A 288,358-nucleotide genomic window follows, 5' to 3' on the forward strand; every position below is an offset into this window, starting at 1 on the left:
TCCTTCACCATCAGCCTTATCTGTTTGTGATGTTGATTTCTTATCCCTCTTGCCTCACACTGTTTGTTTATACCATGCTGTTTCTCACCTTCATATTCATGTCCTTCCTTCCCATGTCCTTCCTTCTCCTTCCTTCCCTTACCTCTGCCACATAATTATTCTACACAAACAGAAGCAGGCGCACACATTTACATGTTCCTATTCTTTTATGATTTAGTTGGGGTGTCACTTCTTCCTTCAGAGTGTTGTTTCCTGAGGATACTTCTGTAGTATCCACAGTATCCACACACTCACCACAATAGTGTGTGTGTGTGTGTGTTTATGTATGTATGTATGTGTATATATATATATGTTTCTTTTAGCTGTATTCAAATTATTTGCCTATAGATTAGCCCCCTTTTCAATAGATTATGAACCCTACAGACTAGAAATGTTTTATATCTCTAGAACTTAACACAATGCCTGATGCATGCGAGGACTTTAAGAAACATTAGTTAGTTCAATTAATGCATATATGGATGAATGAATTAGTGAATACCTCTGAAATGCCCTTGCTTCTGCTCATTTTTAATGTGCTAGTGCCTTAGAAGAATATCTTTTTGTTTGTTTCCTAAGCGTGAGTGTCTGTTACTGGTAATGGCGGTAAGAGATGCGGGGACAGGTCTCTCAGCACTGTACGTCATGAACAATAGTTCTTCTTGATTCACAGGGTTAAAATGGATATACATTCATGTGGCTTGAGCAGTTATTCCAGGGTCTGGAATATGATAGCAGAACACAAATCTTTGTGTATTTCATGTTAATTGATGTTGTGTGCCATGGAGTAAATGCTTTTTTGTTATTCTCTTTTTTCTTCACTTTTCCCCCTACCCTTTCAAGATCTACATTTTGGGCCTATAAAAACTTCAGTATGTATGATTGAAATGACTTTACAATTGGTCAAAGAACTCTGAGAACCACTTGTCTTCAGTCTTACAAAATAAAAACAGATTACAATGATAAAGTACATAAGTGGTTACTTGGGGAGAAGGGCATTTGAGGCAGTAAAACTGTCCATGTATAAAAGTATTACCTAGGCTTTCTGCTTTTCTCTCCCCCTAATTTACTAGGACATACCCAAATTCAATTAAGTATACATTTTAATGATTCCAAATAATATGCAGTTTAAGGTAAACAGGCCATGAAATAAAATGTAGACAAATAGGTAAAACAGAATATGAAGCAGAAATACAAAATCTCACCTGATTACTCAGCTACATGTATTTTCTTTGGATCTTAACCCATTAATGTGGACTAAAAGTTATGTCAGAATTGTCATTGTTGCTTTCACCTTTTTTCTGGCATTGCTTTCCATTTTTCTCTATTAATAATCACCTTCTCACATCCTTCCAGAAGTACTATAATGGAAGTACAATAATGGGGCCAACATCCACCTTTTTCTTCTCCCATTTCCTGAAATATTTGTGCAGCTTCCATTGTGCATGGCCTGTAGGTGGTCCTGAGTATTTTAGGAGCTGACTCCAGCTCATGCTATCTTTGGACCTTGAGGTGGTTTAAGTTGAGACCTGCCAGCTGGTTTGGCCTATATTATTCATTCATTCAAAAAAATTATCAAGGTGCCTATTATGTGCCAGGTACAGTATAGGCATGGAGGATACATGGTGATAAGACTGTCTGCTTTTATGGAGCTCATGTGGGAAGCAGCCCAGTGATGAAGTGACCAAGTCGACAGACAATTGCATATCACACTGTAATGTAAAATGTACCAGGATAAGAGTGATTGAAAGGTTCTTTGAGGCCATCTGGAGTAAGCTTGGTGGATCAGGAATCATTTCTTGAAGGCAGCAAGAACGTAATTTGTTGATGTTACTGCATTATAATTCGGGGTATAAAAAAATCCTTCTGTGCTTTTGGATGTGGTTTTTAGCTCTTAACACTGGGTTTCCAAGTATGTCTTTCTTACTCTATACCTTACTACACTAACAATCTGTCCTTTCTCTTTCTGGCATGGCATCTTTAACACCATAGAGCATCCAAAGAACTCTTCTTGGAATATGTGGTGAAATCCTTAAGGCATATTTATTCAAGGTGGCTAACTATCCCCTCTTTCTGTGTCCTTAGGCCAAGTAGGAACAGTATTATTATCAACCTTTGCCAAGAGCAGTTGTGAGAAGGAGTATTGTAAGAGGCAGAGTGCTAAGGTGAGGTTCTGTGTGGTCCACCTAACTTTTTGGCTATTGACAAATTATAGTTTAAATTACTCATGGGCAAAAGAGAGAACTTTTGCCAGCAGTTTTGAATAGAGGACAAGGGTTGTCTCTAGAGAAATGATAATTTAGAGTGTGCTGTTTTACATTTTGGAGCTGGTCCTAGTAGCTGTGTATATTTTTTCTTCTTAGCTGAATGACACCGTGCAGCACTCCGGCAAATTGGGTGAATCGCTTGGATTCAGCCCTTTGGTTATAGCCGAGTCACTGCAAGTGCCCTGGTGGCTATACATTCTCCCCTTGAACCATACATGTACAATAGGAATTCACATCCAAAACAAACAAAAGAGTCTATTGGCCTTGTGCATCACTTCTAAAATAGATTCTTAATTGTAATATTAAGTGTAATATTTTGAGGGGATACATTTAAGCAATTATATTCTGTTCATTTTTGGTATAGTGAGTGGTAGTGTAGACTTTAGATCTAGATTGTTTGGGTTCAAATTCTGGCTCCGTGTATCCTTGCTAAGTCAGTTAACCTCTCTGCGTCAGTTCCCTCATGTGTAATATGGGAACAGTACTATTTCTTACAGGAAGTGATTAAGTTCATATACATAAGCTCCTTAAAACAGTACTTGACATGGAAAAGTACTCAAGTACTATTAGAAATCATTAAAAATTAAGAACATTAAATTATATGGCATCAGAGAATGATAGAAGTAGGAACGATTAGAGTTTTTTTGATAAAGATCTGCATAGCCATTGATGGTTGCTTTGTAGGGAGCATTGTATATGTAAATTGAAAAAAACCTGATTCTGATAGCAATTTCTTTATTCATTGCTACCATTCAGTTTTTTATCTATACCTTCCCTGTTCCATATCCAAGGGAGCATTTTTATCCTTCTGAAATACCTCAGTCCTTATCACAGTTAGTAATCATATAAGCTAATTTAAATCTCCCTTGAGGTTTTGAAGTCCAGTGGTAGCCTGCGGCAGCCTTTTTGGACATCTCAGTTTCTGCTTAGCAGAGTCTTGGTTTGTTTGCATTTTCCTTCATGTTATTTATTTACTTACTCTGCTATTTCTTTGGAGTGCCTTTTTTTTTTTTTTTCTCCTTGAACTTAACATGTTTAGTGAATTGAAGGGATTCCTTTGTTTATAACGTTGCTTTGTGATACTCTTTGTCCTTCTATTTTTTCCTGTTTCACTTTTACCACTTGGAGGAAAAATTTTCTTTCAGTAATAAAATGAAAGACTTGAAATGAATTTAATTCATGTTCAATATTGTCTTATTCTTGTGTTCGCCTACGAGCAGTGAGTGAATCTTAGGTTCAAGGACAAGTGTTGGCATTGTAGAGTGCAGCTTTAAAAGCAGTATAAAAAGTAATTTTCATTTGGTGAAATTTGAGTCTAGTTCTTATTTTTACAAAAGTTCTTTAGTCACTCGGTTTGGTTTTTTTTTGAGTGCTTCATTATACATGTGAGTTCTGAATCTATGATAAAGCTTTTAACATTAGCCTTTCTCTTTATATATGTTGCCCAAACTAAAAGAAACTTTTTTTGTTGTTGTTGTTATGTTTTATTTTAGTCTCCATTTAGGAAAGACCAGGAAATAGTCCTTTAGTTGGCTTAAACATACCTCATGTCAAAGTTATTAAGCCTTCCCTGAAATGCCCTTTTTACAACATATATAGAAAATCTTACTTAAAAGATAAAAGGATGCTCAGCAAGGGGAAACCATTACGTATCAGCTGTTATGAAATTTTTGGCAAGGGGTTATTGTGTCTCATTCTTTCTCCATGTATGAAACTCTTAATTTATTTATAAACACATTTTCCCAATGTTTTCAGATACTTTTCTCCTACATTTAAATATTCTTCTGTGGCATGGGTTCCTTTCGGTATGGTCTTTTCTATTGAGTCCCTTTAATTTTATACCTCTTTTATTAAACTGGCAGCTTTGAAAATACTCAGCTTGTTTTGAATGATACTTGGTTCCTCCAGTTTTTTCTTTCCTTCCTTCCTGAGATTCTGTAGAGTATAGATATTGTTGCTGAGTTGTGAGATATGGGTTGTTAAACTGGAAAGTGCTTTGTTTTGCTGTTCCATTTACCTCAGCAAACTGTTATTAGTGCATTTGATGTGCCATGCTGAAGATACCCAAATACATAAGAAGGGTCCCTATGTTTGAGGTTCAAAATGGTGGTGGAGATAGCAGCAAAGGTATCATTTCTGTATATCATGGTAAGTTAATGATAGAAGCATGCATGGAGAGTGTTGTAAGAGCTGAGAGACAGGGCACATAGGGAGGCAGGCTGGCCAGCCAAGAAAGGCTGTCTGGATGAGCTAAATCTTAAAGGAAAGTAGGATTTAACCAGAAGAAGAACAGTGAACATGAGCCTAAGACACAGGGTGGAACACTAGTTAAATGGGCATAATTTTACACGGTTGTGTATAGCATTAGAGTGTATGTGGTTACTGTAAGATTCAGTCATTAGTGCCATAATGTGACATAGACATTCCTAAAAGTCACTATTGCAAAACTGAACAATAAAAAACCACAAGGCTTGTGAGAAAAAAAGTGGGGAGATTAGGGATAAATCACTTAAAAACTTCATAAGCGACATGTAAGAAAAAAAGATAAGAACCTCATAAACACGGTAGCAAAATTTTATACATGTTAAAAGGTTACGAAATATATAAATACCACAAACAAATATGGCACATTACCCTGAAAAATAACTGAAGTTTTACCTGTGGAAGTTGGCATCAGAGGGGTTATAGCTTGTGAATTATTGTGAAGTGGTGGCAGGAGGGTCATACGAAATAGGAGTGACAGTTGTAACTGCAGATGTAAATGGCGATAGCTCGTAATGCAGTAGCTGAGGGAGCTGGTAGATGTTGAGTGTGAGTGTGTGTGTGTGTGTGTGTGTGTTTTGTATTCCTGTATGGCTTGGTACAGTTGGGTGCTATTCTCTTTGTTCACCTAGTCTTTTCCAAAGACAAAATTGCGCATAAGCAAATGCGAAATTCAGTTAGGTTTAAATTGTTTCCTAATATAATCAATCATGTTGGAACAAATTCGTGTTTTCAAAACAAGTGCTGTAGCGGAATTAACTGTTGTAACCAGGGACGTCGGGAGTGGCAGGAGACGTAGGATGGGTTCCAGCACATGGCTTCCAGTTCCATCTCCATCTTTTTAATATTTGCCCTTTAATAAGGTCATTTCTTTAAACCTCCAACAAGTCCATTTGCTCTTTCATGACTTTGCTGGTTTTCCTGCCAGTTCTGTTCTCTTCAGGGTTCCTCCTTGTACCCTGGTAGGAATTTTCACTGCGGTCATAGTGCCTGTTTCTGACACTTGCTCCTGAGAGCTGCCTGCTGTGTTTGTGGCCTGGGCTTTTCCTATGCCTTCCATAATCTCCAGGCAGGCCTTTTCTGCATTAATGTGGGGAGTGCTAGGAATTCAGGCTTGTGCTACAGCTGCTACCCAGACCCTCCTTTACCTTGAGTGCCTACCTTGCTGTGGTTTGCTTTCTATGCAGATTTGTCATTCTTAATCTAATATGTTGCTGCTAATATGATAGATGCTATGCTTTTAGAAAATTTACCCTCATATGCTCACTGTTTGAATCTGTTTGGCAATTCAAGTGGAACTGAGAATTAGTTCTTTTACATCAATTACTTATATAGAAAAAGTAAGACCTTACGTATCTCTCTGATGATGATCATTTAATTATAATAAGTAGCTGCAAACATTTCCTGGGTGTGTAGTGTAATGTCAGGCACACAGTTATATAGTTTTCCTGGATTATCTCATTTCATCCACAATAACCCTAGGAAGTAGGTAATATTATTATCTTTATTTTACACATAAAGCAACTAAGGATCAGAAAGTTTCTTATCCAGGGTTATATGATTCTTGCTCAGGGTCACATGATGGCACGTCCATAAGAACCTGTATAGTTCGATCCAGAGCCCACTATTTTAACCATCGCTACATAACTGAAATACTTTCTTTCAGACTCCGGCTTGGGTATCTTGAGTTTGTGCTGGGAAGAAGGCATTCCTCAGTGTGAAGGCCTGTGGTATTTGTATTGTTTTAAAATCAGATCTAATAGCAACCAAGTCTCTGCCCTTAGCTACATAAATGTATCATACATTGTATGTTGGGCTTTCATTCAGAATATTTCAATATCACTTAAATATACGTCGGCTAAATTTTCCACCCCCATTTTTGTTAGCTTTTGTTGTTATTAGCCAAACTGGTAAGTGGTAGCATAGATGGGGAGAAGAGAAAAACAACCCCTTGCCTGTTACTGGTTATAGAATCCTTCCATGTCTCAGTGTGTAAAGTCCTAGCCCAGGGGTCCCCAACCCCCGGGCTGTGGACTGGTACCAGTCCATGGCCTGTTAGGAACCGGGCCACACAGCAGGAGGTGAGTGGCAGGGGAACAAGCCAAGCTTCATCTGTGTTTGCAGCTGCTCCCTAGCACTAGCGTCACCACCTCAGCTCCACCTCAGATCATCAGCATTAGATTCTCATAGGAGCCACAATCCCTGGTGCCAAAAAGGTTGGGGACCGCTGTCCTAGTGTATATGCTAGAGTAGGGACATGTGTGCAATATATCTATGAGAAATGTACTCAAACATGAAACATGAGAGTTCATGACTATAGATAAGTCAATTATTTGATCCTGTTATAAGCAAAATAATAAAGATGGAAACTGAAAATGAGGCTCCAGTGCCATCTCATGGAGAGATCACTGCACTCAGGTTCTGCCCCTTCAGTGCATGCCCTGCTGGTGGCACTTGGTGATGGGGTATTACAAAATGGATGGGGTGTTTTGATGTGCTTGCTATTAAGCAGCTATGTTTCTAACCAGATGTTTGGACTGTACCACTTAGAGATGGATGAAATTGGACACCAAGCATAATGGATGTAACCTTGACCGTTTATAGTACTCTTCCATATGTATTATTTTATTTATTTCATGTCTGTAAGGTAGGCAGGGAAGCTATTATTTTCATTCAGTAGGTGAGGAAGTGGGTATTCTGAGAGGGTAATTGACTTGCCCAGGGTCACAACCAGTAAGTAATAAAGCTGTGACTTGAGATACAGTCTTTTGTGTACTAATCCAGGGGATTTTCCTGCTTTACTGTGTTTTTCATAATGTAAGAGACTGTTTTATGTGCAGGCAGCAGCTGTTTCTTCAGACAACTGCTTCTGCCACTTCTTTTCTTTATTATTTTGTAATATTTTCATGCCTTGTCGTTTTCTGTGCGACCAGAGGTCTGAGAGTGGAGGATTTCAGATTTTTGTTAAGAAGGTTCTGAACCTATTTTCTCTAGAGTTGGATGGATAGAAAGTGGCAAGTCCTTATATTGACTCTTGTTTGGAATTTGTCATCAAGTGTTCTGTGGAAGAGAAAGACAGTGTTTTCTATCTGAAGGGAGAGGAGGTTTCATTTTGGCTTTTACTAGAACAGAGGACTCAGCACATGGTTAAGCTATGCTTTGTAGTGGGCCTAGTTAAAGGCAGTCAAAATCTCTTGAACAAAGAAAGCTCTTGTTTCTGCTTGGACCTCGTGGACTTTAGGGATTGGTTGGAGTCTGGTGATGGATTCTCGGTCTGGGGATTTTTAATCCCCAATAGTGTGTTCCTTGTCTGAGAGCAAGGCACCTGTTTGTTCTCTTCATTATTGTATTCTCAGCTTTTAGGAGGCTCTCAAATAATTGAGGGGTAAATGAAGGAATGCTGATTTTCTTCTTTCTCTTGAGTCAATATTCGGATTCATCAGGCAGTTAGTATTCATTAGGCACATGAGTAAAGCTAGATGCTGGCATCAGAGAATGCTAGGTTTGATTCCTAAATTGTCTCTTTCTAATTATTACCGTAGTTCGCTGAGCCTCAGTTTCCTTAATTGTGAAATGGGTAGTTTACAATGACCACATGATACTGTGCATGTAAAGAGTTGAGAACCTATTTGACACATAGGAAGTTTTGAATCAATCTATTTGCTATTGTTGTCATCATCATCATCTGGATTCATTTACACTTCCATACTTTTCATAAGATGGGCTGTAAATCCCGAGGTTACAATATCTACTTTTGTTTCATCTCTAAATATGGATGTGGTTCTTAAGATTTTGGTACCTCTCCAACCCATAACTCTTCATCTTACCAAATCACTTTGCGTATTTGGGTGCCAGTGCACTGATTCATTCTTGTATTCTGTGGTCAGTTGGGGATGAAGCCTTGGATATCAATTAGACCCTTTCACATGAGTATCTACACTTGTCAGAAACATAGGTGTTATTCTGGGCCGTGCAGATCAGCACAAGCCAAGCAAAATCTTCTCTGGAGAACCTTTTTGTACCTGGTGAAAGACCTTTGTTTGATTGCTCCTGCATTCATATATTTTTCAGGAGTCTAGAACAGAATTTCTTAACCTCAGCACTATACGCATCCTAGGCTGGATAATTCTTTATTGTGGGTGGCTGTCCTATCTACTGTTAGGATGTTTAGCAGCGCCTACTAGATAACCAGAAGCATGCCTCCTCTCCAGGTTATGGCAACCCTGGATGTCTCCAAATTGCCCAAATGTCTCCTAGAAAACAAAATCATTTTTGGTTGACAAACCCTGATATAAACCTTACTAAGTTTGTTTTTTGCTGGATACTGCCTCCTTCCAACAAATAACTGACTTTTTTTTCCATGTATTTCTTCCTTTTTTATTATTCTCTTAACTCACTCCTTTTCCCTTCTGAGAACACTCATTTGCTTAGGTTGAAGGAATTACTAAAGTGCTCTGTGTGAGTGCAAAGGTTTAAAATCAAAGCTTATTTCGAAAGTGCTCAATGCTTATAAAAGTCTCAAGGGCCACAACAGTTCCCAGAAATTAAAAGTGGTAAGTGGTTTTGCTCCTATTTAGCAAAAGAAATCCATCCTTTCGAAGGAAGGATAGGGTTTTGTCAACATTGTAAGGTTTTCTCTTGTCTTCTAATGCTTCCTTTCTAAAACTTTACACTTCTCTCCTATTTACCTTTTGTAATGCAAAACATTTTACTGTCAGTCCTCACTTTATATATGTATTGGATCTCAGCTAATTTTTATGAGAGCAAGATGATCAATTAAATTTTTTTTCTATATTACTGTAAAGTTTTGAATTTTTCAGTTACATTTGGCATACAATATTAGTTTCAGGTGTACAACATGGTGATCAGACATTTATATAACTTTGGAAGTGCTCACCTAGATAAATGTGGTACCCATCTGATACTATATATAGTTATTATAATATTATTGATGGTATTCCCTATGCTGTTCTTTACATTCTCATTACTATTTTTTTATAACTGGAAATGTGTACATCTTAATCTCTTTCCCTTTCTCATCCATCCTTCAACTCCCAATGTGGTACATATATATAATGACTAATCGAATTTATTTGAAATTGGAAATAATTCATAGAAGTCACTGCACTGTTCCTCTTAGCATTCGTATTTTGTTAAAAGTAAAATTTTCTGACTTAAAGAAATAAATCTTATGGGTTATACTACTGTGAAATAAAGAATTTTCAACAGATGAGTGAGATAGTTTTAGACATAAGAGTCTCCCTTGTACCTTATAAGTCATGTCTCTCAGACAAGCACTTTTTGTGTATAGTGACAACAAAAGCCATTTCAAGAGTTTTTAATAGCGATTGTCCCACTTTCTTGCCATCCTTGTAGCTTCTTGTAGTCTTCCCCCTTTGGGTATTATCATTTCTTCTAATTATACTAATTTTGTTGTTATTGGTATTGATGTCGTTTCTCCACATTCCTGGTCTTTGAATGGACAAAGACATTGAGCAGAGGGACAAGTTGTGCCTTGATGCAAGCTACTGGAAGACAGAAACTAGGTTTAAAAATTGTAAATTTTTAATTTTTTAACTAATTTTTAATTTTAATGTGTAAATTCTGTGGGAGGCTTTGAAGAGAATGGTAATGTAGTTCTGGTTGTGAGAAAGATTTAATTTATTCTGAAGACTTAAATGACTTTAGAGGAGAAAAGGCTGGAAAATATTTATACATGGCAGAGATGAGGACATTGAAAAGAAGAAGATTGGGGGAAATTAGAGAGACTGTAGAAAAGCATTTGATGCCTTGCATGTAAGAAGAGAGCTATGAGGATTTATTTAATATCTGTAAAATGAGAATATTGGCTTGCTCCCTTCCAAGTCTAATACTCTGTTATTACTAAATGACATTCTTGAAAAGCTGGGAAAGTGGCAGTGTTTGCTATTTAATACAAAAAATGCAATAAGAACACTCTTTTCTCTTGCATTTACAGTGAACATCCTGTAACAGCGAGAAACAACTATAGAATATGAGAGTTGCGTTAGGCAAAGACTTGGGCATATTTCCTTCTTTCCTTTCATGCTTGTGTGTATATTCTGTATTCATAGATTTAAGACTCACAGATATCTGAGTTATAGTCAAAATGAATTTGTCATTTTAAATATTTCATAGTATTAATTGGAATTGCTTCTTAGGTCTTTCTTTCTGAATGTTATAAACTATCACAAAAAAAATATAGCCCAATTTAAGGTATCAAAATTCCCTTTTATTATTTCCAAAATTTGTATGAGATAATCTTTACGAATATGTCAACAGAGCCAGCACAGATGCAGTCAAAATATGGCTTACGATCACAAATAGAACAAATGTTAAAAAAATAATTCTTCAACAAGCCTTTATTAAGTGCCCACAATATGTGAGCCATTTTCCTATGTGCTGGGGCTATAAAAAAGGAAACAAACAATCCAACAAACACAACAGCAACCATTTCCAAATTATAGTTTGCCTTTCTCAGTTTGCAAAAGCATGGTGATTAGAATGGAGCTAGTACACAATACTAGCGACTCACAGGCTTGGAATACAAATGCAACATGAGGGTCCTTTGCTTCAGACATCTCTTCACATGGGGTCGGCTGCAGAAGTTACTGAAGGTGGGAGGAGAAACAGAAAATGGTATCTCCACGTGAGGGAGTGGCCTAGAATGCTTCTGAATTCATTTTATGTTGGTTTGGATAGATTCTTGAAACACCCTGCCCCATTTAAGTTTATCTGAAAGATTGATTCTGGGTTCAAGTTACTCCATCTAGAGGTAGTGCAGTTCTTAGACCTCTTCTGTAGTTTGAGATTCAACACAAAACAGATGGAAAGTTCAGAGCAGGCTCTACTTTCACAGAGAGTCCTCCCACCTTCGAGTGGGTCACCTGCATGTTTTTGCTTTTGTGGATTCTTCAGGCTGAACTCCACCCTCCTCAGTCATCTTCAGGGAAATTTTGGAGATCTTAAACGGCCCAAGGTTGAAAGGGAGCCTCAGGGTAGGAGGGTTAGAAGTAAGTTGTATATGATTGTTTAAGGCAGTTAATCTTTGTCTTGATGTAGTAGTCCCCTCTTATCTGTGAGGGACAGTACATTCCAAGACCCCAGTGGATGCCTGAAACTGCAGATAATACTGAACCCTTTATACGCTGTGTTTTTTTTTCCTATACATACCTGATAAAGTTTAATTTATAAATTAGGCACAGTAAGAGGTTAACAACAACCACAACAACATAGAACAACTATAACAACATATCATAATAAAAGTTATGTGAGTGTGGCATTATGAAATAAAATAAGGGTTACCTTAACACAAGCCCTGTGATACCGCTCCAATGGGTCTGATAAGTTAAGCTGCTACTAAGCGGCTAATAGTTGGGGAATGTACACAGCATGGATACGCTGGACAGAAGGGCGATTCGCATCCTGTGTGGGGCAGAGGGGGACAGCGAGAGATTTCATCACGCTTCTCAGAGTGGCACACAATTTAAAACTTAAGAATTGTTTATTTCTGGAATTTTCCATTTAATATTTTCAGACCGTTGTTCACTGTGGCTAACTGGAACCATGGAATGCGAGTAAGAGGGACATCGCTGTAATAAAATGTCTAACTGATAAAGAGACTGATTTTGGCCTCTGGCTTGCAGCTCCCTCTCTGATTTTGGGCAAGTCATGTTTCTTCCCTGGGACTCTGTTTTCACATCTATAAAATGAGGGAACTGGACTAGATAGTTTCTAAAGCTGATCAAAACAAATTATCTCTAATTATCTTCTTGCTATTTCACTTTAAGTTTCTTTTTTAAAAGAATAAGATTGGTTCTGAAGCCATCTCATAGGACCCTAGTTAACTGAATTTTAATTGTAAATTCTTATTTCTTTGCTTTAGAGAAGGTGGCCTTTTTAGAATGGGAGTGAGCAGCCCTCTTCTGAACATGATACTTCAATTAGTCCTACTTCAAAGGCTAAGATCGATTCCTCAGTTTACCTGTAGCATCATAGAAGAGTAGTGGCAATGAAATGGGAAAAAACGAATTGATTAATTATTACTGCTGCTTGAGCAGACACAGGAATAGGGCCTCAGAGTTTCTGGCTGCCATTTCTTACTATCTTGTTCTTGCCACAACTATAAAGATTGTGCAACCAAGCTGAGAGGTATACTCCCACGTTAGAGATGCAATAGGTATTTCTGTGTGAAAATAAAGGGTAAAAATAGGGGACGGCATCCTACTTCAGAAAATTTAAGACTGGTTTGCAATTAAAACATCACGATGTCCTGAAAAATGATTATGTATAAACGGCACGTCCTGACTGAATTTGTCATCAGCCACATTTGCTCCACGCCTACCTCTTTTACAAGAAAAATAAAAGATAAGTACACATTGCTGTTACCATTAAAGAAACAATCCAAATCTAAAGAAAGAGTTGGAATTTTTTTCTTGCATTATCTCTAAGCTGTCATTGATGTAAATTATGATTGCAGAACTTCTATTACTATGGCAGTATTATCACCAGGAGGAATATAGCAGTATTTTCAGATCCCAGGTGGATCATGTCTGACTGGCACCTACACCCCAGATTTTGATTTATAACGCAAGACCAAAATCATGAAGGGAGTGTAAGTGTTGCCCCACCTAATCTGTCATTTTGTTGAGTTACATCCAATTTTATAACTTCTTTCAGTAAAGTTTTCCCCCTTCCCTCTTATTTAGAAAAATAAATGCAATGCTATTATTTTTTAGAAATAAAATTCCAGAGTTTATTGTTTTTAGAGAGGATTGTGAATGATTTATTTACATTAAGTATGAGAGTTTCCAGAACAATGATTTAAAATGGTTTAAAATTCTAGATTAGAAATGTGGGGATTTTCTTTTAGGCAAAACACTCTTTAAAAAATTTTAATTATAGGAGCTAATTAAAATTAGGTTATTTGCATTTATTCTCTCTTCATAGCAGAATGAACTTTACATGTTGTGATTTTTAACTACTTTTATTCACAATCAGAATTAAAACATTGATTGGTATTTTAAAATGGTAGTTTTCCTTGGCTTATTGTAGTTGAAACCATTCCTGAGAGACACATCTCTTTTCCCCCGATTAAGCTGTTTTACTTCTATCTTATTCAGACTACCAAATTGGAAGTATATAGAATGCAACATATGGTGATCACAAGTAATTCTTCTCCAATATTCTTTGCTGGAAACATCTGGAACATGACTAATGGTTTGGGAAATAAGACCTATGAGTAAAAGTTAACAGGAATTGAAAATTATTACATATGTAGATAAATAAATGGTGATTTAAATACAGATTTTAAGTTCGTGAGGAACAGTTGGAAGGACAGTAAATGTCCTTCTAAAGCAGGAGAAGATTATAACAGCAGGAGAAATTCGTGTTAGGAATAAAAGATGAAAGACTTCTAGGCATGGCCTAGACAGGCTACGAATTCTGTAGTGCATTGGAAAAGGATACATAGTTAAGTGCCTACGAAGTACCAGGATTTGGGGCCTTGGACAAAATGATTTCCAAGGTCTACTTCAATTTTTTTTTCACTTATCAGTGAAGTGGTAAATATACTCCCATGTTTTAAATATTCGTATCACTCGTATCCATTATTCTGCAAAGGTATGATGAGGATCGGGTTTTCTTGGAAGCTAACTTGAGGTACATAGAATTTGTTTAAATACAAATTCCAGGAGTTAGAGATCTTGCTGGATCCTCTACTGAGTCTGTTGGAGGTATTCTGGTAAGAATCGAACCACAATAAGCTCTTTATTACTAGAAAGAGTCACTAATTTCATGAGAAATGAAAATATGTGACTAAGGAGTCATGATTTGACGTAGAGGAGTTATGGGCAAAGAGAACTCATTGGTTGAAAAAATATCATTTGAAAGGGTGCTTTTTTTTTTGTAATCAGACTTCAGTGCTGAAAATATGGCCCAAATTAAGGGTTCAAGTTAAAATGTAGCAAGAGCAATGTGTTAGACATAATTTTCATATATTTTTGAGAGAGTGTTAAACACATTCATGATATTTCTTGATTCAGTGGCATTTTCTTTGTTTCTTTAGTTCTTAGAATAATATTTTATGATGCATTCTTTTACTCAATAAGCACCTCTTTTCTTCCTCTATGCTTTTGTCTGCGATTGAAATAATAAAATAAAAAATTTAGAGCTACACAATGCTGTCAGGCCCATAATGAAATCTAACTTTATTTATGTGTGCTGAGAGGGTTTAGAGCAGTCTGAGCTGCAGACTGTGCTGTTAAACATTGTTTGACACTCCCCTCCCTTAAATCCTTTGAAAAGAGCTGATTTTTTATGTTCATGCAAAAGAGCATTTAGATGATAGTGAAGGAAAGCATGTGATTTGCCCACACATGAGATTGTCTTATTACTATATAACCTATGCAGTTGTTAGAGGAAGCAGCAGCTGTGGGGTAAAGTAATACTAAGATGTCTCCTATACATAGAGGGAAGTCCAAGTGCTCTACAGCTTAGGAAGTTTATGGGAAACCTTGATCCTGCTGATAGATTTCAGTGATATAAATGTGTGACCAATGTATTACGGCATAAATGAGATCATAGTATGAGAATGGACCTGGATTAAATCTCTTAGTTTGCTTATCTAACACAAATTATCTTGATTTAAATGACTGGCCAACTGTAGACGATGATTAGGATGATGATTTTTTTTAACGGGATTTCATGACAAAATGTCTGAACTGACTTTCTGCATGGAGGTGGGCTGTCTTGGTGTTATGTAATCGCAGTCTTATGTTTGTATCAAGATGTTAACTATGTGGGAAGAGACCAGAGTACCTAACATTTAGCAAGGGGAACGTCTATGCTGAAAGAGCAAGTGGGGCCTAACAATTAGGAACTTAAGTTAAGGTCCGGGAAACTAAGAGGGGATGTGTAGAAATGTGCTATTCAAATTAGTAAGACCTGCAGCCTAGGCATCACCTGGGAGCTTGTTAGAAAAGCAGAATCTTAGGTACCAGGGCAGACCTGCTGATTCAAAAATCACATTTTTAACAAGCCTGAAATTGTTGGCATGTTCTTTAGACTGAGTGGTGTGTCTCCTACAAAATTCATATGTTGAAAGATAACTCCCAATGTAATGTTATTTGGAGGTGGAACCTTTGAAAGGTAGTTAGGTCATAAGGATAGAACCATCATGATTGGTATTATGAAAGAGGCCTAGAGTGTTCCCTCGTCCTTTCTGCCATGCGAGGACATGGTGAGAAGACATCTATTCATCTAGGAACCAAGAAGCAGGACCTCACCAGACACTGAGTCTGTAGGTGCCTCGATGCTGGCCTTTTGAGACTCGAGAACTGTGAGAAATAAATGTTGTTTATAAGCCATCCAGTCTATGGTATTTGTTGTAGCAGCCTGAACTAAGCCATGGGATCTTGAACCTGGAAACCTCGAGTAAATCAAGGGATTCAGGATCAAAGGAGGGAGGGTTTACGAGTTTGGGTTGGTTTGTTTTAATGATGGGAGGGTGGGGTAAGGGAAAAGATGGTTGGTATTTTGAGTGATTGCCGGAGGAAAAACCACCAATGTTGCCTGGCATTTGGTTTTATGGAGTGTTCATAGGATGACCTTGTTTACGGCGAGGGGTGAAACACACAGTGGATGACTGTGGAATCTGGAAGCTACTAAATGTCAGAATAGATCAGAGACTTGGAAGTCTGATGAGTGGAAGACCCCAGTTGGGTCAAGTCTGGGGAAATAAATGATTTTGGTTGAAGATGAGTCATCCTTCTGGGAGCAGAACACCAATCAAATCTTGCTCCCTAGAGAAAGACGTTTTATTGGTGAGATGTTTCTGAGTCTGGTTTAGCTGTGTTCACCTCCCAGGTCAGATGAGTAACTGTTTCATGCACATGTTCTCTCCAGAAGCCAGTGTGACCTAGGACTTTGGGGGCAGGACCAAAGATGGAAACAGTAGTTAAAAAAAGCATGAGGTTTTGCTAAGCTGTGATATGAGAAGTGGTAAGATATACATTTTCTGCTGGAAATTAAATTAGCCATCTCACAGTTGGAGAAATAATTATTATTTTTGTTAATTAAAAATTTTTAAATTTAATTTTAATTAAAATTAAATTTTAAGTTTAATGTTGATTTTTGTTACTTTTACTTTTAAAAATGCACATGTGGTAATATAAAAAGTTAAGAGCATAGAGTAAAAATTTATATCAATCTGTACCTCTTTATATATACTCCTCTTAATTTCATTTTTCTTTTTGCCTTCATTGGTAACCATGCTTGTGTCTTGGTATGTAGCTTTCCATATCTTAGGAGGAGCAAAGAATCTTACTCATGATGGCATTTAAATTTTCAGAAGAGAATGAAGCATGTTTTAGTAACAAATCTGAATAAAAATTGTAGGAGGCTTTTTAAGACTGTAATAAAGGACCAAAAGACAAGATCTTTCTTTGAGCTATTAGCACTGTAGGCAGGAAATGATGAGATGGGTTGCAGTATATTTTGGCCTGTGCCAATTATGTCAGTGAGATCAGAGGTATATGTAAAATTTATTTTTAGTGGTTGCACAGCACTTAGGCTGCGGCAGTCCTCATCCTACACTCTGTGGTTTAGCTTGGCAGATCTGAGATGGGACAGAAGCCACAAAGTACTATGGTTCTTAAGATGTAATGAAGTCATGCATTACGGTAAAGGGTAAAAAGGGAAAATCATCATTTTCCAATAGCCAAGTTCTGACATTTCACTCTTTCTGCATTTATATCCTATTAAAACTCTGTAAAGATTATCTTCACTTCTCCATCTGTAAGTTCATGGAACTAAGCGACTTGCCTTTGTTCATGTTCATGGGGTCTTAGGTGCTCTATAGAGCCCTCCAAAGCAATGAGTGATCTGTGGCTCTTCCTGGTACACAGTGGGTGTTATGTGATCAGATCTTTTGTTCATTGGTATTTTGTTGGGTCCCCATGGTGGAACTTGTTGACATTATAAGTAGTGAGGAATTTACTCAAGTCATTTAATTGACTGGAGTGTTGAGTCTGAGTTGAGAGGTAAATATAGAGGAGAGGGGACAGTGTGGGTAGATTCTAGCCAGATGTGGGAGGATGACACTTAGACCATTCATGACCAGGTGGCTGATGGCCAACCTTGCTGGTCTTCACTACTTGTGATGCCACAAGTAGAACATGACAGCAGGAGATTCTGCATGACTAGGATGCCTTTGGTTTAAGTTAATATTTCAAATTGAAAATTATCACCAGATTATAACCATCCCTGGTAAAAGAATGCTTCGCTGAAATAAGTTAATTTTATTTGGGTTTTATTACCTGTAAGTGTTAGAATGAGAATGTGTACGATAATATAAAAACGAATGGGAATGTTCATCTTTTGATTGCTTCCATAGCGTTTTCCATTCAGAATTATAATTATGCCTTTGTTTCTGACATCCACCTTTATTAGAAAAGGTCTTAGTATGAATCTCTTGTAGAAAAATGGCTATTTTTAACCTTTTTTAAAATGTGAAAGCTTGTTGGTCTTTTTCAAGGAATAGTTTGATTGGTATAGAAATGCCCCTTCATTTGAGATACTTTCCTCTTTCATGTTTTTGTTGTTGTCATTGTTGTTATTTTGGCTTCATTTAATCCAGTAATCTGCGCTCTGTGAATTTATGTATTATTCCTTCTGATTTGGGGGATATACTCCTAGGCTTAAATCAATCTCAACTGTATACATTTATTGGGTTCAAGGAGAGCTTAAAATTATCCTCTGCATAATCCAGAGTTTTCTGATTTTTTTTGTTGTTGTTGTTGTCTTGTTTGTTTTTAAAAGCTACTAAAGCATTTCCTGAGTTATCTCCACTGAGATTGATTTTGTTTCTGCATGGTCATAGATAATTGAAAAGTAATACAACTATTATTTAAAGAATGGTTGTTAGGATTCACCTGGAGATATTTTTCTGGGAGAAAAAAATGTCAGCATTACAATTTGATGTTCAAGTAACTAACATAAGGTTATACTGAACATTAGGTACTAAATGTGTATGTTATGTGTTAAAATTTTTAGACTAAATTTGTGTAAATGTGTAGTAGATGTATAATTATTTTACATTAGTACTTCTGATTATTTTTGTGTTCATGTCGGGCCTCTGTTTTCTCATCAGTTAAATGTATATTTGCTTTCTAGAGGCAGAGGATTTTTCATGGGAGAAGCAAGTAACCTTTTGTCTTTTGTAAGTGAATTTATGGAATGCATTTTAGAAATGGATTTTCTGTGGCAAGACTTTATCCCACATATTGTTGAAACTTTTATTAGTCAGACCTTATCAAATTTCCATTTAGCACATTTCCACCTCCATTTAAACACTAGCACATGAAGAGAATTTAAATAGCCTAGAAAATTTACATGTAGCTATTTATGTAATCAAAATACTTTCTTTTAAATTTTTTATTTTGACTTTGTCATGAAAATTACATGGTAAAGAGTGATAATTGTTAGTAAGACAGTATGGAGTAATGGAAGTATAAGGCCCCAGTGCCCAGTAAAAAGAGTAACAATTTTAATGTGGATTTATTTTCGGAGGAATAGTTTTTAAGGTCTCATTTAAAAAAAAAAATTGCCTTAATGTTAGCTCTCAATTCAATTATATTTCTGCCCAAAAGCCCTCCTGCTCCTTCTCCCCCATGTAATAATCAATTAGCAAGCCAAGCTGGAATAAACTTCACTGTGTATAAATACAAAGAGCATTTGCCTGTTTGTGTGCTGGCTTGTAAGCAGAGCTGAGGAGCACGTGTACATGGATGTGCTTGCCTGCGTGTTTTGTGTGTGAGTGTGTGCTGGGGTAGAGGGTATGGTCTTTGCTCCTAAAGACGCTTTGTGAATGTCTTTTGTTTTCATGTATTTCTCTTTCCCTTTGTCTGCAGTCAGTTGGAATCTCCTCTGCACCAGTGCCCTAAGTGACAGCCACTGGCAGTAATGAGGCTGCACGCTCCACTATAATTGAACCCTGTCAGTGCTGCCCATTAAGGGTATGGTGTGTATGCCAGCTCATTAATCCAAAGCCCATTTCTTCTCCTCCGTCATTTCCCTTTTACATCATGGCACTGTGTCAAGTCCTGATCCCTCATTGTGCATGCGGAGGTTTAGGAATGGAGAATAATTGGAGTTGTTGCACCCATCTTGAGGAGTAATCCATTTAATAAAGACATGTTCACATCTGCAAACTAAGATTATTGTGTCATGATTGTGCATTGTTTGGGCTTCTTAGATAATCCGTTGGCAGTCAGAATTTTTTTTTTGTGGCTTCGGATCAAGCATCTCAAACTCTCACAGTCCAATGATGTAAAGATAGGTCTTTATGATTAAAAGCACACACATATGTTATTTTATATGTATATGTTACTATGTACAAAATTATGTGTATAATTTGCTCTTATAATAAAACTAATTATAGATTGTGAAATCCTAATGTAACATAAAACCGTAAGTAATTGTTAATTTTCTCCCATGCACCAGCATAAAAATAATGGCTCTCATTATTATACTTTTGGTTAGTCAAATTTTCAGAGAAAAACTTTCTTCAAAGATTTTTGTTAAGCGTTATGATATTAACATCAAAATAATAGATTAATAATAGTATGTGTTCATCTTTACTATTTTATACAACATATTCAAATCTTATAATTGTTTTCACTTTTGCACTTTGCATATATGATCTTTTTGCATGTTCAATTCTGTGATAGTACAAGCTGAGATGACTTAATTATCACTCACATGATAAAGCATTTCTAACATTATATGTAACTATATAGAGCCCCTCTTTCATCTCATCATGCTAAATACACCCTTTTATACACTCAAAAAATGTAATTGAAATCCCTTTTTAAGTAATTTTGAATCTGTAATCTAACTGAGGCTTATCTTTTAATGTGCTTTCTAAGTAGGAATTAAAGAAAAAAATACTTTGGGCCTTAGTGAGGAAGGTGACTCAACTCAAGGTATCACACGTTTGAAATGTAGAAATGTGAGAATGGTCCTGCCCAAAGAGTGGATGAAGGGAGGGGTGTGGGAAGGTAAATAGGAGGAAGTATTGACAACGATAGTTTAAAAATTCAGATGAGTCCCTGGAAATGAACAGCTCTAAACGAGTCAAGTTTATCAGCCTTGTCACTTTCTTCTAGATAACTTTGAAGTTTTCTTTAAAGTAATCAGGTTGGGAACATTTTTTAAAAAAACAAATGAATGGAAATTCTTTATATTTGGTACTTAAATATTATTACTAAGATATTTTGTTAGGCAGGAAAACAGATCTAAGTATCCAAGGATTTGTTTTCTATAAAAGTAAAAAACAAAAAACAACACAAATAAAATTAGCAGGAAAATAAGTAAATTGCAACTTTTTGAGGGTGAGATTGTGTTTTATTCATTGTTATATATTTGTTGTTTAGTTCAATATTTGAACACAGTAAGTTTTCAGTCAAAATTTAGTCCAAAGAATGAAAATTCTTTTGGCAGAGATGTTTGTCTCTTTTTGTCTCTATAGGACTTCTGGTTCCCAGAATGCTGCCTGGCACAGAGGAGGTGTTCAGTAAATGTTTATTGAATTCATTCGTTAATTTTATAATACGGAGAAAAAGATTACTGTTAAAATAAGAATTTTCAGTCTAGCTTCTTGGTGGTATTTAGGACAGTAGAAAACAAAGCAGAATCTGTAGCAGGAAAACCTAAGGAAACATCTTTTTATTATCAAGAAAAATATGTAGCCAACATGAATCTCCAAAGCAAGCCTTTAAACTTCCTTCAGCCAGCAGACTTTGTAATTGTTTCTTTCCTTATAATCAGATATCAAAATTGTTTTAACTACATTGCCATGATTAATTTTTGTATGTTTTATCAAATGTCGCTTAAGATTTTTAAAAAAGTCATAATGATATAAAAATCAAAATTTAGTCATTTAATCATTAGCAAAGGTAACTCAACATATATCTCGATTTATTTTTATTTTTAGAAAACAGTAGAAAAGGCTCTTTAAAGTTACACAATTTGTTTGAGCTGTATTAAATTATCATGGTTTTAGATCAGACCCACCAATTTATATCTTATTTCCAGATCATGAGATCAGAAGATACTTGAGTTTTTGATTTTTTCGTGTGTGTGTGTGTGTGTGTGTGTGTGTGTGTGTGTGCGTGTGTGCGTATAAGGGTGGTGGTAAAGGAAATTTGAACCTGAAATGTGGAATAGGGAGCACATATCATGTAGTTCTAAATAAATCAACCAAGAAACAAGAGTGCTTAATGCTTCATTTTTATCCTAAAAAGAAGGAGTTTAGGTGGGTATGGGATTCAAGTGGACCCTACCTTCTAATTTCAGGGTTCTCATAGATTTTGGTGCCATTAGCAATTTGACTCTTGATTATAACCATATGACTAGGAATTTTTACCAAGACAGAGAAGTGATCCAATGGTTTTTTATAAAATCTCAATTATAGTGAAAGGAAAATAAACATATGTTCTATATCTTGAAAAATACTTGAAGAGTTTGTCATCACGGGGGTTTTACACACTGTTTAAATGAAAACTCAGTATTTAATCTGTGGTGTTTTGAATATTTATGTGAAAGGACATCAGATTATTTTCCTGATGTTCTTTTTCCTGACATTCATTCTCCTCTACTTTTATTCCCCAATTTTGAAATCAGCCACTATTGTACCTCATGCAGATGTCACATTATGCAAGGTCCTCACATAAATGGGTGTTTCAGTTTTCAATAGTAGAGCCATTTTAAAAATTTTGTATATTCATGAAATGACTGCATATGAAGCCTCTGGGAACCGTAGACAGTGTTCTCAAGAGGTTGGGTGTATTCCCTCACGGGCAGGAGCCATGGCTCTTGCATAAAAGATAATTAGTCTCAAGAAACAACAAAAACAAACAAAAAACTTACCTACCTGCCCTCCTTTCCTCCCTTTTCATTTAATACCACCAAATTCTCAAAGAATCCCAGTTCTTAAACTTCTTATCCTTTTCCTCTTAGAGCCTCCCATAAGATCTTGGTAGCCTCCAAATCAGCTAATGGTTATATTTTTCAAAAAATTTGACCTACTATTGGTTCTATGGGAAAGATCTTTTAAATTAGAAAGTAATTGCTGGTCAGTAACTTAGTTGGGGTAGGTCAGTGGGTGAGTTGGGGGCAAGCTAATGTTAATTCTGGTAGAAGATGACTGACATCAGGTGCAATGGAGAACAGTAAACAAATATGAATAGATAAAAATTTGAGTATCTTACCCATCATGTCCATCAACATGAATCAACATCTATTAGATAAATTTATGCCTTAAAATTTTGATGATCTTCATACTGATCTTTCTAGATATGTGGATTTTTTTCTTTACTGTGCTAGCATTGATGTTGCCCGTTAAAAAAGTAATGATTGATTATTTCTTGATTTATCCATGTTCTAATTTACAATAATTTTGGAGGGGAAATATCCTCTAGTATGTCGCTAAGAGCATTACACAATATGCGTTCCTGAGTCTTCTGAGATAAATGAGTAACTCTTCACTGTATTATCTTAATACACACATTGGCACAAAATTAACAAAAGTCAAATTTTATCTGATAAAATTCATTCTATTCTGTGTTTCACACTGTGTTGTTTTTTCTGTATTGATCCTCTGTTTTTTTTTTTCCCCCTCTTTAAACCTTTGTATACTTAAGGATATTGTTGGTTTCCTGAAGGAAAGGTTAGATTTTTTAAATTAATTAATTAATTATTTTTATTATAGTAACATTGGTTAATGAAATCCAGTTTCAAGTGTACAATTTAACAATAAGGCATATATATATATATATATATATGTATATATATATAGCATTGTGTGTTCACCTCCCACAGTTAGATTTCTTTATGTCACCACATATTTGACCTTTTGTACCCCATCTACCTTCCCTCTCCCTCCTCCTCCCCTACCCTCTGGTGACCACTAGTCTATTGTCCATGTCCGTGAGTCTCTGTTTATTTGTCCTGTTTGTCGCTTTTAGGTTTATATCTCACATATAAGTGGTATCATGTGGTTTTCAACTTTTTTGTCTGGCTTATTTTGCTTAACATGATTATCTCAAGATCCATCCATGTCGTTGCAAATGGCAGTATTTCATCTCTTCTTATAGCTGATTAATATTCCATTGTATATATGTACCACATCTACTTTATCCAATCATCTATTGTAGGACACTTCGGTTGTTTCCATGTCCTGGCCACTGTGAATAATGCTGCTGTGAACATCAGTGTGCAAATATCTTTTCAGATATGTTTTCAAGTGGAAAGGTTAGAGTTTTAAAAATCTCTTATTGTGGCCATCATAGCCAGGTTGTTATTTAATGGATACTATTTGTTGTTGTTGTGGAAGAAGGTGGAAAAGTGGCATTCTTGAGTCATAGCTTCTAACTTTTAGTTAAAACTCTGAAGATTTAGTTAAAACTTTAGCTCTTTAAAGTTTTCTCTACTGCTTGGTGGGGTGTGAGAGGTTACAGCCTTTTTGAAGGATAGTTTTTAAATGTATAACAAATGCTTTAAAATATACATGTTTTTTCAGGAATATTTTCTAAGGAAACTGTTAGGGATATGCTCAAAGCTTTGAACATAAGAGTATTTTTTTTCAGACAGAGGGGAAATGAGAGGGGTGGAAGGATATTTTAAGCATTCAATAGTAGAGCCGTTTCTTAAATTTTATATATTCATAAAATGACTGGCTACATAGCCATATAATGAAGGTGTGTATTCTTATTTAGTACCAATAACATTAAATATAGCATAGAGTATGATTCTCATGTTTATTGAAATAAGTGTCTTTGATAAGGCAGGAGGACCTAAGTTACTAGTTTCAGGGTCATTATCTGGCTTTGAGGGAGAAGGCCTTTTTCCTAAAGAAATGAGGGAAGAAAAACTTAACTAGGTTTACTAATAATTAAGAACTCTGCAAGAGATGTTCTGTATCATTTCCAACTGGCAATGGACCTACAGGCGGGAGTGCATTGGATGCAGCAACAAGAGATAACTCCTACAAAGATAAAATAAGAAATGCTTCCTTAGCGCAGCGATACTGGGCAGCCAGGAAGTGAGGGGGAGAGATCAAGACCGAAAATTCCTGTATACAACTTCATGAATTTGTTTCACTTTTTTCTTCAGTGAGTTATCAGAGAGGTTAAAACTACATAGTCCTTTACCTTCTTCACATCCATGGTTATATCTGAGTAATAGGTTTTCTACAGCAGCCCTGTTTTCGAGGATAGCTTCTCTGACCTGTCCTAATTCATCTGCCATGGCATGGATGGTCTGAGAAGGCTTTTGCCATGGAGCAGGCTATTCTGTTGGTACCAAGGCAGCCTGTGGGATTTGGGGCTAGGCCCCAACTTTTAGAGCTTCCTTTGAATATTGGGCAAAGACCAAGTTTTGAAATGTATAGCCAGGAGTGTCTGGTCTTCAGATTTTGGGCCAATGTTAGTATATTCTCTAAAAGTCTCAGAAAACTAGTCAAGACAACATAAAACACAGAAATTATTTTGATGAACTATGGAGTCCTTGTTTTCTACGCAGAAAAGTTTTCCATAACATCAGTAGAAGACCAATAGTCTAAGAAACATTAAAACACAATTCTAATTTTGCAGTAGCTTACTTTTGGCATTTAAATTCCCAGTCTTGTTTAGCTTGATTGCATAAAATTTCTTCTCAGGATTTCTCTTCACAGACCTTCTACCACTTTCCTCATTCCTTCAGTTTGCCTCTTCCCACTCATTCAGAAATAACCAACTTCAAGCCAAACACCTTCCCTTCAATTCCCTTCAAAATATATCTCCATACTTTATACCTTCTGTTACCAAAAACATTTTCTTTTCCATCATAATTAGAATTCTTAACAGACAAATATAGATCAGAGGTCAGGCATATATTCATATTTCCCCATCAGTATTTGTAACTTCCCTGAGGGTACATATCTAGTTTCCTCAGGGAGTGATGAAATAGATGGGGTCCCAAGAGAACTCATTTCCCCCTCTGAGTCCAAGGGTGAAGGGGGAGAAAATTCCTGATTATCGAGATCTCTGAGAAGGTGCTCCTATCATTGGGCCAGTTAATAAGTCTGAGTCTTGGTGAAGGAGCATAGAAACTGAACTTTTACAGGTACAGCAGTCCTGGCTTGCCTGAGCTTGCCATTATACCAAGCTACTCGATTAATTTGTTGGTCAATGTTTTCTGGTATATTAGCTGATTCTTGACGCATTAAAAGTCTGGCAGGTGTACACCCAAGTTGTAATATTGCTCGTTCCTAAAAAAGGAGCTGGGCAGATTGGAACTATTAAAAATTCCTGCTGAGAGATGTGATCTTCAAATTGTCAGGTCAGTAGTGGAGTTAAGTGGTTGACCTTGCCTTCCCCTTCTACTCCCATGATCGTAGTTTGTGAGGAGGGTTTTTCTGCAAATGCAGAGAAAACAGAATAGATTGCCCTTGTATCTCCAATTGCGACAGCCATAATCTTGGCTTGTCATTTTTCATTATTCTGTTCTCTTTTTCCCTCTTCAAGATCTCAAATGTTATAGACCATGAAGGCCATATATAGTATTTGGTTAGTCTGTGGCCCCATTTGCAGCTTTTGAAGCTTGCATCTGATATTGGGCTGACTGGCTAATAAAATGCTGGCCTAACAAAGCTAACCCTGCAGGGGAAGTGGGGTCTACATTAGTAACTACCTCTGTTCCAGGGGCATGGCCCGGGGGGTTCCTAGCAAAGGCCTCATCTGCCTCCTGACGGGCCGCTGTTAGAACGCAGTCCTTTTCAGTGATTGTTACACTATGGAGCCTCAGATGAGCCCAGTTGGACTCCGTAGCCTTTAGGAGATTTTAAGGGTGCCCAGCCGTGAAGCCACAAATTCGTACCTGACTGAGTAAAACCAAACAGGCCGCCCATTCATTCACTCATTCACATACCAAGTTAAAACATTGTCTCCCCACTTTTGGAAGGTCCTGATATCTTCCCCCGCTTGGGAAGACCCTGACCTATGTCTTCTAACTGAAGACTAGGAGGTGATCAAGCTCCTCTTCTGTCTGGAGATGGGAACTGACTAGGGGGCTTACCTTATCCTGTGTCTGTTCCTGGTGAGTTGGTCCGTCCCTCCTATGAGTCCGGTTGGGGGCTCGGCCATCCTGGGAGTCGGGTCACTGGTCTGCAAGAGAACTGGAATACCATCAGGTGGCATGCCTCCTTGTTAGTCTTGGAGCCCCTTTGCCCTGGCTGGCTGAGCCACTGGTCCAGTGGCTCAAAGGGCTGGCATGGTTGGAATCTTGCTGGGGCCTCCAGAAATGTTGCAGAAACAACAACTAAGTGAGAAACTAAGCACCGCTTGGAGAGCTGAAGAACTCAGATTTTTTACGCTGGTGGTCCCAGAAGAGCTAGTGCTCTGAAGATGTGGGCCCCGAGCTCAGGGGTAACCTTACTTTTATAGGGCTTAACAAGCAAAGGCAATACATGTGTTCTTAACAAGCAAAGACAATTCATCTGTTATTTAGACAGAACAATCAAAAGGCAGGGTGAGTCTTTAGTTGATTTCGAGATCACGCTGCCCTTTGGCCTATGTAGCAAGCACGTCTACAGGAACAACAAAGAGCTGATTAAAAAGTTAGCCATTTGAGTAGAAAATTCCTCTTCAAAACCATGAAGATTATGGATTTTTTTCTTTACTGTGCTATTTTTTTGGTTTTGTCTTTAGATTCCGTTTTTCTTTCTACAACAAATGCATACTCTGTTGGTACTAAAATGTCGTTTTTTGTATAAGAGCCCTGCACATTTATTAAAACATATTTTCGAATGCTTACTATCTGGCAAACAGTTCTAGGTGCTAAGGAAGTATTTGTGAAATAATAGCTGATATTCCTGAAGACATCATGTAACAATAGTGAACTTGCTGTACTGATTAGCAGTTACTCCCAAATGGACAAACAGGGCTATTACTTTTACTGTCCTAACAAAATGAATATGGATATCTTACAGCCTTGTAGTTTTTATGGCCAAAGGTATTCCTACTGCCAGTGGTGGTTAAGAGAAAAGATGTTGAGGACCATCTTTGATTTTTAATGTTTTATTTGTACACTTCAGCCTCATTCCATTGGCTCTGAAATTCCCTTAAACCTGGAGGTGAAGTTTGTTAAGAAATTGAACATGTAATACCCTCTAACTTGGGAACAGTTGATACTTAAGTCTCTAATCGCTTACAAATGGAGTATGAATTTGTAAAAAGAGAACTCAGCCTAATTAGTAACTTTGTATACCAAGTGAAATGGTGATGTTTCATTATGGATTTTTTTTTTTTTTTTTTGCAGTTGTAGAGAGAGAGACTTTGCAATCGCAAATCTGTTATCTAAATTAAATTCCAAATAAGCCTTATAATAATGTTGTAAAAAATAATGTTGTGAGACCCTAAAATACTGTGGTATCATATTGGTGAGTTTTTTAAAATTTAAATTCTTTCATGGTGATGTATGTAAATGCCAGAATAACCATTCTGTTAATAGACCAAGTCTCATCTTAGAGAAACATAAATAACTTTTTGCAAATTAAAATTGCTTGAACTGTTCAGGATTATGGTAATGAATGTACCACAGGTTAATTTTTATTAGTTTTTAATCAATATTTTCCAAATGGCTGAAAAAGTAAATACCTTAATTAAATCTTTTAGGAGAGTGACTTCATACCAGAATATTCCATAAAGCAGTATTTCTTGAGATGTAGTTATGGTGGTGGAATAGGGTGCAGGGTTTCGATACCCAGAATTGTTAGGAAACGCTATATGCTGTGTTCTCTTGGAGCTACAAAGGCACACAAGCGTATTGAAGGCTCTGAGAAGTCCTGCAGTAAAGAGGCCAATTCAACTGTGTTTAATGTAGCATTTCTGAAATTTATTTAAACAGGTAATTTTAACATTTCCTAATATCCCACACCCTAGTGGCCTATGAACCCTCTTTGGCCAGGACTACGTAAGCCCTAGAGCAGTGCTTCTGAAACTTTTATGGTAAAGTACCACCTTTTAAAATTCTAATCTGTCATAATAAGCCATTAGTGATGATTAGTAAATGACTTGTACCATGTGAATCTGACATCATTCGAACTGGCCTGTTCGAATGGGTACTGTGATCATGCAGTTGGATATTGCAGCAATGTCAAATTACAATAATAGTTTAATAGTTTCTAAACTGCTCATTATTTTCCTCAATTTCTGTACCTCCTGCCTTTTAGACAGTAACAGACACTTGCAGACCAGCACTGGTCAGTGGAGCAGGCTTAGAGTAGCACATGTTTAGAGCCTCACTTTCTCAAGATGAGGTCTGCAGACCAGCCGCAGAGGGGTCACCCAGGAGTTTGTTAGAATGCAACACCTTAGGCCTCACCCCAGAGAAGCTGAATCATGACTCTGCATTTTTATTAAGATCCCAGGTGAGTTCTATGCACATTAAAATTTGGAAAACGTGAGTCTAGAATCACACTGTCCAATAAAATGGAACGTAAGCCACATATGTAATTTTAAATGTTTTAGACTCATTAACACAGTAAAAAAAAAAAAAAGGTGAAGTTAACTTTACTATATCTTATTTAACTTAGTATATTCCAAATAATTATCATTTCAACATATCTATATAAAATTATTCTAAGATATTCTGTATTTTTAAAAATATGTCTTTGAAATTTGCTGTGTATTTATTTACACTTACAGCACATCTCACTTCATACTGGTCACATTTCAAGTGATTCATGGCTACATGTGACCAGTGACTATCATATTGGACAGTTCAGAACCCAGCATGATATCTAGCACATAGTAAGTGTTTAACAGATATTTATAGAATCAAAGTAGTTGGGGGAAAACATTTATTGAAGGCCAGCCATGTACTAGCTACATGGCCTCCTCACAGTTTGTAGGGTAGGTAGTTTTGGTGGAACAGTACTTAAAACTAGGCCTCTGACTCCTTGGTCTAACGTGTCTTTTTTTACCTCTTCACTGCTTTTTAAAATTTTTCATTGTTTTAGAAATTTCTTTAAATGCTTTAACTAGAATTTTTTATTAACTCTTTAAAATCTCACTTTCTTAAATATTCATATGTGTTTTAAATTCCTTCTAGAAAAAGTTGAACTGTAAATAATCAGCAGTGAGTATCTACTATTCCTTTTCCCCTCTGATGTTTTCCTGACCATTTCTCTTTTTCACTTGCTGCGATTTGTAGCTTAAATCCACTTTAAGAAAACTGGTCAGATGTGTTGTTCATTCTAGAAAATCTTTTTCCAGATTTGGTGAGAGAAGGATGAGGAAATTGAAAGCAGTTGGTCAGATAAATGAACTACAAATCATAGCACTTTTTTATGTAATGTGGGACCAATTTGATTAAAAATACTGTTGATTCCTGGTATCTAGGAGATACAGAATCTTGCCCTTGGATAACAAAACAACCACAGGATACTGAGGTTACGCTGTACTTACAGATTTCATTATCATAGGTTGGGAGAAGGCAGTAACTGAGAAGGTCTCATAGCACAGGAGGGCAAAGGGCAAGTACTTAGAAGTTATTTTTTCCTAAGTTTGATTAGGTTTTTGAAATAATCAAAATAGAAAATAAAATTTTTTTGTACCATCTAACTTCTCCAGTTTTTTTTTTTTTTTTTTGAGGCTTATAAAATCAAAATACTGGGCATCTTGTGGGCATCTTGGTTATCTACTGCTTGCCTTGTTCAAGACAGCTGGTGGGACAAGTTTCAACATTTTAATTGGAACCCACAGTATGCTGACTCCTATGGGAATTTAGTAGACTGGGAAAAGCTTGAATCTGGAAACTGGGCTTCCCAAGTTTTCATCTTGGTTTTGCCTAAACCAAACTTTTCTAAATCTCAATTTCCTCATCTGTTAAAATGAGCATTATTTAAAATTATCATATTGTGTTGAGAGAAGTAAAGGAAACATGTTTTTACATACTTACATAGAGTTGGGTTAACAGAAATTAGGTATTCATACTTTTTCCTGAGTGAGGGCATAGGGAAATGGTAATTTTCATATATCATGATGGGTAGAGCATAAATTGGGAGAAGCTTTATGGAAGGCAATTTGGCAGTTTTTTGACATATCAGTACTTGTGCTGTCAAAGGATAAGTTCTTAGGAGATCTGAACAAGTCCTCATAATAGCATTGTTTCAGAGAGCAAATCTAAAACTGCAGATAATTGAAATACTAATTAATTAGCAACTGATTAAATCATGGCCAATACATATAGTGAGATGTACGGACATTACAAAGAATGACATAGATACTCTTGGGACAATAGCTAAGACATATTAAGTGAAAAAAATTATAAGGTGCTCTTCTTTGCACAGAGAATGTGTAAAAGAATATGTAATAAATTATTAAGTAGGTCACCCCTGAGAAGTAGAAATGGGGTCTGGAAAAGAGGAGGACTTTTGTTTTTCTCCCTTCTGTGCTATCTAAAATTTTTGTTAGGAGCAGGCATTACTTTTCCAAAGTATTTATATCAGTATTTATAATAGGGAATGTATTGCCTTCTAGCTAACTATTCTAATTTTGGGATGATAAAACCAATTTTGGAGGAGAGGTCTAGACACGCGTTATAAAATCAATTTGAAAGCCTACACACTCTGTTGAATTTGATTCAGTGTGGCAAGTTTGGTCTAGAAGTGATTGTCCTGGTGCTTTTATGTTAAACAATCTAGCATTCTACAGTGGGATTCAAGTGTTTTTATAACAACTTAATTTGATAGTTTGCAAGGATTCAAACACTTTAAGTAGATTAAAAAAATGCAGCCTTAAAAAAAAGTCACATCAATTCAGTTTCTTCCCACCCATTGTTTTAATAAAAACTAATTCGATCTGACTTAATCTTACTGGGGGAGATCAATTTTTAACTCATTTTATTTGCACTGCCTAAAGAAACACGAAAGACAAAATAAATTCAAATTGATTTATTATAGGAGGGACCAATTCTGAATGAGCTTAGCTAAGTAGATACTAAAACAAATGTGGTTTATAAAAAAATTCGATAATGTAAGGATTTTTTCTAATCCCGATTAGATTTTAAATTGTCCCTTCAGTAGTTTGCATAATTATAAGGCACTACCATAGAATGAGTAACAATGGAAAATAACTCATTAATGCCTGTTTCTCTTTGGCATTGTTTCAGGGCCTGCAGCTTGATGTTTGCAGAAGAGATAGTCTGTAGCATTTCCCTGTCTGATATAGAACATCAAAGATTGCTTGAATTTCTCTGTGCTCAGACATTCCTGATTTTGTCTGAAGTGGTAATATCCCGAACAGCCAACAGCAGCATGAAATTTAAACTATTTTGGCACTTTCTATTTCTTGTATTATTTTCAAATGTAGTGATATTAGAAAAGTAGATTGGGATTTCTTGGCTTTTAAACAAAGCGAATGAACGATTACAAACTGTAGTTTTTGAGTCCAAGGTCGTAATGTCATTACAATGCTGGTGACCGAATTGAATTGCTTTCCAGAGCTATGTTTTAAATATTCACCACTTATAAGTCATAGTTTTTGTTTCATTAGCATTAGGGCATTTTCACTGTGGTGTCAAAGCATCAGATGTGCATTCCTAATTAATAATTAATGGGATAGTGAATCTACAGTATTAGAATTTTACTCATTGTAATATTCCTAGTCATAGTATATGAAGAAATAGCTGTATATATAGCTGAAGACTTGCAAATACTTACGAAGTAAGCAGTTCCTATGTTAATATGGTTAAACCAGTGACAGCATCTATGGGTTTAGAGTGATCAGCCCCACTTAAAAGAGGGGGGAACCCTTCAATACATGTTCATGCATCCATATGCGGACTCTCTCTCTCTATATGTTCTTCTTGGGATAGACACTGTGGAACCACTCAAGATACTCTTTTAGGGGTTCAGTATGATGATATGGAGTAAATATTAAGACAGTGTTAACCTATTAGCTATTTAACATAGAATTCTTTACTGTTGCTTCTTTGTGATAAATACTTTATCAGTTTTAATCACTTAGAAATAATTATTTCTTAGACCTCTGTATTTTAAAAAATATTCTTTGGCTGGTTATAGCTACTTAAAAAATTATTTTTTTTAATATCACCCAAAGAAGTTTGGACATTCAACAAGAGTTACATAATTTGTTATTAAATTTTTATGAGTTAATATCATATGTCATAATGAGATAATATATATGTGTATCTATGTATTACACAATAAATACTAGTATTAAATTATTGTATTAGCAATTATGATTTAAAGGTGTTAAGGTATAGCTATTAGCTGAATATTTGTTTTATTGAATCACTGGAAGAGAAAAATTTATCCTCTCTCAAACATTTGACAGTAAATACTGCACTTAGATATTTGTATACTTTGTCCTTGAGAGTGTATGCGAAAAATGCCCTGTATGTTCCTTAACCAGATGTGCGCTTCCCCAGTAGCTTCTGCCTTTTTTTCTGGCTATTAGAGTTGTGGATCCTAAGTAAACATAACTAGCAGGGCCCTTGTTGTTAATGTCTTCGTTAAGATCGGAGGTCACCAGTTCTGAGATAAGATAGTAAGACTGATGCTGCCCTGTTGACCATACCTGAATACATGGAAAGTTAACCAAATTTGGGAAGTACTTTTTCTTTATGGGCCTCTTTACTTCTGAATTGTAGACTCAGCTTTTTGGCCTGAGTACATGGATCCATGAGTCCATCAGCTACAGTGTACCTTTGGAAGTTCCTCCGTAGTCCTACCTCTCAGGTTCTCCTGTGAGGAATGTCATTGTGTGCATTAAGAAAGCAGAAATAACTCAATCAACGTGAATATCTCTTTAGAATCATATTGACAATTTTAGTTTCAAATACATAATTATATTACTCTTGTGACCACTTCTATAGTTTATTACTGACTAGTTCACTGCATCAAACCACTATATAAAGTATAGTGGTATAAAGTATGTGTAGATAGGCCGTCTGCATTAGTTTCCTAGGGCTGTCATAACAAAGCACCAAGAACTGGGTGGCTTAAAACAAGAGCAATTTATCCTCTCGTGGTTCTGGAATCTAGAAGTCTGAAGTGAAGGTGTTATGGGAGAGGATCTTTCCTTGGCTCTTCTGGTGGGTTCCAGTGTTTGCCACAATCCTTGGCATTCCTTAACTTTTAGATACATGGCTATCTCTTCTGTATTTATATAATTTCCCCTCTGTGCATGTCTTTCTCTTTGTTCAAACTTCTGTTTTTATAAGCACACCAGTCGTATTGAGTTGTATATTCTCGTGACCTCATTTTAACCCAATTTCCAAATAAGGTCATTTTAACCCTATTTCTAAATGAGGTACTGGCAGTTAAGACTTCAGAATATCTTTATTGGAGTATATGATTTGACCTTGACGCTGGAAATGTGGAAGTTGTTCATTCATTTAGAAAATGTTTACTGAAGATATAGGATGCAGACGAATACGCCAGATAGTTGCAAACAACTCTCTGAATAATCTCTGTCATTATCCATTATTTATTCAATTGTTTGAGTGATATAGAGAGATCTCATGCATTAAAACATAAGAACAGTTAGCAGAAGAGTGAGCTTTAGAGATATTGGTGCAACAGATTGTAATCATATTAGAAAAGGTTTCTATCACTAATCAGTGCACAAAATTCTGGGTTAAGTAGTTAAAAAGGATTCTTTACTACAAGAATTTGCATAGCCTTTATGTTTTGCTTTGGGAATATCCAGCAGGAGATCACAGTGTTTTCCAAATTTACTTGACCATACAACTCTTCTTTATAGATCATCTCAAGGAATTATGTTCCTAGGGAAACATTGGAAACTAATTTATTGTCAAATCATATGAACTTATTTTAAATGTCACTGAAGAATTATGAAAGTTGCAAAGATAATTCATGGCCCTTCAGACTGGAACAAAGGTTTTCAGAAATTTATAAAACTCTCCTGTAGATATAGTCAGTCCTTCTCAAGAGAGTACAAACTTCTTTCATGACAGATGCAAGAATATACTGATTAGTGTACTGAATTCTATATTTTATCCAGCAAATTTGATTTGCTTTGAAATCTAGTTAAGAGCAATGCCTTTAAAAAAATTTTTTTAATTAATTATTTTTTTATGGTGAAGTTGGTTAATGAAATCCAATAAATTTCAGCCGTACCCTTTAACAGTAAGGCATACATATGTTTACACTGTGTTTATCACCCATAGTTAAATTTCTTTCTGTCACCACATATTTGACTCCCTTTACTCCATTGACTTCCAACCTCCCCCCACCCTCTGGGATCTACTAGTCTATAGTCTATGTCCATGAGTCTCTGTTTGTCCTGTTCATTTGTTGCTTTTAGGTTTATATCCCACATATAAGTGATAACATATAATTTTCAACTTTGTCTTTCTGGCTTATTTCGCATAACATGATTATCTCGAGGTCCATCCATGTTGTCGCAAATGGCAGTATTTCATCTCTTCTTATGGCTGAAGAATATTCCATTATTTATATGTACTAACAGCTTCTTTATCCAGTCATCTATCATAGGACACTTCGGTTGTTTTCATGGCCTGGCCACTGTGAATAATGCTGCTATGAACATTGGTGAAAAGCAATGCCTTATAACATACTATTTATTACCATATTTGAGACACAGAAAGCATTATAAATTACCAATGTTGAAGTCTGCCTGATATCCTCTGGAGAATTTTATACCCCATAAGGCCGTGTTCAGAAAAATGTGACACACAGATATTATTCTGGGCCTTGCAAACATGTACATCCTGTATATTTTTGAGGCAATACCACATTACTGATTATACATATCAACTTAAGGAAACATGAAGCCCTGTACCAAATTATATTAGGAAAATCTTACAGTGAATTCACTTGGATTAGCATTTTAGAGCTGAAACAGTATCCAAACCCATTTTCACTATGAGAATTCTGGGAAACGAGGTGAATGAGTGGTGGCCTTAGTAACATTAAGAACATTAAGAACCACAGAGAGGCTGAACAATGCTTGAATGAGTGACCTTGCCCCACCCAATTTGGGTGGGATATGGGCTTGGAAAGTTTCTAGCTCTTGCAGAGAGGACTAGTTTTATTATGATGATTTGTCTTGTCTTTAGGAAACCCGTTTGGAGTCATGAAGTTATGGCCAATCTGAAGAACTGACTCTTAGATCTAGTTACTCTCCCAAAATATGAAAATGGAAGTCAAAATTTCCTACAGCTTTCCAGTGACAGAATCCCTCAAGAATCACTAAATTGCCCTGCATGTGGATTTTTAAATCTTAATTATATGGCCCTCCTCCTATTCTTTGCCTTTATTATTCCATACCTACAAATAGAGCTTAGTGACCCCACTCTGCCTCAGTGGCCCCATGAGAGGAGATGACATGCCTTCTCTCTAGCCACAGGTCAAATGACTGTTTAGGGCTAAACCTGAATTATTTGAACTTCAAGTCCCAGAATAATGATTTTCCAAACTTCCAGATTTAAATATCTCTTTAAATATATTTTGAGTTTTGTAAATGTCGTTGGTATTAAATTTAAAAAAAAAAAAAAAAAAGAAGGATCGGCTCTCGATGATGTTTGTTTGCAGTTAACAGCATAATACCCAAAATATTGTACATGCCTGGCAGAGTGTTGGTTGAATTGAATGAAAACATTCCTGATGTATAGATTCATAGTTAAATTAAGTGGGTGCTCTGTGAGCTAGACAGCAGTTTGAAAGGTTATGGTGTTCTTCAGAAATGGAAAGCCATAGCATTAGACGATGGCTCTTAGTTGCCTTTTTGGGGCCTCTGTTGAGTCATCCGGCCTGTGGTAAACTTTGGTTGCAGAGTAAATCTGGAGGGCTTGCAGAGTTCCTCTGTTTTGCCTCAATAATGGCTCAATTTCAAAATGGATGTGGACTCCTGTATTTTTTAAGTGTTTTCAGTCTCTTCAGATTAACAGCAGCATAGAAATGTAAAAACACTGTATTACTATTATTGATTATCATTTTTCTTGAGGCTACTCCCTGTAAAGAGAGAAAGCCAAGAACTTTCTATTCATTTAAGCTTATTAGAAAAAAACAGCATGTCAGACAGCAGTGGAATCTCTGGGATGGATGCAAACTTCCCTCTGCAGTGGCCAACCAGTGCTTCCCTTCCACTGAGCTCAACCAGCAGATGTTCTTAATATCTGGCTGATAAAGAGAAATGCAGTTCATCATTTAAAAAATGGACATCATTGACCAGTGTTCAAGAAATTTTTTTTTTTTTTACAGATTATAGGCATTTCCTGACATTTTAAAAAAGAAGGGCTGATTTGAGGGTATATTAAAGAATACCATTGTGGTGTACGTTCAGCTTCTGGAAAGAGCGACCGTGATGCTTGATTCAGTGCAAGCATGGATCCACAGGACACAGTTGTTTTTATTGAAATCATATGCAAAAGTTTTTGTTTACTTAAATTATCCTCATTTAATTGGAGCAGCTGTAGCAATGTATTTGCTTCACTCATCTAAGCTTGGAACAAACTTTTCATTAGAAATCCCATTGAGAACAGAAATTGTTCCTTTCCTCTTGAATCAGAACTTTTAGTTTTAAATACAAATAATTAAACTGTGATTTTCAAAGCTTTAGGTCTTCCATTTTGTAGATATAACTTGTTACCCAAGGCAATTGTTGTCAGTTGTTTCTTTGGGCAGCCGGTTAAGATGCTTATTGTGGGCGACTTGATATGTCTTTTTCCCAATTCAGAATGTGTTAAAGCATTCCAGAATGACTTTTGTGGAGATGGCAGCAATCTAAGTCATAACAAATTGTGATGTGGCACTTTTATTTGGCATAACTGAAACCATTTATACATATAGAAATTTTTATCAGAAAAAAAATTTCTGATGTCATCTACAAATATATTAAGTGGATAGAGAAAAAGAGCTGACCATATGACATTGAAATGATTTGTTTTCACCTCTGGGCCATGAGCTCCTTGAGGACAGAGATGCCTCTTGTCAGCTGGTGTCTGATCCTACCCATTAACTGGTTCGTGTAGTTCCGCTTGAACAATATTCTCACTAATTTTGAGGGGTTTTCACAATAACCAGTGAAGTGAATTTTTACATCTGATTTATTACAACTTTAGAACCTTAGTTACGGATTTGCAGGATATGAATATAATTTGGCTGTGATACTTGTCACAACCCTGTGAAGGAGGAAAGACATATTTTCATCTTTATTTTTTATATGAGGAAAGTTACAGGAACAAAGCAGGTGCAGAATAGTCTCAAAAAAGCCTTTAATTCTTTGGAGTTAACTGTGAATTATGGGAAGCAATAAAATCTGTTTGACTTGTGAATTTTAAATGCACTAAAACTTGGAAAAGTAGAATACCAAATTTGAATTTTATTAAAATTAATGTTTTAATTTTGATAAATTGACTTAATTATACATGAATTTAATTAATTCTTTTTACATGTCTGCCTGCTTCTAATTATAAAATATTTGGATGATAACAGTTCTACTGTTTTTTACAGAATCGAAATAGATAAGATATAATGTATATGAAAACAGTTGGAAAAATATAAAGCACATCAACCTGTCTTATTTCTGGGTATTATTTCTGGGTGATTAGTACACTCATGTCTCTTTGTACTTCTCTGGATTTAAGCTGTTATTTTTTTTCTGATTGGAGAATACAAAGAAGTAGAGCCATGTAAGTCATTATTATTATTTTAAAACTTATTTGGGTATGCTGTACATGCCCTAAAATTTACCCATTGCAATATACAATTCAGTGACTTTTAATAAATTTATAGAATTTGACACTATCACTACAATTTCATTTTAGAAAATTTCCATCAACCTCCAAGTTCCTTGGAGGTCTTGCTGTCAGTGTCAGTTCAGGCAATTGCTGACAGACTTTGTCTTCCTCTATTTGCATTTTTCTGGATATTTCATAAAAACGTAATAGAATATGTAGTGTTTTGTGTCTGGATTCTTTCATTTACTATAATATTTATGACATTTATCCACATTGTAGCGTGTATCAGTTGTTCATGCCTATTTTATTGCTAACTAGTTTTCCATTGTATAGATGTCACATTTGACTTATATATGGACATTTGGATCGTTTCCATTTGTTTGGCTGTTGTGAATATGCTGCTGTGGACCTTCGTGCATAAAGCTTTTTGTGAACATATGTTTTTGTTCCTCTTAGTTAGATTCCTAGGAGTAGAATTGCTGGGTTGTATGGTATGGTTCTGTTTAATTTTTAAGAATTGCCGCTTTGTTTTCCAAAGTGTCTAGACCAATTCCCACCAGAAACGTATAAGTGATCCAGTTTCTCCATGTCCTCATCAACATTTGGTATTTTCTGTCTTCGATTTTAATCATTCTAGTTGATGTATAGTGGTATCTCATTGTGGGTGTAAATTTTATTTCCTAATGAATAATGATTTTGATCACCTTTTCATATGCTTATTAGCCATTCTTTGTCAGAATATCTATTGAATTGTTTTGCCAGTTTTTAAATTGGTTCATTTGTCTACTTATTCCTAAGTTGTAAGAGTTTTCATATGTTTTAGATATAGGACCTTTGTCAGATATATGATTTACAAATAGTTTTCTTACAGTCTCAAGTTTGGTCTCATTTTCTTATTGTCTTTGAAGTGGTAAAGTTCTTAGTTGTAAGTCCAGTTTATCAACTTTTAATTCTGTGTTTTGTGATTTTGCATTTAAGTATTATTAAGAGATACTATTACTATAGCTTTTTAGTTCAGCATCCTTGCTCACTTCTATTAGACAACTGATAAGTGAAACTTAGTAAAATAGGATATGAAAGATGTCTTTGGAGAAATGTTCTTTATAGAAAATATTAAGGGAAAGATTACTGAACCGATTGTTAAAGTACCTGATTATGAACTCTGCGTTGGCACCTGGGATAAGTGGGCGCCTGGGAATAGTGGTGGTGCCCAAGGATCATCTTGGATTCTTGTAGTGACTAAGCCATTGATTTGCTTGAGAAAAATGATAAAACCTTTATGGGAGAAAAATCCACTATGTTCAGTCATTCATAGCATTAACACTCTTATGTTCTAGCTCTATTACATGTAAGTTTACTTTTATAAAAAGCAATATATTGAGTTTAACATCTTGCATAGATTATTCTGGTAAGAATGTATTTCCAAGAAGTCTGTTTTTTTAAAAGTCTTTTAAGCTTTGTATTGTTTGCTTAGTTATTAAAAAAAAAAAGAAGTAAAAGATATTAATGATCCTTGAAGCTCTTTTTCAAAAGCAGGGTCTCATATAACGTAACCTCACTTCCTTGCATTTTTTACATGAAGCGACACTCTCCTGTAGATTTCTTTTCTCTTGCTGTTAACAAGCACCCTGTAACAGTCATGTTAGAGAGGTGTACTGTTACAGCATACTGTAGAGAAAGCTGCTGCTGAAGAGCTGTTAGCATCAGGAAAGTGGTAGTGCAGGGAAGAGAATATATCTGTCTTCTTGTCACATCTTCGACCTTGGACAAGACTCTTCAACTTCATTCAACCTGTGATTTATTGCCTGTAAAATAGGATGCCAATACCTACCTGTGCTGGATTGCTTTAAGGAGAGAAAATACTTATAAATCACCTAACATTGTGCTTAGCATAAGGTAGGTACTTTACTGGTGATTGTTACTGTTAATGTTGTTTTATTCTCTAGATTATGATTCAAAGAACTTTTACATATAGCAGTATGAAAAAGGAAAAATGATATTGAAGGTTGAAACAAATACACTGAGCGCTATAATGAAACTTCAAGTGTTCATTTTCCCCTAATGTTCCATATAGGAATTCATGCCTTTTCTTCCTTCTCTCCTCTCCCTCCCTCTCTCTAGATCATCATCTATCTGTATATCTATATCTATTTCTTCTTTTAGCTCAAAATAGAATCTCTGAAAAGTTTACCTGGAGACAGAAAGACCCTAGCATGAATGTAACCTATGCCTTTGAGAGATTTGAGCCTCCTGTAATAGTTGTGAGGAATTCCCATATTTGAGTCGTTTGCTGCCTGAGGACCCTCAAAATGTTCAGAGTCAGAAGAGCCAAGATTCCAATTTTTTCTTTCTTTGAAATGTCACTTCATTTCTGACACTGAGTATGCAGCATTTTAAGCCTAAATATGAAACTCTCTCAATTCATTATTAAAAGGTGCTAAGATCTTACAGCTTTAACATAAAATCAAGTTAAAATTCATTCTATTATTTTGTAATAGTCAAAACAGCATTAGATACCCTAGACATTAAGTGAATAATTTCTCTCTTGATATGTATCATTCTTTATTAAAGGAAATAATTTATTAAATTATTAACAACTGCTCAAAAGATTGGTTTTTCTGTCTTCTAGATTAATTTTACTAGAAGTGTAGAAAACCATAAGATAAAATGAGTCTGCTGTGTTCTCATTCTTAAAATTCTTAATTTTCTTCTAACATATATTTCCCTTTATAATTACACATCTGAATTTCTGAGCTCAAGTGCAGATGATCCATGCTAATAGAAATAAGTATCTCTCCTTTTTTTCTGAATTATTGTCTCATTCTAAATTATAAGGCATTTAATTAGTTCTCATATATATTAAAAATACTGCTAAGGTGTCTTGATGACTAAGCCATATTATGTGTTAAAAATATTCTCAACTTTTATGAATTTAATGTATGCACAAGTCTTAAGTACAAAAATTATTTATTGTAACATGTGATCCACATAATCAGGAACATACCTTGGACAGGTACCAGTCTATAAATAGGGTGAGAGCGTTACTTACTTCGTCTGCATCCTTGAGGTAGAGAATCTTAATTGTAATTTTCTTTTGGCTCCATCTGTCTCAGATAGCTTTCCTTAACAATATCTAAAAGAGTTACTTTAATACTAAAAAGGAAGGGCCCAACATTAATTAATAACCTACAGTGTACAATAGATGTGCTAAATGTTGTATTTTCTCTTATTTCATTCATAAACATGGGTAAAATAATTAAACCCGGATTTAGTAGGGTAAGGAAGTATGCTAAACAGCTCAAATGGGAAAACATATTTAGAAAATTAAAATGAAAATTTAGTGTGATTTTGACATAGATTTAACTCCTCTTTCTCCTTAGGAAACTAGTGACTTCCCATCTTCCAGCTTCATTTGGGTTCATCTGGTCTTGATGATTTCCTTCTTTTATTCACTTGCTTTATGTTTCTCATTCATTCTTCATACCATATTATCCTATGTTTCCATGATGAGGTTTCCTAGTCTTGCATGGTCTGACATAGTAGCCATTAGACCTATGTGGCTATTTGAATTAAATAAAATCTTAAAATTAAAAAAATTCAGGTCCTTATTTGCACTAGTCCCATTTCAAGTTCTCAGTAGCCACATGTGCTAGCGGCTATGTATTGAACAGAGCAGAATAGAACCTTTTTATAATCACAGAAAGTTCTTCTGGACAGCACTGCTTTAAACCAGTTGTGTCTTTGTTAGTTTGTCTTCCTGAAATTGATCAAAGTTGAGATACTGGTCTTTATTAACTGTTGTTTTATTTTTCTCACCTGTTGTTCTATGCATTCTTCTACTGCACTGCTTTGTGGAATGCTAATAAATTAGGGTTCTTCATTACTCTCTAGGCATAAAATACAGTTGCTGCTGTATAGCTTGCTGTGGCTTCTTCAACAGAACAAGTCTCCTCCACTGACTAGAAGGATCAAATTTTTGCTTATTTCCTTTGACCCAACCCAGACTATTCTTCCATGGAAAGACGCTTTTGATATTTCATTTTCTGTTTTTTTTTTCCAGTTAATTTTTCAACATTTGGTACCCCAGACAAAAGAACCAGGGTGTCATGTTATACATTTCTGCTTATAATTGAGATGAGGCAGACAGGAGAGATGTTTGCTATTGTAAGTGAGGTAATGGACAGTGTTCTTTCTTAGTGTCTCATCAGCAACAATTATGATAAATTACGTAATGTACTCATCAACATAATCAGAATATAAATAATATAACATGTCTCTTTAAATACCACCTGGTGGATAGCAATAGGCCACCCATGATCCATTGACCATATTTTGATAATCACTGCTATAGAACTTTAAATGACTTGGAAATGACACAATTTTATTTTGATTTTAATGAGCTATATAGCTGCCTGCTATATTTGCAAGTAGAATTACTTTCAGGGATGTTTACAGAAATAGGAAGCCATTCATGTTGCATTTTTAATGCTAAATTTTGCCTTTACCATATATTTATTTTTGGACTCTGGGTCCACAATTTTTCTAGTTTCTTCTGAATGATCCCATATGCTTAGTTTCAGCCATTTGATCAGTACTGTGTTGGTTAAATTCTCTTAAGTTGACTCCTGAGAAAATTCCAACGAGCTAAGCATTTCAATGTGAAAAGGAAACTGAGAAAACTATGCAATAAATAACACTTAAGACATAACAAAATGGCACCACAAATGGCTGTCAATGCTTTCTATCTATTTGTCCCTATGTAGCTGAGATTGAAATAGATCAAGCTCAAGCTGGAGTCACTGCTACTTTAGTCATTAAACTTAACATGCTGATGCTGCTATATTAAGTGTCTGTCCTTTCAGGAGGAGACATCCAAGCAATTTTTACACTATCAAGCATTTTTCGGACACATAGAAGAAAGAGATTACTTGAAAATATTGTAAGATTAAGGTATTTTATTAAAAATGGTCTTCATGGAGCAAACCATAACTTTACAAATTTCGATCCACAAAAAGATGGTACTGGCGAGTAAAATAAGGTCCTATGTTGAAAACTGTCTATGGCAAAGGCAATTCAAAACATAGTAGACAGGTAAGTAAAATCTTTGGGGTCCTGGAAAAAAAAGAGTATTAGGGAACTCATAGGATTGTATCTAAAATGAAGTTCATGGTTCAAGGAGCAGTTAATATTTCTGTCTTGCTTTTGGAAGCAGAATTTATCTACTTAGAATTTCTCTACTATGTTAAAATATATTTTCTAGAAATATTCCCTAAATTTCTTCAAGTCATTTTTTGAGGAAATATTTATGTTTTCCTGCAAAGGAAACACCATTTGCATAGGGATGGTACTTATTAAATATCAAGTTCTCAAAGTTAAATGGGTGACCTGACTGATAATTCTTCCAGTAAACATTGTTCTCTAGGCTGTGTACAGGAAGAGAAAACAAGCAAAAATCCTCTAGATGCTTAAAAGATATGCTTAAACTCAATGCACCCTTGTTTCTTTTTCCTACATGTGGGTTCCTATCGGTTTTAGATTTTTGCTACAAGCAGTTTCAGGAAACATAAAGCACATTGTACTTTTCCAAAGAAACAGTGCTTTCATAGGACTAGATAATTGTACCAACCAAAAAAGTATAATATCGAGGTTCAGTTAAAAATCACTATTGTCATGTAAAATCGGAAAATTATACTTTAAAGCCAGTATATTGAACTTAAAATACTGTATTTCTATTAAATATATGGGGAGTTTTAATGCATTATGTTAAATACTCTCATAAAATTTGACATACAAATATGACAGGTATACTTGTTATAGTAAACATTTGATTACTGGTAGTTTCCTTGCCTAAAAATTTCCTTGCCTAAAAATTTAGAAGACTGTTTACTTTAGGAACAATTTGACACCAAGTCAGGATGTCTTAATCCATTTCCTACAGCTCAGGAGAGTCAGGCTCACAAAGTAATTCACTTAAAGCACATATACTTTAATCAAGATATTTTTAATTGCAAGTTTTTTTTTAAGTCCTCGATCTAGCATAAGTAAAGAGATACTTGTTATAATGCAATCTCATAAATATTTAAGGCTTGGAAATGAAGTCCATTTGGACTGTAGGGTACCTGGCCTTGCAGACTGGGAGCTGGTTGTCTGAAGTCATTTTGGTATAAAGATAAACCATTCACTTGTCATAAATGTGGCTGCACTTTCACAGAGGTGATACGTCAGGGTCACTTCCAAATAAAGGAGTGTAGATAGAATTGGCATCTCAAAATGTAGCTGTTATATAGCGGGACCAAAATTCATACCCAGGTGTTTTAGTTCTAAGTCAAGGCTTCCTTCCACTGTACATGTGGTAAAAGTTAAGTGATTACTTATTCATTTTAAATACTTGGAGTAATTTAAGGAACTTAGAATTTTTAGCTTGGATCATCCTTTTAAATAAAATATAGGAACTAAATATTTGAAAGCTTTAAAGATTTTAGGTGTGAAAATTTGAATATGATTTATTTTTTCTTTGACTTTCCCTCTCCTCACAAATAACATTAATAAAACCTAGGAAGGTTAAATTTTTTGAAAATCTGAAAGAGAAAAAGAGTCAGGGAGTCATACTGCTTGCTGCAGAATTTTAGCTGTAGAGCATGTGTGTAAGTTGGGAAGAGGATGATAGAACTGTGGGGTGATCGTATTCTGATTGACCTACAAACTTTAAGTTCTGATGGAAACACCCCTCTATCAGGCAGCATAGGCTAGGCTATGCTGCAGTGACAACCCTAAAGTCATATAAGATTACACAAATAAAAGCTTTTCACTCACAGAACAGTTCTATTGTGATTCAGTTACAGCACTATTCCACATTTTTTACAATTGATTCCCAGGCTGAAAGGCAGCAGTCTACTATTGATCTGTGGCAGAGAGAAATGAATTCATGCACATTGCACTGATTCTTAAAGCCAGAGATGGTATACATCACTTCTGCCTACATTTCACTGGCCAAATAAAGTCATGTTGCAATGCCCGAGTTAAACTCGGTGGGATGTATAACCTTCCTCTGGGGGGTATCACAGAGTGCCATAGAATGAATATATGGGTGAACAGAAATACAGTCCACCACAACCTCGTTCTAACATCTTCAACTCTTTTCCAGAATCACCAGAGATAAGGGGACCTGCATTCATCAATTTATGTTAGGCAGAAATAATACATATGAATATATAATATGTATGCATATGTATATACACATGCATATACATGTATACATATGCATACACACATATACTCATGCATTCATGCGAACACATGTATACATGTATATTCATACATATATTTGCATATGTATATGTGTGTGTGTGTGTGTGTGTGTGTATATATATATATATATACACACATACACATTTGACAGCTACCTTTTTTGTTTTGAGATCTCAGTGTCTCACTCATCTTTAAGACCTACTGGCTCCCATCATCAATATTTATTGAGCATATATAGGGTACTAGACACAATAGAATACACAGAAAATATCCCTGCTTTCGAGGAGCTTATATTCTAAAAGGAAAAATAATACACCTCTCATTTTTTAAAAATAGATGTTTATTTCAGAGATGTTTTAGGTTCGCAGCAAAATTGAGGGGGAGGTACAGAGATTTCCCATTTACCTTCTTCCCCACACATGCATAGCCTCCTTCATTATCAGTATCACCCATCAGGGTGGTACATTTCTTATGATTGATGGACCTACATTGACAAATCATTTTCACCAAAAGTCCATAGTTCATATGAGGGTTTACACTTGGTATTGTACATTCTATGGGTTTGGACACATTTATAGTGACACGTCAACTGTTATGATATCAAACTGTAGTTTCACTGCCCTAAACATTCTTTGTGCTCCACTCATTCATCCTTCTCTCTACTTCTTGCAACCACTAGTCTTATTGTCTCCATAATTTTGCCTTTTCCATGATGTCATATAACTGGAATCATACAATATATTACTTTTTCAGATTAAATTCTTTCACTTAGTAATATGATTTTTATTTCCTCCATGTCTTTTCATGACTTGATAGCTCATTTCTCTTTAGCCTTGAATAATATTCTATTGTCTGGATTAAGTACAGTTTATTTACCCATTCACCTACCTACTGAAGGACACCCTGGTTGCTTCCAAATGTTGGCAGTTATACATAAAGCTGTTATAAATGTCTGCGTGCAGGTTTTTGTGTAGACATCAGTTTTTAGTACCTTTTGGTAAATACCAAGGAGCATGATTGTTGGATCATACTGTTAGGGCATGTTTAGCTTGTGAAACACCACTAGCATGCCTTCCAAGATGGCTGCACCATGTTGTATTCCCACCAGCAATGGGTGAGAGTTCCTGTTGCTCCACACCCTCACCAGAATTTGGTGTTGTCTCTTGTTCTGAATTTTGCCATTCTGTTAGGTGTATAGTGGTATTTCTGTTTTAGTTTGTATTACCCTGATGACATATGCTTATTTGCAATGTGTATATCTTCTTTGGTGAAGTGTCTATTAAGATTGTGGGCCCATTTGAAAATTTTTATTGTTGCATATATTTATTTACCAGATATGTCTTTTACAAATATTTTCTCCCTGTCCATGGCTTGTCTTTTTATTCTCTTGACAGTGTCTTTTCCAGAAAAAAAAATTTAAATTTAGTCAAGTTCAGCTTATCAATTATTTCTTTCATGGATCATGCCTGCTGTATTGTATCTAAAAAGTCATTTGCCAAACCCTAGATCATCTAGATTTTCTCTATGTTATCTTCTAGGAGTTTTATAGTTTTGTATTTTACATTTAGGTCCATGATACATTTTACGTTCATTTAAGTTAAATTTTGTTTTTTATTTATTCAATCATTTATTTTACCTATGTATGTCCAGCTTTTTTCAAGCACCATTTTTGAAGGGAAAAAAGAAACCTCTTCTAAAATGCCATTTTTGTTTTATGTTTTCTGCAAAGTACTGAGGAAATGTTCTCTAGAGAGAATTTGAAGTATAATTTAGCCCATAATTATTTAGGTAATAGAGGAAGAGGAAAGATTATTGAATGGCAACTGTATATTAGTCATTATAATAGATGATTCATATATATTATTTAGACTTTATAACAGACTAGGAGTTAGGTATACCCATACAAGGTAAGACATTTCAGACGTAGAACTTAAGTATTGCTTCTAACCAAAGTCACATAGTACGAGCAGGAAGTACCTGTACTATATATACTAGGGAAGACGATAGGCTCTGGAACAAGCTGCCTGTGTTTGAATTTGGGCCTTGCCATTCTCTAGCTGTGTGGCCTTTTTCAGGTTACATAACACTCTGTTGCAGTTTTCTCTGAGTATAATGTGGGTAATAATCAGGTCTTTCTTACAGGATTTTTGTAAGAATTAATGCATGTGAAATGTTTACTGCCAGGCCTGGTATATAGTAATTGTTTGATAAGCTAGATGTTAGCTATCAGTCAAACCCCAAACCTGTCGGTTCTTTCCATTGAAAAGATCATTCTGGTCTTAAGAAATGAACTAGCAGCAGTGATTTGGGCCTGGTTGTGTGGATAGAATAGGGAAATTTGAGAAGCTGCGCATGTTACATCACAGGAGATGATACTCAAGGATCCTCCACATGGAGGCATAAAGTTAGAAGAGTGGTATAAGATGTCGTATAACACTTTGAAAACATATGTTGCCATAATGGAATAATAAAGAAGAAATGGTAGAAACTGCAAATGGAGGATTAAAGCTCAATGTGAACATGAGACACATCTGTCAAGATTGAAGCAAAACTCTGATGAGCCTATTTATCATAAATGGAAATGAACCTTTTTCTGCAAGGAATTGCCAGTTGTTAATATACCATTCCACTGAAGCACTCTGTTTCATAATAAACTAATAGAAGGATGTCTTAATCTTATTTCTTATTTGGAAAATTTTTTTCCTTTTGAAAGAAGACATTAATGTAGTGATTTTGTCTGTGGTCAGTCTAGAGACCTTTAGGAATCCATTGTGTTCAAACAGTGATTTTGTTAGGACTTTGTGGAGGACTTACTAGGCGCTGGGTTTATCAAGTATTTACTCATTTAATATGCCCAACTGTCCTGTGAGGTACTCTCACTCCTATTTTACAGATTAAAAATAACTGAGATACATAGAGGTTGAGACATATCCGGAATCATATATCTAAATCATATGTGATTGTGGCTGAAATGAGATTCATATCAAGATTATTCTTGCCTCAAAGCCCATGTTTAATGGCTCTCTAAGAGATATTTTTCATCTTTCAAAAAGAGAAACAATGTGGTTTATCACTGTTATTGCTGCATGAGCTATTTTAAAAAGTCCTTTACTTTGGATTGAAATTACAGCAAATTCTTTTGAAATAAAGGACGTGAGGTAGGGAAGTAACAAATATGAGGGTCCGGAGTGGAGAACAATGAGATGAAGCTAATTCTTAAAGCAGGCGTTAGAAGATGCAAGCGGGGTGAACTCAGTCTGTAGAGATGTTGGTTTATACCAAACATGTTTTTTTAAAAAATTCAGGTTTGGGCACCTTTGGTCACTATATGCACCTACCAGCCCACCTAAGTACCTGTTCTTTCCCACTTCCTCTTTATTGAGTGTGTGGTTCCTGATCTGAAGAAGGGCTCCAAGTTAGTTTCCTGAAGTCTTTGTTGTTGTTAGTATTTCATTCTAAATCCAGCATTCTTTTATCCTATTTTTTATTTACCAAACTTTCTTGAGACAATAATATAGCTTTAAATACTATATGTAGTATTTGGTCCTTGAGGTTAGAAAGTTGTGTTCACTGTACCTCTATTGTGTATAACATGGTGATCCAATTATTATGACCAGTTAATCAATAATAGTTGATTTTGGTTCTATTAAAAAAAAAGATACCCTATATAAGATGCTTGAATTTTGATAATTGAAGTTGTATAATTCATTCTCACATTCTGTCAAAGGAATGTTCTTGCTGGACCTTGTTCATCACCAGATTAGTAGAATGTAAATACACATTAGAATTTATAAACACAAAAGAAATGTTTACCATTGCATTGTTCTTGACATGTGCTTTGATTTTTATGTAAAAGTCAAGAGACTGACAGCATTGATTTCTTTCATCACCAAGCATTTTGAATATCATTGTCCATTGAATATTATCACACACTGGAAGGAGATAAGTCTATAGTGTTGATATGAAATGTTCATTTTATTGGCACGAGTATGGTATATAAAGAAATCACTGAAGAAATCGTAATTTTAATTGTGCTATAAGATGGTAAGAAATAGTTTCATGTAGTACCTTATTTAAGCTTTGACTTTATCGTAGAAATGTTACTGACTAGCCTTATAGAAGATGTATTTTCAGGAACGATGTTGAGAAATATTGAACAATGCAGTTATAAAGAAATTTTAAAAATCGGTCCTGCAATATGTTCTCATGTGATCTTGCAGTTGAATGATCTTAGATGGCATAGGGATGGCATTTAGGGTGCAGTTGAGAGGCAGCATGGGATTAAGGGCACAGCCTCTGGACCTACATTGCCTGAGATTGAATCTTGGCTCTGCCACTTGCTTGCTGTTAGTTTCTGTGCCTCTGTTTCTTCAACTGTACAGTGAAGATAACAGCAGCTCTCCTTATACAGTTGTGGTGAAGTTAACCTGAGTTAATGTATGGGACCTTCTTAGAAAAATGCCAGGGACTCACGTATTAAAAAGGTATGAGTGTTAACCTTTATCATTAATATTATTCTCATTGAGAACATCCTTGATTCTTTAGTACCAGAAAAAATGTAAACAATAAGTATCCGTACAGTAGAAATTAATTGATTTTAAACACTTCATATTGAAGGGTCTTTAGAGAAATAATCTCTTCAGTCCTTGAGGACCTTGCATTCAGCAAGCCCCAGTTTTTCAAGTTTGACTATCTCCATGTCGAGTTCAAGGTTTTGGACTGTGAAAGCGTTACCATTCAGCACATTCAAGCAGTGCTCACCTATACAGGTACTCTGAATGCTATGGAAATCGATTGAGTTTTCTTTATTTTTTTCTACTATATTAGCTTTTCTGTAGTAGCATTTGAAGGCACAAAATACTCTACAGTTCTTTTCATAAATGAATGAAGACTGAATCTAAAGGTTTTCACACTGGAGCCCTGATACATTCCACACTGTCACAAAGAGTTGTCATCACCGAGAGCTGAGAGTAGTTCTAAAGAGTTAAACCATTATAAACTTTTGTAGGTGTTCACTTTTTACTGGTAGTCATTACCTAAAGTTTATAATAGGCCTGCTATTTTACTCAGTACATCTGGAGTTGGTGATTGCATTTTCTTACAAAATTTTGGATTTTGGATGTTAAGACACTGAAAAGAGTATACAGTATAATTAGCTTTACCTCCTGAGGATTGTCAGTAGTCATTACACATTTATGCAAAATCCCTAGCCTCCGGTATCACCATAATTGCTTTTGGGGCACAGCATTGCATGATAGTTTGCTCTGGTTAGTAACTCTAAATTTGATATTTACTTTGGGAAGAATCTATTTCTCTGGGACCAAGAGACAAGAGATAGGATGCTGTTAAATAAGATAGAATCAGGGAATAGGTGAGAGTTTTCCAGCTTGTGTATTCCATGGGAAGAAGTAAAACATTTCAGACAGAAGTTAATTTTTCTCTGGTTCTTCTCTATCAAAAATCTAAGCAGTCTGCATGATAGGAAAAAAATAGGAGTGCTATTTTTACCATCTCTTCTATGCTTTGTATACTCCCTGTAAAAACAAGGAGTTTGTTAAAATTACGCTTATTATTCTTTGCATTCCCCACATGAGTGGAGGAGGTGAGAAAAGCCAGGGAAACAGTGGAAATAGCCACTATTAAATTAGCCCAAATCTTGCATTAATACACATTTAAAATAAACTTAGAATGTTATTTTCCTATTTGTTCTTGTGGTTGGAATTCTCTGAGGGACTATGAACACTGGTTTCAAGTAGATTTTTTGCTCTTAGTGCAGCTTGTATGGGAGCTTGTTAATTGCAGATAGGTCAATGTAAACTTTGACAACTTTGCAATTCTCTCACTGAGGAGAAACTAGATTTTTCAGGGTAGTTACTGTTTGTGCTGCAATTATTTGCACTTCGTTACTTAGGAGCTTATTCCTTAATTGTTTCTGGCCTTGTTTCTTCTTGCATCTAGCAAGATATTTGGAACCTTGGGGCACATAACATGCCTTGACTTATTTTTCATTCCTTACAGCACCTAGTAGCGCTGGGTACTTCGTTGGTATTCAGTAAATGCTTGATTAACCCATTACACTTCTGACTTTTCCGTAGGGAATAGGGATAATTGTTACCTTAAATTTATTCTCCAGAGAACTGATTATTTCCTAAGGTCCCCATGGTAAATGGGATTCTCATCTGTTGTTTGGGTGAAACCATTTGCTTGCGATTATTAGTCTTTTGTAATTTAGAAATGATTGGATGTGAGTGGCTAAGAGTGTGGGCTAATCCTGCTTTTGCTGCTTATTAGCTGTGTGACTTTGGAGGTTGTAGTAGTACTTGTTATCGTGAGAGTTAAATAGATGTAAATAAGTTAGAACAGAGCCTGGTAACAACCATATCGTTAGCTTTTATTAGTAGCTTATTTTTTTACCCCTGATACTATTTTTTAATTAAATTTATTGGGGTAGCATTGGTTAATAACATTATAAAATTTTCATGTGTACAAGATTATAATTTGACATCTGTGTACTCTATTGCATGCTCCCCATCTGAAGTCTCGTTTCCTTCTGTTACCATATATTTGACGCCCTTTACCCAATTTGCCCTCCCCTCCACTCTCTTTCCCCTCTGGTAACCACCATTCTGGTGTCTTTAGGGGTGAGTTCATTTTCCTTTTGTTTGTTTGTTATTTTTGGTTTTATATTCTGCATATGAGTGAAATCAGACTGTTTTTGTCCTCATCTGACTTATTTCACTTAGCATAATACTCTCTAGATCCATCCGTATTGTGGTAAATGACAATATTTCATCTTTTTTTTATGGCCGAGTATATTACATCGTGTGTGTGTTTGTGTATCGCATTTTCTGTATGCAGTCATCCATCAATGAACACTTAGGTTGTTTCCATGTCTTGGCTATTATAAATAATGCTGCAATGAATATAAGAGTACATATATCTTTACGAATAAATCTTTTCATATTTTCAGTTAAATATCTAGGAGCATAATTGCTGCATCATATGGTAGATCTATTCTTAACTTTTTTGGAAACCCCCATACTGTTTCCGTAGGCTGCACTAATTTACATTCCCACCAACAGTGTAGGAGCGTTCCCTTTCTCCACATTCTTTCCAACACTTATTTCTTTTTGATAATAGCCATTCTAATGGGTGTGAGGTGGTATCTCACTATGGTTTTGATTTGCATTTTCCTAACTAGTGATGTTGAAGATCTTTTCATATGTCTATTGGCCATCTCTATATATGTAACTTGGAAAAATGTCTATTCAAGTCCTTGGACCATTTTTTAATTGGATTGTTTGTTTTTTTGTTGTTGAGTTGCATGACTTCTTTATGTATTTTGAATATTAGCCCTTTTTGGAGGTATCATTTGCAAAAATTTTCTCTCATTTGGTTAGTTGCCTTTTTGTTTTGTTGATAATTTCGTTTGCTTTGCAGAAGTTTTTTAATTTGATGTAGTCCCATTTATTTATTTTTGCTTTTGCTTTCCTTGCCTTGGGGTCAAGTTCACAAAAACCCTTCTGAGATCAAGGTCCATAAGTTTAGTGCCTGTGTTTTCTTCTAAGTATTTTATTGTTTCGGATCTCATGCAAATCCTTAATCCATTTCGAGTTAATTTTTGTGTATGGTATAACATAATAGTCTAGTTTCATTCTTTTGAATGTGGCTGTCCAATTTTCCCAAGACCAGTTATTGAAGAGACTTTCCTTTCTCTATTGTATATTCCTTTTTCCTTTTCGAGATTTGTTTCACATATGTGTGGGTTAATTTGTGGCCTGTTAGTTCTGGCCCATTGGCCTGTGTGTTTGATTTTCTGCCAATAACATACTGTTTTGATTACTGTTGCTGTGTAGTGTCTTATGGAGTCAGGGAGTATGATACCACTGGCTTTGTTCTTTTTTCTCAGGACTGCTTTGGCTATTGGGGTCTTTTGTGGTTCAGTACAAATTTATGGACTTTTTGGTTCTATTTCAGTGAAAAGTACCATTGAGATTTTGCTAGGGGTTGCATTAAATCTGTAGATCGCTTTAGTTAATATAGACATTCTAACAATGTTAATTCTTCCAATCCATGAACATGGAATATCTTTTCATTTCTTTCTATCTTCAATTTCTTTTAACAGCATCTTGTAATTTTCAGTGTTCAGGTCCTATATCTCCTTTGTTAAGTTTATTCCCAGGTATTTTATTTATTGCATTGTAAATTGGATTGTTTTCTTCATTTCTTTTTCTGATATTTTGTTGTTAATATACAGAAAAGCAACAGATTTTTTTTATCTACTGATTTTATATACTGAAACTTTACTGTATTTGTTTATTATTTCTGAGTTTTAGTGTAGGCTTTAAGGTTTTCTATGTATAGAATCCTGTCATTTATAAATAGTGACAATTTTACATCTTCCTTCCCAATTTGGATGCCTTTTGTTTCTTTTTCTTGTCTAATTGCTCAGGTTAGGACTTCCACTATATGTTGGATTAACAGTGATGAGAGTGGACATCCTTGTCTTATTCCTGATCTTAGAGGGAAAGCTTTCAGTTTTTAACCATTGACAATGATGTTAGCTAGAGATTTGTCATATAAGGCCTTTATTATATTGAGGTTCTTTTTTTCTATACACATTTCATTGAGGTTTTTTTTTTTTTTTTAATCATAAATGTATGTCATATCTTGTAAAAAGCTTAGTTTTTAAAAACTGAATTTGGACAGTTTTTTTTTTTTTACTTTCATGACCTATGAAAATATTTGGAATTTGACAAGCTGTCTGTATGCGCAACTGCTTATTTTATTTAGACTATTAGTTCCTTGTGCATTAGGTTTATTTCCCTTAACCTTGGGGTTCATTCTTTATCATAAGCTGTTTTCTTAAAGATTTTACTCTCATAAAAGACAGTAATTATGTCTGGAGGAGAAGGCTGAATTACAGAATTTTGCTGATTTTCATCAGGTTTTCTCACGGCTGCATTGAATATAGGTAGTCTTTCATGAGTTGATATGACCCTTGATAATATGTAGCCAATTTAGACTTTAAGGTTTTTTTTTGTGTGTGTGGGGTTTTTTTTTTTTTTTGATAATAAGAGAGTATGGGTTTTATTTTTATCTAGAACAATTTATTTCATAAAAAGAACATTGCAAATTATTCTCTTTGTTAAACACTTTCATACTATTAGATCTTTCTTATTTTTCATACCAAAGTATTATAAAAGTATTCTCTTGGCTTTAGCAAATTTGGTAACATTGAACCAAGCACTATAGAAAGCCATTACACATTAACTTCTAAGAGTCTATAGACCATTAGTTGAATATTCTAAAAATTGATCTCATAGGTTGAAAAAGTAACTCCTCCCCCGACCCTCGCATTATATCTGTACAGATTTAAAAGACCTCTCATATTATGTTAAGATTGAAATGTATTTATTCAGATCCATTATGAGGACTAGGGTTTGTAAGGCCTCTCTTTTTAACTCCAGGGAAAGCGGCCTAACATTACCAGTCATCTATAATTCCAAGTTATCAATTAACTGTCAAGTTTGCTGCTTTAGAAATCAAGTAGGCTCTAAAATCCAACTCTAAATCTGTATAAATTTATCTCTAACCACATCCGAATCATGGTTCACTACCATAAAGTGCTGAATTAAATCAGCTATATACTATTTCTCACTCTACTCCTCACTGTCAAAATGAAACTTCTAGTAGATCAATTAGGAAACACTGATTTTTTAAAGGCTTTTATCCCAGATAGAACTTTTAAATGACAAAAGTATCTCTGTATATTTTCATACAGACTTGATCAGTAACTCACATGGTCCCCTAATCTTAGCCAATGTGATGATGGAGTACAATTCGCAGTGAACTATGGTACATTTTATAAATGGGCCACTCTTGAGTATTCATTGCTTAATGCAAGCAGCAAATATAGGCACCACATTTAGAGTACGTGTTTTGTTTTTCAAGGATGCATTTTAACATTAGAGATGGTAAAGGTTTTGAAATCAAGCCACTTTGCTTACTTAAAATATTTTGTATTAGTTATTGTCTATTTTGAGTAAATTAACTCAGTGGGAATTTTAGGTTACTCATACTCCAAATTAGAAAAAAAATCCTGTGTTCTGTGGTAGTATTTACTAAAAACTCTTTCAAAAGCATTAATGATCTGATTTACAAGTATTTAAATTAAACTGTTTATTCAGGAACATGCACATAAAATGCAGAACACAACTTGATTGGTTCTATTAATTTTATTTTTATTTCAGAGATTGTGCTTATAACTAGTTGCTTTTCCCATGTGAGCTCTGGCTTTATGTAATACAACTATTTTTATAATGAACTATCGGTAATAAAATATGCAAGTGAATATTGCTTTAAAATCATCATCATATGGGAATTTATACACTTATTCAGTAAATATTGCCTCTATCCCAAACATTTTTGTTGCTTCTGTTTTGGAATTGCGTAGGCAGATATGGAACCCAAAGAAATTTTCCGGTAATGGCTGTGTCTTGTGATTAAACAAATAATTATACAAGTAAAAGATATTTATTAAATGCCAGATTGCCCTAGGTACTGTTGAAAGCTAGAGATCCTCTTTGTCTTAATATAATGAAAATTTGATGGAGATGCGAACATGTAAATTACCATATAAGAGCTAAATAACAACTATGAGAGGAGAACTAATAGAAAGCATTTTATGATTTATTGATAATACTTTACATTTGTTTCGTATTTACAGCTGTCAAAGTACTTCCATGTACATCATCTTATCTCCTTTTCACAATAACCAGGAACACAGGCTAGATATTATTATCTTCATTAAATATTGATAAAAAGGCTAGATATTAGGAGAGTCACCTGAAGTCATAATTACTAAACGTAGTGCCAGGGATAAAATTAAGATCTTTAAAAAATAAACTCTGGGATTCAAACTGATAAATACAGGAAAATTTTTTAGGAATTGGAATATAAGGTGGATCTTGAAGAAGATACAGGATCTTGAAGATTCACGAAAAATAAAGCAATATTGTAAGGCTATAATTGAGAACTGAGTTTTTCCAGATCAGAAGCTCTATGTGGAGGCCTGTTGGTAGAGAGTTCCTGGAAAGGTGGTTTGTGGCTGGATTTGATTTTAAACTATGGGTGATATTTCGCAATGCTTGGGGATAGTTTTTGGTTGTCATAACCAGAGGGTTAAGGTGGTACTACTGGCATCTTGTTGGTAGGGACAAGATGTTCCTAAATATTATGCAATCCACAGGACAGTTCCACACAACAGAATTTTCTGGCCCCAAATATCAATTAGTGTTGAGTCTGAGAAACCCTGGACTAGATTATAGAGCCAAAAATGAGAACTTAACCCTTTATGTATTAGGGAGCCATTGAGTTTTTTCTTTTATTTTAAGGAAGGAGTAGTTGTACTCAGTGGAAGGACAAGGTCAGAGATGGTAATCTATGAAGTCAATTTGATTTTCCATGTTCTTTGACAAATAAAACTCCAAACTGCTACCTATTCGTATAGGGAACTGCAGTATTACTTTGTGATAAGTTTTTCAGGCGTTCCTTGAAATGAAGAGGTGGGTCTTGAAACCTAATAGGCAAATCCTTGCTGGTTGTGTGAGATAATGAGAATTCAGCTTGCAAAAAGATGGAATTGAATAGCCAGTGCAAGTTTCTCTTACTTAAATGACGTGGGAGGCTCCTGTTTCACCCAGCAGAGCTGAAAGGGCACAATCAAGGCTGCCAATGCCTATAAATCACAGAGAAGGTTTATAGCAAGGGCTGACAGTGCTGATGTGATCCATGCTCTCCAAAGCATCAATAGGACATTCCTCATTGTGATGAGATGTGAATGCTGCCAGCGGTCATGAGAATCTTGGATTTATCCGACCATCCTCGATTCTGAATAGCTCACCAAGTGAGCGTTTTCATAGCCCCAACCCTCATTTTTAACCTTCAGCTGCATGTGCTTTCAAATCTATGAGCTACGCATTATGAAATTTAGAGGCGCTCGAGCATCTGCTACTTCTGTAATCATCTTCCAATTGCTTTTCTACCATTTTACTTTTCACTTACATAATGCTAGTTTTCATTATCACTGAGCTTCATGCTTGATAAAAGGTGTGTGGTTCCCTCTTCTTTGCTGTTACACAAATTTCTTGTAAGACATTCTCATTTGAGAAATTATGCACTAATATAAGTGTGTTGCTTTAGTGGGGTAGTGAGAAATGAAATATAAATACCAGATTATCATTTGACAGTGTGCTTGATACCAGAGTTGATGAATGTGTTGCTGTTGCCTAAGCAAGTCCCGTTTGGGCCTGCTGTCTGGGAAGACTAGGAGTGATGTGATACAAACAATGCCCAATCTAAAACCTGTAGATTTGCAGTTATCTGGGATAAGCTACTATTTGCTTTGAGCAAAATTGCACGTTTGCTACAGCTGTAAACTACACTGACAGCCAAGAAAATATCAAACCTTATAGATTGCTTCTAACTAATTCAGTCCTAGAAAAAGGTCAGCCTGCAAAAATTTTATTTATTTTTCAAAATTGTATGGCAGAAAACGTCTATGTCCTAAGGCATATGCATTAGCACCAGGACTAGGGCAGTCTTCATCTTTTATTAATATTCTCAATTTTCTGTGGCTCTCTTTCAGGTCTGGCAAGATTTATCCTCTGGACCAATACTCATTTGTAGGGTATTGCAAACATATTTTTACTTTCGTTTACCTAGTCTTTAAGGGAAAATAATGTGACTGTTACTCAGGAAGATATTTTAAACCTTTTAGATTGGAGCTTTACTCAAGGAAACCACAAATGCAGTTGGAAAATGACTTAGGAAAGCACGGAGTGTGGTGGTGGGTGACCCATTTTGTTGGTGTGCTGCATCATCAACTCAGAAGAAATATATTGTAAATGCCAAATATTAACTATGACATAATACAGGGTTAAACTTAAGTTTAGCTGTTAGAATGAGGCTGATTCCTGAATTTTATCAATTACTCTCCTTTCTTATTGACTGTATATCCATAATTATTAAATACCCTTTGAATGCCAATATATATGGCTGGTTGAATGATTTTCTTAATGGTACGGCCATGACATTTTCCTCGTATTCTGAATATATTCTAATACATTTTAATGCGCACACCCAGCGCTTAAATATTGTTTTGTTTGCTATTTTTCTTTTCTAATTTTCTAGTTCAGTAAATTTAAGTTAATAGGTCAAAAGCAAAAGTAACTAGTGAAAAATTTACAGGCACATACTACTTGGCAGCTTAAGGGAGTTGTACATTGCATAGCCAGTTTTGAGAACACAATTCCTACTTTGAATTATGCTCGAAAAAGACTACAACTTGATTGGAAAATTGTAGGTTTACTAAAAGGGATTTTATAACCAAAAGAAAGTAAAACATGCTTAGGAAAAGTCTTAAAAATTCTCAAGAGACTTGGAGTCATTTTGATGATATTTGTCAAAGGATTGCTGAAGAGTCCCTTATGAATTTTATGGTACTAGATTTGATGAGAAAACAATAGAACTCAGTTTATATAGCCCTCAGTTCACATTATGTAATACATAATGTGATTGGTCACTAAATTTCTTCTGTGAAGTTTGGAAATTTTTATGCTTTCTAGAACTGAAAATGATTAAATAGTATTTATGATTGTTTTTATAAAAAAGTTAGGCATTTGAACCTTGAGCATAAGTGCAGTCTCTAATTACAAAATAATATTCATCTTGCCTAATTTATGCTAACAGGCCTTTCTTTAGAGAAGCAATTAGCCAAAGGAGTATATACAATGATTTTTTCTTTTGACTTTGGTTTTGGGTTCTAGGATTTGGAATTATAGGAGAGATCAATTTGCTTAAGCTGTGTTGGCTTGTATGGTTTAAACTGTAGTAAGTGATGCAGGGCTTTTAGATAATAAATAATTGTCTATAGGGTCCTCTATGTGTCTTGTAAGATTCATTAAATGAAAACTAAATTTTAGGCAATTCATGCCTGTTGAGATATGACAACTTGGTTATTTATTCATTAAAGTCCAAATAATTGTCAGCATCTCATTTAAAGAACATTCCATCTTCTATAAATAATAGACTCATATTTAATCATTTGCTAAATGGTATTTGAATGTTTGCTAAAATGGAAGTCAGTTCAAATGATAGCCCAGGAGATAGCTTGGTTTGTCTTTGAAAGTCAGCTTTTCAATGAGAGATTATTTTCTCCTCATGTATTCTATTTTATAAAGCAGTTTGTGTAAAAGAATCATGATGTTATAATCCCTGTTGTTGGTAGTACCATAGATATTAGAAAAGCGGAGCTTCAGTCATGGATAATAAAAATAATGGTTTATATAAATTTCAGTGCACTCTGTCAGTGAGTAGTAGATACTCAAGAAAAATAGTTTGGAATATTTAAATTCCACTTTTTAATAGCCTGTTGCCTTTTTCTGTTTAACTTCACTCCGAGTCCATACTTGTAATGCCTCTCTCCATACAACCAAACACCAGTTGGAATTGGACAACATCAGTTTTCACGGAGATGGCTATATTAGTTTTCTATTGCTGCCATAACTAACTACCATAGATTTTGTGGCTTAAAACAACATCCACTTATTGTCTCACAGTTTTGTGTGTCAGAAATCCAGGTACACTGTGGGTCAGCTGAGTTCTTTGCTTAGAATCTCACAAAGTTGATATCACAATTTTAGATGGTCTATGTTCCTTTCTAGGGATAGATCCAGTCTTGCTTTAGCTGAATTCGCCTTCTCGCAGTTGTAGGCGAGAGGTCATGATTCCCTTGCTGGCTGTCAACCAGGGGCTAGTCTTTGCTCCTGGAGTCTATCTGCATTCTTTCACATGCTGTCTGCTTTACCTGTGTCTCCCCCTCTCTGCCCTCAGCAACAATGGGTCTTTCTCACTTTTCAAATCTCTCTAACTCTAGCCAGAGAAAGTTCTTTGCTTTTAAGAGTGTGTATGATTAGATTTGGCTCACCTGGATAATCCAGGGTAAAATCCCTATTTTAAAGCTTGTAACCTTACCACATCTGCAAAATCCCCTTTGTCATGTGACATATTACAAATTCTAAGGGTTAGGGTATGGGCATCTTTCGAGTGACATTCTGCTTATGAGAATGGCAGTAAAACTAAAGAGCTAGCCCAGTTCTTCTTTAGTCTCCCCGACTAGCCAGTGGCATAATCTTGATCTTTTTGTTTACTCATTTGATATGTTGGACCAGGAAATCTTAAAAATCTCTCTGGATCTTAATATCCAAAAAGCTTTGACCTATTTCTCTACTTCGTTCTCTCGGTTCTTTTCTTCCTCATATCATTTAAGTTTTACTCAAACCTCTTTATTTTCTCTCTCTTTTCACTTTGCTCTTTTTTTTCTTCTGCCAGTATTTGCATGCAACTCAAGGGATGTTGACTGGTAACAGATATTTTTTTATACCTCATTTAATTATAATACCTAACCTGAATTGATGTGAGGCTATTTATAATCTTCATTTCAGTTAATGTATGCTATATGCTTCACTACAGGATATTAATATGTTCGATTATAGCATGATACTCTAACACCCCCCGCCCCCCAGACAGAGTTATGTAACATACGGAATAACACACTATTACCTTCCTAAAACCTGAAAAATTCTGAGGTCTGCAACAATCTGACCTCAATCATTTTGATAATGACAGCTTCCTGAGTGCTGTAGTCCTACATTCCTATGATACACCATTTGGTTTTATGGCCTTATTTCCTTCTTTATGGTGCTAGGTGTCAAATAGTATTTTTTTAAAAATTAAAATGAATCATATTTGGCTGTGTTTTGTTTAAAGTACTTTTGAAAATTGCCCACCCATTGTGCTAATAACACACATCACTTTTGAGAATTGATGTTACAGAGCCAGGCCAGAGAAATACAGACTCCAAGAATGTGTTGCCAGAACTATTGAGAAGCAAAATGTGCATTAGCTATGGAGGGAGGAGACCTCTTTCAGGGATATGCTTGATTTTCAGTTAACAAAAAATTCTGGGCATTGTTCCAGAATTTAAATTTACAGCATTGATAGCAACAACACATGAATTTGAAAGTTGGAAGATTATGCTAATCGTGGTGGATTCCCATAAGATACACTGGACCTCTCCAATGCTAGATACAAATTATGATGAGAAAATTTACTGGGTATATCTAGCAGCCTTGCTAATTTGCTAATTTGTTAATTTATAATGCTAAAAATAATGCTTTTTCTTAGCTTATTCTTTTATCTTGAATTTAGCTACTGCTAACACTTCATCTAGTTAATTTCTTTGCTTGATTTTTAAAAGGCTAAAGAAAGCTTATTCAAAAATAAACCTATGGCTGACTTTTAAATTGTTAATTTGCAGAAAAGTAATTGCATTTATTTTCTGGCAGTGTAACACAATGAATATTTAAAGCAAGAATCTCATATGTTGGAGCTGTGAGTGTGTTGACATAGAGTTAAATGTCTCTCAGGAAAAGGGGTGACCAATATGTGAATATTCTCTGCTTCCTTTCCTATCCCTTCTGGAGTTTTATCAGATAAGTTTCGGGTTACTTATTTTAGCAATAAGCCTTGGGCTCCTATATTTCTATCAGGAGTTATTAGGATCTGGCCCAGAGAATGTTGCTTGGGTACCCTGAAGTATATGATAAGAGGGTGAAAATGGGCTATGAACGGTAGCTGTTCTTTATTTATGGTTAAAATATATCTACTCTGGCAATTGAGTATTGCCTAAAATATGACTAATTCTGTTTTATCATAAACTTCTATAACAACTTTGCAAATAATCATAGCATTGCAAATAATTTGGTATTCTGACTTTCCTTTTCTTGGCAGATTTTTCTCTTCTTTAGGAAGTAAAGAGTAGGTAAAATGAGGAAATAAATATTTCTTTCTACTTATGCAGCATATCTTCACTTCTTTTGGGTGCAGAGCACTTATGAGAATGGAAATTTTACTCTATTTTTTTAGCCATCATGAGTTTATTACTTACTAGTATTTCAAAGTCCTTTGAGTCAAAATTATCCATTTCCTTTAAAAGTATATATGACTTTCCCTTTCTACTCTTTGTTCAGTATTAATTTTATCACCTAATGATAAAAGTGGCACTCCCTTGTTCTTGTCCAAATAATTTTATCTTTTAAACTTCAAGATGAGTGTGTAGGTTTGGGTGGAAATTATAGTTCTGATGTTCTACAATTTGATTAGTATTCTTATTACCAGATAACTTTTAACCTGTTTTTATGTACCCTTTGACAATATTCTTCTTCAGCTTTTGAGAATAAGGAATTCTTGCTTTACCATTGGTTCTCAAAGCTTGCTCTAAGGACACTTGGAGGTCCTCCATATTTTTCAGGGGTCTGCAAAATCCTCCCTTTCCCAACTGTTTATCTATGTGAGGTCAGATTATCTGAATAAATTTTGACCCAGATGATATATCTCAATAGAATCCAGCTAGCTTTTATTAAGCCAGACAGTAAAGAGATTAACAAAATTGTAGAACCATGCCACTCTCCTCACTAATTACTTTTAATTAGAAAATAGTTTTCACAAAATATATGTATTTGTGTTTTAACATGCAATGGGTTTAATATTCATAGCGCATTAACAAATATTTAAACACTTCTCAGTTTTAATTCTTAATAGGTAAATGTTGATAATACAGCCCATTTAAATAAAAGATCACTGTGGTCCTCAATAATTTTTAAGGGTTTACAGGGGTCCTGAGACCAAAAGCTTGAAAAAACCTGCCTTAAACACATTTCATAAGGCCTTCTAAGCTTGCGTTTCCTTGAACTCTTTTCTTTGAGTTCTGACATCTGGGTACAGGGGCTTTATAAATATTTTACATTTAGTTTCTGATACTTCTATTTAGTTTTCTGATCTAAAAAAGATCAGAAAAGACTTCTCTGTTTTCTGATATCTCTCCAGAGACATTTGACTGGTTTGGGAACCAGCAGTCTACAATGGGGTGGTTACAGCAGAATGTTGCATCTGATACTCCTGAAGTCATCAATGAGTAAAGGAAAGAGAATGACGAACAGCAGTATACTTACCACTCAGCTTTACCAAATCGCAATATTTTGCTATATTTGCTCACCTTGACTCTGACCTTCCTACCTCCCTTCCTACCTCCTCCTCCTTCTAAGAACCTTTGTGATTACATTGAGCCCACCTTGATAATCTTTCCATCTCAAGTCCACAAAATCCCTTTGGCCATGTTATGCAACATATTCACAAATTTCAGGAATTAAGAGGTAGATATCTTTGGGGAGGCCATTATTCTGCCTACCATGGGTTTATATCCCTAACTTTATTATTAGCTGTTAACACATTGCTCTGCAAAGTTGTTTTACCAAGTTTTTCTTCCACTAGCAGTGCAAGAATTGGTCAACTTCCTTATCAACATCTGGTGTTATCAGACTTATTATTTTTACTACTTTTAAGTATAAAAGATTCTGTATTTTCCTTATTAATGTGGATCATTTTTTTCATTTTTATACTATACATTCACATAATCAGTCTCTTCTTATGTTGTAAATCACCACCATACAAGTACAGTGTGGATTATTTTGGCTAGAATATTTGCTCACTTTTCTTCCCACTTGCATAGTCTAGTGCAATCTTCTTGCAGTTAATTTCTGTGATTGACAGTTTACTAGCCAGAAATGCTTAGCATCATCTGCAAAATGAAGGATATTTATCAAGGTGTAAAATAAAACCAGTCTCAGACTTAATGGTAATTGAAATTAATCCAGACTTACTAGAAAACTACTCTTGTTTATAATGCTTTTCTTTGTAAGTGTATCCTTGGTGATTTAAAATACATACATATTCATAGACACATTGTGGTTATACATGATAATAGCAAGGACATCATTGTCTATTGGTTTTACTCAGCAGGAACTCTTTTCCTGAGCTGCCTGATATGATTTAAATGCTGTCTCAGCTTTCTAGCTTGGGCACTTGCTATAGTCTTTTACCTAATTTGTCTTCCTTCAGTATCCTGTACTGTCTGTCCAATCTGTATACAGCCCTGGAGCCAGACTCGTCTCCAAAGTATACCTTGAGAAAAATTCCGCGCCCCGTTCCACACAGCTGCTCCCAATAGATTTAACAGCATTTCTTCATTCATGGACCCATTTTAGAATTTAAATACAGTTATAGATCCATTTCCAATGTGTATATGTACACACACACACACACACACACTCACAGTAATCATAGTCCCAGAGTGTTCATTGACCACATCTATTATCTGTGTCTCCCATATTAAAATATCTGACTTACAGGAGAAAGCTGAAACTGGTTAGCCCACATGTCCAATTATGATTCAATTTATGATCTGATCCCTTAGGTAACTGCTTCTCCAGATTAATTTCCTATTACTATATCCTGCATAAACATTCTACTACTTGAAACTTTCTTCAAACATTCTATGTTCTTAACTGAAATTCTGGCCATAGGATCTTTATATCTATTTCTAGATGTCTGCTAACCATACTAATAAATAGATCGCTCATGCCTTTGCCAAATGCTTTCGATGGCTTTTGCTGATTTTATTTTCTCCTTTGCTCTTAGTAGTTGTTTATTAATGTTTCAACTTTGAGTTGCTTTCATGTCAGCAGCAAGAACAAGGGAGGACTCAATTTTTTCTGTAACATGTAAAAAACTTTGGGTTAGTTATTTTCTCTCTTCCTCCCTCCTCCTCCCACTCCCTGCCTCCTTCCTCCTCCTCCCTCCCTCCCTCTCTGTGTATTATATCTCTTTTCTTTCTTTCTTTCTTTTCTTTCTTTCAACAACAACAACTCTTTCTTTCTTTTCTTTCTTTCTTTCTTTCTTGTCTGTCTTGAATGTCTGTCTTTCATTATTTTCTCTGATATTTTCTGTCTTCCTGATATTCCTGTCTTCACGTGTTTCACCAAATCTTTCCAAACAATATTTCCTGTCTTCCCTGTCTTTCAGCGCTTTCCTTCCTTCTATTCCTTCCTTCCTTCCTTCCTTCCTTCCTTCTTCCTTCCTTCTTCATTCCTTCCTTCCTTCCTTCCTCCCTTCCTTCCCTTCCTTCCCTTCCTTCCTTCCTTCCTTCCTTCCCTTCCTTCCTTCCTTCCCTTCCTTCCTTCCTTCCTTCCTTCCTTCCTTCCCTTCCTTCCCTTCCTTCCCTTCCTTTCTTTCTTTTCTTTCTTTTCTTTCTTTTCTTCATCTCATTTATTGATTCCTAGGAATCTTCCACAAACTGTAGCTTTTTGGGCATTTGATAAATAGGAAAAGTGAGAGCCAGTATAGTTAAGTGGTTATGAAGCTGGGTTCTAAAGTAGATGGACTCTTTCAGTCAGCAACCTAATAGTTCCAAGTTTTAGAAAATGCATTGTATTTTTTTTTGACTCCTGTAACTGAAAGTCCAGCAATATATTCTCTTCAGGTATGGTGTGGCCTCAGCTCCAGCACCATTTATCTGTGATTATCTTGTCCATGTGCTTCTTTTTGAGTTGTCTTTTTTTTAGAATACTTTTTCTCATAGGAAAATGGCTACTCTAGTTTTAGGCCTATATTGCACCATCCAAAAGTGTGGAAAATACTCTTTCTCTACCCTAGAATAAGAGTCTTAGGATTTATTTTACCTGCAACAACTTAAGCCACATGCCAACCCCTGTGGTTAAGGAAATCTTATGTACCAGTTGGCTTATAAAGAGGTTAGTGTTCATCAATAAAACAATTGTCTTTGAATAAATAAATAAATTTAACATATTTTAAAATGAATGTCTGGACAAGAATATTTGAGATTAAGCCTAGGGGCATAGATTCCCCATATATCATACCTGGATGCATAACATTGAGACCTACAGCTTTGATCAAAAATTGATCAAATAATTAAATGAGTAGTTTAAGACACCATACTTGATAGAACCTCATCTGAAAAATGCCTATCCCAGAGGGTTATGAATGTCTGGAAATCTGAAGAGTCTGAGATTTTACCCTATTTGGAAAGCTAATAAGTTAGCCTGCCACAATTCATGTTTGCTGGACAAAGACACAAGACTCCTGATTCATGTACAAAGGACTTTACTACTCATGACAGCAATAGAAGAGTATTAGCAATCACTCTAGTTCCCTTAGCCTCTGTTCCTACAGGGCAATGGAAAGAGGGCCAGATGATGCCTGCACATGCAGCAGGTTGTATTATAGAAAAGGCACGCCCTGACCAAGATTAGGGAAACTGAACCTTTTATAATATCCTCCAAGCAAACCACCTTGACCTCTGCTTTAGATAGTCATTATTTTTTATTGTTCTGAACAATAAACAAACCTGCGCTTTGTTCCAGAGAGAAAGATATGGTTTCTCTTTTCCAAGGCTATTTTCTATAGAAACATTCTTGTAAAGGTAGGTAGTGCAGAACAAAGGCTGCTATTTCCTCTGCTTGTAAGACTTGGGTAAATGTGAAAGAACCGTTGAAAATTGTCTCCCAATAATATCTATCCCTCATTTCTACTCCATCATGGCTTCTGGAGAGTTTTCCCGTGAGTATGTCCATGCCATTGGCTGTTCTAATTAATCTGGATGACAGAAGCTGCATCAAATCTGTTTAATTTGTCTCATACAGTATTTAATTAAGACTACTACCTGCAGGATTTTAAGCCTCATGATGAGGCCAGCATCATTCTCCAAGGGTCCAACCATCCCTACAGGATTCCCAACCTAGCTAACTGAACAAGTCCCATAAAACATCAGGGTCACTCTTAGAAAACCTGGTGGCTTTCTTCTTAAGTTTCTGTATTGACCTTTTCATTTGGCTTATTTAAGACATTAATCCAGGCATAGTACTATATATTAGTGATTGTATGTACTCTGCCTTGGCCCAAAATGAGTAAGTTAAGATACCTCTCTCTGTCATCCGTAACAGTTAAGGCCAGTGAGCTGAGGCAGATTTGAATGCCTTCCAGGGCATAAGTGGTGTCATTGATCACTGCAGCTAAAAGTCAGGAATAAATTTCACACCACCTTTTCTAATTAGATGGCTCTTGTTGTAGGGAAAACTGCCCGCAGGGTGTGCATAAATAATAAGTCAGTTATGCCTCTGGGAAGCCCCAGATAATAAGGGTAACTTCATTTGGTAAGGATTCCTAAAGTTTTCTGAGAGCTACGTGATCTAATGGTAATATTTCTAGAGGCAGATGTAGGTAGGGATGCTTAAAACCTGTGTTAAAACCCATATTTAACAGAACCTATGAGTACCAATTTGATCTGGCCTTTGCCTACCTTGCCAGCTTTATTTTGTCCTAGTGTACCCTTACCCTTTGTGTTCTTTAATCCTCTATGGTAACTATGCTCTCTCTTGCCACATAACCCTTGCATAACCTGGGATCTCAATATAAAATGCTTTTCCCATCGATCTCAGCCAATTAATTTCTATTTACTCTTTGTCGTTTCTATCTTCTCCTACCCTCATTATCCTGTTGTACTATATCTTGTGTTTTTGAGATGTTATGTATTACTTCGTAGCACTTAATCACAATTTTAGTTTGCATCTAGTAGAGTTGTTTCATTAGTATTTATTCATTGCTAAACAGTATGCTCTATGATGGCTGGGAAGGCATTTGTTTTTGCTTATCTTTTTATTCCAGCACCTTCCTAGCACAATGTTTGGGAAGCAGCCAGTATTCAGTAAATATTTATTAAATGAATTAATTTTTTGGTGTAAATTAAGTGTTTGGAAAGGATATTAGCGTCAAGCCCTTGGGCAGCCATCCTTCAATAATCAGACGTGGCTCACAACAGTTGGCTGTAGCCTCATGGACCAGGAAAGGAGATCTAGATGAAACACACCAAGTAAAATATAGGATGGTGTGATTCACAATGGTAGCAGCAAGTCAGGTGGGCTAAAGAGACTTTTGAAGCACTTGGGAAAACATACCTTGAGGCTGAAGAGGGTAGCATTTGCTTCCTTGAAATCAGCAGCAGTCCAAGTGGGCAGGCAACAATTAATCAAGAGGTGACTCAATTTGTAACTGAACTCGAGGCTGCTTAGAAGTCATAATGGAGCAGTCCTTCAAAGGGCCAAGGTATAGGAGATGGATGTCAGATAGTCTGATTCCTTATCTGGTCCCTCAAAAGGTGCAGAGTGGGGAAGACTGCAGGAGATGCCTCTGATTGGATTCATTTGGTTGAGTGAAGACTAGGGACAGTGTTCACGTGAAATTGCCATTCCAAATTTACCCGGAAGTTCTTTTTATTTCACTTGCTCTTTTATTTATTTTTTTATTTTTTTATTTTTATTAAGTTCCCTCATTATTCGGGTATTTATTAGGGTAGTGAAAACACCCCAAGTGTTTACTTCCAGTCCTTTCCTCATTTGGCTGTAAGCTGCTCATAGTCAGGTAGTCAGCTTATTCTCTGTGTCCCAGTTACCCAGCACAGTGCCTGGGATGTACTGAAAAGTAACTCCATGCAGTTTTGTTCTGTGGGCTCTGGAGAGAGACTGCTGAGTTTCAACCCAGCTCTGACTCTTCTGGCTGCATAATCTGGGAATTTCACTCCATTTTCTCTAGCTTCATCTTTCTCATGGGGATAATAAGGCTCAGAGGATTCTTGTGAGAACTGTATGGCATAATGTATAGGAAGCACTTAGGAAGTGTCTGGCACATATTCAGCACTTAATGAATATCAGCTTTCATTTTTAGGAATATAACATCATACCGTCCCTACATTTTGACAGAATTTGGGAATCTTAAAATCAGTTGGAACATTAATAGCTCTGTTAGTACAGATAGTTTGTGGCTCACCTGGGCCATTCTTCTTCAAGTGGTGACTCAGGGATTCAGAATCCTTCCCTCCTGTGGTTCTGTCCGTGCCCTAGAGCCTCCCTGGAATTCCCAGCTGCATTCCCTCACCCAGCTGGCCAGTGAGAGAAGGGAGAGTATGTAGGATCAATCAGGCAGTTTTCGGAGCCAAGTCTAGTGGTATAATTCCCTCCTATTGGCCAGAATTCAGTCACATAGCCCCATAAAGATGAAAGGAGGCTGGAAAATGTAGGCTTCTTGTGTGCCAGGAAATGGTATGAGGAACTCATTGTATTTCTATTGTGATAGATTTCATTAATAATTACCAAATAACCATGATCAGCTTGCAATAATATTTTCACTGCATTTAATTTAGTATTATTAATGTTGTTGTTATTTTCATCACATTTGTTTTTACAATTTCCCTGGTATGGCCATGTCCTACCCATGGATAGATTTAATTTAACAGCTCAAAGAACAGTAGGAAAGATGGCAAAAACAAGAGACGAGCCTCCAAACAAGTCCTCTGAAATTACCGAAGCTGTTTTTGTCTTGGAAACTAAAAGAACTTACAGTTATTTTTTTCATGATATCTATTGATTTCTCAGTAAACTCTCTTTTGATTTAATTATAGGTTTAACTTGATCCCATTTTAGGCTTCATATTGGAGATTCTAGTTAACCTAAAGTTTTTTCTAGTAGGAATATATTTATGATTCATCTTATTTGTTTAGCTGTATGATAAACTTTTATTAGTTATCTTTCAAGAGACTCCTGCTCCATAACTCAGTCATTATCTTTGCTTCACCAAGTAGCAGTACTTAACTTACACTAAGGCAATTGACCATGCCAGTTTGACACCCGCTGGTTCTTTGATATTGTTTTTAGTTATTCTTTATTCTCTATGTTCTTAATTTATTCCACGAAGAGAGTTTTGGATTCCCCAGGCTAAGAAACAAAAAATGGCTGAAGTGTTCTCCTTATTGCTTTTAAACCTGAGGGATTATCAGATGCATAACAACTCCTTTAAGCTCAAGGCAATTTAATAACTTGTACACTCCAAAACATAAGAACATACAAAACATTTAGGACACTAACAGCTTAAGTAGGGCATTTCCTTTCTAAATACTGAGAAGTAGTGGCATTAGACAGAGTCATAATAGATCTAAAACTACTCCTACACCTTGACTTTGGCAATCAAGACCATGGAACTGTAGCAATTGGCTAGTGTACCTTTGAGTCTTATCAAGTGCTGACCATCAGAAGTGTACGTGATATGCTGATGGTCAGTTCTATGTGGGAAACTTACATCTGGCTCATGAAGTTACATTAATACTGCCCCCTTTTGGGCATACATGCTTTTGTTTAGACTACCTCCTGTTGCAGGACTTCTGCTCTGAGAACAGGGGCACAAGAGTTGGGTGCAAGCCTTAAGTCTTTTCCTTGATTTTGAGTGTTCTAATTCTAGAAAATAAAACTACAGTATGCCTGGTGGTGTCCTTGTGTTAATATTCATGATAATAGAATTAAAGTCTCATAATTGAATACATTTTCTCTAAGCCATATTCTTTCATATCAGCTGTCCCAAGAATTGAAAACGAGCTTCAGTTAAAATTCAAGTATTGTAACTTCTCTCTTTGGTCTCCAAGTAGCTCTTTATTTAGCTGTATTTAGTGACCACATCTAGGAGCAGTTTTAGCTGACTATGTGTAACTAAGATAGTCTTAAAGGGATTTGTTTATCAGCACGAAACTTTTCCCATCTAGAAAGATATCAAGGGCATATTTTTGTCAGTGAGACCTTTCTGGACTTTGGCGGGAACCCGAGGATTCAGAAGGAATGGCAATGTTGTTTTTCTTTGATTCACTTTTTCCTTGACTGTTGTATTTTTGTGTTTTATGTGTGCTTAGCAGCTCTGTTCAGTTTTATTGACTTCTAAACTAAGAAAATAGAACAAACTCTGGTGGTGTAAAGTGCTAAGCGAGTGAGCCACAGGGAACACATTACACCAAGGCTCTTCACTCACTGAGTTCTGGCTGCCAATTTGCTTTCAAGTGCAATTCAGGAAGCTGGTTATGGTCTGTCAAGCCCTAAATAATCTTGGCCTTGTTCATCTCAGAAATTAACTTTTTTTTATACCATCGCCACAATTAATCATGGTCCATCATTCTCATGTCATATGTGGGAAGTTTCTGCAAACATTTTCCTAGACAAACTTTTCTTTCAACATGTCTTCCTCGTTTATAGTGAGTGACAGTGTAGAGGAGTGGTTAGAAGCTGGACTTTTTTGAGATGGGGGCTCAAACTTCAGTTTTAACTACATCCTACCTTTGCGATGTTGGTCAACATACTACAACCAATCCTACTCTTAATTATTAGAGCAAATGAAGAGCACTGCTATATGTGAGATACTGTTGTAAATTTTAACAAATGTTTTTTCAGTTGCCACTCCCAATCCTGACCTGCAGGTATTATTGTTTCCCCATTTTGTAGGTGAGGAAACCAAGAAAAAATACTGAAATTCTAATTCTCAGATTCCTCAAATGGAAAATGAGAATAGCAGTATCAATTTAATAGAAATGTTGTGAGGATTAAAGGAGATTTTGTATATAATAGTATCTTGCATTTAATATGTGCTTAATAAATGTTAGCTATTAATACTATCACAGGTATAGGTATATTAGGGTTCTTTAGAGAAATAGAACCAGTAGATATATATATCTATATCTATATCTATATCTATATCTATATCTATATCTATATCTATATCTATATCTATATCTATATATAGATAGATATCTACAGATATCTATATATATATATACATATAGATAGATATATATCTATATATACATATAGATATATGTGTATATATAGATATAGATATCTATATATATACATATATATCTATATCTATATCTATATATACACATATATCTATATGTATATATAGATATATATCTATCTATATGTATATATATACACACACATTTATACACATATACATATAATTAGGATTAATTATAACATAATTAATGTAGTTAGGATACAGCAGGTCCTCAAAGTAACGTTGTTTCATTCAATATCATTGCATTAGAACATTGATGAAATGTCATAGGAACGTAACTCTTCTTTATGTCAATTAGACTATGGTAAATTGGTTTCATTATACATTTTGCTTAAAGTCATAGAACCAATCAACAATGTTAATTGAGGACTTACTATATATTTATTATAAATTTATTATGTATATATAAATTTATTTTATAATAAATTTATTATAAGGAATTGGTTCACGTGATTATAGAGGCTGGTAAGTCTGAAATCTTCATGATGGAAGAACCAATGTTCCAGTTCAAAAGCTGTCAGGCATTAAGAGTCAATGTTGTAGATGAAATTCAAAGGCAGATAGCTGGAGAATTTTCTCTTACCTGAGTGAGTGTCCATTTAGTTAGGCCTTCAACTGACTGGATGAGGCCCATTCATATTATGGTGAGCAATCTGCTTTACTCTAATAATTAAAGTGTATATCTAAACTAATGTTAAAGTCTTACCATTAAATGTTAATCTTATCCAAGAACATTCTCATAGAAATACCCAGAATAATATTTGACCAAATGTCTGGGTACCCCATGGCCCTGTCAAATTGACACTTAAAGTTAACCATCACAATAGTATATCTGATATAATAATTAATGTGATGAATATATTTTCAACTAAAAATAATCTTCTTAGGACAGTGATATTTTAAGGCTTTATTTTTACCTGAGGAAATATCATAAAACTCTATGTATGGACTAATTTTATACGTATAATTTTATATACAATGTAATTATATTTATAATTTTAAATCTAAAATTTATTTCATTTATTCAGACAAATGCATTGCTTTTTTTTCTTATTTGGAGAAATGAGTATCCTTCATAACTTTGAGATTCCTGAGAATTTGGGCAGCTATTCAGATACAGCTATTGTATCTGAATAGGGATGTGCTTAAATGTCATTCGCATGAGTTTTCTAAGGCTGAGGCCTGATAGAGCACTCTTGTATCAAAAGTATATTTGACCAGGAGGTGATCTTATAAGTCACCTTAATATTTGGAAGAACTCAACTGAAATCTACACTTTTAATATTCTATTGCAGTTCAATTCCTCAATTTTAGTTTTTTTAAAAAAGAAAAGAAATTATACTATTTGTAAAACTCTAAAAGTTTTATGATGCTCTTGTCACTGAAACAGCATCTAGTTATTTCTAAGCCTTGAAATGGACCCTGGAAGATATAATTTAACTGGCGTTATGTACAAACATGCAGCAACAATAAAGAAATCAATGTTTTGTCTGGTTCTCTACACTCATATGGTCAGGTATATCTTCATATGCAATTGGAGTAATTTGAAACAAAACACCATTTAATCAGAAGATATCTGACCACTTCCTATATCTAATTTTTTCCCCGTAGACTTATTTGCAAAAACTAATGCTCCCAAATATTCACTTTAACTCTATGTGACTCATTGCTAGCACATTTTCAATGCTAAAGCTTCTCTTTAACTTAACCTTCTATGTAATAACTGTTCATTTTCTTCCCCCAAGCTATTTTTGGATCTTCGGAACCATACTAGTATTGAAATTGCTGATTGTAAAAGTCAGAAGAAGGGATGAAATATTGAAAATTTGAATCCATACAGTAGGTTGAACCTCTATTAAAAATAACAATAGAATGTGATGAGTGGTGAGGTCACTATCTCACTTTGGGGAAACCAGGATAGAAATAATATGAAGAGACACCATAAAAAGGTGGGGGGAACCAGAACAAAACCCCAGAAAATCTTAAAGGGCCAGTAATCTTGCAAAATTCTGTCAGTCTCTATTTGATGCGAAATGAATCTGACTAATTCTTTAAAAAAATCCTTTCAGTAAATAACTATAGGAAATGAAAAGGACAAAAAGGAAACACCAATACTAAGGAAAGTTTCTCACTAATATATACAATACCCAACTTCACTCTCGTAGAAGCAATAAGGTGTTCTTTTGTGACTTTCTCTGTATTAAGTGATGCCACATACGTAAGGATTCCCCATTGATTCTAATTTGTAGTTGGCCAAAAAGAATATTGCTTTCTTTCCTTGAGATTCTGGTGAGATGCAGATTTAAAGACAATGCCTGATGACCCTTAAGGTGATGCATCTAACAGTTCTACTTTTTGGCAGTCATTCTGGAAAGAAGGTACAGTTTATCAGTAGCTCATTGTGACCTCATAATGATGACACCTTGTGTTCAAGTCCATAGTCTTGAGTAAGGACTAATCTACATGGTTAAAAATGAGCAAAGGATAAATAGAGTAGAATCTATTTTTATTAGTCCTGTTTAAAACAAAAGTAAAAACAAATAATTTAAAAAATACAATGCCTGGGTAGAGTATGATCCTACAAATAACCTCAAAAATCTTCTTGGCAACCATTTCTAACAGTCAGCTTTGGGGAAACTTTAATAGTCTCTACCCCATTATTTGTTTGTATAAAGTTCCAGTTCACCAATTTTCTAAACTTAGTAGGGTCATATCCATAATGAGAGAAAAAGGATATCCACCATTGGCGAGGTGAGATTGTTGCAGAGGTTCGAGATGGAATAAACACCTTGGCCCATTTTATATACTCTATTGCAGTAAAGAATGACTGACCTAATTTATGTAAGTTCTTGACCGAGATTACAGCAACAAGAACTAGCATACTCTCCCTGAAGATTCATGCTGCATATAATGGTACCTACTCTCTTGTTATGATCATTTTGGGAGAAAAATGATTCCTAATGTCCCTGAGGCTTCGTTCTGCCTTAGGGCCTGGGAACTTAATACTCTTTCCCGGAAGCTCTTGACCCAGATCTTCTTTAGCCAGGTGCCCTTCTGTTGTTTGGAAATCAGCTCAAATATTTACTTTTCAAAGATTTCTTTTCCTACCCTAAAATAAAGCAGTACTCTTTGTCACTCTATAGCTGTTTTAGCATTACGCTATCACCATATGTTTGTGTATCTATTATATGTATTACTTCATCCGGCCTCTAGGATGAAAGATCCAGAAGGAGAAGAAAGAGGAAGCTTGTCTTTCTATTTTGTGTTGTATTCCATGTATACACACACACATACACATATAAACATATATGTATGTATATGTGTATATATGTATGTATGTATACACACACATATATAATAGGTACTTTTAAAATATTTGTTGACTGAATTCTTGACACAAAACAGAACTACCTTATGGTTTTCATTTACAGCTATTTATGAGTAATAATAATAGCAATAACAACAGTACTCTGAAACGTATTTTGAGGGCTATGTGCCAGGCACTGTGCCTCAGAATGGTGCTTCAGCTATTTTTTCTCATGTCAACCTCAAAATAACCTTAAAATGCACTGTCATTATCCCCATTTTATTATTTTCATGTGAATAATTAAGAATACTTGATCCTTGGCAGTATGATGTGCTATGATAGTTTCATAATTCCATTCTGAGTTATATTGAATGACAGAGTCTCAGAAGGTAGCTGTTTTTTTCCCCCATACAGACTCTACTTCTGTCTTTACCTTTTGCAGACGGTGCAAATGGTAACTGTTATTGTTCAAGGTGTATCATGAAGCAAATGTTTCCTTTCTTCTGTTGTCTACTGGCAAATTCTTTCTGCTTACATATATCTATTATTTATGCAACAAGATGCTCCTTTACTTTTTGAGGCTTATAGTAGTATAGCCTAGTTGGCTTGAAATTACTTTTTAGTTACTATAACTGTTAAATTTGATTCCGTCAAGGGCTTTAGGAAGAGTTTACTTGTGCTCTTCACATATAACCAAACCAAAGGTGATATATTCTGTTAGATCACTCAGAAATCAATGTTGAGACATTTGCCATACTCATGTCATATGTAAGCAGTAGGGCCTAGATTGGTGACTCCATTTGAATGATAATATGAAATGAAAAATATACCTTTAGTTGACCCACAAAATCAGTGACTGCCCTAGTCTTTTGCAAAGGTAGGCTGGTGAGAGGGATTAACATGCTGAATATTTGATTTAGACTCTAAGGAAAATATCAAAGTAGATAGCTAGTTTGAGTCACCATCCATAAACTTAAGTGTATGGAAAAATACTGCACTTCTTCATATTGTAACTAACAGAATTCCAATTCACAGAACTCAGTAACATGGTGGGAATTTCAAGCTCATTTAAAAATTTTATGAGCTCTCCTTCCTCTATGGTGGTGCAGAGAGGTCCCAATGTTATACAACCAGTGAGACAGTGGTGCAGACCCTCCTGTCACTGGTCATCAGTGCAGTGTTGGTGATGACGAGGGATACCCTCATTTCCAGACCAAATGTTTCCTTGGATTCCTCTCTCCATGCTATAATTCGGGCTCAGAAATCTTAAGCAAAGTTGAGAATCCAGGAGCCATGGTAGCTGCGACCTCCTCTTCTTTGTGTCTCACACAGCGGTTCCCCTACTTGGCTCTGCCACTTACCTGAAGCAAAGCAAGGTGTTAGTCCCCAGGTCTCTGTCCCCTTTCTAGTCCCAGGAAATCTCCTTTCCCTGCCTCACTTCTTCTCAAAATTACTTGTAATGGTCCAGTTCAAGTCTCCAAAATAAGAAATTAAAACAAGACAATTTGATATTTCAACAGATTATTTTATCACAGTAAATTGAATGCCTTTGAGAAAATGAATCCTAGGAAGTGTAGTGGGACTTATTTATGTTCATGTACTTTGTATAACAAAATAGCCATTTTGAAGATGAGGTTTAGGTCTAGGTGACATCTGCATTAAAGATCATATTAAATGTTTACCCAAAATTGTTGAGAGCAGAATTCACGATACTGTCTTAAAAATGCTGTTGCATTCAGAGCCCTGTTCTCATCATGGGAGAAGTTATTATATTGAGTAGCACTAAAAAGCAAATAAACCAAAAGGAGCACTGATCTTTTACCATGAAGGCCTTTATGGCCCCCACACTATTTTGGCCAATCCTTCTTTCTATGAAAGCGGACAACTAAAAACCTTAAAGTGGTTAACATTCCCCACTAATATTGACTCATAGAACTCCCTAGCACAATCCTGGAGCAGCTGGGTAGTGAGACAGGAGGAGAGCCCGACAACACACTTCTGGCCTCCTCAGAAAGAGCATACCTTAGAGGAGCAATTTCTTCCATTTGGAGGGTTGAAAAGGCAAGGTTACAGATATTTAACAATTATAACCTCACAAATACCAGCTGGCTGTAGACAAATATGAAATAGACCTAGAAAGAGGGCTTTCTATTAGTGTTCACGCACGGTTCATCAGAGAAATGTCTCTTTTTTCATTTTCATTCTAAATGTTCTCAGATGTGTTTGGCATTTGGATAAGAATAAGTATTATTCACATTGTTTACTTGTGGCAATTCTCTTGCCTTGCTTCAACTATTATTTAAGCCTTATTTCTAATTTCATGTTAAAAAAAAACACATGATAATAGAATCTATTTTGTTTTGATCTGAGGCCTCTGATGACTGAATGCTATAATTTACCCAGTGCATTGACTTTGATATGGTTTTCTTGGTGAAGCTTACATAGGTATTCTATGTCACAACTGGTGGGGTTATAATAATTGTACAGTTCACTGAGTGCCAAATTAAAAATGTATATGAGATAGTTAAGGATCCTATCTCATTAATTATTCTCTTGGGATTTCTAAATTTCTATTAATGAGCTGAAACATTCTGAAGACCAAAGGCCTGAATGTTTTAACCCATTTCCCATTTGCCTTGAGAATACTCACCGGTGGCATTTGTGGCTGCAGCTTTTACCCCAAGATAACTCGTGGATTTCAGTCCTGACCTTACCTTCAAAGTTTGCCACAAAATATCTCGCTTTTATTACTATTTTTGCATCACTCTAGTGTATCGGTAGTCTTTGGAAACAAATGACATCATTCATTAATAGCATTCTGTTTTTAGTAGTGGTATTTCCATTTATAAAATATAGTAATTCTCGATTGCTGAAAATGTCAAATCTTAGAAATGTAGATTCCTATGCGTGATATTAACAGTTCTCAAACAGTTGTTAGCTGAAAATTCATTAGATGAATTCGATTTATATATACATTTCTGTTACATTAGAATTAGAGACAAATTCTGTTTAGAAATAACTCCAAGAACAGTTTTTATATTTTACTTTCACATTGAAAACCAGTTAGATTTGCTTCAGCCTCAAAGAGTATTTATGTAAAATTAATGCTGGCAGCGAGCTGCACGTTTTTTCTAGATGGGAAATGGGTTAAAAAAGAGAGTGAGAAAATCAGCAAACTGGAAAATGCACATGAAGAAGAATAAGATAAAAATAAATAAATGTAGCCATTTAATATTTTTCTTTTCTTTTTTCTTAATTAGGCAGTTGCCCACTGTTAGGGTGGAAGATCTCTCTTGCTATTAATCAGAAACACTTTGTGTGTCAGTGGCTAAAAAGTTATGTGTATTAATAATAGCCTTCTCGTAAAAACAGATTTAGCCTGTTCATTGGAATTCATTTATTCATCTACCTGGCAGACGAATAAATGAATGAATGGATGAATCAGTAGGTTCTTTAATCTATCGCTCTGAGCCATTCTTTGACTAATTGAAATCTGTGATTCTAAGGAAGATCATGAGCTGTGATGTCAGAAATTTCAAATTCTCCTTCTCTTTCCAAAACCTAGGGCAAATCATTTACTTCTCTGAACCACCATTTTATTATGTATAAAATAAAGAAAATGATTCTTACCTCCTAGTCATTAAGGTATGAATAGGTTTATTTACATATAATTGCTACACATATTCTAAAATGCTTTGCAGCATTTTTTTTTTTCACCTCATTTGGGCTATTTGAATACTACTGCAATTTTCCAGCAGTCCATGGCCAATCTGATTAAACTGAGGGAGACTTGTGTTTGTTCTGTGTGTCGGTTATTGTCTAGTTCACCAAAGGAAAGGAAGGAGAGTTGGGGAATTGCTTTCTTCTATTATGATGTACGAATAGTTACTGTGAAGTGTAGCTTTAACAATTTATTTTTGAGGAATAAAAAAAAATGGGCTGGGGGAAAGAGTGTATCATAAGAATTCCAAAGAAGTTATGGAAAGTTTGAATTTAGTAGTCATGGTGATAAGATTTTTCTGTGAGTAGCCAGGTGGTCCCATATGGCAGAGGACCACTCTAAAATGACAGCTTTATTTTTGAAACTGCTAAGAATCTTCATTTTTAATCTTTCATTCATTTTATAATGTGAGTCCCCAAAATCTTTACTCAGAAATTTGTAGATGCATAAGCTTGGCTGGATTTCTAAATTATACAGATTTATTATGATTTATAGCTTTATTCTGAGAATAAATATCACAAAGGAGATACATGATGCAATCCTGTATTCACTGTTTCAGGAGCAGTGAAGATTTTCTTTTATCTCAGTTTATTTTTATGAACTCTGAAAATTAAGTAAAAGGAAAAGGATGGTAGAAAAATTATATGGACTAGAATTAGTTACGATCATTGGGTAAAAGCTGACAGAATCTTAGATATCTGTGGTTTCTTTAATGAGTCTTTAAATGAGACATTAAAGAGTTTGGCAGTTAAAGAAATTTAAAGAAACTTGAAGACACTTTTGGCATAATCTGAATTACTTGGAAAGAGGAGCTAGCACTTCTTAGAGTTTTTTAATGTTTCGAATATCTCTTGGGGAGCACAGGCTGTATGTGTGCTAGCACGGACAGCCTTTCAGTGACATTAAGCCACATCAATAGCTACATTTGTGCCTCTGGCATCCCCACTCTTTTAACTTTTAGCTCATACTCAATTCTATATAACTTGGCACTTTATCTTAATCTGAATATGCCTTTGGTTACCATGCAGTTTTTTTTCCATGTTTTTCAAATGTGACTAGAATAAAGTTTCCATATTCTTACCTCCCATGGAAATTATGCATCGATTAGAAAGCAGATTTTCTATGATGATACTGGTTTATCTTCAGAGCCCTTCGTTTGCTGGCTACACAATTTTATATTCGTAATTTTGTTCTTTTAAAGGGGATTTTAAAATTGGTAAATTTTTAGTTTCCACAAAATCTGAATCTGCCACAACCTCTAATTGCCATACAGTACTGAAATGTCGAAAAACTTATCAATGACTATAGGATTTTAAGTTTTTCTTAACTGGACTTGCTTGCACATAACACTGTTTATTAATATCTTTTCCACAAACATCTCTTGTTTGGTTCCTATTTTTTCCAGATTCTGAGGTTTTTCGAAAGTTTCTCATCTCAATTGTAGGCTATTTTTCCATCAACTATTGGCATTACCAAGGGTTTCATTTTTAGTTCTCCCTTCCTATTCTGTGTACACTTTCCATAATATACCCATTCTCAAGTCTTCAACTCCCCACAAGTCTGCAGCATACAATACCAAAGCCACCAGCCACATGTGGTTACTTAGCACTTGAAATGTAGCTAGTGCCATGTGCTGAAAAAATATTTTGGATTCATTAGTGAAATATAATTTCATTTGTTTCTTTTTACATTTTTAAATGTAGCTACTAGAAATTTTTAAATTTTATATGTGAATTGCATCATATTTGAAAGCACTAATAGATGCCGATGTCTGCCAAATCTGTCTTCAGTTTAGACCCCTTACTGGAATTTCAAGCATGAAAAATCCTGCTGGATATCCACCTGTGCATTTTATGAGGCCTGGGACTAAACCCATCATCACCTTAGTGAATTACTCCTCCTGTTTTTTTTTTTTTTTATCTCAGTTGGAGAAATCCACTATTAACTCACTTGAACTGGAGACCTGGTACCACACTTGATTCTACCCTCTTGCTTATGCATATGTATAATCAATCTCAAATTGATCTCATAAATATAAATATATATATATATTTTATGTGAACTACTGTAACTATCTTCCAAGAATTTTACTGATGGTTTGTATAGGAGAGGAGATATAGGCAGACTGTTGAAAAAACAAAACAAAACAAAACAAAATAAAATACGATGCTTATCTGGAGACATTGCCACAACTTTTTAGTGGAGAAATACACTATTCTAGTGTAAAACAAGTGCCTTACATATGTGGGGTGGATTGCTGTATCAAATCATTAATCCTTAGTCCCACACTGCCAACCTAATCAGAAGATATGCGGGTTTCTCAAATTTCATGACCCAATAAAGTGACTCTGATTGCATTTTTCCTCTTATAAGAGAACTTAGTTTCTTTCCTGGACTTTGCTTTATTCACTTTGACATGCTCACAGTAAGTATGCAGCTGTTCAACTATTTACGTAAAATTGCAACCATTGTTTTAGTACCCATCTGTTGCTACTCTTCTATGATGTCTGTTTCAGTGACTATTTTAGATTGTAAGTTCCTAGAATATAGAACATGAATTTGCTTTAACAACATTGTACATGTTGGAAATTAATAAATTTATTTTAATTATGATCATGTTATGTTAATATTTATTAAGGCAAGTGCTAAAGAAAGTGAACATTCAAATCTTCAAATAGTAGAAGGTTCTTGGTGAGAAAAATTAACAGATATCTTCTAATGGTTAATTTTGTTACATTAAAATTTCCTTCTACTTTAGCAATGCATGAGTTCCTCAATGCCTTTAGCGTCTTTACATTTTACTAAATAAAATTGGTACCTGGCATTTAGTGATTCAGACTTCTTTGAAGTAGAAACACTAATGATACCTGACTTGAAGAAGGTTCATTTTACTCATAGAAGATGCCCAGAATGGCAAAAACACAAAAAGGGAGCAGTTAGCTCAGATGTGGAAATAATCTTTCTTGGTTATGTGTCATGAATGCACTGGTACATGGTCACAATCTTGTTTTGTCTTTTAAAGGTATAAATGATTTCTGTTCTCCATTGATGTCCTTCTACTTTGGTGTGATCCATTTCAATTTAATTTTTAAAATCAAATATGCATTCAATTATTTAGTTCAATACAATTTAATACGTATTCTTATTAACGTTCTCTGTCAAGAACGCTTCAATTTTTCTTCTGTGCTGAACCAGGCTTGCTAGGATGATTGCATTAATAATACATTGCTACCCAAAATTAAAGTGCCGAGCAGGGAACATGCTAATAGATTTCATTGATTTAAACTTGGAAATGGGTGCAGGCAATCAGTTAGCAGGTGCAAACTTGACTAGCAATGAACTACTGTGAGAATATTGGGCCAGGATCAGTGATAAGATTCATAACTATGATCTGAGTTAGAAAAATGTTAAGTATAATGAAGTTGGAACAATTAAAGCCTTCTGGAAGAAATGTGAACAGTTCATTATGGTGGCTTTGAGTGATAAAAGTTCTAAACTTTGTCTTAGGAATTTTATTTGTTTTCATTTATTTTTTCTTGGGGTTAGCTTCATATAGATTTACTCTCAGTTTCCTAAAAACTTCAAAGATGAGGGTAAGAACACAACTCAAAATATTTAAGCATCATAGCACCTATGTATTTGAAAATTAATTTGGATTTATTTTCAAAGTTTGTTAAACTGCTGTGTCATTAAAACTAATTCTGTCATTCAGTTCAATGTATACTCCTTTATAGTTACTCCTTTATTTCCAACCTTAAAAATATGAAAGAATAGATAATATTGTCATAAAAAGTGATTTTAGAGTTAGCTGGAAGGAAGGGTCTCTTAAAGTGCAAGGCAAAAATAGTAATAATATTCCTAATTTCTTTTTGGTATTCCTCAATCCTAGATTGTTTTCTTTATGTGGTATGCCCCTTTTGCTTGATACACACACTTTCAGGCACTGTACTTCCTGATGTTCCTATATAGGTAATAATTCAAATGTTATCAGAAACCTTCAGTAACGTACACAGGTTGCTTCATTCACTAGAAACTAAGAGGTTCATTTGATTTCTTCAAACAGTTTACAACAGATGATGGAAGGAATAGACTATTAAGGATCAGGCCCCTGTGTTCTCTACCTGCCTGAAAATATCACACATGGCTTAGGGGCTGCTATATGAGCATTGTCTTTGGAATTTATGCTTAGAATCTAGGCAGCCAGAGTTTTAATTCCTGCTCCAACCACTTGCTGGCTGTTACTTTGTGTCACAGGAAATAGTGCTAATATTGATACCTACATATAGAGTTGTTATGAGGACTAAATGGGTTAATTTACTTAAATATCTTAGAGCAATTCCTGGCATTTGGTAAGCACCCTGTAGATATTAACCTGTGTAGTAGTTGCTGTTGCTGCTGTTATTATTGTTATTGTCGTTATTATAAAATCCCTGTGTCTACTTTCTCCAGAGTGGCACAGCTAGTGTTGCTCCATATTTACACATTTCCCATTGTCATTCTAGCTGAATCTCTCTTTTGCATTTCTCCTGAAATACCACACACACATCTAATTTCTTTTCATTCCTGAGAAATGTGAATTTGACTTTCAGACTCTATCTGCCAAATCCTTAGGAATGGGTATGTATAGTGCTAGAGAATGCATTTTACTTACTTTATTGGATGGGAAGACTGCTTTTGCTTTAGGAAGGACCAAATATACCTCAATGGCTATTTCTTATACCAGGCATGTTGGAAGTATATAAAATGAATAATTTGGTTACAAGCAGGATTCTCACTCCTGAGGGTTCCTTTCTGAACCTTCTCAGGTATTGTTTTATTGGTATAATTTTAGCTTATAATGGTCTTTCATGTACTCAAAGAATAGGAGATCTCTTTGGCTGCTCATGCCACATAAAATTGTGTATTTTTTAGTCAAGTAACTTAACTTTGTTGCCTAATCTATTCAATAAGGATAAAAATATCACTACTTTATAGGACTATATATAGGATTTACTGATTCAGCAATGAATATGATGTGCTTAGTACATTATGTAATCCTAATAAATTGTCATTGTTATTAACCCAGAAATAGCTTTCATAGTTAGAGTCTTGGCAAGATTCTAACAGGTCCTTCAGGCTACAGCTCTATTTCTGACAGTAGCACTCTGTGCAGTGGCATGAGAGCCACAAGTGGGAAATACTCTTAGGTCAGCCCTAGACCGAAGTGGATGTAAAGCCCATTCTGAGGGTCACACCCTCTTCTAACCTAACACCTCCCATGGCTAAGAATGGTCCTTATCCCTTCTGCTTTCTTTACATTTGAATATGAATATTAATTGTTAATTTGTCAATAAACATTGATCTTGGTAAGCCAATGCTCAGTTTTTGCTTTCTTTAGAAAAGGGAAATAATGTTTTCATATGAATGAACTGGAGCAAGAAAAATGTGAAGAGTAATCTTAAATGAAGAGGTAAAAGGCAAGCTTGATACATGGCCTCCAGTAATCTTATTTGTTCTACAACAAAAAGCAAAAGTAGAAAAAGCAGACTCTCACATATACATATTCTTGACTAATGTCTAATTAAAAGCTAGAGCCATCCTGGTAAAACATTTCATGAGGTTCTCCTGCCTATTTTACCTGCTGATGACTAAATAAAAATGAAGACATTGAGGCCTATTTCCCTGCATAAAATTTTTATTATAGCAAGGACAAAGCCAGAAATCCAGCCATTAATTCATTGTAATCAACATATTCTCTTGTGAATTTTGTCTTCTATATTGGAAAGTGCTTAGTGCCATTACTGAGCATCTTCTGAAACCCTGTATCTTTGTTATTTAATTCATTTGATGGTAATGTTCATTAGAGAGTTTGTGAAGTGTAGATGAAAGGTAAAATTATCTGTTGTTAAGCTGCCAATACACATGCCATGGCTTTCAATTATATAATAATTCCTCCAATTATTCACTTCCATTTTCTAAAGCAAGAGTCACAAGAACATATTTTCCTTGGATGAATAAGCACTAGGGAAATAATTTGAGGCCACTGTGTTAAAATAAACAGTAATAGTCCATTTTTTCTACTAGTGCAGAGAATCCCATAAGCTTGGGGAAATAACTGTTTGATTTTGTTATGAATATCTGAATTAAAAAGGATTGTCACATATTTTCTTAGCTACATTTGGGAAAGAAATTCAACTTGTTCAATTATGGATGCATATAATCTTCAGAAATATTGTTTCCCTCTTATAAATTAGACTTTTGTAGACATTCTTAATTTTGTAGTACTGCAGTGGATTAAATGAAATTGTGGGGAATACCTCCGTAAGCCATAACCACTATTAGAAAAAAGGTTATGACAATACACATATTTATTTCTATTTTTACTCTTCCTATCGTGAGTGTGTGTGCGTTCATGTGTGCTATCTCACTCGCTTTGTCTTGGATTCCCTTCCTCAACTGCAACTCAATTGAAGGAGAAGTTCTGTTTTCTATTGATATTTGACTGTATTCTTTCCATTTTTGTGACTTCACTGGTGTTTGCAGTATATGTAGAAAGTGTCATACACTTAATTTGTTTTCCTTCCAAAGCATTACATTAAGAATATGAAACAGACTCATAGCAGATTTGCTGGTGAGCTAATAATGATTGTTACAGGAAACAGATGTCATAAAATTGACTTGCTGAATTTTCCAGCCTCAACCCCTCTTTACACCCATTGATCTTCAATTAAGAGTATGTTTTAGGAAATTTCTGCACATCATTGTCGAGGAGAAAAGGAGCCAGCGAGAATCTACATTGTGCCTGTACAGCACAAGTAGATGTTTTCAATAAATGTTGTTTAAAGAAAAATTCAGAATTCTGTGCTTTGTATTTATCATTTATTCATTCATCCAACAAACAATTTTTGAGTACTTGTATGTCATACAAGTATTATATAGATAAAGCTACATTTATAGTATGTCGGTACTTGAAATTTATTATGTCCATTCTAAATTTAATTTGCATTCGACACAATAAACAGAATTTGTTCATTTTGTTTCTATATTCTGATATAGAAAAAATACAGGAATTACAATATATAAATATAGCTATAGAACAATATGAAATTTATGGGTATAGTAACAAGTAATACAGTATTCTCACATTTTCATTTTTAACAATTTTCTAATATATAAGATTGCTGTGATTGCTGTAAAAAATCTCACATTTATAGATTTCAAAAACTGGAAATAATTTATCCTGTACTTTTATTTTCTTCTGTCATGGTTTTATTTACTTATCCTACAATGTCTTAAGTTTTTTTGTTCTTGTTGCTTTTATTGCATTTCTTTTTATATGAGTATCTATGTCTTGACAACTAATGTTTCATTCCTAAGCACATAGATGTAGCCCCTATGCAGACTCTTGCAGATATTTCAGAAGAAAATAGTGAAAATAGGAGATGATGTGTGAAATGCTGCAGCAGTATTGATTGTCCTGCCACGTGAACAGGAACAAACTGAATTACTGCCATTATCCAGGCCTTTTATAATTATGGTCAAAGGCCAAGGTTAAGCAGGAAGGTGGATAGCATTCAAAATATTATATGACATATAGATTTTTCAGAAAGGAAGAAGATTGAAGACTTGGAGAGACACTGAACTTTGCCCTATTACATGGAACACATTTGTTAGATCAAGATTAAAAATCAGTTGTAACAGGCAGATGCACCTCCTTGTTAAATGCTATCCTTTCAATTGTCAACAAGGTGGTTAAAAAAAATTATTACTTAAAAAAAAATCACACAGTTAGTAATTAATGCACATCACTGACAAAAGTTTTTGAACTGACTTTACTTGACCAATTTTAAGATATATCAAGCAAAACACTGGGGAAATAATAGTTTATTCACTTAGGTCTAATGTTTTTGGAACTGGCTTTTATTCCTCTAAATTTCAATTTAAAAATCTCTAGTTTCCTTCTTTGACGTTTCTTCAGAATTCTTTTCTTTTAGTTCTCAGGGGCCTAAATTCCTCATATGTAAACAATCCATTTGCTTGTAAGAAATTTTTTAAAATCTTGACTTTGTATGTGAGTATGTGACATGTGAGATAATATCTAAGTTATTGCTTCCAGTCATCAAAATGTTGAGCTCAGTAAAATATTTTTCTTTTGTTTATGTATCAATATTTTCCCATTTTTTTCACATTTCAGTCAAATGCCTTGGAAGAATATAGAAATAACCTTGTTGATTGTAGTTCTGTCAGTGACATTTAAAATAGAAAACTTGTTAGACAATAATTTATAGTTTATTTTTAAGGAAATATGCATGAGCAATGGTTATGGTCTATCTCATACATTTCAATATTCGATTTGAAGAATATTCAATATTCTCCCTTCTAATTCTGTCTTGTTTTATATTTGAATGTCTTATCAAATAGATGGTGATAAAATTCCTTGGGACAGGGAGCATAGAAAATCCCCAATATTATCAGTTTTTGAGGCCAGTGCTCCATAAAACAAGTTGTGTCACACTAAGAAAAAAAAGAAAGAAAATGAAAGAATACTAAGTTTGACAATGTTCTAAAAAAACACGTGGTCAAAGATTGAAGAGGCCTTTGAGGTAGGAAAATTCTAGTCCTCTGCTGGACAGTAGCAGGGGCTGATGGGTAACATGGCTAGGAGCAACAGTGATGGCAGAAGGTAAGGAGACATAGATAAGAGAAGGCATTAGTGGTAGTAATGGAGGAGGAAGGAGACAAGGCAGTGAGTAATAACAGTTTTTCAAGTCCATAGATCAGAAATGCACTGTAAGTCAGGTACGTGATTATTGCCTCTAGGTAGAGGATTATGACAATCAAAATGTATTACAGGATTAGGTATATAATGAAAAACTATCGATTTACATTGTCTAGAGGAGCACTGTCCAGTAGAGACATAACATGAGCCACATCTGCAATTTAAAATTTTCTCGTAGCTGTATCTCAAAAATAAAAAGAAACAAGAAATAATTTTAGTTATGTAATTTACTTTATTCAGTATTTCCAAAATATTATTTTATTTTCTAATCAAATGAAAATTATTAATGAAATACTTTATATGTTATTGGTGCTAAGCTTTACAAATCTGGTTAATTAACACAATACACTAGTCACATGTCCTGTGCTCAGTATCTCCATGTGGCTAGTAGTGACTGTATTGGACAGTGAAGGTAAAGATTTTTTAAAAAATAAAAGGTTTTCTTTCCTGTCTTTTAAAAATGGATGTGTACATAGTTTCTGGATATTTCTCACATTTGTATGTTGCCCTTTAAAGTCTTAGAAGGATTCCTTTATGTATATTGTGAAAGCCTGTTTGGAAATTTTAACAAAATAATCTCTGTGTTATTATGGTCACACTGTGTTCTAGGGGTCTTATCCTGGCCATGAATAATTAGGAGCTCTGGGAAAACCCTGAAATGAGAGGTAAAATTCTGTGTTTGTGTGGGTATGAGTACACTCACAGGTTTTCATTTGTTTCTCTGGGAGGAGAATCTATGCCTTCTATACAATTTTCAAAGGGATTGTGATACCCTTATCCACGCCCCCGCCAAAAAAAAAGAAGTTAAAAACTTTTACTGTGTTTATTTCCTTTATATAAAGAGCCCAGAAATTAAATTAAAATAAAATTGATGAAATGAAAATTAGGACTGTACTTAAAAATTGACTAGAAAGCCTGCCACAGTGATTCAAATACACATTAAAGCAAATACATAGTTAGGAATCCGTGTGTTTGTCTGATGCTCAGCATGAATTAAATTATGAGATTCTACAGTATTGTATTCATTAAAACGTGACAGGTAATTCTTTAATTCTTTACAGTTTTAAATGAGGTATTTATATAACTTGCAAATGACACATTAATATAACTGGACTGGGGGGCTCCACAGTTTTGTTCTTTAATGACATATTTCTGGCAAAGCTCCCTATTCAGGGCGTGACGAAAATAACTTTCATTCAGGATGCTTCATTTCTGGTTTATTATACTATATGATTTTCAGTCTAATTTTTCTGTGGGAGAAAAAGATACATTCTCTAGTTCTATGTTCTGTCCTTTAAAATCTTTTGTTTTTAGAGATATTTGTTTAAAAAGATGAGAGTTACAATATAGTACCACCTGATATGTTTGGGGTGATAGTAAGTCTGTATTCTATTATTTATATACAAGAAGTATCAAATGATGAAGTCTTATTTCCCTTTTCCTTTATAAATAATTCTTTATTTATAAGGCATATGAATTGCAGTGGCTGGAAAACTTTTTTTTTTTTATCAATTTGTAATTATTAATTGATTACTTCTATTATACAAACTCTCCAGTGACTTGTCTGGAGACAACTGTAATAAATCCTAGCATTAACATAAATTAATCATGAAAGAAAATATAAGATATGTGAAGTGCTGAAAATAAGATTAGAGGTGACATTTCCTCTAGAAAATACAAAAAAAAAGGTTTTAGGGAGAATAGAAGTAGATAATCTCACATGCAGAGAAAAATGAAAAACAAAGCACGAAGATTGGTAACACTAGTGCGAAGGATAGGTGAAGTGGGGAGTGAAAGGGCTGGATTGTGTGAACAGGCTACAGAGGAGACAGATGGTAGCTAAAAGCCAGTTAGTAGATCAAAAGGTGAGAAGTCAAGTCTAACACAAAGCAATTCGGGAAGGATTAGAATGTATGAGAGATAACCGTAATAGAGAAAAAAAGAAGGAAATTACAGAGAATAAAAAAAGAGAAAACTCGAGAAGTAGGAGCTAAGAACCATGGCCTGGCAGATCTGGCTGTGCTGAAGCAGAGCTCTGTTTTGAGGTTTTACTGGGGCTCTCTTCGTGTGCCATGTGTGTCTACAACTTCTCTGAGGGACAGTGACTGAAGTCATGGTTGTGATGACAGGAAATTGACTTAGAATAGTATTTGTATCTTAGTCTGTTCAGGCTGCTGTAATAAAATACCACAGACAGAGTAGCTTATAAACAACAGAATTTATTCTCACAGTTCTAAAGGCTGAAAAGTCCAGGATCAAGGCAGTGGCAAGTGAGGACCCATTTTCTGGTTCATAGAAAGCTGTCTTCTTGCTGTGTCCCTGCAGTGGCCGAAAGGTGAGAGAGCTCTCTGGGGTCTCTTTTATAAGGGCATTAATCCCATGCATGGGGACTCCACCCTTATGATCTAATAATCTAAAGGCTCCACATCTAATAGCATAACATTGGGATTAGGTTTCAACGTATGAATTTTGGGGGGACACAAACATTGCCTATTGCAATTTGCTATTTTTCTCCCCTGTAACTCTACTCAAGGGGTTAATTTTGAAAATTGCATTGGATACGTGGACACATATATGCACACACACCATGTATATAGGCACTGAGATTTTTTGGAGTTGAATGTATTTGAAGTGTATGTCACCTTTGTGGTGCTGCCATGCCTTCACCTGACATATTTCAATGGATTCCAAGAGCTGATGTATCAGAGCTTTTCCTGTAACTTATGTAACTGGTTTGTGGAATGTGGGCTATGGATAGGAAATTAACTTTAAGGTAGTCAGGATTATTAACAAGGAGATGGAATTAGTTCATAGTTTAAACATTGGTAGCATCAACAGTCTTCCCCCCTGCTGACCTTTCCTGTGTGTATGTGTGTGTGTGTACACACACGCTCACAATGTATTTAGAGTAAAAAGGAAATGAGTAGTACATATGAAATAAACCAACACTTAAGACAGATGGATATCCCGCCTGGGTGTTGATTCATTAGGAAGAGTTTAACAGGTCAGATACTCACATTTTATAGCAAATATTGACACGTTGGAATTACAGCCAGAGAGGTCGGAATCCAGACAGTTCCTGCAGGAGTGAGAAATTGGTACTTTCTGCTCCAGGGCAGGCATAAGGGAAGGCTCCTCTCAAAAGCTCTAGATATATTGCGCTTGCCCTTTCTTTACTCCTCAAAGACTAGTTTGCTTCATTTTGTTAAAAGAAGCCATCTGGGCTTTGAATAGATTCTCTGAAACTGTCCTGAAGGTTATCGACAAAACTTCTTTAGTTAACTTCTCCCTCCCCGTGGTGAGCATGAGATTCTTCTCTAGCCCACAGTGCTTCTAAACCCCAACAGTGAGGCTCTGAGAGACGAGATATGTAGATAACCTGTTACAACTTTCTCAAACGTTAATTGATTCATCTTATATCCAGAAGTTCCTAGAGACATTTATACCAAGATTTATAGCTGCATATCATTAAATTTTTCATTCTTTTTTTTTTCTTTTCAGCTTTATTGAAATATAATTGACATGTAATACTGTGTTAGCTTAATGTATACAACAAGATGATTTGACTTAGGTTATTTCTTTTGTCATTTGTTTACATGTTTCTTATAATTACAAAATTTTTTTTTGGAATATAGACTCAACATATTCTGGAAGGTGGAGGAGGCATGTTGGATTGCCTAATGTAACATGGACATACCCCTGCCTCCCACCACACCATTCATTTATTTGACTCAGGATACCCAGGGATGGATGGTAAAGCTGCGTTTTATTTTTAGCTATTATCTGGTATTTCAAGGAAGAACATATGTGCGATGTAGTCTATAAATTTTAAAAACATTATAACAGAGTAAGTTTCCCTTGATAATAACAAAAGTAAACAAGTTCAGATATTCTGGTGCACAGAAATAACCAACCTCTGACCTAGCAGCAGAAAAGCTATTTTTGCCCCTGGTCACAAAGCCTAATGTCACTAGGTAATGTGCATAATCTTTAGAAGGTGATATAAGCCATAAAATGCAAACCTGTCCATGCCATCTTTAATGTCTAAGTTATTGAGTCAATGCAATGGGATTTGTTTTCTTCCATTTTACCTAGTAGAATCTGAGTAGAAAATAACCTTGTCTTAATAAATAAGATTAATAAAAGTATAATCAGTTTATCCTACTCTGTATAATAAAGTTTGCCAATAGAAAATTTCTCCCAGTAACCTTGTCAAAGTAATATTTATTAATTTTCCTCGTATGCGTGGTGTGCTATGGAAAAAGATTTTCTGCTCGATACTTCAATAGACATTTTTTACTCAGCATGTGGTATATTTTAAGAGAATATTGGTTTTGCTATTTTAAAATACTGTGTGTCTGTAAATAACATAATCTTTCAACTTGAGCCAAAATATTTGCATTTGAGAAATAGCCCATTTGTTTTTTTATTGTCTTCTATTTCTTCCTGACTGTGTCTGATTACTTACAAGCTCAGAGGGGAAAATAAAAAGTAATGGTACTAGGGTCTTGAATGTGGTCTGCTCAATCCAAATTGATTTGTGTCCATTTTGCCGTACTTTAGACATGTTGTGTTCCCATGTCCAATTATAGAGAAAGGACTGAAAATAATTTTAGATTTGAATAGTATCATTTTACTTCTAATTGAGACAGAAAAGTGTGATCTCTTGAATAATCTTCCTTTCAATGAATAAGGAAAAAACATTGATTTCACTCAAGATCTGAGCAGGTCTTCATCAGAAAAAAGTAAAATAAATTCATTTTTCCCCTCTGTGTTCTCAGATTTTTTTGACACTGCGTAGTGTATTAACAATTTTACCTGCAAAATGTTTTCTAGGAGTAGAAGTGAAACTCATTGAGCATGTTATATTTAAAAATGTAACTAACAAATTTTAAAATTAAGTTTTCCCTATGTTTCCTTACTTCTTAGATACCCTGTACATGTATAGAACTGTGTTGCTTGACACTGCAAAGTTGAAAGATACTACTGAATTCTACTATTTAGGTAGATGGGAATAGTAACTATAAATTTGGAAAATTAGCTGCCAAAACGTTGTAAACTGGCAAACAGACCATGTTTTGGAGGGAATTCAGCTTTAGACTAAACTGAGTTCTATAGGATCAGGATACAGTCCAGAGGGCTATTTCTCCTGCATTCTCCTGCTCATACTGAAGTCGCATATATATGTTTCCGGTGTGTCACACTCAGTACCATACAACTTCCTACAGTGGGTTGCTTCCAGATTCCTTCCGCTGTGCTTACTGATGACACTTCACTGATCTAGATATGTACATAGAACACCTGACAGCAAGACATCCAGCCGGGCAGCTTTTGTGGAGCCAGAGACAATTCAGAAAAAGAATATAATCAGATATTAAAGGAACAGCCTGCCCATCGAGGCTGAATGTAAATTCTAGGGATAGGGTCACTTTTTTGTGTGCCCCTTCTGAGTATATATACCCAAAGTAAATGAAATCAGTACCTCAAAGAGATACCTGTGCTTCTATGCTTATTGAGGCATTATTCACAATGGCCAATAGATACCACCTAAGTTTCTGCCTGTGGATGAATGGATAAAGAGATTGAGATATATATATTCCATCAAATATATTATCAGTATTTCATTAAATATATATAGGTATATATTTGATGGAATATATATGATCAAATTTTATCAAATGGAATATTATGTCAAATATTATATATATCATATGTATGATAGAATATTATTGAGCCTTAAAAAAGAAGAAAATCTTGCCTTTCATTTCAACATGGTTGAACCCGAAGGACAATGCTAGGTTGAATAAGCCAGACAAAGAAAGAAAAATACAGCATGTTCTCAGTTATATGTGGAATGTAAAATCACTGATGACATAGAAACAGAGAATAGAACAGGGGTTGCTAGGAGTGGGAAGGTGGAGGACATGGGGCGATGTTGGTCAAAGGTACAGAATTATAATTATGTAAGGTGAATAAATCTAGAGCGATAATGTACATGATGACTGTAATTAATAGTACTATATTGAATGCTAGAAACTTGCCAAAAGTAATTTCAGGTGCTCTCACCAGACACATAAAGGTACATTAGGGTACTTAATGAACTTGATTGCAGTGATCTTTTCACTATGTATAACAGAACATCATATTCTACACCCTACAAGTAGATAATTATTGTTTCAAAAATAAAGTATAGTCCTCCAGTCTTACAAAATTAACAAACAAAATGACACCTTCAAGTTTGGCATCTGTGAAACGAAGTTGCAAACAATGGCTAATAATGCAAATTGCACCTTCAGCCACAGGGCAAGGCACCACCTTTTTGTATCACCTAGATAGACCTGTGGGTCATAGGACCTTCACTTCCTTCTAGCAACTAAAGGCATCATTTCCAATAGATTATAACTGAGGATTTATAATCAAGATTTTTTTTTCTTTATTTTCCATCTATTGTCATTTTTAAATAATAAAAATATTTCCTGAAACATGATCAAAAAATATTTTCATGTGTTGTCACTTATCTCACTGGGAGTCTGCTGAAGTAGAGGCTTATATTAAAATCAGCAACTTGGAATTCAACTGGAACTTTGTAAAACACTATGGATAGAGTTTGCCTAACAAAGGCATTTGGAAGAGGGAATGTAAGACTTTGGTCTTACAGCCCTCAAGTGAGGTCAGTACATTTGTAACAGCCAGATAAATTCCAAATGTTGTTGCTGCTATGTTAAGTAAAGGGATATCTCATATAGGCTAAGTCCAAGGAGTGTCTTTGATACCTTTCCAGAAAAAATTTCAGACCAAAGCTTTTGTATTGATGTCTTATTGAAGATGTATAGGATGCTTTCCCTTTGAGATGATACTTGGTTCAAACCAGATTTTGCAAACTTGAAGGTAAGAGTCTCAGTTTGTCTTAGGGAGATGTTTAGGAAAAACATTTAAACCGACTTTGAAAAATTAGAGGTTTTAATTTAAATACTTGGGTGTCTGACTTCCTGGAAAACATGGAAGATCAACCAGGCTGAACCAGCATTCTTACACAGCAATATTTTTCTAAGGTTCAGTCTCACTGTCACCTTTAAAAGAAACATGTTCTCTCTACAGACCCCATAACTTTCTGTTGTCTCTCAAACGTGAGCAGTTTTATGCTGGTCAACTTTTACTACTTGGCTCGCCAGAAAATAAAAATCTCTAATTTGTCGCATTTGATAATTTCCCACTGTGGCCAATTTCAGGCTATCAACATGACATCATTGAAGAAGGAGTAGGGAAGACACTCATACAATCTGCTATGAGCTGGTTCTAGCATACCACGGGCGGTTTTCATTTATCATCACACTTATATTCTTTTTCTTATGGCGAAGAAATATTTCTCCATTCTTTAATCTATCAAAATTGTAAACACGAAGGACAAATCAGAAGACCATATGTTCCAAAAAAAAAAAAAGTGGAAGATGTTTGGTTGTGATCTCATATGCAAATAGCTGGCACAATTTGCTAGTTTGTGTTCCCTGTCCAGGCCCTCCGGGTATTTGTTTGCTACCTGTGGTCTAGGAGGACTCAGGATAAAAAAGGATTTTGGAGAGTTTTGAAGAAGTTGTGCTGTTGCTGTTGGGGAAAGAACACATGACAAGCTCTCAGGAGTTTCGAGTTTCAGTCTTCTGCTTTTAATTTGCTGTTTGATCTTCAGCCGGTCATTAACTCCACCAGGATATTTTGAATTGCAGGCCATTAGAATTGGATGGACTGTGGGATCTCTGTACTGGACAGAGCTCTGTGCCTCTCCCTCTCGGTGACTTGCTTAATGGAAGGCCTCACATCCATTGCCACCCTTTCATCTCATAACACCCTCTGCTGGGGTGAGGCCTGGCCACAGTGGCTCTGACACCCAGGTCCAACCTCTAGGTCCAGATTGACAAGACTCCCACAGGGTTCTCTTAAAACTCACAGCCTTAGAAGAGGGGCTGTGTACACAGTACATAGGATCTGGCCTCTGTCCTAGCAGTTACGTAGGGGGCAGGGTAAAGAAAATAGGCAATATTAGAGTGTTACCATGACACGGGGCTGACTTTGAGCAATGAATGTGACATGACTGGAAGAAGTGTGTAGATAAAATTTTCTTCTAAATGATTGTCCCAGGGTGCCATGGTTCCTGCCGCATGGCCTGTAGGGAAATCCTCACTGTGTGCCAGAGCCACCGACTGTATTTTCTTATGAAGCTTTGTAATGTTTCCACATTGTATTTTCTTTCCCTCCTTCCCTGATTTTTTTCTTTTCCCCCTCACTCTTGCTGCCTTGGAATTGCGCCTTCCATTAAAGCCTCAGCCTGTAATATTTGCCTCAGAGTTGGATTTTTAAAGAATCATGATAAAGAAACTAGTCATTAATCAAAGCAGAAATTCTAATAAATGATCAGGTGACTTCCTCTTGAGTAAATATTTACTATATTCTAAAAAATGATTTTAATTATTAAGTCAGGCTCTAAAGAGATATATAGAATAAATGTAATTCTTACTTACATGTATTTAATAATAAAGGAAATATTGCAAAAATGGTTAAGAGAGGGCACTGTTAGAATCATGGAGACCTGAGATCAAATCCCCTTTCCTGTACATGAAGGTATGTGATCATGGGCAAATGCACAAAATCTCTCACAGTTCAGTTTTCTTATAATAGGCCTATAATTTGACTCTGCATCCCTGGTCCTTGATTGAAACTGCCATGGCCTTGAGGAACTTGGTCTTTCAATGGATAGGAGGGAAGGGACTGCAGGTGGTTGGTGATGTGTGGTCCAGCTTGCTACTTTGCATTCCACATCAGTCAAATGGAATCACGTAGGAAGATGATCTGACAATAGAATCTGTACTGAGGACTAGAATTAAAAAGAAAATTGCAGTGAAAACTAGAAACTGCAGTTTTGCTCTTCATCTTTTTGTCAGCTGAAAAACAAATAAGAAGTTAGTAAATGGCATCCAGGAATGATGATAAGATTAGATGTGACAGCTTTGCCAGAAGGTCTTGGGACTGTGGCAAAAGTAGAAACAGAAAAACACATTTTAGTTTCTCTCCCCTCTCTTTTAGGCATAGCCTGGGGAAAGCCTGTATGTAAGAAACATCACCTCGCATACTGCTACCTGTTTTTTCCAGACAGTTTACTAATCACTGTTTTCATTTTGAAATGTTGAATACTTTATTTGAAATATACAGAATTCTGAGAGGAGAAAAGAGATTAGTGAAAAAACTACTTCAACATAAATTTATTTTTCTGGCTAGCTGATGTCAATTAAAAAGGAATCTTTGTGAAAAGTCACCCATTACTGTTATTTTATAAGATTGTTAAATATTATGAAATTAGAGCTTTGTGACAAAACAAAATACATTTGAGGTTAAAAATATCTTCCAGAAAATCTATATGTATATATGCGATAATCCATGCTATGTAAAAAAATTTTGAAGTATTCATTTTGTAGTATTATTTTACAATGAAGGAAATATTGAGGCTCTATTTTTATTTATTGGTTCACAATACTAGAATGTAGGTGGTATTTGGCGAGGTTCTTAGGTGCAAATGTCAGAATTCATTCTGGCAGAAAGGGATTTATTATAGAATATTAATTAGGTGTCCCCTAAAATATTCGAGCATCTAGAGACAGAAAACTCAAGGCTAAACTTCCGGAGACAGTGAATGAAGTCAAGTTGCTTAACCTGTCTGTTTAGGAAGCTATTGCACCAAGCAGTACATGTCAGAAACTTAACCTTGTTGTACTGATACCTCAGAACATCAGGAACTTGATGTTGCAGCCACTGAGGCCCCAGGAAACTGATGCCTGCCATTCCCAACGCCAGCAATATGGAAGCTGCCCACAGAGCTTGTATCCACACTTTTTCACTTCCGAATTGATGGCACGGTAGGTGCACCTGATTAGTGAAACACAGATCGTATTGATGCAGGACAGGGCAAATTTCCCCAAGTGATGGGGAGACCAAACCCTGTACCAAGAGAAGAAGAGGGTCCTTTGGCACAGAGCGTGGAAAGAATTCAGCTCATACGCTGAAGTTAGAGTCAAAAGGAAAATTTGTTAGAAAAAGGGTAAGACTCCACATACAGTGTGGTCTCCTCTCAGAGGCAGGGAGTGTGAGGGTCAGTGAGAGAAAGACAGCGTAAAGGCACTGAGAAGGACCCTGAGTGTTCAGGGAATTTAGTTTATGTCATTCTTTAGTTCCCATTTCATTTGATATGGACATACAGAGAGGAAGGGGAAGGGGAAGAGTATGTAGCGTGAAAAGGTAAGAATATATAGAGTGAAAGGCCTGCGGGCAGTTCCCAGCCTTTAATCCACAGGTTCCCCATGGTTTTAGTCATAGGGAATGACTCTTGGTTTCTGTTTCCCCTTCACAGGTGTGGGGAATGGGTTATTAGCAATCCCAGCAGAAATCTTCCTTTGTGCTGAAGGTGTCCTCTTGGCCTGGCTGCAGGGCTGATCAGCACATTGAGTCTCTGATTGTGGTATGATTAACATTTTAATTCTTTTGCCTTCTCTCTACATTAATATCTCTGGGATCTGGCCGCAGTTTGAGTTTGACTTCAACACTGGGGAAGTGGGATTGATTATCTGGGAGTACCCCTAAATATGGACAAGTTATTCAAAGGAAGATAGACCACTGCTAATATGACAAATTTAATAGGTCGAACTCTAATGTAACCTATGTGTCTACTCCAAAGCTTATACTTTTAACTTGATGCCATGCATGCTCTATACTTCCTGTCTCTTACCTAGTCCTTCACAAAGCATAGTTTCTGGAACATCATCATCACTTAAAGACTTGTAGAAGTGCAAATACTTGGGGTTGGTTGCCGCACATCTACTGAATAGGAGACTCTGGAGGAGAATCCCAGCAATCTGTGTTTAAGCAACCCTGGGGGTGATCCTGATGCTACTGAAGTTTGAAAACCGCTGCCCTCTGCAATTACTCTACTGTTTTACTACGGCCTCCTCTTTATGGACTTTCTACTTTTTGGAGGCTGAGGAAAAAACAGTAGAAAACCAACAGAGTTAGAAACCATGGACAACCATTGGCATACTTTTGCATAGCTCCTTTGTGATTCTGTGCAAATGATATTTTCATTTATTAGGACTTTATAAAATAATAGTAACTAACCACTGTAGAAATATACTATTTGGACAGATATGTTGAGCTGAGCTTTTATATGAAGATGATGGAGTACCAGAGACTTTTAACCTGCTATGTTGTGGACCAGAAGTTCCTTCTATAATTGCACTTTAGAAGCTTTTAATTTTGCATAGCCCTGAAGGGATTTTTCTAGGTTGGTTACCCTCAGGTGTTCTTTTAAAACAAAGGGCACTTGTCTTTAAGGGGGGAATGTGAATAAGAGTTGGAGTTAAGGGTACCTCTCACACTGATCTGTGTCTATACTTTCGTATTTATGGATTTAGAATTGCTGGTTTACTATAAATTCTTAGCCACATCTACAATGAATGGGAGAAGTGATAATAGAGTAGATTGAAATGTCCTCATCTATCCATCCATCCATCCATCCACCCACCCACCCACCCACCCATCCACCCACTATTTATCAAGCATCCAGTATTTGGAAAGCATTTGTTTGAGTGGCAACCTTTAGACTAGAATTGAAAAAAAAAATATTGTAGAACTGAATTATTCCCATATGTGCCATACATGACTTGACGTTCAAGGAGCTATAATCAAGTACAATACTTAATACAAAAATAAATGACTAAAAGCTTAGCCTAGCTTTGTTTTATGGAAAAGGAGAAAGGTATACTTTGAGGGACACTATAGTTATTGAGAGTCAATTTTGGATGAGTTCTTTACTAGTTTCTTTGAGGCATTATTTCATTTATTCTATAATCCATGCGAGGTAGGTGTGCTGTATGATAAGCACTGGTGGAACAAAGATGACGAACAAGCCACTGCCCTTGTCCTCAAGGAATTTATGCTCCAGTGAGGACAGGCATGGATGCTTTCAGTATAACATCTAAATCCCACAGGAATATTAATTTATACCTACAAATATTCAAAGCAAAGGAGGTCACAGCCTAGATATACCTGACTCTCAGCTCAGTCAAGGACACCCTATTTCATGGGAATAGATGTGTGCAGGGCTTAGTCTTTTGTCTCAAGGGATAGTCTGCTGTTTGGAGAATGAGGACCTGAGGGGAGGAGGTACAGGTACATTTTTCCATATCTGCAAGAGGGATGACAGTTCAAGGTCCAAGTCAGCCAGGGGTCCTCCTTAAAGCCTTGGATCAACGACAGTGTTGGTACGTATTCCCAGTACAGTGAGAGTAACAGTTATAATGGGGTATCTACCTACCTACTGGGTTTGTTTGTTTATCTATCTATCTATCTATCTATCTATCTATCTATCTATCTATCTATCTATCTATCTATCTATTTATTGAGTCAAAAGTAATGAGCGGGCATCCCTGAGACACAGAGATAAAGTGAGTTGACAAAGATTACCTACCCAGCAAGGGACAGGGCCAGGATTACTTTAGAGGCCTGCTCATAGCCATCATATTAAACTTGTCCATTTAGTCACCACAATCATTCTCTACCCATTTTACAGGTGGAGGAAGCATAGGTTTAGGGCGAATGAGACATTTCTTGTTTGGGGCTTTATAACACTTGTGTCAGGGCCCGCCAGGCTTAATTCCATATTGATTTTGCTCCAAAACCATACCACACTTTGGCTAACTATTGTTGGGAAAAAAAAAACTTTTTTTTTTTTTTTTACTTCCAAAGCTATAGATTATTGTTTTTGGCATAAATTGTTCAAATTCTCATGGACAAGATTAAATAATTCTTTGCAGTGGCACAGCTGGGAAGACAACTCAGGTGTCACTTTGGGGCCTAATTCATTCTGGCAGGCCTTTCAAGAGGTGGTATTGTGTGCTAGAGTGATAATAAAGGATATTAAGGAAATAAAGGATATTTTCCTGGTCCAACTCAACGTTTTCATTGTGTTCTCTGATACAGAACTATGTATTCTCAGTTTAGTACTGATATCATTACTTGAATGATTCAAACTTATATTCCTTTAGAAAAATTTTGGCCTTATCTCATAAGTCATCTTGGCAACTTGTTGAAAGCTGAAATAACCTTTTATCTGGGTGGAATCAGATGCCACAGTTTTCACAGTAAAAAGTCTGCTTGCTGCTTCTCTCTTGTTTCTTATTTTACTCTTCTTTAAATTGACAGTATTATGTTTGTACTTTGGACACTTATTAGAAACTAAATCCTGAATATACTGCTAGGAACGTTACTTTGAGCACACATAATGCCCACAGTATTTTAGGCACGATTGGCTATATATTTCGTGGGCCCAGTGCAAAATCAAACCACTGGGATTTTTGTTTTTATTAAGAATTTAAGATGACTTTCAGAGGGTATTGAAATTCATGTGAGAGGCCTTTCTGAGTACAGGGCCCTATGAGCCACAAGATCACTTATCCATGGAGCTGACCCTAATTTTAGAAAAATTGACACCCACATTCTGGTGCTGTTCTGTGGCAAATAGGAAAACAAATCTTAGAACTGTGTAGTGATCTTATCATGTATTTCATAAAATTTACAAAAAGATTAACCCTTAACCTCATATACTCTCTTTTTTTTTCTTGCCATTCAGAATAGCCTTTCTTTCTGAAGCGATTGTGATGGTACGCATAAAATACCCTTATCTGGCAAAAGTAACACTTGGCAACCCTTTCTACTTATGTTCTTTTCTCCCCTCATCCTAAATTTTACTGCTTAGAAAATTCTTAAGGTCTTGGAACCCCCAAGTCTAAAGTACCTGATGAAAATATTTCATTCCTTTCTTTCAAGTCTTTATCAGGTAGAATTTTCAGGAAACGAAATATTATTTAAACTTCATGAAATTATTTACTATGTTGTCCTTAGTCTTCATCAAACATTGTTATAAGAAGTGGTCTTAGAAAGATAGTTTTGCCATTCCATATCCAAAAGATATTTTCCACCCCATTTTCAACATCTCCCTTACATAGAAAGATCCACATAATACATTCTTCTTAGGACTTAATGCCAAAAAAATCTGCCTCTCCGATGAGCTTGCTTGCAAAGAGAACTGTAAAACCCATCACAAAATTTTAGCTGAATGCTAAATTTGATCGTTGATTGCAAGACTGTTTTATACCATTATCCTGGGATCTTTCTTCCCTTCTTCTAAATGGTTTCCAATCTCTCTTTGAGAAATTTGTATTTTAACCAATTTTATTCTGTTTTATATGTTCTTATTTTAACTTTTCAAAATTATTTTTTAAGCATCGGATTGACTACATATTGTAAATAGTCAAAAATAATATATACTGAGTGATATAGCTCTAAGTATAGAGAAACATTTTGATGAGTTTGTAAAGCTTACCATCTGGAAAGGGTAATACTCAAAACAAAGTTATACACTTTTCTTGTACCTTGTATCTTTTGTGTATATGCCTTCTGTACCTGTCTCATTTGAATTTTTCTCATAGGATTGTACCACTTGGTAGTAATAGAAGGAAGATGAGGATGACTTCATTTCTTGGCATGTGTGTGTGTCAATTGCAGGTTCTGCAGCATTAACAATGTGGCTGTCATTCTTTTTCTTCAGATATGTGATCGGTATGAAGTATTGAAGTATTATTTGTTCTCGAATTTAAGCTGCTTCTCCAAATTGTGATTTCAAACATGAAGAGTAATCCTGCATTTAGCTTGAAAATGCGTAGGCAAAAATCGATGTGTCTTGGGACTCCTGCAGAAGGGAGACCTCAGCTAGATTGCTGTTACTTCACCTATCTGCATCTTAAACATATGACCTTAAAAATGTTTCCTTTCATTGTTTAATGAATGAATTATAATGAAATAGATTAAAATTTAGTAAGAAGTAAGCTCTGTATTCTTAAGGGAAGTTCATGCACATTTTTACTTTTATGTTCACGGTGGATTACAGTGTGATACCATTAGGAAATACTGTGGAATGGTGGTTATTCCAAAAGAGAGGGAACTAATTTTATTGAGTAACCTACTATGCTACGTGTCAAGAATTGTCCATAAGTTATTTTATTTAATTTTCATAATTTCATGAAAATGTATTATCTCTATTTTTTTTGTGTTAGGCAAATCAGGCTCAGAAAAGTAAGTCGCTTGATGTGACACACTAGTAATTTGCAGAGCTAGTATGTGACTGTATATCTGTCTGATTTTATCTGATTCTAAAGACTGTGCACTTATCTCCTTGAGTAATGTTACTGTAACTGAGTTGGATACTTGAGGTCTTCAGGGAGCTTATAAGGAGGGCACTTGGATGTTGATGATGTTAGCTATTGTATTGCTGCTATGTTGTCACCAAACCATACTTTACTGCACAAACACTTACTTGAGCTGCCCAGTCATCTTGCTAGAACTTTAAGAGCTTCTTGGAAATTACAGTTGTCATCTTTAAAAAAAACAAAGTTAGAAAGCCTTGGATTGTAGAGAAGGGCCCTCTTTCCTATCCAAAGGACTGTAGCTGTGGCATCTCATTTATACACTAATTTGACAAAATAATTTCTTATCGTGTACAGAGTTCTGTGCTATATTACAGTATCTGAAATGCACATGGTCTCATTTCTCACAAAATTCATTGTTTATTGAAAAAAACATTAAGCTAAGAATCACACAAATAATTCATTCATTAGAATTCTGATAAATACTGCAGTGGAGATGTACAGGGTATTATGAGTGTGTTCAAAAGGAGAACTGATAAGTCTGAGACTGAGTCGTGGTCAGCTGAGCATTCCAAGTAGAGAGTCTAGAGAGAAGATGGTATATTCACATGGAAGTCAGCAACATGCATGTTAAGTTGCAAGAGAGCAGGAGAACTGTGGTTACCCGGGGCCATCAGACACTTCCAGTTAATATTTGTGGTAACTCTGAATTCCATTCTTACTCCAAATGGTTTTGTAACACATAGTACAAGCTAGCATGGTACTTGCGTGTAGTAGGGATCACATGTGTTTTTCCTTAATATTCAATTTATCACCTGCTGTGTAATAAACCATTCTCAACCTTGTGACAAATCATTAACAATTTATTCTTTCTCTTGGTTCTGAGTTGACTCTGCTGGGTGGTTCCAAGAGGCCTGAATGGAAGCTGCAGAGCCATTCTCTGGTCTTGTAAGTCCCAAAACTTCACTTTTGCCATATTTTGTTGGTCAAAAAACCACTAAGCCCAGCCCGGATTCAGGGGAGGGGAAATTAGATGTCACCTGTCGGTTTAGGAGCAGGTAGGTCACTTTGCAGAAAAGCAGGTGGGAAGAAAGATATTATTGCCACTGTGTTTGAAAAACACAACCTGCTGTGCTGAATAAAGGAACTGGAAGCTAGTCAGGACTGAGACACTCAGGAGGGATGGTTTGTCTGCTCCTTATGCTCTCAGATTTCTTATTCGATTCATATTTTAGGAACTGCCAAGATTAGATATGCCTCCCTTCTTTTAATCAGACCTTACTCTGATTCGGTTCATCTCTATGAGATGGCATTACAGAATATATCCCTAACAAGTATTTTTGATCAACTTATGTTATTTTTCTTAGTTTAAAAAAAATGTAGTAAAAAACGTAGACAGTAAAAGCTTCCTTATCTATTACATTAGGTTGTGGTAAGGTTGTCAGTGATCGACTCATTTATTTAACAAATAACAATAATAACAGCAAACACTTAGGGGGCTTAATATAGACCTGAAACTATTCCATTGTTCTAAAGACTATATATTAAATAGTCTTTGATTATGGGATTGAGGGCCAACTGTGTGCCAGGCAGCATGCTCTGTTCTGGGAACATAAATACTAGTGCCTTCATGTGTTTCTAGTATAAAAGAGGGGTTAGACTAGTTAGATGTTCACACAAATGTAAATTTACACCTCAGGCACAAAAGCACATAATGAGAATAACAGCTTCGCTTAACAAAGATATACAGGTACCTGCTTTGTGCCAGGCCTGAGATAATTTAAATCAGTTGATGATAATTCCTGCCATGGATGATGTGTAAAGGTCATTACTTATGTGAGTGTGTTGGAGGGTTTGGGAGTGACCTGAATATTTGTAAGCTTCTGGCTAAGTAAACAGATGCTGAAATATGGATTTGGTAATGAAGTTTCTTTGAGTGTTTTTGAAGAGTTTGCTCCTCATTCTATTAATTTGAATGGGCAGGTGTGACTGAAGAGCAATGGAAATTGCTTAAAAATAGTGTTTCTTGCAAATTCTGTCATTTTTATGACAAATCTGCTCATGCTCCCTCCTCCCCACCCTGAAATTAAATAAAAATAAAGATGTCTCTCTGGTTCATTAAGTTAGAAATGCTTCCATCCTATAGAAATAATGAGGAAAGATACTTCTCTGGCCTTTCTGCTAAAAATCCTTAGGATTATTCTTTAAAAGACATAATGTTACAGATTAGAAAGCCAGAACCTTTATATTTTGAGTCAGAAAGGTATGGGCTTGAATTTAATTTCTACTTTTTACTAACCAGACATCCCTGGGTGAGTCACTTAGCACATCTAAGCTTCAATTTTCATATCTGTAAAGTAGGGTAATATCTTATTAGATAAACTGCAAAACACTATGTAAAGCATTATGTAATCACTTTATAATTATCTTTTAATATTATTTGGTAGTTATTAGGACTGTAGAATGTTATATTTCCAACTTAGATAAAAGCCTTTATATCTCATATATGTGTTCTATTAGCCTTTAATAATTGATTTGAAAATAATATTGGACCTTGATATCAGCCACTGTTGTTAAAGGTTGGTGGCTATTTTGTATGTGAGATCATCTTTTATGTAGTCCTTTGAGCAATTTTCTAATTTGGTCATCTATAATTTTAGTGACTAATCGCCTCATTCCGCTCTGTGATAATAATTTTAGAGTAATACACAGAGAGTCCTTCTCTGTTTATAAAGTTGGGAGCAAAAGTTGCTATTACATGAAGCTTTTTGTTGATATTTACCTTAAAAATGATCTCTTATGATGTTCGAAAGAGGCCACCTCCTGATGCCATCTTTCCCTGTACCTGGTATCAGATTCCATAATGGTCAGTTTCTTGCTGGAATATAATGCAAACACAATGTGAATCATTGGAAAATTAAATGATCCTTTTTTCTGAGTGAATCAGAAATAAAGTGAACAATGTCTTACAATGGTTTCATGCAATTTTGTCAGAAAAATGATGGCTCTAAAATTTTATATTTATTTTTGGTCTATTTGGAAATATAAAATAACTTATTTTCCTTATTTTTAGTTCTGTTTTCAATGAATGCTACCAATCCAATTTTCTCAATCATTTATTATAAAATTACTGTCCCCTTTAAATCGGCTGATTTTTGGTATCATTGTTCTACAACACAGAGCACCTACTGCATATTATATTAGAATCTAGCATCCAGTTTAACAGAAAATGTAGCAGAAACATGATAGAAATCAAGAAAAGATATTAAATTTTGCAGGCCAAAGTTATTTTTAGGAATTTAAAAAAATGAATTTCTATTTTTATTTATATTAGGTTATTATTTCCATATATCAAAAAAGAAAGCCTCTTAGAAATAGTTATTGGTTTAATGTGAATCATTGTTAATGATTTTGCATTAGTTTCATAAGAATCTATATTCTTCTGTTGAGATTTGGGATTAAAAGAATTAATGATAACTTGAGAAAGACTCAGGGAAAAGTATATAAAATAACTTTAGTTTTCCTTGTAATTCTTTTAACTTTCTTATATCTTTCACCTGTTGCAAACATTGAGTTTAAATTATACCTAATCACTATTTACCCTCATCTGTGGTTCACCAAAAAGTTTATAAACTTTGCAGTTACCTGGAGAACTTTATAAAAATACCAACACTCAGATCCCACCCAGTCTAATTAAATGAGAATCCCTGGGAAGTAAGGCCTAGGCCTGGCTGTTTTAAAGAATTATCCAGGTTAACATATGACCGAGGTTGCAAACCACTGACTTAGATTCTGACACAGCGATCACTCAGAAATGGACAAAGGATGGCAGTTAGCAAACCACCATCTCCTGGAACCCAGTGGTTCAGAAATGTCTGTAGCATTATTCTGTTTTCTACTCTCAGCTGTTCTTCCCATTGCTCCCACTTAGGAGATGTAAGTATTATTATTTAGAGCACAACTGGCCCCAGGATGCAGTTTTAGCAAGATTTCAGCTTGGCTGCCATTGTTGCCTGGAATTGCTTTCTATGGAGCCAAACCATTTTTTTTCTCAAACAGCTTTAAACTTAATATCATCATAGATTAGCAAGAGTGAAACAACTATTTAATTTTCTCTTACCCTCAAACCCTGGTGAAGCTTTTAGCTATTATATACAGCCCTTGAAATGGACCAATACAAGGTCATGTTGGGGATTTTGCTGATTTTCCATCAAGGGGCCCCCAGACAGGCTGTGTAGTCAAAAGACCCAGCTGCTGAGAAGGATGAAGCTGCCAGGAACAGCTTTGGTGCTGAATCCTGGAACCTTGTCTGTCTTGTTCACTGCTGGGTCCCTGGCTCCTAGAGCAATATCAACCACAGAGTGGGCACATGATGAAAACTTGTTGAATGAAGGTGTAAAACATGAAAAACATAAATGCTGAATAGCTTTGGGAAAGGCATTTAAACACAATCCCTCCTCTCCACCCATACAACAATAACGACGTTATTATTGAGGGTTTACATGTGCCAGAATTGCACTGAAATTACACACACACATACACGGGCACACAGACCTGCACACATATACTCAAACATATTATTTTCTACTTAAAACTTGTAACAACCCTATTAAGCAAGCACTATTATTATCTTCATGTCGTAATTGGGGAAACTGAGACTTAGGCCAAGTAACATTTCCAAAGTAATGCAGCCAATTAATAGCATAATTAGTATTGAAGATCATGGCTTCCATTTCCAAGTCTGCATGATAAAATCAGTATACGATGCTAATAATCTCTCTCTATGCCTCTAGCTTCATATTCCTTAAACATTTCTGTCAACATCATCCCTTCATAGCAGTTATCACTTTCAGAAATTATTCCTGCATTTGTTCACAAGCATGCCTCTATTATAATATAAGTTCCATGAGAGAAGGATATTATATATTTTTTGTTCACCACATTAACACCTAGAGAGTGATTAGGCACATAGTGAGTACTTGCTGGATGAGTGAACGAATGAGCCCACTCTCATCTTTAGTCTTTGTTGGATTAGCCCTGCCATACAGTTGCTCAGTTAAGACAGCTGGGCATTATCTTTGATCCATTGTTCAACCTCACACACCACCTATAATAGGTCAGGTTATATTTACCTCTCAAATGTCACTCGAATCTGCTCCCCTCCCACTTCCCCATGCTACTGCATTAGTTCAGGCACTTATTCTCTTTCTACTGTAGCATCTAATCTACCTTCCTGCCTTGAGTTTCCCCCTCTGATTTACAAACCTTCTAGCAGTGGTTCTCAACGGGGAGGAATCTTGCACCCCCTACCCCCCAGGTGAAATTTGGCACTGTCTAGAGACATTTTTGATTGTCACAACTGGGAGTTGCTACCGGCATCTGAATAGGAGAAGCTGGGGATGTCACTGAACATACTACAGTACACAAGACCTGTGGCAGCAACAAAGAATTTCCTGGCCAAAATGTCAGGAATGCAGACATTCGAACAACTTCGTTTTAGAGAAAACTTTCTAAAACCTCATTCTAATTAATATGTAGTCAAGTATTTCAATGACTGCCCTCTGCCAACAGGGTAAAATACAAAGTTCAAAGCATAGCATGTGGGGTACAGTTATGATTTGGTTCCTTCTTATTACTTCAGCTGTTTCTTACTTTTCTTCCAAATGTGCGTGAAATTCCAGGCACTTTAATCAATTTGCATGTTCTCAAAAGCTTTCTGTTATTTTCTATTCTCTTGTTAAAACTCTCATGCAAGCTTCTGAGATGTCCTCTTAGAATATCCTAAATATAGTCATTCAATAAATACTAAGTGAGCTTATGGTTGCACTGAGTGGCACTGTGTTAGGCGCTGAGGATACAGCAGTGAATAAAATAAACATGGTCTCTCTCATCTCAGAGTTGCCTGCCTTCTCTACCGTACTTAGTTTAGAACTACATAATGCTTAGAGATGGCACTCGCCATTGTTATGGTGTAAATACCATTCAGTTATCAACTCAAAAAGCAGTGATTACTTAAGATCATTCTTGGTTCATATTCAAATTCAATATTCTTACTTATCTAAGAAATATGTATTTTAAACTGTTTCTTCAAATCAGGTTCCAAACTAGATCCATTCATTGCATTTGGTCATGTCTTTTTAGTCCCTTTTAAATCCACTGGGTTATTCTAATATAACAACCAACTTCTTTCCTTCCTTTCTCCTTCCCTCTTTTTCTCTTCTGTCCTTCCTTCCTTCATTCCTTGTTCATTTCTTTCATTTCTTTCTGCTTTCCTCCCTTCTTCCCTCTGCTTTCCTCCCTTCTTCCCTCGCTCCTATTCTATTGACTTGTAGAAGTAATTGGTCAGTTGTCCTGTAGAAAGTCCCACATTTTAGAGTTTAGATTTTTCCGATTGCTCCTTTGTCCGGGTACTTAATTCATTCCTCTATTCTATATGTTCTTTGTAGACTGAAAGTTTGATAGGACAACAATTAGGTTTATGTATATTTTTTGCAAGAATAAGCCATAAGTTGTGCTTTGTATTTCACATTTCATTGTATTGGCGGTTAACAATGTCTGGTTATTTGACTTTTAATGATACTTAGATTGGTTTCAGGTGGTGACAGGTGATAGTCTGCTCTCTTCTTTGTAAACTTGCTCATCGGCTTTGCACCTAATGGTTTTATTACTCACTGATGACTATTGCATGAATTGGTTATTTTATTAGATTTGGAAAAGTGGTGGCAGTCTAATTCTTTCATTCTGTTTGTGTTTGTTGGGTAGAATTCCTGTATACAGAGCTAGCCTCATGGTTATTATGACTGTTATTTGAACAGGAACAATATAGTATTAGTTTTTTTTCTCTTTAACCATTAATTTTCAGAGAAGTAAGTTGTTACCTTAATATTCTCTGGTGGTTTTCAGTTAGCTTTATTTTGTTTTTCTCTTTATCCTTCCTCATCATTTCCCCCTGTATTATCATGAACTAATTGCCTTTTTATGCCTGTTATGTCTTTTAAATGCACGAGGCTCTAATATTTAGTATAAATCTTTGTACATAAGCAATGAATGTTTGTAGTTTTTTCTGATAATTGTAGAAATAATCTTTGTTTTAGAATTTAGGGGAAATTCTAATAGAAAATGAAATGAAATAATTGTTATTTAAGACAATGGATCTTATTGAGCCTGACTTCTTACCTTCCTTCAACAGACACTTGTTGAGTTCCTCCTGTGTGTCAGACACCAGGCTAGACACTACTTTTGTCTCAAATTTACTTCGGTCATGGTATCTGTGAATTATTTGAAATTAGATGCCACTGGAATATGCAGCTTATTAGATAATTTAAAGATGTCCCAGAAAACTCAACCTTTGCAGGAGACCTGGGGACAATTATGGATCACATTGGAACCTCTCTTACATGTATGTAAGTCCCTTGTGTGAGCAAGCATGTAGATGTCCATGGACAGTGAATGACATTTTTAGAAATGATGATTACAAAGGACTTAGCCAAGTTAAAACAGGACCATGAGCTTAAAGTAGTTTTTCCATTTTTTTTGTTTTGTAATTGATTTCCTAGACTATCTTGATAATATCTTTATATTTTCACTTTCCCCAGTTGTTTCACATTTAAGAAATGGTGTTTATTCCCGTCTGCTCATCCTTCAGAGGTTTGGTATCACTTAATCGATGTTATATAAAATGCATGTTATAACTGTTTTTCAATATTATTTTCCTGTATATGTTTTGTTGCTATATACCTAGCTGATGTACACTTGGAATTTTCCTGTGCTGTCAGTAGACTGTTATACAGTTGATTACAGCTTAAAGTGCTTTTCACTATTGGAAATTGGAACACAAGTAACAAATATCTTTTTTGCTTGTCACATGTCAATTTAAAAAATGTTATGAATATATTAGCTTCTTGAACTTGCATTTCCGTTAGAATCACTAACGGAATGGTGCTTGTCCTTGTCTGCTTCCACTAGTGACATTTTTGGTATCACTAGTATTCTCTGGATTAAGATCGACTATATCTTTAGATTATGTGCTTTAAAATGTTTTTAAGACAAGTAATTTTAATAAAAAATAGTTTCCATTTATTGGTTAGTTACTGTGTGCTGAGTCCTAGGATACTGTACTGTTTTTATAACAGACCTTATTTTATTTGGTTTTCAAAGCAACCTAATAGATGTTGGAAATAAAATTGAGTCTTATGTAGTTGAATATGTAAAGTTGTAATTAACTGAAGTCTGTCTGAGTCCAAAGTTTATTCTCTTAACTATAAGCTACTGTCGTCTCTAAAAAAGACAAATTCCCCCTCAATAGAGAACTTAAGTCATCTTTCCAACAATGATAAATGCTTGTTTATAAAAGTGAGTGTATATTTGTAAGTATGCACATATTATGTGGCTCATAATAATCTAGAAATTCATTACTTAGTACCAGAGCAACATAGCATGTAAGAAGCAAAGTTTATAGCCTAAAATAATTAAAATATATATTTTACTTTCTACTTACTCTGACTACATTAAAAGAACCTAAATCCATAGCTCACAATCAGCATTATTAAATTTTCCTTTTCTAACTCGCAGCTCTTCTCTCTTCAAATTAATTCCTCAAATTCCTTTCTCAGCATCTGCCCTTAAAAAATATCCCCCTTTCTCTCTTTTAAATTCATTCAATTTAGGAAAGAATTCGTCCTGTTTTGGAAAGAAGTGAGGGAAAATGAAATCTGATATTTCAACAGTGACTTTTACTTTCTTGACTACATATAATAAGTGAAAAGTGTCAGAAAATAATACATTTCTATTTTAAAATAATACATTTCTATTTTAAAATAATACATTTCTATTAACATTTCTATTTTATTAGATTTCATTTCATTCCATTTTCTTCCCCATCCCCTATCCAAAAATTTTGGTTATGACCTATCTAGTTGATTTTACGATCCATTAAGGAGTTACTGGCAGAAATAAGAAGCTGAATTACACAATTCTTTGTAATGGAGAAAGAAAGAAGTCTATGAACATGGCTAAATTAATTTTTTTTCTGCTATCATCCATGTAAAAGCATGTTACATTAATCGCTTTGCTAAGAATTACTCTAATAGGAATTTATATTTTGTTAAGTCATATTAAAGTAATTATTAATGAAAGAAAGAAAAGTAATTAGGTCAGAGAGGAATGAAGTAAAATCCTGTCAAAATAATAGGAATAAGTGGATTATGAATTTAGTATAGTTTATATCATTTAAAATTTTTAGAGTTGTTTGGCAACTGAGGAGTTTCACATGGAAAGGAGAGCAGAGTACAACAAATTTTCGTAGGGACAAAAATGACCAAGAAAAATTTTAAGTATTTAAAATACATGTTTTAGGACAAACAATGGTAAATGTTGGTGAGAATGTGGAAATATTAGAAAACTTATATATTGCTGGTGAGAATATAATACAGTGCAGCCACTTTGGAAAATAGTTTGGCAGTTCCACAAAATATTCCCCACTCCTAGCTCTACATCTGAGAGCTGTGAGAGTATTTCTATTCCCAAACTCCTATACTAATGTTCATAGAAGCATTATTCATAATAGACAAAAATTGTATCAACTGATACATGGATAAACAAAATGTGTATACTCATTCAACCTAATATTACTCAGCAATAAAAAGAAAGGAAATGCTGATACATGCCACATCGTGGATGAATTTTGAAAACATTATGCTATATGAAAGAATCCAGTAACAAAGGGCCATGTAGTGTATGATTTCATTAATATGAAATATTCAGAATAGGCACATTTATAGAGATATAAAGTAGATTATCAAAGGCAAGGGAAGTAAAAGCAAAAATAAATGAACGGGACTACAATCAAACTAAAAAGCTCTGCACAGCAAAAGAAACCAACAAAACCAACAGGCAACCCACTGAATGGGAAAAGACATTTGCAAGCAATGCCTCTCATAAGGGATTAATATCCAACATATATAAAGAACTCATACAACTCAACAGAAAAACGAACAGTCCAATTAAAAATGGGTAGAGGACCTGAACAGACACTTCTCCCAAGAAGACCTACAAATGGCCAACAGATATATGAAACGATGCTCAACTTTACTAGCTATCAGGGAAATGCAAGTCAAAACCACAATGAGATACAGTCTCACACCTGTTAGAATAGCTGTTATCAACAGGACAAGTAATAACAAGCGTTGGAGAAGTTGCGAGGAGAAAGGAACCTTCATACACTGCTGATGGGAATGTAAATTGGTATAGCCACTATGGAAAACAGTATGGAAGTTCTTAAAAAAATTAAGAATAAAATTACCCTATGACCCAGCAATTCCTCTTCTGGATATCTATCCCCCAAATTTGAAAACATTTATCTGTAAAGATATATGCACTCCAATGTTCATTTTAGCATATTTATGATGGCCAAGACATGGAAACAACCAAAGTGTCCTTCGATAGATGACTGAATGTAGAAGATGTGGTACATATACACAATGGAATACTACTCAACCTTAAGAAGAGATGAAATACTTTCATTTGTGACAACATGATGGATCTTGAAATCATCATGCTAAGTGAAATAAGCCAAACAGGAAAATTTGAGAACCAAGTAATTTCACTCACACGTGGGATATAAAACTGAAAGCAACAAATGAACAAGACAAAGAAATAAACACTTGTATGCAGACAACAGTTTACTGGCTACTAGAGTGAAAGGGAGGAGAGGTAGCTAAGGGTAAAGGGGGTGAAATATATGGTGACAGAAACTTAACATTGTGAGCACACAATGAAATATACATATGACCCCGATAAATTTAATTTAAAAAAAGTAGATTAATGGTTGACTGGGCTGAGGGTAGGATAGATCATAAGGAGTAGCTGCTAATGAGTGTTAGTTTTCTGTTTGGGATGACAGAAATGTTCTAAAATTAGATTGTGGTGCTGGTTATATGACTCTGATAATATACCAAAACCCGCTGAATTTTACATTTTTAATGGATGGATTTTAGAGTGTATGAATTGTATCTCAATAAAGCTGTTAAAGAAGGAAATCTATATTTTAGGATTGAGTGAAAGTATTAAATAAATGCTGTCATTCGATGAACCAAGTGATAGTCTGTGTTTTGGACATAGTCTACACGTTTACTTTTCATGTTAGACTCCTTGAACAAGATGTCCTCTTATTTATTTTTTATTTTTTTATTCTTTTTAGTTTTTATTTTTATTTTTTAGGCGAGGCAACTCTTGGTTGACCTCACAGATTGCAAGGACCTTGTCAGCTTACGATTCCTTATTTTTTATTTTTTTACTCCTACAGCGCCTGGTCTTTCTGGGTGGTCTCCCATCCTAGTACTAACCAGGCCCGACTCTGCTTAGCTTCTGAGATCAGACGGGATTGGGCTTGTTCATGATGGCATGGCCATAGACAGATGTCTCTCTTCTTACTTTGAAGAGCACAACTAGGAATTTGGCTCAAGTTGCTATAAAATCTATGTCCATAGAATATAGTCAATTAATAAGTAAATGATATTTTCAGAGAGACATCTAGAACTAAGTCCAATAAAATGGCAAAAATTAGCTCAAGAACAGAAGGAAAGATCTATAAACAGATAGTTTTTACAATGTAGACAGTAGGTTTCATACTGCTAATTTTGATTCAGGATTTTTATAACTGCTTCAAAATTAACCTTTTATTTTGTTCTTATACTTTAATTGGGCACGTGATTGCTCCTGTTTCAGCAGTAGTTTAATTGCAATTTGAGGTAATTCAGAAATAGATACCAGAGTTTTAATTTAACTTCTTTTTTTTTGAAAATAAGTTTATTTTAAAATAAACTTTGCATTTTGGAGTAATTTTAGATTTATAGAAAAATTATGAAGATAATAGAATGTTTCCTTATAATTCATGCTCTTTTCCCTAAGTTTAACCATGGTATATTTGTCAAAACTAGGAAACCTGTCTTATCACATTAAAATGAACTAAACTCCAGAATTTATTTGGATTTCATGAAATTTCCCAGAAATATCCTTTTTTTCTGTTCAATGATCCAATCTAGGTTAGCACATTACATTTAATCATCATGACTTCATAGTCTCCTCAGACCTGTGACAATATTTTACTCTTTCCTTGTTTTTTTGCACAACCTTGACATTTTCAGTGATACTGGTCAGTTATTTCTTAGAATGTTTGTCAATTTAATTTTGTCTAAAATATATATGTAAATATATTATATATTTATTAATACATAAATTTATATATTTATATATACTGAGCTATGAGGATTGGAGAAGAATACCACAGAGCTGAAGTTCCCTTCTGCTCACCTAATAATAGGAAGTACATAGTATCAACCTGACTTATTCCTGGTGCTATTCACCTTGATCACTTGACAAAGGTAGTATTTGCTGGGTTTCTTCACTGGAAAATTACTGTTTTCCTGACCTGTATCCTATTCTTTGGAAGCAAGGAGCATAATTTTATATGATAATAAGAGTGCTACATTTTTATTTTTCTCTTTTATTGAGATAGAATTCATCTTTTGAATTTGTGCAGTAAGTATCTTTTGCCTTTAATTAAAACATCTTATCCTTCAAATGACAAATTATTACATTTCTTAATCAAGTGAATTTGATTTTTATAACAGATCAAAGATTCCACTATGTTAAGTAGCTTTTTACTAGTGACAGTAAAGGTGTTTATATAAGATGAAAATTGTGAACACATTTTTAGGACAATCAAATAAAAAATCTTTTTCATAAGTGTTGCTTTGTATAAATAATAAAGGAAAATACTATTCCACAAATGGCATTTTATGTTTATCTGGGAAGATATGTAGCTTTACTTTCCATATGTTTGTCTTTCCACTTATGAAATTCTTTTTATTCTTGGAAATAAGAATATTCGTTTTATTCACTCCATATACTTTGTAAGTTCTACATCAAAAATTATATTTTTTTCCCCAGATACCTTTGTTTTAATTATCTACAAGACATCTCCTACCCAAAGTTAAGTCTTCTTAGTCCAGTTCCCTCCTTTCCTCTCCAAGAACAAAATCCTTCAATTAGTTTCTCTTTTAATTTAATTTTCAATCTTTCCTTCATCATGGATTTCTTCACCAAGACTAGATACAAGCTGTCTGGCCCAGATTTAAAATGTACATGTGTGCAAGGGTGCCCATACCTTTGTATGTGCACACACACATGCAGGCTCACACATTCATGCATTCTCAAGCTAAAACACACACACAAGTATCTTGGAGTTTAAAGGCTCATGGTCTGTGAATCTGTCTTTATATTCTCTGAATCTTTCATTCTTCTTCTAAATCTCTTAAAAGAAGATTATACATTTGCCTGTTTTATATCTCCATTTGCCCTCTTTAACCCAATTTCATTCTGACTTCTACCATTATTTCTCTACTGAAATTGTTCTATGTCACCAGTCATCTCCAATTTTCAAATCAAATGGACTTCTACTGGATTTCGACAGTCACTGATTACAGTGTTTATTGAATAAATATCAGTTAATTGAATGTCGAAGGAACTTTGAATACTAAATGAAATACTTGCATATAAAAAATACCTTTAACGGTGTTGTGCTTTCTTAATTTGTTTCATTTACTGTAACTGGTGACTTTTCTTCTTTCATTTCTGTCGGGTACCTACTCATGTGTCTGAATGCAGCAAGAATGTCTCTATAGTTTGACACTGTAATAGCTTTTGCAACGTATATAGGATTACTGTGTGTTTTTAGTTAGTTCTCCATTAAGAATTTTAGTAATTAGTTTAAGGCCTGTTTAGTCAGTCCATGACCTTCTGTTCTCCAACCACTCTACCATTTGGGTCTTGAAAGGCAAATTTGTACTTGTTCTAGACAATAGAAAATTGGACCAATAGGAGTATACCTCTTCCAGGATAGGCTACTTGTTCTGTTTCCGGCAAAAGATCACCTGGTCACCTAAACTAAAGACATACATATTTAAAAATGAGAGAGTAGTCCTATTCCCTGGTCATATATTGGCATTAATAAAAAGGTGACAGAAGCAGAGAAGGTAATCAGCTGTAGTAGAGAAGCAATGATAAGGCAGTCTTTCACTGGTCAGCCCTTAATTTGAAAAATCTTTCCTGCAACCCTAAATAAAAACCATAAGAAGACATTTCTCCATCTTTATATAAAGCCAAGGTGCTTTTCACAATGGAGTTATATCTATGCTTGTGGGGTTCCAGTGGGTCTGTTCCTCTCATAATTACACTTTCATTTGAATTTCTTTATTTCAAGACACAGTGTAGAGAACAATGGAATAGATATTCCTATTGGAGAGAGGTACCTAGCTCTCAGCTCAATATTGTCAAAATTTGGGCCCAGAATGATATTAATAAATATTAATGAGGGTGACAATATCAGCAACCATTTATTGAGCACCTGCCATGTAATTGCAAAAGTCATCCATGCATTTTGCCAATATTCTTTCTATTCTAAAGTCGGGGATCATGTCTCTCTTATTCACTGCTGTGTCCCCATCCTTCACAGAGTCACTGGGACATATAAGGCAGTTCAAAAGTATTTATTAAATGAAAGAATTGTTTTCATCTTCAGAACTATCCTAGACTGATCTATTGTTAATAGATGGAGAAACTGAAGCTTACAAATAGGTAACTTGAACAAAGACATTTAAGTAGTAATTGTTAGTGTCAAATTTGAGCTTCAAAGCCAGAAGTGTTGACACCATACCATGGTGGTGAGTAGTTGGATGGATAAAATAATAAAAGAGTGAGGGAATGAATAAATTTCTCTAGCCATATTGTATTTCTTATTCAGCTGTCCCTGGGCTATCTTGCCTAGGGCTATTTTTCATTTGGTTAGAATAATAGAATTGCTCTTGCCACTGGGTAGAAGGTGGCTTGAATTTTGCTTTTCTGTCTTCAAAATCCAAAGAATCTTTGGAGGTCAGAAAAAGCCAATGACACCAGGTTCCTAGATATGCTAATAATATGGAGGCCAGCCTGCTTGGGTCGCTACAGGTCTCTTAAGGCTTCCCTCTCTATAAGACATAAGAGCTTGTCATTAAAGGTGCTCAGGAATATTTTTTCACCAAGATCGATTGTGTGCATATGTGAATAAATGACCATCTGTCAGGTGCCCATATCATTCTTCGGGCCTTGTGAGTTCAGCTTCCAAATATGTAATTCTGCTCTGTGCTTTGTCTGGCCCAGAATCTGATGAACTCTTCAAACCTGGGGAGGTCACAAATCAAAACAATCAATTTCCAAGAAGAGTGGCCTATTTGAATTCAATTCCAAGAAGATGGTGGAATCAAAGGGGGTCTGTAATAGGGCAGGTCAGAGCAAAAGACTGAGATGGGCAAGGACAGGGGATGGACATTTCAGAGAATAATGTAGTCATTATCACACTTGAATAACATCAAATTTTGACTCTTTTATTTCCCCTTTCTACTTTCCCCCTGGCAATTGCTAAGAAAATTAGTCAAAAAATAGAGAGAAGAGGAAAGGCCATAAGTCATCTACAAGTTTAATAATTCATAGTTGGCTCTAAAAATTTGCTTAAATTATTAGATATTTGGATGGACTCAAACATGAAAACAGAACTAAAGTAGCCAGCAACACTCGCAGAGTGCCTTTGAATGATCTATTCAGTAAAAGAAAAGCTTTGTGACTCAGAACCTTTTGCAAATTTCTAGCCACAGAGAATTGTAGTGCATACAAGATGTATCTAATATTACTACCTGTTTGTTAGAGAGTTGTAGTTGTTTAGCTGGAAACATAATATTTTAGTTGCTAGGCAAAATATATCTGTCATAAGCAATAATATCTTTACATAAATTTATCCAAGATTTTAGAAGAAATTAAATTCTGCTGATTCTCATTTACATTTCTAATGCATGCCTTTTGACTGTGCTGACTCCAAAACGTTGGTTATGACTCTGTCATATTGTTAATTTATACAGTAGCACACTGTTTGTAGACCACCAGCTTCTGGGATTTGCAGCAGTTCGAGGAAGAACATATTGCTTTTCTTTCTGTAACTTCTTATTTAAAACAGTAAAATATTTTGAGATTGCTGAAGTAGAATGTTGAAGATCACTGAATGTATCTTATTTACCTTATTTTGTATTAAATCATTGCTACTTATATTTCTGTTTTTCTTCATATGTAAAACAAATACTTAAGGAAAAATAGCATTCTCGAAAATTTTGTTTTATATCATTTTTATGTCTATTCAACTCATCAACTTTATAAAAATGAAATGAAGCTATTTCTTTTATGGGCATAGTTAAAGATCTCTTTAATAGTGCTTTAGTATGGTTAAAAGTGTATTCTGAAGATGGAATTCCAGGACACTTATCTTTTATCATTTACTAGCTGTGTGATCTTTAAAAAACTTATGAAGCTTTCTCTGCCTTAGGTTTTTCAACTTTAGCTGGAAATTATAGTATTGCCTACCTGCTAGCCTTGTTCTGGGGATAAAAATGAGATGATTCTAATAATATGCTTACCTAGAACAATATCTGACATTTAGTAAACATTACTTCTATTACAATTTTTATAATCTATATAGTTTTAATTATTAATTATATTTCTAGTAATCAAAGTATTTGAATTTGCCTACTTGATTCTTGATCAAGAAGATCTCTATTTATCGTATTTACTTTGGGCTCTTATTTTAGCAATTTCTGGAGAATATGCTTTGAGAGAACCTGAAGATATTGTACGTAAGAATAAAATATAAATGCATGTATATGTAATATATAATCATTTAGCATTATTGTATTAGAAATGTTGAACTATTTCAGCCTATTTCATCTATTTGGAAGCTTGTCAGATTAAAGTGCATTACTATTTTGGAAAATCTTATAAAAACTCCATGCTATACTATTTTCTTCTGTTCCTTATTAACCTAAGTCATATTCTCAATAGATGGTCACTTCAAAATATAAAATCACTGAAGTAGAATGATTGATCTTTCATTTTGATAATTTATATTTTTGTATTTGTGCCCCTTACAGGAATATTTGGAAAATAAGTTTTATGTTCGAAACTGTATAGAGCTTATTTTTATTTTATTTTAATAAGACATGGAATGTAAAGCTCTGAGATATGGTAATACCTTGATTTTCTGACATGTCAGGAAATGATATTTTCCAGGCAAATGCATTTTTAGGTGATTTTCCCTCAATAATGTATTTCTTTCTTCCTGTCTCCTAAAGCTGTGTATAATGAATATAACATAAATTTTTCTTTATGATACAGGGCCATCATGAGGAATTTTTATTATTATCTTACCCAGTGTCACAACACTGTCCTTAGGATATATTAAAATATGTAGCTCTGCTTGACCATGTACAAAATGGATCCAGACAGCTGTCTTTGTTTGAAATCTCTTATACATGTTATTCCTTACCACTGGCAATGTGCCTACTTCTAGAAAACCAGTCCTATTTATTTGCTGATACTGACTGCAAGCCATGCTTGTGGGAATTGTGTCTAAAATAACACCTGAATAGAGCCTGAGTGAGGAATTGATGTTTCTTCTTGAAGTGCAGTTCGGGGGATAAGGGAGGTGTTAGTGTATACAGATGGGCTATTGGCTCCCTTAGAGAGCTCTGCTGTAGGAACTATTTTTGATTTCTGGTATACTTTTCTAATATACAATCAAAGGACCTATATACTTAATACTTTTAATGTATGCCCAAGTGAAGAACTTGATTGTAAATCCTAACATTATGTAGGTGTTATTGGGTAGATTTGCTAAATCTTTAAAAAGGAGGAATATAATTCTGATTTCATAAATCAGACATCTTAAATATAATGATTATTAAGATAGGAAGGAATAGAATATAATGCAGGTCATGGAGGAGTCTTCATCCCTGGAGATATTTCACAGAATAAATGAGGGGTGACTATCAGCTATTTTTAGTCAATACTGTGGTAGTAGAGATTTTATGGGCCAGGTCACCATTTGGAAACTCCTTGGTGTTGCCTCTGTTCTCTCCTTCAAATGTAAACATTGAGTGGATTGATTCGTTTAACAGTTATTTGTGAGTTTTTCTTTATATTAAAGGTACTGTGGGAGGTACTGTGGAGTTGGATAAAATAGACTGGTCCTTGTCCTCCTGAAAAGATGGGAGTAAAATAATTACGAATAAATACATAGTCTCAATTGTAATAAATCTTAAGAAAGAAAAGTACTGGGTGCTGTGAGTTTAAATATTAGCAAGAGGAAGTAATTTAGATTGGGAATTCAGAGATGAACTGATGCTCAAATGAGATCGGAAGGGAAAAAGGAAACCAGAAAGAATCCTGCTAACAGAGTAAGCAGCATGGGGAAATTCTTAGAGGTGGAAAGAACTTGGCTCATTGTGAAGGCCAAGGTAACTGGAATGCAGTGAACAAGGAAGAATGTGTTAAGAGATAAAGATAGAGAAGTATGTAAATGCTGAGTCTTGGAGGGCACTAAGAAATTTTAGTATTTTTCCTAGTGTAAAGCTATTGAAGAGTTTTAAGTAGGGCAATGGCATAATCAGAGTTGGGTTTTTAAAAATATTTTCTTCTCTGCTCTTTAATGATTAATGGAAGTTGGAAAAGTGAAGGCAGAAGTGTAGAGATTGCCTAAGAGGCTATTGAAGTGTGATAAAAGGTGGTGAAAGTGATGATGGACAGAAGTGGACAGAGCCAAGATATATAGACCAAGCCCTTACTTTCATTTTTCTGTAAAATGGCAATAGTTCTGTTTGGCACAGGGTTAATATCAGTAAATATTAGCTACTAGTATTATTTGTATTGTTGACCTTAAACAAATAGACAGCCAAATATTTGTCCAGCAAATTGTGTTTATTTGAGAACAACAAAGAATTGCAATTCAGGACATATAGTCTAATGGCAAACTATGTACAAGTCCAGGGAAACAAAGGAGAGGACTGCTCTTTTATGGAATTGGGAGGGGCTGTTGTAAAGGAAGAATCCACTGGAGGAAACTGAAAGTGTGAAGTATAATGACCTTTTATTGACTGAGTTTTGTCAGTCTTCTATTGGCTGAGCTGTTACTGGGCAAGGAGGAATCTTCTCTTCCTCCCGCTGAGGTAGTAGGATAGTATCACTTTTTGGAGAAGCAAAGTACATCCCTTCCTGTGGAGTCAGTGGGTGTGTGTTGAGTGACACATTGTGAAAGTCTCCCTTTTAGCTTTCTGACTCTATTTTAAATAAAGTTTCTGTTCATTAATTTTTGCAGTATCATGCAGTGGACTTTGTACTAGTTGGTTAGTTAATTTAGAAGCTAGGTAACGAAGGGAAATACTAAATAATATATTCACAGGTTCTATATTTTATTTTATCTTAAAACATGTAAATACTCATTGCCAATCTTTTGATGCAGTGTTGGGACCATTTCTTGAATGTAAATCTGCCAATTGGAGTTCTGAATTGATTTTGTTTGGTTTTATATGAACCATTCCCATAGTTCCATCTACGATTTCCTGTTTTGGTTCTCTTAAAGCGAAGCAAGCGTTTAAGGACAGTTGTGAATGTGTTTATGATGCAGGAACAAGAATGAGAGCAGAGAACTTTCTAATTTTTTTACTTTTTTCAATTTTGCCTATTATGTTATTTAAAAATAATTTATATAGGATTTTTCTTTTGTTCTGGAACTGTTCCAAAATATTCTACCTAGTTTTTGTAGAATAAAGCTTTTTAATTCAAATTTCACCAGTTTATGTAATATTTAGTTAAAATATATCATTTCAATAACAAGTAAAACTGATATCTGTAGGTTTAGAAACAAATACAACTGACTCCTGGCATGAATTTTATTTGACTGGAGGGAATAAAAATGTAGGGTGATACTAGAAATTAACTTTGTATTGGTGGCAAGCATTCAGTGTGCCATGGTCATGAGTCAGTCAGTATCTTTTTGTAGAAGAAGTGGAGCATATCAGTTAATCTAGTGGTCAGGTAACTGGAGAATAAAGAGTGCTTTTACTAGGTTCTGGAAGTATAATTGACAGGACAGGCCTTGGTGTGGGGAGAGGAAGAGTCCCAATGTCGTCTCATATTTCTGGTGGAAGCAACCATGGGAAGAAGGAATTATTTATCAAGATAGGTGGCAAGATGGGAGATAGGGTCCAAATGCAGTTTTAAGTTTAAGACTCCTGGAAGATATGCAAGTGGCAGTAATAAATAGGCCATTTGCAATGTAGCCCTAATGTCAGCGAGGTCTCGATTAGCTTTACTTGAGGGGCTGGAGGGCTTGAACAAAGATACAGTGGCCCATGTGCTGGACTGACTTGTACAGAATATGGAGTCCTAGTGACCAGAGACCATGTGGTGAGGGGGAGGGCCTGAATCATGCTTGAGTAAGGAGGCAGAGTGATGTAGCTGCAGAAATGGCACTGATTGTAGGGTACAAGGGTCAAGGTAAAGCTCTAAATGCAAAAACTAATCAGGAAATCACAACAAGCATATACAGAATTAGGAGATAATGAAGTATAGCAAGAAACAGACTAAGGTAAATACTTCAATAGCAAGACTGAGAAATGCCAGGATGTTAGAACACTGTTTTTTGTGTGGCGCTGACTGAGCAGTGTTCAGACCAAAGCGAGAGTTCCTGGTACACAGTCACCCAGGCATGAACATTATTTTGATTTTCTGGAAGTGTCACTGGACTTTTTGTAATGCTGCCTTGATCCAAGGATACCCTTGTAATCAGTGGTTTGCATTTATAGACAGCCTGTGTTATGGGTGCTAGGTTAAAGAAAGCAATTTTGAATTCCCTATTGGGACTAAGCTCCTGACCTTTGTCTTATTAACATTGTTTTGTAACAAAATAAACAAACTCTGATCCTACCAATTTATCATCTGCATGCACAACAATACAGACATTTGTTATCACCAGTGCCCTAGATTCATATTGATGTGCGAATCATCCAATTGTGGTGGAATTCACATTGAAAACACAATATGTTCAGAAACTGGTGGAAATTATAATTAGATCTGAAAGATTCTGTCAATCAAAATGAATATTGTGTTGTTTTACCCAGCTGAGTTAAGAGGCAAGCTGTGGTAAGGAAGGAAATGTTTATTTTTAGTTGATGAGTATAGCTAATCTGGCCTCTCAGTGTAGGGGTATTGTGATATGAGAGATAATGTGGCTCACTGGTCATGTGATGGCTGTTTAGTAATTTCAAACACACCAGACTGAAGATTCTCATTGATTTCCCATTTCCTGAAAGACTAGAGAGCCAAATCGGAGCATCTTTTCCTTTTGAAGAGGCAGTCTCTTAAAGTATCATTTCTTCCTTCTGATGGGAATATGTATATATTGAATATTATGACTGAAAGTAGCATTCATTGATTTTATTGGGGGTGCACTTGATCTTTTTCCTACAAAGTGACTTTCTTAAATGTTTTAAATGTACAAATATTCGATGCTTATTTTTTTCTTTAAGCACCTATTTTTAAAAATACTCCTGAAAAAATATTCTTATATATGAGAAGTCTGTCAGTTTGTCATGTTCATAATACAACTTTTTAATTTTATATTTAGAGGGAGCCAAACCTTTTATTATGATTTACAATATTCTTTCACCAGATGCTGTTCTTTTTGACTTCCTTTCTCAGGATCTGATGTACCATTCATTCTCTCACCAAAGCCAAAACATTGCCTTCATTCTTGACTCCTGCTTTTCTCCTTACTGTTCAGCTCATTGTAGAATCCATTCAATATGTTCCTTCTCGATAGCCATTGCTTAATTCTGCCCACTATCTATCTGCCCTAGATTGTTGCAACAGCTTTCTGCATTCTCTCTGCCACTATTTTTCAATTCACTGTCTCTACTTTAGTCAGCATGATATATAATTATGCCATCTCCCTGCTTAAAACATCAGTGGTCTTTGCCTTTGGATAAGAGAGAAACTACTTGGCATGTTGTTTTCAAGGCTTGACTTCTTCCTATTCCTTCAGCTTCAGACTCACCTATTTCTCCCTTGCATTCTAAGCTTCAAACATATGGAAACTTAATTTATGTTCTTAAATGTTACATGGCTATCTGGCCCCTCAGCCATCACACACAATCTTCATTTGGTTTAGAACACTATCTTCCTACCTTCCAGTCCTCAATTTAGATGTCACTACACAGAGAAAATCTTCCCTGAGCACCACAGATGAAGATAGGTATTCATGCAGCCATTTTCTCTTATGATGGCATTTTAAAATTCTATATTGTTGTTGCCTATTTACTTGTTTGAACCTCCCAATGGACCGTAAGGGATGAGGCCATATCTCTTGTTGTGATTGTCTATTGTCACACATTTTAGGTTTGTAATGCCATCACAATGCTTCCAGAAGTAATCATAATCTGTTACAGTTATTATTTTAAAAAAAAAAAAAACACCTCAGAACTTAGTGGTATAAGTTTTGTATACCAGCAATCGTTTCATGTGCTCTTGGATTACATGGGTCAGAAATTTGGACATAGCCTATTCTAAAGGTGAGGATGGTTTATCTGCTTCATGGTGTCTGAGGTATTTATTAGAAACACTAGGAAGGCAAGGACTACTTTAATGGTTAGAAGATGGTATTGTCTGAAGGATTCTTCACTTTTGATAAAGCCCAGTTTGTCTGTGTTTTCCTATTGTTGCCAGTACTTTTTCCTATTATTGCTAGTCATATCTAAGAAACTGTCACCTAACCCAAGATCATGGAAATTTACTTCATCAGGTTAATGTGGTAGTTGAGCCTCCATCCACAGTTTTTGTGCAGAAAAAAAAAAAAAAACCTTGTAACTCATCACTTTTTTTTTATCTTCAAATTGAAAACACATGCCAAAATCCAGTTCTCTTCCTGATTTTGGTATACACCACTAATTACTGTTCCCTTGAGATGTACTTGGAAAGCAGCTTGGCTAACTTCAGTGAGAAGCATCTGAGGAATGCATACATGTGCAGAGCTCTGTGCATGTTAGTGAGATGGTGTTTCCCAGACAAGGAGACAACTTATAATGATACTAATGATGTTAGAAACCACCTGCTTAAACAAGCTCATTAAATCAAGCAATTGTGTAATTTGCGTTGACCCAGCTATTAAACAGACTCTGAGAAAGCTTATCCAATTTCATTCATGGAGAAATCATTCCAGAAAACAAGATCCAAATCTCTAGTGAAATGTTTGGAATTGATATAAGTTAGGCTTCATTTTTTTTTCAAACAATGAATTACGATGACTAGCTTAAGCAAATAAATAAATTTATTTGAAGTTCATAGTGTAGTTTCCAGTAATGAAAGGAATACTGCAAACTAAGCTTCAGATAGACCGGAAGCAGGCATATCTATATGACTCTTGGGAGTAGGAACATTTTAATCATCTTTTTCTGGCAGCTTCATGGGATATATGAACTCAAATTGCTTCTCTTCCCTTGCAGGACCTTGCTTGAATTTCTATGAGCTAGTATTTCAGGTTGCCCCCACACCTTACCTGTATATGGACAGCAAGAGAAGAGAACCCATGATAATATTTTTACTCACCCTTTGGGGGTCTGAAGTGTGTGTGGGGGGGAGATAGCACCTTGATTTACTGCTTTACCAAGATATTGTGTAGGAAGGGGAAGTTTTGCCTTTTAAAATGAAACTGGAGACTGTTAGCAAAGCAAAAGCCATTCAGACAGCTCGGAGGCAAGAGCTATCCACTGTGTTGGTATTTTTCATTAATTTAAGGACTCAAATCCAGATTAGTCTGGATTTGCATAATTAGTTATGCTTTTGCTCATAGGTACTCTTTAAGAGTGTACAACTGTGGTATGAGCTTATAACTAAGTGAATGTAGGTGCTTTAGAACTTCTTTCATAGTGTTAAGAGTATGATACTATGCTCAGTACCATACTTAGCAAATAAAGATTAGATTTTAAAACAAGCATTGTCTTTGAAATAAAAATTATTTTAGGTTTGCTACCAGTTTAAACAGATGATTTGGGGATAAAACCACAAGAAAATCTTATAAAAATGAACAACAACCTTAAATCTAATGCTAGTAGGAGAATTAGAAAATTCAGTTGCATTCTCAACAGATATGTTTGCCTTTATGCCACGGAATGTTCAAAGGTGCTAGGATAGTTCAATGGGGAAAGAAGAGGGTTTTTAACAAATGATGCTGGGACAACTATGTATCCACATATAAAAGAATGAATTTGGACCTTACTTAATACCATACTCAAAAATTAACTCAGAATGGATCAATGACCCAAATGTAAGAGTTACAACTATAAAACTTTTAAAAGAAAACCTAGGAGTAAAATTTCATGATCTTGGATTAGGCAATGGATTCTTAGATATGGCACCAAAAACACAAGCAACACAATGAAAAATAGATGAACCAGACTTTATCAAAACTTGAGATTATTGTACTTAAAAGAACACCATCAAGGAAGTGAATCAATAACCCAAAGAAAAGGAGAAAACACTTGTGATTCACATATATGATAAGCATCTAGTATCTATACTATATAAAGAATGCTTATAATTCAGCAATAAGATAACCTGATTAAAAATAGAGAAAATATTTGAATATGTATTTCTCTAAAAAAGATACACAAATGTCCAGTAATCACCTGAAAACATTATTAACATCAGGGAAATGCAAATCAAAACAACAATTAGATACCACTTCACACCCACTAGGATGGCTAAAATCAGGAAGACTGACAATAATAGGTGTTGTGAGGAGGTGGAAATATTAGAACCCTTAAATATTGCTGATCGGATTGTAAAATGGTTCAGCCACTTTGGAAAACAGCTTAGTGATCCCTAAAGATGTTCAGCATCAAGTTACCATATAATCCAGCAATTCCACTCCCACGTACACACCCAAGAGAAATACAAAGCTGTGTCACACAAACACCTGTATGCAAATGTTTGTAGCAGCATTATTTATAGTAGCCAAGAATATTCAGCAATTGAGGAATGGATAAACAAAATGTGATATGTCCATATAATCGAAGGTTATTTGTCATTAAAACCTTGAAAGCATTATGCTAAGTGAAAGAAGCCAGTCACAAAAGGTCACATGTTGTATGATAACTTATATAAAATGTTCAGATTAGGCAAATCCCCAGAAACAGAATGTAGATTAATGATTGCCAGAGACTAGAGAGATAAGGAAATGACTGATAAAGTGTACAGTTTTCTTTCTGAGGTGACAAAAATGTTCTGAAATTATGTAGTGGTGATGGTTGTGTGGGGGAGGAAGAAATTTTACTCTACCCTTCTAGGTTTTTTTCATCTGGTTTAATAATTAACATGAGACAGATTAACAAGGGAATACAATAAAATTTAATTATATATTTACATGTGGAAACCCCAATACATGAGGGAGTCTGAGACCCCCCAACCCCCAATACATGAGGTGGGTCACACAGCAAGTTAAAATGGGATATAAATGGCATTCTGAGCTGAGGATGATGTAAGGGCCTTGAGGCTTCAAGGGAGAAGAAAGGTCATTCACAGGATGATAATGTGAGCAGATGTTCAGGAACTAGAAGTTCACCCTGCTATATAGATAGGTAATAAAAAGTTATTTCTGGTAATAACTCTTATGTGCAGGGCTCCAAATTCAAATTTTTTAAGGGAGAGGTAAAAGTTTCTCATGAGCCTGCAGGTCTTGATTGCCTTTGGCTTAAAATAACTCACACTCCAAAGTAGCACATATTGGGGAGGTCTGTTCTGAGCCCCTTCTGTTGCACAACTCCATAAATATTCTAAAAATCACTGACTTATATAGGTGAATTTTACTTTAATAGGGTAAATTTTATGGTGTGTAAATTATATTACGATAAACCTGTTTTGGGAAAAAAACAAAGACTAACTAGTACAGTCAGAATCTGGGCTTGTCTATCTACTTGATTATGAGTGGAGGGTATTTTTGGCCCTGATTTTCGTGAGTGATATGGTATCCTGGCACACAGAGTAATTTTGGCCTTGTGCTGCCTTTGGATGCAGTGCATGGAAGTTCTGGGCCTTCTTTCTCATTCTAGAGCCATGATTGAAAGAGGGAAAAATAGAGTATCATTTGGTAAAAGTCTGCATGTGGTTGAAATCAATAAGCATTTATTGAGCACCTAGTAGATGACAGCTCATGTGCTAGACAAAACATGCAATGGTGATACATTTTTATTATTCAAGAAACTCACTTGCTTAGAACCTTAGTTTCCACCTTTGCTGACAAAATTGCTGGAGGTCAGAGAAGAGGAGGGATCTTCTCTGTTCTAAACTGAAATTTGATAACATGTCAACAGATATACTGAAGTATAAAAACGGCCATTAATTTCCATATCAAGAATAACTTTATTCACTTAACTTGATAATTTAATGTTAAAGCTCTAATAACTAGTACTTTATTTGCTCTTTAGAGTAATTCAACAATAGTAATGAACATTTATTTGCCTATTGTATTTTTTATGTTAATAGAAATGTTCTATCACTAAATATTTAAATAATATTTAAAGTTACAATCTATTTTTAAGCTATATGTTCAAAATAGTTCAAAGATAATTATATATTAGAATAAAAGTGTAACATTATCTTTTATTTTACTTGGGAATAATTAACATTATCATGCATTGTAAGTTAATTCAGCTAAGAGAGAAAATACATTTTCTTCATATCTATGGTTGCTTTCTAATCTTATATTTCTCTTTTTTGGGGAAAAAAATGTGTGCACTAATTGCTAACATACAAAGATATAAAGAATGAGATATCAGTAGATATTTTGACATATGTATTCATTAAATAAAATGCAGTTGTCAAAAAAGGGAGTTAAAGTAAACAATATAAATGAGTTCAGTGACAAAGTAGAAAGAATGAATTAAGATAAATGTAAAAGAACAGATTTGGGGGGCACTTTGATATGTTTTCATGTCCTTAGTTGCTTTAGTCACTATTTCTGCTAATAGAATTTGGTAGTTTTGAATTTTATGTATCTGTGCTATTCAATAACTTTTTGATATAGATTAAAAAATAACTACACTCTTTAATGTATATTTTCATGAAAGCCACTGTATGTGTGTATGTGAATAGTCATTAAATATGAAGGCTTATATATCCGTGGTTTTATTTGAAATATATAAGCCCCAGAGTAATTCCTTTATTTAATACAATCACATGCCTGATTCTGTTGGCAAAAAAGGAAAATTTGATTAGTTTTTGCGAATTATCTATTCTTCAAGATGACTAGACTCTATTTTATTTATATTAATAATTTGGTTGACAAAAAATATAAACAGGCCAAAGATATAAAATTTGCTATTTTTCTATAGCTATACTAATAATCTGGCCTATGCTAATATAAGAATATTATTATACTTTTATTTTTATAATGAGATATAAAATCCTTTAAAGGCTATCTGTCAAGAATATAAAAGGAAGGCCTCAGTATTATTTCACTCTCCATGCTATGTGATATTTTGTTATATATGTTGAGCGTCCACAATTCCATAGCAAATTTTATTAAATGCATACATAACAGATTCTCACTTCTAGATAATTTGGCAGTTATCACATATTTATTGCATAAACAAAAACTTTCTTAAAGGTTTTTAAAATTCTGTTTTTAACATTGTGATATTAAGATTTGTTAATGATGTTATATGAAAGGTGAGTTTAACCTGTCATATAGGTTCTATGCTTCCTATTCTAGTTGAGCAAGGTTTCAAAGCAGATATATCTGAACATTTTTAGAAAATTGCAGAAGTCATCCTAAGTATTTTTAATTTATGTATTATATAAATTTTTCTTGGATTTTGATTATAGAAATAAAGCATCACAAAATGTTTTTATAGTGAGTAGTTAGGTTGAAAGATACGTTTAATATTTCTCAACATCAGTGTACATGCATATGAATGAAAGGAAGGAGAAACAGAAATGGAGATGGAGAAAGAGAAGAAAAAAGAAGAGGAAGAAAAGAGGAGAGAGATGGATTTTGCTATTAAAGTTTAGAGTCCATTTTAGAGTTTAATATGTGTTTATTCAACATGAGGGTATAAGGCTTAACATAGCTTGAAAAATATTATATTTGATATAATGTTTAGTGTAAGCCAAACAATGTGTTTAGTCCAGCCAGCTATGTTCAGCAACATTTATATTCAGTGACAACCAATATAAAAATAGGAGGCTGATATAGTCTTTGTATTTATCTAGAAATCAGAAGATTACTGGAGGAAAAAGAAGGCATGTTGTGACCTATTTCACCTCATGATGTAAAGAAAAATCTTGTTATGCCATGACTCAATACTTGTCTGTACCACAAATTTGCATAATAGTTTTTGCTAAAAACATGGATATTGTAAAATTTCTCATTACTCAACAGTATACTACTAAATTGGCATTTATACACCCCAAATTTATTGATTATTCAAAAGAATTGAAAACAGGATCTCAAGGAGATATTTGCACACCAGTGTTCATTGTAGCATTATTTACAACAGCCAAAAGGTGAAAGTAACCTAAATGTCCATCAATGAATGAAGAAAATGTTGTATATAGTTGTCCTTTATATAAGTCCCTTATATAAAATGGATAATATTTGCATGTAGCCTATATTTGTATATCGGTTACAGCAGGATATGCCTACACTGTGGCACTTCATTTATGTGGATTAAGCATAGCACTCAGTCCATGGCAAATTCAAGTTTTGCTTTTTGGGACTTTCTGGGATTTTTTTTCCCAAATATTTTCAATCTGCAATTGGTTGAAACCCACCATGTGGCGGGCCGACTGTATTCATGTAATGGAATAGTATTCAGTTTTAAAAAGGAAGTCCTTTCATATGCTAAAATATGAATGATCCTGGAGGATTAAGTGCAATAAGTTTGTCACAGAAGGATAAATACTGCATGGTTCTACTTAAATATTTAAAGTGGTCAAACTCATAGAAATAGGAAGTAGAATGTGGTTACTAGAGACTTAGGGGGAGGCAGAAATGAGGAGTTGTTTAGTGGTTCAGTTTTTCAAAATGAAAAATTTCTAGAGACCTATTACACACAAATATGTTATTTAGTTAACTAGTACAGTACTGAACACTTAAGAATGGTTAAGATAATAATTTTTTATATTATGTATTTTTTTACCACATTAAAAATAATTCTAAAAAAAAATACATATGGGGCATACAAAAATGGCATGACATGATATTTAGACCTTGCCTTTTTCCCAGAGGTGGGTGCTAGGGAGATTTTCCCCATAAATTTTGATAAAATTAGATATTTTATAGATAAACAATGGAAATGATACCTGCATCAAGCCTTCATTATGAAAATTTAGAACTGATGATTTTAACCCTCCCTTAAGTTTCTCATCTCATTGGCCAGAATTGGATCACAGCTTCATCCCTAAAACAAGTACTGACAGAGAAAATGGAATCACCAAAATTGATGTAGACTAATTATTTTTTATCCTTGAAGCTGAAGTCAAATCCATGATCTGCCATGCCTGCTACTCAATGGGCAAAGGTGGAATAAATGTGGCGAAATCTGAAAGATATTTAAGAAAAGGAAGAATTATTTTGAATTTAATTTTTCCTTGAAATTCTGAAAACAGTAGTAATCTCTCTTCTGTAAACCTTTTCTGTTATTTTTTTCTTCCCCAAACGTTATGCTTATTAACCTTATTCTAGGATAATACTGTAAACTCTAAAGTGTATTCAATATGTAAAAAAGCACTAAAGAGCAAGTTTTTATATTATGACTCAATGAGGTTCTACTAGGAAGTTTAATTAATGTGTTACATTCATGTCACATTAGCTTGCTATTTTCAGCAAGTCTCATTACTGACTATACACTGCTATGTCAGAGACCATGTCAGTGCTAAGAATATGGTGTTGAAACCAGATAGACAAGTCCCTGTGCCTGTGGAGAGTGCTTTCCAGCTGTGGATTCAGACATATGCAGGCGATTACAATCTTGTCTTATTTCAGGGTGCTATAACAAATACCACAGACTTGGTGGCTTAAATAACAAATATTTCTGTTCTGGAGGCTGGAAGTCTGTGATCTGGTTATCAGCATGGCCAGGTGAAAGCTCTCTTCCTGGTTATGTCCTCACATTGCCTTTCCTTGGTTCATGGAGTTGGGGAGCGAGGGAGAGAGAAAAAAGAAATTTTGAGTATTTTAATTGTTTTTTAAATGCATCGATCCCAACATGGGGCCTCAACCCTCAGGACTTCATCTAAACCTAATCACCCCCCAAAGTCCCCATCTCCAGATACCATCATGTTCGGGGTTAGGGTTTCAATATATGAATTTGGGATGCAGGGACAGAAACATTCTGTCCATACCGAGTATAGTGTGGTAAATGCTGTGATAGGAATAAGCACCAGCTGCTGTGAGACCTGGTGGAGGACCTGCTAACCAAGAGTGAGAGGACCTCGTCAGGAATCTGGCCAAAGTAACACTTAAGTCGAGATTTGATCTTTGAGCAGAAATTAAAAAGGGGGTAGAAAACAGTTTTCGGAAAAAGAAAAGCAAGGAAGAACACAGTTTGATTGAGGGACCCTGGCATTCAGCATTTCAGTGTGTTTGGAGCAGAGTAGCCTGTGATATAAGTGGAGAGATACCCAGTGCCAGATTATTAAGCGTCTTTGTAAGTTGTAGTATGAGTTGAGACTTCCTTTTAGGGCAGTTGGGAAGCGAATGAGTGGCATTTGAAGAAAGAATTGTCCTCATGGAATCTGTACCTTCAAGGGGTGACTCTTTCTGTGTGAGTAGTAGATTTCAGAAGGGCAAGGGAAACATTTTGAGTAGTTCTTCATGATCCAAGTGGGGAATGAAGGAGGCTTAGATCAGTTGGAGACAGCAGAGCTATACAGAAGTCAGGTTGAAGAATTTAAGAACTTTCGTCGGTGCAGCTTTCTTTATAAGTAAATGTCGTAGTTTAGGAAGAGGAGGACTATCAGGGTTGATGCATAGGTGTCTGACCTGGATTGCTGTTCAGATGGTGAAGGCCATAAACTGAATGCTACTTATGCACTTTTTTCAACCCAATACTATCTCTAGGACATGAAGATAAACATGCTCGAGGCTGGCAAAGTGATACATTTTACATAATCAACTCTTTTGTTCTTAAGTTTTAATTTCGTTTTATGTCTATTGCTAATATATCTAAACATAAAAAATGTATTTATACATATCTTTTCAACTCTTCCTTGAAGCCCTCCTGATCTGTCATTTAAAAATTTTTAACTTTCACTTTGGCATTTATAGGTATATTATCACACAGGTGCATTTTCATTTTTCTTTGTTTTTGGCTTATGCCATTACCTTTATTATTAAGCACTTGGAAGTGCCTTCTATTTCTTCTGTATCTTATTAAGATATCTGATTTTGACTGATTAAAATGTCCGTCACATAAAATGTAAATGTGGCTGCTGGCAAGGATAAACATTATGTAAACTTAAAACAACAAGCACATGCTCCAAGTCTAAAAGGTTAGATGTACTGGAAATTATTACTGTTCTTGTTATTACTACCTAAAGAAACTATCAGGAAATCACTGCATTTGTAATTTTGTTATTTATCAACTGTGTGCAGAGCACCAATAACTGAATGAAGTATTTGTTGATAAGAGCTTTTACACAGTAATTATTTTCTCATTACTGCAACAGATAGAGCTTTCTGAAATAAAATGTAATCAAGTCTCTATCAGTAAGTCCAAACCAATCAGACTCATCTCATCTCAGTTTTGCTTATTGCTGATGGCGATCTTGAAATTCCTTGCCAGCTGCAAAAATATCCAGAAAACTGTATGAAGATAATGAAATGTATGGTAATTTTTTCAGTCTTTTTAGTTGAGCATAAATGTTGACAGAGCTGACAGTCTGACATACAGAAGCTCTTTCATATAAAAAATGTCTGGTTTAGTATTCAAACACACAATCTTTTTATGTTCCCTTAAGTTTTACATTTTTTTTACATAAAGTGTCTCTTTTTTTGTTCATGCTATTTTGAAGTATGTGGGGTTCCACTGTAGTTTATGGCCTTTAAAGTTTTTGACAAAATAAATAAAAGGAAAGAAACTGAAATCTTGTTTTCATATAAATCCTATTAATATCTTTATTTTTAGTTGCATTATGGATACAAGTTGGCTCAGTGTTTAAAATTTTGAGCTACAAGGTCATACTTGGTATCCTTGTTATTTATTATATTTCATAGAGTATTATTTCAGAACAAATGTCTATGGCCTGATTTTTTCTCTTTTTTTCTTTGCATGTATCTTTATTAGAAGGATTCTTTAATTCAATTCAGTCTCATTATTCTATCTTTTACTAATTTTGACTTGTATTTGCTGAGTTTTTTCAACTGTTCATTCAGATCATTATTTAGTTCCAATTTTTTAATAGGTTAGGTGGGTTATTATATTTGTCCTATTTGCCTTAGTCTTTTCTTCAAGAATAGACCTGTCATCTATATGTTGAAAATCAACTATCTTTAAATGTATCATCAACTCTCCTTGTTGTAGTCAAGTTCAGTATTTTTCCTTTCCATTTTTGGAAAAGCCTGTCAAGTTTCACCCATAATTCTTGATTTGAATTTTACATTGTTTATTATTTACTGTATCTAGTGTTCTTTTGAATCCACCTTAGCTTTATCAATGACCTATCATTCTTTTACACAGCTCCCTTAGAATATTATTTGCCATGTTAGCATTTATACTAATTCTTTTGCTGCAGGAATCAATCACCAACCCTGAAATCTCTGCAGCTCAGTGAAACAAAAGTATGTGTTTCTCAAGCTATGTATTTAACTTAAGGTGATGTGTGCTCTGCTCCATGCAGTCACTCGGTGATCCAAGCTGATGGAGCCCCACTGTTATTTACTGGCACCATCTGGGATATGTTCCATTTTCAATCACAGCACTGTGATTTAATTTTTCTGACTCATTGGCCACCAATCTGTATGTGCCCACCAATCTGTATGTGCCTGGAAAGAGGAGAACTAGATATGTGTAAGCACTAGAAATCTCTACCAGAGCTTTTATGAAATCAGTGGTTATTTAAAAAAAAAAATTGTTTTGAGTTTCTACAGCAGATACAATTTAACTTTACCTGTATTTTGGTGATAAAACTTAGATGTATGATTGTTCTCTTCCTTTGGTTCAGCAGAATCTAAATTCACAGCATCAGAAAAACATGCTTTAATTGTAGTTAATGTATTAACATACTAAAATTAGATTTATACAAAATACTACAGGCATCTTACCTTGTTTTCTCAAATTGAATACTAGCCAGTTGTCTCCTATAACACTTATTGGGTATTTTCATCACTGATTTTAATTGAATGATCATCTTTATGTAATAAATCCTTGTGTCTTTTAAGAAACTGGTAGGGAAAATCATTACCTTTTTTCTGAAATTTCTTTAATGTTCTTATATATTTAGCCTTCAAGTGAATTTTAGCATAATTTTATCAGTATAAATTAAGATTTCTTTAAAAAAAAGTATAAAATAGATTCACCTCATCAATATTATCCATAATTAGTAGAAAACCCTTAGAATTATATTTTATGGAATCAGATTTTTGGGTTCTAACCTTATCTTTGCCATTTAATAGCCACATGACCTTGGGAAAATACTAGGCTCTGTGTCTCAATTTCCTCATCTGTAAAATAGGGAAAATATTATCTACCTTATGGAGTTTTTATGAAGAAGATGAGTATTTGTAAAGCTCTTAGTATATTTTCTGATTCATATTAAGTTTTGTATTATATCTTTTAAAAAGACAAAGTAAATTAAAAGATATGCTGGAATACAATAGAACTGCGTATGGTTTTTGAGAATACTATATAAAGGGAAATGTTCACATAGGAGGAAAAATATCCATCAAGTGTGAATGTAGGCAACATCATTCTTTCTGGTGTTGGTTGTCAGAGTGGATGGACTGTCAATGTGCCCGATGTGATGTATGAGGTCATCTGAGATGAGACCATTTGATATTCCCAAAGAAACTTTAAAATTCCTGTCAGGGGACCCATATATTCTTGGGAAAAAGCTATTATTCCCTGCCTTGAAAGCACTGTTCTTCACAGTAAAGCTCACCTCTGAAAGCCTGTGAGTACTCATCTCTAGCAAAAATAAACTTATAGGATGTGAATTTTTTTAACCAAAGATAGTAGTTCATTGAAAAAAAAAATTAGTGCATGCAGGCAGTCATACATATTATTCTGAATGTTTTGTGCCTTTGGATATGCTTGAAATTTTATGATTGTAATGCTGTTTGAAAATGGTTTACTTTTTAAAATCAAACTTTATATTTGAACAACAGTGAGATCTGCACAAGAATAGCAAGATCTGATAATGTCCACTATAAAATAATGTTAAAATATGGAGATATATGAATTGAAATATAACTTTACTAATTACACGAGCAACTGAAACAACAGCGAAGCATCTCATTTTAAAATGTTAAGAATCCCTCGTCTTCCACTGAAATAGCAAGAAATACAGGAGATGAACTATTATTGCAATGTTAGCACGTAGCAATATACCTTTTTTATTACAGAATCAGGGAACAATCCTCTGAGAGTCTTATTTGAAGTAGAATAGAGTGAATTTTTATTGATTTGTTATTTCATTTAAAACATCATTTTGCCCTCTTGCTCTCTTGTAGTATGAATGTTCGATAATAATACGTTCTTTTTTGTACATTTGCCACCTAAGAATTTTTTTGGCTCAAAATCAGCCAGGTGTTTCCTCAGCCCACTGTCTGGCTTTTTTATTTTGCATAACAGCTGTAAGGACTGGTCTTATTAATTATTTTATGCGATGTGAATTCAGGTCTTGATATCAAAGGTAGTCTGGGGTCACTGGCTGACTGCCCCTTACCAAGTGCTGTGTTATGGACATGTGCTTCTCATATTGTCCCTGGTTGATGTATGAGGATGGCAACTGACCCTTGCTTGTTGTGTATGCCTGGTTACTGATCCATAGAGTCCACCTTAGAATGATGATTAGTAACTGAGCCTGTGAGGCTGACAAGAATCTGATGTAAAGGTGATAGTGCAAGCAAGACACTCATTTCAAGGTCCGATTCAGCAGGGAGCATGGTTGTGATACAAGCTACATTTTCATAATCAAGGAAACAAATGACAAGATGGGTTGTTTCAAAGAGGATTATTCATCAATGGTTCCCCTTGGCTTTAATTAGAAATACTAGCAACATCATTTTTAGATTGTTTTAGTAGGCCTGAAAAAGAAAAGCAGAGGATACAATTTTAAAACGGCATATAGTAGGATCTCTGTGAGTACTTAATTGAATTTAGGATTAAATTAGAAAGCGTCTTTGGTTATTTCCTGAAGTTCGTCTCTCTGTGAAACTGCTGTGTTCTACAGTGGAACTGCCTAGATGAGAATGTATTTAAATGAGAAATATCACATCTTTTCCCCCATCATGTTTTACAGTCTCTTTACTTTAAATCTTTTTTCAGGTAAGAGCTTTGATTATAAGAGGATGTGATTTGTGTTACACTGATTGCATTAAACTAGAGGTTAGATTTTTGCTGTCAGCTGACAACTTTTTGGAGAGAATGTGTTCATTTTCATTCTTAGTATCTCATGTGGCCTTTCTCTTTCGCTCTTATAAGAACTCAGTTTACTGTACTCTGTATTGGATCCCTAGCACACCCTGGCTCAAGCTGGAAGAATAGAATTGAGTATAGTGAATGCACATCTTTCAAAATTATATTTGTAATAGAGGGCCTCTCTGGGAGCCTCCTTATTATAGATCACCCTTCATGTCCCTACATGTAGCTAATGTTGATGTTTAGATAAGAGCTCATTTTACTTCCTACTTTAGATCTCAAAATTTTACATGATCCTCAAAGGGGCCATGGCAATTTACCTTTAAAAAAATAATGTATATTTCAATTCTCAATTAGCACTTTTGAAGAAAACATATATTTTGAAGCTCACAGTGAATTCTACATAATTCTCATTAGGTTTTTAGTAAATACCTTAGATTACGACTGTCAATATTTGAATTCTTTTTGAATTACATGAAGAACTTGGAAATAGATGCTAAAACATACATGATAATGCAAAACATAAAATATATACAATAAAAAGTAATGAAAGCATTTGTAATGAAACGGTACATGATGATATTTGCTTCAAAATAATTTTGGGTGAGAAAAGAGGTGAGGTTTCGATTAAACTACACTGGCCATGATGTTTTGGATACACAGAGATTCATTAGGCTATTCACTTTATTTCTGTATCCTTTGAAAATTTCTGTAAGTAAAAGTAAAAAGTAAACGCCCTTAGTCCACTTCTCAGAAATAACTATTTCTTCTGCTGCACATATGCGTATTCACAACAAAGCACACTTATACTTACTCACACTTTTTATTTAAACAAAATTGGACCACCCACAGGTGGAGTGTCCCATAGAGACTCCAGTGGAGACTCAGATAGCTCTTCCGAAATGCCAGCAAGCTCATGTTTGGAGTGTCAGTTTGAAATTTGTTGACTTGTCATTGGCCAGTCAGGTTAATGAGTAAGCGAAGCCACTTGTGTACTCAGTTTTGGGAATTCGGCCCCCAAACACAATCAATTGCTATATACATTGACACTAAACTGTGGCTAAAACTTAGAATTTGCTCATCTTGGTGTTGTGTTTAGACATAGCTTGCATATCTTCTGTGGAATGAGATGTGGGGAAAAAAGTGAAAAAGCAGAGGAAGCTACGCCTTTCTCATCATCTTTTCCTTTGTACTATTTACTCCCTCTTCCTCTGAAAAAATAAATGGAGGGAAAACTGAGTAGAACTTCAGAATGGTTTAACTCAGAGAATGAGGAGTGAAAGAACTAAACTGCTGCTTGCTTCCCCTTTTCCTCGCCCCTTTAAATCTTCTACCCCAAGCCCAAGTGTTTGTCAGTTTGATTCGTGTGAGTTCTTTTTCCCTACCCCAAGCAATACAAAAATATTTTTCTTAAAGATAAAATTTCCACGACATCCTGAGGTAATGACTCAGGGGATTCTCCAGGTGCTACATCTTCTAGAATGATAATTCCTCTACAGACATTTAATTATGAATCTCTTATTTGCTTCAAAATATCTAAAGTGTTCTTTTTTAAACTTCGGTACTTAGCAGAAATTCAACCTTGCATGAATGGCTTTATCCACTAGAAGTATGTGAGAAGCATTCTTGGTACAGTTAGCCTTCATCTACACTAAGATTCAGAACATTACAGGATGGTATAGACCCAGATGTGGAAAAGAATCACATTGATTATGGGAAATTTACTTAGATTCACGAAGCAAATGGTTGCATAATTTGAAAAACCTTCTCTCAGTACAACCCAGGACTAGCCTTCCTCTGCATGGATAGTCATTAATAATTTTTTAGTACATTAGGCAAGTAGAGTTCTCAGCACCCGAAGTGTACCATTTCAGATACCATGTATTTTCTTCCTGCCTATTTGTTTTAAACATTTATTCTTTATTAACATTTGAATGTTATTTTATCCTTGCTACACTATAATAATAACAAAATTGATGTAGCACTTGTGAAGCAGTTCTGGGCACTGAGCACTGGTGGCAAGACACAAGAAAAGAGGGAAATGTGATGCTAAGCAAACAGTCTATACTATAAAAGTATCAGTGAGTTGAATTATAGAATCTTGGAGCAAACAGATTTGTGTATATTTTTTAAGTAATTGACTTGTGTTCGTTCATGATATAGGGCAGGAACTTGGAATATTTTGAGTAATAGCAGAATATTTTAAAGCCTAACCTGGGTTTTTAAAAGCTCTATATTTTAAAATTTAAATTTATTATTAATTATACTCTCAGGTTAGTTGTTGGCTTGGTATTGTAGATGAGACTTTTAAATGATATCACTGCAAAAAACATAATTTGCGATGAATGGTTTTTTCAGTAATTCACACTTTAAAAACCTGCGCTTGGTTGACTACAACTAAGGATTCAGTAGTTTTTAGTTTTAGTATTTTTATGTTCTACCATATTTTATATCGACTTTATAACTCCATAAGTTTTTTTCAATATCAGAAGATATCTTGACATTTAGTAAAAATCTTAATGTTTCTTTCAAATATCACTTATTATTATAAGTGTTTGTCTACTTCTATTTTGATTCTCCAACTCAAATACTGTAAGAAATTAGTAAAATTGTCATGTGCTTTGTTTGAGGTTTCAATCATGTAAAATAAATACATTTCTGTTGAAAATTTTCGCTGATTCCTGGACCCATGTGCAAAGTAGCAGTAATTTTTTGAAAAATATTACCAAACCAAAACAAGACACTTTTTTAGCCGGCGTCTATGAGGGCAACAAATAGAGACTACTCCCAATATTAAGTGGGTAGGTTGCTTAAAGTAAATTTTTGATTGAGTTGGTCCTTGGAGATAAGGAATTTCCATTATTTCAAAGGAATTATATTTAATAAAAGCCAAATTCTGAAACACCTTTTCAGAACTCTGTGTTTGACATCTGTGAGTTTGATTTCTCAGACCCAGTTTCCTTCTAATATTCTTCCCTTCTGAATTTGATTTTTCCTTTAACAAGAAGAAAAGCATTTCCTTCTAGATTAAAGATTCATTTGCAAACCAGAATGGTGGAGGAAACCCTTTTATTCCTCCAACTTGGCTAAGAGAAGTCTTTTATTTTCTAATATTTGCTTGCTTTTATAGAAAATCGGCCACTCTCACTTACTGAGGAATTAGCTTGGAGTCACTTCTTTTTTCATTTGCTCAGACCAGGTTCTAGGAAAAGGTGTTTTCTGAGATGGGGAAGATATTCCATTTGTTTTTTAAAATTGCTTTGAGTTTCCTTGGAAAGGTAGGGATTTGTGAAGTATTTGAGTTACCTCCTTCTGGCTATGGCAGCAGAAATGCAGATCTATTTAATTGTTAACCTCCACTCTTAATACATTTTCTACTTAGATTTATTTTCTAGACCTCAAAGCTACAGACAGCCTTGAACTTTCTTCCATTATTTTATGTCCTCTCTACCATTTCATCAGCCTCTCTTCCCTGGTCTCTCTGGCTCCTCGTTCTTTTTTCTCTTCTCCCTTTTCTTTTTGCTTCCTCTCTTTTCTTCTCCCACTTTCCCACTTGCTTTTTCTCCCTCTCTCTCTACCCTCTCTACCTCCCTCTACCTTTCTATCAGCTCTATCCTAGAATGTGTAATTCCAAAACGGCAGTGATTAAGTTAACATAAACATTACGTCATTAAATGCCATGTCCTCTTAAGTCACTGCAGAGTTGATATCAAATGATGAAACTACAAATTTAAATATGAGACTACCAAGCATTTACCTTTTCTTAATGTAGCAATTCACTTTTGTGGTCATAAATTTTAATTAATGTGTTCTAAGGAAATAGCTTCAGTGGAACTAGGGCAAATATGTGGGATCATAAGAACCTAGAAAATGAGACAAACTACTTTCCTTGTTGAAGGATATAAGAGCTTTAGAGCCCTATTCAGACTGTGCCATTGCTGAGGGGTTCCAGGACACAGCCAGACAGCTTGGTCTAGGGGTGATCTAGAAGAGTGAGACAGAATATCAGGCCAAATCAGGATTCTAGGCTAAGTCATGCCAACAGATATATCTAAGCAAAACTGGGAAAGAGAAATACGGTTAAACTTTCTGAAAGTGGGGGTCGATGGAAGTAGAGCATACTCAAATCCTGAATAAAACAGTCACTGGGATACTCTTAGAGAGATGTCATGTGGAGTAAGTATGATATCAGTTAGGTGTAGTCCAAGTTAATATTAAAAATAATTCTCCCCACCCGGCATGATGCACCTTAAATAAGAAAGAAGTGTTTTGGAGTGTGTATTTGAACGTGTATGTCTTTGTGTGTGTGTGTGTGTGTCTGCATCTGCATGTGCATCTGTTCACATGTGTGTATTTAATTCTTATGTGGCAGTCTAAAGGTAGTCCAGGGCTGGTGAGTTTCTGCTCAAAAAGGCATCCAGGGACTTAGGTTCATTCAGTCTTATTGCTATGTCCTTCTCAATATGCAACTTTCATGTTATGGTCCAAAGTGGCTGCTCTCGTTTTCACCATCATATATATACTCCAAGTAGTGGGAAGAGGAAAGGTCAGGTGAGCACACATCCATTCTTTCTAAGAGCAGTGGCATACATCAGTTCTTCCTAGCTTTCAGTAGCCAGACATGTGTCATATGGTCACACCTCGATGCGAGGAAGGCTGGGAAGTGTCACTAACTAAAGAGTTGTTTATCTATTTAATTTGCAACTTTTAATTTGGGATTTCTGCTATTAAAGGAAGAAGGGGGCGATACATATTCATGAAAAACAAGTGGTCTCTTCCAGAGGTATTATGTATAACCATTGCCTTGGATGACCCTAAGCTACTGATTCTGATACTCATTGTGCCTGAACAATATCATTTTCTCACCTGCTATAATTGACAGGTAGAGGACCTCATTCCTGAAAGTGGTACCATCTTAAGAACTTGACATAGGGCTACATGGGGGAAAACAATAAGGATAGTCACCCCACTACATTGTGAGTTTCTTAGGATTAGATGCTGCATGGTATTTAAATTTATAATCCCAGAGTTTAACACAGTTTTTAGCCTATATTTTATGACTGAATGAACAGATGAAAATATATCCATTAAGAGGATAAAAAAAGAAGGGCTATCATATACAGAAAATGTTACAAGGGCTTAAATTATTTAAATCATCATGTTTATTTTTGTTTTATGTTTTTGTTTTCTGATGATTCTAGCCTTCTCCCATGGTTTGGGTTAGAATCAGAACTATCAGCATGATCTCATGGTTTTTAAATATATAAATAGTTAGATGTAAACATAAAAATAGACGTGTTTGTATGCATATGTTGATATATGTACATATATATCTTAGCTTTGTCTGCTTGAAATTGAATTCCTAGTAGCTTTGTCTGCTTGAAAGTGAACACCTCTAACATTAAGATCTTGATTTCTAAGTACCATTCTCTAATAAAAGGTACTGGCTTCTGAGAGAAATGGTTGATTTCAGGGTTGAGAAAGGGAAAATGCAAGATAAGCCTGGAACATTTTATGTTGTCAGAAATTAAGTACTTAAAAAGTGTTCTTTGAGAAAAGGGTAAGATCATTAGGATGAAGTAACCATTATAAGTATATATGCACCCTACATCGGAGCACCCCAATATATGAAGCAAACATTGACAGAGATGAAAGGAGAAACAGATAGCAACACAATAATAATAGATTTCAATACCCCACTCACAATATGCATTTCTCAAGTGCACATGAGACATTTTCTAGGATAGACCATATCTTGGGCCACAGATGAAATCGCAATAGATTTAAAATGATAGAATTCAGACAAAATACCTTATCTGACTACAGCAAGAAGAAGTTAGAAATCAATAACAAAAGGAAAACTGGGAATTTACAAATGATGGAAATTAAACAACACATTTTTAAAGAACCAAAAAATCAAAGAAGAAATCACAAGGGAAGTTAGAGAATATTTAGAGACAAATGAAAATTAAAACATAACACTTCTGGGGTGAGGGCTGTCCTGGTTTGTCGTAGCCAGGTCTGTTCTTCAGAGGGAAGGGGCTGTTGGAGACCCACTCTTCTCACCACACTGGCTCAGCACTGCACCTCCAGGTGCTTCCCAGGGAGAGCCTGTGTCTCCTGGTCTCCTGCTGGGCGAGCAATACTGCAGAGAACACCAGATCCTGCACCTCTTGGTCGAAATATCTCTGTGTGCACGTGTGTGTACAAATATATATGCCATTGATTAGCCATGGGGTGCTCAGAGATGTTGGTAGTCATTTTATGGTAATAGGAAAGGCACCAAATGCATTTTAACTTGTAGCATTCCCTTGAAGCAGACCTCAGCAGGCTGGGCCTACACATATTGAATAAAGAGACCTTGAAGGAGAAGCACAAAAAAAGAAAAAAAAAAAAACACCAAATAAACAAAACCCACAACACACCAAAACTTAGGGGACGAAGCATAAGTGGTGCCAAGGAGAGAATTTTTAACTATAAATGCTTATATTGAAAAACAAGAACTATCTCAAATCAACAACTTAACTTTGCAACTTAAGAAACTAGAAAAAAGAAAAACAAAACCCAAAGCTAGCAGAAGAAAGGAAATATATAAAGATTAGAGCAGAGATAAATAAAATAAAGAATAGAAAAACAATAGAGAAAAATCAATGAAACAAAAAATTGGTTCTTTGAAAAGATCAACAAAATTGACAAACTTTTAGCTATATGGACTAAGAAAAAGAGAAAACTCAAATTATTAAGGTCAGTAATGAAAGTGGGGACATTAGTACTAATTCTATAGATCTAAAAGGTATTGTAAGAGAATACTATCAACAATTGTACACTAACAAATTTGGTAACCTAGATGAAATTTAAAAATACATAAAAACACAAAACCTTCCAAGACTAAATCACAAAAAAGTAGAGAATGTGAAAAGACCCATAACTAGTAATGAGATTGAATAAGTAATCAAATATTTCCCAACAAAGAAAAGCAATGAACCTGATGGCTTCACTGGAGAATTCTACCAGATATTTAAAGAACTAATACTTATCCTTCTCAAACTTTTCCAAAGAGTTACAGAGGAAGGAGTACTTCTTAACTCATTTTTTTGAGGCCAGCATTACTCTAATACCAAAGCCAGTCAAAGACAGTACAAGAAAACCACAGATCAGTAACCCTTATGAACATTGATGCAAAAATTCTAAAAAAAAAAAAAGACCCCACTAGAAACAGAATTAAGCAGCATATTAAAAGAATTATAGACCATGAGTACATGGGATTTATTCCTGGAATGCCAGGATGTGTCAACATAAAAATCAATGTAATATGCCACATCAACAGAATAAAAGAAAAAAAACTCAAATGATCATCTCAATTGATGATGCAAAAAAAGCATTTGGAAAAATTTAACACCCTTTCATGATAAAAACACTTAAACTAGGAATAGAAAGAAACTACCTCAACCTAAAAGTCATATGTGAAAAATTCACAAAAAACATCATACTCAATGGTGAAAGCTTGAAAGCTTTTTCTCTAAGATCAGGAATGAAATAAGGGTGCCTGCTTTTTCACTTTTATTTGAGATCTAGCCAGAGCAATTAGGCAATAAAAAGATATAAAAAATATCCACATTGGAGAGGAAGAATTAAAATGATCTGTTCGCAAATGATATGATGATGTGTGTAGAAAACCCTAAAGATTTCACAAGAAAATGTTAGAACTAATACATGAATTCAGCAAAGTAGTAGGATACAGAGTCAATGAACAAAAAACAGTTGTACTTATATTCACAATGAACAATCTGAAAAGGAAGTCACAAAACAATTCAGTTTACAACAGTTTCAGAAAGAATAAATTACTTAGAGATTAACTAAGTTAGTGAAAGACTTGTACAATGAAACCTACAAATTATTGCTGAAGGAAATTAAAGAGAACATAAACAAATGGAAGTATATCATATGTTCATGGACTGGAAGACTATATTGTTAAAATGTCAATAATACTAAAAGCAATATACAGATTCAACACAATCTCTATCAAAATTCCAATGACATTTTTTGCAGAAATAGAAAAACTCATCCTAAAATTTATTTGGAAATTCAAAGGACCCCAAATAGCTAAAACAATCTGAAAAGAAGAACAAAACTGGAGGATTCTCACTTCCTGATTTAAAAACTTACTACAAAGCTAAAATAATCAAAACAGTGTGATATTGGCATAAGACAGGTATATAGATCACTGGAATACAATAGAGAGCCTAGAAATAAATCCTCATGTATATGGTCAAATAATTTGTGGAAAGGTGCCAAGATTATTTAGTAGGGGAAAAGACAGTGTTTTAAACAAATAGTGCTGGAAAAACTGAATATCTAGTTAAAAATAATGAAATTGGACCCTTACCTAACACCATATACAAAAATTAACTCAGAATGAATCAAGAATCTTAATGTAAGACCCAAAACAATAAAACTCATAGAAGAAAACATAGGACAAAAAGATATTGAATTTGACAATGATTTCGTGGATATGACAAATTAAACCTCATGATTTTTTTTTTTAAATTGTGCATCAGAAGACACTGTAAACAGTAAAAATGCAATCCACAGAATGGGAGAAAATATTTGCATATCATATATCTGATTTGGGATTAATATCTAGAATATATAGATAATTCCTAAAACTAAACAACAACAAAACACCTGGATTAGAAATGGGCAAAGGACTTGAATAGACATTTCTCCAAAGAAGATAGGTGAATGGCCTGTAAGCATTATGAAAATATGTTAAACATCACTAATCATTAGGGAAATGAAAATCAAAACCACAATGAGATACCACCTCACATCCGTTAGGATGGCTACTATTAAAAAAATAAGCAACAATGAAAGATGTTGGTGAGGATGTAGAAAAATTGGAACTCTTGCATGGTTGATGGGAAAGTAAAATGGTATTGCTGCTGTGGAAAAGCAGTATGGAGGTTCCTCAAAAAATTAAAAATCCACTTCTGGGTACATACCCAAAATAATTGAAAGCAGAGTCTTAGATATCTGTACATTCTTAATCATAGTGGCATTATTTACAATCGCTAAAACGTGGAAGCAACACATAAGAAAACAGAGTATTGGATTATAACTCATAGAATAAAACAAATACCCATACTGATATAAATATAAATAAGTAATTGAATATATAAATCATAGAGAAGAGACAACTTTTCCTTAGTAAGGAATTCCATTAAGTCCATAAGCTTTCTCAAACCATTTTTAGGGAGGCTTGTGTAGTTTTAACGACACAGTGAAGCCATTTGTATTACAGAGGACAACTTTTTCCATGGGTGTCACGAGTTTATCTGATTAATTTGCCACTAGAGAAATGAAATAAGGAAGTTTTGCCATGGGAAATTAAGTGTTTACGAGGAAAAGGTGAGTCCCTGGGTACAAAAGATGGCGGGGAAAAGATAAAAAACAAAAGAGCATTAGCTGGAGTGGAACGGCTCGGAACTTTTACAGGAAGCAAGTCTTGAGGGAAGATGTGTGGCTGAGAGATTTACATTGGAAAAATTTGAGCTTGCAATTAAAAACATGTCCTTTCCCTGGGTAGCCAGGAACAGACCATTTCGAGTTAGGAAATCATAGAAATTTAGATGTCCTTTAGATTCCTTTTACAGAGGAAGAACCTAAAGACCAGATGGGAACAATTGATTTAAACCATAACTATTTCCTGCTATTATATTGTTAATTATTGTGCCGTGATTTGTTGTTTTAAAAAAGTTTTCTAATGAGATAAAGGATGGCAAAATACCTTGAAAATTATAACGTAATGTACACAAGTTGTTAATAAGCTTCAAAAATCAATTCTTCCTCTGTATCTATGAGGTAATATTATGACCTTCCTTTCACTCATCCAACAAATATTCCCTGAAGGTCCACTGTTCCAGGAGGGAGAGTAAAGTGAGTAACACCCCACTTTTAACTCAGAATCAAGCTGCCTGCTTCCACCATTTATTACCTATATGACCTTCAGTAGGTTATTTTACCTTCATATGCCTCAGTTTCCTTGTCTGTAAAATGGAGTGATTGAAAGTCCCAAACCCACAGGTTTTTGGCAAGGAGGTAATGAGATGGTTTTTAACACTGAGTATTGCTTATAGAAAATGCTATCATCTGTCCATTTGAAAGAAGAGAATCAGGTTGAATACCACCACCCAAAGCAACAATATAGATTGTTCTATCGGATTACTGTCGAAGCAGAGTTTAAATCAGATAGAATATATGTTCCTTCTTTTTGGCTCACTGAATGTTTTTAGGTCCTGGAAGATCACTAACTAGTCCTTAAAGCATATCAAAGGATTATCTTTATTGAGATGCTAAAATGTTTTTCTGTACTATTGCTGAGCAAACTCGGTAAGAAATTGCCTCTATGAAAGCCATTAAAGGAAAATATATGTAGTACCTTAAACTAATATAGCTCTTTTTCCTGTTAATCTGAAATGGTAGTCTACTATGTGAACTAATGTTCTACAATGATTTAAGTAAATAGAATATATTTTATACATCTTTATATTTTAATTAATATATTGTTAAACATCTTTATATTTTAATTAACATATTGTTAAACATCTTTATATTTTAATGCAGAAGTAGTCAAATGTTTCTACAGTGTTTCCTGTTTGCAATTTAAGGCAGTAAGTTATGCTGTTCATTGGAACCAGTATTTTCCTCCAGAAAATAGCACTGAGGTCACCTGTTTTTGGTTGTTCTTTGTTTATTTTGTTTTGTTTTAAAATTATATCATGCTAGCTGCTCTCTATCACCTGATTGTCAGAGTTAAAGCTGTACCATTTAATGAGGAAAGAGATGCCTTCATTCTTCATGAATGGATGTAAATCTATGCAAAAATTAATATGACCCACTCTTGCTCCCCAGACAAACCTAAATCATTACCTCTCACCAGGTCCTTCTATTGGAAACTTCTCTACCTTTTTGAGTCAGGGGTTGCAATATAAAATGTGTCAGTCATGTTTAAGGAATAGGTAATTATTATAAATGTGTGAAATAATTAGTTTTAAGATAATAGCAAGTGGAGAGGCCTGGAGCAAATTGAGAATGCATGTTTTGCCTAACTACAAAACAAACAAAAAGCAAGAGAATAAAAACATAATACCCCTCCTGACCAGCTCACACCATCAAAACACACTCTCTGATGCTTAAATTTCTGATCAGGGAGGCTATCAGAAGCTCTGCTATATGTTCTTTTCTTCAAGACTAAGGTGAGGTGTTGTCTTTCTTCATGAATACTTTCCCATGGTCTTTTCTCATTTTAAATTATGCTTCGATAATTAAGCATAATGATTTTACCAATATTTTGCTAACGTTGATCATTGGGATCAGGATTAGCTTGCCATTTTCAAAAGTCTCTTTCCTGCAAAATATTCGAGAAAATGCCATTTTATTGTGCCATTATAAATCAGAGTTGGCTTTTAGTAGGTATTCAATGTATATGCATTGAATGAAGGAATACCTGACTTCCTTTGATAAATAAGAGGAGCCATTTATAATTAATGCATTCATCACTTGTAAATAAATTACACATAGCTGAAGAGCTTTGAAGCATCTAGTGCTTATTGAAGTACTGTTTAAACTATTGATTTGCTCTGAAATCCTTTTTAAAACTAATGTTAGATAAAAATTAAGTACAATATAATTCTAATTTCTGATTATAAATTGTGTTAGTGTGAGTAGATTAATAATAATTCAGATATTGAAAAATATTATGTTCCCTCATTAAATAGTCTTTTTTTGTTCAATATTTTTGTATTATGTAAAGAGCTAGATTTTTCAGAAAGACAAATGTAGAATAATCCTTCACAAAAAAATTGTCTATTAAATTTCTTAGGTTGGTTGATAGTCTTTTTTCTTTCCTCTCTTTCTTCCTTTTTTCCTTTTCTATTTCCACAATCATTTGTTAAACTATGTGCAATGATAACTTACTCCTGAAGAATAAAAATAAGATAGCTTAACTGTTTCTTAAGTAACTCATTGTCTAGAGAGGTACTAAAGTACATGTGAATATATCTCATTTGACTATATATTTACCTAATTACTTACACTCAACTTATCACGAATGTTTTAACATAAACGAGTTTATCTTTGTATCTTACTATTATTACTTATACTTAACATTTATGAACATGTTAAAACAAATTAGTAATTATTGAAAACTTTTCCATAATGATATTAGGACTCGTATAAAAATCTAGTCCATTTGATCGACTGTAAAATATACCTTACATCTTACTGAATAGCCTTGTGCAATGGCTTGTTGTATATGTCAGCATAAATGGAAACCTAAAACATTTTTGTGCCATTTTCTTTATTCTGACTTTATCAGTTCAACCAAATTCTATTGATGTATTTGGAAACAAAAGTAAAAGACTGTAAACATGCGATGGCAACATTCCAGTAAAGAAGAAGACAAGACATGTAGTGCTATGGGGGGATAGGGCCAAGGGATCCTGTTATTTGGGTCAAGATAACTGTGATAATAAATTCCAATGTCAGTAGCTTAACACAACACAGGTTTATTTCTCACTTGTGTTATTGACTGATGTGGGTCAGGCCACTCTCCTGATGACTGTCCTTCAACAGTAACTCAGTGATTCAAACTGCTTCCCTTTTAGCTGCACAGATGGGTTAAAGTGTTAGGAATTCACACTGCCTAGTTTCTGAGGAGACTTTTGCTATTGGTGAGAACTAAACAATGTAGTCCCAACCTTGAAGAAAAAAATATGCATTTAGCAGGGGTTCTACAGAACACAGAATACCACCAATTTTTCCCAAAGGGCTTCTTCTTTCTTCGTAATTTTACAAATCTTACTACATAAAGAAATGACCTCTATTGAGTGCTAGTCATTCTTTGATAGCTCTTGAAAATTACCATTGATCCCTCCAGTAGGAAATATCCAGTTTTATATGCTGGTCAGACTTCTGATTCTATACGTAACATAGAATTTCTGATATTCAACAGATAGCATTTGCTCTTTGTATTGCATGAATGCCAAAAGGTTGATATAATAGAAAGTATAGACCATTGGGCTATAAAATAGTAACAAATCATGACTTCTGATGATTTGAAATCAAGGGGGGCCGAGCATATCTCTTAAGGAGAGTATGCTTCTACTCAGAGTATATAGGTTGTGATGTAGTCACTGTGATAGTGAAAGGCCTTGGCTAAGAAAGTGGTAGAAATTAGGAGGTGACATACAAAGTCTTAGAATACTAAAGCTGTCGAAATCTTTAGAGAGTGTGTATTTGACCTTTTTATGTGGAAGATCCGGAGATCGAATTGAAACCATGATGATGAGTTATACATAACAGTTTTGAAAACTTCTAATTTCAAATTCATGAATTCCAAATTGTTTTATTAATACATCATAAGATCTTCTTTCTTTTCAGTATTATGCATTGCTTCAATAATGTTGCCTAACTTCCCCCTACTTCCTTCCCACAAATTCAATAGCTTAGAACAAGAGGCATTTATTTTCTAGTTAATGGATCGGCTGTGACTCAGCTAGGCTTGACTGGGCTTCTCATTATGCTGCGGGTTAGATTTAGGTCTTCTCCATATACTCCCCATTTCTTCATGGACCAGTGGTTACCCAAGGCATGCTGTTTCGTGGAGGACCCCAGGAAGGCAAGAGGGTAAACCAGTTTAAAACTTCTTGCATTATTCCATTCTTCTTTTGTTGGGAAGGCAAATTCCAAGACATTGCCGCTGGGAAGATGAGAGAATATTTACTGAAAACAATACAGTCTATCATGTTCTCCATCAGGCCAAGATTTCTCTGTTGTTTAGGATAAAGGCTAATCTGCCATAACAAAAAGAGTACTATGGTTCAAATAAGATCGAAGTTCATTTTTCATTCTCCTAACAATTTACGTATTTGGGGGGAATTAGCATGGATAGAAATCCCTTCTCCTAGGAGGACTTATGTAGAAAACCATATTTCTATAGGAAGAAAACTAGAAAAAATTTAAAAACTTTTCTTAGCTCACCAGTTCTCAGTATATTTACTTTTATGGTTACCTTGATAGAAGATTGTCTGTTTGCTCTTTCAATAAGAAACAGCCCTATGTTCCAAATCTCCCTTAGGGAGATAGCCTGTACTCTCTAAACAACTGAGTCCATATATAGACCAAATATAAGAATCTGATCAAATCAAAAGTTTGATTAAAATTACATAATAAGTCACTACATGTTCATAAGCATTTGTCATAATTTTACTCACATAATGTGTGCCATATCATCTGGGTTGTGACCTGAGTTATTGGAAATATTGCGTGTGTCTTTTCCCCTTTCTTGAGAGCTTAGAAACTCCATTTCAGAACTATTACTGAAGATCGAATTGATGTCAGCCAGGAAACTGCAATTTCCTGTCACTTTGCCTTGAATTACCACATTGAGTTTTCAGGCAATAAACAAATTTAGCTAAAAGATGCAAGCTTTTTTTTACTTATCATTAGTACCTAAGAATATATATGTTTTATACTGTTGCATCTCCATTACACATACAGTTATTGGCTCAGAATGATATTCAACCCTCCTTGCATCCTTTTATCTTGAACTAATCAAGTCCAGACTTCCTGCTGAAAACCTGTGTATGTTATAATTGTGGGCTGCAGAGCCAATTTATCTGATAAAGGGACATAACCTACCATTTCCAGTCTACAGAACGAAGCAGAACAGCTGTGTTGCAGGGAACATAATACTTTCCCCTGCTGTTTTTATTTCTCAGGCATTTCACGGGTGGGAAAGATGGCATTTTATAAGACCTTAGTTTGTGAAGTGTAATGCGGGACAGTTTTTTTCTTTTTTTTCTTTTTTTAATAGTTTTCCTAAATGTTAGATATACAAGAGAACTTATTTTGTTTTACACAATTGGGTTGCAGTTTTCTAAAAAGTAACTCAAAAATTTAAGTTACATGATTATTGACTTTCTGGCTGCCAGGTTCTCAAAACGAGAGAAATTTATGTGTGAGGGTGTTTATGGAGCAACCAAGTAGCACCAAGGCTCTGTTTAATTATATTAGGTGGAGCATAATGATTTCCTGAGATTAACTGAATGGAGCCCAACTCCTTAGCCAAGGGAATGAGCTGGGAACTCAGCTTAGGTAGTTGGAAGCAGGGCAGAGCTTCGTGCATCTTTTCTCTTCTTGGTCCTAGAACAATCTCTGAGAAGTAGGAGCTTCTGGGGGAAAATGTTATTAAAGGAAGAATTCCAAGGAAGAGGCCATCTTTTCATGGTGACTGTCATGAGCTCACACCATGGTCGAGTCAGGCATGTTCCAAGGCTACTTGGTATAGTGACAGTTTCTCTCAATAGGAGATCTAGGGCCAATTTTTCCTCTTGCTGGATTGAGCCAGTGCATTGCAGTACACTTGTTATCCTTCCCCTCCTTCTCAATAAATGCCAGCAGTTCTCTCTAGTTAATGAGACAACCCAAAAAAGACCTCACCCTGGCATATTGTCAGATGCCACTTGTTGGGAGGTCCTAGCCCTGCAGAAAACCATTTGCCGTAGTCCCAAAGTTGGATGCTGGTTGAATGATTGATCTGTTACAAACACTTTTACATTCTATAACATCTCACTTTTGTTGTTTTTTAACATTTTTAATTTTTATCGTGAACTATTTTAAGTGCTAAGAAAAACAGTGGATAAGTAAAGAGAATACATAAAATTAATTTCCATGTACTCAACATCTAGCTTTGCCACATTTAACATTTTGCTCCCATTGTAATCCCCTCAACCTCATTTCCATGTCTTCACCCGAGGGGGGAAAAACAAACCTGCTTTCTTGATTTAGGATGTATCATCTTTTACATGTTTTTATGCTTATATCATATTTATGTGTATTTATAAGTGGTATTTAGTATTTCTTTATATGTTTTTGTACTTCTTATAAATGATATCATACTCTATACTTGAGCAACTTCCTTCCTTGATGCATAATTGTGTTATCAAAGTTTGTCTATATGGAGCCCTAGATCATTTATTTTAAATGCTGTAAACCATGTCATACAAATATGTCATAATTTACTTATATAAATTTCTGATGCTGGATATTTGGAATCTTTCTGATAATTTTAACCAATGCCAAGGCTGCATATTCTTGTACATGGTTTTTAGTGTATGGATTTCTATGTATCTTATGGTCTGCTACCAAATTACTCGCTATGGTGCTTGCACTATACTAGCACAGTAGTTGCACACCCACTAGCAGTTCATGAAAGTTTTAGTGTTGTCACATCTTTTCCAACAGTTGTTATTGGTAACATTAAAAAAAAATTAACAGTTAGGTGGGACACAGTGTCTCTTAAAAAAATTTGTATTTCCCCAATAGGAATTTCCCCTTTCATAATGCTTATTGGACATTCATGTTTTCCCTTGAGAAAATTGCCTACTCATATATTTTGCTTCTTTTTCTACTGTGATGTCTTCTTTGTAGTTTTTTGGTAAGAATTCTGTTTTTAGTATGTACACACACTTATACATATATGTGTACTGTAAATATATTTTCACAATCCTCTCTGGCTTTTCTTTTCGATGTTATGTGTTCACTTTTTGTTTTACAAATGGCTGTAGTCAATTTTATTGATCTTTTTATTAGAGCTTGTATTTTAATGTATCATGTAAGAAATCTTTTTCTACTAGCCATATTTTTTCCAGTTGTTCCTGAATCATTTTTTTAAAATCAATTATTTTCTCATTAGATTGCATATTCATTAATATGGGTGTATCTATTTCTATTTCTAAGCTATATATTCTGTTCCAATAATAGATTTGTCTTTTTCTTTGTCTATGACCTGTCCTAAATATTATTGTTTTATATAGATCCTAATATCTCAAAAGTATGCATGTTTCAAAATTGTCTTGGCTTGTCGTATCCCTTTGTTCCTACATATGAATTTAATAATCAGCTTTTTAAGTTACATAATTAAGTTATATAGTGAATTTTTGAATGGAACTTTATTGAAATTATGAAATAATTAGAAGAAGGCAACTGACATATTTATGATGTTGAATCCTCATACCTATGTTATATCTTTCCATTTATAGGGATACTTTTTTTTTTGATGAAAAAAAAGACCTTTTTATATAAATATTTTAATATATTTTTCAAGTTTTATCTCTAAGGAACATTATATTCTATCTTTTTACTAATGGAATTTGTTTTAAAATTATATTTTTTCACTGTTTTTATTGTTGCTGATATGAAGGTATACATTTTGCTGGTGTATTGCAAATGATAGCTTGTTTCTTCTAAGTAATTTGTAGATAATATTTATAAATAATACTAATGATTTATGTATTTTTAAACTTCATCTAAATGGTATCATATTCTATATATTCTTATATTTTATTGTTAAGTATGATATTTTCTGCTATAGCTACTTGACTCCCTTCTATTTCTGTTTGTATTTTTTAAAGTTTTATATTTAAATCATCAGTGGCTACCGATGTTTATAAAATTTTTTTTAACACTTTTTTATGGCAGTCATATTATCCAGGAGTTTTCTAATATTTTTACAGCGGCAGAGTCCTTTATCATATGCAGCATTAGAGTGTTGGGTCTGGGACACACTGGTGGGAAGACAGGTGAAACTTCTGTCTTCTTTTACTGGAGCAAATTCTTGACCCTTTCGATCTGGGCCTGGATCCTTTTCTTTGCACTTTAGAAATGCTGATTGAGCCACATAGAGATTTGATATCAGAATTCAGAGAGTAAACAATGACCATTTCTGAATAATACTTAAAATTCCAAAAGAAATTTTCAGTCATTTTTAAAATGATTTCTGGATCTATGATTTGTGTTTCTGTCAACAGTCCAACCACAGGAACTTTTGATTCTTTTGTATTCTCTTTGACATGACTAGAGGTCACAGAGCCTGGGAAAAATGTGAAATAAAGCAAACTTTTTTTATTTTCTTCATTTCTGAGCACAAAGAGTCCAGAGAGCCTGAGATAGGATATGGAGTTTGGGATGATAAAAAATCTGTGTTGAACTGAGTTTCAATTTGGTGAATTATATGAATTTGGATACACAAGCACAATTATCCTTTCCATAGAGCAAAAGAAAGAAATGAACAACTGCAACTTACAATTATACAGATGGACCCTCTAGATTTAATGTTGAAAAAAAAAGAAGAAACAAATGAGTACGCACTGTATATAAAGTTGCAAGAACAGAGAAAACAAATCTATAGTGATAAAACAGAGTAGTGATTACCTTTAGGACTATTAAGGGAGAGGGATATGAAGGTTTCACCTGGAATTTTGGAAATATTCTGTATCATCATATGAGTGGTAGTTAACTGAGTGTATCATAGGCTATACACTTATGATTTTTGTACTTTATCAATGCATGTGACATTTCAGTTAAAAAGAGTATGGCTAAAATAATAAGTTCAGAGAGAACCATTTCTAAACTATGCATATGTTTTTGGTAGAATGAGAAATTTTGGCATAACTTTTTCAGATTTACTAACATATGAGATGCACACACACAAATCTCATATGTTTTTTTCAGAATTACACGAATCACTCAATGAATGATTACCAGCCTCCAGGCCTTGCGTTCATACCTTGAGGGTTCTAAGAAAGTATATAGGGGCTGGCAATCTAGTGTGGAACAAGTTAGTGGGTGAGTGCAGTAGTATAAGGGGTGTATACACGTGCTCATAGAACATTGGGGAAGAAGGGCCTAATATGTCTGGAGTGGTGTTGGGGGCAGAAAGAAAGTGAAGACTTCACAGAGGAAATAGATTTGAGAAGACTTTTTAAGGATAAGCAGGAGTTTGCCAGTTGGATCGTGTGACACTTATGGGTATGTTAGTGCTCGAGATATGAAATGACATGCACTCAGGAACTCTAATTTTTTTTGGTATAACTACAACAAAATATAAAAAGTAGAAGTGATAATATATGAAACTGTAAAATGAAAAATAGATCATGATGATAGAGTGTTGAATGACATTCTAAGGAATTTTTATTTTTCTCTTGTTTTTGGCTTTAAGTGTTAGAGAACCACTGAGGAATTTTTAGGGAACCATGGAGGAATTTTGATTAAGTGGTATGATCAAGTTTGCATTTTTTGGCTTGATTTTAGCAATACTACATAAGACAATTTGGATCTTCCTCCTGGAGTTCTGTCCTTGGTGGTTTTCTTACCCTGTGCCACTTCTATAAGTGAAATCTTCTTTAGGCTGATGACCCCTAAATCTAAATCCCTATTCCAAACTTCTCTCCTTTTTCTTAATAGAATTGTTTCTTAGTCCCTGGATGCAAATTTGGGTTATTGTTTTTGCTCACTTTTAGATAATATAAGATTTATGATCACTTTATGTCACAACAGAATTTAATTCACAATTTAGAATATTATTCCAATATATTTATTAACACATTTTTTTTTCAAAAGCTTCTTTCCCTTTAGACAAACCAAGACTTGAGTACCAGTGCTGCTCCCTGCCACACTTCTGCCACTTGGAAAGGATGTTCTTTTTTCACCTTCTCCCCCACTCACTAGGGTCTTGTAAGGAAGGTAGAGAATAGAGGAGAGGCATGGAGGTGGCACATTTCTTGTTGGCTCATACTGTTGTAAGATGGCTTTATTCTTTTGTCCTGTGAGAGGTTTAAAACCTTTACATGATTACTTGCCTGAGATGTTTGAAGATTTCACAGTTAGGTTTCTCTGATCTTACCTTCCTTGACCATGGTAATGACCTCTCCTTGCACTAGACATTTCAGATCTCTACTCAGCTTCTTTGCTCTGCGGTACCCATAGCTTCCTCCTGAAGGAGTCCCATTACCCTGGCAAATTACTCTTTTGAGCAGACTCCCTTTTATAAATCAGTTTAGGCAAACATTCCTACTAAAATTCCATATCTTGTCTGTAAGAATTATACATCTTTGATCTACAATCAGAGAAGACTACAGTTTACTTCTCATATTATCAGTCTATGCTGTTGAAGCCCAGCCACAGGCACTGGGCTTCCATGTTCCCTCAACTGCAGGGAACATGTGTCAGGCTCCCTGAGTGGTCCCCTTAAAATCCCTGTCAGAAGGCTGGGTAGGAAGCAGAACACACTCAAATATTCTTTCGAACTCTCACTTTTATGATCTTCTTTCATCCTTAATATGAGTGAGGGCCTTCTACATAAGTGTGAACAATATGGAAACCTCTCTTAAAATTATGGAAAAATGAAACTTTTTATACTGTGCATTAAGCGATTAGATTTCACTACCAAACCCAGCCTCTGGATTATACTGAGTAAGAGTGGCAGAGAATTAATATTAACATATTGACCATTACCTTCATATGAGAGAATAACTTTTCAGAATCATTTTAATATATAAATCCACTCTTTTGTTGGCAGCTGTTTTAGAGTTTTCTTATAAATGGTTTTTATTCCACAAAAGTAATCATAAGTGAGTCATATTATATCCTTCATTCATTTAAAATGAACTGAAGTCATGTTCAGATGAATTTTTATCTGCATAGTATTCCTTTAAGTAATGCTGTCTACATGAAATGACCTTTTCTCATTGCTATAAACTCATCAATATTCTAAGATTTTGATTTTGAACATGTTTGAAAAGAATATGCTGATGATCTTTAGTTTTATTTGCACCCTACTGGACTGTAAGGCAAGGGCTAGATTTGAAATTTACTATTTTAGACCTGTACTGTATCGAGTGCATATTAGGCACTTAGTGCTATGTTACTTTCATATGTCTTTTTAGCACTGTAAAGGGAGATTTTAGGTAAGGTGGATAAATTTGAATAATTTAGAGCAATCACGATGCTTTTAGAACTATTTTATACTACTATAAACAAATATGTATAAAAAGTATGGTTCACAGACTATAATAACTCATTACTCTAAAGAAAGTGGAAATTATATTGGAAGTCAGGAGATGAAGAAATTTTTTGACATTCAATAGACCATGTATTGGTAAACTTATTATTGTTCTGAGGCAAAAACCTATGCCAAAATCAAACTGGTCATAGAACCTTAGAAAAGAACACAGTAATGATCACCAATAACATTGTAACATCAGTCTAACTTAGATACCTAATTTGTTGCTTTTGGAGCGACATGGGTATAATAAAAACATAGATGTGTCTGAATTTTTTCTTAGCTAACATTTTTATCACAAAGTTTTTTAAACATCAAGAAAACTGCACAGAATGTAAATTTATAGCTCAGTGAATTGTAATAAGGCTTAATAGCAATGTAATACCCACCCAAGTCAAAAAATGGCATGTTGGTAACACTCTCAAACTCCTATCAAACCCTAAGTTCCTTTTCCTCCCCCTCAACAAAGGGAACCACTATTCGGACTTCGAATACTTCGAGTTTAATTTCAAGGTTTTTGAACTTTATATAAATGAAATCATACGATATGTATTCTTTTGTTTTGGACTTCTTTGACTTAATATTTTTGAGATTCATTGATATTGATATGTGTCTTTGTAGTTTGTTCATTTTATTTAGTGTACAGTTATTTCTCATATAAATATATCACATGTTATTTATCCTTTCTAATGTTGATAGACTTTTGTGTTGTTTCTGAATTGTGTGTTTTTTTTGGGGGGGGTCATTCTGAAAGAATTTTTTTATACATTTCTCTTGATGCACATTTGCATATATTTTTGAAGAGTACATGTCTAGGAATATTATTGTTGGGTCATACAGTAATATGTGCATCTGCAAATTTAGTAGGTAAAATGAAAAATTTTTTGCAAGATATTTGCACCTGTTTGACCAGCAGTATTTTCATTGTTCCCTGTCATTGCCAACAGTTGGTAATCTTTTTTTTTTTTTTTAAATTCATTTAGGTAGGTGAGAATGTATCTCATCATGGTTTACATTAGCATTTTCCTAATTACCAATGAGGGTGTTCACTTTTTGCTTTATGTGTTTATTGGCCATTTGCACATCCTCTTTTTTCACTTTTAATTTTTTTCAAAAATTTCACAGAAAAAGGCAGATATAAAAAAAAAATACAGGGAGGTCCTGTATCCCCTTCACCAGGTTTCCCCAGTGGTAACATCTTGCATAACTGTAGTATGATATCAAAGGCAGAAAATTGACATTGGTAAAATCCACATAGGTTATTATATACCTATATATTATATAGGTTTTATATACACTCATTCGTCTTTGTGTGTATTGTCCTGTGCAATTTTATCAGACGTATAGATTCCCCTTGCCTAACCCACAGCAACCACTAATCTGTTCTCTATGTCTATTATTATTATTATTTTTAAGAGTGCCTATTCAAATATTTTTGTCTGTTGTCTGCCTTTTTTTGATTTTTGGATGTAGTTGTATGTATAACAAGTTCCTTTTTCTACTCTATGGATTGTGTTTATATTTTCTTATTGGAGTCATCTGATGAATTAAAGTTTTTTATTCTAATGTAATCGTAATTATCTTTTTCTTTATGTTCAGCGCTTTGGGACTCTTGTTTAAAAAATCTTTTCCTCCCCACCAGAACATGAAAATATTCTCCTAGAAGCTTTATTGTTTGTCACATGTAGATCTACAATTACATGGAATTGATTGTTGTAAAGGTCAAGTTTCATTTTTTTCCCACATGGATGTCTAATTGACCCCGAACTTTTTATTGAAAAGACTTTTCCCCCCACAAGTTTGTGACTCTACCTTTGTAATAAATCAAGTGACCATACATGTTAAGAGACTGTCTGGGCTGTTTTTGTTTTATTGGTTAACTTGTCTATCCTTGTACTAGTTTATTTACTCTTGGTTTATAATATGTCTTAACATGTGATAGAGCAAATGGTCTATCATGTTCTTCATGGGTGTCTTGGATTTTCTTGGTCTTTTGTATTTTCGTATATATTTTAGAAGTATTTTCTGAAGTTATAAAAAGAAAACTGGGAATTTTGATTAGTAATGCACTGAATCTATAAATCTCTTAGGCACATGTTGGCATTTCTACAGTACTGAGTCTTTCAATCTACAAATATGGCATAGACCTCCTTCTATTCATTAAGATCTTTATTTTTTTGATGATAGTTTATTACTTTATCAAAAAGATTTTACCATCTTCTATGAGATTTATTCCAAGATATTTGATATTTTTAGTGGCACTGTAAATAGTATCTTTCTAAAGTTTCATTTTTTTTGAATATTTATTGTTGTTATAAAGAAATCTAAAGGAATGTTATATATTTCCTGGATTTTGTACCTAGGACACTTGGTAATTTTAGTAACTTATCTCTTGATTCTTTAATATTTTCTACATGTATCATCATAACATTTATAAATAACTGTTTTCTTTCTTTTTTTCCAATGTTCATACTGCTTGCCTGCATCCCTCTTCCCTTCCTCCCACTCCCTCCCCATCTCTCATGCTTTTTCTGTCTCACTGCTTGGCCAGGACAATATAATATTGAATTGAGTCATGTTAGCAGGTGTTCATGAGCAAATGGAGTCTAACTTTTTACCAATAAGTATGATATTTGCTGTAGATGTTTTGTAAATCCACTTTATCAGATAAAGTGTAAGATTTATCAGATAAACTTCATTTTCAGAGAGGGTTTTTGTTTTTTTCTTTTTTCTTTTGGTGGTCATAAATCAATGTTTAATTTCCCAAATTATATTCTGCACCAGTAGAGATGAGCATATCATTTTTCTTCCTTATTTTGCTAATGTGGTGAATTACGCTGTTTGATTTTCAAATCTTAAACCAATCTTTTATTCCTGGCATAATACCAACTTGGAATTGACGTAAGATTCATTTTACACATTGCTGGATTCAGTTCGTTAATGTTCCTTTAGGATTTTTCTGTGTCCATCAGTGAGATTGGCTTGTATTTTCTAGATTTTAGCAAGCATCTTTTGTTTGCTTTACAACTTCTTTTTATCTTCTTCTGTCCAAAGTGTTTCTTTTGTGGGATTTGCTGCTCTAGGTAATGATATCATCATACATATGCTCAGGCACCCTTAAACCACACACCTACACTCACATCCAAGCAATAACCAATTCTGTCAACTCTACCTTTTAAATACCACATCACCAAGCTTATTCAATCTTTCCATCCCATTTGTTCCTTTACTAGTTCAAGATGCTATTGTCTCTTTCTTGTATTCTGCCACAAATTTTGCTCCCTCCCATCTATTTTCCCTATTGCAGTTAAGATGAACTTTTAAACTTACAAATTCTGTCATGCTGCGTTCCTTCTTAACATTTATCAGTGACTCCTCAGTGAATGACTTTGAGCTCTTCAAGTTGGCCATTTTTTTCTCTCAGACCCAAGCCTATGGCCATGCTGTTTGCTTTGCTAGTAACATTCACATTAGTACACAAATTAAAAATACCTATGTGGTGGAGCTGAGGAGCTGAAGAAAGTGCATGGGTTGGCAGAAGGATGGCTAGACAGGAAACAGGGTATGGAGAGGCACAAAGGGCAGTTCAGGAGCTAATATTCAAACATTATCTGTCAACTCTATCATTTATTTTATGCTTGGCCTGGCATGTTTTGTGGGACCTGGAGATTAGTTCTTAAAGGGAGCATGCTGTGTGATCCTTGTACTCAGTTCTGGAGAGAACTGTTTATGGGTCATGTGAAAAGAGAAACCTCTTCTGAAGAAAGTAACCAGAGTGGTGGGGAATTGTTGAAGGTGCTAGGGATGGTTAACCTGGCTGAAGTGATGCTTGAAGCACTGTCAGATAAAAGGGGAAATTAAAATGTTTTGTGTACAGTGATGGCTCCAAGGAAGTGATTACAAATGTATAGGAATATTCAGAAATGCAGACTTCATTTCCAAATTAGGAAGAACTGTCTAAAGACTAGAACTATCTCAATATGGAAAGAGCTGCTTCCTGAGACATTGAGTTTCCTCATTCAGTGTATTCAAATAGTGATTGGTCAATTATGCAAAAAAAAAAATTCATATAGTAATAGGACCTGGTTCCAAGACTCAGGCCACATCCTAGACTAATTAAATAGAGTACTGGGGATTGGACACAAGAATCAGTAGTTTTTGAAAGCTTCCCAGGTGATTTCAAAATGCGGACAAGTTTGGGAAGACTTGCATTAGAGGTTTTAACTCCTTAGTGGTTTTCTTAGATCAGAGTATCTAGAAGAGATGAAAAAATACAGATTTCTAAGCATTACCCTGTAGCTTCTAAATTAGCAGAGCTGGGTGGACTAGGAATCTATATTATTAAGATTATTTTCATAATCTAGCAAGGCACTTGACAAACTCATTTATGATATCTTGTGGACAAAATATGTAATATGAATTGAGACGAGCATGTCTAGAACCAAAAAAAAAAGGTTTGAATTCAAAGGTATCTGAATTCTAATTCTAGTTCTGTTATTTACTACTTACTAAAGTTACAAACATTTACTTACCTTCTCAATATCCTCATCTTAAACTGAAGTAATAATTTTATAGATTAATTTTTAAATTTAAATAAAATTGTTTATGAAAAGTGTCACTCTAGTGTCATGTCTACTTTGATTGTGCTCTTTTCTAATTTCTGTAGTTCCATGAATTCTATAATTGAGTGAAACCATGGTGCATATACACATAATTGATGAGTGTATTTGTATTCCCCGATTTTTAGCTTCAGTATGCTGTGAATCCCTGCTTTTAATATTCCTTTTTGGTTCAGGTTTTATAATTGGTATTTTAAAGGCAATGGGGATGGAGAATAATGCCTTTCTCTCATTATTTTAAGTGAAATATAATCTGTGCCTAATTTTTTTTCTAAATTGAACATTTCAGTTAAGAATTTTTCATTAATTGTATTGTAAATGGTGAGATAGAATTAACTGTGTGCTTTTCTTTTTAAATCACAGGTTTACAGGAACTGTGTAATTATTTATTAAAATGGAAACCTGTGAAGAAAGAAAAAGATAGCAGTTGGAGTTAAAATTCCTGGATGAATATTTTGCTTTTGAGACGTCAGCATTTAAAAAAGATATGTTGATTTGGAAAGTGCTGGGAGTAAATTGCAAAGTTTATTTTTTCCATTCAATCAATGGATTTTTTAATCATCCCTTGGAGTTGATGAAGTTCAGAGACGGTGTGTGATGGGAAATGTGGCATGTCATCGTTTTCCTAGTGATTGCATCTTGGATTAGTTTGCTGCCTTTTTGAAGAGATTCCATTTTGAAGGGTAAGAACCTAATGTGATGGATTTATCTTCAGAGATGAATAGACATGGGAAGAATCCAGTGAGTCACAAGCTAGAAGATCAGAAGAAGGTAATACAAATGCATTTTCTTTTACTTGGTCCTTTTTGTTTATGCTTAAAGAGAATTTTGTAAATTGAACGAATGTGTTTTAGGAGATAAAATTACATACCATTTCATGGAAATGAATCCTGCCATGTAGCCAAATGTTGCTACGGGTCTGGAATTCATTACCATTTGGTGGTTTTGTTTCTAAAGTCTTCTGAATTCATCTATCCAATGAGTTGGCAAAGGATTCCACTTTGTTCTCTCACTCTTGACTTAATTCTGGTGACCTGCTGGCTTGACCTCATAAGAACAGTTTTCTGAGATCCAGGTTGAGGTGTGAGTCATGGGACATCTCTGGAGTAATGGAGCAAGTTAGAGCTCTCCTACTAGAGAACACCTGCCTTCCTGCCATTAGAAGCCATAGTTGGCATGTGAAAGGCTCCAATTTCATGTCCTTGGGGAATATCAATTTAAGCCTTCTCATTTTTACAGCTGGCTCGGAAAGAGAGTCATGAGGCAACTGTGAGCTTTGGTTTGACTCTTCAAGTGTGATGTTGAAAGAGCTAATGGAAAAATATCAAGAAAGGACTGTGCTAATATATTTAAAAAAAAAAAAACAAACAGATTTAGAGAGCTTCTGACTGAGAAGCTGGGAACTGAGTACTAAAAGTTGCACTTAAGCCTCATTTTTCTACCTTTTTAGAAACGCTTACCTGCTAAACTGGTGCTCTGTAGTGAGAACCATCTGTAGAGCAGTTATTAGAAGGGTCAGAGATAGTGCCCAGGAGAAAAAGCCCACTCATAATGAAATATATTATCTTTTGTGGTGCTTTCATTGACTCCATTAGTACAGGAGAAGTGTGTGGGGACCTGGTGGATAAGGCACAACAGCAAGGTGTAATGAGGTAATAGAATGGAGATTTTTAGTTAGACCTGGGTCTGAGGGGCATGATTAAGGTTTGTTTTCACATCTGTCCTAGAAATTTTTTTACTAGTCACTTTGTACTCCCAGAAGACAAGTAGCTCTTTCACAGTGTTGGAGGTGAGAAGTTTAGAAGAGACCATATAGAGTCAATAGGTTATTAATTTGTTCTGACATTATGACCAACGCCACTAGAATGTGGGCTACAGTGATCTCTTTGCATCAGTTCAGGCGGAAATGGGTGGATTACTTACGTCCAGTTTAGTTTACTCATTCATTGCATTTACCTGCAGTATAAATAAATCTCAGAAAATACTAAGTACTATAAAATCCCAAATGCCAGGAATCAATTTTCACTTCAATGTGAATATCTATTTCTACACAAATAAGCGTGTTACCAAGAATGCTGTTCGGGTTTCAGATGATCAGCATTTTTTCCCTGCTGGCCATAAGGGTGTTAATCCAAAAAAGATGGCAAGATGTTTTCATTTAAAGCATGCCTGCAATTTCATACCTACTGAGGAGACATTTAATTATTTTTCTCTGTCCACATTTTTTAAATGTCCTTAACTCTGATGATAATTTGCCTCCTGTGTTGGGTAAATGAATAGGGAAGCGAATAATAGGTAGGCAGTTAATATTACAGAGTTCTAATTCTTGATTATCATTCTGCTTTTTTGGTAGGAAAGAGAAGTACCTCTGCAGGTGCTTTTCTTTCATTTCTTGAGTAAAATGTATTTTCTACAAACACAGAAAGATTGCAAGCTGAAGAATAAAATGAATTCTAAAAGTCATTTTGAAAATTTCTTGTATAGATCTTTAAACAATGGTCTGTAATGATGCTTAATTTCCCAGGCCAGTACTTGAAGGACCGTTCAGCTCATAAAGAACAGTAGTAGAGAGTTTAGACAAGCTACAGAGTCATGATTCTGTGGGAAAGTTAAGAAGATCAGCTGGGTGTTATGGGATAACAGGATCCTGTTTCCCTGCAGCCTCACCTTCTAGTCAATAGGGAGATAGGGGAGGAATGAGCATTTTCAGTCAGCACTAGCAAGATGGAAAAGGGGGTTCTGATGGTTTCCTGGCCACCCAATTGCCATGGGTATTCACAGTGAATAACCTAAAAACTCAGAAATTGATAGAACAGTACTTAGGATACAAATGTTAAGTGCCAGCTGGGAACACCTACAGTGACAGTTTTGTGAGTTTGTATTAAGGAGAAAAATGAACTGTAGTATCATAAATATTTGTAGACTAAGCTCTGGGCACAGCCCTGTCACCACACTATTGCCAGTAGAGGTTATAAGATCATTCATGTAATTACTTCAAGCATTTGTACTCTTTCATGATGAATTAATTTATCAGGCACAGCGTTCCACTTCAGAGAAATGAAATACATTTATTCTAACTCATGACTTAATCCAGAGGTGAAGCATCTTTTTGGTAGTACTGAAAAATGTGTTCTTTTCACAGTATTTGACATATGGCAGACATTCAAGAAAAGATGTATTGAACTGGCTTCAGTATAGGCTCCTATTTTGAACACTGCACAACTGATTCTTGTTCAGTCACAATAGCTCACTAGCTTTTGTTCTTACTTTAAAATATGTGGATTTGTACTTATGTTCTTCTAAGTAGAAATCATTAAGAAACAGCATGTGAATTTGTGTGTATGTGTTTTACTGCAGCGAGTAGGTAAATGTCAGGGAAGAGGTCATTTATAGAATGTTTGCTAGATACCGGACACATGTTTGCTCTTTTTTGTTTTATTAGAAATTATCTTTTTTTTCAAAGGCAAAAGCTGCTTTTACCTCCTTAAGAGATTTGGTCCTAGTAAACTAATAATTAGTTCCTCAAGAATATATATACTAAAAAAAGACTATGATACCATTATTCAAAATTAAAGAGTTTAAAAGTGTATGTGACTACACAGGCTTCTTTTAAATAATACCTCATCGCCCTTCCTAAATCTGAACAGAGGAAAATGTACTTGAATACTTTAACAAAGGTATCAGGTCTTACCTGAAGTTCTCTTCCTATGGATAAAACAGAGACGTGGATCTTATAGAAATTGAGAGCACTTTTAAGAATCTCCAATCAACTTGGTTTAGTGTAGGGCTAGGTGGAACTCAGTTGCGTTTTCAATTCCTGTAATTTTTATCAGTAGATCGTTCAGTTACTTGTAGCCCTTATAGATAATCCTGTTCTTGGCATTCAGCTTCTGGACTATCCCGATGGGAGAATTGTCAAGGTGTCTCAAAGAACTCGAATGCCTATAATATGTTTTATTTTTGAAAACTTGACTTTTTGACCCTTCTTTGCTCATTGATGCCAGTGAAGTTGGTATATTGCTTTCCACTAATTTTATTGCTTTCTGAGATTATTTCTGCAAAAGCCCTCAGAATAGTGCAAGCTCAAAAGGTACAGATATCACTGTTATGTATATAATTGTAACCTTGAACTGAAAAGCAGAGCTCAGGAGATTTTACTGTCAATCTAATTGCAGGCAGTTTGCAGTTCAGACAGCCCTGGGATACTGCTTTATTGCTCCATGAATATTTTGTTTATTAAACCAATGCATTTGTCATAGTTGACAATTTACTAGGTACTGCTGAAAGGGAAGCAGGATACAAATTTTGAAACTATGGCAATAATAATGCAATGAATATTTGGTAACCTGTTGAAATTATTTTGTTTCTCTGTTCTCTAAACTAGAAAGGGATGAACAGTATTATTGCATATATACAGAGGTATTTACTTTTATGGAAATGTCTAAGATCGATGTCATCTCTCTTTTTCACTTCTTAAAATAATGTTTTTTACAAGTGAATTACTCAGCATTATTTTTCACACTGCCATACAAAAAGCTCAAGATAAATTCCAGCACATCCTGTCTTTCTTTCTAAGAAATGGCAATTATTTCAGAAGTGACACACTCTGAGTATAGCAAATGAGAGTGTTTGAAATGTGGAAAATTGTGCAAAATGAGACATGATGGTATTAATAGAAAAGAGGATGCTGATATGGAGAAGGCCTGTTATTTTAAGAGCAGACTCTGTGATATTGTAGACTTAAAATCAAGTTTAAGTGGGAAGTTAGAGAAAGCAGTATCTACAAGCAGTGACAATGAATGAGTCATCCATGTCTATCCACATAGACTAGTTTTGTTCTTATTTTTTCAATTGACATCAAATAGAAGTGTACTCCAGGTACATATCTGCATAGGATTGTGTTTGGCCAATCTAGTTATTTGTTTTATAGAGTAAAAATACTTTATCGATTTAAAGATGGTATAATTCTTATTTTACTATTTTTTTTTTTTAGTGTACTGATTCTTTTAATTTAGACTATATTTGTTGCATTTTCTTACAGTGTTGGTAAAATATATGAGTCAAGAAGTGTATTGGAATTATGCTCACAGGTGTTGAGAACTACTTGAAATTGTTTATGTTGGAAATTGACTAAAGATCTGTCTTCTTTAGAGAAAATATGAAGATAAGTAATGAAAAAAGAGAAGACTTAGGATAAATTCAGTCCTTTCATTTTTTGATTTTCTTGAAGGATGGACTCACTTAATGATGTTTTATTTTTGTAAATCACCTGACTTCTTTTTTGTTCATGTGTATGAGATATGTTAAAAGGACCATGAGGGAGGATGCGGTTTCTGAAGCAAAACCACTTATTGATCATCTGCTCCTGAAGCACGACTGCTAATATGAATGGATTGTCTGGGAGTTTCAAGAAAATTGTTTAGTCATCCAATTACTGATTATCCACACTTTTAAATTTTGAAATAAATTGAGCAGCCATTCTGCAATATTATTATACAAATCTGGAATTCACATTCAAACACAAATATGAATGTCAAGTTCACAAAGAAGCTAGTCTTGGAATTGTGGCATACTGCAGTACCATTTAAGACTGCCCCTAATTTCTCTCTGTCCTCTTGTCTCTTATAAAAGGATGCTGCAAACAGCTATCTCCCAGCCACATTACCTGGAGTTCTCTAAGGATAAATTAGATTAAGTGACCTCGTTTTTCTGCTCAGAAGCAATTCTAGAAATTTCTCTCTCAGATCTGAACATGGGTAGAACCTCTTTTAAAACTTCCTCTTTCATATCATAGTTGGTTCTCAGAGTTCTGAGAGTTCTGAAAGTTTGTATGGCCACTTGCCTTTTTGCCCCTTGACAGCATACATTTTCAGTGTAAACAGACTTGGGATAACAGAAAGAGCTGGAAATAGATAAAAGTGAATATATATACCATGCTTCATGTTGTGCTCCTTTGTTTTAAACTAGACCGTGTTCTTTTTCCTGATTGCCGAATTTAAGATGTTAACAGGTACAATGACCACATAATCTTCATTTATATAAATAAGTCTGAGATATATGATACTTGAGTTACGTGATATATATTTTGAACATTCAAAGCACAGCTATATGTAAATTGTTATTAATGTTATTACTTTTTATTATATCGATGATGATAGTAATGATTACTAACATACAATGTTTAATGAGTTTTAAATCCTGTTTCTTCTTAAATCTCTTCCTCTGCCTTGGTATTAACATATATGTTCTTCTGGCTCTTATCATTTCATAAAGGAATGAGGCTAATTATTTTCTTCTAAATATATCAAAAAATATGTGTATATGCTATGCAGAAAAACTTGGAATACACTAATACACCAATTTCTATACATACATCATTTGATTTTTATATATTTATATCTAGTGTGTATATATATATATAAATCATTTTAAAGCACATACATAATATGCTGTGGCCTGTTTTGAATGGCAATCATGTATCATTGTCAGTTTGTCTTTAAAATTATATTTCTAAAAGGGCTAGAAATATATTCTCCATTTGACCATGTGAATAGATACGTTTAAACATAGCACAGTCATTTTAAAACGATAGTTCAACCATGTCTGGTTGCCTCTCTTGAGGTTCCAGGTGAGTATAACCAGGTGGACTGAGATTCCACAAAGCTTACCCTCGGGTAGCCACATGGGTAAAAACGATGAACTCATATAAATGTACTAAGTGTCAAAATCGGAAAAATAGACATCTCATTTCCAGGGTCCAAAGATTTGAGACTAATGACAAAATCAGAATATGAGTTGGCACTATAATGGAGTGGGGAGCAGGAACAGGTGTGTAAGCAGAACAAGAGTCAGAGAGAGTTGAGAGTGGGCTGACATGCCTAATTTGTTTCTGTGGACAGCAGGGTCTGCTGCCGAGCAGAGCCATCTGATTTAATAGCATAAGGACAGGGTGAACAGAATTTGTTATGTCTTCCTAACATAGGGACTGACCAAATTTCTCCAAGACTGATGATATTCAATGAATACACAATGCCTAGGATAAGAGTTACATTAGACGAAGTGGGTGTAATGATATGTTATGAAAGAAGTGGACATAATAAATTCTGTCAAAGAAAAAAAAAGAAATTTTGTCAATTTTATGTGCATGTTTGCACATAAGCAGAAAACCATCAATATCTTTGATCTTTAAAGTGTGTTATTCTGAGGAGCAGCAGCAGCATTCTTATCTAGGAGCATATAAGTAAGGCAGAATCACAGGCCCCACACTAAACCTACTGAATCACATTGTGCATTTTTAACAAGATCCCCACGAGATTCTAATGCACAGCAATCTTTGAGAAGCACTGCCCTGGCGAACTTTTCTGGGAGCACCTCAGTGAGCTTAAGCTTTAGTTACCCACTATTGTAATAAAATGCCCTTTATTTTCTATCTTCAGGTTCCTGTCTCCCTTCCTAACACCCTTCCCTGTATTTTCTGGGATCATCAACCAAATCGACTACTTGCACTTGAATCATTGCTTCATAATCTACTCTGGGGCAACGTAAACTAAGACAGTCTGTACTAGAATTTTGGAATCCATATAGTGTATGTTTCAAATAGCTAGTGTTGGAATCTACGTTAACACAGCTGTTTGGAATTAAAAATATTAAGAATTCTTCTATCCTTTTTATTTCTTCCTATTTTATTCTTGGATATCCTAAGTGCATACCCAGACAGATGATAATGTCAACACTTGTACAGTGTGGCTGACCCTGACTTAAAACACTCAATGGACAGGTGACCCACTCATAGGACAGCTGCTACTACCACCACTGCCACTCCATTGTTGTTGGCCTCTGCAGCTGAAATAGTCAAAAGCAGTTGCTGAAAGAGCTTTCAGCACCACTTTCCATCTCTTGCCTTCACCCGATTCGCTAAAAAAGTGAACATAACACAAATGAGACATTTACTCAATCTACCGTTTAGGATTTGGGGTAGGTTTTTATGTGAAATCCTCCTATTCACTCCTGTTTTCCTCTAGAGTCTCCTTCTGAGGAAGCTATGTGTACAGAAAACAATGGCTAAATGGGAATGAAGGACTAGCATTATAAAAAAGAATGTATATGTAAATGCTCCCAAACTCTCCTAAAAATAATTCTCTGAGAAGCTGTGCTGCCTTAGGTCCAGAAGCCAAGCCTGGGTTTTCTTGTCCCTCAAAATAGAATCACTGCTCCCCTTATCAGACCTGAAAATACTAACCAAGTTGGGGCAGAGAAAGCCTGCCCCAAGAGGAGGACCCTTATAGGTGAGCTTATCACAAATGAGCAATACAATGGGAAAAAAACGGTGATGCCATGACCCTACCTTAAGCAAAACACTGCCCAGTAATAAAACATGGCCCACTATTTCACTCATGACCTGACCAATCAGGCTTCTAATGTCTTCTTTGGGAGGATCTAGTAAAAAGTAGTGTAGTAAATGGTTTAAGAGCAAAGAATCTAGAATAAGACTGACTTTGATTCTTGGCTCTGGCACCTTGTCAAATTACTGAACTTCTACTTTTCTCATTTATTTCATAAAATGAGAGTATTGAAAAAAATTGTATATAAAGCATTTAGAACAATGCCTTGAGCCTAGAAAACACACAATAACTGGTAGCTATTGGAAGCAAACTAAGGAATTGGATGTGGTGTCTCCTCTGTGAGCAGAGGCCAGAATGTGAGCTGAAGGGCAGAAGTGTTGCTGTTTTCTCATCACTTGACTTCCTGTGAAGCCCAAGAAGTGCTAGTGCTGAATGACTTCCGGGCTAGCTCCAGTCACAGCTGTCCATTTTAGACTTCTCTCTACCATCTGTGTTTAACAATTTAAGCATTCAACACCAGGCTCCTCCAAAATGAAGGACTTCTTTATTTGGAAGTGAGAACGAAACACACGCACAACCTCCCCCTGCCACACACACACACACACACACACACACACACACATGAAAAGATAAAAGTGGAACCAATTAACCAGTCTTGGATTATCCACCCTTACTCCAGGGTAGAATTTCCCTGTGGGTCTGTCTGAGCATATTTATATTGAATTTAGTATTAATGGTTCATCTGAGGCCAAGGATCAGCTTGCCTGTTTATTGCAATCACAAGATTGCAGTTGGTGCTCAAGATATTTTATCTTAAAATATGCGTATAAAGTCAACCTCATGTGTACCTAGAGCTGAAACCTAAGATTTTATTTCCCTTAGAATGACAAGTTTGATAAACCAAAATATTTTCTGCCTGTGGGATGTTGACAAATACAGTTATCCTTAATTCATGGTACATGAATTAATTCATGGCATGCTTTAGCTTTGTCATTTCCAAAGTGAGATTAAAAATGTAAAAATTGTATATGACAAAGATGTATAGTAAAGCAAATGTAGTGAAATATTAATTGTAGAGTCTAGTGGTACAGTATTAAATTCTTTTAACGTTGCCGAATGTTTAAAAATATGTATAAAACAACATGGAAGATATTTAAAAGATATGATGCTTGCTTTCAAGGTATTTACAGTCTCGTAGCATATCTATAGGTTTTTTGCCTTACTTCCCTGAGCTTGATCCTTCTCTTCAATGTAACATGGGGATCAAGAGAACATAGAGGATTTTAGAAGAGTTCAGGGAGACTGACTCAGGATTGCTAATACTAGCCTTTTAGCCATACTAGGTAATTTTTTTTTCAATGGGCCTGGGATCCTGAGCAGTGTTTCTTGCATGATATATATGGGAATCACCCTCATACTTTTCAATAACTGACTTAAAAATCACTTGTGGGACTCCATCCCATATGTATTGATTTTTCCTTAAAAATAAATTTATATATTCAGTCATTTCTATGTTTTATAGAAGAGCATGATGATTGTGCTCCAATTTGAATATGGAGATGTCAGTTGCCAGCATTAATGCAATTAAAAGAAATGCTTTTTAAATCATTTTTAGAATCATTCTTGATCATTTTTTCATATTTCATAGGATAAGCTATTCTTTATAAATGCCTCATGATAAATATTACACTGGACATGTAATTGGTTAAAATTATTTTAATGTGCAATGTTATATTGCTTGTTTAGGAGCATTTTTTTGTGAGTATTTTGTATAACACTAAAGTTGTTCCTTAGTGCCCAAGGGATGCCCTTCGTAGCTAAGAATGTTCTATAGTATATTCAGAAGGCTCTACATAATGCTTGCTGTTTTCTAGTTAGCTAACCAAGTTTTGCTAAGTCATTATTTCAGAGATAGAGATGTAGGTTAGTAGATTCAGGTTAGTAATGCTGCTCTTAGTTTAGTATATATTTGTATTTCACATGGTATTTTGCTTGAAGATGAAAATGATCAATTTAAGAATTTAACACTGATTGAAATGATACAGTATTTCGGCTGAATCCAATGTGTATTTATTTGCATATGGAATGCCTACTAGTGCTCTATAGTAGGTAACAGTAATACACCTTCCTGTGTTAACTGCATTACTAATGAGTTTATCCATTTATATCCATCACCTCCCCCTTGCTTAACGAAGTGTGTTAGGCTCCTAACTCATATTTGAATAGCAACCTGTAGTTTACAAAACACTTTTTCTTGCATTTTCATCTAGAGATATAGGTCAGGTATACTTTATGTCCAATGTAGGGATGGACTTGCCCAAGGGTAGAGAATTCACTGGATTACATTAGCATGTTTTCTATGTGCATGGAAATTATATACCAAATCATTTCTTTCTTTAAAAAATCTGATGTATTAATGTTGTTAAAATTTTTTTGAAGACTGTAAATCTGCAAAAGCCATTTTGCTTCCTATTAAACTTTCATGCTAAATGTGTCTGAATATGATATACTCCCTTTGAGCAAGTGTTTTTCAAGAGCTGCTCCAAGTGATTTTGAAAGGTGTGAAAATGAGAGTCCAGATTTGGCAAACTGCTGTTCTTTGTTGGCATTCAACCTGGCTTGGTCATATTAGACTTGTCACATTTAGGAACTTAGATTCAAGTTTATCTAGCTTATTTAAGGTGACTGATTTCATTAAATCACATTAGGAAGCTTCACTTAATTGTTACGAAAATATGTTGTAAGGAACACAGGTCACGTTTAAGTTTGATAGGCTACACAGAGAAAAGTTGTTAATCCACACAGGGAAGGCCACACTCCCTCTCAGCTTCTCAGTTTTGCCAGCTCATCTGCCACCAGAAAATGCACAAGGATTGGCTACCCGGTGTCCTGGCTGTGCCAGTGACACATGTGAGTACATGCAGGTATGTGAGCCGCCGTGCTCTCCTATAGTGAGGCAGGATGTCCTATTGGATCACATTCACATTCAGAATTTGCTCACCATTCTGGAAATGAGTGAGAAGTGGGGCCTGTCCCAGACCTAAGATCGCTAGCCATGTCAAGGCCTAGCCACATCATTTTTGAGAGAATATTAAAAAATAAAATGGATATGGGCTCATCTTTGGACCTAATTTACAGTATGTTTGATTTATGTAATGTGAAATGAAGATGAGAATAGTGTTCTATGATTTTCTGCTGTGAGTAATACCTTTAAATAATGCTATGGTTATAAACCACATTTTTCTAATGTTCATGTTTTCACACATGCCTGTACCTATAAGATACTAATCAAAATGTACATGTTCAGTTCTGGAACAAGGCTGCCTCTTCTTAAGAGTGTGACTGAAGCCACATGAATTCTCCTGCTTGCTTTTCACATTTTGCTGCTGATAGTTAATTTTGTACTTTATTTTTCATTAAAATTAGATATTCTCCTTTGAAACTCTTATGGGCTGCTTGATTAAGTGATACTCTTAGGTATAATGTAGTAATTTTACCTCATCTATCTCAGCAAGAAGGGTCTCTATCTTTTAAGAGTTGCTGATATTGGCAAATCTTGTTTGCAAATAACAGGTAAACACCATCTTGTATGTATATGTTCTCTAATTAACACTGGGAAAAGACTTAGGATTAAACTTTAAAACAATGTAGACTTCATAATTAATGTCTTAGGCTGCTTTCTCTATAAAATATTTTTATATAATTATAAACAGATGCAGTGATTTCCATATTGGGGGAGAAGCGTGAAATAATGTTAAATAAAAATGTGTCATAACATTTCTGTAGCACTCGCTATTTTACAAATGCCTTTCAGATAGTTTATCAGTAGTCCCCCCTTGTCAATGGGGGATGTTCCAAGATCCCCCAGTGGATGTCTGAAACCGTAGATAGTACTGAACCCTTTGTAGGCTATGTTTTTTTCCCTACACGTATACACCTATAAAAAATTTAATTTAAATTAGGCACAGTAGGAGATTAACACCAATAACAAAAGGATGACTTCTGTCTTGGGTAGGACAGGAGCAAGGTGGTGCAATATTTCATCACATACTCAGAATGGTGCACAATATAAAACTTATGAATTATTTATGGAATTTTCCATTTAGTATTTTCAGACTGCAATTGACTATGGGTAACTGAAACTGCAGAAAGCAAAACTGCGGGTGAGTGGGGACTACTGTATTAAATTAGTGGTATGGATAAATATATGACACTAAGAGTATTCATGGGTATAGCAATGATTTTTTAAAATGCACCGTGCATCCAGGTTATCACTCACCTTCTTAAAACTCTTCCATGACTTTTCAGTGCACTTGGCATACAATCTGCACTTTTTAACATGGTCCTTGGGGCCCTGCAATCTAATTCTGGTTTCCCCTCCAACCTCATGTCCTGCCACTCTTCCTCTCCCTCATTCTGCTCCAGCCATATTGGTGATCTATTTTTAAATCATTAGAATAAATCAAGGACTTTTTCACTTTAGGTCCTTTGCCCTGACCAGTCTTTATTTCCCTGAAGTGCTTGTTGCTCAACTTTTTGCATGGATGGGTTCTCATCACTCAGGTATTCAGTATTAATGTAATTTCCTCCAGAAAGTGCCCACCCACTCCATCATTACTTTCTGTTATAGCACCCTGTTGGTTTCCTTCTTAACAGTTGTTTTAATTTGTCTTATTAGCCAGGTATTTGCTTGCTTGTTCATAATCTGCACCTACTAGGTCAGGGGCACTGCCTGTCATGGACATCACTGTGTTAGAATCATTGCCTGTGACACAAACACAAGAACTGCTGCTATGGAACAAAGAAGGAAAATCTATGTGACTCCATAAATGACCATGATGGAGCAGAAGTTTAACGAACACTTTCTAAATCTGAGTGTGATTTTTGATAAAAAGCTAAAGAAAAAAGTAAAAAGATAAATACCCATCTTGCTCCAAAGAACCTCTGAGGCTAATATATCTTTACATAAGAAAATGGGGAAACTTTAACTGAAGAAAAGGGCTTTTTGGTTAGATAAATGCTCCTGAGTATTCTTTTCCTATACATAGCCTTGGATCATTGTTTCTTTTTATGAAGGAAGAGCAGAACTTTCAAAGTGCATTTATCTACGCAGCCTTCTGCATTTTCTACTGACTCTCTAAAGCCTTGCATTCTTCAAGGTGAGAAAAATGATAGGTCTAAAAGTTTTACGATTTTCGTTGCAAATTAACTCTCTACAGTATTTACTTAGGAATTCATCCATGGTATTTTATGGGCAGGAGTGACGTCGTCACTCATATTTAAAATTGTTGGACACTGGCTAATACAGATATTTATATGATATTTGGACTCTCTATAGAGACTGCATTGGAAATTAAGGCTAAAGTTATTTAACATTAAGATTTGATTACTTTCCCCACAAATGTAGGGTAAAAGGATGGTCAAATTTTATTTAGGTTTTGAAATAGTTATGAGCGCTTCCACCAACCATATTAGCACAGACACTAGTATCAACTTCTTTCTGTGGTGTTCAGGTATTCCGGTGATACACTTGAAAGTGGAGAAGAATTGTCAGTCCTATTCACACATCCAAGTAGAGATAAACCGCAATTTCATCAGTTCGTGATGTTGTTTTTTGTTTCCAGATGGTGCTGACAGGTGTTTTTCATAGCCTGAGTGGTGATGCCCATCTATTGCCGGTCTAGGATGTTCTCTGAGAGAATATAATCCTGCTTCCTAAGGCTAAGCTCTACTGCACTTTTGCTACTGTGGCTGCAGTGTTTGATGTCCCTTCTTTTCAGGTCACATAAATATCCACTGCCCAGGTATCAGCTGGCACCAGGGACACTGAATCAGACTTGTTTCTAGGGTTTCTCTTCTCCAGGCATTCACCCTTAGACATCATCCTTTTATTTTTTCTACTATCAAACACAATGTGCTTGATTACATTCCCTTTACCTCAGTAGTGAGCTTCTATTACAACTTCCTTATATGCTAGACAGAGTCAATTTCAATGACTCCAAGATAGTGTCCTGCAACTCTCTTGTTGGGGAAAAGAATGCACAAAAAATGAAAACAATTATTCTCTGATGAGCCATACTACCATATGAAGTACATGATGTCAATAAGTTTGTTGATTTACTTACCTCTGGAATATATGCATGTCCATTCTCAAAACTTGCTGTAATGTTATAATTTATATTGACCAGCAGCTTCTTGTACATGAATTCTATTCTGTAAAGTCTTACATTGTCAATTGGTCAAAAATACAAAGATACTTTCCTGGAAGAAAGACTTTATTTGTGTAGCTTAGGAGAGTACTTTTCCAAATAAGAAAATATAATCAACCCTTTATATGCTTGTTTTATGTGGCTAGATTCTTTCCAATATTCAGAAAGGCGAGGGGTCCATTAGTGCATACTATTGTTCTATTTTTTTCTCAAAGATAATGGGCTTTTCATACTCTTGTTTACAAACATAATTAAAAATAGGCTTTTGTAGAGAGGAACTTAATTCTAATAGAATGTTGATTAACTGAAGTGTTACTTAGTTTTTTCTAAAAGTCTTAGAGAGCGCCTGATAGAAATTTAGGATTATTTCCAAGAGAAAGTGAAGTAGAGCAACCATTGCAAAATAGCAGTCAGAGATTAGAAAAGATTTGAATGCTTTGTCTCTGCTTACTGATACAGAATTCACTAGCCACTGTAGCTATTACGATTTAGGTTAATTGCATTAGATAGCCATATTTCAAGTGCTCAGTCATCACATGGCTAGTGGCTACCATGTTGGACAGCACGCATATACCACATTTCCATTGTTGCAGAAAATTCTGTTAGACATCGCTACTGAAATGTTGTCCTGGTTAGAATGCAATGTAGAGTGTAGTTAAGGAAATCAGTCAGAGTTGGACCAATGAAAGTCAGAATAAGAGAAGCCATGGAAGTTTTTTTCAGTGCACAAAAATTGGAATGGGGGACTATCGTCGTTCTTTGAAAAATAGGACAATGATCGTTTCTCCGGCCATATGTTTAGTAGAATCAGGTTTTTGAAAGGATCTTAAAAGTCTGATAGACCAATTACCAAATCAATATCTGAACTGTTTATATTGCCTGTTTTTGCTTACATGGAATAACCTGTAATTCCTTACTTTAAGAAGCAACATACATAGAACAATGTGTGAGATAATCAGCTTTGCATTATATATAAAGAAAAAATGAATTATTAGAAATTATTATCTGTAGTAAATAATTTGATTATAAATTTTCACTACTGAGCCAACATGAAGGCTTACCAGAAATGCTTCCCATGATCTCACAGGCAACTAGATTCTGTTTCAGATCTTAGTACACAATAAGGTCAGCCAGCAAATTAGTATTAGGACAAAGGTATTGAGGTCAAAAAGAATCTTAAAATACTTACAAAAATACAAGCATATTTTCCATCGTTTTAGCAAATGATTTAAAATCATGATTGTATCCACTTATATTGTAGTTTAACTCATCTGTCATGTATATTTATTGTCTTCTTGCCAAACGATAAGATCAGCAGAGCCATATGTTTCCTACGCTCTTCTCGCACATAAATTTTACTAAAGCTAAAACAAGCAAAATGTTACGGAGTCAGCAAAGGTATCGGTTGTTAAATTTGTATTCCAGGCAATGTTGATCTAAAATATGAATTGCGGAAGTGCATTTTCAGTGAGTTAAAATCACACCACTTGAGGTGCAAAATATAAAACCCAAGGGGCCCCAGAAAAGTGTGGTGAAACTATTATATTCATTTAAAATGAAAAAGTTACATGAAATTTGAGTGAAAATACAAATAAGATACATGACTACTTAATTTACGAGGAATGTTAAGTCTTAGTAGACTGAAGTATGGCTTCCATGTAACAGTTACAGAACTTTAAAGCCAAAAAGAACCTTAGAGATTATATAGTTCTCTCTGATGGATATAAATCTGAGGCCTAGGGCATCTGTGTAACTTTCTCACGGTCACATATATAATAATTTCGTTCTATCGAGTTTATTTTTTAAAAAATCAGACTGTCCATTATAATACTTAATAGCTTATAATTGCTACATGTTTTCTAAACATAAAATTATATATCCCAATCATTCTCAAGGTTAACACTCTCAGAGAAGCTGGTCTTAATATCATGAACCAATACATGTTTACTGGTATATTTGACCTGTGACAAAATAGGAATAACCCAATAGAGCAATTGAATTGAGCTTCATTTGCTATCTCCTTGTCGCTTTCAGTCACTGGTGTTCACACCCCATCTCGTGTTGTAGTTCTTCATGGAAACCTTTGCTTGTAACCACAAGGGTTCAGGCACATTAAGTCCTACGTTTTAAGCATCTCTGTATTCCCCAGAACGTAGCCCTAGGCCTGGTGCACACTACTTGCCATGTTTGTTGAATGAATGAATGGATGAATGAATGGGTGGATGATCATAATCTCTTATCCAATAAAGATCTTATTTTGGTAAGTTCTTATAAAGAAATTAATTCACATGAAAAGTGTAGAACTGGATCATAAAAACACCCTTTTTTCTCTTTTATAAAAATTGTAATTTTAACACAATATTCCTACTTGATGAGAAAAACAAAATTAGGTAATTTTGATTCTCTTTTTCAGATTTTAAATCCCTTTTGAAATGACGTTGTAGCTGGCTCTCCAGATACTGAACAGTAGGAAATGAGGGTAGTGGGCTGTGAGTTAGGACTGAGTGTAGTAAAGTAAAACCTGGGAAGGACTGGTAGGAATGAGCCGAAGAGATGGCCCAGGTGGGGATACACCAGACCTTTAAGTAAAGACAGCCTAGCGTCCCAGAACATGAACTTCAGGTGGTACATGGGCATTAAGCCCCATCAAAGCCAAAGCTTTCTGGATTAACTGAGGCTGGGCATACAGGATCTAAATACCAAGACAAAGATTGCTTTAAGAAGGAAATTTTAGAATTTGTTGTTTTACCTGTGGGAAGTACTTGGTAGCATGAGGTAGTAGGAAAAACACAGGTCTTGAGAGGAGGCGGACGATAATTCAAATACTGGCTTCTTCAATTAATAGCTCTGTGAATATGGTTCAGTGACTTAACCACACTGAGCCTCTAGTTTTGTTGTCTGTAAAATGAGTTTATGTTAGTTCCCGTTCTAGAATATGGCCATCTCGGAGACTACTAGTCAGCAAGCATTCTCTGACATAAGGAAAATGTGGATGTTCCTTTGGCATAATTTTATCATCTCTATTTTGTAGATGACAAAAGCAACACCAGGAGTTTCAAAAAACACACTGGACATCATCTTAGTAAAAAGGAATCTGCAAAAGTACACTTTCTTTAAAGAAAATTTACAAATAATATTCATGCATGTTTGGATCAACACAGTAAACACATATATACCATAGGAATCCAAATATGAATCCAAATCTAAAAACGACAGCAAAATTTATAATCAGAGAGACATTATATATAACAAAAATCAGTCTATTGATTTAAAATATAAAAGTATTGACTTATATTTGGTCATAGTTTAAAAGAAAATTAAAATTATACTCTTTTTAAAAATCATTTTCCAATGTTGTTATGGAGAGAACTTCCTGTTTCTGGACTCTTGTGATGTTTAGTTGAGTGATGTGTAGGGTGATAAGAGACTGCTGTTGCTAAAGTCCTATAATTATGGAAGAGGATAATTGTCCATAGGCCACTGAGAAGGGCCACAAAATCCTTATCCGTGACGAAGATGTCAGTGGACTCTGGGGAATAGAGTTTTAACTCATAGTTGACCAGTTTGAATTTTATCATCAAACATATAGAGTCTTTTGCTGAAGACAGTTCAAAATAATTTGTTTTTTACATAGAAACTATCAAGATCCACAAAATGGGACATCTTAAATTGACCCTGACTTTAGTTGTCCACCAAGTACATTTTATAAAGAATAGAAGTTATGAGCACAGGCTCCAGCGTCAGAGGCTGGGTTTGAACGCTAGTTCTGCTCTTTCCCAGGTGCACCAAGTTACTTAATCTATTCTTCAGTTTCCTCATCTAAAAAATAGGGACAATAATAATTCTTGCTCATATGGTTGTTGAGGCCATTAAGGGAGATAACTCACGTATACTTAGAACAAAGTAAGCATCTAGTACAGATTAGATTTATTGGGTACTATAATTCCTGAGTGATGTTAGATGAAAACAGTCTTCAAGCTCTACAAGGAAGAAAAATTTGTCTAGGTATAGAATCATCATTCTGTAGGATAAATACTAAGAAATTCCCAGAAGATGTTGTGTGCTCAAATATGCATTTGGCACTTTAGGTGAGGCGATGGCAGAATATGGATAGCTGGAGGGCAGGGCTGTCGATGGTTCATCAATGACTGGTTAAGTTTCTAGCCTGCTGATTGCCAGGGCCCTCCATGATTAGGATGAGAAGAATCAACAACAGATTCCCCAGCAAGGGGAAGGAAGTTAAGACCCTACCCTTATGGTCTAAGTTATTCACATCATTCTGCTCATTCATGGAACTTGATCAGCAAGTTTATACATAGACACTTATGTGGACTTTGTGAAGAGACACTGAATTTTATAGTGATTAACAAAGAATATTGCAGAGTCCTACAAATCTAGGTGTGCATGCCAAGATGACTCCCTCTTTTCTATGCAGTCGTAGCCCCTTTAGCTTCAGTTTATTCATGTGAAAGATGGTGGTCATACTAATACCCACCTCATTAGATTGTTGTGGTAATAAGAGTGATAGCCATGACAGCATAAATTCCATTGTACAGTGCTTTCTGCATAAGAATGGCTCAGGAAAAGAGGAAAAAGAGGAAATATTATCATACAGGCAGTGGTGACTTACTGAATTGATCCCTCCAAATACTGCTAATAATCATCAACTGGAAAATCTGGGACAAAGCAGAAAGCATATGTGATAAATACTCTTCATATGTAGTTACCTAAATTCACTGCTCATTAAAATTATTGTCTTCTTAATAAAATCTCTCAGTGAATCATTTTCAGTTTGAAATCTTATTTCTTATAAGGAAAGTTGTGATTAATTTAAAAATCTGTTGATTTCATATATCTCAAATACATTGAAAGATATTTGTCTATTTATTCTTATGGACAGTGGGATATGTCTTATCAGCCAGAGTTGCTTGTAGGTTTTCAGGATTATTTCCTGTTGGAAACTTTACAGCATAAAAAATGCATGTGATGTTTCTAACTTAATTATTTCGTACAAAGTCCGAAGTTGAAGGTATTTCTGGAAAGTGTATAAACTATATAATCAATAGTGTCAACACTACACAGATCGAAGCTGGTGCTAACTTCTTGAACCAACCAATATGGATAAACTGAATGATCAGGAAACCTTATACATAACATTTTGATCAGCCATATTCAGGTATGTCGGTTGATTTCAAAACCATTTAAACATATATCAAATTATCCTAATATTGCATATCTAAAAATGAGTGGTCCAAGATGCAATTCTATGTAAATGTGAAAATATATGCACATGAATATTTATATGTTTAAATTTATATATATGTATCATGTGCGTTTATATATATGTATGTGTATTTATATATCTAAATGTATAAATGTGTGTTTAAGTACAATATCATATTTACTATATTACTGATTAATACAAAAGTCTACCCAATTTTTATTAAAATATAAAGAACATTATGAATTTCCGAGATGGTTTGTGCATTGTAAAATATACTTTTCATTCTGTTGAAGCAAGACTTCTGAAATAGGATTCATTGGTAAGTTGCTACATTGTTAGACACTAGGAATTTGGGGCCTCTTGATAAGCAGGCATTGTGAGTGCTTTGCACAGTGTCTGGCTCCAAAAGCAAATTTGGATCCTGCCTAGCTCACTGGGCTTTCCTCCCAGGTTTCCTGATCAGAAAATTGAAGGCCAGCTGTTGCCTGTCATTAGGAAGCTTAGTGAAAGTCAACATGGGGCTAGAGGCTGGCTAAGGGCCAGTGGGGCACTGTCCACATTCTCCCTAAAGTCACCTAGAGAGGGGCTTTGCTAATGCTGCTTAGGGCTTGCTGTGTAATGTGCCTGCTCTAAAGCAGCCCCAAAGAGGTGATAAATCAATTTCAGAAGTTTCTATCATTTGGGTATATGTCGTAAACGGGACTTTTTCAACAAGGTTTGGAATGAGGGGTTGATCATTCTTTGGTCTCATGCAAACATTATAATGGCTGAATCAAGAGATTCCCTTTGCGTTACTCTGAAGCTTTAATTAAAGTAGCTCCCTATCCTTTCCCTTTCTGACAGGGGCCTAAACGTACCCACCCAATTCATTTTGTAATATAGTAAAGCCTCAGGGGTAAAATATTTTCTTACCTTCTTTAATGAAGACAATCAGGTTTTACCCTCCACCCTAACAGTTGTTCCTAGTCTTGTTCTGATATCTTGGTTGGTGCTGCTACATATGCTGTATTTGTTCACATACGCTAAACTGTTAAACTCTCCTAAACTCCTCTAAATATTTTGGCTGAATAATTTCCCCTGGCAGTTGATTACCCAGGTTGCCCACATACTGAGTATTCTGAATTTGTCTGTCTTTTATCAAATCATTTCATACAGTGTCATATTTTTGTTTAGCAAAACCTATTGAAAGAAAAGAAAATGCTGACATTTGAATGGAAAGGCCAGAGGGCTTAGGAAATGCCAGAGGAATTCTACAAATATCCTTTCTCAGTGGCCTAGACAATTGGGATCCAATTCTTCTTGGGCAGCAGATGGAGGTGGTAAAAACTGAGCTTCTAAATGGCACGAGTGTCTGAGTTAAAGGGCTTGGTGCTGTGCCATGCAAACAGCCCTGCTTTTTTCCAGCCTGCAACCAGGATGGACGCCAGCTTTTAGAGAAAACTGGGCCTCTCAGAGAAAAGAGAAACCCAAATCGCCCTTGGGTGTCTAGAAATGATCATAGTTTAAAAGATAATAGATCTGTTGAATAGGAATGCCAATGTTACACCAACACTATTAACACTCGTTAACTCCATGGAGCATGTGTGGGCACGTGCATGTGTGTATTTTTATCCCTTAGGTTTTAAACAATATAAAGCTGATTACATCTTATTCCCACATATTTAACTACTCTCTATCTTTTTCACTTTCTTTTCTCTTTACTCTCCCTCTCTCTTTCTCCTTCTCTTTCCCTCTCTCCCAAACGGCAATAGTATTATGTATTCTGATTATTTTGGGTGGAAGGAAGAGAAATTAAATGTTAATAGCATATTAAATTATCAAATGTCTTAATGCTTTTTTTTCAATATTTTCTCTAAAATCACTTGATTCTTCTACCTTTGCAATCTTGAGCATGTGAAACATATATATATATATATACTAGCACAGCTCTGTCATATATTAAAAGTTACTAGTTTTTGAACAAATTTTACATAATTTATGTCTCTCCTCATTTTCTGTAGATCTACTTAATGCCAATGATTAACAAAATCATAAAAGGAAATTTTACTAAGTCTGTATACTGTTAGAACAATAAAAAATGCTAATAAATTTTGTTCTTTAGCTTAAGAATTATGAGTATTATCTCACACATTTACAATTGTAGACACTTAAATAATCATATTGCTCATGGAGAGGTGAGAGTAGGAGGAAGTGTCTGGTCTACTGTACTGAAAGTATTTTTCAATATTTTGGAGACGAGAACATTCACTCAGAATTCTATAGTCATCTATTATCATGTCTGTACTAAGAAAAAAAGAAAAACAACTTAGCTCTTCTTCCCGAGTTTAAATAAATATGCCCAATTATTTTAACCAGTTTCCACTGACTTGTCAAAAATCCTCGCGCATAATAACGGCCTGCCAACAGCAAGACTGGACAGAAATACTGTACAATAATTGATTTTGTTAGTTGAACATCTGGCAGAACAGGCTGGTTATTTACTTGGAAGCAATGTTCCCCAACCGGAATAAGTTCGCTGTTGGGTTTTAGGGCACTAAAGTGCCAGATCAGGCTGCTCTGGGTATAAAACACATAGATGGCAACAAGCAAGTGAGTCAATGAAATAAAATGAGGAAGAGATGAGACACATTTCACATATGGGCTGTGGGTTAGATGACATTTTTTCCAGCATCTTACTGGAGTTTAAAATGGAAACCAGGCAATATGCAGTAAGATAATTGTTTTACTTCACATTATTTGCAATTAGCTCGCCTTTTTCTTAAATGGAGTTTTGCTTTAATAAATGCCAGTAAGGAAAACTCAATTATGAGAAAAAATAATTTATTTTCAAAATATAATACTTGCAAAAGTGCATCTATGGTATAAGATCCTACTGATAAGAATGCAGTACTGATTATAATAAATACCTTCATTTGACTTGTTTCTTATTTACCATGTCTGGCATATGTATCTGTATGTTGGGTGGTTTGCTTGTCTCATAATTGTGTGATTTGGCAACAATGAAAAGTTCTCAGTGTGTTCTCTCTTACTCTAATTTCTCTAAGTGAGCTATAGGTTACAGATTATGCTTGGGACCATAATATGTTGCTGTGGATTTTTTTGTTGTGTGTTTAATTTTAAGTATCTTGTAGCAGCATATGTGTGTGTGTAATATGTGTGTATAAATATACATATACATGCATACATACATACATACAAAGAAATGGTCAGTTGCACTAAGCATGAATGGTAGGTTATGTTGGCATGACCTCCTATTCGTATTCCTCAAATTGCAATAGTTTTTACCTCCTAAGATGGACTTCCAAATAGACAGAGATCTCATTGTGGGTAAGAATCCTACCAATTTTTATATTCTAGCCCAGTTACTGACATATAGTAGATGTTAGTGAATACTTATTAGCAAATCCCTCCATTATATACATTTATTTTCAGCACATCTTTTATCATGTCAAACACAAGTTTATGGAAAAATAAACCATCATATACTGGTGACCGTTGAACAATATGGGGATAGGGGTACTGACCCATGTACAGTTAAAAATCTGCATATAACTTTTGGGTCCCCCAAAATTTAACTAATAGCCTATTGTTGACTGGAAGCCTTACCAATAAACAGTTGATTAACACATATTTTGTATGTTATATATATTATTATCTTATAGTCTTATAATAAAGTAAGCTAGAAAAAAATGTTAAAATCATCAAAAAGAAAATCCACATATATATTTATTGAAAAAAATGCCTATAAGTGGACCCATGAATTGAAATCCATATTGTTCAAACGTCAACTATATAAATGTGAAGTATTTTTGCTTTGCTATGTATATGCTTAACCTGAATATTTGTCATATTTACATAGTTCTATTATCTCTATAAAAGATACATTTGGCCGATAAATAGTAAGAATGGGGATTAATGCAGTGAATTTTAAAATTTTCTCAAATAGAAACTTATTTCAAGAACGTTGGAAATTCACTGGATTTATAGTTTTTATTCAACTGTCTGGCTCATTCTGGCAATCTCTGAGCAACATGTCATTTTAGTCATATAATTAGCATCTAAAAGATTGGGCTCAGGGGCCAGGGAAATCTGAGTACAAATCTCACCTCTACCGCTTTCCTGGCTGTTTGACATTAGGCAAGAGGCTTCGTCTTTCTGAATCTCTTGTACTCATTGGGAATGATAATAAGTATAAGTATACATGGGAATAATAATTATACAAGGGAAAGTTGGAAAGATAAATGAGGCAGAGTATTGTACAGCCTTTAGCAAGTTCATGATGAGTGGTGAGTACCCCCAAATGGTGATTTTTATTATTTGAGCATATCAAACCAACTGGTTTTATTTTTTCAGACTCTGGATTTGATCAAAGTTTAGTTTTTTATCAAATCTGTCTTAATATTTATCGATTGATATATTGGAGCATAAATATTTTCTCTTTAAATAACAATAAGATAGAAATTTTAATGTAATGCTACTAGGGTATGTAATTCAAAGTTCAGATTTTTTATATATCAAGTAAAATTGTATAAAATTTATCCTCAGATCACCTTAGGCCAGTTTAACAAGTTATAGAGTAAGTCACAATGTTTTAACATATCTTTGTACTTTCAAATTCACGATTAGTTAAACAATCTATTCATGAATCATTCACTTTCGGATGCTACACTAAGTACCGAGAATAGAGGATGTAAGTGACATTTTCTCAGGTTGCAAGGAACTCAGAGACCATGAGAGAAAAACATTTACATCAATGAAGCAAGAGAAGCTTGTATAATGAATGGAGGTAATGTAGAGGAGGTGGTGGTTAACTATTGAAGTGGTGGACTTATATGGCTTTTTTGGGGGGAAACAAAGTCATGATTGTGTTTAAAGGTGCAGAGACCGGAAGTAGGTTGTCGTGTTTGGGTGTTTATATGCAGTTTGAAGTTGACAGAAAGTAAAGTCGATAGGTGGGATGGAGAGAGACAAAGTAAAGTTGTTGGTAAAAGTGAGATTATGAAGGGTCTTATAATCAAGACATGGCTACTTCTGTGTGCATCTGTTGATTCCGTTCTCTGCCAGTTGAAAAGCATGGGATCATGATCACTTTCTTCAACTCAAAGAGCAATATGCCAATAGAGATCTATGCTCATCATTATTCTAAATGTGGTCAACATTTGCTGGGCTCAAGGTATATCATAATATCTTACATGGAATGTGGAAACCCTGAAGAACTTGTAAGGTGACAATTAGTACGAGTTAAATGATACCTAGGGTCTAAAGTAACAACTTTCTTTATCCTGTTCTCTCTTTGTTGGAATGCACTTGACACCACCCATAAGATAAGTAGTTACTCACTTCTCTGTGTTCTCTTATTGAATTGCACTGGCCTCTGTTTATTTCTAGTTGTATGATATGAAATGACTTGTTTCTATGCCTGTCTCCTCCACTAAGCCATGAAGTCTTTATATCCCCAGTGCACAGAACAGGTACTTAATAAATATTCAAACTCTTCATTTTCTAGGCTTAGTAATTTTCAGTGACATTAAGAAAAATATCACTTTTTTATCAATTGATTAAGATTCTGGCTACCATAGTGATTATGTGTGTGATTAAATTTAAACCATCTTGAGTTACTCAACTGTGTTTTCAAGGAGGGATTTTAATAGACTGTTATTCAAAATTAATTGACTATTAGGTGTTGGGCACTATTCTGAATGCTGGAGATATAAAAATGAAAATACATGCTTTCTGGTCTCAAGTAGTTTCCAGTTTCTGCCCTCTGATACATGCAAAAAAATTGATATACAAGAAAACAGAAGTGTGTAAAAAATGCAATAACATGCTGCACTCAAGTCAGCTTGAGATGGTAGGAAGTCTTTGATGGAGGATGGAACATTTGACCTGGTAGCAAGATATTAGTTTTCAGGTAAGTATGCAGGGGATGGATTGGGAATTTTCTCGAGGAGCTAATCTTAGAAAGGAGAAAACCTCCTTACATTTCTGATAAGGTAGAAGAAGGAAAAAGGATAAAGGTGGGAACAAGACAGATATAGATGGAATATATGTATGAGGAAAGATCTGAGCACTGAAGAAATGGATGCCTGGTAATCAGTGTATTTCAATTGTATAAAAATCTATGCCACCCTCCTATAAATAGCTTAAAAAATAGCTATATATAGTCATTGTGGATAGCTAGATAATTCTTTCTAGAGTGTTACCTTTGAATATATTTATGTGTACATTTAAAGCAAAGTTATGGTCATATTATGCCTGATATTTTGTCACTGGAAATATTCATTTCATGGTAAACTGGCCATTTTACAAATATATAAGAATTATTCTACAACATCATTTCAAATGGTTAAACAATATTTTTATGAATGTATCCCAATTCGTTAACCATTTCATTATTTTTAGAAATTTAATTGTTTTTATTTTGATTTGTGATACATCACACCATGGACATTCTTAGAAACTAAACATTTGCTATTTCAACTTAGCCTTTATTTTTTAGGACAAATTATAGAAGTGGACTTGTTAGATGATAATGTATACACATGTATTTGAAAATTTTGTAATAGTTTCTAGTTGTCCTCTAGAAATGTTATAACAATTTTAAGCATGACTATCTTTTTTATTTCCTCCCTTCTTTTTTTCTTCCTTCTCTCCCTTCCTTTTGTTTTTCTTTCAACAATTTCATTGAGGTATCATAATTAATGTATACAATTTGATAAGGTTAAGTATATGCATATACCCATGAAACTGTCACCACAATAAAGGTAATAAACAGCTCCAAATGGTTCCTCATGCTCTTTTGTTTTTTGTTTGTTTTTGTGTGTTAAGAACACTGAACATGAGAGTTACCCTTTTAACAAATTTTTAAATTGCACAATACAGTGTTGTTATCTATAGGCACAATATTGTATAGCGGTTCTCTAGAACTTATTCATCTTGTATAACTAAAACTTTTTACCCATTAAACAACAAATGCCTCTCCTTAGCCGCTGGCAGTCATCATTTTACTCTCTGATTCTATGAGTTTGATTATTTTAGATACCTCCCATAAGTGAAATTGTGGAGTATTTATTGTTCTGTGACTGACTTATTTCACTTAGCATTATGTCCTCAAGTTTCATCCATGCTATCAGGATACACTTATTTTCTTTGTGCTGAACAATATTCTATTGTACATCTATACCATATTTTCTTTATCCATTTATCCATCAATGGGCATTTAAGTTGTTTCCATATCTTGGCTATTGTGAATGGTATCACAGTGAACACAGAATGCAGATGTCTCTTCGAGATCCTCATTTCAAATTCTTTTGGATATATAACCAGCAGTGGGATTTAAGCATGACTTTTGAATGTTCTACTGTAGGACCATTTCCTAGTGAACTACTTACCAGTAATGTGACTTATAAGAGTAATTCTGAGTCCATTTATTAAAATATATTTTTTATACCTTAAATTTTTCACTAGTCAAAGATAAAACAAAATTCTGTAAGCTAGAAACCATTTCAAGATGTGATATTTAATATTTTGATAATAGTGATCCATATTTGTTTAAGTATTTTAAATACTTGTTTCTATCATCAGTTATCATAGTCTTCTTAACAATTATAATTCATAAAGTTCCAGTATTTACCTCAGATTTTCTTATTTTTTAAAACATATTAGTATTATTGGAAGACTCAAATCAGGCTTTCTTTTCTAATAAAGTATTGTGATTTACATTTGAGAGATTGTAAATTTTTAATCTGGTGTGTTTTCATTTTATAGGAAGCTAAATACAAACAAAACCCCAAAAATACAGAGCAGGAAGGCACATTAATGATTATCCAGCCTGTAGTCCCATCCTTTCACACTGTGAATAGAAAGTCAATTTGCAGAAATATTTTGCTATTGGGCCAGTATAACAGCTTTCAATTATTAAAGAAGCTTGTCAGATCTTTGAAAATCTACATAACATCGCAGATTTTCTTCTCCTTTGTAGCCATGCTTGCTGTCAGAATATATTTAGAAACATTGATGCTTAAGCAAATGTGTAATACATGTGGCCAAAGTAATGCAGCATAAGTGTAAGTTTACTCTAGGGAATAAGAAACTAGAGTTTTGATGTTTGTGCTTAAATATTTAGTACCTAGGCCAGCTCTAGGCAGAATTGGTAAAGCATATCTTTGGCATTCTCATCTTTTAGCTCCTTTCTGTATGGGATTGCTGATGTACTGATGTACTGGGCCCGTGGTACAACTCTCTCTTTTACTGAAGTTTCCCACATAGGTCCTTCTGCCCTCCTGACTGTCTCTTCTCTCCATTCCCATCTTTCCACCTTCTAATCTTCTCCAAGCTTCATATCCAACATCTGATGTAGTAATTGTGTAGGACAATGGGGTCTCGGCTGTTTAAACTACAAGGAAAAGCCACAATGTTGAAATCCTCTTGAGATCAGACCAGAGACAAGAGAACTTAGCAGACAACTGGCAAGTGCATTAGGGAGATGAAAACATAAATCAGGAAATGAGTATGTGAATTGGTAGCTAAGAGAAAAACATCCATTGATGGCAGAGCTGGAGAGAAAAGTACAGAAATTTGATCAGAGAGATAAATTGGATTCATCCTAGGACAAGTGATAGCGGATGGGTGACCTTTAGATAGCGATGAAGGTCTAGTTCAGGATCAATTTAGCAGATACTGGCCTCTGGCTTCCAGTATTTTTATAGGTATCTCTGCAAGTATTTTTTACATATGCTGGGCCTGAAAGTGGTGGGTTTCTTCCAGGCATCTTTTAACCCTTGAAACTCAAGAAAAATTAGCCAGTATTTATATCTTTTCTCATTATTATCTGGTACAGATACATTTTCTGGTACAGATAATAATGAGAAAAGATATAAATAATTAGCCATTATTTATTCACTAAAATCACTCAGGACCCTATTTGGCCTTCCTTGTTCCATTTTCTTTTTGAAATTGTAATAACAGCTGGCCCTAACATAGTGCTTAGTGTGGCGGTTCCTGTTTTAAGTGCTTTACATGTAAACTCATTACATATCCAATTTATTTTACATTTTATTACATATAGACATATTTACAACTCATTACATATCCAAACTCATTTTATCTTCAATACAACATTAAGTAGGAACAATTATTATCATTTTAGATGAGGAAACCTAAGCACAGGGGTTAAGTGACATGCTCAGGGTCATATAGCTGGTGAGTGGCAGAGTTAGGATTTGAAACCAGGCACTGTGGCTTCAAAGCTCATGCACTTTATGACTGCTGGGCTGCTGTCTAAACTAACTGTTTCTCCTTTTATAACCAAAAAGATGGGGAGATTCCAGGATGAATATAAGAGAGGGTTGTCACCATTGTATAATTTCATACTGATTTTACATTCATTAAATCAATCTTTGTAGATGTACTTGAACTTTTGAAGTTATTCAACTTTTATTTATTATTGTCCAATATATGCCAGGGTGATAGAGATACAAAGATGAATAAGAAATTATTTCTATCTTTCAGAAATCTAGAGTCAGATATGCAAACAGGTACATTAAAATATGATTTCTTAACTGCTGTTACAAAAGTATGGGCAAACATATAATGGAACACAGATAAGAGAGCGATAATCTCTACCGAGAGATTTCTAAGAGTCTTTCTTGAAAATATGACAGTTGTACTGGGACTTAAGGTTTAAGGAGGGTGTTTTCATAACAAAGAAGAGGGAAAGGGTATTTCAACCAAAGAGACTCCATGAGCAAAGGCAAAGTGTCATAAAAAGGCTGAGATCGTTTTGGAAATAATGGGGACTTCTGTGTGGCAGGAGCATGTGCATGCATAGTGAAGGATGATAAGAAATGAAAACAATTTCAAAGATGTATGCATGCCAAGTTAAGGGATGTGAATTTGTATTATGTAGATACTGGGAAGGTTTCCTTTAGAAGTCTGATGCAGAAGAGTGTTATCAAAATATTTATTTGATGAGAAGCTTTTGCTATAGGCTGTTAAAGAATAAACCCTAGAATAAGAAGCATCAGGTATGAGACTAAAAAACTTCTAAGCCAGAGGCTTTGACAGCCAGAGCTCAAGCAGTATTCATGCACTTGGAGAAGAGAAATTGAATTTGAAAGTTTTTTCTCTGGTAGAATAAATAAGATTTGATAAATGATTGAAGGTAGGGGATGAGGTTTGTTGAGAAGCAGTGCCTTTGAAGCTTCTAGCTGGTGAGATAGATTGCATATTATTTAGAATTCTGGTTAGCTGCTGTACCAAAGATCCAATTTGACAATAGTAGTTTAAACAAGGCAGAAGTTGATAGATGTCTGGCTTAAGAAAATGTGATATGCATATATATATACTATGGAATATTATTCAGCCTTAAGAAAGAAGGAATCTTGCCATTTGCAACAACATGGATGAACCTAGAAGACACTATGCTAAGTGAAATAAGCCAGAAGCAGAAATACAAATACTGTATGAACTCAGCTATGTAAGGAATCTAAAGTAGTCAGACTCATAGAAGCAGAGAGAATGGTGATTGCCAGGATCTAGAGGTAGGGCGGGATGGGGAGATGTTTGTCATGGGCTACAAATTTTTAGTTATATGAGATAAATTTATGTACAACAGTATAACTATGACAGTACTGTATTGTATACTTAAATTTGCTAAGAGGATAGATTTTATGTGTTCTTAACCATATTTATAAAGAAAAGGAAAAAAAGAAAAAGGTAATTGCGAAGCGATAGATATGTTAATTAGCTTAATTATTGTGATTATTTAATTGTATACATATATCAAATCATCAAATTGTATAACTTAAATGAATATTATTTTTAAATGTCAATAATTTAAAAAAATGAGGTAGACATTTATTTCTTTTTCAGTCAAACAATCCAGGTTTAGTAGCCTAGAGATAATACGGGGTTCCTTGGTATTGCAGATCCTGATATATTTTTCCTTGTTGCTCCTACCCTTAGGGTTATACCCTCGTTCATATGGCTAAAGAGGTCTCATCAGCAAGATAGTTAGTGACACAGTCAATCAAATAGGAAGGAACAAAAGGGAGAAGAGATATTTAGAAAGTCTGGTCACATTCTATTGGCCAAAATAGATACATGGCCATTTTTAGAAGTAAAGAAGGCTGGGAATTGTAGTCTTTATTATGGATGGCCATGTACTCAGCTAAAACTTGGGGATTATATTGTTAAAGGAAGAGAGGAAGACTGGATATTGAGGTACAATTTATAGTTTCAACTATAGAGTGTCTGATGACCATGTTAATAGCGATGGAGGTGGTAGAACATGTTTAGAGAGAAATGAGGAAATAATGAGTTTCACTTTGGATATATTAAATTTTAGGTGTCTGTGAGACTGTCTGATAGCTATGTACAAGAGGTAGTTTGAAGTTAGGGTTTTTATCATGACAGATAAAATTGGCAGTCATGAGCAGTTTGAAGCTGTGTCAAACGAACTGGGGAGGCCATTAATAGCAAATTTTGAAGACTAAGTAGAGATTCTAAATGAGGACAACCTTGGAAGGAATAGATTGAAGATAGGAGCAGGAGCCAGTCAGAAGTGTTAATAGAGCAGAGGAGGAGATGAACAGAGACATAGGGAAGAATGACACCGGGGTTCTCCTTCAGGGTTGTGGGCCCCATTTCACTGCTGTTATAACAGCACTCTATGGCATTGTTGCATTTTTTACTGTGCCCATAAAAGTGATTCCACTGTAGGGCTTCCTACCTGTCAGCAAATAGCTTCCAGATTCCCTAAGAGTCCAGTCACAATAGCCTTCACATATGGCATCATGCCAATGGCCTGGATGGAGTCAGAAACCATCAGTTGTACAACCAGTTTGGATAGATGATTTTCTTCAGCATCCAAGGCAGAATGGATACTTCAGTTTCCAGGGCCAAGGGGTCAATGAGTATAGCAGAAGAAAAAAAAAGGGAACGCAAATTAAGAATGCCAGAAAATTGGAGGTTCCAGTCTGGCTAGGAAAGTAAGTACAGTTTGGAGTGAAAATATAAAAGTAACAGGAATAGAATTAGCATTCTCAGATAAAAACTTAAAACTATATATACTGCTATCTTAATAAATCTATGAATAAAGATACTGATATAGATCCTATGGCAGTGCCTAGCACAGAATAGTCACTAATAAATATTCTTTAAGTGACTTTTTTCCTTCTTGGAAAGATAAATTTTTTCTTATGTAGTTTTGGGGGACATTTTGCGAAAAATAGCTCTCTAGAATGCATTTGAGATACAAATGGGAATTGGATTATGTGTTGCTTTTTTTTATTTTTTGATATTTCTTCCTTTTGAACATTTATTAGTATGTTTAGATAGTGCTGCCATAGTCCTCAGTTCATTTGTTTCTTTTGACCTTATTTAAATAGGTTTAAATTTTGTGTATAAATTTTGTATATAAAATTTTGTATATAAAATTCCAGCTGGCTTGGGGATGTCTAGGTAAGCTTAGCAAGAGGATTTATTCACTGTCTCTCATATAACTAGACTTTTGTATTAACATTACATTATGTGCAGAAATAAAATTTGTTCCTTTAAACTCTAAGTTTAAATTAAGACTTGCTGAACTATTTCAGGTGGTGCACTTAAAAAAATGAATACTATAAAATGGTTGTTTGCTTGAATAGTTTAACCTCTGTTGCCATTCTTCATTCGATATTTATCAAGAGACTAGTATTTAAATTAAGTATAGCATAAACTATGAAAAATGGACTTAAGACTCAATATTTAGGGAACAAGAGAAAAGGGGCTATATTATCACTAATGATGAATCATTTCAAAAGCAGTTTAATTTTCCATGCTGTAGAAATTGCTACAGCAATTCTAAAGTATATGATTATGAAGTAAATTAGAATTGTGCCTAGCAAAATGCTTTATAATTCTTCATTCAATCAAATCATTTAAGGTTTAAGATTTCACAGTCTCAGTTTTCTCATCTGTAAAGTGGGAATAATCTAAACAGGAAAGTAATTTTCTCTAAATAGTTTCCTTATTCACTCCCCTGTTCCACTAAAAGTCTCAGTCAGTTAATTCATCCTCATTATATTCCTTTCTCAGTGAAAAACAGTCAAAGTAACAAAGCTCCTAACCATTTGGTTGTATTTGTACAAACCCAAGTAAGAAGAGAAGGATAACAATTCTTTATTTAGTACATTAATTTATATTGAGACAATTTTAACATGTTCATTTTGTCCCCTAAGATCTTTTTCTAGAGATAAGTATATGAAATAAGCATACTTCTTGCATCTCTGATTATAATAAAAGTGTATATTCTAGAAGAATAGTAATAACTGGTAGTTATCTTGAATACTTTATAATCTTAAGCTCACTTTTATATTCTTTATTGCATAGGATTCCACAGGGAATATTTTGCTCATACAGGAATATATTTTAACATCCAACTGCTATTTTATCACCTTGACTTTTTAAAAATAGCAATTCACTTTTGCCTCACTGAATTTGTTGACTTTCAGATCCCCAGAGATTCCTTATGAAAAACCCCACAGGTAAAATCAGTTACCTGTTAGTGGCCTAAGAGTTACACTTTGCATTTTGTACACTGAGATATCTTTATCATGCCACACAATAAATAACAGTTAGTCTCAGTAATGAGTTGGTGAATTCAAGGAACTCATCATATTGGGTGAGAGTATTAATATTTGGTATTTAAGCCATAGGCATTTCACATTGAATATAAAGGAACTAGCTATACTGTATAACTGGTAGATGGTTATATTACATAAAATATTGATGTGCTTTAGTCTGACTTTCTAAATTTAAATTAATTGGGGTGACTTTGGTTAATGAAACTATGTGTTTCAAGTGTACAATTCTATAATCCATCATTTGTATATTGCACTGTGTGTTCACCACCCAAAGTCAAATCTTTCTTTGTTACCATGTATTTGACCCCTTTTACCATTTTCTCCCTTCCCCCATCCCCCTTTCTCTCTGGTAACCATCATACTGTTGTTTGTGTCTATGAATTTTTATTTATTTGTCTGTCTTGTTTTTCATTTGTTGCCGTCCGTTTTATATCCCACATACAAGTGAAGTCACATGGTTCTTAACTTTTTCTGTCTGATTTATTTGGCTTAGTATGATATTCACAAGATCTATACATGTTGTTGCAAATGGCAGTATTTCATCTTTTCTTTCTTTTATTTTTCACTGAGAGGTAATATATATTAAGTGGCCACTCCATACATGTATAGTGCTAAACACTTAATGTTTATTAGCTCATCCATCTTCACGATGGCCTCATGAAATCTAATACATAATTTTCCATTTTTAAAATAATTTTTATTATTTTTTGATTATAGTTAGCATACAATATTCTACTACTTTTAGATGTACAACATAGTATTAGACATTTATTTAACTTACAAAATATCACCCTGATAAATCTACTACCCATCTGATACCATACATAGTTATTACAATATAACTGGCTGTATTCCTTATGCTATACTTTACATACCCATGACTATTTTGTAACTACCAATTTTTACTTCTTAATCCCTTCCCCTCTTTCACCCATCCCCCCCAATACTCCTCCCATCTGGCAACCATCAAAATGTTCTCTGTATCTATGAGTTTGTTGTTTATTTTTTCTTCAGATCCTACATGTAAGTGAAATCATATGGCATTTGTCTTTCTCTGTCTGACCACTCAGCATAATATCCTCTAGGTCCATTCATGTTGTTGCAAATGGCAAAGATTTATTCTTTTTATGGCTGAGTAATATTCCATTGTATGTATGCATTACCTCTTTTTTATTCATTCATCCATTGATGGACACCCAAATTGCCTCCATATCTTGGCTACTATAAACAATGCTGCAATGAACATATGGATGCACAGGTCCCTTCAAAGTAGTATTTTAAGTTTCTTCAGATAAATATCCAGAAATGGGCTTACTGAGTCCTTCTTTGTATCTTCTTGTAGACTTTGTTTTAAAGTACTTTGTCTGGTGTAAGTATTGCTACCTTAGATTTTTTTTTTTTTCATTTCCATTTTCATGAGATATCCTTTTAATCTCTTTACTTTCAGTCTGTGTGTATCTTTTGATCTGAAGTGAATCTCTTGTAAAGGTCTTGTTTTCTTATCCATTTACCCATACTATCTTTTGATTGAAGCATTTAATCCTTTTTTTTAAAAAATTGGATGCAATTGTTAATAGATATGTAGTTATTGCCATTTTATTTTATATATTTAAATCTTTTTTTCTTCTTAAAGAAGTCCCTCTAACATTTCTTGTAATATTGGTTTTGGGTTGATGAACTCCTTTAGCTTTTTCTTATCTGAAAGCTCTTTATTTATCCAATTCTAAATGATAGCTTTGCTGGGTAGAGTAATTTTGGTTATAGGTCCTTTCTTTTCATCACTGAATATTTCATGCCAATTCCTTCTGATCTGAAAAGTTTCTGTTGAGAAATCAGCTGACAGTCTTATGGGAGCTCCCTTGTAGGTAACTACCTGCTTTTTTCTTGCTGCTTTTGAGATTCTATGTCTTTAACGTTTGGCATTTTAATTAAGATTTGTCTTGGTGTGAGAAGAGATGAACACAGTGTCTACCTACTTCACCATCTTGACCAGAGTCACTATTTCATCTTTTCTTATGTTTGAGTGTATTTCATTGTATATGTGTACCACATCTTCTTTATCCAGTCATTAATTGACGGACACTTAGGTTGCTTCCATGTCTTGGCCACTGTGAATAATGCTGCTATAAACATAGGTTTATATATATGTATACATATATATACATATATATATACACACACATATGTGTGTGTGTGTGTATATATATATGTATATATATGTATACATATATATCTTTATGAATAAATGTTTTCAAAATTTTCAGATAGATACTCAGAAGATAAATTGCTGGGTCATATGATAATTCTATTCTTCACTTTTTTGAGGAATCTTCATCCTGTGTTACACAGTGGTTGTACCAACTTACATTCCCACCAGCAATGTATAAGGGTTCCTTTTTTTCTACAACCTCTCCAATACTTGTTATCAATTATCTTGTTGATAATAGCTATTCTAACAGATGTAAGGTAGTGTCTCATTGTGGTTTGATTTGCATATCACTAATAGCTAGTGAAGTTCAGCATCTTTTTATATGTCTATTGGTCATTTGTATATCTTCTTGGGAGAAGTATCTGTTCAGATCTTCTGCCCATTTTTAATGGGATTTTTTGTTTTTTCATTGTTGATTTGTATGAGTTCTTTATATACTTTGGATATTACCACTTATCAGAGGTATTGTTTGCAAATATCTTCTCCCATTCTGTTGGAAGCTTTTTGCTTTGATACAGTCTCATTTTGCATTTTTACTTCCCTTGCCTTTGAGGTCGAATTCATAAAATCCTCTCTAAGTCCAAGATCCATAAGTTTAGTACCTATATTTTCTTCTATGTAGTTTATTGTTTCAGGCCTTATGTAGGTCTTTGATTCATATTGAGTTAATTTTTGCCTATGGTGACAAATACTAGTATACTAGTTTCATTGTTTTGCATGTGGCTTTCCAATTTTCCTATACCATTTATTGAAGAGACTTTCTTTTCTCTATTGTATGTTTTTGGTTCCTTAGTCAAAAATTATTTGCCCATATATACAGGGGTTTATTTCTGGGCTCTTAACTCTGTTCCATTGGTCTATGTGTCTGTTTTTCTGCCAATACCATGCTGTGTTGATTATTGTCGCTTTGCCTTTTTCTTAACCTTTTTCTCTCAGGATTGTTTTGGCTATTCAGGGTATTTTGTGCGTCTGTACAAATCTGACAACTTCCTGTTCTATTTTTTAAAAAGATAGCATTGGGATTTTGATGGAGATTACCTAAATTTGTATATTGCTTTGGGTAATATGGCCATTTTAACTGTGTTGATTTCTTCTATCCATAAACACAGAATCTCTTTCTTTGTGTCTTCTTCAGTTTCTTTTAATCATGTCTTGGTGTTTTCTGGGTATAGATCCTTCACATCCTAAGTTTATTCCTAGATATTTATTCTTTTTTGTTGCAATTGCAAAAATAATTGTTTTTTTCCTGAAACTTACTTTTGAAACTTGTTATTATTATACTAATGGTGGATTAGGTGCCCTTCTTTCATAACATTTTAGTACCTCGGTTTACTCTTCTTAATTTATTATCACACCATATTGATGTAGTCTTTTACTTTTCTGCTAACAAGTGAGCAACTTCAGTACAGAAATTATCTCATTCTTTACTGCAGTCCTAGAATCTAGCACATAGCATGTGCACAATAAATATTTACTGAATCTATGAAGTCATATGTATTTAATTGCAGGAAAAGGGGGAAAATCCTCTAAAAATTCCTTGAACAATTAAGGAATTGGACTTAATAATTTAGATACAATTTGAACAAGACTCTCACCACATCTCTCTGCAGTTTGTTTAGCCCTTTACATCTCCAGGTCAAAACTTTACCCTTATGTTGGCTTCCCTCAGGGAGCAAAATGGCTACAACATGTGCCTTGCATATTTGGGGCAAGAGACAGAGTGTATGTCCCAAACTGCTAGAAACACTTCTGAAACTCATTCTAATTGGACTCTTATAGGTCATATGCCATTCTTGAACCAGTAACTGTGGTCAGCATAGAATATGCTGATTCACTTTGCTGTGTTATGCCCCTAAAAACTGATTGGAGTTAGGAGACAAATGAATGCAAAGAAACTGTATAAAATATTCACTAAAATTAATTAATAAAATTCCAAGTCTCTAATGCATTTTAAGAAAGTGTAGGGTAATGAGATATTTTAAAAATGTTTTAAATCTGCAAAATATCACTCTTCATTAGTTCCAAAATAGTTGCACATGTGTTAACAGAAGTATATTTAAATCCGTTAGTAATAATTCTGGCTGCATACAATTAACTGAGATCTAAGACTTTAGCGAAAATTATAGTGGGCAATTATCTTCAAAATTCCATGTAGGAAAAGCCTTCTACGAGCCCTAACCCCTACCAATCTATCCTCTTAAATCAATGAGGAATTTTATCCTTCAACAATGGATGGATTTTCTTTTGATAATAGGAAAATGACTAACTTATTGGAAAACAAACATAGAAAAGAGAAATGGAAAGAAGCAAACTTTGTAGAATCACTTTTTCCTAGAGCCATCCCTGATGTTTCTGACTTCTTAAAAATATGATTTTATGTGCACATTTACATTTTGAAAGAAGATAAATGAATGAATGAAGTATCTAAGAGAGCGGATTGTAGAAGGAAGCCAAAACCAATATTGGGGGTGAGGTTAGTGCTAACTGTATTTAAAACTTAAGTCATCTTCTTGTATAATTTGTTTTTCGTGTATTTGCTTCCATGTCAGTCCCATTTTCTTTCTTTTCAACCCTATACAAATCATATTGTCTGATCCTTTCTTCTCTTACTCCCACACTGCCTTGCAACATCATTTAACTGTTTTCTTTTACATGTCTTGTCCCCTAAAATGAGATGTAAACATTCTGAGAGCAAGAACTTTGTCTAGTCCTTCTCTGGAATTAACCTCAGCATTTTGTAGAGTTGCTCATTAAACAATTGGTACTGAATAAATGCTTGTGGGAATTGGATCAAATGATCTATTTTGCAGAAATTTGGGGAAAAGTGGACTATAGTGATGTGTATTTGCCTAACATTTTTTTCACTGTAAAACAAATTAAAACTTAAATATTGACATGCAAAGGAAAAGATCCAATAAGAAAGGAGACTGTTGAAAGACTTTCAAAGGGAATAGAACCATTTGAGATTATTTTCATTGCTTTTCTGATGCCAGTTTCCTAATGATTCAAATACATAGATAATAAAGGAAGAAATTTTCTGTGTGTGTCATTGTTTATATTACTTCCATAAAATTCATAAAAATGTCAAGATATGTTCATGCTATAATGTTATTCAAACATTCTTCTTAAATAGATGCAGGGAAATGAGGAGAGATGGTGCAATATCATTATTGTTCCCATATTTGTTGTTGTAAGCAGTGAAGTCCTTGTCTTTTGTGAAATGTCAGTTTAAAACATTCTGCCAAAAACCTTCTAAAGCAAGCCCTTATTAGAATTAATCACAAGTGTCAGTTGAGACAGTGTTATTCTTTCCATGTAATCTAAACAGACTGTTATATCCTATGTGCAAAATATTTGCTTTGTTTTAGATGTGGAGCTGGGCCATAACAAGATGCTAATAAGAGAAAGAGAATCTCTTGGCCTTGCTGAGGTTTAAAATGTTATGCAGCTGAGGTCACACCCTTTTGTATATAGTAAAGACATTTTCTTGGTCTCTACCCTGATTTGTCCAGGCTGGTAGCAGCATTTTCCCAGTCACATAGACCCAAGCGTGGGGAGGGAAGAAACTTTCCTTTACCTTCAAAGTTCTTTTAGCTGGTCTAATTAAGTCTACATGAGACAGACTAACAAGAGAAAATAACCAAACTTAATTACATATGTACATATGGGAACTTCACATACATGAGAGAGTCAGAGACCCCCATATATGCAAGAGGTTCACAGACAGAGAGGAAAATGAGGTATATATGACATTCTGAGCTAAAGGTGAAGTCAGGGTCTTGAGGCTTCAGAGGGGAGGAAGGTCATTCACAGAATAAGAAGAGCAGATATTCAGTAATTAGAAGCTTGCCCTGTCCTACAGATAGGCCATAAAGAGTTATTTCTGGTTAGAACCCTATGATCAAGGCCCCTAATTTAAATTCTTTAAGGGAGAGGCTAAAGTTTTTTCTTAGCTTGAGTGCCTTCGGCTGCATCCCACAGAGGCACACTTTGGGGTGACTCATTCGGAACCCCTACACAAAGATTCCAGACTGAACTGGGAATTCTCTACTTCATTCTCCATATCTAATTATTTGTCAAATTGTATCAGTCCTCACTTTGAAAATCCTGGCTGTAACCTTTCATGGCATGTGGTGCAATATGGAAGAAATACCCCTTGACTGGGAGATGGAAAGTCTAGCTTTAGGTTTACTCTTTTTCTAGCCACTTGTATGACCTTGATCAAATCACCTGATGTTTCTTGGTCTCAGTTTCTTAAGGTCCTCCCAGCTCAAATTATGCGATTCCTCTGTAAACATTTTACCTATCCTTTTTAAACATCACACCTGAAGTCAGTAATATAAATGGCTTTCTGTGACCTCTCCCTGAAGTCTGAATCATCAGACTTTAAAAGGCCCCTCAACCGTGTAGCCTCAAGTTGTTTCCCTTTAAGCTATCAGTGCTCTAGTACTAGTTCCCGGAACTTGCTACATAGCAAGTAGTATTAACCTGGAGCTTTCTCTATAGATTGAGAAACTTCTATGTGGAACTATAGGTATATTTTTCATTCTAGATGACTCTGACCCTGCTAATCCACTGTTAAACATTCAAAAAACATTATATTTGCCTCACTGTGCCTTTACTTATGACAGTGATTCTCAAACTTCTGTCCATGTCGGAATCACTTGGAGTGGTTTTTAAAATTCAGATCATGAAGCCCAACACCAGGGTTTCTGATTCAGTAAGTTAGGGGTTAGGCCAGAGAATTTGCATTTCTAATCATTTCTCACATGATGCTGATACTGCTGGTTTGGGGATCACACTTTGGGTACCCCTGGTTTATGTGAGCACCTTGCCTCGGAATGCCACTTTCCTACACCATCTTTACCTACCAGTGTATTAACTATCATTCTGGTATGACCTTCATAGAGCATTTCTCAAGGTCCCAGATGTAAGGGATCACTTTCCTCTGTATTTTGCCAAACACTTCATTTCCTCCTTTGTTGTCACTGTTAGATACTTCAATCAAAATTAGATTGCAAGGTCCTTGAAACTTTATCTTATTTCTGTTCAACATCCTATTCCCATGTCTGTTTCTCAGTGATTTGTACAAGAGAGGGTAATTTAATATACCTTTTTGAATGATTGTTAACCACTTAAAAATTTCTTCTTTCATAATTTTTTTCTACTCTTTACTCATGGCTTTACATTTCCCCTTCCAATGTATTTTTAAAAATATCTCACAAGGCAGTCTTTGAGTAATATTTCAGTTTAAAATTTAAAAAGGCTCTGCTGAATACTATTTTCCGGAAGATAAATTATGCCATTGAATTAGTGGTTTCTAAGATATGCTAATTCTTGCCTACATTAAAAAAAGTCCTTCCCTTAGTCACTCAATTAACCTCAAGTGCTGTCACTTAGAATACATTTTATCTGAAATTATCTTACTGCTATGGTCCTGATTTTTAAAATTATACCTTTATTTTTATTTTATTTTTAAAACTATACCTCTATTTTTAAAACTATATTTATTAGTTTTATTTTTAAAACTATACCTTTCATTTGATCTCCACATCCTCCTTGTCAGGCTATTTTGTTCAATTTGTTTGCTAATAGACAAATTTGAAAATAGCCACTGCTGACATATTTCACTCAGAGCCAAAATTTTAGTGTTGGAATAGATCTGTCAGTATGAAATACATTTAATTTCACATTTCTAGATAGACTGAAGCCAGGTACGATGAAAGTGTCACAGATGGAACTCTGATGGAGCTGTACTCTCTAGTTGAGATCTCATCCTAAAAGTCTGTCTGGAATCAGTTAGACTCCATTTATTTTGACTCGGAAGAAAATTTCAAAGAACATCTCATTTGTACTTGGAACTGTAGGACTCCCTACTTGCAGACAGCACTAAAAGAGTCAAGTTCTGCCAAAAGGCCTAGGAATAGGATTCTAGTCTTCATGGACCCAGAGAAAAGCAAAGCATCATTTTTGCCTTTTTATTTGGAAATGGGATATTTTAAAAGACTAAGTATATATGGTCAAAGATGTATGTGTGACCTGTCTACTTTAAAAATAAAATAGACAAAGAAAGTAGAATAAAAGAGAAGTAAAAACTAAACCTGTGATAATGGAGGATGTCCAATTTTCAGGTAATTTTTATTTTTATATTTCAATTAGAGTTGACAGTCAGTATTATTTTCTTTTAATTTCAGGTATACAGCATAGTGGTTAGACATTTATATACTTTACAAAGTGACCCCCTGGTTAGTCTCATACACACATGGCACTATATATTAGTTATTACAATATTATTGACTATATTCCCTGTGCTGTACTTCACATCCTGATGTAATTTTCAGGTAATTTTTAAAAGACCTATTTAAAAAAAAAAGTCTTTAGCTCTGCTTAATAATAATATCCATATTTGCTAATTTTGAGTACTTTAAGAATATTTTTTCATTTTAAATGTCAGTGTGAAAAGAATTTAGTCTTGTACCTAATAACCCCCATCATAGTGTGAAAATAAAAGTACTGTAACCAGGGAACCCTGGAAGGTGACATTTCCCAGTGAAATCTTTGCCCTGACAAAGCAATTTTGTTTTCCAATTTTCCATTTATTTTAATGGTCCATTTTGTTTATCTTTTCCTCTTGTCAGAAAGCTTTCTCCTTGAGTTGGAGAAAATTAGTTCAATCCCTAGATTTTTATGCCTCTACTTTCTGGAAAAAAGGAATTATAATTTCAATTGAGTTTGATGAGACTGAGCAAAAGAATGAAATGCTAAATGTAGTTATTTATTCTCCTATAAATTATTTTCTTACTTTGAAAAAGTTTCAACTATATTTTAAAAGAAATATGTGCACATAATAGAATATTCAAGTGCAGAAAAATACGTAAAATGAAAAGTAAGAAATCCTCTGTGAATCACCAGGTCTACTCCCTAGAGGCAACCACTATGGACAGGTTTTTGTGTATCTTTCAATTTATATAACACACACACACATGCCAGAAATAGAATCATGCACTACATATTGTACAAAGCCTTGATTTTTTTCTGAACTATTTTAAAAGTGCATACTTAAAAATGATGAGCAAAACTGCTGTAATAAAAACAAAAGAAATAATTGAGAGTAGTTTATTATATGTTTGTATATCTATTATTAACAATATGTAATATTGTTAAGAATAATATACATATTATTAACAGTACTTTATCCATTGGGAGAATGGGAAAGAGATGCTCTTCATATTTTAAAATGTTGATTAAGGAAGCTGATATTCATTTACTCAAAGGTGTTTGATGCCACTCATTGCTTTTTTTATCCTATAAATGCTATTAATTAGCTAAAGGTGTAATGATCCCAGAAACATCACTTTGGGCATTTTGAATGGTATTTGTTATTATGATTTTACTGTACATTTCTAAAGTTGATTCTTAATGAACTATAAAAATTATTTTTAGATTATTTGCCTCATGAATTTATAATCCTATAGTAAAACATGTGGACAGACTTTTAGAAGTATAATTGATGGAGAAATTATTTTATATGTAGTATTATTTTAAATACACTGTACTATGTCAATTGGGTACAAATACAGCCAATATTTGACCCTGGTTGTAGAAGAATCACTCTTCAATCAGTCATGTGGAAGTTGCCTCCAGTAATGATCTACACTGTAGAAAATATGCAACTTTGAGTTTTTATAAAGCTTAAATATCTGATTCCATGTTGGATAAATCTGTAATCTTGGTAATTATGCCCTTCTTCCTGGTAGAAGTTGTTATATGAAGGCACATGGTGTGTTCCCATAGGTAGGGAGCTTGTCAACTTGCCCTTGCTCTTTGCAGTCTCTTGTCTTCTGAATTAGTTTTCCTACTGAGGGTGGAAGGCAACAGGAAAGACTGGGTGTCCCTTGGTGGTATCAGTGTTGCTTTTCCAGTGTAATTTGGCCTAATGAGAGCATGATTTATCTAAACACCTCACTTCTTGTGGATTCAGAAGGCACCCCAGCCTTCTAGAATAGGGGATATTTTTCTCTAATGCTGCTTTATTATTCTAAAGAATTAGTTTTCTAGAAATATTTTTGATGACCTATTTTCTTTCTTCTCATTTTCAAAATGCCAGCTCCTACACTTAGAAAGGAGTCTCTGTTACTGGCATTACTCAGTCTCTCATTGACCTCATCTTACATTAGCCTCATCTTGCCTGGGAGAAGAATAAACTAGATTTTATTTATTTGTTTACCGGCTAGTTATATGCATACTTTGCTGAGAATAAAATCCTAAATACTGCAGAGTGGATTCTGTGCACATGTGAGTCCTCTACTATTTTAATTTGTTCTTTGTTTTTAAAAGAGCCTAACAACTTTCATTTCCCTTTACCAATGCTTTTGGCATCTAAGAAAGTTGATTATTTTGGTGCATAGTCTGGAAGCATTGGAAACGCTGTCGTAAAGAGAAAAGTCTGGGAAATGAAGTTAGCAACCTTTAACTTCAGAGAGAGATAAACAGACTTTTTTACGTGAAAACTGTGCTTCAGGTGTCCTCTGTCCTTGAAGTGTGCCATCTCATTTCCCATTATTCTCTTTTGCCATTTTTTGGTGGTCACTTTACAGAGAATAGTGGAGGAAAAGTCTTGGTATTCAAAGCAGCCAGTATCCTTCCAGCACTTGCGCCTGTCAGTTAGCAAAGAGTATTTGTTCTCAGTATTTGTGGGTAAGGATAGAAGAGTAGTATGTGGAGAATAAATAGCCTTTTCACAGTAGAAACTCATGCATACTGTCATTCGTTTTTATGTTTTATGTGGCAATTTTCTTTTCTTTTTTTTTTTATTATTGTTGTTTGTTTTACTTCTCTGTGGTGTTGTCTTTTTATCTGTTAGAAACTTGAAGATTTTTCTCCAAAAAAACCATTTATTTAACTAGAGACCAAGTTGACCTGACAGCAATTTATTGATTTGATACAGGTGAAAATAAACCTGGGGGCCTGGTTTTATCTTACTCCTGCTGGGCTTCCTCCGTATAACATTAAGTGAGTAATCATATAAAATGGGAGCGTTGGCTTTGGACCAGGCGTGTGTGGGCTGGACTTTGCTACTTCATTGAACCTGTGACACCAGAAAAATAATTTTGCCTAAGACTTGGTTCCTTTTTGAGAGAAACATAATGGGGTATTGTGTTTGTAGATGATTAGCCCATGGCCTGAACCAAGTAGTGTGTGTATATATTCAGTAAATAACTCTTCTCCCCCGACCTTTATTTTTGGTATTCTAGTGTTTTCTGAGGTCAATATTCATCTTCCTAGAAGTCATAATTTCTCAAAGCATTGATATCTGTGGATCTTTGAAGCTATGTTTTTGTTTTACTGCTACTTAGAATTTAAAACATTATAGAATTTGGAGGTTAGTGGAGATTCCTTACATATTAATAAATATGTTAATGTTTAAGAGGAAATATATATTCAAGGCTAGCTTTGTCCATACCACTACTGACATTTTAGGCTGGACAATTCTTTATTGTGGGTGGCTGTTCACTACACTATGGAATGCTTAGCAGCATAGCATCCCTGGCTTCCACCCACTAGATGGCAGTAACACCATCTTCCTAGTTGTAACATCCAAAAATGTCTTTAGCCATTATCAAATGTCCTTTGAGGGATGCGGGAAGCGGGGCAAAAATCACCCCTGGTCGAGAATCACCAGTTTATAGGAAAAGGAAGTTTGGACATGGATACTTCTTAAACATATAGCCTTTTATAATGCTAGCGTCATCCTTTATTGTGACATTAGGAACCCTGTGTCTTCTAGAAAACCTTTATTCCTAGTCTGACTATACTAGTGAGTAGAAACTTTTTATTAATATTTAAAAACATTTATCACTATGATATATTTCAAATCACTTATTTTTTGAAACAATGAAGTTGAGTACCTATGTGTACGAGGCACTGTTCTATGTAATGAGTATTTAAAAATAAATAAGATGAGGCAGTATTCACTAAGAAATTAAGAATATAAGTCAGACTGCCTAAGTTTAAAACTGGTTCCAGTATTTCTGGCTATGTGACTTAAACAGTATCTCTGTTTAATTATACATAATATAATAGTACTACCTGCTTTCACACAGTTGTTAATAAGATTAAACAAAATCATAGGTAAAAAAACACTTTACGCAGTGCTTGATCTATAATAGATGCTTAAAGAATATTAGTTGTGGCAAATGTTATTATTATCTATATCAATATCATTACCATCAAGGGTGCTATGCTCATTCAAGAGAGTAGCACCTAATTCTGAGTGGATGGTGGTAGCAACATCAGAAGGCTTTCTGGGAAAGATGAGCCCTGAGTTGAGCCTTGCAGTACAAGGTCAGCCAGAAGATAGTGAAATGAAGAAGTTGAGAGAAGGGCATTCCAATGGAAGTATTACCTTTTAATGTATAATCTGTGATATAGAAACATAAATATTTCATTCTTTGAAGTATTTAAAAATGCAATAATTTTTCAACCTGTATTTCTCAAGCCACAACTCTTTATACTTCATAAGAGTTTATTTTGCTATTAGACAAGTTTCATGAAGTATTCTTTACACCCTTTTAATGAAGTATTGATTTTAAATGAAACCTTTATTTTTCTTTGAGAACTACATGATAGTCTCATCTAATCTTGAGATTTCTTCTGTTCACAGAGACCAAGGAAAGCCTAGTTATTTCCTACTTCCTTTTGCTTCTTTACAGATAATGTTAAAGCAAAAGTTTTATCTAATGGAGGTTTTTGGTCTTTCGTTTCCATGTTAGCTACCTTATTTTTATGAGAATAGGGATCTAATCATTCTTGGGCAGTTCCTGATGAATGCTTAGCTACCCTTGTGATTCAAGTGTAAGATTCAAAAACAAGCCACATTCCTTCTAACATATATGACGTGGTACTATCACTAACACATACATATGCTTCTGTGGCCTATAGAATAACCAATGGGGTAGGTAGGACAAGTTTACAGGTGAGAAAACTGGGCTCAGACATACTGTTACTTGTCTAAGCTGACTCAGTAAATATCAGAACTGGACAGAGAAACCAGATCTTCCTGACTCCAGAGCCTTCTATTTCTACTGCATATACAATTGTGTATTAAAGTATACCCTATGCAGTCATACACCTCCTTTTAAAAGACCTCTTATTAGCTGTGTAGGTGGAGTGATGTTCTCTAGAAAAGCTTAATATCTTTTTTATTTCTTTTATATTTTATAAAAGAAAAGCTACTGCAAATACACTACTGATTATTTTAACTTGTAAATAGTTCCACAATTTTTTTATAGTTCAGGAAGGACATAGTAGAATTCATTATATCATTTACTTGATTTTAAATGATCAAATCCATTTTTCTGAGCTTCCTGAGGATATCTTCTGTGACTTTATCTTTGACACTGTTCACAGTTTCTGTCATTGAACTCCACCTTGCTAGGGTGGATCAGACAGGTTTTTAATTCTTGATCATCTTATAAGATAGGTGATTATAGTAGTCAGCCTCTGGATGTTCCCCATTGCTATTCCCTGGTATTCATGCCCTTTAGCAGTTTCCTACCACATGGAATAGGAATGACTTGTATAACCAATAGGATGTTAATGAGGACACAGCCCTCTTATGAGGCAGCTCTATGCAGAAGAGCACATGGTAATGAACTGAGACCTCCTATTTAGATCATGAGGAAGCCATTCAGGAAGTGAATCCCCCAGACTTCAGATGACTACAAACCCTGGCCAACATTTTGCCTGCAGTATCATGAGAGATGCTGAGCCAGAACCACCCAACTAAACTGCTACCAAATTCATGACTCACAGAAACACAAAATTATAAATGTTTATTATTTTAAGCTACTACATTTGGGTTAATTTGTTACACTGAGCAGTCGTTAACTAATTTAGTACTTATTTCAAATGATTTTAAACTTTATCAGGCACTGTTAAAACACAAGTGAAATATTAAGTGCTCTGCATATTGTTTTGTTTATTCAAAATAGAATACACTTTTTTTATCGATGCTCAATATAAACAATGATCTTATTGATTAAGTCATTTAGTGTTATAAAATTAAGTGAGATACGTGAAAAACATTTGTAAAAAGAAGTGTTAAGCAATTGTAAACTATTGAATTAAATTAATTTCTAAACTGTTGCAATGTGTTTTTAACATGCACAACACACACGTATATTATTTCACATAATATTAACGAAATAGCTTGAAGATATTCTCTCTTTAAAAAATGGTTGCAATCTTTGAATATTACTTTTATAGTATTTTATAAAATTTATTCATTGATTTTGTAATACCTCAGAGAAATAGAGACAGAAAGAAGAAAGATAAGACAGTAAACATTATTAGCCCTCATCTACAAGTTAAGAATTGAAAGCACATAAAATCAAAGTAAACTGTCAGTAGCCTAGTAGAGGTTCCTTGTTGTAGCAAATGGGTCTTATGTTGTTTTGTTTTGTTTGTTTTGTTGTATTGTCAGGATAAACTTTGTGTTGTGTAAGCAAGAATTGTAGCTTTGAAGTCTAAGGGACATGAAAGTTGACTTGGGAGATTTGCTCACAAAATAAGAATCTATATGTCATAATTGTTGAAAATACGTTGTTATAAACCAGGTTAGCTTTACATGTTTTTCTTTGTAGAAGAATTTTATCATACTTTACCATCTTTTGAAGAAAAGGTTTATTACATTGGCATAACAATGATCACTACCAACCATGATACTTCATGCTTCCTCAGAAAATAAAGCTGTCTCTTTATCCCCTCTTAAGTTTATGAATGCTGTCAAAAGCCACAAGCTTCCTGAAATATTTAAGAAGAATGCATATCCATCAATAATATTTTTTTAGATTCTATAAGCTTGTGCTATTAAGGTCATAAACCATGTTAGACAGATCCAGAAATCAGACCCTTAGTCTCTTCTGCTGGCCCTTTGTTCTAACCAAAGCAATCACATTTTATTATTTCCTTTTACTTTGACATTTTTCTCTTTTGGGAAAGTAAATAAAACATATATATATATATATGAGAAATATAGCTGTGAATCTTAGCATACTTTCTTATTTGAGCTTTGATTGCAGGCGTGCTTGGCCTTCTAAGCAGGCATTCCAAGGTCCTGCAGATGATGTGTCCTATCACTTGGTTTACACATGATATATGGCATTCATTGGTTTTGTTCTGTTGAGGGAATAAATGCTCTGGCTATCTCAGGGAACATGTGGGCAAGGAAAATGAGTAAGTGGAGTTGTTATGGTGTGAATTACTTTCTTTAAATCACCATTTTCTTCATGTGAATCTCTTTTTTAAAGAAACATGAGGAGGCATTTAATTCTCAAAATGACATTGGAGTAGAAGGGTTTTTTAAGGGAGGAGAGAGGAATTGAAAGTGTAGATAATGAGTATCTAATGCCTGTCTCTTTCTCCCCCCGCCACATACATACACATACATACACATCTAGTTTGAAAATTTTTTAAGTGTTTAAACACCCTGTTTGGGTAAAAGGTTTAATTAAAGAATGTGAAAGATAAAGAGATTTCTGAATTTAATTCCATTACCAAAAACAAACACATTTTCTTCATTGTAAAACTAAGGATGATTTCCATTTGTTGTAGAGTAACTTTTAGACAAAAATCAAAAATACGTGTAGTTTTTGGAAAGACTACAGATACTGCAGGCATACACCTGAGATTCAGCCTTTCTCTCTTCCTGTCCCCAATTTTGCCACTCACTAGCTATGAAACCTTGAGCAACTTACTTATCTTCCTGAGCCTCATCTCTCTATTCCTTATAATGGAGTTTTACAAAGATTATGACTGATGAAAACTGTTTATCTTATGCTACTTCGTATATGTTTAATAAATGTAGTCGTTCGTGTTAAGCATAATGATGTTGGGCAGATGTTGCTGAGTCAAAAATGCAGATACGCCAAAGGGATCCATTTACATAAAGATTTCCTTGTGCTTTTGCCCAGTCTTCAAAATAACACTTCCGATTTTGAACATCCATTCTTTAAAAAGAAAAAACAAACAAACAAACAAAAAACAGGACCAAGACAGCTGGCTGCTGAAAGAGTACAAAAAGAAAGTATTTTGGCATTTATATGAACTAATTGGATAAACAATGGAAAATTTAGCAAATTATGAAAACCCAAAGTCATAAAATGTCAGAATCAATTAAAAGAGTTGAGAAACATAGGTGACATCATGGTAAAAGTTTGAAATAGGCATAGATGTGGCAACATGAATGATACATGAGTTGGAGAAAATGAAGAGGAGGAAAACAAGTGGTTCAAATTTTTAATGCTTTAGATCAGCTATTCTTAAGGAAGAATTAGATTTTTGCTGTGTTTGAGTTCATTCGGAAATTCAGTCTTTCTGTAAGATGTATTAGAAGTGATAAGCAAATAAGTGTTTTATCATTTATAAATGTCATTTATTAAATTCTTTTTCCTATATTTTCTGTATCAATCACTACAGAATCCCAGCAGATAGTTAAGATGTCCTCCAGCTGTTGGGCCCTATATTGTTTCTGTGGTTATAGACACTGATGTACATATAAGCCATGCTCTCTCACCCAACAGATCTCCCAACAACCATTCAGATCTGAGAAATGAACCACTATAGCCTCTGGGTAAAATCATCACCTTGTTTAAGCCCAAAGGAAGAAGGTAGAAGCTAATGTAACTGTCATTCAGTTCATACAACTGAACTCTCAACCACAAAGCTCCATTGCATATCACCTTTGAGCTCAAGAAGCCTCATCAAAAGAAGGTGACCCCCCCATTCGGATGTGAGCCGCAGCTGCAGCGCAGGCTGCCAAGGGGTGCCAGCTTAACTCCCTTTGCCTGCAGTCCCCAGCTCCTCTGAGCACCGCAACTTAAGTAAACTTTGTGGGTGCTGTGCAAGCAGCCCTTAATTTCCCCTTCCAACAAACCGGCTACCCAAAGCAACTCCCAAGGGCAATTCTGAAACAGCCCCTGGGTAGGACCGGTGACTGCTGCCACCGGGAAAGTTCGGTGCACTCTTACCTTGTGCCAGGCCCGGGGCTCTGTGCTTCGTAACCCTGCCAGGCTCTGGAGCCACGTCGTCCGGACTGGGAACACTAGCTGTGGACTCTGGAACTTAACTGCTCAGTGACTTGGTTTCTTTGGCTATAAAATGCGGTTCAAGTCTAGTCTTCCATCGCCATGTATTCTGGGTGGTAAGTACACGGTGCGAGACACAGGTGATGTGTTATAGATCTGCACACTTGAAACCTATGTTTTAACCAATGTCATCACGATACGTTACATTTTTTTAATGCCTTTAAAAGAAAAAAAAGGTGACCCCCCTCAAATGACAGTCACATAATTCACTTTTCACTACCTATCATTATCATTTTGTATTTTAGAACCAGAGAAATAGTAAGATTTGGGTGAATACAGTATATAGGCTCCTATGATGGGGGTAGGGAATGGTAGACACATTCAAATATAGGGTTCATGGTCTTCTGACAAGAATGTTTTAGCTCCCTTTTCTTTCTAGAGTAGCACTTTCCCCAGTCATTATTATTACTTCATTATACAGATTAGGAAATTAGAGGAAGCAGGAGACCCACAGTGTTCAATTCCAAGCCTTCAGTTTTTTTCCACCACAGCACATTCATCCTGGTCCATTGTGCTCTACATGATGCTCATCCACATGCATTTTTCATTGGAGGTTGAAGGAGAAATGATTATGGAGACACCAAGAAAACATGATACATAAGTTAGTTGTACTTGTTCCAAAGTACTTAGAAAGGCAATAAAGTTCTTATATTTTAGTTCCTAGCTTTGGCACACAGTGTTATTAATCACATTAATTTTGATGTGGAGAATTTGTGAAACAGTGTCGAATGGTATATATATATATGTATATATGTATCTGTAATTTATATAGTTTAAAACTTTATTTTTTACCACATTATCTGGCTTTGTAAACACTACTGAGATTTAGATACAGACGTAGCGATTCTGTTACCATCTGGATAGGTAAAAAAGTGCATGTTTTTATGTGCCTGGAGAATGTGATATACACATAGTGATTTTCCATCGATAATATATGTAATAGAGTTTTATGTTAGACATTCATACTAGAAAGTGATGGATACCAAACCATATCTACAGAAGTGTGACTTGACAAACATCAGAGTAGGGAGAGGAATGATTCATCGATGTGTCTGCTTTAGATATCTTGGTGCAGGATGGGCTTTGAGGCCAGAACACATTTGTATTAGCACGAATATATTCTTTTCAAATTAAAATATGGTATTTTTCTGTTACTGGAAACAGACTGATTCTTTTATTAAAATTCTGTAAGACTAAAAATAAAACAATAAATAGAAGTAAATTTAAAGATAATAAAGGCCTGTCTTTTTAACTTTTTAAATTTTTCAGTTACAGTTCACATACAATTTTATATTAGTTTCAGGTGTGATTAGACATTTACATAACTGGTAAAGTGATCATTCTGATTAGTCTAGTACCCATCTGACACCATACATAGTTATTAGAATATTACTGACTATAGCATATTTCTTATGCTATGCTTTACATCCCCATGAATATTTTGTAACTACCTATTTGTACTTCTTAACCCCTTACCCTTTTTCCCCCATCCCCCCCAGTACTCCTCCCATCTGGCAACCATCAAAATGTTCTCTGTATCTGTGTTTGTTGTTTATTTTGTTTTTTAGATTCTATATGTAAGTGAAATCACATGGCATTTGTCTTTGTCTGTCTGACTTACTCCATTCAGCACAATACCCTCTAGGTCCATCCATGTCATTGCAAATGGCAAGATTTATTATTTTTTATGGCTGAGTAATATTTCATTGTATGTATGCATTACGTCTTTTTTATTCATTCATCCATTGATGGATACCCAAATTGCCTCCTTCTCTTGCCTATTGTAAATAATGCTACAATGAGCACACGGATGCACATTTCCTTTCATAGTAGTGTTTTGGGTTTCTTCGGTTAAGTAGCCCGAAGTGGGATTACTGGGTCCTTCTTTGTCTCTTGTTACAGACATTTTTTAAATGTCTATTGTGTCTGGTATAGTATTGCTACCTCAGATTTTTTTTTCACTTCTATTTTCATGAAATATCTTTTTAATCCCTTTACTTTCGGTCTGTGTCTTTCAATCTGAAGTGGGTCTCCTGTAGGCAGTATGAAATGGTCTTGTTTTCTTACCTATTTAGTCATACTATCTTTTGGTTGGAGCATTTAATCCTTTTTTATTTAAAGTAAGTGTTAATATGTAGTTATTGCCATTTTAGTATTCATATTCTTGCTCTTTTTTTTCTTCCTCTTTTTCTTAAAAAAAGTCCCTTTAACATTTCTTGTAATACTGGTTTGGCGATGAAGAACTTCTTTAGCTTTTTCTTGTCTGGGAAGCTCTTTATCTATTCTTTGATTCTAAATGATAGCTTTGCTGGGTAGAGTAATTTTGGTTGTAGGTCCTTGCTTTACATCATTTTGAATATTTTGTGCGAATCCCTTCTGGCCTGAACGAAGACCTGTATTTTACCCAATGTCTGTTAGGCACTGGAGAGCTATAGGTGCATCTTAATTAGAGATGTGCCTCAGGAAATTATTTCGATGATAATATATTCAGTGGATTATAAGCAAACAGATAATTCGGTCAAACTCAAGGAGAAAATTACAGAAGAGCAAGAATGACCCTCAAGGACTTATAGTCTACCACAGGTTCTTAACGGAGGGTATGAAAATGTTTGGGGACAATTTTAGTTGTTGCAGTTCCTTGGGGGATGCCTCTGGGAGTCTGGAAAGTCAGACATTATACATTATGGGAGATCTCCTGCACCATCCAGAGTTTCCCATCCTGAGTACAGGCACAATCTTTCTGTGAATGGTCTAGTGGATTCAGTGGGAGTTTGGAGGGGTTGTATCTAAGAGGCGACATAATTAGAGATAGAAATCTTCAGGGGAATCTACTTTACTTCTGCACACCACTGTTAAGGTCTAGCTTGTTCCCTGGGGTGTCTTTAGGTACTTGTCCTTAAAGAATACTCAAATGCCATGATTTTCCTTGAGTTTTCTATTGAAAGACAATCAGAAAATTTTTATTAGCAACATAAAGACAAACATTTCAATCTTTAAATTATTGACAGTATTTTCTAGGGGAGAATTGTAGATTAAAATATCTGTAAAAAAACCTCAGGGCATGAGTTTAAGAATCAATCCTAAAGAAAATAAGTTGACAAAGAACTAGAGTCATTCTGTACTATACTAATAAAATGATGAGAAGATATTCTGTATCTAAATTTATCCATTCTTTCAACATGTTTTTTCAGCATCCACTGTGTTTAAGACACTGCTCTAGGAATTAAGCATACAGCAGTATTTTAAGGGAACTTACATAATATTAGGGAAGACAGAAAATAGTGTTGAGGTATACGATAAGCACCAGGAAAGCAGGGTAAGTGGATAGAAAATGACAGAATGTGTTATTTTAAATGGGTTGACCAAGAAAAGATTGTCCAAAGAGGTGACGTTTTCAGTAGGAATAAATAAAGGGCAGATTCCAGTGTGTGAATAGGGGAAGCAATTCAGCAGAGACTAGTAAAAGGCCTGAGCATAACTGGTCATGATGGAAACCAGTAAGGAGACTAAGAGCAAGGGGAAAATTGTAGAAAAAGTGGTAGAGACAGCCAAGTTCCAAACATGTGAGAACTCCATGGTAGCCTATAGAACAGCTGTTATTGAGAAACACCTTAAAGGCTATTGGAAGATCCTGATTATAAAAGAGATACAATGTGAAATATTTCCGGAGGATCACTCTGTACTCTATGGAGAAAAGCCTCTGGTCCTACAAGAGTCGAAGCAGAGTCTATGAATATCATCATCTATGAATGATGAAAATTGACTTGCACTGGGTAGAAGTGCAGATATTGTGAAGAGGCTCTTAAAGGTGGAATTTACAGAATATGTTTCTCGGTGGCATTAGGCTGGATGAGAAAGAGAAGAATCAAGGTTGACTCAAAGGTTTTTTTAATTTCCCTCAACTATGAGAAACTAACATTTTATTGAAAAATTAAAATTGACATTATCTTTCAGATTTAGCCTCATTGAGCCTTTCCAAATATTGCAATATGACTCAAGATAGTCATCCCTATTTGTCAGGGATGCTTTAGTAACTTGTCTTAGATTGTAGATGTTTCCAATCTTTGCCTTTGGTTTTCCATAGTTTTGTAGTAAAGTAGTTGCTACATAGGACATTTTAAAATGCATATAAGAAATATTTTGTGGAGGAACGAAGTATAAACAATACTAAAATTATCGAGTGTGAATTCTAGAAGCAGAGTGCTTGGGTTTAAATGCTGACATCACCATTAATGATCTTTGCAATTGTAAAGAAATGTTACCTTTTTTCCTCATCTGTAAATTTGAAATAATAATATTGCCTACTTTAGAGGATCGTTGCAAAAATTTAATGGTTTTTTATATAAAGCACAGAACAATGCCTGGTACATAGTAAGTTCTTAATAAATATCAATGATTTTTATTATTTATTAATACCATTGCTAATAAAAATATATATGTAGTGATTTAAATTTTTTAAAGCCAGTTTCAGAAACAAAAGACCTGAATAATCCATAAACTGAACAAGCTGGAATGATTAATTGAAAATGAGCTCTATATAAAATTAATGAAAAAACAAGACTCAATAGATACATTCATTTGTAAAAAGTTTTAAATTATGTCAGATTATATTCTTGCCTAACAACATATTTTAAATTTGTAACCTGAGAGAATAAACAATACTATCAAGAGATACAATTTTTCAATTATTATTTGTATCACTAAACTATTATTATGTTATACATTAGCCGTTATTTTTCTTGTTTGCAAATTGGCTTTTAGGAATCCAAAATTTAAATGTATCTTTTTCATTTTCCAGAATTTTTAATTTCTTAATAGCATTCTCAAATACATTGAAGGTACTAAAATCAGTGTACATAGTAAGTAAAACTTAATTGTTCACATATTTGAAAATTAAGTTCTCATTTTGAAAAAAGTTCTTAAGATAGCCTAAAACCATTTTTAAGATATTGATTAATATCTGTATTACTTAATAACGATTTTATCCCATGGAAATAATAAAGTAGAAAATGAGGGCTGACTTATTTTCAAACCCATAAATACTGTCTTTCTTTAGAATCTAGTAACAGGATTCCAAAGGGCTTGGACATCATATTCAATAAATATTTGCAGCTTGATTAATGTTTAACTATAAATTTTATGTGCTAAATGAAGTGAAATAGAAATTCTGAGAATGTTGTTTGAACCACACAGAGCAGAAATTTTATGTGGCTTTTAAAGTATAATCGTGATAAATGGCCTTTAGTTTGACATTTTGCAGCTGACCTGACAACATCAAGATCTTCTATAAATGTTTATCCATTACCCATTATTTAATGTGCATTGTGATTGGAGCTTGAGAATGTCAATTGAAAAGTTATAAGTAAATATGTTTCTTCTCTGGTTCCCTTTATCTCTTGTTTAGACTATCACAATGCCTTTTCCTCTAAGTTTTCTCTAAATTCCAAAACATTAAATGTTCTCTGCAATATGATACCAATCTATCTTCCCAAGAATAATGCTATTTATATAGTAATATCCTATATTACTGTTATGACTTATTATATTTCATAAATATATGCCATATTAACTTTTGTACGTTAATTAAAAAACTCACCTCTGCTTAAAATCACATCCAGCTCCTTACTCTGCCTTTCAGGTATGCTCAGTACCTATTCTAATGAAAATAAGAACACAGCAGGCTTAGGAGAAGACAGGAGAAACTAATCTGTACAAAGGATGAGTCCTTGACAAATTGTTGCAAACAACATTACTACTAAATCCAATAACCTCAAAATTTTCCTTATGGCATAACCCAGGGCTTATTAAGGGAGTCTGCGTTGGGTTCAACAATTACAGAAGTAATTGTTGGAGGAGGTCCTATGGATTTAGCACAAGGTTATGGAAGCAAGATGACAGGAAAACAATAATCAGGAACTGGAAACGGGATGCCAGGATTCAACTGACCAGGGTCAAAGTTAGTTAGGGAAGCTGCAGCCAGGTTTTTCTTTTAGATACTCTGGGAAGGTCAAAGCGGGAACAGCAACCCACCCAACTGCAGATTCCTCCTATTCATAGTGAAGGAGCTTCCTAATTCAGTGTCCATACCATCTTACTACTGGAGTTCAAAGGTGAACTATGCATACAGATTAGCAAGTTATTACTCGTAGCAGCTATGAGTACCTCCACCCAGCCAGAAGTCTCACCATCCTTTGAACAGTTTCCTTCAGTCTTCTTGGCTAGATTTAATCTGCTTACCTTCTGTGTTCCAAGTAGCATGCTTTTTTTATAACTTTTATGGAACCTAACAGAGTTGGCTTTGTAACAAGAGTAAAATCATGTACCTGTAGACCAGGCCTTCATTCCTCTCTAGGACCTGGCCCATTGTAAACATTCAGTACACCCCTTCTGAATGTGCTGTGTATGTGAAATATTTCAATGACGTGAGGGAAGAATCAGATTTTTTTTTTTCTGTTGTCTTAACTGCTTCTATTTAAGGTTTTAAGTCCAATAAGCCTCCCATTTTTGTTAAGATATATGGAAGAACAACAAGTCTTTTATTGCTTTGTTTCAGTAAAATTTACAGATTCACACCTAAGAATTTAATCATCTTTTTTTAGACTTCATTCACCCTCTGCATGCTGGGTGAACAACTTGTTGCTCATTAAACAGATTGTACATTAAAAACTATAGAGTACAAAAGCAGAAATATCATACATTTGGTGATAATTAGTGTTCATTTCCTCACTAAGTACTAGGGCATACCACACTGTTTCCATAGCAACTTCTATTCTGTTCAATTAACTGCCTAATGTGAATATATGTGTAAGTTTCTGTGATTAAGACAAAAGCCCCAAACACTGGGGTGATTTAAGAGTTTACAGTTACAGATGTAAGCATGTTGGTTTTACCTCATATTCTACTTTACTTTTGGAAACATGATTTTGTTGTTATCAGATCAGGCTCTGGTCATAACCAGACAAAGCAAAAGGAGGGAATGAATTTTAATGAATTTCTAAATGGCCTACTGAACCAGATTCTCCCAGCTACTCCCTGGTTGTAAATTATGCAAATGTACAAGCTGCCTTAACTCTTTCAGGATGCTAGGGTACCATTTGGCAAGTAGTTAACTCCAGGGAACTAATCCATCATGAAAGTGTAGGGCGGGAGAGTGGGGAAGAGAGAAAGGAAAGCCATTTCATAGAAATTAAATCAGTGTTACTTTAATTTATAAAATGTCCCTGGAAAGCAGGATTGGAATTATGTTAATTTTTCTGAAGAAAAAAGCTTAGGTATTTTCAGCAGAATCTCAGACACTGTGGCCCACAGCATGCTATAGAGGAGATAGCAATGCTTTAGGAGTCAGAGATCCACGTTTGAATTCTGGAGCCTCCGAATACTAAGGCTGAGACTGGAAACACCAGCTTCTCCCATTGTGCAGATGATATTATTAACACTGAGTAGGTTCTTCCTCTGTATCATCCCCTTACATGATTATGTCAAGGCACAACAATTAAAAGAACGATCTGTTTCCCTTTCTTATTTAGTGAAACCTTATTAAATTGTCAGCATTGATCACTGACTTTAAAGAAAGTAATTCCATGTAGTTCAGCTTACTAGATGGGAGAGAGACATTGAAGCACATAGAGGTTAAGTAAGGTGTATAATGTCACCTGGTTAGTCATAGTATACCAGGGCCCATTCCATTCTCCTCAACCACGAGAATGTACTGTCTGGCTAAACAACTAGTATAACCTGTCACATTGCAGTCACCCAGAAATCATTAATACCTTCTTCATTTCTAATCATTGGCTGGGTAATGGGTGGAGTGTAGATGGGGACAGAGTTGTAATCTGCCTGATCTTGCCTCCATGATTTGGAGCTGTGGTAAGATTGAGATTGGTGAAGAACCAAGAAAATTGTTTATATCCTACTTATTCTACAAGAGACACACTTCAATTTACCAAAGTTAATAATAAATATATCACTGTCAAGTGTTTATTGTTATCTCTATTATCTTTACTGGCTACTTTGAAGAAAAAAAATCTAAAGTCCATCTGTTATGCATGTAATGAAGAGCCTTTTAAAAGAAATATATCGTTTTGCCCCCCCCTTTCTATAAAGATACACAGACATATATTTTAAATAAGGAATATATAAATATTTTGGAATAATTATGTATTGCATATACCTTAGGAAGTACACACATATCCCATAATTTTTAAATCTTTACTAATGTTTAGCTTTGTGCCTTGGTAAGCATTCTGAAATGTTAGCCATCATTGTAGCTGGTCCATATCTTTCAGATAATGACACTAATGTAAACAAAATTATTTTTTTATATATTTCCAATTTTTACTTAGAGTTCATATCCAGAAAGAAGTGAAAAATGTTTTTATCAGAATACACTTATTAGGTGAACTTTAGTGATTTCTTATAACATGCTAAGTAGCCCACTAAATGCTTATTATCTCATTATATTCTCACTGTATCCCTATGAGTTGTGTTCCAGTATTATTTCCTTATAGTAGCTTAGGTTTAGATCGCAGTTGTAATACTCCTTTGAATCTGAAACTGTTTCACTATATTTTTTACTTTAGTATATATTAAAGAGCTGTAAAAAGTAGTCAACATTACAATCATTAGACTCTTAAAAACTCGGTGCTTTCTTAATACTTATTATTAAAACCAATGTATGCCTAATATAAAATAACATTTCTTTTTCTAAAGCTGATTTACAATTGTTGCATATCAAGTGTTTTTCTCTATGAAGAAATTAAATGATAATTAAAATAGTCATTTTTTTTCATTAAATATTTGACAATTCTGATGAAGTATATAAAGATGTTCATCAAAGAACATTATATATTGTTCTTGACACTGCTGGAAATAGAATCTAAAATATCCAAAACACTTCCCAGATGTTAAATAATTAACTTAAAAAATTTAAAGGAGAAACTAAACCAATTTACATCCCCAAACAACATTTTATGTTAGTATTGAGATTGGAAATCATAAATAATTGTTAGCATTGGACAGTTACTTTTAAAGTGCTAGATAGTTCTTCTAAACCTAAAGTTTGAAATAAAAAAATATTTGAGTTATACACCATTATTTTACTAATGAAGGAGTTTGCAAGGTAATTATTTCCATTTGCCATTTATTTCTTTGGATATGCTTAGGTAAGGTAATATATGCTCATTTTATTCTGTTTGAAAAATAATATTATTGGAATGCTAATCGGAATTACATCAAATTTTTACATTTATTTTGGATGATGTAACATTTTTATGATAAATTTTTCCATCCTAGAATATATAATGAGTTTCTAACTATTCAGATCTTGTTCTATATCCTTCAAAAATACTTGGTTTCCTTCATAAATTCTGGTCTGTCTTGTTGAATTTATTTCTAGTTATTTAATAAATTTGTTGTTAATTCTAAGTCAAATATTTTTTAGTTTCCATTTCTCACATGTTTTTGTGTATTTTAATCTTGTTTCCAGTTACTTTGGCAAATCTTCTCATTAATTCAGGTTGTTTTATAAGAATCACTTGAGTTTTTGAGATGATTAAAATGAGATATGCTGTTAAATGATACCTGCTACAGAGCAAGTCTTCAGTAAATAGTGGCTATTCTCATAACCCAAAATGCCACTTTCAGAGTACATAGTCCTTATCTATTATAGAACATCACTTTTAGTGCTAATTGCATGTATTGCTACTTTGATGATTTGATCAATTCACTATGATTTTAAGTAGCATTTATTTAATATCTGTGATTGTATGCTCATTGGTTTTACATAGATGATTTTTGAAAATTTTTTGAAGCAGCATGAGCAATAATTTCTTTGTTCTAATGGCTATCATACCATAAATGTGACTACAGGGGACCAACCTGCAAGGTAATCTTGACTTGGGACCACAACTAATGTAATTAAGATGGTTATGAAAAGTGTTGAAAAAGCAATGCTTTTTCTCGCAACTTCTTCACCTTTAATTGATGGCAACTTTCACATCCTTAAGCACAAAAAGTGTTTGTTTTAATACTTAAAACATGAAAATCATGTGAAACTTTGGAGTAGGTGTCAGCTTTTTTCTATTTTTCAATTGTCTTAAAAATAGTTTGGTTATGTTAATGATGAGAATTCCATATCCTGTTCTTATGTAGTCTAAGATTTTAGCAGTAATTAAAAAAAACGTATTATCTATATGACTGATGAAATTTACTAATACAATGAAAGTCTAAAAGAAAAAAATGAGAAAGTAAATTATATCTAAAGATTATAAATCATCATATTCATATTATAACTTTAGCAAATATTATTTTAAGGACAGTTGCCTTCTAAATAAGTGGACTCCTTATGTAAACTGAGAAATGTAAGTTGGGAAAATATATATACATAAAATATTCTCCTGATAGGTCTACGTGACAGTTTGTGTTAATAGCAACATTGATTAACAAGTAAAATATGAAGAATGTCTTCAGAATTTCTAAGCCTTCATAACAGTGTCTTTATTTGAGACCTCCTCATAAGTGAGACTGATTAATTTCTCTAACTTCCTGAAAGAGGCACCTTAAGAACTGATTAAAGAGCATTTGACTGTAAAAACTAATAATATCAGCTAATATTTATTGAACACTTACTCTGTTCCAGGCTCTGATTAAACACTATCCTTACCTAATTTAATCTTCTCAACAAAAATACTATGAAGTAAGAACAATTATTATTCCTATTTTAAGATGAGGAAAATAAAACTCTAAGAATTAAATAAACACCAAACTTTCAGAATTAATATAAGGCTGGAACAATACTTAAATCTTTGTTTAATTCCAAAGTCTTCCTCCTTTCCTCTATATTCTACTATTTTATTACAGCAGAAATAGTGACATAAAGAATTTTTCTTTAAAATATGCCAGTCATTTTTCAATATCCAAAGATGCATAATGGATTTAATATGTAAAATAATTCTATAAATGTTTGACTTTGAGCAATTCTTAATGCTATGACAGAAAATTGACCAAATAATTTGTAATATTTAAACCATCACTGAAATGTAAAAAAGATTTATGACACTTGGAATTGTAAAGATTAAGTACCATTAGAATTTTAAGGAGAAAACATCTACATGCTCAGGAAATGTATAGCAATTTACAGTTTTTGATGTCCAAAGCTAGAATTGTAGCAATATCCAATATTGACAAAAATATACATTTTTTCTCAAAGATGTATCTATTTTAGGTCATTTTAATCATACAGATATGTAGCAATTGCTATGTCCTAGAGACTGTCCTAAGCACTTTGTAAATATTAACTTATTTAATTCTTATATTAATCCCCATAAGATGTAGGTACTATTTTATCGCCATTTTACAGAAAAGGAAATGAGGCATAAAAACATGATCATGTTTACATAGCTACTAAGTATGACCATTGCATTTAAATCTCACCTGTCTAATTTTAGAATCTATGCTCAATGCTGCCTCTCATAAATATCTTCCAAATACCTAATTTCAGTAGTTCAGTGTTTTGTAGTAAATGTATTGCATATGTTTTACAGTGTTCTCATATGAAACTGGTATATACCAACCATAATTGCAAAGAATGCAATTGTTTTTTTTTTTAATTGTGCTGTGATATGGTAGTGTCATCTTTTAAAATAGTATTTCCTCATTTCCTTATTTGACTACTGTCTTAGAAAATATTTGAACTAATTGACATTTTAATTAACAAGTCAAAGGTTCTCAATAGACACTATTTGATGCATCATAAAGCAACCTTCATGGTATGCTTCGTTGCCATTTGTCATTTTGTTTGTGCACTGGAGCACAGAACATAATGTTTGTTGTCTATAGGAATTTCTCTAGCAATTGATCATTAATTGAAAAACAGCATAACTAAGTCTTATGAGAGAAATTAATGTTTTATCTCAATTAAATGCATTAATTAACAAAATAGGATCTTTGAATGATTTTTTTGAATTGCCAAACTTCACTTCATAATGCAGCCTCATTCCAAGAATAAAGGGAAATTGTTTTCCTCTGCTTTGTTTGAAATTAAAGGACAAAATCTTAGAATTTCTCATTATGCATCTTACCAGCCCCAAGAAAGGATATGTTTTTGCTCTACTACGTTATCATTCTCTTCACAGACGAGAAATCCATGTAGCGTACTTATGTTAACTTACTACTACCTCACACCTCCTCTATTTTTCAAATCTTCTCTTTGCTGTGACGGCCAGTGTGGGTATCTTCTTTCTAAGAGAAGTTATAGTCTTGTGTGTGTAATGACTGTGACCAGTTTTTCAAAAGAACCTAGAGACCGAACTGCATGAGTTGCAATTCTCTCATTTACTGTACACTTTCTTGATATTCTGAAAATATTAATTGGAAAATAGAGCAATGCTAAGAGGATTTTTACACTGTTTTGTTTTTTTTAAATGACAGTTTTATTTATTAATAGTTTTGTATCACCTTAAATAGGTTAAAACTCTGCAAACAACAATTAAATCAGTAATATTAAGAATACATCGGTTAATCACCATAGCAATGTCTGCAATGGCCCGATCATATATATCATATATATCATATGAATTTGTTTATTCTCTACTTGACCAGAACTATTTATTATGTTGAACCTATTTTCTAAAGTACTTATGAGACAATGTTTGAACATACTCTAGGAAGGATACAATATTTATTTGGATCCATGCTATGTATTTTTTTTTACCTCCACTATAGTCCATGTAGCATGTTCAGAATTCTATTTAAAGGACATTGGGGTAATCTATGTGTAGTCAGAAAAAAATTTTTGTGGTGTTGTGCACACAGCACACTGGTGTTAAAACCACTGAGGTAGATGCAGGGGGCAATACCCACTGAGATAAAGTTTGGGGTGACCAGACCATTGACATTTTATTTTGATTTCCAACAGAGGTAGGATCTGTAAACAAGTTTTTGTCTACCCTTATTTTATATGTATAAAGGACTATGTGAGATTTCTCTATTCATTAATTAGTTAGCAATTTAGTTTAGGTACCAGGCACTTGTCTAGATACAGGTGACTCAGAAATAAACAAGACAGACCATTCTCTGTTCTTAGGCAATTTGAAATCTATAGGGGATCAGCCATGATTCCTGCATCCATTATCCAATAGACTTTCTTTTTCTCTATAGCACTTTTTATGATCTGACACACTGTATATTTACCAGTTAATTTATATGTTGGCTGTCTCCTCCAGCAGAATGTGAATTCCATGAGGGCAAAGATTTGTCTACTTTGTTCATTACTAAAACTCCACTGTTAAAACAGTAGCTGGCTCATGGTATGAAATTGATGAGAAAAAGTAAAGGACACATATTTCCTATTCATTTATTAAGTATGAGAGTGCCCAGTGCCAGGTATAGAAAGACAAATAGGAACCTCAGGGAGTAGGAAGGCCGATGCATGAACAGGCAGTCTAATGAGAGGGGTGGTTACATGCCATGGCAGACACGAATCAGGTGCCTGTAGAAAGAAGCACAGAGAGAAATAACAAGCTCAGACATCAGAAAAGAATAGCTTCTTAAAGAAAATGATCTCTTACTGCCCAAAGCAATCATCAGTCTTAAAACCCAAGATGCTGTGATCTTAGTGTTAATCTCCTCCTCACCTGCATACACCCTACTTACAGACACAGTTGCATGCACACATAAATGTAGCTCATGCACAGTAGCTCAGATGGCACAGAGAAAACAGATATTAAAGTCTGACTAGCAGCCTATAAAGATCTGACAAGGAGAAACATTGGACCTGAGCTTTCAAAAGAGGATGTTGGTTGTGGAGGAAAGTTGAGAATAACCTCTATAGCTGAAGGAATAGCCCAAGTAAAGGTACTTGTATAGAATCTTCCTAGCCATCATCCGAATTCTTAGGTCCAGATTTTAGAGATTGTTGCTCACTCTTGTATCAGATAATCTTCCTAGTTATACAAATATGTTTCTGTTTGCTTCCTTTAACTAAGTTTCATGGTATTAAAATCTTCCAGAGAGGTAGAATATAATTCCAAGAGTGCTGTACAAAAGAAATGATGAATTTAGCTAAAACTGATTACAAAGATGCAGAGCAGAGAGAAAGAGACTTGTCTTGCAACACACAGGAAGAAGCAATTCCTCAGTGGGGGATGAGTAATCATTTTGCAGAGCCCGAAGTAAAGTAAAACTTTCTTTAAAACACTCCTGATAAAATATAAATTGCAAACCATTTTGGAGAGCAATTTGGTAAAACCCAGTAATCCTGAAGTGACCTAGTAACTCTACTGTTATTAGGTTGAACTATCTGAAATTGCTGAAACTTGGCTGTTTTTGACTTACAAAAATAGCAGTTTCATATGGTCCTGTGTGTGTGTGTGTGTGTGTTTCTCTCTCTATATGTATATATATACGAGCAAGCATTAGAATTTATTCAAAAATGGTCTGATCCTGAAGTATGGTATACACACACACACACACACATATACACACACACATACATATACATAGACACACATATATATATATATATATATATACACATACACACACCTATATGTAGATATCTACATATCTATAGAGAGGTATCTTAGAGAAATTTGTCCAAGTATGCAAGAAATACAATTATAGTAGTAAAACATTGGAAGTGATCTAAATGCCATCAAAAAGAGAATGGATAAATTATTGTATATACATACAATGAAAAGTTAAAAAGTTAAACATTTAACTTCTTTACAGTAAAAACAATGAATTTAGGGGACTGACATTTTTTGGTAAAGGAAGACTGGCTCCCCTATAAATTAGAAAAGCTTTAAACACCTTAGCAGGTCCACCAAATTATAGTTTATTCTGTTTCTGCATCAGCCAAAATCATTAGTCTCTGAAACTTCTCTGTGCTGCAACAAGCTGTAGAATTGTTTCATGGTTTTCTTTGCTGAAACAGAATACACATTTTTTTTTTAATCTCAGAAGTTTGAGAAAGTTTGGGACTTGTTTTACCCTTCTTCCATGCTTGATGTGATCAGAATTAAGTCATTGTTTGTTTAGTGCTGTTTCTGATCCTGTTCTATTTGATATAAAATGAAGTGATTTATTAACCTTTCACAGCCAGTACCATTGTTATGCTATTGCAACTCTAAGGGGTGGAACTAAGTAATGCAGATGTACCACTTTTTCTACTGATGTTACTACTGTATCGTGTTTTACTACTGATGAAAAATAAAGCCTGCTGGTCAGGAAATTGCTTGATTTAAAAACATAGCTCTACCATTCCTATACCATATAAAAGAAAAATGTGGTTTTCTATACCTTAATTTACAGTGTACATCTTAACTTCTCCTAAAACAGATGGGGGAATGCAATATTACATTTTGGGTCCTCAACTCAAGGAGAAACCTGGCAGCTGTTCAAAAATAATGACATAACAAAGAGAAGAAAACAGATGCTGATTTTTCCCTGATGTGGGAAAAATCTATCATTGGCCAAACAGATTCTGGCCTATGTGAAAAATCAAGCCTAGTTGGAAAGGCATACAAAATAAAACTGAGTATTTCAGCTTTAGTAAAAGTTAAGTCCTGGTTTCAAAGGGATTTATTTGAAAGGTCATAAAAGCCAAGAAGCTGCTGGAATTTATTCAAACATGGTCTGATCCTGAATTGTGCTTTAAATCAGCTATAGTTAGAGACCTGATCTTTATTATCTTTTCAGAAACACATGCATACACACACCCTAAGTTTACTAATTAATGGGGCTCTTGGTTAGAGGCTTTAAGTCATGTACAGTGCTTTAAGTCAGAAACATCAAAGGTGGCGAACACTGCAGACAAGCAATTTAATAGCAGTATTTATATCTCACAAATTACAGTCTTAGAATATATTACAGACTAGTTATTAAATGTTGATTGTTGAATGAAGGCTATCTGGGAACTAGAAAAGTATCAGGGGGGTGGTCTAGATAGAATCAGACTCAATGCCATACTATTCTCAGTTCCCTAAATAAATTTCAGAATATAATTTGTATTAGACCTTGTTGAAGCCAGTGGTTCTGTAGAGAGACTACAGCCACACAGATGGACCCAGATGGAATGAGAGATTTATTCATTCAGTCATTTATTCAATCAATCAATAAGTGTGTATTTAGTGTCTATGGGAGGCATTCTGCAAAGCAATGAGAATCATTTTGTGAATAAAACATAAGTTATTGACCTTAGATTGTTCAAAGTCTGATAACATTTGTGTATTTTGATTTCTATATTGAGTATTAGCAAGACAAAATAGAGATAATTGGTTAAATGTAACACTTGTGTAGTATACTCCATGCAATTATTAATTTTTGTTCCATTGGTACTTATTTTAAGTTTTAATTTGTCTTGTTTAACTAAAAGGCATCAATTAGCACATGTTGGTTGCTTCAAACTATGCAACTGAGTTCTTGGATTATCTTTGATTCATAAATTACAATTCAATATACTAACAGGAAGAATAAATCAGAAATATAAACTTTTAATTTGAATTTTAAAATAGTGAAATTCATGTGCACTGTAACTATATGTTATTATGACCTTTATATTGTAATTTTATTTAAAAATGACTGTTATAATAGACTGAATTTGTATAGTCTTCTGTAATGTAACAAATACAAGATCATTTTGCCTTTATCACTTGCTCTCTGCTGTAAGATTTTTACATATGCCTTTGAAAATAAATAGTTCAATAGCTCTTTCTTTTAAAAATGATTGTTGACTCTTGTTTCCCCTTGCAATAGTTTTATTTTCTTTAGCAAGTTCCTCTTTCATTTCGCCTTGGGCTCCTTCAGAGTCATTTAGCCAGAATATGCTGAAACAAAGATCATTTTGTTCACATATAATGAGAAATGTTGTTTAATTTCAGTGGTATGGACCTGGTGTCCCTTCACTCCGTCTTTGACTTCTTATAAGCTTGTCTCCTCCAGGTTCGATTCATGTCAAACCTTTTGTCTCTCTCTCCCTTTTTAAATATTTTCTAAGTGCCTCCTAAATGCCAGGCTCTGTGCTGGATTCTAGTGATCCATCAATGAAGCAGTAAATCACATTCCCATGGGACTATAATAATAAAAAGAAGTTTCTTAAACATATAATCATGCATAGTAATTTAATTTCCTGTTTTTAATATCTTGAAAGGAGAATTATGAGGAATATTAAAAGGTATAATTGATGAACTTAGCATATTCTAGGTTGTGAAGGAGGGGTTGAATAGAGTCTTCCCTGAAGATCAACATTTAAGTTGAACTTGGAGTATTTCTTAGTTGGAGAGAAGAACAAAAGACCTGATGAGAAGAATCTCTAGTTGTCACTTCTCTGCTTTCAGGAGATATCTCACTTGATGCTGAGTTTTAAGGAGGTACAGCTGGAAGCCTTCTTATTAGGTATGCTGAATTAACCTAATGCTATGATTTGAAGAGAAAAGATTTGTTTTAAGTGCAAAAATGTGATGGTGAGGAGCATTTCATTATATATTATGAACTATTATAACATTTCTATATGTTTTTGACTTATTTAGTGTGGTTTATCACTTCAATTTAAAATTATATAAATTATAATTTATTTTTGTAAAAAGATGTTAAGTTTCATGGGAGTAATACACCTGAAAATATTTTCAGAGTCTGATATAAATTGTAGGTAAACATTAAAATTGATAACTTGAATTTCCCACTGATGGTTTTTAACGGGCAAACAAAGATCATTGAAAGGTCTTTATAATGCCCGTTATTAAGTCAGCGATAGGATTAAGAATCAAAGATACTGATAATTATAGGAATAGCTTTAAAACTTTCCACCTGTTTTTGAGTGTTTTGATCCAATTGAATGAGCCCTGAGGACCGAAGCCCTTTCTCATAAATTTTTAGTAGCTATTTTAAATCTGGAAGAAATTTATTGAGATAACTCAAATTGTTATTAAAACTAGCTGGTCACCATTTTTGACTCATCAAAATACAAATATATTGTACATCGTTGATACATTTTAATAAAGAATTTCCGAGATGACACAATCCTTTTAAGTCAAATTAATTAATTGTAGCCACTTTCTACTTTTTAGCCTAAGTGTTTGCATAATTACCTATCGGCAAACATAACTTTACCAATTCCCTAGAAAATTTTGACCATTAAAACCGAGGGAATTTCTCACCATATTTATATTGACTTTTAAAAATATTGAAGTAAAATTTCATCTGCTTTGTCTCTGTGAACACTTAATCTTTTCAGACTTACGCTGACTGATCCATTCTTGTGTTTTCTTCACTTTTTTGGTGATTCAGTTTGTTACTCCCAGCATATTTTCTCATGTCTTTTGTTCAGTAGATCTTGCTGTTTATATGAATGATGATTGGAGTAGATTATTTAACAGCCACTGTGATTTTAAAATACCTTTAAAAAAGCTAAAAAACTAAAAACCTGTGAAACCTGGTCCCTCAAAAGTGCAGGGTTTGTCTTTGCCGTTAATAGCCCGAACCCATATGCATAGATGATACATATGGATTTATGACCAGGTGACTGTTACATTAGATGGCTAGTGGTCTTTCCACATTTTAAGGTTCCAGGAATAGAATCTGAATTTTAGCTAAGCTAGCATTTATTATATTTTAGGCTATTTCAGTTACATACAGCAGACTAAAATATAGTCATCGAATTTACTAATAAAAGGGTGTCTGGTGGCTCATGTAGTACTAGAAGGAACAGCTGAAGATCTAGGCTTTGAAAAAGAAGGAATCGGAGGTGCTCTGGGTTTTGTGTAGCAGCAACTCATGTCCCATGCTTGGGAATCTAATTTCAGAGAGAATCTGGTTGGCTTGTAATTGGTCAGTTCTCCAGCTGTGGCGAGGGAAAGGCCAAGGTACTAGTGTGAAAAGGTTAACTTTCAAAGTGGTAGTGAGTGCGCGATGACCAGATGAAAGTAGAATGGTACAGGGGAAGGCAAAAACAGTTTCTGCTTTGCTTTTGGGGTTTCACCTCCCTCTAATGTTGTTTTCTGTAAAATGAAGATAATACTTCTACCTATCATGTCACTCACTAACTGGAGTAAAACTGGAAGCACTTAGGACAGGGTTTAACAAATAGTAAGCATTTGGTGTCATTATCATCTCCATTTTACAGATGAAAAGGTATGATTCAGAGATGTTTAAATAACCCGCCAAAGGTCACACTAAGGAGTGGATGAGCTGGCATTCAAACTAGATTCAAATATTCTGTCTCATTATAGAGCATTCACTCTTAAACACCGTGCTGCATTGCTTTTTAGTCCATGGAGCCTGCTCCCTTAAATTCAGCTTTCTCCTTATTGTAGTACTTCTCACTTCCCAGTGCCTAACAGCGGTCATTTTCAAAAAAAGTTTGAATTCTACTTCTCGACTCTTTACAATCTTAAATCTTAACACTTCTCCTACATAACATATACTGTGCTTGATTTAATCTTTATAATCTCTCTTAGAGGCCAGTAATATGATCTCAATTTTTCAGATGGTGAAAATATAGCTCGGGGAGGTTAAATATTGTATTAAAGTTCACAGAGCAAGTAAGGGCAGCAGCTGAGCTCTGAACTCTCTTCTGCCTGATTCTGGAGCTTTTAAAAATACATTAGTGCAAGGAGAATATTTATAACTAGCATATGGTGAAAATATGGAGGCTTCTAAAACAAAGTAGTATTTGTATATATTTCAAAAATTCCAGGCAATATTCTAGATCCTTCCAATATTCTAATGTAGGTACATATTAAAATTATCTTCATTTTATAGCTAAGGACACTATACTAATTTTGATATTTCCTCAGAATTATATAGTCTGAAGATGATGGAGGCAAACCAGCAGGTTTTTCACTTACCTAATTCGTTTACCACTTTATGTTGAATGCATGGATGTCTTCAGGCCACAGGTTCCAAAATTCTGTACTTTTTTTTTCTTCTCTCTTTTCAGAAGCAGTAGAGATATAATCAGTTGATATGAGTAATCAAAAGCCAGGCTATAAAACCAAAAAGATGCAAGTCTGGAATATTAAGAAAAAAACACATACCTATCCAAATATACCCAAATCCATAGTCCTGATGATGCCTTGCAATAAAAGACTTAGTCAAATCCTTGACAGAAAAATATCATAATCTTTGATTTTAAAAAAGGATAAAGGCTGAACCTAAGGTCTAGGAAAAAGTAAATGTTATGTCCATTTTTGATTTAAAAAAAGTGATTTGTGAAATTATAGGCTGCTCAATATAATTTCCATACTTCTGTACTAGCTGGCAAATAGGAGAGCCCATTATGAAGCAATCAGTGTTTGTCGATCCACGAATATTGTAATCAGCATGAGACTGAGCAGTGAAAGCAATGGTAAATATGTCTGTTTTTCTTTTACAAAAGAGTAGTAGATCTTATACAGGGACTATCCAATGTATTAGTGTTTTTCAAAGTGTGGTCAATGGGTGTTCATAGTATTAATAACTGAAAAAATTACAAGGTCAAATAAATATAAGAAACTGGAATATGAAAGGCAAAACAGGTTTCTTTACCTCAGGACTGCTCAAAACCTTTAATTTTACTAATTTTTAAGAAAGATTATAGAATGCAGCATTGCTGAAACTAACCCTACAGTGACTGTTGAGGAACTTTAATTCCAAATTTGCAAAATGCTTTTAGGTGGAATTCTTTGAGCACCTACTTTGGACTCTTAAGCTGCTCCAGGGCAGAGGGTGTCTCGGTTCCCCTTTCTGTTGCTGGTACCTAGCATAGTGCCTGATATACACAGGGTACTCATTTAGTGTTTGTACACTGAATGAACAAATGATTAAATATTGAGTAGCATCTTACAGAAAATGATAGACTACTTAATATCTTGATGATATGATCTAACATGTATTTGAAAAGAGGAGGCCGACTAAAAATTACTCGTGTTTTTTGTTTATTTGTTTTGTTTTGTTTTATTTTGGTGACATTAGTTAACAAAATCCAGTAAGTTTCAGGTGTACAATTTAGTAATAAGGCATATGTATATATATATATATCTCTCATGTGTGTTCACCTCCCATAGTTAGATTTCTTCTTTTTGGCTTGAGAAAGGGAAATCCCTATTTTTAAATTGGATCTGATAATAAATTTTAAATTAACTGAGAATTAGTAAATTTTCTTGATATTCTCATGTGTTAGAAATATTTTCAGAACAAATGTTTCTTATAACTGTATACCTTTATTGATATGTGCAAAACGAAAATACAGCATCATTGTTCTTGAGTCTCTTCTTGAAATGAGATATTGCAGGGAAGAGCCTCCAGAAGGCACTGTTGCTAAAGCATAGTATAGTAGTTTTGACTGAAGACAAAGTAGAGCAATATACATATATAGATATATATGTGATATACATCTATACATTACACCTCTATCTATATACATGCATACATAATTTTTATTTTTATGTTTGTGAACATGTGTGCATCTATATGGAAAAGTTATTCAAAAAAAATTCTGGTTTTCTGAATCATGAAAAAAGCAAACAAATATCTCCTGAAGTGAAGAATATCAGATAGCCATCTTATTTTATGGTAATTATGTATGCATAATTAATGCATCAGAAATTACTTGTAGCGGGTGGAGCAAAGTCTAATTGAAGTTCTTTAACTACCACCATCAGCTTAAAGATATGGTTTGTTCAATGGAATAGAAACATTTCAGCAAGTAGATGTTATTCCCATTTTTCCATTTTGAATGGAATCTGTCTTATTTCAAGATTTAATTCAGTTATAGTGATTTCATTAACTAAGTTTTTGCAACTGGGAAATAGCGAAAAATCAGAAAGATTCACTTCTATGAACCAATTCTGTGTCTTCAGAAGATGGATTAGACATTTTATCATTCTTATACTACATGAATTGTCTAAAGGTGTCCTTTTTATTTTTAACAGTTTTGCAATGTACATATCATAAAGTTTATCATTGTAAGTTTATACGGTTTGATACTTTTGAGGAAATATATGTTATATATATCATTGTGCAACCATTGCCCCAATCCAATTTTAGAACATGTCTATTTCCTTCAAAGTTCTTCTGTGCTCGTTTGCAGTCATTCCTCTTCCCCATTCCTGGCAAACTGTTTTCCAAAATGGGTTGGTACCATTTTGCATTCCCACCAGCAATGTCTGAGAGCTCCAATTTTCCATATCCTCAACAAACTTAGATTTGTCAGTCTTTTTTATTTTAAACATTCTTGTGTGAGTAGTGCTATATTATTGCTAAATTAATATTTCTGTATTAATTTGCATTTTATAATGACAAATGATAAGAAAACTTTTATGTACTTTTTAGCTATTCTTATGTTGTCTTTGATGAAATGTCTATTCATACCTTTTATCGCTTTTAATTGTTATTTATTGAGTTGTTACAGTTATTTTTATGTATTGTAGATAGAACACCTTTATTGTAGATAGAATACGAGTTGCTAATATTTTCTGTCTGTAGCTTGTCTTTTCACTTAATGGTGTTTTTTTGGAGAGAAAACTTTTTAAATTTTGCTGAAGTTCAATTTAACAATTTGTCTCTTGGATCATGTTTTTGGTATAACATGTAAGAATTCTTTACCTAACCCCAAAGTCAGGGCTTTTCTCCTATTTTTCCTATTTTCTTCTCCTATTTCTTCTAAATGTTATATAGTTTTAGTTTGTACATTCAGCTATATGATCCATTTTGAGTTCATTTTTGTAAACGGTGTGAGACTAGATTCAAAACTTATTTTTTTTCATATATATATCCAAGTATCCTAATATTACTTACTGAAAAGACTTTTCTTTCTCCCTTGAGCTGCCTTGGCACCTTTATCAAAAAAATCAATGGACATAATTGGAGGGTATATTTCAGGACTTTCTATTCTGTTCCATTGATACTTATGTCCATTTTTATGAAAATAGCATACCGTCATGATTACTATTGCTTTATATTAACTTTTTAAATCAAGTAGTATAAATTTTCCGTCTTTGACCTATTTAAAAATTATTTCAACTATTTTATTTACAGTTCCACATAAAATTTAGGATTAGTTTGTCAATTTCCACAGTAATAATTGCTGAGATTTTAATAGACATTCTGTCGAATTTGTAGATTAACTTGGAGAATTGCCACCTTAACAATATTGAGACTTCTAATCCATGAACATGACATAAAACTTTTCTTAGGTCTTTTAAAATTTTTCTCATCAATGTTTTATAGTTTTCAGTTTATTAGTCTTGCACTTCTTCTGTTAAGTTTATTCTTAAATATTTTATTTTTTAATACTATTGTGAAAATTTTGTTTTCTTAATGACATATTCGGGTTGTTCATATTGTATACAAATACAATTGATTTTTATACTGATCTCGTATCCTATAATCTTGCTACATTTATTAGTTCCAGTAGATTTTTGTAGACTCTTTAGGACTTTAAAAAGTTATCCCATTCTGAATGTCTCTCAGAAATAGTCTGCACCACTTGGGAGCAGATACCAATGCCTCGCACATAAGTGAATGTTTAATACATGCTTGTTAAATGACGGAATAGATTTTTGCATGTGTTTCTCCGAAGTATGCTTTTTCTTACTGCAATTAATAGGTAATTTAACCTTATGAAAATGAAACTTTACATATAGGTTTGATGATTACATAGTTTCATTTCATTACAATTAAATGCAATGTTGCATACTTTAGACTTCATTCTCAGGCTATACAGATGATGTGGAAAAAAAGAAAAAAAAGTTGGCAGTAAAATAGATTTGTTTTATCCAAGAGCGTTTGGTGATAAGATTCTCATTTTTCTTTTCTTTTTTTTTTCTAAAGGATGAGCATTAAGTGAATATGTGATCAATACTAAATGCATTAAGTTTGCATTCCTCACAGTCAGTTTTTGATTTCATGAAAGAAAAATGCTTATGCCTTATCATGTTTATTGCATAATTTGCAATTTACAGCACCATTGCATCTATTTAATTTTCACTTAAATGTTGTAAATTACACTCTTTAAGAATACATTGAGTACAAATCTTTTTATTTACTTGTTTTTTAACGAACAATCTGAGTGTTTTAAACATCTCACATTTTGCTAGTAGAATATTTTTTCCTTATAATTTTGAATGAAGATTTTTAACTACATTAAACACAAACACCTGTTTTCCCTACAATATTAATTGGTATAATGCAAAACATACTTCATAATCTGACTACTATGTGAGGTGTGTCAAAACATACCTCGTTTATCAAGCCAAAAACAGGTTTATGGAGTTTCAATTTGTCAGTTCTGAAACTATATCAGTTTGGAAATTAAGGACACAAAGAAAAACGTAAACACACACAAACAAAAAGCTACAATATGCATAGCTGACTTATTCAACTACAAGTAAGGATTTTATTACATGTGAAACAACATTTCTTTCAAATGTGTGGGGTGAGCCTACACCATGAATGCAGGGTACATTCTTGTAACTGCACTCAACTGCATGCATGTTTTAATATTATACCATCTAATTAGCATTAACTCAAGGTTATACCAAACAGGCATCCTTTCATGTTACTACCACTTTCCAAACAACTCATCCCTTCTTACCATCTGCCTTACCTATTTGTTACTACTACTTCCAGAGGCAACTGTGAGCAATGGGTAAGAGCCAGGACTCTGGGCTGTATTACCTACGTTCAGATTTTGGCTCAGTCACTTCTTAGCTATGTAATCACAGGCAATTTATTTATTCTATCTGATGTGTTTCCAATCTGCAAAATGAGGGTAATAGCAGCATTTGGGGTTGTTATGAGATTGATATGTAATTATCATTTTAGCCCTAGTATACTTTTGTGTATGTGTGTGGTCACAGCGGGAGGATATATCTACTTATCAATCTACATATACACACATACATATGCACAGACAAAAATATATATGTGCCTGTGTGCGTTTGTGTGTGTATAGATATTTGAATAACAGTGCTGGGTATATATTAAGTAATCAATATATTTTAGCTATTATTAAATCTACCCTGATAGAATATTTCTCAGAGCTGATGGGATGTAAACTCTTTCTTAGTATTAACCCTTTAGCTTTGTATGGATTTTGATAAAGATAAACATGACAGAAAACTAAATCAACCAAATTGAGAAGCTATGAAATTATTCATGTTTCGGCATGTGCCAATGGTAAAGTATGTACGTGAAATAGATAATAAAATGTTTTATATTTAATGGCTATTTTGGATTCAAATTATTATAGCAATCTAAGAAATACAAATTATTTTAAATACTTATAACAATCATTCTGCTTAAAATATCTCGGAATAATTTTCCAGTTCTGTGCTAAATTATTGTGACAATCAATGAAGAATGAAGTTCTATTTAACATATTCTTGGTTTTATTTCCTGGAAGAGTTGGCTAAATATTTAATAGATTGGTATCTAGTGCTTCCTCACAATGATTGAGGATATTTTTAAATACTTTTTCTTTTTGACATTTTTAATGTGCACTCGTAATTATATTATAGTAATAGATAATTTGACAGTATCATTAATTATGACAAATATATCTAATTGAAATATATTATTTTAATAGTACTTTGCTAACCTCATAGATAATGTTTCATAGTACTGTTATAATTCCTAAGTTGTAAATTTTGTTGAACTTCAAAAGTAAAGTGTTGTATTACTCTGTGAATCTTTGTTCAAACTTCTTTATCAGTTAAAATGTGATATCTTAAGTGCCTCTCCATTTATTTATATCTGTTTAAGTTAGAAAACGAAAGCCAAAAAGCATCCTAAAATCTTGTTAATCTGTGTAGATTCTTTTCCGATAACACATTATCTTTGTACACTAAAAATAAATATTGAGTGACAGTTTTTGTAAACCACTTTGCAGTGCTCTACTGTACGTAAGAGTCATGATTTATGTCAGCACTTTTGGAGGAGGGATACTTAAGCTTTTATGGTTGGACCCTTTTGAGAATATGAAAGAATCTGTGAAAGCCCTGATTCTTTTCCTCTGGAAAAAAAAATGCACATAGGCACATATGAAAATAAAATATTTTACATATAGTAGTTAGCCCTTATCTGAGGCTTCAGTAACCCATAGTCAACCACTATCTGAAAATAGTAAATGGAAAATTCCAGAACAGAAACAATCCATAAGTTTTAAAATTGCACATCATTCTAAGTAGCATGATGAAATTTCATGCTGTCATGCTCTGTCCCACCCAGAATGTGAATCATCCCTTTTCCAGGGTATTTACGCTACATACATTCTCCATCCATTGGTCACTTAGTGGCCTTCTCAGTTATCAGATCAGCTGTGGACTGTCATGGTATCACAGAGGCTGTGTTCAAGTAACGCTTATTTTTCTTAATAATGGCCCAAAGTGCAGAGAAGTGATCCTGATGATTCCGATATGCCAAAGAGAAGCTATAAAGTGCTTCTTTTAAGTAAAAAGGTAAATATGTATAGAAAAAAAAATGTAGTATAGGGTCGGAACTATCCATGGTTTCAGGCATCCATTTATAGTCTTGGAGGATATCCTCCAGCAGATAAGTGGGGGACTTCTATAGTTCCTCTAGGTCAGTGGATCCCCTAAAACTCAATCACACTGAGTAGTTTAGTTCTTACTGCTTTAAAAAACTCAACTTATGAAAAGGCAAAAAGATTAAGAAATACAGATTGGGAATTATAAAATAGTCACAGGGACATGTAGTACAGCATAGGGAATATAGTCAGTAATATTGAAGTAATTATGTGTAATGCCAGGTGGGTACTAGACTAATGGGGGAGATCACTTCATAAATTACCTAAACATCTAACTACTATGCTATAAACTTGGAACTAATATAAAATAATATTGAATGTCAACTCTAATTAATAAAAAAATAAATAAATAGAAAAGAAACCCAACTCTAATATTTTTGTGTAAATCAAAGACAATTATCAATAATCCACAATTTCTTGTATTTAGTATCACAGAAATCTTACCACCTTTTTTGTTTTACATTTTTATTACTATGGACCAAATCATTATGGACCTTGTGGTATTATTTCATATTACAGTTTTTGTAGGAAGATTTATAATTTTTAAAAAGTTATATATTACTCTGAAAAAAATCAATCTCTCTGAATCATGTTTTTCTTATCTGAAGATGATAATATTTATTCTCTTCTGTCAGAAAGTTGTAAGGAAGTCTTCATTACTGATCAAATATCTTGGTATCTTGGGAAGATAAAGACTATGTAGAGCTCACATGTCTTTAAAATCTTTTATGTTCTGAAATTAAGTTATAAAATAAATATTAACCATTAAACATCTACTGCAGGCCAAGCTTTTATAGTTGCCCATTATTGACATATTTCATTCACTCTCATAAAAACCCTAGGAGTATTGTTTTAGTCTATTCGGGCTGCTATAACAAACATGTCATACGTAGGCTGTATAGCTTAAACAACAAATATTTATTTCTTAACAGTTTTAGAGGCTGTGGAGTTTGAGATCAAGGCACCAGCAGATTTGGTGTCTGGTGAAGACAAGCTTCATAGTTCACACACAGACATCTTCTTGCCGTGCCATCACATGGACAAAGGGATAAGAGTGTTCTCTGGGGTCTCTTTTATAAAGGCACTAATTCCATTCAGGAGGGCTACATTCTTATAACCTAATATTCTCTCAAAAGTCCCACCTCCTAATACCATCACATTAAGGATTAGGTTTCAATATGTGAATTTTAGCGGGGGGACACAAACATTTAATCTATAACAGGTATACATGACTATTACTGTTTTACAGTTGAAGTAACTGAGGCTGAGAGAGTTGAAACTTTCTCAAGTTACTCAATCAGTACTCACTCAGGAGACAAATGGGGATCTCTGCCAGTTTGTGTGACTTTTCATCCTCTGACTCTAACCATTTCACTGCAAGCCTAAATGGTTTGCCTGGAATTACCAAAGAATTGTTACTTTGATGATTTTTCAAATTAGAAAATGAATACACATTATATAACTGTATATAAAATATATAAAATAAAATGTTTTATTCTAATTCATTTATTCAATGAATAATTATCTAGTACTTAGGATTAACTGTCCTTATTTGATAGATGAGAAAGCTTGAGGAACCTATGTAATTATGATTGTAATGAGTTTATTCATTAATCATAACTCATATTTACAGTTTTTTTCTAATAATATGTGTTTTTACAAAACTCCATATTAAACTTTTTCAGGTATATTCATGTAGACATATCCTAAGTGATTACAGTCAACTGCATAATTTTGTTATCCAGTTAGAGACTTCTTTGTTGAGTCTTGCAAACGGCCCATTAACAATTTCTTTCTAAATTACTGGCAGAACAGTGGTTCTTGGTTTGTGATTTCAATAATTTCTTAATTTCTTCTGTTAAACTAAATGACTGTACATAGCAGACAGAGAAAGAATACTTGTGGAATGAATGAGTGAAGGAATGAATTTATAATGCCTACACTACAAAAAGAAGTCTGATTACTTAAATAAAGGGACACAATCTGATGTGTGTTAAATAAGAAGTTAATGTCTTAAATAATGTCTATTAGAAAAAAATACTCCACAAGAAAAATGATTGTTACAATTTAATGCATTATGTGAATGAATTCAAAGATTGTAGAGCAATTGGCTTGTGCTGAGTAAGTCTAAATATTCAGCTAAAGGTATTAAATTGAATTATGAATCAAATCCTCTCATTTAAAGCTGTATATTGTGCTTTTTTGAAGTTTATCTGGATTAAGTATTTTTATTTGATTTAGAATTCTGCTTTGATATTCACATCAGATAGGGAGATAGAATTTGTTCGAAAGAAATTCTTACAAGATTGATTTGATTTGATATACTTCTATTGAACATTTTCTATGTGTTGCTTATCATGGTAGATAACAGTGGCTTTCTTTATATTATCAAATTTATTGGAATGCTATTGGTTAATAAAATTATATAGGTTTCAAGTGAACAGTTCGATAATATCATATGTATATTGCATTGTGTGTTCACCACCCAAAGTTAAATTTCCTTCTATCACCTTATATCTGATTCACTTTACATTTATCTACCTTCCTTCTCCCTACTTCCCTCTGGTAACCACTAAACTGTTGTCTGTGTCTATGAGCCTCTGTTTGTCTTGTTTGTTTGTTATTTCAGTCTTATATCCCACAGATGAGTGAATCATATGGTTCTCAACTTTGTCTGACTTGTTTCACTTAACATGATAATCTCAAAGCCCATCTCTTCCTATGACTGAGTATTATTTCATAGTATATATGTACTACATCTTCTTTATCCAATCATCTATCAAAGGACACTTTGGTTGTTTACATGTCTTGACCACCATGAATAATGCTGCTATGAACATCGGAGTGCATATATCTTTATGGATAAATGTTTTCATAATTTTGGGGGAGATAGCTAGTGAAATTGGTGGGTCATATGATAATTCTATTCTTAATTTTTTTGAGGAAGCTCCATATTGTTTTTCATAGCAGCTATACCAATTTATGTTCCGATAAGCAGTGTATGAGGGTTCCTTTTCCCCCACAACCTCTCCAACACTTGTTATTACTTGTCCTGATGATGATAGCCATTCTAATAGATATGAGGTGGTAACTCACTGTGATTTCGGTTTGCATTTCCCTAGTAGCTAGAGAAGTTGAACATCTGTTCATATGTCTGTTGATTATTTGTATGTCTTCTTGAGAGAAGTGTCTGTTCAGGTCTTCCGCCTATATTTCAATTTGATTGTTGTCGTTGTCAATGAGTTGTATGAGTTCTTTGTACATTTTGGATATTAGGCCTTTATCAGAGGCATTGTTTGCAAGTATCTTCTCCCATTCAGTTGGTTGCCTCTTTGTTTTGTTGATGGTTTCTTTTGCTGTGCAGAAGCTTTTTAATTTGATATAGTCTCATTCAATTATTTTTGCTTTTACTTCCCTTGCCTTTGAGGTCAAATTCATAAAATCCTCTCTAGATCTAAGGTCCGTGAGTTTAGTACCTGTTTTCTTCTATGTAATTTATTGTTTCAGGTCTTATATTTAGGTCTTTGATTCAGTTTGAATCAATTTTGGTGTATGGTGACAGTTAGCAGTCATTTCATTCTTTTTGCATGTAGCTTTTCAATTTTCCCAGCACCATTTATGAAGAGGCTTTCCTTTTTCCATTATGTACTTTTTACTCCTTTGTCAAAAATTATTTGCCCATATATACAGGGGTTTATTTCTGGGCTCTCAGTTCTGTTCCATTGGTCTGTTTTTCTGCCAATACCGTGCTGTTTTGATTATTGTCTCTTTGTAGTATAATTTGAAGTCAAGCAGAGTGATACCTCCAGCCTTGTTCCTTTTTCTCAGGATTGCATTGACTATTCAGGGTCTTTTGTGATTACATACAAATCTAATGATTTTTTTAAAAAAATTATTTAAAAAATGCCAGTGGGATTTTGATGGGGGTTGCATTAAATCTCTATATTGCTTTGGGTAATAAGGCCATTTTAACTATGTTGATTCTTCTAGTCCATGAATACGGAATATCTTTTCATTTCTTTGTGTCTTCTTCAATTTCTTTTAAAGTCTTATAGTTTTCAGTGTGTATGTCCTTCACATGCTTTGTTAAGTTTATGTCTGTGTATTTAATTTTTTCTGTTATAATTGCAAAAGGAATTGTTTTTTTCATTTCTTTTTCTGAAAATTCATTATTATTGTATAGGAATTCTATAGAGTTTTGTACATTAATTTTGTATCCTGAAATGTTATTGTATTTGTTATTGTTTCTAATAGGTTTTTTTTTTTAGTGGAGTCTTTAGGGTTTTCTATATAGAGAATCATGTCATTTGCAAAAAAATGGCAGTTTGACTTCTTTATTCCCAATTTGGATGCCTTTTATTTCTTTCTCTTGCCTGATTGCTCTAACTAGGAATCCCAGCACTATATTGAATAATAGTGTTGATCATGGATAACTTTGTCTTGTTCTTGATCTTAGAGGGAAGACTTTTAGTTTTGCACTGTTAAGTAGGATATTAGTAGAGGGTTTAATATGTTGAGATAGTTTACTTCTATATCCATTTTATTAAGTGTTTTGATTATAACTAGATGCTATGCCATATCACATGCTTGTTTTCAGCATCTATTGATATTTTTTACCCTTTCTTTTGTTTATGTGGTATATTACATTAATCTATTTGTATATGTTGAACCATCCTGGTGCCCTTGAAATGAACCCCACTTAATTGGATGTATAATATTTTTAATGTATTGTTGTTTTTTATTTGCTGATATTCTGTTTAGGATTAGTGGGCTTCTTTTGGAAGTAGATTTGTTTTCTGGGTGTTTCATACTTAATTTCTTAAAGCAGCCAAAAAATTTAATGGTTACCTTAAATCAGGGTATCCTATAAGTGAAAGGTTTATCAAACACAAATTATACAAAATAAAATGTAGTTTGTGAGTATTGAGTACTGAATTACTCAGAAATAATAATTGAAAAATTAAGTTTCAGAATTCAAAGAGGGTTTCTTTTTTCTTTTTCTTCTTTAATTTTAATTCATCAGTTTATGTCCAAGTCCAAAAAAATACATTCCTAATCATGGAGAATATAAATTGAGAATGCAAAGAATTTTGTGGGAAAAGAGTTACCAGTTTTAGTCAGTGTGAAAATGGATTTAAAATTATGAGTATTTTGAAGAATAGTAATAAGAAAAAAAAATAACTAAAGGCTTCCAAATAAAATATGCTTGCCTTTTGTTCTTCCTCTTATTTTTTCACTTTTTAAAAATTGATAGACATTTGCACATTAATGACTATTAGCTTTGTAGAAATTAGTAGTTATTACTAGTGTTTGCTCTTTTTAGTAATAATCAAATATATTTTGCTAAATAAATTCTATTTAAAAAATGTTTACATCTAATGATTAAATCAGAGATATTTTCTTACTCAAATTTTATTATTAAAAAACTTTATTGACAAATGTTTCACTGTTTATATATATATTGACCTTAAAATTTACTTTTATAATCAGATTGCATTGCAAGAGCCTCATACTCAATGTGCCATATGAATAATTCAACAGTTTAATAGCCATTCTAGTAATTTCTTATAATTCATTGAAAGGGGTGGCACTAGTAAACACTAATGAGAGATGTTAAGATTTTCCTTTAATGTTCTACTCAAAATATAACATACATTTTCAAGTTCCTATGTTTACTTTTAAGCATGGAATTTTTCTGGAGCTCATGAAGATATCTATCTTTGTGAATGTGAAAATGCAATAATTTGTTGAACACCTATCCAAGTAATCTGATTCACAAATAGCATCAAATTCATTCAAAAGTAAATATTAATTCCTGAGTTTTTGTATGGTATGTTCTAAGATTTATCTATTTAAAAAAGAAATAAATAAAGAGATCATTGAAAATCCTTTTCACACAGAAAAGATTTTCAACAGAGAAAATTCAATTTTTTAAACTGAAATAAATAGAAGAATTATAAGTAGATTATGTTTTATATCTATTTTTCTTACTAATATATTATGATTAATGCCCAATGTTATTGTGCTTTTTAAAGCACTGATTGATGTTTAGACTCAACCTTATTGTGCCAAAAGAACAACAATTTGGTTGGCCTTTAGAGTGTAGATATAGATATTTATTAAAAATATTTACAACTCCCTGAATTCTCATTACCTAATTTTAACTTCCAAATTAATGTCCCAGGTCAAGAGATGAATCATTATTTCCAAAGGGATTTTAAAATACTATTAAGAATGTCATAAAATATTGTGCCATTCACTTGTCACAGAGAACCATAAAATCTATGTTTCTGCATAAATGTAAAATTGGCAAAAAGATTTACAAGGTCTTCTTCATGCTTCACTGGCTTTGGGCCATCTTTAGCTCATGTGATTTAGGTCATATTAACTAAAAGTAGGATTTCATGATCTATGGTCTGAATGTATTTCTCTGAAATTCATATATTAAAACCTAATCCCCAAAGTAGTAATGGTGGAGCCTTTGGGAGGTACTTAGATGGAGCCCTCATGAATGAGATTAATAATCTTATAAAAATGCCCTGGAAAGATCTCTTACCCCTGCCTCCATGTGAAGATACAAGGAGAAATGTGCAAACCAAAAAAGTTTACTTGACCATGCCAGTGCACTGATCTCAGATTTCCAGGCTCTAGAGCTATGAGAATTTCTGTTGTTTATAATCTACCCAGTTTGTGGTATTTTGTTATAGCAATCTGAGCAGACTAACACAGTGATATTCAGAAGGCTGCCTACACAGGCGAAGCTAATGACACCTGTATTTCTTAGCTCAAAATTCCACATACTGAATCCCACACAAATTTTCTTTGGAAGATATAGCCAACGGTCAAATACCAAATGCAGATATTTTCAAATACATTAAAATTTAGAATGCAGGGTTTCTTGTTTTTGTTTTTGAAGAACAGGTGTAATAAGCAAATCTAACAGCAGGATCTGGATTTGATGGGTGGTCAGAAAAAGCATTCCTGAGGAAGTAGATCTTTAGACTAGAAGGATAGAGAATAGGGTAAGTGCATTTCAAGCAAAGAGGGTGTATGCATGAAATCTTTGAGGTTTACAAGGTTTATTTGCACATACTAAATTATTTATGCAACAAACCAAATGTGAAAAATATATACTGTTTTGCATATCTCATTATTTCGGTTTTCTTTGGGAATGTCTGATTGCATCAGTCCAGGCTCAGCCAGAGAAACAGAAATAGTAAGAAATGTATTAAGAGATTTATTGCAAGTAATTGGCTCACACAGTTGTGGTGACAGGGTAGGCAAGTTTACAGGCAAATCCATAGGGAAGGCTTTCAAAGAAGGCAGGCTGGAACTTTCACCAGGAGCTGAAGCTGCTATCCAAGGAGGAATTTCCTTCAACTCTGCTTTTAAGACCTATCCACTCTGGGATTATCTAGGATAATCTTCTTACTCAAAATCTATTGATTATGGATTTTAATCATATTCACAATATAGCTTCACAACAACACCTAGGTTAGTGTTTGATCGAATGACTGGAACTCTAGCCAACTCAAATTGACATGTTAAACTGACCATCACTCCAATACAATATAAATTGTTCTGATATGAACATTTAAACAGTCCTTTCAGATAAACCTCAGCCTCTCATTTAGATAAAAATGCGGTTCTCACACTACCTCCCTCACAACCTCCCTGTCTCTACGATGGCTTCCAGGTGTTTGGGGTGAGCGTTCTAGGAAAGTTGTGTCTTATGAAATCTGGGGTCACAGGAGGGCTGTAGAGCTCCCTCTCCTGCTGGTCCTTGTGTGTAAGTGTATACTAGCTGGTATTCATGGCCACCAGGTTCCTGAGGTTAATGTATGCTCTTCTGTCCTGTCCGTTGGTCCTTGCCAATGTTTCTGGACTCAGTAACTAGTAATGTTGACCTGTAGACTTCTCTTTTACCTTCCATTTGGCCCCTGGCCTAGGAGTCTCTCACCAGGAGGACTCAGTGGTGGTAAACCCACTGGTTCTCAACATACCATCCTATTCACATGGGAAACAGTTTCCAAATGCTAACTTTAAAGCTACTGTGCCTGACAGGACTGCACCATCTTGATATCGCTGGACAAAGGGTTGCATCTTCCTATGGCCTCTTTCATGCAGATGTTACTCTATCCTCAGTGCTCCCTCAGCAAAGCCAACAAACATATCATATGTTGGTTTTCATTTTTATTTTTTCTTTCCCACAATCCCTCAGGGCTAGAAATGTATGGGCTTTCTTTTCCCTCTTCCTTCCCTTCTCCTCCCCTCCTTCCCCTCCGTTTCTCTTTTCTCCTGCAAGCCTAACCCTTTAATGTCTTTTGAAAGGCACAATTTAATATCAGTCATGTTGTCCTCCACCAGGCATAGGTCGAGGAGAAAAGACTTCTGTTTTGTTTTGTTTTTTTTTCTGGTAAATTGTTTATTAAGGAAAGTTAAGGGCTTAGGGGTGGGGCAAGGGTAGTGTGTGTTCATGGTGGGGAGAGAGGGGGAGTGAGTGGTACATTTTTTAAGCTTTGCTTAGAGCCCCAGAATTTAAATGTCAACACTAGATAGAAATGCTAATTAGATTTTAAAATGGTTTCTTATGTTCATAAAAACTCCTAAACCAGCACAAATGGAACATGAAGTGTTTATATCTGTGGTATGGATGGATTACTAATGATCCATTTATCTTTTCTTAGCCCATCTCTGCATTTAACCAGAGGCATTTTCAGCATGAGTAAGTGAAGAGAGGGGTTCAGTTTGAGGCCAAGAAGTCAGTTCATTTATTCCACAAGTATTTATTGAGTGTATCTGGGTATAGCCAGTAATATGAAATCTGAGTCTTAGTTTATAATTGGCTATTTAGCCATTACAAAAACTTATTTTTCGAAGAATGTAATTGAGATAGATTAAAAAAAAAAAAAGAATTTCACACTTTTTGCTATCTGATAGAACAGAGAGGTAGGGCTGACTCCGTGGGTATACTTAGAAGGACCCATGCTTGGTTTAAGCCTCTGCTGTCACCATCTTAAAATTCTTAATAATTTTTGAATAAGGGTCATTACAATTTTATTTTGTGCTGGGCTCAGCAAGTTATGTAGCCAGTCATGAGTATAGGGATTTGCCTTCCAATACTGACTTCACTTACTAGAATTTAGACAAATTACTCAACTAATCTAAATCTCATTGCCTCATCTGTAAAATGGGGGTATACCAGTGCCTACATCGGTTTAATGAGGTGTGTGAATGGAGTAATTAGTGCAATGCTCAGCAATTAACAAGCATGCAGTAAACAGCAGCTGATATTGCTATAACTAACACATAAATTAATGTGTTTTGGAGCCAAACTACTTTTATGTCTGAACAACCTACTAAAGTAGCAAATTAACTGTTCTAAAATAGAAACAATATAAAGTCTTTTAAAAGTATTCCAAAGTATTACCCTAATACTGCCAATCTCTTTATTTTACTAGTCACTTGTTAGTTTTCTCATAGTAACTAGACAGGAATTTTTCCCCCCACGAATTTAAATTAAATTTGGAACATTTTTTTCTTACAACTTTAAGATTGCTAAATAGCATGATTTTCTAAGGAGAGGTAGCAAGCTTTGATATTGGTTTGCTAGTAGCAACTTGACAATTTAGCTTGTATTTTAAGGAATTAATATTTCATATATATTTATGAATAACTACATGTAATCTCCAATAAATAAATAAAGATGGAACTGATGGACACATGGGAGTGGTAGATTAGGAGGAAGCAGTAGACATAATACAGTCATAATATATATATTTTAAAAATGTGTAACCAACATTTGAGAAAGGTTTGGAAGCAGAATACTTCACTCATTCAGTATACTAGGGGGATGGATAAATGAACTTTTCTCATAACTGACACTTAAGCACTTAAACTTGTAATGTTAGCTTTAAAATATTTTAATAGAAATTATTGTTTCTATGGAAATCTTAAGTATTGCAGGCATTTAACTTAAAAAATAGAATGTACTAAGTACTGTGTATCTTTTATTAATAAATCAAAGTCATCACTATGAATATCATGTCTTAATAGTGTTTGCTCTTTGGGGACTTTGAAAAAGCATTGGAATTTTTTACTTCTTTCAAGGAATCTTCCCAAGACAGCAAAATGCTAGCTGGTACTTATTTGTTTCATTTATTGGTACAACTTCTGGTTTTTTAATGACCCTTTAATTGATGTTTCTACAGCTTTCTCCTTCTTAGGTATTTTTAATATATTTGATTCTAGTCAGTCTCTTTATGTGGTTAGAATGAAGAGATCTGTAAAAATGCAGGAGTAGTACCTCAGCCATGTTGTACCATATGGCACCCTAACAAGTAGAGAAATCTAGTTCCAGAAAGATCAGAAGTAAGCAGAAGGACAGAGATGAGAGAAAAGAGATGAAGAGAGCATGCCCATATTCCTGAAGGCTTTCTGGCTTCTATTCATAGAGCTTTGTGAGACCTCGCTTCCTTTGAGAGTCTTTAAGTATCTCATTATTTTTTAAGTTATTCTAAAACTTTAAGAAATATTCAGTTTGAGTTTGCATTCTTTTTTTTTTTGTGAACAAAGGCATTGAAAATATGATTGTGTCTATATTAGACTCTTAGCAGTTACTATTCAATGTTAACTAATTCAAATTTCCAGTTCGCTACCTCTGGGTCTTTTTTTAATTTTTAACCCAAATTCAGGACTTTATATTTAGCTCTGTTAAATTGCAGTATTACTGAGGTTTTACATTTGAATATTGTAATAGTCTAGGTAAGAGATATGAAGGCCTCTGTTAGTGGTAGGGCACTTATAGATTCCGAGGAAACTATGAAGACAGGATGCTGTTTGGAGGAGGCTTAATAAGACTTGGCGTTGACTGGATATGATGAATGAGATGAATGAGAGATGGAATCCACAGAAGAACTTAAAAATGAAATGGTAGAGTTTGGTGCCATCCATTAAGATAGAACACAGACAAGGTGGTGAACAGGGTGAGGAGTTCCCCTCTGTTCTTGTTGAGTTCACTTCACTTGTAACAGGGAAGTATGTGAGTCTGGAGCTCAGGAGAGAGACCCAAAGGATAGTTAACAAATCCAGGAGTTACCTATTTTTAAGTGATAAGAGGTAAGTGGTAAGAGAGACTACTCAACAAAGGTGTGTAGTGTGAGAAGAGAAGGCTAGAGCTGAAATGCCGAGGAACACGAAGCAGTGAAAGTGGAGATCGAACTGCTGAGAAAATAGAGAAGCAGCAGCCTGAGATGTGTGAAGGGAAGCACGAAAAGACAAGAGTCAGAAAAGACCGTGAAGGGATGTATTTGAGAAGGAAGGAATGGTCACTGTGTCAGTTGACACCGAAAAGTCAAGTGGGTTAAGAAGTGATTACTGACCTTAGGTACAGTGCTGTCAGTGGATAGGTGGGAGGAATGCCAGATTACAGTCGATCATGGAGTAAATGGGCAAGGTGGAGGCATACATCATGTATTTGCCTGTCAGAAGCTGAACTGAGAAGGCAAGGATAGGATTTATAGATACAAGAGGATGCTTGGGTGAAGAGAAAGCTTTTTAACAATAGAGATTATATACTATCATCCTAAGAAGGAAGGAAGCGAAGAGGTACAGGGGAGAGAGAGATTAACTGATGGAGAGAGAAAGAAAATAACAGGTTCTAGAGCTCCAGTGTCTGGATTAGCTTCTGATAAAAGTTTGAGACAAATACTTTTACATCAGTGGGGAGAGATACAATAGGGATGGGATGAAATATCAACCTGATACTGATATTTTCTTTAATGAGAAAAGAACACTGCTTCTTTCTACCTTCCTATCCAAGAAGGAAGCATAATTTACTTCCTATGGGAAGAAGGAAGCATAATTTACTTCCTATGAGAAGAAGGAAGCATAATTTACTTGTGAATTTTGAAAAACTGGGCGTTCATATCCTATTCTCTCTTCTCTTTCTATTGTGAATTCTCCATTTCTCCATCAACGTTATGACCAGGTTGGTAAGATAGCTTAGTTTCAGTTTTTAATATTAAGAGCCTTATTTGATTCTCACACTTTAACCATAGTCTTCAATGTTAGGTTCATCAATAAGAAGGTCATGTTTTTGGACTTCACTGACTTTTGTCTTATTTCTCAATTGGCTCAGAATTCAAACGAGGAGGAAACATCCATTTTTCTTGGTGCCTTTTATTGATTTTCAGCAAACTTTTCTTCGAGGATATGTGGAAGTAGTTGACAATAGAAGATAAAATACCTCCTTACATATACAGAAGGAAATTTAAGAGAGTCTTAATCTTTTAGCTTCATGTAGGAGATAAGAACAAATGCTTGGCGAAGATCATGAGTTAAGTAGACTCTGAATAGAGAGTCAAATGTGGATACCTAGAAAGAGTAGTATTGACTGGCATTTTTCATCAAGGAAGATGAGAATTTATTAACTAGTTTTCCCTTTTGTTCTTCTTCAACATTGACTAAGATTATGAGATAAGAATTTTTTATTCTTTTGCTCACAGTCTTTGTTAGGTTTCTGGCTCTGGAATCTTAGCTATCTTTTCTTTAACTTTTTCTGAAGATGTTGTTACATATCTAAATATATTCAGTATTTCTGTCTTTACTGTTATTAGTCCCAAAATAGCTTCATCATTTCTCTGACAGGCTCTTTACCCCAAGCATCTTTAATTTTGGAAAGATATCAGTTTATGATGAGCATGTGTTTCATATGTGTAATGGCATTCCAATATACTCTTTTCTGTAGTATCTGTCAAATATTTTGCTTCTTTATAACTGGCTTGTTTGATCATCATCATCATCATCATCATTATCATGATTTATTTATAAGTATCATTTAGATAATCTGGATGCAAGTATATGATTTATGGATCACAAATATTTTCTCATTTTGTGGTTCGCCTTTTTATTTTCTTAATGATGTCTCTTGATGAGCGTAAGTTTTAAGTTTGATGAAGTCAGATTTATTATAATTTTGTTCTAGTTAGTTTTTTTGTTCTGTCTAAAAACTCTTGTCCTAACTGGTCACAGAGATATTCCCTGTATTTTCTTAAACGAGTTTTATAGTTTGGCTTTTACATTTAGGTTTATAATCCAGACCTAATTAACTAAGTTAATTTTTGCATGTGGCCTGATTTATGAATCAAGGTTCGGTTTTTTTTCCATATAGATATACACTTAATCTAGTAAAATATGTTGGAAAGATTTTTATGAATTCCATTGACACTTTTGGCAAAGATCATTTGGGTCATATATGGACTCTCTACTTTGTTCCATTGATCTCTGTCCTTATGTAGTACCTAACTGTCATGATTATTTTAGCTTTATAGTGAGTTTTAAAATCAAATAATGTTAATTCTCTAATTTTGTTATTTCTTTTAAAGATTCTGAAGTTGGGATTTTTAATTAGAATTACTTTGTACTTATGTAGAGCCTACTAGTCTTTTTGTGCTCTCATTGAAAAATAACAATTTTATGAATGGATTATTGAAGAAATCAAATATGTAAATATGAATCTTTTCACCAGTTTTCTAGAATCAATGTGTGACATGCCATGATATTTGTAAAATGTCTCAGAGCAATTCTTTTGTGCAATGAAACAGGTTTCCTGACACGTGTGCCATCTGCTGATTGATGTTTCCAACTGCATTATATGATGATGATCTCCCTTTCCTCTCTTTGTTCATTCAGTCTTCAGGACATATTCTCCAGTCTAATCTTTAACATACTTATCACACACACACACACACACACACATACACACATACAAACACAAACACACACACACACACACACCATTGTTTCTATATTTCATTTATATCCTTATTTCCTCTCCAGTTTTTCCTTCCTACCTAATTACCAAGTTTAACATTTTTTCTCATCCCAGGAGCCTTTTGGAATGACCCTGAAGATTTGCAACTCCACTGAGTAAGTCTCAGAGAACTCTAAGAATGGCTTTTTGTCATATCATTGCCAATCTGTTTGAAACTTCATTAAAGATAATTAGTTTCAATGTTTTTAAAACTATTGTATGTAATCTCTAAACCTAATGGGGAGTAGAATCCATTAACAACTTTCAAATTATTTTTATGCATAATAATTTATAAATAGAAAAATTTAAACACATTGGATATATGTTGTTTCCCTATTCTCTTGCCATTTAGAGTGCTTAAGAAACTTGAGAAAACTTTAAAAATGTTTACTATAGGCATGGAGCTCTTACTAACCAGTATAATAGTGTTTTTTAGCATTGCAAATAACACAAATGTCTAGTTTTTGAAAGTCACTATTTAATTGGAGAGAGATTGATTGATTTAGCTATCTAGAAGTGGAATTCTTCTCCCTCGATCATGCCTGATTTTAAGAGTCCTGATATATGAATATCCAGAGCCTACCACAGTAATTATGCTTAGCTGTAGTAATTATTAAGATTTTTTAAATTTTTTTGTTTTTTGCATTAAAATCAGATACTTTGTTCTAAATTTGGTTTTGTAGTTTGGCTCTTTTTAACAAAGTTGTTTTATACCTTTTATATGTATGTAATATTTGAATTATCAGACCAAGATTAGTAAAGCTATTTTAAGCCTCAGAATCAATGATGAGTCCACATAAAGCATCCCTGAGTGCTAAGTAGTTTGCATGTATTATTTCATTATCATCCCTATTCATAGATAATGACACTGCACTTAGATGGCCAAAGTAACTTATCTCAGATCATAAGTACTTGGTGGAGTGAAGCAGTATTTTAACCAGATCCCTCTGACTTAATAACAGACTCTTAATATACTTTATTACCTATTTCTCTGTTTCATACATTTACTCTCTTAAAACAGCTTTCCATGTAAAAGCTCTGATGACATTTTCAAATCTCGATTCTTTTCTAATTAAGATTTATGTCGTAATATACAAACATAGACTTGTAGGAAAATTAAAAAAGAAAACAAAACAAAACTGTGCGCACATGTTCAAAACTCAATGCTGCCTCTTAGTGGGGTCTTTTCTGCATAGCAGTCTTTGCATCTTTACTATCCTATTAGCCATCAAGCATCTTATATTAACTAAATCTATAACTTCCTGCAAGTGTTAGCACATGCACATTTCAGTTTGGTACAAAATTTTATTTTCTTTTTTTTTCAGTTTTATTAAGATATAATTGACATGTAATATTGTATAAGTTTAAATATACAACATAATGATTTACTATATGTATAAATTTTGATTTTTCCTACTAACATTTTCTGATGTCTTATCTCTGGTCAATTCAGTTTTCTATACCTCAAGGGTAGAAGAATGTGAGCAGCTGATGTGCAATGTTCTCTTTTTTCCTATGACAGGTAATCAATTACAAAAAACAGAAAGAAGTGGCCTGGTGTATTTTATTATCTTAGGTCTAATATTTGATTTTATTAGGGATGTTCTTCATTATTTGGATATATTATATTTTCATATGTGAGGATGCGTGTGTGTATGTGTGTGTGTGGACATACAGGAGAAAGCATTGTTGAGCCCATATTTATCAGTGAGTCTTTAAGTATATACTTTATTCTTCCGCCTCTGGGTTCATCCCAAACTTTTCTGAGGATCCAAGATCTAAAAACACCTCAAATGCCTGAATTTGTAGACAATTCAGAGATTGGAAATGAACCCAGGAAATGCCTAGAGATAAAGAAAGAGATATAATTAATCAAGCTGACATCTGCCAGAATTTTAAATGAAATATTTAGTTGCTCAGTAACAGGACAAATTTGAACAAAGAGAACAGCATATAGAAGTGTTCTAGCGTAGTAAAAAGAAAAAACAAAATCATGAGAAAAATTGAATTCATAGGCTCTACCGCTGGTAATATTAATTTAGATAGGTTCTAAATTTAGAATTGTAACATGAAATTAGATAGGTTTCATAAGCTCTCTCTACCAAAGGGATAGTAGTACTTTCCTTGATTATAAGCTACTTGAGGATCAGGACAGTCTTATACATTACCTTATCATATACCAACAACTTTTTAAAAAATGAATATATCATATAGGATTTTCAACCTATTTGACTGAGTATTCTCTCAAAATATTTTTATAAACAATGTAATCAACATCTTAAATTTTTATCGTATCTTCATAAAGATAAAGTTTTGGCATATTATAAATATTAATTTTATATAAAACCGTTATATCAGACTCTTAATTGTATCCAGTGGAATAAAAATATCATAGTAAATTGAAACCCACTAATATCTATTTAAATAGTTTACGTACAAGCTCAATTTTAAAAGGTGGAAATTTTACGTCGTTATGTTTTCTTCTTGAAATTTTCCTTCCAGTCCATTTCCCTCACACAATTGTTATCAGTTTGGAGTAGTTCAAAACAACATTGATAGAGTTAAAATTTTTCTCATTGCCAAAAATTTATCTGAAACACAACTCTTAATGAGATTGAGAGGTGATGCAAATGGTGTTTGATGAAGGAGAATTCGGGCGCTTCTGCAGGAAGACCATTTCTGACGCCCTAGATTAGGTTTGCCTTGCTTACTGTATGTGCTCATTGTACCCTGTGCTACTTCTTTTTTAGTACTGTGACTACTTTTTTATTGTCCAGTTTTTCTTCTAGACTGTAGACACTGTGAGGATAAGAGCCTTGTTATCTTGTTCTCTGCTTCATTTCCAAAGACTAATCTAGGGACAGAATAATAGTAGATGCACAATGAATAATCGTTCAATTGATTTTTTTTGACAGTCTGTAAGTGAAGGATACAGAGGAAGAGTTGACAGAAATTTGACTAGGAAGGAGAAGTACTACAAAAGGAGAAGTACTACAAAAGTACTACAAAAGGAGAAGTACTACAAAAACTAGTGGTCAGATAAAGCAGTTACTACAAGAAATAATTTATTTCAATGGCTTTTGAACATGGGCATGTCAGTTGTGACTTTGGAGAATCACGTTTTAATAGAATGGAGTTAATGGAAATTAGATTCTAGAAAGAATTAAAGACTTATGGGTAGTGAAGAAGAAGAGGCTGTAAAAGAAAAGAGAAATTCAAGAAAAATGGGAAGGTTAATGGCTAACTGTCTGAGCAGTGTGCTGTATAATCGATAGGGGGAGAATGAAAGGATTTCATAGAAGAGATAAGAAGACAACTAAAATTGAAAAATCTGAATTGTCAGTTGGCCAAATTTACATAGTCCCATAACTTCTCTGAAAGGGCTCAGCTGAAACCAGGATAATAGGAAATGGATAATGGAGGTAATCCAGGATTTGGGACTGGAATAGCAGAAGGGTTAAGGAAGTAATGGGATTGAGAGCATTATTAAAGACCTTATCAACAGGATTGAATATGGAAGATCTCAACACATTCAGCAGACTATCTTCAAGTATTAACAAGTCTAAAAAAGACAACATTTCCTGCTGAAACTGCAAGAAAAATATGTTATTCTCATGTCTTGAACATCTGCTACTAGGAAAAAAATCTCAGAAAGCTCAACATTATATACCAGTGTTCAAATCAAAGTAGCACTAAAATCACTGAATGAATCAAGATGAGTTCATCTAAGATTCCATTTTTGAATCTATCTAATCTTCTACCAATGGTTGAGTACAACGAAAAATATAAATTAAATATCAACCTCTTTTGATGCCATACACTGTCTAGTCTGAGATGTATAACCAATACAAGAGAGCTCAAATTTCTCTAGGTAAGGTTATGTTGGATGTTTCAGGAAGGTGGGTTAAGATGTCTGTTAACTTGAAACTTTTAATGGACTAGCAGATGGTGGTTACCTTAGCAACTGTAGAAGTGCACTATACTTAGATGTTTTTCTCTGAGAGATGATTGTTGAAACATTTATCCTGGTATTCAGATGTAGTAAAAAGGAAAAAATGAATAGGAACCTAAACTAGGGTAAGGGTTTATCATAAAGGTAATATTTCCAAATCACCATTTATAGAGTTTCATTTTTAGCTATTTTTATTTAAGGTAATGATTAAAATAGGGAGTCAACATTTTAAGTAATGCATGTATTGTAGTACTAGAATTTTACAATAAAACTGAATATCTTAATATTTTTAGAAATCACAGTAGGACTAACTTTGCCCAGTTAGCAATTCAGTTTTTGAAATGTTAAATATTAGTTGTAGTCTCTGTCTCTAAAAGTGATGGTCATACAAAAATAAATACCATAAGTAGTCTTTTTTCCATTTTTCATTCTGAAATGAAATTGAATAATCACCAACATTGGGCTGTTGTTTCTCTCATAGTTAAGTGGTCTTCATACTTTAGGGCATATTAACATTCAGCTCTATCAGGTTAGTTAGGGGCCATCTGCATCAGAATAATTTATGGGGCTTGATTAAATACAAATTTTCAGGTCCCTTTCTCAAGAATTTTGATTCAGTGAGGCTGAATACTTTTCAATTTCACAAGTTTATTCTGATGCAGATGGTTCCTAGATAGTACTTGAGAAACAAACTGTCTCAGCTTGATGCTCCAGGGAAGACTTGGGTCAGTCTGACAAATGTGAGACTCCAAATGAGGCAGATAAATTTCATGTTGACTGTGTGAGGCTTGGAACATAAAAGCACTACTAAAACTTCTAGAAAATCAATTTTTTAGAAAAGATAATGTTCAGTTGTCATTACTAACAAGGTAATTAAAATGCAACAAATCATTTAAAATGTTTTATGCTTTGTAAATGTCCTAATATAATTATATTGTAAATTTCTAAAGCTTACATTTTTATTTCTTTCTATTGTCAAAGACATTCTTATCTCTGGGGTGATGTGGTGGAATGAAAAATGCTCAGGTTATGCAGCCAGACAGTTATGCATTCCATTATCTACTCTGTCATATAATAGAATGTTATTAGGCAAGTTATTTCACTTTTAGAGTCTCAGTTTTCCTTTTGTTAAAGTGATGATTATCTTAACTACAAATCTGGATGGTTGTGAATAATAAATAATAAAATATATATATGGTGTATAGAATAATATTCATTCAAAAATTACCTCTTTTTCATCCCTTCTTCATATAAAAAGGAGCCCTTACCCAGTGTTAACAGTTTTCTGAGTTCATGATTCAGTAGTTTCGATTGCTAAAATTAAAACCAGTCTTAACCACACCTAAATATTAGCGGAATCACAATTGTCTTACAGACAAGCAAGAAATAAAATTTCAGAGAGCTAAGGTAGGATTAATCCATTACTCTTTATTTTCCTAGCACCTGAAACATTGCTTGGTACATGGTTGGAGTGAATATTCAATTAAGGTTTAGTAAATAAATAATGAAATCAGATTAAATGGAAACCTCAGTTTAATAAAATAGAAAGTTGGCTTCTGTAACAGATGTACTAAAAGGTAGGAAGTAATGTTATCCTGATTAAGATTATATGAGTGAACATCTGTCCTATCACCGTTTCTTAAAATTCAAGAACATTTAAAATAGCGCATACAAATAAAAATATAATTGTGAAATAAAACTAAAACAATAGCAGAGGAAAACAAATAATTGGAAATCATAAGATAGGGCAGCAGGTGGCAAAGCTGGTCAGAAGGGATTTGACCATTCTAGAGTAAGATCTTTTAGAGCCATTAACAACACAATTATTGTCATGAGTCTTGGCTTTAGAATTCAATTAGTGTGTGACATTCCCCTATAAATGGCATCTTTTATTTCTGCTTGGTTTACTTGAACCTGAATCTTTAATAGTTTAGGTATTACAGTGGCAACTCAGATGGCAGGATCCGGCATCGCTTCTGTGGATGGTTGAATAGTGCTATTTTCTGAGAGGGAGTGCCTAGAAACATATAAGATGTAATATTTAAGGCGCCTATGTGAAACTGAAAGCAAGTCTTTAAATAAATTAACATCTCATAATTTTAGTTATAAATCTTATAGCTTGTGTTTTCTTTTTTAGTTTTTTAAATATTTGTTAATACTACTTTATATGAATGACCAGACATTAATGACAATGATCCTTTATGACAAATATAATTTTTCTTCTTTGCATTTTAATGTATGTAATGTTGTAACCTTTATTAAGGTGTATCTCACTAGTATTGTTTTCATTTTTAAGTGATTGCTTTATATTAGATAATGCGATGAAGTTGGCATCATTATATCAGTCTTTATAAATGAGGTCATTTTGGCTCAGAAAGTAAATGGATGGTCTGCGATTTGAACTCAGAGCCATCATAATTCAAAGCACATAGGCTCTTACCCACATCACTTTTCTATGTCAAATTTTAATGAAAAAAATATGTATATATATATATGTGTGTGTATACACACACACACAAATAAAACACGTTGCATATATATTAAACACGTTAAATTTATTAAACTCTAAGCTCATTTAAAGATAGGGACTAAATCTGTTACATCATGGTATCACCTTTAACAATGATACCAAATGCTTATCCATGGATGCCAAGTGTTACTGTAGTCGTATAACACTTCCTCCAGTGATTCTAGTGTATAACCTACTTGGGAAGTTTCTATGCTTAAGGTTGGGTCTCAGTAAACACTGGAAAATACAAATGAAAGACAAGAATAGAGTACTGAGAGTAGTAAGCACGAAATATGTTTTTTTTATATTTTTATTTTATTTAAAAAATTTTTTTCAATTAAGTTTATTGGGGTAACATTGGTTAATACAATTATATAATTTTCAGGTGTACATTATAATTTGACATCTATATATTCTATTGTGTGGTTACCACCCAAAGTCCAGTTTACTTCAGCTACCATATATTTAATACCCTTTACCCACTTCTGCCTTTATATCCCTATGTTTGACCTTTTTACCCCCATCTGCCTCCTCCCTCCCTCCCCCCACCCCTACTGCTCTGGTAACCACTAGTCCATGAGTCTCTGTTTGTCCTGTTCATTTGTTGCTTTTAGGTTTATATCCCACATATAAGTGATATCACGTGATTTTCTACTTTTTCAGTCTGGCTTATTTCGCTTAGCATGATTATCTCAAGGTCGATCTATGTTGTCGCAAATGGCAGTATTTCATCTCTTCTTATGGCTGAGTAATATTCCATTGTATGCATGTACCACAATCATCTATTGTAGGACACTTCAGTTGCTTCCATGTCCTAGCCACTGTGAATAATGCTGCTGTGAACGTCGATGTGCAAATATTTTTTGGATATGGATTTTCAAGTCTTTGGGAAAAATACCCAGTAGTGGGATTGCTGGATCATATGGTAGATCAATTCTTAGTTTTTTGAGGAACCTCCATACTATTTTCCATAGTGGCTGTCCCAATTTGCAGTCCCACCAATAGTGTATGAGGTTTCCTTTTTCTCTGCATCCTCTCCAACATTTGTTATTACTTGTCCTGTTGAATATAGCTATTCTAACAGGTGTGAGATGGTATCTCATTGTGGTTTTGATTTGCATTTCCGTAATAACTAGTGATGTTGAGCATCTTTTCATATGTTTGTAAGCCATCTGTATGTCCTCTAGGGAGAAGTGTCTGTTCAGGTTCTCTGCCCATTTTTTGATTGGATCGTTTGTTTTTTTGTTGTTATTGAGTCCTATGAGTTCTTTGTATATTTTGTATATTAGGCCCTTATCAGAGGTGTTGCTTGCAAATATATTTTCCCATTGAGTTGATTGTGTCTTTACCTTGTTGATGATTTCTTTTGCTGAGCAGAAGCTTTTTGGTTTAATATAGTCCCATTCATTTATTTTAGCTTTTACTTCCCTTGCCTTTGAAGTCAAATTCATAAAATCCTCTTTATGTCCAAGGTCCATTAAGTATAATGTTGGCTGAGGGTTTGTCATATATGGCCTTTATTATGTTAAGGTACTGTCCTTCTATACTAATTTTGTTAAGTGTTTTGATCATAAATAGATACTGTATGAAATGTGTCTTTTTATACAGTGGATACAGTATTTTAAATAGGAAGAAAGTGATTATATTTTAATACTACTTGAGAAATTCACAATGAAATATTTTACATTTATTATTTAATATATAAGGACTTATCTTATAAATATTACTATTTTGAATGGGAAATAGACCAGGACTGAAACAACTTTGGTCAAAGACACTGCTCTATCATTTACTAGCTTATGGCATTAAGTAAATCATTTCCTTTCTAACTCTTAGTGTGCCAAATTTGTAATAAAGAAATATTACCAATCCTTATGGGATTTTGGTAAGGATCATGTGACATTGAATTTGTCGAAACACTTTGTTAGTAATGGTATACTATACACTTTGAATATTGGGCCATGTACTACTTATGGTGCATCCAAATTCTCCTTCCCATCATCATCCAGCACGATTATTTAGTGAGAGTTCTGAGCTACAGTTAGTGCTTAGAACAAGAAGCATGTTTAGCTACTTATATAAAGGTATAATAATTAGACAATTCAGCCATTCATTTTTCATTGTTTTAAGTGCTAATGACACAGAGAGATAATACTGTGCTAAAATGTATAAATTAAAAAAAAAATTTTTTCTGCCTTTACAGAGCTTAGCAGTCTGTTGGGAGAAACACGTTAATCATGGAATCATAGAAATTTTTTTATACCTTTGAGAGGCTATAAAGGAGAAGCACATAATTTTAAGAACATAACAACAGGAAGACCTAACTTTATCTGAGAGGTCAATGAAGGCTTTTCTGAGCAAGTTATGTCTGAGTTAAAATCCAAAGAATAGGAGTTAAGCAAGCAGATATGGTAGAAGAAAAACATATTCTTGATTGTAGAATAGAATGTTCAAAGGACATAAAGCCAGAGTGTCCAGAGAAGGAGGGAGAGAGTAAGGAGATGTTATCAGATGTTAAACCATGCAGAATCCTGATGTGTGACTTCTAGATCTCTATATCTCATGACCTAGTACTGCTACATCGGTGTCTTAATACAGTACTCCAAATAGCAGACCATGATAAAATCTTGTCATCCTTTCCATCTACAAACCTCTGTACCTTGTAATCCAGTCTACAATCTAGAAATTACTTGGACTAACATTATTATCAAGCATCGGTTGAATCAGTACTTTGTGGAGATGTCACTCATGCCAACCATGGAATGATTGACAACCCATTACTTATTATGGCTTATTACTGACTGAGGACTCTGGGAACTCGATTATTATAGCCTTTAACACTATTTGGCTATAATTTTGAGGCCAAACAAATTATTCCACCCATGCTTCATGGGGCAACACCCATTACTATCTGCCACAACTGGTCAGTCTTGGGGATGCCAAGTTCACAGCCTTCTTGTCCTGATAGTTATGCTCATGAAAGTTATCCACTTTATTTCCTGCTGTAGACTTCCACTTTTCTCCCAAAATGTCATTATGGGAGACTTTCTGGATCACAGAAGTCAGTTCATTTTCTTTTTCTGTCTGCTCTTTTAAAGTCCTTCAAATAAAAGAGCATTGGCTCTGCTTGCATCTTTAATTCCAATTGACACAATATTCTAATAGTATATATGAGAATTACTTAGGATGCTATGTTTATTATCAGCAAAATAATTGGTACATCTTGAAGGTGTCTGGAATTTTGCCACAGCAATGCAATCCTCCACTCCATCCTTAATATAAGGCTTTATATAACCATAATTTTTATTCCTTTATATCTGTTTTCTCTTCTATAACCCTAGTACCTGCAATAGAATTTTGTGATGGAATGTCATCATGGCAAATATTTTCTATCCTGGGAATAGTTATTAATGTGGTCCCTTCTTCCTTTGAAGCTATAATCTGTCATGCACACAGATCTTTACAATCAATTTCAGTGTCCTGAACATGTGTTGACAGATGACTAACAGACTACCTTAAACATGAATGATTTCTCCTTGAGCTATTTTCAATTTTCCTAGCCCTTGTGGATACTTAATACTTTTAAGTATAAAATTATTCAAACACTTACTTTTTAATAATAAACTGATAATTTATTAAAATTAAAAAATATTTAAAATAATAAAATGGTAAGGAAGACTTTATTCAGGATGATTGCAGTATGTGTCAAGACTGGTGTAATAAGGAAGAGAGATAGGGCTCAACTTTGAATACAGCAGGGAGAAGTGGGGATTTATAGATAATAAGCAGAGTGAGGGGTCAATGGCTGGAAAAGATAAGAGGAGACACCAAGGGAAGGGCAATGCTCACTAAACTGACTTAACAGGGTTCTTGCTCAAGGCAGGCCAGGGTGGTCATATATCAAGGATGGGATTCTCACTAAACTGACTTAGTAGGATTCTTGCTACAACTAGATTAGACCTAAGGTTGAGTCTTAGTCAAAAAGAGGCCCTCAGAGGAGCCTGTTGAAAGTTTGATCAAATAGAGAGTCTTTGTCTAAGTCTAAAACTTTGGTCTTTTTCCTAGTCCTATTCCTCTCTCAAACTGATGGTTCTCTGAACTAAGTATTGTATATAGTTCAAGTTAGGAGCTTCAGAATCAAAAAAGACCAGGGATCAAAACACATATTCACCATTTATTGTGCCACCATGGACAGATTACTATAAAATGGATATAAAATAATATCTAATATATAAGGTTGTTAAATTCTATATGTATGCAGTGGAGAGATATTTAAAGATAAAATGCATGTAAATTATTTGGCCCATTGATTAGCACACAGTAAGCACACAATAAATATAACCTTTTATTTATACCATCCTATAAGCTCTCATCCTACTGGACTGTAAGCTTTTTAAAGACAAGGCTTTGTCTATTTCGATGCCAGTGTATTTTCTAAATTTAAAACTGTATTTGTTAAATGAATGAATATAAAACTCAAAGACTCACATTTCATCAGTTTAGGAATTAAAAGGAAGAAAAACTGGCCTCTACTTTCTGCAAATATCTGCTACCACTCCACATAATCTGTAGCCTAAAAAGTCATTCTTTGCTTATATACTGCCATTATTGGTGTTGTTTTGAATTGTTGTTGGTTTTGATGAAAAAACCTGCAATGTTAGAGCGACTCATGTGGTGAGGACCTAAGGGAGGCCTTTGGCCATCAGCCAGCAAGATATGAGGCCCTCAGTCTAATAACATGCAAGAAACTGAATTTCGCCAATGACCATGAGAGTTCAGAAGCAGATCTCTCCCCAGTTGAGCCTTCAGATGAGACCCCAGCCATGGCCAATACCTTCAATGCAGCCTGTGAGAGATCATGAAGCGGAGGCTTTGGTTAATGAATTCTGCCTGATCTCCTGCCCGAAATAAATTGTGAGGTAGTAAACATAGTTTTTGTTTGTTTTGTTTTTAGGAAGTGTTTAACTTATTTATTAACTTTTAAAAAATTTTAAAATATGATTGATTGATATGTATTAGTTTCAGGTATACAACATAATGATTTGCTATTTGTATATATTGCAAAATGATCACCAAATATACACTCATTCTTGATGAATTCCTTCACCATGCTTATAACATTTAATAAATTTCAGGTGTATAACTATACCATATGACATCTGTATACTCTATTGTGTGCTCACCACCCAAAGTCTAGTCTCCTTCTGTCACCATATGTTTGACTCCCTTTATCCTCTTTGTCCTCCCCCACATCCTCATTCCCCTCTGGTAATCACTATTTTGTTGTCTGTATTGAAGAATTTGTTTGTTTTGTTTGAATATGTTATTTTAATTCACTAGGCTTGTGATAATTTGTTAAGCAGCAATAAATAATTAATATATCAGACTAGTCCTCAGCAAAATTGAGAGTTTAAATAAGAACAAGTTGTCTGTACTAACATGCTCTCTTACCCCTGTAATGACTCTACTTCAAGTACCATTCTTTATGGCTGATATACTCTCAGTAACACATGCTAGGACATCATCCTTATCCTTGGAGTGAATTCTGTTCTAGGCAGCTAGCTTCTCATAGCCATGTCCAGAGTTTGGAATTCTAAGCATATAGTGGCAAGTAAGTGGTGTTCATGGAGCTGTTGTATCTTTCACAGAATGAGAACACTAAGGAGAATTTTCAGATGATTTCATGTCTACTCCTGGGCATAAGACATGAGACCTTCCATTAAAGAGCTCCATATCTAATGGAATAAATGGGCTTGAGGGCCACCCATGATCTCCTTTTTTGTAGAAACTGTGGCCAACATGGAAAGCCTCTTATCTGGGTGCTTCCTGATTTTAGAAACTTTCTCTGGCGTCCTGACGAGAGATTCTGGCTCCGTTCTAGTAAGGGATTTCTGGCAAGTCTTAGCCCTAGTATTGAAGATTTTTAAAAAAATTCATAAACATACCTAAAGTAGCTTCTGGTTTTCTGGGATATATATATGATATGATCTTCTTATTCATTCTCCATTTTGATATATGGCAAGACAGCTTCTTGAGTGCAGGGACCATGCCACTTTCTTCCCATTATCCCTGGTGACTCACTTTGTGCCTGAAACATGATAGGGGCAAATGCATTTGCAGAATGAATAAATAACAATTTGGAGTGATGTATGCATGGGTTTCCTACACCCATCTGTTCACCTGTTCATAATTTAATGCTGGTTAAATACAAACATATTGGAAGTGATTGTGCTTTATAAGTAACTCTCACTTGGTTATAACTTCTGGCTCATGTATATTCCCTAATTATTTACAGCCACTACCCATTCAAAACCAGCATTATATTTAGCTCATTAACTTCATCTCTGGTGATACCTTTGAAAACCTCTTGGTGGTATACTCCTGGCAGCTGGGCTTTTCACTTTATTACAGAGGTGTATTTTTCTGCTTCTGACCCACTTTCCCTTTCCCTAGAGGAGTCAGCACATCTTGGTATCTTGTATAACTCCTGGCTTGGAGGAGCCTGGGAAGTGTAATTAACTCCCACTGCTCTGTTCCCTTCCAGTCACCTCTCTTCTTAGGCTTCTTTGAGCCCATTACTCTTCCAGGCGTCTCTATGCCTGTGGATGCACCATCACTGTGTCATCATCCACCTCATCTTCTTTCTCCCTACAGCTGCCCTGAGGGTTTTCTTGGGGTATCTCCCAACAGTGATAGACAGAGTAGAAGTGGTTTCAACTAACTGACTAAGCATAGTGGCTAAAATAAGGGACACTGGAGTCACACTGGCCTAGATATAAATCCTGATTCCTTGTAAATTATAACCATGAGAGATTAAGTTGCTTAATCACTCAATTTTTCATCTGTAAAATGAAGATGATAGTCCTTTATTTTTGCTTTTTGGCCGCAAGTTCCCATTTCTCATATTAAACTGGTAGGAATGTCCTTTTGATTTCATATTTTTATTGTTTCAGAATTATATACACTCTTGAATTTACATTTCACTCTGGCTCATTCCCTTAATCACTCACACATTAAATAAAATTTTAGTAAGTGCCTATGTATGGCAGATCCTAAGAAAAACACCATGGATAAAAAGAGTAATGAAATGTTATTCCTGTCCTTGCAGTACTTACAGACTAGAATGGAAGGAATAAAATTATATACAATGCCATAAATTAAGAAAATATGTGCTAAAAGCTAGAGAAGAGAGATGGGAACAATCAGATAGGAATTACGGGCTTCCCAAAAGAAGTGGAATTTTAGAAGTAAAAATTGAGAGTTTAAATAAGGAGTAGAAATTTAGAAGTAAAAAACAGTAGAGATGATAATCTAGAATTTGCCTTAACTTGATAATTTTCCTAAGCTCTTAAATTAGAAACTTAAGTTAGAAACAATACCTTTTTCTAATATAAGCATTTAAATGTATACATTTTCACCTATCATTATTTGCTGCATCTCACAAATTGTCCTATATTGTATTTTCACTGTTGAATTCATAATATTTTCTAGTTTCCCTTGTGATTTCTTTTTTGTTTCATAGTTTAGTAGAGTGTTGTTTAATTTCTAAATTTGAGTGGCTTTGCCAGATACCTTATTGTTATCTTGTTATTGTTAAACTTATTTCAAAAGTTTAATTATTTTAGTGGTCAGAGAACACATTTTGTAAAATTTAATTTTTTTTGAAATTTGTTAAGACATTTTATGGCCGACTATATGGTTTACCTTGGTAAATGTTTTCTGTGTATGTGGAGCAAAAATGGAGCAAAATATGTGCTTTTTAGTTATAAGGTATAATGTTTTATATATGTTAGTTAAGTCAAGTTAGATGACAGTGTTCATTCTTATATCCATATTGATTTTTCTAGTTCTAGCCATTACCAAGAGGGTATTAATATTTCCAACTGTGATTGTGAATTTATTAATCTCTCCTTTTATTCAGTTATTATTTTATGCATTTTGAAATTCTGTCACTGATGCATACATATTAAGATTTTTACGTCTTGATGAATTGACCCATTCACTAGTACAAAATGTCCTTCTTAACTCTGGTAATACTTTCTATCTTGAAGACTACTTTGCCTGACATCAGTACAGCAGATCCTTCAATAATGTTTTTTATTCAATGACCTTTTGTTACAAATTTGATGAGGGAAAAAAAAAAACAAAAAAACAAACTGATTCCCAGAAGAGGTCACTGTCAGTGTGGAGTTTGCACATTCTACCCATATCTGCATGGATTTTCTCCAACATTCCAAAGATGTGTACGTGAGGTGAACTGGTGTAACTAAATTGTCCCATTCTGAGTGACTACTGTGGGTGTGGGTGTGAGTGCACCCTATGATGGAAGTGCAGACCTTCAAGGTGGGTTCCTGTCTGGTGCCCTGAGGTATATAGAGAGGCTCCGGTCACCTGTGACCCTGAACTGAAATCAGCGAATTGGAAAAGAATTATCTTACTTGTTTGTATTAATCTTTCTTATTGCATATATAACACATTTATTTCAATGTTTAATATTAGAAGTGTTTAGGTCTTTATATAGAAGTTTGGTTATGTTCTTGTGACCAGAAATATGTTGTGGTAACAACTCTTGTTTATATCAATTAGCCTGTGGCAAAACTGGCTTTGTTATACGTTGTTTTGCTTAAAGTCTCAATTTCCAGGAACCTATTGAAGACGTTAAGTGAAGAATTGCTGTTTATGCTTACTGTTTACATAATCTTACTTTATTTATTTATTTATTTATTTATTTATTTATTTATTTACTCCCTGCCTCTGTATTTTTCCATTTAAAGTGTATCTCGTACAGAGGATATTGTTGAATCTTACTTTTTATCCCGTCTGACAATTTCTGCCATTTATTGTAGTATTTAGTATATTTACATGGATTGTATTTGTTCTTGTGCCTGGGAATAAATTCACTATCTCTATTAGATTTCTATTTGGTACAGGTATTTTTTACCCTCTGTTCTTCTTTTCCTGCTTTCATTCATATTAATTAACTTTTATTTTATTTGTTTACTATTATCATTTGTTTACTGGCTTTTTGATTATAGCTTTCTAATTTTTTTTTCTACTTTACGGTAACTCTAGAGATTGCAATATTCATCCTTAACTATCACACTCTACTTATGGTTAATATTATATCACTTTATATAAAATGTAAAAAATATATTTCTACTGTTTATGCTATTGTTGTCATATATTTTAAATCTATAAATATTAAAAATTTTACCAAACAATGTTCTTGCTTTAAATAAACAAGTGACTTACAAAGAAATTAGAGGAAAATAGATAAGATATTTAAAGTAGATAGTATCCAATCCAGAGTGTCTAAGATATTTTACATTTAACTACGTAACAAAAATTTCCATTTTTGATAATTTCACAGAGTTAAAATCAATGAAAAGGTAGTAATTTTCCAAGTGAAAATAAGATTTTGTCAATAGAAGAATGACTGCTAAGCAGATGAAAATAGTGATATTTTTCTGCAATGTAAATTACTTAAAAATGCTGCAGAAGTAGAAAGTCTATTGGACCTCTGGATTTGACTTTAATACTACTCCTAGCCTTGCCAGTTATCATTTGTATGACCTTCAACATCACATTTGACAAATCTATGTAACATTTCTCTCACTTGTAATGATAGAAGAATGGAATGGATAATCTTGATGGTATCACTGCCATTTTGAGTTTATATGATTAATTAGAGCCATTGAACATCAATTAAACATGTAGTGAATAAACAAATTTAAAAGATCTTTCCTATTCTATGTTCATACCTCTTGTTTATTGTCACTTTTAAATTGTTTTAATAATTTTTAATAATATTTAAAGCTATTTAAAAGCTTTACGTTTAGAAACATGATTATGGGGTGTGTGTGTGTGTGTGTGTGTAGCACTTAAAAGTAATTGGCAAGAGATTTACATAGATTGGATTAGTTGCAGTAGCACCAATATGAAGTGTATAAGATATTGTTAACAGAGCTTAACATTTTGAAGCACAAACCAAAGCTGCTATATCCCAAATCCTATTCAGTCAGGCAGCCCTGATTCCTATTTGCTTGATTTCCATAACAGCGCTGGGTACACATGCTCTGGGAATCCCATGATAATCCAGCAATTGTTGCTCTTTAAGTCTTTAAAAATTCATATGCCACTCCATAAAAATTACCTTTCTAAAAGCAAAATATATCATTCGTTTTTTCAGGGGAAAATGCTCTTATTAATGAGTCTGCATATTTTCCCACAGTTATTAATTGCTAAAGGCAATAATAATAAAAAAAAAGCCAACTCTCAACATTTGCCTGAGTGAACTGGATTCCATTTTAACAAACTAGACAGATTAAAAGATGTATTACGAAAAAATCTAATTAACCAAAGAAGATGTATAATTTTTTTTTTTATTTCTCATATTTCAAAAATTCATTCATCTATTGGTTCTCTCTGTCCTGTCCTGTCAGATCAAAGACCCTTAGCATATCTAGTAATTTCCCACTCAAATGTGAGTTTCTGGAACAGTATTACTTCTCTCTAGGATATTTGAATTTTAAATCAAGTTAACATTTACGAAATGAAAGATTTTATAATACTGTTTTAGAAACTTAATAGCAATTAGTAAGTTACAAGAGATAGCGATAAGCAGAGAGGAGAAATCATATCGTTGCCCCGATATTATACTAACCCTATCTCTAGGTTAGCTTAAAGGTGAATGTATCATGATCATATTTGTCTGTATATTAATTAGGACTCTTTTTCCCATGATAGTGAAAGAAAATGACATAAACTAGCTCAAGCTAGCTTGAAATTAAAGAGGAATTATCAGCTAACAAAACTTGGAAATTTAAAATTATGAAATGGCTTTAGACCCAATCCTCAAATTATATTTTTAGGGTACTGTCTCCCATTATTTTTCTCTATGCAATTCCATTCTTGGGCACAGTGTCTTGAAAGGGAAAAAAAAAAAGGATATATATATATATACACTGCCCTCAGCAGCTCCAGGCAGATGGAGTATATTAGTTGGTTTCATCTGAGTAATTTGCCACCCTGTGATTCAGGGATGGATTCAGCCCCTCTGTAATCATAGGTACTGTTGTAAATGCTGAGAACAAACTAAGTTTATGCCATCTTGGAGCTTATATTCTTGCTACAGATTGGGGATATAAAGCTCTTTGTTATTAATAATGGAAATTTCTTGTAGCTGGATTATAGTTGATATATTTTCTCAGTCTTATATGAGTTTTTGGATATTGCACAATAACCACCTTATTTCTAATTATAAGTTGCGCATTTTTTCACATGTATTTCTTTTTTTCAATTGGAATGGGTCTTTGATGTGTTTATCCATTGTGATTATGTTTTTTTTTCCAAAGCTATTATTATCACTGAGGATGTTCTTATAGTCCATGATATCTATAACTATGAAAATAAGATTCTGTTATGAAGACAGGAAAGTTATTATTAAACACCTCTAGCTTGTATGCTTTATCCTTCAAATCAAAGAAGATTACCCTGTTGCGTAGCTAAGAAATATGAATTAATAAAAAGTTAATGAAATTAATAAAAACTTATCACTGTGCAAACTACTCCAGATAGCCTAGTTAATCATTTTGGGGAACTAAATTAACATTAACAGATCTCCATTATAATTACTGAAAAAATAATACTATAACTTTAATGAGCAAATAAAACTTCTAGAAGTGCATACTACTATCTTTCTCAATAGTTGTTCAAAGACTTTGATATAGTTTTCTTATTTCCATATAGAAAGACTTTCTTCAAGTTAGGAGCCAACTCAATATGTTGATCTATACCCTCAATCCTCTATTAAGACCTCCTTTGAAACTACTTATAATGTGCATGTTTTAATACCGGCTAAGTGGTAAATTATTGTGATTATCTTAATTGTTCCTGATCAGTCTTCCCACATTGGGAATCAAAAGATAAAACAGACCCAGAATTAAAATATAGGGGGCGGGGGTTGAACATGTGCTCTTTTTTAATACTGATAGTAAGCAGGCCTATATATGTTTATCTGTTTGGAGTGCTTTTATTTCTTTTATTTGCCTACTGAACTTCTATTCCCCCTTTCATGGCCCTGCTTGAATTCTGCCTTTTTTCTTTAACTACCAAATAGTTTTAATTTCTTTTCCTCTATGTTTCAAAGCATTTTCATTTACAATGACTACGTGCCTATTATGGGTTTACTCCTTAAGGCACTGAGTTTATAAATATCCAGTGTCTTTAAGAGAGAGACATATAGTATAGTTGAAGGGAAACAGTATGCATATAAATTCAATAAATTATGTTAGGTGCCATAAATATATGTGCTAGGTACAGTAAGGAATCATATCAAACATAGTGTTTTAAAGTATTACAAGACTTCTAGGTATGAAATATCTGCTTAATTGAAAATGATGAGTTTGGCCTATCCTCATTTGACAACTTAAAAACTGAGATTATTGAGAAATTAGGTAACGTACCCATCATCATCATAGATTGGCAAAGGGCTTTTGAATATAATACTGTTTCTACCGCATTTGCCCAACTCTCCTAAATTGTAACTTTCTCAATATTGATTTTGTATTTCCAGCAGTTAGCATTGTGCCTGACATGAAGTAAATGTTTGTTTAATTAAAAAGTTTATGTTTTCCTTTCATATACATGTTCAAGCAATCTTGCTGTCTCTGTTCAGTTTGCCAATATTGAAGATAAGCCAAATGCTATAGACCCAGTTATATAATACGAACCCAGATGAACTATATGGAAACTTGAGCTCTTCTAATGTGGGCCTAATATGAGCGTAAGCAGAGACAAATATCAGCTTGCATTACATTTAAAAGTAGTGACTTTTTATAGAGGTATGTGTCCTAGAAAGCTGCAGTTTGAAAGCCAATAGTTATTTAAAAATCCTAACAAAATAATCAGCCAATGATTATTCTTATGAGAGTGTGCATTTTTTCTTTTAAATAACCGAATGTATTCCAAACATAACATACTTCAAATCATTAAAAGATTCAAGTTGCCCCAGAACACTTAAAATTATTTCAGAAATGAAATGCTTTTGTGCATACTATCAATTACGAAGCAAAATGAAAATCTGAACGTAGACTTAGCTTGTGAATCTAAACTTTAGTTTTCCTGACTAGATTTCAGGTAACTGTGATCTGTTTGGAGCTCTTGACAAATAATTCACATTTTGGGTGTCCTGTAGTTTACCAACTCAATGGATTAAAAGCACAAATGAAAACTGAGTTCAAGTTTAAGTCTGCCAGTGTTCTGTATGATGTTGAAACCTACTTGTGTTCTTCGTACCAATTCTTTCATCCAAGAAATGGATGTTCATGTGATTATGTCCCTTTCTCCCCATAGTTTCCAGTAGAAATTACTTAAAAGTACTGAAACATAGAAATATAATATATTGCGCATGTGCAATATATTTAATGCAATAATTTAATGAAGAAATTAATAGAGATGTTATTATGTAACTTTTAGAGACCAAAGTCCTGGAAGAGTATCTCTTATATCATACAGACAAGGACTTGAATTTCTCTTCTCTTGAATCTTCGTAGAATTCCACTCACATATTAGAAAAATAGCATTTCATGTTACTTGTATTTCTAGAAACAATTTGAGTGTTTTCCTTGTTCTAGCTCTTGGCAGTGGATTAAATGAACTAATCTAATATGCTTGGCAAAATTTCTCCGAGTCAGGTTTTGTTTTTTTGGCAGCTACCTTTAAATAATAGTTTTAAAAAATTATTTCTAAGAATTTTAAATTACTCATTTTTTGTTCATCAGAACTTTTGTACCGTGATATTTCTTGATCCTGTCCCAAACCAGTGATCTTATGAAACAACAAACTGAGTTAAAACACACTTCGAATACTCTTTTACTTTGTTGCTTCTCAAATAAATGAAGGAACTAGAAATTATGTATTTTAGAAATAATTGCTGATTGAACCAACTTGGTATACAACAAAATTATTTGAGGGCTTTGCATTTTGTGAAACACCAACCCACTTAGACTCTCCCAGTCATCTTCAGTTTTTTGTGAGTTTGCATTAGAATTCCTAACGTGAACCTCAGAGACTCATGTGGTCTTCACTCTCCTAATGCTCCTGGAGTGGAGTAGCAGGGTGTTTTTTGTTTGTTTGTTTGTTTGTTTGTTTGTTTTTTGCTTATGGCCTCTGCCCTGCCTTTCACAGTCTGCGCATCGCTAGTCTCATGGGAAATTCCCAGTCTTTTTTGCTATTCGTGTTATGATTTTCTTTCCCTGACTTTAGAGGAATTGGTCAAAGCTGGAGGAGTATTGTGTTAATTTTCTTTCCTCATCTCATTACTTTTGAAACTGGGAGAAGGGGCAAGAATTTTAAACTGTTCTCGAAGTTATAACTTAAACATCAGAGGAACTTACAAATAGGATCTGATCTTTGGAGTGTGGTGTCAGGGTCAGCCACAGGGCAAGAGCTGAAAGCCTGTCGCTCTCGTTTCTTCAGGCAGCTGAAAGAGGTTAGCCAGGATGTCAGTGGGACAGAGGACTTCTGAGGGAGGGAGGTGTCCACAGACTGGAAGCTTTTAGCTAGAATCCTCATCGCTGCGAATCTAGTGGTAATTTTTTTTTTTTATCCCCATCATTGTAGAGCCAAAGGAAGGTAACTCTCATTCCAAGCTCTTCATGCCTGTCTATTGCGTCTTTCTGTCTTTCCTTCCCAGAGGTCCAATACCAGCCTTTAAATCCTTGGACCTTTCTTCTTACATAAGGAGGACATTTCAGAGTGAAAGCTGTATTTGCTTATAGTAAATCATGTGTAGTTGCTTTAGTTAGATACAGGCATGAAATGTTTAACAATCTGTTTTGGGATGATGCTGTTGTTCCCTTTTTATCAGTTTCAGCCCCTCATCTCGAATACTGGTCCTGGACTAACCCTTTTCCAGCTGTAAGTTTTGGGAAGAGAGGTCTTCATTTTCAGACTTGGGTATCTCTTTTTAGATAAGATAAAAGCTGCTATTCCCCTGAGAGCAGCCACTAAATCTGCTCTCAGGAAACTTTTTGATTCGTCTTCTACTACTCAACCTCTATGCCAACCAATAGAATTGAGGTTCTTTTCCCTTTGGCTTGATCTTCCTGTTTCCTATTTATTGCCTTCTGTATTTGGTTTTATCATTTCTCTGATGGGCTATTTCTATAGCCCTCTACTTCCAGTGAGCTCATTCTGCCTTTGTTTTTCTTTTGTTTTTCAAAACCCACAACTCCATTAAGAAGCTTTTAGTTTTTTTGAATTAAGTCTATCTGCATCTGTCCTTTAACCCTCATGTCATTTAAATCGCCTGTAACTTGAGCATTTTAAAAGCAAACACTGGTTTTACCTGTCTTGTATTATTTTTTATTATTGCATTTTATCATGTCTAATTTTGGTCTATGCCTTAAGCCACAGTCTCTTTTTCAGAGAGAAAGATGTTTTTTTGTGAAAATAAGCAGTGACTAAGAGGAAGGCAAGAGTTTGAGGGGGTGGGGAGTGGGGAATCTCTAGATCAAAGAAAGATATTGCAATTTAAAAATCTGTCTATATTTATGATATAGTATTTTCTTCTCATGAATTTGTTTCACTTTAAGAATACTCATTGTTTCTAGAAAACATTTGTTTAAATGTACAGACTCCCTCCAAAGTGAAATATATTGAAAACTCTAACCTTACATCAAAGCTTGGGAAACAGGAAGATGTCCATCTCTAATGAGTTCATAACCAATATATTTTGGGCTCTAGAAAGTTTCCTAATGTCAGGCCCTTTCTAATTGTAATTGAGACTCCAATAAGTTAAGTACTAACCTGATGTCCTAGCCAGAATATGTTTATAGTGATGCAAAGATGCTTGCAAACTTAATTTTGCCTCTTGGATTCTTATTAACTGATGGTTGTAATAAGTACCCAACTATTGATATTTTTTTCAGATGGGGCTCATTTAACTCATAAAATGCCTCCCCCCCGACCAATTACATCTCTCTGAGATAGTAACCATTGCCTCAGAATTCTGTGATCTAGAGTTTGCAACTGGAAAATAACCAGTCAAGTTGATGGAAATCATTCAGCACAATTATATACGGTTAAAATTTTATAAATCATACTTTGTTGCTACAGATGTTGACTGACCTGCCCTCTGCAGTCAGGATCACCATGGAAGCTAGCTCAGACCCAGTGCTCTGCAACTAACACAGCTCAAATTCTTTCAGCTGAAACAGCATTAGGGCCAAGAAATGGCCTTTTCAGTTGGATACACTTGACTTAAGCGGCACACCTGTGAATGCCTGCTCCATGTGTTGGCACATTCATTTAGATATATATATAAAAAAAAAAACAGGCATAATCGTATTAGAGGAAGGTTGGTGTGTGTATGCATTGGCTTCTGATTTTTAAGCATTTGTTTTTCTGTTCAATTATAGAAGTAATATATTTTCATTGACAAAAAATATGGTATATGTAGAAATTATCTAACTATAGTATATATCTGTACCTATATCCTCCTTAGTGATAGAGTTTTAAAATTTGGGTTTCTAACTTACAGAGTGAGCTATTTTCTCATCATGAAATGGTATTCCAAAACTTGATTTTAATATATCCATTCTTAATTCTACATTTAAGTGAAAGTTCATGAACCCAGAAGTAGCAATAGTGTTTAGTGAAATATAAAGAGTGTATGAAGCTTGTAAAATGTTGAATAGAAGTCTTCCTGCATATTCCATTTTAGGCTTTACCATATTATAAAGTTTCCTTTTATGATCTTCCTTAGATTTTTTTCTATATGAACTTTTGATGTCTTTATTTTCCCTGTTGCATTCTTTTTTATCTCTTGCTAATCTAAGACTAATTATGGAAATGTGCAAGCCAGAAATGGAAATAAAACAAATGTATATAATATCTTGTGGTGGCTAACGGAATGGGCTTTATAATCAGATCCTGTGGATTTGAATCTTAGCTCTAATATTTACCAGTTCAGCAGATGTCGTGGGCTAGGTAACTAATCATTTACATTCATTGTCGTCATTTCTAAAATACGGGGGATAATATTTCCTAGAAAAATTAAGGGCCCAATAAGCATTAGTTGCTATTATCATCTTTTATAATATTTTGTTATTATATTATTATAAGATAATATTACATTGAGGAAATATTTTTTCTTTTTCTATGTGATAGAAAATATAATATTTTCTCAGTTTTCTTTTGAGAATATAGTTTATTATATGTGTAATGCTGGCCTGTAACTGGCATTTGGAGAAATTCCAAAGAAATTGATGGTACAGACTCTGCTTCTCAAAATCTTGCTCAGGGATTGAGGATATAAGGCATAGAGATGTAAAATCTCTATAACTTAGAAAATTGATAAATAAAACTATGAAAAAATATCCAAAATAATACCATATGAAGTATGGTAGAGAAGAAGGTCCAATGCAACTCTATCTTGTGCTTGGACTGATCCTAGAAAATTCATCAGCCAAGGCTATTATTTTACTGTTACTGTTATTAGCTTGCCAGCTACATGCTTATCTGTGCTGAGCCCTGTGCAAAATTACTGATTGATAGATCCAGTTCCTGATCTGTTTGACCTTATTAAACTTGTATTCTACAGCCATCAAATCTTTTTAGAATTGAAGGTGCAGAACCAATTCTGGGTTAGATTCTATTTTTATATTATTCCTTCAGTATATATTTGAATGAGACCAAACTCACCTTAGAACGTTAGTTTCTTTAGGGTCTTCTGCAATAGGACTTAGTAAAAGACATTTTGGCTGACTCATTTGTTATTGAAAAATTGTTAAACTGTATTATACTCAGTATCATTTATACAGGGTTTTGTTTATATTAAAACTCCTAAACATCTATGGATTCAAATTATTTTTTTTTATTTTGGTATTAAAAGATTTTGTTTTCAAATTTGATTTGTGCTATCAGGAAGGAAATTTATAAAGACATTTAATTCTCTCCTTTTATAAAGTATCACTTACAATTTAATAATCTTTGCCATTTTAAATAGACTGCAGAAAGTAAGTTTGTATAAAAGTTATTAAAAGTTCCATTTGGCATAAGGAGTTACATATATATTTATGTATATATAACATAGAATTTCAGATTTACAAAGTATCTTTGCTTAAAAATATATTTACTTTTCATGATTTTATCAAGTATGATCTCCCATTTATTTACACTATGGAACTTAATACCCTCGCATTAATCCAAATTCAAAGAATTGAATTTGGATTAATGCGAGGGTATTAAGTTCCATAGTGTAAATAAATGGGAGATCATACTTGATAGTGATTTGGCTCTCCCATTTAAATTGTAACAGCAAAATCTATAAAACTTTAGTTATAATCTTATCTATCAATAGAATTGTTTTTATAATCAGAAATTGTGATAGTAAATCCATCAGATAAAAGAGGCTCTTTGTAGGAGGTATGATTTGACAGTGAAATTAGAATAATATTTACCCTGTCTTTATTACACCATCGAAAATGACATGTTCATCTCAGTTAATGTTCATTAATATATAGTTGGTATACAATGGAATCAAATATTAAGTAAAAATGTACACATTTCAGGTATTAAAATTAAGCTTGAAACTTTTATTTTTAAGTTCATTTTGTATTATATCTACATCTTGTTTGTGTTGCTTTTTGAATATAAATGTTTAATATTTTTTATATGTTCAAACAAATGTTTATGTATATATACATACACAGTTGCAAATATGTAATAGATTATTAAAATGTCATTTTCAAAATTAGTAGCTGACAAATTTTTACCCAAAAAGAAATAGGATCATTAAATTACTATGATATAGATGTTATCAGTGAAATGAAATCTACCATTACTGAGAACACTATTTTTAGATTAAACCATTGGAAATTTTTGAAGTAAAGTCCTTTTTTCAGTGTCTTTTGTTCCTATGCTACAGGATATCTCATTAACTAAATAGGCACCCATGCACTGGGTATCAAAATTGCTGACTCAGCCATTTTTATTTCATATTGTGCATATTTTCTCTGCATAGCATGCCATTTTGGTGAGTGAAGAAAAAGTTATGGAAGTCATTAAGTGTTGTAGAATGCCATTTATTTACTTGATGATAGCATGAGGTCTTTATAAAATTATACCTTAGGTACATTATATATACTACTTTATACCTACAGTGCAAATTTGCAGAACTATGTAGGACTGAGGCAAGATTTAGAGGCAAGAAGAAAATCATTGTACCTCACAAGTACAGTCTATCTACCGGTTGTAGTTGATATGTGCGAAACCTATATCTGTAACTTTGAACTTAGAATTTGTCAGTCTTAAAATGAAATTTAAACAGTCTAATTTTTCAACATACTTTCCAAGTTCTATAAATCTTGAAGTCATCAGTAGTTTTTTCTAAGATTTTAAATTAAATGTTGTAATAGCAAAGTGTTTGCTTAAATAAGTTTTGAACTTCAAGAAATCTCGTTTATTTTCCAAATTGGAATAATGAAATTTTCTTTCCTTTTCATATTTGGGTAATTGCATTGGTCCAATCTAGAATGCATTAATTGATTTAGAGGAATAGCAGAAATTATTATGAACTTCAGTTTTCCTGCACATTTTTAAGTTATGACATAGAAACTTATAAGCACCTTATCTAAGCAACTTGAACCATTTCTCATGTAAGTTGCTAGAGATAAAGAATGACAGACTTATACATATTACGTATCATTAAGAAAATGATACATCACTTTCTGTATCATATGACACAATTTTAATTTAATCAGCAAATTGTAGAATGTACATTGTGTATATTGTATAAAATGTTCATTTACAAATATATTAAAACAAAATGATGTGTACTGTACTTGTGCTAGAGGAAAAAATGTATAAAATGTTTTTGTTCACAACAAACTCATAATGAGGGAGATATTATTAAGTAACATAAAATGTATAGGTTTATATAAAGTATATTGTACAAAAATAATAATCACTGATTCTTTGTGTTTCTATAATTTTTCCAAAAGATCAATTTTAAAATATTTTATTTTATTAGTTTCAAGTATACGGTACATTGGTTAAACATTTATATAGTTTATAAAATGATCCCCCTAATTGCTCTTTCTCTCCTCTGGATCTCCACCTAGCCAATACATTAATGCTGACTGTATTCCCTATGCCATGCTCCCAATCCCCTTGACCATCTATCAGCTACTAATTTGTACTTCTTTAACTCTTCACCCTATTCTCCCAGCCCCTTAACCCCCCTCTCCTCTCTCTGTCACCAGATTGTCTTCTATATTTATGAGTCTGTTTTTGATTAATTTGTTCTTTTCGTTCCTTAGATTCTGCATGTAAGTGAAATCATATGGTATCTTTGACTTATTTCACTTAGCATAATAACCTCTAGGTCCATCCATGTTGTTGCAAATGGTAGGATTTCATTTCTTTAATCACTGAGTAATATTCCATTGTATACATGCACCATAACTTCTCTATACAATCATCTGTTGATGGGCATTTAGGTTGCTTCCGTATCTTGGCTATCGTAAATTGTGCTGCCATGAATACAGTGGTGCATAGATCTTTACAAATTATTGTTTTGGTTTTCTTTGGATAAATATCCAGAAGTGCAATTGCTGAGTCAAAAGTCATATCCATTTTTAATTTTTTGAGAAACCTCCAAACTGTTTTCCATAGTGGTTGTACCACTTTGCAATCCCACCAACAATGTATGAAGGTTCTCTTTCCTCTGAGCCCTCGCCAATACTTTTTCTTTGATTTATTGATGATAGCCATTCTGACAGGAGTGAGATGATATCTCATTGTGGTTTTAATTTGCATTTCTCTGATGATTAGTAACCTTGAGCATCTTTTCATAGGTCTGTTGGCCATCTGTATTTCCTCTTTGGAGAAGTATTAGTTTGGGTCTTCTGCCCATTTTTTAATTAGATTGTTTGTCTTTTGTTGAGTTGTATGCGTTCTTTATATATTTTAGATATTAACCTCTTATGAGATGTATCATTAGTGAAAATCTTCTCCCAGTCGGTCGGTTGTCTTTTTGTTTTGTTGATGGTTTCCTTTGCTGTACAAAAGCTTTTTAGTTTGATATTGTCCCATTTGTTTATTTTTTCTTTTGTTTCTCTTGCCTGAGGAGATATACCCCAAAGAAAGTACTGTTAGTGGTATCTGAGAGCTTACTGCCTATTCACCTAGAAGTTTTATGGTTTTGGGTCTTACATTTTGAGCCTATTCTTGTATTCGGTGTAAGAAGATGGTCCAGTTTCCTTTTATTTTTACATGTATCTGTCCAATTTTCCCAGTACCATTTATTGAAGAGACTGTCTTTACCCCATTGTATATTCTTGCCTCCTTTGTCATATATTAAGTGAGCATATAGGTGTGGATTTATTTCTGGGTTCTCTATTCTGTTCCATTGAGCAATGTATCTGTTTTTATGCCAGTACCATGCTATTTTGATTACTGTAGCCTTGTGGTATAGTTTGATATCAGGTAGTGTGATACCTCCAACTTTGTTTTTCTCTTTCAAGATTGATGTGGCTATTCAGGGTCTTTTAAGGTTCCATGTAAATTTTAGGATTATTTGTTCTAGCTCTCTAGCCATTGGTATTTTGATAGGGATTGCACTGAATCAATAGATTGCTTTGGGTAGCATGGCCATTTTAATGAGGTTGATTCTTCCTACCCATGAGCATGGCATATGCTTCCATTTATTTGTATCTTCTTCAATTTCTTTTTTCAATGACTTATAATTTTCTGAGAACAGGTCTTTTACCTCCTTGGTTAATTTGAGTCCCAGGTATTTTATAGTTTTCAATGCAACTGTAAGTGGAATTGTTTTCTTAATTTCTTTTTTCGAAAGTTCATCATTAATGTCTAAAAATGCTACTGATTTATGAATATTTATTTTGTAATCTGCTACTTCACTGAATTCATTGATCAGTTCTAACAGTTTTTTGGTGGACTCTTTAGGGTTCTCTATATATAGTATCATGTCATCGACAAATAGTGAGAATTTTACTTCTTCCTTTAGAATTCAGATACCTTTTATTTCCCTTTCTTGTCTTATTGCTGTGGCTAAGACTTCCAATACAATGTTGAAGAGAAATGGTGAAAGTGGGCATCCTTGTCTTGTTCCTGTCTTAAGGAAAATGCTTTTAGCCTTTCCCTATTGAGTATGATGTAAGCTGTAGGTTTGTCATATATGGCCTTTATTATGTTGAGGTGTGTTTCCTCTATTCCCACTTCGCTAAGAGTTTTTATCATAAATGGATGCTAGATTTTGTCAAATGTTTTTTCTGAATCTATTGATATGATCATATGATTTTTATCTTTCGATTAGTTAATGTGATATATCATGTTAATTGATATCCGGATATGTACCAACCTTACATCCCAAGAATAAATCCAACTTGATCATGGTGTATGAAATTTTTAATGTATTGCTGAATTCTTTTTGCTAATATTTTGTTGAGGATTTTTGCATCAATGTTCATAAGAGATATTGGCCTATAGTTTTCTTTTTTTGTAATGTTTTTGCTTGGTTTTGGAATCAAGATAATGGTGGCCTAATAAAAGAAGTTAGGGAGCCTTTCCTCTTCTTGAACTTTTTGGAATAGTTTGAGAAGAATAGGTGATAATTCTTCTTAGAATGTTTGGTAAAATTCACCTATGAAGCCATCTGGTCCAGGACTTTTGTTTTTTAGGAGGTTTTTGATTACTATTTCATTGGTGGTAATCTGTTGGTTCAGATTTTCTATTTCTTCTTGACTCAGTCTTGGGAGATTGTATGTTTCTAGGAATGTGTCCATTTCTTCCAGATTGTCCAACTTGTTGGTGTATAATTGCTCGAAGTATTTTCTTATGATCCATTGTATTTCTGTGGAGTCCATGGTTATTTCTCCTTTTTCGTTTCTGATTTTATTTATTTGAATCCTCTCTCTTTTTTCCTTGATGAGTCTAGCTAAGAGTCTGTCAGTTTTGTTTATTCTTTCAAAGAACCAGCTCTTGGTTTCATTAATTTTTTGTATTGTTTTTCTGGACTCTATTTCATTTATTTCTGCTCTGATCTTTATTATTTCCTTCCTTCTATTCACTTTGGATTTTGTTTGCTGTTCTTTTTATAGTTCTTTTAATTGTAAAGTTAGATTGTTTATTTGAGCTTTTTCTTGTTTCTTGAGGTAGGCCTGGGTTGCTATGAATTTCCCTCTTAGGACTGCTTTCACTGTGTCCCATAAATTTTGAGTTGTTGTGTTTTCATTTTTATTTGTCTCTAGGTGTCTTTTGATTTCTTTCTTGATCTCATTAATAACCCATTAATTGTTTAGTAGCATGTTATTTAGCCTCCATGTGTTTGTGTATTTTCCAGTTTTTTTCTTGTAGTTGATTTCTAGTTTCATACTATTGTGATCAGAGAAGACGGTTGATATGATTTCAGACTTCTTAAATTTATTGAGACTTGATTTGTGTCCTAACATGTGGTCTATCCTTGAAAATGTTTCATGTGCACTTGAGAAGAATGTATATTTGGCTGCTTTGGAGTAAAATGCTCTGAAAATATCTATTAAATCCATCTGTTCTAGTGCGTCTTTTAGGCCCATTGTTTTCCTTGTTGATTCTTTGCCTGTAAGATCTGTCCATTGGTGTCAATGGGGTGTTAAAGTCTCCAACTATGAGTGCATTACTGTTAATCTCTCCTTTTATGTCAGTCTATAATTGCTTTATGTATGTAGGTGCTCCTATGTTGGGTGTGTATATGTTCACTAGGGTTTTGTCCTCTTGATTTATGGATCCCTTTATCATTATGTAATGCTCTTCTTTGTCTCTTATTATAGCCTGTGTTTTAAAGTCTATTTTATCTGATACGAATGTCACTACCCCGGCATTTTTTTTTTATTATTTCATTTGTGTGAAATGTCTTTTTCCATCCCTTTGCTTTCAGTCTGTGGGTGTTATTTGATCTGAAGTGGGTCCCTTGTAGATAGCATATGCATGGGTCTTGTTTTCTTATCCATTCAGCTACCCTATGTCTTTTGATTGGAGCATTTAATCCATTTACATTTAAAGTGATTACTGATAGGTATATTGTTACTGCCATTTTATTATTTGTATTTGTTTTTACTATTTTCTTTTTTACCCCTTCTCTTTTTACAGAAGTCCCTTTGACATTTCTTATAATACTGGCTTGTTGATGAAGAATTCTTTAAGCTTTTACCTTCCCTTTTAATCAAAAGCCTTGCCGGGTAGAGTATTCGTGGTTGTAGATTCTTATTTTTCATAACTTTGAATATTTCTTGCCAGTTCCTTCTGGCCTGCAAAGTTTCCATTGAAAAATCAGTAGACATTCTTATGGGGGTACCCTTGTAAGTAACTAGCTGCCTTTCTCTTTCTGCTTTTAAGATTCTTTCTTTGTCTTCGAATTTGGCATTTTAATGATGATGTTTCTTGGTGTGGGTCTGTTTCAATTCCCCAGTAGGACAAGGTCAGCTGCTGCTTTCAATTGCTCAGGGCTACCTCGTGGGAGCTACAGAATGATCTACAGATGGTTATTGCATATGCTGGATCTAAAGGTAAGTGGAAGAGACAATGCTATAGCTAGCGGTTCAGTTATCCCCTGTCCTTGACCTAGGTCAGTTTAACAGAAGGACCAGTGCTCCTCAAGGCCTCACACTTTCTGTCAGTTGCCTATAAGTCTCTGAAACTGGAAGAGCCTCTGGGTGATATGTGTGTTGGGTGCTGCAGGGACCCCAGGAGTTTCCTGGATCTATTGAGTAAATTTCACCCCCGCCATGGCAGTGTCAGTTTATGTATCAGTGCTGTCTCTGTGGCTCCCTGTACAAGTTTCCAGTTGTAGCAAGGTCAGCTGCTGCCCACTTTGGGCCTGAATGTGCCATCCCAAGGCAGGGGCAGCTGCCCGTCAATGTGCAGCAGGTACTGTATATTGGATGGGGCAGGAGCTCAGCGAGTCAAGGGCCATCAGGCCAACAGCTTCAGTTTTCTGCAGTTTCTGTGTCTGCACGTTCCTACAGTAGTCACAGATCACATGGGGACAAGTGGCTGTCTGGGGCACTTGAGGGGACCCCTGCAATCCCCTCAAGAGAATTACAGCTCATACAGGCAGCAGTAGTCTGCCCACAATTGTTTTACCCCAAGTGCACTCACTGCACTAGGCAAGATCTGTTGCCTGCACAGAATGCGCAACCCCAGAGCCAAGCAGGGCAGGAAAGGCTGCCTGTCAATGGGCTGTAGGCACTTTGTGGCTTGGGCAAAGCGGGATCTCAGAGAGACAAGGGCCATCAGGCCAATACATCCTCAGTTTTGCTGCAAGTTCTGTGCCCAGGAGTTCCTGCTGTAGTCACAGATCATAGACAGACCAGCTGCCCTCTGGGGCATTCCCACAGACCCCTGCAATCCCTAGACACAATATTGCAACTCTTGCAGTCAGCAGAGGTCTGCCTGCAACTAATTTCCCTGCAGTGCCCTCCCCGTGCTAGCCAAAGTTTGTCACCTGTGTGGATTTGGGAGACCAGGCAAGTGTCTCAGGGAGACAATGGCCATCAGATCAATTCAGCCTCAGTCTTGCTGCAGTCTCGATAACCATTGACACATTCCCATAGAAGTCCCAGATCACAGCAAGACTAGCTGCTGTCTGAGACTGGCCCACCGATCCCCAAGATCCACCCGAGTTCACGTTGGCAGCAGTGATCTGCCTGAAACTGCCTCTGAAATGCACACTCATGGTGTTGGCTGTGGGCTGTGAATGTTTGGCCCTGAATTGGTATGGGGCTTGGCAGCCATCCAGCAACAAAAGCCTGGGGCAATCTGCAGACTGAGTGGGGTAGCCTGATCTCCTCAGGACAGCTCCTCCTAATGGCCTTGTGGGAGGGATATGTAGATTGCCCTATAGAGTACCTGACTAAGGCACAATGCCCTTCCAGCCCTCGTTCTGGCACCAGGTAATGCAGACTTTCTCGGTATGAATCCCACGCGAGCCTCTGAACCACTGCTGGTGTCCCAGGTGAGCATCCACAGGTCAGAAAGCCTGTGCGTGGGCCCTTCAAAAGGGTGTCCAGGATTTCAGTCTCCTTCCATCTCACCCAGACAGCCGGAATCCCCTCGAGTTTCTACAGTCAGAGTTTTTGGAATCTCCTCTTCCCTGGGCTGGGACCCTGGACTGAGAGCCCCCAAAGGAGACCAGGACCCCCTTCTCCTTCAGGAGAGCCTCTGCAGCCTCGCTCTCCTTCCCAGTGATTCTCCACCACCCGCGGATGCAGATCCAGCCGGATTCACAATTTGCCCCTCTTACCGGCTTCGTTTGGCTCCTTCTTTATAGTGTCAGATGTATGTGTTATAATCAGCTGGACTTCAGGTGATTTTCCACATTGATTATTTTATAATTTGGTTGCAATTTCAATACAGACCTGGAAGGACGTGAACCCTACTTTTACCTAGTC

The 288,358-nt window shown here is 34.5% G+C and overlaps 1 pseudogene; it reads right to left on the reverse strand.

Annotated features, from left to right (window-relative positions):
- Nucleotides 1-114,581: 114,581 nt before the first annotated feature.
- Nucleotides 114,582-114,700, reverse strand: LOC120583531 (uncharacterized; annotated as a pseudogene).
- Nucleotides 114,701-288,358: the final 173,658 nt, after the last annotated feature.

The sequence above is a fragment of the Pteropus medius genome, unplaced genomic scaffold, assembly GCF_902729225.1.
Source record: "Pteropus medius unplaced genomic scaffold, Ma_sr-lr_union100, whole genome shotgun sequence".
Classification (NCBI taxonomy): domain Eukaryota; kingdom Metazoa; phylum Chordata; class Mammalia; order Chiroptera; family Pteropodidae; genus Pteropus; species Pteropus medius.